Raw genomic sequence first — 288,358 nt, 5'->3', positions numbered from 1 at the left:
ATTTTATAAATCTGAGAGAATATGACTCTGAACTCTGATGTCCTTATTCACTCTTCACTTATCCACTCTAAAGTAATGAAGCCCAACGTGAAGTTCAGACTTAACAAAAAACAAGCTGCTACATGAAGTTTTGGGAAAAAAAACCCCCAAATTACGCTATTGTGGGTACTCAGCTCATGTAACTGAAGCTCTTAGTGGTAGTACTCTTCCTTTTTCATCATTAAAAGCTGGAGCATTTGATTAGAGAGTTTATAATTCGTATGCCTCTAATTGAACTCTTTTTACTGCAACCATTAAGAGTCATTGGGAGTTCTTGGGACCTTGCAAACCACATTCAATAACCACTCATTATACATGCAGCTGAAGTTTTTGTATGGTCTTGGGTGTAAGTTTGAGCAAGTCTCCTTTCTTCCTCTAGCCTGCTTTACTGCCAACCTCATAGATTCTCAGTTTAGTCTGTACGTGGCAGAAAATAGAATCAAGCATGCTGATTATTGAACAATCAATGACATTGCTAGTCAGCCACATCCTTTAACCAGGTCCCTGGTTGTTAAGAGATCTCAGCAAGGTGATCAGGGTCAAGCAGGACTCAAAAGAAGTGAATGAGGACAGCTGTGGTCAATGACTGTGGATGTTTAGAATAGAGTGGTCCAGGTAAGTAACCAGGACAAGGACTAGACAGAGTGGGAGTGTGGTCAGATAGATGTGGGTGGGGGATCAGGAGCATCTTCCAACAAAGCTGTAGAAAGCAAGTTTCTAAATAAAGTCTTACACTTTTAGGTGTGATCCAAAACCATCCTTCCATTGGTTTTTGGGTTAAGCCTCATATGCCAGTGCTCTCAAATGAAAAACAGTGAAGGATATGGAGTGCCAGAAGGTGTTAAGTGAAAGTTATTGGGTTTGGAGGTAACACTAAAACCCTAAGTGGAATGGATCCAGAAATTATGGCTCCTGAAGTGTGATTCCCCATCTGTACCAAACATCAAGGTAGCTCAAGTAAAGGTCAGGGACCCACATTGCCATTCTTTGTTCCACTGGTGGCTTATAAAATGATTTAGGATGCATTGAGTGGGCTGTATAGGAACAGACTGACTAGTTTAGCAGATGTCACCACTGGAAGAATATCTGCCATGATCTAGTGTCTTGTCCTTTAATAGCTGTTCAAAGAGCAGTCAGGAAATTGCACTGCTGAAAAATAAACTGGATATTAACACAACAGAAAGAGATTAAATTGTTTCTCTTTGTGATACTCAGCTGAGCTGATTGAAAAGCTAACCTTAGCCACTCTGAAACAGGAGCCTATTGAAATATGCAGGATTGACCTGAGTCCAGTTTTCATGTGGACATTTTTATTCTTGTGCTTCCCACCCACATTTTAGCAGAGCCAGACGTGGTGCACAGTCAAACAAGACATTGAAGCCCTTTAAATTTGACATTCACCCTAACTTGGAGCCATTTTCCTGCTACTGATTGACGTTCAGAGCCCCTGATAAATTCTTGAGAGACTCATTTGCTTTCAGATCTGCAGGTCTTTGATAACCATTAAACCCAGTCACATTCAAGGTGGAAATGGCATGAGAGAAAAGCCATAGAGTCATTACAAGGATCTATTGCTGAGATTACCTGTAAAGGAGGGTAAAAAAGGTTTCTCTTTTTAAAGGTCCAACGTGACAGTGTTCAAACTGATACTTAAAATGGTTTTAATGTGCTCTGAACTGAGCTAGACAAAAGAACTTTTCAGGTCTGTTTCAAAATGTTTCCCTCCCAAATGTGTTCTGACAGAAAATGCCATTATGGAGAAAGCAACTTTTTGTTTGAGAAGTGTCTGTTTTCAGTGTGAAATTTCAGATTTTTAGTGCAGTTTTTCATCTCTTTCTGTTCTTTCTTTTTAAGGAAAAGTTTTGGGTTATTTTTTTGTGAGAGAGGAAGAAATCTCCATTTTCCAACCAGCTGTGGTCCATTCAGAAGAGTCTGAATAATGTAATTTTGAAGTGTCAAGCTCTATGTGGACACTGGAAACACTGAGGGTCCTAATAGATAGGCTTGACCCATGTCTTTTGTATGGCTTCACTCCCTGCCATGGCAGAGACCAAAGAAAAATAGGACATGCTCGGAAATTCTATGGGACTGGAAAATCTTTCATACGAGGAAAGGCTGCGGGAACTGGGGCTGTTTAGTCTGGAGGAGAGGAGATTGAGGGGTGATCTTATTAACATTTACAAATATCTAAATGGTGGGTGTCAGGAGGTTGGGACATCCCTTTTTTCTATAGTGGCTAGCAACAGGACAAGGGGTGATGGGATGAAGCTGGAACACAAAAAGTTCCACTTAAATATAAGAAAAAACTATTTCACTGTTGAGGTGAGGGAGCCCTGGCACAGGCTGCCCAGAGGGGGTGTGGAGTCTCCTTCCTTGGAGGTCTTCAAGACCTGCCTGGACATGTTCCTATGTGACCTGATCTAGGTGACCCTGCTTCTGCAGGGGGGTTGGACTAGATGATCTTTAAAGGTCCCTTCCAATCCTACCATTCTACCATTCTAATATTCTATGAATAACAGTTTCTGACAAGGTCCTAAAACTTCTCAGAGTTGAAATTATGCATGTACATTAAATGTATGACTGCTTTTAGTACAAAATATTTACAATCATGAAGGCTCTTTGGGTGTTCCTCATCCTTAAAAAGTGGACTCCCTGTACTAGGTTACACAAATTGGAAAGGAATCTACCACGTTGCTTCAAGTGACAACCACAACCCGTTTTGCAACCAGCTGCTTTTGGAGCCTGGTGCTGGCAAGATAGCTCATTCCCACTGGAGTGTAGCATTTTGATGTCCTGCCCATCTCTGACCATGTTGAGATGGCCAGTGGACCACACATCAAGATGGCATGAGCAGGCAGGGCCCTAGGTTTATTTGTGTTATTTGGCAAATGGTTGAGATACACACTGAGCAGCAACAAGGCTAGTCCTGCACCTGGGGAGGAACAACCCCATGCACCAGTACACACTGGCGATGACCTTCTGCAAAGCAGCTCTGCACAGAGGGACCTGGGACCTCTGGTGGTCAGCAAACTAAACATGAGCCAGCAATGTGCCCTCATGGCCAAGAAGGCCAGTGGCATCCTGGGAGCACCTAGAAGAGTGTGGGCAGCAGGTGAAGGAAGGTTCTTCTCCCACTCTGCTCTGCCCTAGTGAAGCCTCATCTGGAGTCCTGTGTCCAGTTCTGGGCTCCTCAGCTCAAGAGGGACAGGGAACTTCTGGAGAGAGGCCAGCACAGGGCCACCAAGATGATCAGGGGACTGGAGCATCTTCCTTATGAGGAAAGGCTGTGAGACCTCGGGCTGTTTAGCCTGGAGAAGAGAAGGCTGGGAGGAGACTTTATGAATGCTTATAAATACCTACAGGGTGTGTGTTGAGAGGAGGGGGTCAGTCTTCTTTTGTGTAGTGCCCAGTGACAGGACAAGTGGTAATGAGCACAAGCTGGAACACAGGATTTTCCAGTAGAACATGAAGAAAAGCTTGTTTGGTGTTGAGGTGAGGGAGCCCTGGCACAGACTGCCCAGAGAATCTCCTCTGGAGGTTTACAAAACTGTCTGGAAATGTTCCTGTGCCCCCTGATCAACAGGAACCTGCTTTAGCAGGGAATTGGACTGGATAATCTCTAGAGGTCCCTTCCAACCCCCATCATTCTGTGATTCTGTGAGCAAATCCCATGCTTGATGGTGGAGATTTGAGGGTTTCCACAATTTGCCTTACTCTTCAGTCACAAACTGTAGGTGCCTTCTGGTGCTGATGCTTAGCCAATTCACCCTCTTCAATGCCAAATTCCATGACAGTTGGATGAATCAGAAAATTAGTTTGACAAGGTTGGTACTGAAGAGATTTGAGTGTATTTCCTCCTTGAAGAAAGGGATTTGTGCAAAGTACAAGGCCATGCAGTGTCTGTTGGGAGGGAGAAACCCAGCTCTGCAAAGAAGTGTTTTGCATGACATCATATGATGATGGGTATGGATGTGTAATTTGTGACTGCTCAGTAGAAGCAATGCTCAGCCTTCAGTCTTGAGGTTTACAGTTGAGAAGTACCTGAGGGAATGACTGCTCCTTTCCCCTTTCACCACTCCTACTCTCAAACACCTACCATCCCACAGAGCTGCAACTGAGTGTAGGACATGGGAAGCCAGCCATAGGATGATACCATGAGCCTGCTCATAACCTAACAGAGTTTGGGTACATGTCTCCCTGCATAGCCAACTTGCAGCACTCAGAGTCATTGTTTGATCATTTGATTCCACAAAAAAAGAGAAAATCTTGCTTCCTCCTCAGTAGGAATGATCCTTTTTTCCATCAGTTGATTTTGGATCTCCTCACTGTGAAGCCATCCAAGCAGTGAAGAGCCTGTTAATCCTGTTAGCGTGGAGTCACTCTGAATAAACTGACTCACAAGGTAGCGGCTGTCACTGCTGCTTCACACAAAAGGGAGATGTTTAATTTGTCCTCCTGGGGCTGATGCACAGCCTCTCTGTTTTGCTGCTAAATTCCCCTGTGTCATGGAGGGTTCCTCCTTCCTGCTCCTGTTCCAGAGGCTGAGAAGGCAACACTGCTTAGCTCTGTGGTGTGTTATCCTTTTGGCCACTGAGGTGTTGGCTCTCTTGGGGGAGCTGGTAGAAGTGATGTGGGAAGCTCAAACCTGAAGTCATCCTTCCCTGCTTGCCAGAATGAATCATTAAATCATCTGCTTTTATGGGCTGTGGCCAGCTATAAGCACCCGTGGAAAGGGAGAATTCACTCTCCTTTCACCTCCTCGCAGCTACATGGGGCTAAATCTGAGCCTGGTGCTGCTCTAGTGGTTTTACACCAAGGACATTAACTCTTCAAAAGTAAGCTAAAAGTACTGGGTTTTGGTTTGTGGGTTTTTTGGGTTGGTTTTTTGAGGTTTTTCCCCTCAAAGATGATGTCAATCAAAATTTATCAAAGGTATTTTTTATAAAGTACTTTTTGCAAGAGGTCAAGAACACCTCTTGCTGTATCTGGGCACCTTCCAACAGATTGCTCCCACTAACCCACCCTAGCCACATAGAGTGAGAAGGGCAGAAAGAACAAGGAGGTATCTGCATGCAATGGGAGCTCCTCCTTTAACATAGGGAGTCTTTACTCCATGGCACCTGATGGTCTGTCAGGAAATGTCCCATGTTCATTGAATATAATGTTGGGTTGCCACAGCTGGCTACGAGTGTAAACCAAAACTCTCAGGCCTGGTTTTGGTTTCATTTGGGTGATTCTCCTTGGTTAGGAAGGAGGAACTTGTGGAGAAGATTATTTTGTTTACACAACTTGCCCAAGTGCAGGTTCCTTCAGCAAAGTCAAAGACGGTGGCAAGTGATATCTGGCAGGCAGAACTTTGGTTGATTCTCTCACCTCATTTCCTCTTTGAGGTGGAAATAAAGTGATGTTTCTTTTTTTCTGTTTCTGAGACTCAAGACAACCTTCTTCAATGCCAGGCTGCAAAGGTGGAAAGACACAACAGCGACAAAACATACAAATACCCAGCAGGCTACGGATACTGAAATACAGAAAAGTGCCCTGAGATGTGGAATAACCACAATTGGCACATGACTTATTGATTACACCCGTCATATGATCAGCCCTTAGCTAGTTATAAATATTATATTAGAAGTATTAGTGGAACCAGATGGGCTGCAACCAGTCCAGAATGTGGTGAGCCTGCGGCCTGAAATGAAGAGGGAAGAAGCACAATGATTTGGCATTTAAAATCATCTTTGTGCTAGACCCGACAACTGATGAGGAAAAAGAGGAAAAGTCACAGAGCTGGCTGTGTTGGGCACATGATGCCTGGGAAATAACTTTTTCTGTGTCCCAAGGCACCAATATCTATTTCCCAAGTGTCTGCAGTCCATGTTGCACATTTCATCCTGATGATAACTAGCTCTGTTAGTCAGGTTTTAATAAGTCAATTAGTCAGATTGTGCTTATTATGGGTCAAAAGGGAGAGAAAATGGACAATGTGAAGGCCATCACCCATTGTGTATTTCTTGCAAAGGGGCTGAGCATGGCATGACTTTCCCTCTGGGTGTGCAAGTATTGTGCTTAGATTGATGCAGAGAGAGTGAGGAAAGAGGTAAATGCAGCTTTCTCCATCAGTGTCTCCTTCCCCAGACCCTTCAGATGCTATCCCCAATTTTGAGAAAGTTTTAATCCCCCAATACTCTGCTTCTGCTGCAACTCTTGCCACTGGGTGCTTTAGATGTCCTCAAACACACCTCAGTGTGTGCAAGTTTGTGTTAGTGCTCCCCATGTTAGATCCTCTCCCACAAATCTGTGCTAGACTCATCTCTGCTCAGAGGACCTCAGACATTCATTAACTGCATCAGGATCATAGAATCATTTTGGTTAGAAAAGACCTTTAAGATCATCAAGTCCAACCACTAAACTCACACTGCCAAACCCATCACTAAAACTTGTGTCTCAGCATCTCATCTATGTGTCTTTTAAATATCTCTAGGAATGGAGACTCCACCACCTCCCTGGGCAGCCTTTTCCAATGCTTAGTAACTGTCTCGGTGATCTTCCTAATGAACAATCTAAACCTCGCTTGATGCAACTTGAGGCCCTTTCTTCTTGTCCTATCATTCGTTACTGGAGAGAAAAGACTGATCCCCACCTCACTACAAGCCCCTTTCAGAGAGTTTTAGAGAGTGATGTCTCCCCTCAGACTCCTTATCATCAATTCAAGGGGCTGGTGCAGGAGCACCCAGAGCCCCAGGTATCCCTTGAGCAGTGAACTGGGGCAACAGGATGTGATGGAACCATGGCCTCACGCAGCCAAATCCTGCTGTGGAGCTACTCTTAGGTGCATTAGTATTTGCATCACTCCTGACTGCAGAAGAGCCCCAGGGCTGTCAGTGTGGAGGCTGATTTACGGCCTGGCCTGGGGACGGAGCGGTCAGCGATCCGGCATCAGAGCAGTGTCGCCGGCTGTTAATAGCCCAGTGGCCTGGGGTCGCGCAGGTGCACACCGAGCCCCGTGTGACAACCCGCAGCCTGCGCAGCTGAAAAAATATGCCTGGCATCTGGCACTGTCCTTGTGTCTGTGCCTCTGGGCTGGCACGCCAGGCCTGCACAGCCGGTGCCTCCTGGGGCGGCCGGAGCTGGATCCCTACATAAGCACATGGAGACGGCCGGAGCGGAGCTGTGCCAGGGACGGATTTGGCCCTGTCGTGCAAAGCAGCTCTGAGTCGTGCCTGCAGCCTTGTCTGTGAGGTCTTCACCAGCCTTCCGCCGCGCCTGTATCTCGCCTCCTTCCAGCTTCTTTCCTCCAGCCAAGCTGTACGTCACCGTCCTCTCCCACCTGGTCCTCTGGAGACACCGGTCTCTCCAGCTTTGGTCTTCGGGCAAGGTCCCTCTGCTCACTCTTGTCCCCCTCCAGTCCTACTGAAAAGCTCATGGCGATGCTGGGGCTTGCAGGCTTGTTGAGGGCTGGTTGCATCCATCCTGCTTGAGCTATTGTGGGGAAATTACCTGCCAACTTCTAATGAGCCCATGCTGTGAGGTTGGACTCTTGGGTTAGATGCCTTTAGCACTTGCCTTGGTTGGGATTCCGAGGGCTTTATACATTTGTGGCAATACATGGGTACGAATGACTAATAATAGGAAAGCATGTGCTGGGTCTGTGTCCACTCCTTTCTGTCCCAAAAAGGAGCGGGCTCTCTCCAAGAGCCCTAACCTTGTCTTGAAGGCCAGGACAACATGCTTTGCTGATGAGGTGGCCTGAATTTCATCACCCTCATATCACTTTTGATTCTTGGCAGACACAAGAGTCGGTTGCTTATAATACTACTTACCTCTTTAAAAGGACCGTTCATCTCAAAGAGCTTTAAGAAGAAGCCAAGATCATTATTTCCATTTTCCAGATGGGAAAACTGGGGTACAGGAAGCAAAGCCAACTTCCAAATCAGTGCTGAGGCAGAAGCAGAGAACAGCTCAGTCCTGCCCATCTCCATTGACCACCCTGCCTTGTGCTGCAGCCTTGAAGGACAGTTTTTGGTGGGACAGCTCACTGTGACATCTGTCCTACGGGATGATCAAGTGTGTTTCCACTTTCTTTCTTTGCTGCCCATCACTGAAGGTGTTCCTGGGAAGGAGTCACTCGTGGGCAGGCAATTAGGTGTCATGGTTAATGGACAACTACAGCATGTAGAATGGTTGTATGGGCTGGACGCTCTGATATGATTCTTTTTACAAGGATTAACCATCTAGAAAAGAAGTTAAGGAAATGTTTTACCCCAAGGCATTGTCAGGAACTTGGGTATTTTATTAAATAATGGTTAAAGATACTTTACAATAAAATAAAATAACTCTCTCTGTTTTGTCATGCATGTATTTTTTTGAGAGAGTCTCTTTCTGCCCTTAAGAGGACTAAAAAATGCACAGCAAGGAAAACAGAAGGTTACAATATCCACCTTACAGTAGAAGGATCTGGGGCAAGGGGATTCTTCTCAAGATCACACAAGAAACTTTCAACTGACTTGGGAACGCAATGCACTTTAACTAAAAGTCTCATCCAGTGGCTTAATGACAAGCTCTTGTTCCAAGTATGAATCTTTTAAGATTAAAAAGGATGCATAAAGGGACAAAGATGGAGAGCTGGAATGCTGAGTGCATTTTGATCTGTTCTCACTGATATAGATCCAGATCCAAAACTGTCAGAGAAACATAAAAAGAACAGAATTGATGGAGAGATGAGAGTGATGGAGCAAAAATCATTGCTGGAGCAATAGCTCTGAAAGGCAGCAGTAAGGAGTGAGTAAGTAAGCAGTGAGTCCTGAACTGAAACTACAGTTCAAAGCCTGATGGCACTATGACACAGCAGTGCAAGGGCAGCTGCCGAGTCTGGGGACAGCAGCAGAGCACAGGTACAGACCCCACTTTGGAGACCCTGCAGGGACCCCTACCTGCTGATCGTGGCTGGGATCTGCCTCCAGAGATCTCCAATTTCTCTTCAATTTCTCAATGCATTGGTCAGATTTGCCTGTGTGGAAGATGACCTCTCCTTCAGCAGTCTGCTTGAGTGGCTTTGTGCTTTTGAGTGGTGACATTGTAGTGTGAGATGGGTGGGTGCTGGTGATGAGTGTCATTATGCAGTATTTAACTGCAAAAATGCTTCTGAACTGTAATGAACCCCGTGGATTTGGAGTCACAGGTACAGCTTGGTCCCTGCATTTGGTTTCACAAGAGCTCCACTCCCTCTCACATATTGTGTTTTACTCATATGGATGGAGAAGGCAATTTTATTGCTCCTTTTTCACAGAATGGTAGGGGTTGGAAGGGACCTCTTGGGATCATCCAGTCCAGCTCCCTGCTAAAGCAGGATCAGGGGCCACAGGAACGTGTTCAGGCAGGTTTAGAAACCTCCCAAGGAGGAGACTCCACACCCTCCCTGGGCAACTTGTGCCAGGACTCCCTCACCCTCACAGCAAAGAAGTTTCTCCTCATGTTCCAGTGGAATTTTATGTGTTCCAGCTTGTGCCTGTTACCCCTTGTCCTGTCACTTGGCACTACAGAAAAAAGACTGGCCCCATCCTCTTGACATATACCCTTTAGGTATTTATAAGCATTGACAAGGTCCCCCCTCAGCCTTCTCTTCTCCAGGCTAAACAGACCCCAGTTCCCGCAGCCTTTCCTCATAAGGAAGATGCTCCAGTCCCCTGATCATCTTGGTGGCCCTGTGCTGGACTCTCTCCAGCAGTTCCCTGTCTCTCTTGAGCTTGGGAGCCCAGAACTGGACATAGTAAACTTTACCTCTTGAGAAATGCCGCAGTTGACATCAGCCCATCGTGTGCCGGTGACTGTGCTCCAGCTGCTGTCCAAACACCGATTTCCCTCCTTAGCAAAAAGAGCAAATCCCCCATGATGGTGGTTGCTGCTACTTGGGCCAGCAGCTTGCTCAAAGTCCTTCCTGCCTCTCTGGGGTATTTGGGCTCTGAGTGCATTGTGGCACTCTGCACAAACAATATAGCAATGAAAAAATATAGATGTGCAGACAAAAATGCCTGTTGGGTCTTTGCCTCCTCCCATGCTGAGGGAGTTAATGGACATTTGTCATTAGGGTAAAATTTTCTTTCTGTCTTTTACCTACTTACTCCACTCCTGTAATCAAATGAACCCTGAAAAAAATTCCTATTACCTCCCCAAAATAGAAACAAAAGTCTCTTCTCTAGTGTTTGGTGCTTGCTACTGTAGGAAAAAATACTCTGTTTTTCTGGAGAATGTTTTTGGAGACGTTGCCACTGCTGTCTGATCCCCTTGCCCTATCTCTTCCCTGGGGCTGCATCTTCTGCCTCGTGCATGGAGGCAGTACCAGGCAGGATTCAGCCTCCTCCATCCAAATGCAACTTCTTCTTGCCAGATGTCACAGCTGAGCAGACCACTGGGATATCCCTGCAGGAACATGCCTTTCAGAAATACCATTCTGCAGCTCCCCGGCCCCAAAACTACTGGGGCTGTGTTTGCCTGGGGAGAAAAAAAAAAAAAGGAAAAAAGAAAAAAAGAAAAGCAACATACACACACAAGAAAAAAAAAATCTGAAGGCATCCAGTTGCTCCTGGGCAATTTGCCAGTGATTGAGTGACCTGCTGCTTCCCCAATATTGCATTCCGCTGGCATGTCTCTAGCCCTGGCTGACGCCAGCCATCTAACTCACCCCCAAAGCAAACATTTCCAGTTGGCACTGCTGCCTTGTTTTTCTGAAGAACCGATTCATGCCTCCCTTAAAAAGTTTCACTATATCCCCCTCTCCTTTTTTTTTCCCCTCCTTTTTCCCCTCCTCTCCTTTTTTTTTCCCCCTGTCCTTTTTTGTTCCTCCTTCCCAGTGCTGTGGAGCTGCTGGGGATCCGCTGCTGCTTCGGGGATTTCTCCTTCAAATAAAAAGAGGAAAAAGAGAGGGAAGGGGGTATATTTTTTTTCCACCTCCCTTTTTAGCAAGCATGATAAATTCATTCAGAGCGCTCCTTGTGAGGAGTGTGGAAACCTTCTGCTAAAAGAGTTATTCTGTTCTCATTCACAGATAATTGCTCCCCGAGGGGCCGGGGAGAGAGCGAGGAGGAGAGACCGATAATCCGGGAGGACATGGATACAAATATCAGGCTGTGGCGCTGAGTGCCTGCTTAATTTATTGGGAATGAGCTGTTACTCAGCACTTTTCAGGATTAGACCCGCTGTAATTCTGTTATTTAAGGAGAGACTGAGTCGACCGACAACAACAACCCACCCGGGGCTGTTGCGGAGACGGGTGGTGGTGGAGAGGAGCACATGCTGGTTTATTTTGTACGCTATGGAAAGAATGAGCTTTTAGGACACAAAGTCCTCGAGGCCAGCGAGGGGGTGGCGGGAGGGGAGCGAGGGGACAGCCTGGCTCCACGCTGGCCGTCCTGACGTCCAGACCCAGGTTAGGGTTGCTGCTCGGCCAGCTGGGATGGTGTATAGCAGCAGGGAGGCTCTCTGGAAAAGGGCAATGCGTTTGCTGCCAGACAGGCAGGTAGATGGGTGAAAGCAACCAGCAGCACTCAGGTGGGTGATAGTCTGGATCACCACCAGTGCCCACCAGCTCCTACTCAGACCACGGGTTCTTTAATTGCTTGTATCTAACTGTGGAGTGCACCAGCAAACAGTGCAGTGCATCAGCCCACATTTAATGGGCTTTTCTTGATCAGGACTTAGAATCCCGGAATCCCAGAATGGTGGGGGTTGGAAGGGACCTCTAGAACTCATTCAGTCCAACCCCCTGCTAAAGCAGATTCGCCTGGATCTGGTTGCACAGAAACATCTCCAGGAGTGTTTGGAAACCTCCCGACAAGGAGAGTCCACAACTCCCCTGGGCAGCCCGTGCCAGGGCTCCCTCACCTCAACACCAAGCAAAATTTTCCTTACATTTAAGTGGAGCTTTCTGTGTTCCATCTTACGTCCATTATCCCTTGTCCTGTCACCGGACACTACAGAAAAAAAGTGTTGCCCTATTTTCCTTACATTCACTCTTTAGGTATTTATAAGTGTTGATGATGTCCCCTCTCAGTATTCTCTTCTCCAGGCTGAACAGCCCCAGGTCCCACAGCCTTTCCTCATCAGAGAGATGTTCCAGTTTCATGATCATCTTAATAGTCCTCTGCTGGACTCCCTCTAGAAGGTACCCTCCTCTCTTGAGCTGGGGAGGGCAGGCTTCATCCAAGAGTGACAACTCAGCTTCATTCCCTCTTCAAATTATCCTAACATTCATCCTGCATCCCAAACTGGGGGTAAAATACCCAGGAAGATGCAAGGAACCTTGAAGAGGGGGAAGTAAGGCATCTTCTTTTGTCTTGATGGACCACTTTTTACCCTGAAATCCCTGCAATACTTCACTCATTTGTCTGAATTTTCACTGTCCATTAGGTAAAAAAAAACCCAAACCCAATCTCTTGGAAGCCAAGAGCTTGTAAAGAAATGTTTAGACTTTTCTGGCTCAAGTGAAAGTTGCAGTGACATTAAAAAATAGTAGGCTTTTCTGCACAAGGTTTCTTTCTTTGTGGAAAATAAACACATTATCTGACTACATTAAAGCATCTATCACCTGAATAGAAAGAGCCTGGGCATTGCTTTCTGTTTCATGGGGTGGTTCAACGATGCCTCTCTCTGTAGGAATTGGGACTCCTCCCACATTCCTGGGTTTGTTTCTCACTTGACTTTCTCTCTACATTTGAATAGCTGTTCAGCTCATAGACAACACAGCTTCTTGGACAACATCTGCTGCTGCCGAACCAACAGCTACCACTGTGTCCATTTTACAGGTGGGGCAACAGAGGCAACATGAAGGAAATCATAGAATCATAAAATCATAGAATGGTAGGGGTTGGAAGGGATCTTTAGAGATAACTTGCCTAAGGAAAATGGTATGAGGTAAGGAAGTCGTAGAGCACTGTCAATCTGTGTTTAACATGGCTATTGCAATAAGAGAACCGAGAGCTGCTTTAGGGCTTCTCCATGTATCAAATTGTTTCAGGAGAGAACCTATATCTTTGCAGTGGGAGGATCTGAGAGCTTTGGTGATGCAGGAGTAAATGATCAGTTATAATTCTCTTGAATTCATTATTGGGTGGGGCTAATCGTGCTTTTTGATCTGATGATTACAACCTTCATGGGAAGTTCTCTCTTCAAAGATCAATAATTGCTCCCCTCCTTGTGGATTATTGAGTGATTTTTGGCCACAATGGCCCTGTGTTCATGTCATAGTAGCAGCTAGAAGAAAACCTGACAGCTATGAGGTAGCAAAGACAAATGGTAGAAGGGAGAGATTTAGGAAAGTGGGTTTCAGGCTGTGCTTCTGAGGAGTGATGACAGCAAGCCCGTTTCTCCAGCAGAATGAAACTTGGAGGGGAATACTTTCCTCTTTCAGACTGCTAATGTAAATAAAAGGCAGAAGAGGGATGCTGATGGGTTAATAATCAATTAAAAGCAAATTTCACACCCTGTGTGATGTTAGAAGGCTCAGTGTGATATGAAATGAGACAGGGATGAGGCACCCTGGCAAGTTTCTCAGGTAGTGCAAAGACTCTAAGTGTGTTACTTACCTGTGACAACGAGCATAGTGGTGAGGTTTCCCTTTTGGTTTGCAGTTTCCCCCTCTGTGAATAGTTCAGAGGTATATTTAAATTCATACAAACAATCAATTCGACTTCAGCTACAAGAAAAACAATGAGGATGTTTCCACTGCTCTTTTAAAAAGTCTTAAGGTACAGCCCAATGGGATCTGACTGTGCCCTGTCAATGTCTTAATGGTGCTAAAACCACAAAATGCAAATTCAGTTCCCTGGAAATGTCATTCCTTAGCAGTTATCTGATTGGTTGTTTTAAGTACTGTAATTCCATGATCTCATACCTGAATTCTTCAAACCATTTCCATCTGGTTTAAATGCCATCATCAACCCAGAGCAGAATGGGATTGTGCATCACCAGCAAAACTGAGGATAAACAAACCATGAGCAGCGATTGCTTTCAGTTCATGGTAACAGAGGCACTTAAGTGCAGGGCCCATCACATCTATCTGGATTTCCATCTTGTCCTAGCCATGGATTTTATCTACACTGCTTTTCCTTGATACTCTTAGTTGGATGAAGCAAGACATAGGCAATAGCTTTACCATGATGTTTGCATCCTTCCACACTGCTGGCTGTTGCATTAACACATGGTAGCTGTACCATGTCTGGGAAGAACCAGCTGTAGATGTGCCCATGGGCTTGGCCCCATCATGCCTGGTTCAACTTGCCTTTGTCAATGGGAGCTGGTGGGCTGAGCCAGCAGCCTGGTGGGTCTGGGGAGCTGCAGCTGGAGAGGGTTCCAGCCCACGCAGAGTGAGGCAGGATGAGGCCAAGCCCTTGTGGTGTCGGCACTCGGGGAAGCTGCTCTGATTGCAGCTGCTTCACAGGCAGGAGGAGGAGGGGTGCTGGCTGCCAACTGTGCCCCTAGAGCTTACCCCAAGGCTTGGCTGCTCCAGCTGTCAGGCAGCAGTTGCTGTCTGTGGCTCGGTGGCCACCTGTGTGCCGTGTCGGCCCCTGGCCAGGCACAGCTGGGCAGCATCTCCCACAGCACCAGTGCTGTCAAAATGTTGTGGATGTGGCACCTGTCTGCAAAATGTATATGGCCTCCCTATAAGTACCCTTTGGGTCCCTCACTACAAGGAAGATACTGAAGGGCTGGAGCGTGTCCAGAGATGGGCAATGAAGCTGGGGAAGGGTCTGCAACACAAATCTGATGAGGAGTGGCTGAGGGAACTGAGAGTGTTTAGTCTGCAGAAGAGGAGGCTGAGAGGAGACATCATCTGAAGCTCCCTGAAAGGACATTGTGGTGAGGTGGGGTTTGGTCTCTTCTCCCAAGTAATGAATGATAGAACAAGAGCAAATGGCCTCAGGTTTCACCAGAGAAGGCTTAGATTGGAGATGAGGAAGAACTTTTTCCCTGAGAGGGTTGTCAGACACTATCCCAGGCTGCCCAGGGAGGTGGGGGAGTCCCCAGCCCTGGAGGTACTTAAAAGACACATAGATGAGGTGCTGAGAGACATGGGTTAACAATGGGCTTGGCAATGTGAGATTAGTGGTTGGACTTGATGATCTTAAAGGCCTTTTCCAACCAAAATGATTCTATGATTCTAAGATTCTATACACAAGTCTCATACAGCCTCCAGCATGCAGCCTCACAGCTGAGCTATCAGGGAAGGAAAAATGCCCTTTATCACCTCTGTTATGCTCCTAGTATCTATGTGTCTTGATTCCTCGAGATACTCCATATCCTTGGGACATCTGTCACAAGAGGAAAGACCAACACTTGGGTTTCACTGCAAGAGCCTGTCCTCATGTGGCATGGCTGCAGGTGACAAAATGGCCCGTTGACATTGATGGCAGGGCCATATCTGAGGTGGAGAAGTGCAGCCTGCTACTACCTTGGTAAAGATTCTATACTATGACTTTCCATTTGCCTTCTGGACATCACAGAACACATACCTAGACTTACAATACTGGGATCAGCTAAAGATGTAGCCCTCTGCTCTCATGAGAAAATCTCTTGCTGGGTACAGGCTGCTTTGGTTCCCTCTAAATTCTCCTCTCCCAGCATGTGCTCCAGCCAAAAAGTTACTGTAGTTATTAAGAACTCAGACTGTACAACTCTCTGCAGCATTTCCTAATCGTTTTTTTCATCTGATGGTTTCCAAGGGTGGTTTCTTTACTTTGAATGGGTCAAAACCATAGTTCCAAACACTCCCAGGTCAGGTTAGAACCTTGCTGCTCAGATCCATGCCTGGCCCTGATTGTGCTTTCAGTGCCCTACCACACTCTCCTAGGGAGCTCATAAGTAGCATCACTACAGTCCTAAAGCTTAGGAACCAGAGTGAAAATGCAAAGTGAACTTAAAAAAATACATATATATATATCTTTATCCCCTGTTTTTGAAGGCAGTCTCATGATCTGGGGAGCCTGACTCATGGGTTTGACAGCTTGCTTCTGGCAATAACAAACAGCTTCTCATCACTCAACAACAAAGAGTGATGGGCAATGCCAGCAGCTCATCTGAGACACTGCTGAAAATATAGATGCTTGGTACAGATTATGCTGTTATATCCTGCAAATATAAATGATACATGGACAGAATTTATAGGGACACAGCCCTGGAGATGACTAACAGCATTCTCTAGCACCATCTAGTGCTCTGAAGGTCTATTTTCTTCAAAAATGCTGTGATGTAATCATCATATAGATCAATACCATAGGCAGTTTTGAGCACTGTGCTGCAGAATCATGCAGTGATGCATATCTGGGAATACATTAGATTAAAGGGGGAGCATTAAATGAAGTGCTGGCTGTGAACCTAGGTGATAAACTAAGGCTTTTATATTGCAGACAATGCAAATCTGTCATTTCAGCTAGATGGGCTTGGAAAGCAGGAATCCATCTTATTAAAATACACATTCAATAGTTTCAAAAAATCAGAATGGATTCATAAATTTAGATGTCAGAGGCTGAGCCTGAACATCCCTGAGGTGTCTGAAGTGTGCCCTTCCTTTCCCTAGCTCATTACTACTTCTTTCCTAAATATCTCTGTCCAACTCACATCATTCCTATTTTTTCAAGACTCCCTTCAAGGCTGATGAGATTCATCCCCAGAGGAGAATACATTGCTTGAAAGAAACAGAAGTAGTGATGAGCAACCATCAGATCCTCTAGCAGCTGAAAGGAGAGCTGCTCTGAATCTGGCTGTGAAACTGGGGGGAGTGGGGACAAATAACTGCACATTGATTGTTTAGTTAAAAGCCCAAGGCTCAAGCCAGGTTTGTCAGATACATCCTCAGCAGCCAGTAAAACCCATGGCAAATCTGGAACCAAGTTTTGAGTGTCAGGAAAGGAAAACAATGGTACTATGCTATTATTTAAGTATTGTATTTTCCTTATTTGTATGGAGCTGCTCTTGAGCTGTGAACCAAACTTGTAATGTTTCCTATTTGTTTTTATGCCTGAGTATCCATTGCATGACATACCTCAGCTCAGTGTTTTCAGGACTTGTCAGTATCAGATGTCAGGTTTTCTTCCCAGAGATTCTTTGCACTAATCAAAATTACCAATAGCCAATGCCAGGTTGATCTTGTCTATTAATTCCCTATGTTGAGCTGGCCTCTATTTCTTCTCCATCACCACAAGCCAAAGCAAGAGACTCAGAAAGTATCTACTTGACCCATTAGTCCATTACAGTCTTAATCAGTAAGTTGGTTCATCTCAGCTGCATTCCCTTCTCAGACTCTTGTTTATATAGTATTTTTTTTTCAGAGCCAACAGCAGTGAAGCTTTGGCTGGAAAGTTCTGAGGGGAAGTTATTAATGCCTCATGAAATTTCAACACAAAAGAAAACCAACCTGTGAGACAGACACAGCAGCCTGCTGCACAATTTGTTCCAGAGTCAGGGGTTGTGGGAGGACAAGGAGCCTGTATTCAAGACATAGCCCACACTTCTTGGCATGTGAGAGAGGATGAGACACTGTACTCCCATATGGCCTCTTCATCATCAGTGCTGCTGAAGGTTTCTAGTGAAGTAAAACCCTCCTGAGCCAAACTGACACAAGGAGAAAAAGGAGTAAAGAAGACAGTGAGAGATACATGACCATGCAAGATACTCTCTAATCCTCCCAACATGGGCTGGAAGCATTTTGTAAAAGACAGAAAAGGGTTCAAGTGTGTCTTCAAGAAAGACACATACATGTGATAATTAAGTAGCATATAAGGTGCCAAAATTATTTGCATAGACTCATACAGTCATGAAAAAGAAATGGTAGTAGACTCACTGCATGGTAACTTTTAATCTAAATGGGACAAAATGCATGGAAATGTACTGATGGGGAAGCAGTCAGAGACAAGCAGATCATAGCCAAATGGCATCCTATGTGGTACAGTAGGTCTGACTGTCTATACTAAGGACTTGGTGGAGTCACCATCCCTAGAGGTACTCAAAAGACTCACAGACAAAGTACTCAGGGATATGGTTTAATGATGGACTTGGCAGTCTTAGATTAGTGGTTGGACTCGATGATCTTAACGGACTTTTCCAACCATAATGATTCTGTGATTCTATGACTGGACATTGTACTCCAGGTTTAGCCTCTCCAGCTCTGAATAAAGGGGAAGGATCACCTCTCCTGATCTACTGGAAATACTTTGTCTAATGCTGCCCAGGATACCACTGGCCTCACATTGCTGGATCGTGTTCAACTTGTGCTCACTGGGATCCCCAAGTCCTTTTCTGCTAAACTGCTTTCCAGCTGGGTAGCTGCCAGCATATATTGGTGCATGGGGTTGTTCCTCCCCAAGTGCAGGATTTTACACTTCCCTTTGTTGAATTTCATGAGGTTCCTGTTGGCTGACTTCTCCAGCCCACGGTAGTCCCTCTGGATAGCAGCACATCCCTCCAGCCTACCAGCCACTCCTCCCAGTTTGATGTCACCTGCACACTTGGCAATGGTATCCTCTGTCCCATCATCCCAATAGTTAATGAAGGAGTTAAACAGGACTGGACTCAGTGTTGACCCTTGGGGTACAACCACTAGTTAATGGTCTACAACCAGACTTCATGGCATTAATCACCAACCTCTAGTCTTGGACTTTTGGTCATTTTCACCCCACATCACAGTCTTCATATCCAGCCTATACATCAACAGCTTGTCTAAGAGTCTTACAGGAGACAGTGTGAAAAGGCCTTACTGAAGTCCAGGTAGAGAGTATCCACTGCTAATCCAGGCAGACAATATTCACTGCTAATGCTCATGGAGTGAGGCTTACTTCTTTTAGGGGGATCTCACTGGAAAAGCCATTTGTTGTAACCAGTTCATTTCTGGCACCATTTTAGCAATATGTGTCACTTAAAGCTGTTTGAAAAACTTGACAGAAAATGAAAGTCAAATTACTTTAAAACCTTTTCACTGTTGTCTTGTTCAGCTCTAATTCAATGTCCTCTTTTGTTTGAAAACATTTTAAGACCTATATTCTTCTTACATTTAGAGGTGCAGGATAGAGTGGAGCAGGTTGAAAATGTTACAGCTACAGTCTACATCTTGGCAAAAAAACCACCCTGCCTGCCTGATTCTAAACAAGAATGTCCCCAAAGCTGTGGAGTTTGGGTTTTCTTGAAATAGCAGGTGGCTGTTCAGATAAGGAATGCTGGTTCTGCCCATTACACAGACAGGAACCAGGTGCGAGGTGCAGATCTGCACTGGAACTTCCTGAAAATCTGTGAGTCTGTAGCCAAAATGCTTCTTGGATCTGATCACTGCTACACACTTCCAATTATAATTATTGTGTTATGGTGTGTCAGATTGCCTGCAACTGAAAACACAGTCAGAACCCAGGCATTAATGTGTCAATGAGATCTATGCTAATGAGCTATAGGCTAATAGGCTAATGAGCAAATGCTGTATTTTGGATATTCTTGGCCTTTACAGAACATCAGTGCTGCTTTTGTGCCATGTGTTATGAGAGTTACAGAATGGTTGAAGTTGGAGGCAGCTCTTGAAAACTAGTTCAACCTTGAGATTTGGTCCAGCCCTGCTCAAGCAGGGTTATATAGGGAGGGTTGCTCAGCACCACATCCAGTCCGATTCTGAATGACCTTCACAACATCACTGGACAACCTGTTCCAGTGTTTGGCTGTCCTCACAGTAAACATTTTACCATGTGTTTTAATTTGTGCCTATTGCCTCTTGTCCTATCAGTGCACACCACTGAGAAGAATCTGACTCGCTCATCGGGATTATCTTCCACCAGGTGTTTATACACATGGCGAAGTTCCCCTTTGTACCTTCTCCTCTCAAGGCTGAACACTCCCAGATCTCTCAGCCTCTCCTGAAAGATGCTCCAATACCTTAAATATCTGTACTGGACTGGCTCCAGTAAGTCCTGCACTGGGGAGTCCAGATTTATTCATGGTGCTCCATGTGCGGCCTCACCAGTGCTGAAGAGAGAGGAAAGGTCACCTCCTTTGACCTACTCTAAAGGCTTTGCATGATGCAGCCCCAAATACTGTTGACCTTTTTTCCAGGGCACATTGCTGGCTCATAGGTAAATTGTTGGCCACCAGAACCTGCACGTCCTTCTCAGGAAAGCTGTTTTATAGCCAGTCATCCCTCAGTGTCTACTGGTGAATGAGATCACTCCTTCTTAGATCCAGGATGTGGCATTTCTCCTTGTTAAACTTCAAAAGATTCCTCACTGCCCAGTTCTCCAGCTTGCTGATTGCTGAAAAGGTTAGTTCTAATTAATGGCTGCCAAATAAGCAAAGTCAGGCTATGGACTCATGTGGATGTATTTATCCTAGCGCATTCCTTGCCATGGCAAGGGTTTCACATACTGGTGGGCTGCTGGATACTTCTGCTGTCAGATCCCAACTGGTCATGGTTTTGTGAGGAGCTGCTTTTGCTTGGTAACAGGAGGAGGGGGCTGCAGTGTAGGCCTGGTAGAGAGTTCCCTGACTTTCCCCTGGCTCTGAGGTTTGGATCCACCTCCAGCCTGGCTGGACCAATCTGGTGCCTCTGCCAGCACTATTTAAGGACTGGAATTTGAAGTGTGTGGAAGCAGATGGAAGGGAAGGGCGAGATAGAGGTGACCACACAGACTCTGCAGCCAGTAAAAGACAGAAGGAGCGATGCTGGACCAGAGACATCCTTGTAGCCCACAATAAGAAGCAGACACCCTGTGCCAGAGGGAGTGAGAGCTGGAGACTGAGTCTGGGAGAGCGAGCAGTTTAGAGTCCAACCTAGAGAAGATGAACATGGGGTTGGCCCATGGTGTGTGGGAGACCCTGAGCTGCAGCAAGGGCTGGCGAGGAGCACTTCTCCTCAGGAGTGCTGTAAGTGCCAAGAGACATGAGGAAAGGACTGACTGCAATCCCTCATTCCCTGCCCCCAGCACTGCTTATGGAGGAAGGAGGTAATGACACTGGGCTCAGGGCTCTGAAGCTGTGAAGAGAGAAGGGGTAGGGGAAAGGGGATCTTAAAGAGCTGGTTGCAGTTCCATCATTTGCCCTATTCTGTGTTATTTTTCCATTGGATATTCCTGTTTGTTATGTTTTAGTTTGAGGCAGATTAAGTTTTGTTTTCTTCCCCAAGCTGAGTAGCCTTGTCTGTTTATTCTGGGACCATAAGCAGCAATTAAGCCCTCCCTGTCCTTTGGGAGTCCCAAAGCCTGTGGTACTTAAGTCTAATTGTGGTCTTTTGTCCCTGGATGGGCCTAAACCACGACACCGATGTGGCTTAACACTCAGCCACTGCACTGGCAGCTCAGTCTTACAATGACCTTGAGTTATTTAGTGTTTGCTTCAACCTATTATCCCCAACTAAATGTCAATTTGCATGCAGGGAACATCTGAATTACCATTCTTCCAGGACTCATTCAACATATTTAATTAAGACAAATACTTAGAGATGTTATCTTGCTGGTATCCAGTGCCCCTTCTGTCTATGGGAACCTGTCAGTGAGAAGGAAGACATAAGGTCATGAGCAGCTGGAAAATGTACATGGGGAATTCTCAGCTGCTGTAAGTTTGGCTTTCTCCTGGATTTTTTGCAACTAATTTTTTAATAAATAATGTGATCACAGCTATGGTCCAATAAATATATCATCTGTTTTCCACTTTGAATACACACTAGAGAAATCAGATGGTGTCTGATTGAACTGGAACGTGCAATATTTCTTAGAGAAGACAAAACATTACAGTCTTAGTGGGACTGCAGATATTTGTGTTGTTGAAGATGTAGTTATTACCTGAGGTGATGCCTGACAAACACCTCATCTGTACTGGGAATTAGAATCACAGAATCATAGAAAGTAGGATTTGGAAGGGACCTTTAGAGATCATCTAGTCCAACTCCCTACTGAAGCAGATCCACCTAGGTCATGTCACATAGGAATGTGTCCAGGCAGGTTGTGAAAATCTCCAGAGCAGGAGCCTCCACTCCCTCTCTGGACATCCTGTGCAGTAAAGTAGTTTCTCCTTATGGTTAAGTGGAACTTTCTGTGTTTCAGCTTTTGTCCATTACCCTTTGTCCTATTACTGGACACTACAGAAAAAAGTGTTGCTCCATCCTCCTGGCATCCACCTTTTACATACTTGGATCCTCCAGGGTGAACAGCCCCAGTTCCCACAGCCTTTGCTCATAAGGAAGATGCTCCAGTCCCCTGATCATCTTGATGGCCCTGCACTGGCCTCTCTCCAGCAGTTTCCTGTCTTCCTTGAGCTGAGAAGCCCAGAACTGGACACAGGACTCCAGATGAGACCTCACCAGGGCAGAGGAGAGGGGGAGCAGAACCTCCCTTGACCTACTGGCCACACTCTTCTTGATGCATCCCAGGATGCCATTGACCTCCTTGGTCAATTAGATGGTGGTGTAACCTGAATAGCTTCTCAGAGCCTAACTGAAGCTTCCAAAAGGTCTGTATTTATAAAATATATGACATGAAAACATTGAAGATCAAATGTGAATAAATAGTGGATTAATTCTGACAAAAATCTTGCTGTAGCATTGGACAGTCCATTTATTATCCCATCTTCAGAGCTCTACATCACTTAATGAAACAGTCATAACCTATCCTTCAACTTCTGCCTCCAGATGGCTTTCCATTGCCTCAAGTGTATTTAAAGAGTTCTTCTGAGAAAATGGAAAAGTAGTACATGCCTGACTCATAGTAAGAGTTTTCCAGAAATGACCAACACCTCTGTTATGGAAAAATTCATATCCTCGGAGGAGAACATATAAAAACCTTCAAGAGGACTTTATCCAGCTGAGATAAGCTAACTTGGGCAACTGAGTGAAAGCACAACAGATTTATAACACTTGTTTAAAATGATTTTTTCTTTAGGTTGTTATATAAAACTTTGCCTTTCCTCCCACTTCTGTACATGCTGCCTTCAGAAAATGTCTCATATTTGTGGGTCTGATTTTACACTGGAAATCAGACATTTGAGTTTGCATCTAGACAACAGGAGCAGGGTTTCTTTGGGTTTCTAAAGCAAATATCTAGCTGCCTGATTTCAGGCAGCAGTTTGCATAAAGGTCTGACTCACCTTGAGATCCAGAGGAGTGAAGGAGTCATTCTTGTCTGGACACAACTTGGGCTCATTTACACTCAAATGCAGCAGAAACGTGCAAGTTATCCCAGAATGCCCTAATATGATTGTAATGTGCCCTGAGTGCATATTTGTTTTTAAGAAGATGGTTGTTCAGCATCAAGCTAGGGCTCAAATTTGAAGCTCTAACTTGCAAGGTACATCTGTTGTAGCATCTGAAGAGGTGAGGGATCCTGTGATGCAAGCTGGGCAGAGAGTTATTAACACCTGTGAAAGGCCACCCTCAAAAATCCAGTTAGTGACTGATAAGTTTCCTTTTCTGCTCCATTCTGTTGATGGCCACATCACCTTTATGGGGCTATGTTGGACACCTTAACCTCAAAAGCAGGGTCAAAGTCTGCTCAGCTCAGGAAGGGAAGATAGGAACCTTCCACAGGTTGCAAAACATGGTGAGAAACGAGGCATGAAGTGCAGGAAAATAACTTGTTTTCTCCAGTGTTTTTCCATGGTGAGCATCATAGATATTATCCTCTTCACTACTTGCTCTCCTACCTGATCTCCTGCCTGCTCTGCAGGGCAAGTCACTTTACCTTCTATTGGTTCACATGAAACTAATGAAATCACATAATATTTTCCATACCTCATATTGTGTCCTTGCTGCAGTGAGTTACATGTTGCTTGTAAAATATTTACCTCATCTATTTAAAGTGGAGGAGTGGAGGGGGTAGAGAGAGAGAGAGAGAGTCCCTTTCACTGCCTGATTTATATGTCAAATATAAACCTGAAATGAAACATGGGGCTGATTGCCTACAGAGTTTTATGTCAGGTGTAGAAGTCAGTGGCCCTGCTCATAAATAATGCTGCTGATTTGTAACTGTTGCAACATATTTATACAATTTATAGCTGGGTTATTGAGTTATGTCATCAGTGTAGGCATTTTCTTACTGCTAAAAGGACTGCTAAATTGAGAGATGGTTTGTAAAGCAATTGCCTATACTCTTTTTGAAGGCAGGAGGGAGACATCTTATTGTTTGTGATCTAGTAAAACAAAATGCTTATGAAAGTTCTGGGCCCCTCCCTGAGCTCTCACTGCTTTATTTCATCTCTAGGGTCCTGCAAAACAAGCTCCTTATTCATAAATGTGAGATGATGCTGTAAGGATGATGTTTCCGTCGGTGATTCATGTGATTTACTCAGTGTGTTGGATTCATCCGTGAAGAAAAACAACCTCTGGCTGAGGGACAGATGCTTGTGGGGATTTGATATTTGATTTTAGCTGGGTTATACAAGATTAGGAACAAGGAGATTTTTTTCTCTATGTAACAACTTCCTCTGGAGCAGGAAACCAAAGTAATGCCCTAAAATGTTGCCTTTGCAAAGGAAAGGAGGCATTTCTGTAAGGTTTCAGTTGGACTCTGTCTTGTGAAAGAGCATTATGTTAAAGGGTTTTAAATCTATGGCACCTTCCAAATGGGAAAGGATGGCATTGCAATGATGAGTGAATAGCCCCAGGAGCAGTTGTTTCAGGATGCCTTAGGGTGGAAGATACCATGTGAGTATGTCATGTTTGTAACAACTGGGAGATCCTCTAGCGAAAGGAAAGACCTTCACAGATGTTTGAGAAACAGAGTTAATTGATATTCCCAGGAGTGACTCCAAAGGGCATCCAGCAAGTCCTGTGACTCCAAGCTCTGAGTCTGCTAATTCTGTTTATAATTTGGAACTTTGGAGTTCATATTCGTAACAGGTAACTTCAAAGGGCCAGGTGTGAGCACACAGAGTTTTAACTGAGCTTTCACATTTATGCAGATTTTTTACAATCAATGGTCCCCTCTAATATCTTTTTCTTTATTAAAATTTACAAATATGTCTAATATCAAGACATCATTCAATTTTTTAACACAAAAGTGCCTTTTTTTTTCCCCCTAAATATCTGAGCCTTCTTATCATTAGAAATGACTACAAAGACCTGGATCTACAGTGACTTATAACCCCGTTTTATGGAAGCTTTTATGAAAATGTCCCCCAAAGACCATATTTGATTCTTATTTATTTATTTTTATTTGTAAGAAAGGAGAGAGGCCCTGCCCTACGGGCCTCTGCCAGGTCATTAAACCCCAAACCAGAGTCAGATTTCATTGTGGCAACAGCTAGAACTGTATAGCAAAGGAGGAGAAAACAAAAGTCCATTCTTTGTCGGAAGAGTTTCTGTGTGAAGGTTATTAAAAAGCTCAGAACATTTAGTAAAACCAGGCAAAAGAGGCCATAATTTAAAAATGGAATTATTTTAATAGCTTTTGATTTTTTTTTTGTTTCTTTGCAAGGGGATTTGTTTGCCTCTTTATTTAACTGGGAATATACACAGGGCTGTGGTGGTCTCTCTAGCTATATTGGTACTAGGAAATGAGATGTGCCTGGGGAACACTGAGGCCAACTGGTAGGTGATTGCCTTCAGCAAAGGTCTTCAGCACATAGCCAGGTTGATTGCATCAAAACAGCAACTAGGAACAGTTCCCAAACTCCTCCAACCTCACACCAAGCCTGGGAATGGGTTAAAGATGTTTCTAACTGGGTTAGGACAATTTCACATCAGAGGATGATCTAAGAATTTGCTTGGATGAGCAAATGCCTCCCATACATGGGAGTATTGGTGGTTGAACCTGAGTGGAGCAGGAGAGGCACAGCCTTCCAGTGTGATGCTCAAGAGGTGCCAGCAACGGGGGATAGCTCTTCTAGGGGTCTTTATTCATATTGTACATATCATTCCTGTTCCAATAGCATTCAAATATATCCTGATCTTTAATGAATCTGCCTTGATAGAAGTCCAGGGAAGTGAGGATATTCAGGTATTGGTGTTTCACAGGGGAAAAGCCAAGGTTTCCAAACTTGATGTGAGGTCTGTGGCTGTGCAATGATTTTTGTGGACAAATCACTTGTGTTTCTTCTTTGAAATACACACTCTTATGCTGACTTTACTGCTCCAGCTATCTTGATTGAAGCAAAAAAGGAATGCAAGCCAAAAAACTTCACAACTGAGTCAGGATGTGGATACTTGATGGCCTGAAAGCTCCTTGTTGCATCCCTCCCAGCAATGAACATGTGCTTGAATTCATCTAAAGCAAGTAGGATCAAAACACAGGGCTTAAAGTTAAGCAGGTACTTGGGTGATTTGTTGCATTGGAGTGGAGAGAGTTGAAGGAAAAGATGGTTGGGCAGGTACAGAGAGAAACACAATCGTAATGTTCCTGTTAGCTACATTTATTGAAATGAGCAAGGGCAGGAGAAAGTTTGGGCAGGTAAAGAGAAGGAGGACCCTGGTATCTGTGCTACTCTTGAGGTGGATTGGGCAAGATGTGACAGAAGCAAGAAGCTGAAGACAGTGTCCATCATTCATTAATTTCAGCTCCACTTGAACTGCAGCTGCCTTCCCCAGACATGTAATATTTTTAACAACACGTTCTACGTTTTCTTCTGTGTTTCATTGTTTGTAAGACATCCTGAGAAACATGATTTTTGATTTATAAAGAAAAGAAAAAGCATCCCTACCACATTTTCCCCGATCCATTTGGCAAACTTTGCTTTTCCGCCCCGCTGTTTCCTATGGGGCCTCAGCCAACGTGGCTTTCCAGCTTGTTGATTTCCTTGTGCCATAATTTTTAGCACTGTCTGTAAATATCAGCTCTGCTCTGGGGATTTGGGGCAATTCATCCTGCCCTCTCTGCTGGCTGCCTGTCCTGCTGCAAGAGCAGAGTGAAGTCATGGCCAGATGAGGATTCACATCCTGTGGTCAGTCTCTTTGCTTGTTATGGACAATGATGGTTTTAACAAAATGCTAGTCACTGCTCTGTTCCATTTTTACCATTTCTGAGTGTCTCTTGCTTGACAGTTCTTTGTTATCTTCTTGGAGGCTGGCAGAAATAACTTCTGCCCCAGGTTCAATACAAACTCACGTGAATTTGTGCTGATGAGAAGGTGCACAGGTGCCTACCAGGAGGCAAGAGGTCACAGAGTTCTCTGGCACAGAGTGTAATTACACATGAGAGATGGCAATGGAAGTCTTCTCTCATTTTACCACAGACTGTTAAGACCTTTGGCATTCATGAATAAGTGTCCATTTGTTCTGCTTGATGTTAGCAAACAGAGTCCCTAGGAGGAAGGGTTTGAGCTTTTTGGGATACATGTATTTCACCTTTCTGGTGGATCCAACTTTCAGCTGCTGATGTGATGTGTGAGTATCCTCATTTTAAATGATATTCCACACATAAAAGACTCAAGTGGTTTTGGTTTTTTAACTGATTTTTAGCTGATGAAGTTTATATTTCTGTAACTATCTGGGAAAAGGAACTATATTACATGCAAACACAGGTTGGGAAAGGAAAATATCAATCCAAAAGAGAAGTTAAATGTTTGCAGAGTCTTCAGGAGCATTGGTATGTGAAAATTCACTACAGAATGTCTTACCTGAAATCTCTATACAGGCTGATGGGTCTGTAGTTTGCAGACTACAGTGTTACCCAACTGTCCAAACAGAGGAATCATAAACACAGGCTCTCTTCTGTGCTCTTTGCCTCCAGTCTCTGCCTTCTGGCACATAGTCGTTTGTGATGACACAGCAAGACATTAAGTACCCAAATACTGTTAAACAAACTTCCCATTTCCTCTTTTCTAAAAGTGTTTATGCCAAAGAGTTCTAGAAAATTAGGCTCTATGACAATTATTTAGGAACCAGATTTGCCTTTCTTGTTCATTTTTCCTGCAGTGGAAGTAAAACACATAGAGTGGTGTTGCTCTGAGTCTGATGAGGGATTGTGTGGGGAAGAACCAAATTCCTGTCCCCATGACATCACAGAATCATAGAATGGTTGGGGTTGGAAGGGATCTTTAGAGATCATCTAGTCCAACCCCTCTGCAGAAGCAGGTTCACCTAGATCAAGTCACACAGGAGCATGTCCAGGTGGGTCTCCAAGGAAGGAGACTCCACAACCCTTCTGGGCAGCCTGTGCCAGGGCTCCCTCACCTCACAGTAAAATAGTGTTTTTCTTATGTTTAAGTGGAACTTTTTGTGTTCCAGATTCTCATCACCCCTTGTCCTGTTGCTAGCTACTATAGAAAAAAGGGATGTCCCAACCTCCTGACACCCACCCTTTAGATATTTGTAAATGTTAATAAGATCTCCCCTCATTTAACAACTCTTCACTTAAGTTTTAAATGGCCAAAGACCAGCTTTTATTTATCATTTCACACGGTCTCTCTGAACACCAATGCCATAACAGCTTACTCCAAAATGTTCCTCCAGTGGTCTCTGTACTGCTCCTGAATGTCTGTGCCTACTCTGCAGTGAAGGTCCACACTAAAGATACACCGAAGAGCCACAAAATCCTCACTTTATCTTGTTGCCATCCACAGGACATGTCTGGAAGGAGAAGAAGTGGAGACTCCATGGAGAAGACGATGAGTATCTCTCCATCAGGCAGGCTGGGGAGGACTGGAGGAAGGGAAAGATGCACTGGAAGTGGAAGACACCAAAATACATAATGGAAGGGTGGCAACCTCCATCCCTAAGGCTATTTAAATAGTAACATAATGAGGTGATAATTTATGGCCTAGTTCTCCTCAGTCTTGCACCTTGTGTGGTCGTCTGCTGCCAGACACTGTTGGACCAGAGTTCTCCACTCTCACTGTTAACAACTTCCCAGTGTGTGAGAACAAAGATTTACTGGGGGGGAAATTGCCTTTTAACAGACTACCTGGCATCCTCTCTAGGCCCTCCATAGTTTTGGAGCAGTGTTGTTCCAGAGAGATGGGTTCAGTATCAATTTCAGTTGAATATATTTTATTAGAGCTGTTAAATAAACTGCCCTAAACCCAAGAAAACATCACTGAAGCTCAGCTTTTTATTAATAAAATACTGAATTAACCCAACAATACAATATTTGAACCATGAATTGGACTGGCCAGGACAAGGCAGTTTCAGTGTTGGTCTGAAGCTGAATTATCAGCTGTACTAAAAATGTGGTCAGTTCTTTTGTAAATGTTAAGAGGAGTCTGAGAAGGCTAATTGTAAATTGTTAGTGGGGGATTTTACCACTGTCATTCAAATGCATTTTTAAAAGATCTGGTTAAGTAGTTCAAATATCCCTTGTCTGAACCACAACATAAGAACCATTTCCTTATATTTCAGTTCTTATGTTCAGTATCAACATCCTCTGCTCTCTCGCTCAGGGGAGATGTCATAATTTCACTTAAACATAAGGAAAAACTTGTTTGATGTTGAGGAGAGGGAGCCCTGGCCCAGGCTGCCCAGGGAGGGTGTGGAGTCTCCTTCTCTGGAGGTTTCCAAACCCACATGGAGACTTTTCTGTGCCCCCTGATTGAGGGCAACCTGCTTTAATGAGGATTGGGCTGGATGAACTCTAAAGGTCTCTTCCAACCCCCACCATTCTATGATTCTACAACAGATGAGTCAGAACTTTATATACTGGGATTTAAATGACAGGTCAAAATTTGGAGACTTCTAAACACAACACATATATCATTAAGTGCCTTTGCTGAATTTGTTTGGAGTTGTTGGACTTGGAGGACATTTCTGTCTGACCTTCTCTCACAGCAGTTTTATGAGTGCACCGATCCTCACAGCACACACTCACTTTCTGACATCCCACAGCTAAATGGGATCAGAGGACAATTTGGGCAGAAAAAGTAGAAACATGGAAAACAGGTTCTTGAAAATGCTGAAGCTTCAAAAACTTGTCCTCTGTTACTGCCTTCTCCTCTCCTCTTGATCTCTTGGTTTATCTGGAGCTGCTGATAAGAAGGTAATTGAGTATGGTGATGGCAATTCTTTGCTGGCCAAGAGCTCCTCACCATCACGCCATCTTCCCTCAAGACACCTTGGATCAAAGATAGGACTTCCTCTCCATGAGTGGGCTTCTTAAAATCCCTTATTTCTATTTTCTCTGCCATGCACCGTGTTGCTGAAGTTTTGCACCGTATGTAGTATGATAATAAGCTAAACATGAGCCAGCAATGTGCCCTTGTGGCCAAGGAGGCCAATGGCATCCTGGGATGTGTCAAGAAGAGTGTGGCCAGCAGGTCAAGGGAGGTTCTCCTGCTGCTCTCCTCTGCCCTGGTGAGGCCTCATCTGGAGTCCTGTGTCCAGTTCTGGGCTCCTCAGCTCAAGAGGGACAGGGAAGTGCTGGAGAGAGTCCAGCACAGGGCCACCAAGATGATCAGGGAACTGGAGCATCTTTCATACGAGGAAAGACTGTGGGAACTGGGGCTGTTTAGTCTGGAGGAGACTGAAGGGAGATCTTATTAACATTTACAAATATATAAATAATGGGTGTCAGGAGGCTGGGACATCCTTTTTTTCTATAGTAGATAGTATCTAGCAACAGGACAAGGGGTGATGGGATGAAGCTGGAACATAAAAAGTTCCACTTAAATATAAGAAAAAGCTATTTCACTGTGAGGTGAGGGAGCCCTGGCACAGGCTGCCCAGAGGGGTTGTGGAGTCTCCTTCCTTGGAGGTCTTCAAGACTGGCCTGGACATGTTCCTATGTGACCTGATCTAGGTGACCCTGCTTCTGCAGGAGGGTTGGACTAGATGATCTCTAAAGGTCCCTTCCAACCCCTACCATTCTATGATTCTCTGATTCTCTGATTCTCTGATTCTATGATTCTATGATGGAGTCCTACTGCTTAGTCCAGCCAAATCTGAATTAAGTCATTGTTGATCATTGCTAAGTAGGAAAAGTCCTGCACAAGGCAAGAATTTCAGAAACACTTAGCATTTTGCATAGCAGAAATTACTGCTAGGTTTTCCTCCTAGTAAATAAACAATGAAATGCAGTATCTTGGGACATTGGGTCACTCCAGAGTAACTTTCCATGGCCTTATTTGAATTACTAGTCCTGAGTTTTCTGAGAAGTTATTATAATCTTCCCCAAGCAAGATGAATAGGAAAATGTTAGCTCAGGTGAATCAGCTGTCCAAACAAACACCCATCCATCAGCAAAATCAATGTAAATTCACACTAACAGGAAAGCTCAGCATCATCCTCTGTCCCTGGCCTCTGAGAGCTGACACAAAGGCTGATTCTTCATGATGAGAGGGTGATTACAATAACCTCCCTGTTTCTGGTCAGGCGGCTCATCGTCAGTGATGTACATCTCAACGGTGAAATGCCACTAGAAGAACTATCAAGACTAAGCTTACTTGAAATATAACCTTTAAAATGATCAAGTAAAGGGAAAAATACATGCTGAAAGGAAATCAAAGTTCTAAAAGCAAGCACTCAGATCAGATGCCTAATCAGAAGCCATAATTAAGGCTCCCTGTGCAACTTGTATGCTTCTGTGTAGGCAGAGGCTTGCCAGGAGTGGGGAGAAGCTCAAAGGACTTAATGGCATGGTGTAATCTCTACTCAGATCACACAATGGCATTGCTTCTTTCCTTCCCAGTCCTTCCCATCTCTCCACTCCATCACCAATTGTGTCTAGATGTGTCCACCTTTCCTCAATACTCACAAATGATTTCTTCTTTTGTGAGCCAACCCTTATTTCATGCAACTCACTGTGTTGCTGTTCTGTATTTTCTTTTAGTTATTCTACAAAGTGTGATTATAGGATGGGCTCATGAGAGTAACAAAACCCAGGACATGAATGAAGAAACCCTCCTAACTGGTGAAGAAATTGCTGTGACACTAAGCACTCAGCTTGTATTCACAACCATTCGTCCCTTGGGCTTATTGCTTCACATCCCGTGTTCTAGGCTGTGCAATGGGGATCTGCCCCATTGCAAGTGTTGCATGAGCTGTGTGTGGTGGCAGCACTTGGGACCTATTGGCATATATATCTGGGTCAAAACTTTGCTGCACTATTTCTCTCTGTTTTTTTCCTCACCCAGACACTACGTGCAGAACCTGCAACAATCTGGACATCTGGAGTTGGCTGGACCTCCTGGAACTGGAAAGGTGATCTGAGTCCTGATCAAGCAAGGCTAGGACTAAGACTATGGAGAATCTGTTACATGAGATGGGACTGTAAATTTGGCTTGTTTAGTTTAACAAAACAAAAGCTCAAGGGAGGATGTGATGGCTGACTATAAATATGCTAGGGAGAGAAAAGTGTTATTTCAGCCTAAGGACAATGTTGGCACAAGAACAAATGGGCATGAAGGGGCTATGAATAAATCTAGGTTAGAAATCAGGGAAGGCTGTTAGCAGCTGGGATAATGAGCTCCCTGGTAAGCAAGAGGGAAGAAAACAGGTGTTAGCAGAAAATGAAGGGTGGTTGATTTGTAGAAGGATTTGTATGTTTTTACTTAGGATTAGGACATTTTGATGGGAGCTCCTCTCAGTCCTGTGTCATGCTGCTGCTTACTGGTTGGGATGCTGCTAGTAGTGTAGCAGATTGGCTGAAATGAAGTGCAGGTTTCCTGTACAGGTTTTCAAAGCCAAACCCAATCAATCGGAACTCTTCCCAGAACAAGTGATGTCGGTGCCAAACACAGTTTTTCTGTCATGATCATGTCCTTACTTCAGGCAAAGATTCAAAATGATGGAGAATTCACCTCCCTTTGGGAAACTGCTCATCAAGGTGCACACACTAACCAGGCTGCACACTAAGTCCCATCCTTCACCCTGTGCTCCAACAATGGTCTTTGTAACAGCTGCTGCAATGTGTCCTATAACTCTGTCCATAAGAGAGGATAAACAAGCACAGGCTGATATTTCCTCTTCTGGTGTTCATCAATTCAGATGGTGCTACCAAGAGTCTTGCTAAGCAGTGTGGTCAGAACAGCCAGTTGCAGGAACACAGTGATGCACACACAGCCTGCTGCACAGGTGTAGGGGTTAAGGTCTGGTATTTCCTACAGCTTATTCTGCAGTGGTTCTGCACAGTGGCTAAAGGAGGGGAAGGCTGAGAAGAAATAAATGAGGCAGCTGTCTCTTCTGGATGATTTATCAGGCACTGTTTTTTTGCAGCAGAGGGCTGTTTTTGGCTGCTCTGACCGTGACTCATGGGGGTGGGTTGCAATCAGCACAGTAATGGTTTTGTTGCTGTAAATGAGGAGGTCAGGAAACCACTCAGACTTTTTTTATTCTTCCAGCCCTGGAGATGAGGCCACATTGAAGCATGGGAGATGTAGTAGAGATTTAGGAAACCATGGAGGCATTTGCCAGACTTAAGCTCTGTGCTCTTCCAGGACAGGAGCATTCAAACTTGCTTGGCATCTCTTTGATGTTGGCTTTTGCCTCTCATCCCACACCAATGCAACTATCAGTCTGCAATCCCAATTGGTCCTGGAGGAAACAATGAGGAAATCTACAGGTGTGGGCTGTGGCTGTGCCAAGACCTTAAAGCACAAGAGAGTTGCTGGCAGCTTTCTCTCACCCAGATTTCTCATAGAAGCTAGAAGCAGCTATTGTGTAGCAGTGTCCCCCAGCCTGGGCAATAGCCTTTTCAGCAGAAACACTTATCTCTGTGATGCAAAGATGATCTGATATTGATGTGATAACAGTCTGAAAAGGGCCATGGTTGTAGATAATACACCCACTGGCCAAAACAAGCCAAGGAATGGCTGCTCTGAAATCACTGAAGAACTTACAGTTGTGATTTTAATAGGCATTTGGGAGGAGGATTAATTTTCATTGTTTTTTATGTATCCTTACACAGAAACTTCAGAGGAGGATTTCAGCTTCTGGAAGACTGAGAGATAAGAAGCAGTGTCTTGTGCTAATCATGACTGTTTCCCATCTGTTTCCTTTTGAGATAACAGCTTCATAGAGAAGGCTATGTAGTACCGAGGGAAATGCTGGAGTATGGTTTGGAGCAAATGTATTGTGGACAGGTGAAAGAATGCTCCAGACGATGACAGGAAGGTCAGGAGTGCATTGTGCCTTTGCTTTGAAATGTGCTGAAACAAAAAAAGGATGGATTTATGATCTACTAGAAGCAATACTCTGGGAGGATGCAAACTTTTAGAAGTGCTAGACAGCGTTTTGTTGAGTTTTTCCATATGTTGAAGAAAATTCATAGATTAGAGTTGATAACAAAGAGAGAAAATGCTCTGAATCTTACAAAAATATAAAATATAAATCAGGTTATTGTGGATCTCACCATGAAACATAGCTCTTGTAGGCACATGGTATAATCATATAATTGAAGCCATAAGCAGAATTGTTCTCCTTTTCCATTTCCACTGGAGGTGAGTATTGGGAAGATCCTCAATCTATTTTAACCAGAAAAGCTGGTTGTCAAAAAGTGTTCTCTGTATTTTCAAGGAGACTAGAACAGCAGCAAATAGTCTGTGTTAGCAGCAAGAGCTTCATATCTGCTTTCTGCCTCTGAGCTTTCTTAATTGTACATTTGCAAAATTACCTGCATTGTTTTGATTCCCTGAACATACTCCAGGAAATGCTGTCCTAAAGGCCATTTCTTAGAAGTGCTGTGGTTTTCCCATTCCCATCTCTTGTCCTCCCATTTTCACCTAGGTCACTCTCTTTGCAGGTGTTGACTCGCCTGTTTGTGTCAGCCAAAGTGTGGAAGGTGCTGAGGAGGGTCAGTGCACAACTACTTCTACTCCCAAATCTAAACTTAAAGCCAAGTATGATGGAAAGACTGTATTTCTTCAGCTTGTGAAGTCTGTTCCCATCTTTTCTTTGTGTTCTGAGGTTTCTCTAGAAATGTCAAGAAGTTTTCCAAGTCTTTCTACAAGTGCTCACCTCTATAGCAAAGCAGCAAGGCAAGTAAACACAGCACTGAGGAACTGCAGAGGAAGAGGGTGACTTTAAAGCTCACACAGCCTCATTGCTACTTGGTGAACTCAACATAGTGAAGTTCTCCTTGCCCACAAGAATTTAAATGAGGAGATCCTGCCACAATGATCTGGGGCAAAGATGAACACTCAAATGCAAAAGCCATTGTCAAACCAAGTTGTGAAAGATAGCAGTCAAGCACTTGTCAGCTGCAAGAGCAGTAGAAGCCCATCCACAGCAACCCAGCAAGAGCAAGTTCTCCACAAAGTAATGTGTGATCCAAGAAAGCTTAACTGCAGCCAGTTGAGTGAAAAGGAGTTTGTGTGCATAAGGCTCTTAACATAAACTAACTATGGCTGTTGTTGATCTTACTTCCTAGGATCCTTCACAATGAGGCTGGTAGTTGAATAAATCAGCAAAAAGCTCCAATGCTCCTTGCAAAACAGAAATCAACTGTCACTGGGTATTAATGGAGTGAGAAAAGTAATTAGGTTTAATTTCAAATGTCTCGGCCAATTAAATAGCAGAGTGAGAAAAGCTGTTTAATTCAGCTCCACTCATCAAACCCAAAATTGTTAAATTGTCCACATCTAGAAATCTCATGCTGAGCCCATGGAAGGCTTAGGCAGGCCTTATTTGGGAAAACACGCAAGCTGTGGACAAGTTGTCATGACCAAGTGTACCTTATGTTTTTCTGGTTCATAAAACTTGAGTCTTTTAGGTTTAAATGCTTCAAAGCTCACCTCTGCCCCCTGACATTCTCAAGGAACCAAGCTGAGCCTGGCCAAACCAAGAGCTGTCACCTGGTCCAGCCCTGCTGCAGTCTCAGACATCACGATGGCTGGCCAGACACCACTGCTTTCTTATGCTGTATCTGTGTGAAAACATCTTTGACAACTTGGAAGTAACTATTGTAAGAGACAAGGTCCAAAGTGCAAAGCTTGTGTTGAAAGCGTGGGAGCATGGGAGATGAACGTGAGAAAGATATATGATGTCTACAGCTTTCAGAGATATAGAGTCTATAGCCAGAAGCTCACGGGGTCTGTAGCTCTGAATGACTGACAGACTGATTGGCTGGGGCAGGGTTTAATACAAACCTGGACAAGGTTTCACATCCACACTCCTTGCCCTATCACAAGACCCATGCTCACTTGCAACTGGCAAAGCCAATGAAGATTTTCTGCTCAGTACTAGCATTTGTTTCCCTTTGGCTACAGCAGAAGTGCTCCTGTTGGGGGCTGACAGCTGATCAAGGGAAAATCTGCGTGGTAACATCAGAACACTGTTGAAAGCCAGAGGAGAAAAATGGGAGGAATGGGGTGCAGAGGGGAAGAGAAGTGGGGCTTGGATGTATTGCTACTCTGCTCTTGGCTTTAAGCTGCCTCTTCCAGCAGCTCGTGTGTACAGCTGATTTTATGAAAGCAGATAGTTTGCACAAGACCTCTCTTGCTAGCTTGTGCAGTGACTTGCCTTGCTGAAGTTGCTGATCTGCACACCCAGAGGCAGTGGATTTGGGAGCCTGGCATCTGCCTGACAGGCAATAAATGAAGGTCACCAAACTAATGTCATGTTTGCCTCTGAGAACTCATTGGATGAAGACAACTTATAGCCACTGTGAACCTTTGCTGGTTTTGAATCTGTGACCCAGAGATGAAAGGCCTTCTGTCCTAGTGCCAGTTCTTTGAGTGGCTCTGCTGTAACAATAAATATCCCCCAAATCTCTTGAAACTCACAGTGATTATAGCCTTAAAATAAACTTATAGCACAAGCTTGTGATTACTGAATGTTTCTTATTGTTTCCCCTCTGGGAGATGTGTATCCCTCAGGAAATGAGTTTCTAATTAGATATGAGAAGCAGGGCAGCAAGAGTAGTGTGGGAAAGCTGCATTAATGGAAGCTTCTAGGTCTGACCACCTTGTAGAGAGCTGACAAAAGATGAAATGTGACTGGGATAGGGGTTTTAGCTTTGTCTCTTCTTGAGAGATGCCTATGCCAGCTGTGGCAGAAGAGATATGAGTGGAGGAAGAGAGAATAGTAATAATGATGCTATTGGAGACCCCAGGAAAAAGCAGCACAGAGCAGCTCACAGGAACATCTTGGGCTGCAAATCCCAGATCATCTCATTTTACCGTCAACACCATGTGCAAGACTTCAGCTCATTATTCTTAGGGCAGTTTGATAAAATATGTGTGCATTCTCTTTCCCCTTGAGGAGCTAACCCAGCTCACTTCAGAGTCCAGTATTCCTTTTACATACACAATTTTAGGGAGTTTGGATCCAGTTCAAGCCAGTGCCCTACCCATTGATGGAAACATGGGGCTGAAACACTCTCTGTGCACTGTATGGCTCAAAGAGACCAAGATCAGTGAGGCTGGAAAGAACTTTTTGCTTGTGATGGTCCATTATGCCATTTGGAATCTCCATGCCTAGTTTTGCTTCTGAGACTGCAAGAGAAAGGCCTCTCCATCCTTGTATGTGCTTCATTTCTCATAGTGTATATAATTGACAGACATTGGGAATCCAAGTAACCCCTGGGAAAAGTTCTCAAATCTCATCCATTTAACAATGGTATCCAGAGAAGAAAAATTGGTACAAACATGCTCATTCCCTCTGGAATTGAATGTCAGGGTCTACACCCACACTCAGGTGCTGTTCTGCCATCTGTTGCTACTGAAGACCAAAATCTTCAAGCTGCATCTTTCTGGGAGAGGTGAAGGTCATCCTTTTTCAGAATCTGTCTTGGTTTGAACTGCTTTGCTGTGATGGAAGATGCATTAGTGTATGAAGGGATATGCCCTAAGGTGGGATACCACAACATACATATTACAGTCCTCAGTCATATCCCAGGATTTTCAGAGTGGATGTCTAATGTGAGATTGTTTATGGGGAACCCCTGTCAATTCTTGTGTAATTTACTCAACATTAAAGCATGAAGAAATCCCATTTGTGTGTGTAAATAGCTTGGAAGCAATGGAGAAGATAAGATTAATAACAACAGGTCAAAATAAATCCTAGAGGAAGGAATAGGATTTAATTTTAGGTGAGAACATTGTCTTTTTTTCTGGGCAGTTCTGAGCTTTATTTTATTTTGAGGTGGAAAACATACTAGTCCCTAGATGCCTGAGAATGTTTTTATCCTGAAGACAGACTATTTTTGCTGAATTTCAGCTTAGCCAGCAAATTGAAGCAAATTGCAGAGATGCCAAAACTCCTCATAGCAAAATCAAGGACAAGATTATCTTGGTTCTCTTGGACCAAAGCCACTGGATTTCAGCCTGTCAGAGCTGCTTTTAAGAAAATACCTTGTTCTTAGGATTCAACTTGCTGTTTTGATCACATCCACAGCTAAAACTAGTGGTTGTTAGGCTTTTAGTGAATCAATCCTCATCTTAAGCTCCCAATCTATACTTTTGGTTTACTCCTTTAACGTGCAACTTGCCAGATAGGTCTTTTATCTTTGATATAGAGAGAAGCATCCCTACCTCTCCTGATGATGCCAAACCACACTGCTTAGGGATTCCCCTGTGTGTATTAATTGAATTTGAAACGGTGCTGCCAGCAAAACGTGGTAATTTCAGCAACATATGTTGAAATGGCACCAGTATAGGCTGTGGATGTACAGATAATATGTTCTGCTCCTTGGGGAACCAGAGAGAATCCAAGCATCCACTGACACCTCCTATCCCTAGGATTAGGGTAGGATTAGAGATAAATGCATCAAGTTGGCACAAGGAAAAAATTTACCTTCCTGGAGCTGTAATTATCTTCACTTTGGCTGGTGAGAGTGTAAAATAAGACAGGACACGTTCATAATAGTTTAAGGTAGCCCATTTTGTTTTGTTGTGGCTGCACATGAGTAGTTTCCATCACTGGGCTTTTGGGAGAGAGAAGGTTACCTTTTCAGGTCACACAAACTCTATTGCTTATGATCTTTTGTAGATACTTCTAGATCATCCTGCCCCAAGGTGAGGCTTTTCTCCAGCATATGAACATAACAAGTGGTTTTGTCTACTGCAGTTGTAAATAGCTACCAGCAATAAACATCTGCAATGTCCCTTGAGTACTTATTTCACAGCCAGTCGTTGTTGGTATATTCTAGCATACAGACACTTCTTTTATTGTGAGTACAGAGACTACACAAGGTTGATTTTCAGGAAGGAGAAAATGTTAGAAACAAGATGAGATGTTAACTCTGGTAGAGCACAAATGGAAAAAGCACTGAAAAACAACACTGAAAAGTTGCCTTCTACATTGATTTGTTATTGTGTTCTCCCGACTTGTGTCATCAGCTTCATCTATTTAATGTGCACCAACAGCAACTCAAATTCAGCTGCAGTTGGATTTTCTCCCTCCATGTTTTCTGGTTATTGATTATAAACATGATGCACAGAGTACAAAGAGGACAAGATGTAACTGTAGAGAAAAGTGGTACCCCTCCATGTATCTCATCCTGTATGGTTATTTGTATAGATAAGAATGCCTTAAATGATAACACATGTCATGAGGATGCCTTAGATGATAACACATGCCATGAGGATGCCTTAAATGATAACATGTGCCATGAGGATGCTTTTGGGCATGTCCCTTTTCATTTCCATCTTGCAGTGTGAAGCATCTGCCATTCTTCAACTTGCTAATGCTGGAACTGCACCTGGTAGAGTTGGGTCCATCTTTCACAACCTGCCTCTGTAACACTGGCCTTTTAACTTTGTGACTGTTGTCTATGCAATGCCCCCTCTGACACAGGGCATATAACAAGGCTTTGTTTATTAAGAGGAGACAGTGACAAAACTTTCAAGAGATATTGGTAAGATCATTGTTTACATTGCTGGCCTCTATTACCTTCTTATTGTATTTCATATTGTGCTATGTACCCACCCACCCCAGTTCCCTCAGCTCCTCATCAGGCTTGTTCTCCAGACCCTTCACCAGCTTCATTGCCCTTCTCTGGACACACTCCAGCACCTCAATGTTTTTCTTATAGCAAGAGGATCAACAAATCAACAATTGTTTTGCATTTTTTTGTTAAATTAATTCTGGTTCAAGTGTCACATAACCTTATCCTGTAAAAGGTAGCAGTTCTTAGAAGGACCAACCTCCTTGAACTATTTTCCCCTCTTGTTAACAATTTCCATCTCATTTCCTATTTCCGGCTCTAACTCCTGCTGCTAATGCTCCTTGGCTAATAGTGAAGTCAAGAGGGAAAAATATATGAATAGTGGACATCCGATCCAAGCTTTGTGTGGAGAATTCAGGGATGGAATGTTCTTGAGAACAAGAGGGTTTTTAAATAGCAAAAGGTTGCTTGTTTAGGAAGAAAAATTGCACTGACACCTATCCTGGGTACTGGTGATGTTTGTTCCCACAGTGCTCTTAGGTCAGATGTAATCACCTTCTTGAGAATGCATTTTTTTCTCTATTTATTCCAGCAAGAGGTTCTCCATGCAGAGTGTGTGTGCATGGTAATTTGCTGCACAGCTGTAGCTCTATAGATATTGTCATGCTAGCTTAAACAAAGTGAACTTGCAAACACCATAGCAGTCCCTGACTGGAACAGTGGTTGCATGCAATGCTGCCAGTTGCTTAGCAATATTGGCTTGCTGTGCCCTTACCTCCTACCCTGGCTTCTCCATCTTCTGCTGTGCATCAGTCGTGTCAGCAGCAATCTCTGTGGTCACTCCCAGCCACATCCAGCCTCTTCACTTCCAGAAAAGGCCTTTTTCCAGCACACCTGACACAGTTCTTGGTGCACAGATGGTAGTGCAGATGTTCAGCTGCTGGTGGAAATGAGTAGCCAGGGTGTTATAAGTTCATGGAGCAGATCCATTGTATCCTGGTATTGCAACTAGATGTGATCCAAACCCAATCTGGCCATTTCTGGGTGAGTTGTCGTGTGCTCTTCTACAGAAGAGGTACAAGCAAATATTTTATTTACATAATGATGTATATTCATGCAAGAGGTGAGTATGGGAAGTCTTCCCTCAGCAGTAATCATATGAGGGTCTCTCTGTTGTAGCAGTTTTATAACCTAACCTAGGCTGGAAATACATCAAAGAAGCATTGGCTATGAAAGGCAGGAAGGGAGTGGTCCAAGGAACTGCAGCTACACCAGCTAATATAGCAGAGCCAAGGAATGTCCTCAGGCACCACAACTCAATTGTGCTGTTAAATCCTCAGTCCCTGGCCAACCAATACAGACAGCTTGGGACTTGGCGGGGCTCGGAGCTGAGCTCTGTGGCAGCTTGGCTGCAGCCACCCTGTTCTGGAGGGCAGTGGTATGAACCTGGGGGGTTGCATACCAGGGAGCCGTTCTGGGCATGAGTATCAGAGTAGACAATTGCTGGTAGGAAAGGAAAACTGCATTTGGAGGATTCAGTTTTTGGCATTAATGTTCACAGATTTCTCTGTAGGAAGGGAGAGGGTGTATGTGGCTCAGAGTCTTGTGTGGAATTTGGACTTTATGGAGTTGCCTAATCTCAAGTTATTGGAAGATCTGTCCCTCCTTTGTGTGCTAGCCAGTGCATGCTTAGGGCTCAGAGTTTCCTCCATTGGATATTCAGCTAATCCAGGACTGGACTGTGCAGGCAGAAGGGCAGTCCCAGCTCTCCTGGCATGCAACGCTCTAGCCAGATCTTCCTCTATTCTGGCTTGTGCCTCTGGCTGGCAAAAAACCAGATCCCCAGGATACATTATAGCTCCAAATCAGTTGTGCATCTTCCCCCTTCTGAGATATAACCCCATGCTCTCTGCTACTGGCTTCAAGACCCCTGCTTTGATTTTTGTACTGTATAAATTTGGATCTTTTGGGGCTATTTATGTCCCTCAGGATCTCTGCACATACCACACCTCAATGCAACAAGGGACCAATTTTTCCTTTTCACAAAGCCATCTGAGATCATCCCAAGGGCTGAGTGGAGCAGCAGACCTTTGGGTCATGTCCATGCTGGCAGTGTAACTTTCTCCTACATCTCTCACAGCTCAAGGCACCATTATCTCTCCCTCCACCTCCAGACTCTTCACACTCTACTCTTTCATTTCTCACTCCTCTTTCATTCCTTCCTTGGACCCTGCTCTGCCTATCTGGGCCCCACCACTGTCATCCTGCAGTAACTTCTCTGAGTCTGAGAGCCTCCAGTAATCATTTTGTGTCAACCAACAGGTCTTCTGCCTTCAAGAGTCTGTCTGCTACCAAGAAAATGATTCCCTTTGTCTCCAAGCAATAACGTTATAACGTTGAACTGGGAAGACATGTGCATTATCCATAGACACAGCCTACAAAGGGCTCTCATGGGGCCAGTGAGTTTCCTACTGCCTCTCATCCATAAGTTTTCCTTTACTTCAATCAAAAGTGGTTCATGCATTTTGTTACAGAAACTTAATTTTAGTCCTTAAGGTCTTTGGTACATATTGATGAAAAAGGGGCTTCAAGAACTACCATGACCTGAAAAAAAGATGTATTTCTGTTATCATCACTGCATTTTATTCCTGTTCACACTGTTTCAGCATTGAGGACACTGAGGCAAAACAGAGAGCATTTGTTGAGCAAACAAGCAAGGCTTCTTTAGGATGTTACTGTGAGGTAGTCCTCACAACCCTCTTAGAAGGTCTGAGTCATTTTCACTCAAGCCAGGTGTGGCTGGTTTGCCCAGGTGAAGGGAGGTTGGTCCAGAGACCACAGTGCTCAAACCAAGGCTATTTAGAGCCAAAGGAGGGGAGATGTGGTCTCTTACTTTGTGACCTGAAGGCCTGAGAAGTCTGATCTGTGGGAGGGGAAGCAGATAATGGTAAGCTTTGGAGCTGAGCTTTGCGTTATTGCTGTGAGCCAGTAAGGAAGTCTTAGGGTTGTCTACTGCTGTATAGTACTGATAGCTCAGGGTCTTAGAGAGAGAGAAGACACTGTTCATCTGCCTGGAGTGAAAAGGATGCTGTTGCTGGACACTAGTAAGTAGTGAGGTATCCAGCATAGGATAGGAATGAGCCTTCAGCAAAACTCAGTAGTAATTAAAATGTTCAGTAGCCTATGGTTGGGCTTTGCTAGCTGGGGAGAGCTTCTCTGAGGAGAGACCAGATAAGTACATTTATGGGATGTGGGAGGGAGGGAAAGGCCGTGGATGTGAACCAGAAATGTGAGCCCTAGATGCTGAGAGCAGGTTGTGTCACATCCACATGGAGTTTGCCCCTGGCACAGATCTATGGATCCTGTCTCAGCATGGTAGTTTGACCTTGGCTGGACACCAGGTACTTACCATGCCACTCTATCACTCCCTTCCTCTGCAGGACAGAGGAGGGAAAAATAAGATGAACAAAACCTGTGGGTCAAGATAAAGGTGGTTTGATAAAGCAAAAGCAAAGGTTCTGCAGGAGCAAGAGGGGAAAAAAAAGAGACTTATTCTCTACTTTTGATCAGCAGCTGATGTCCAGCTGCTTCCTGGGATAATTCAGTACATGGTGGTTGCTCTGGAAGACAATCATCATAACAATGAATGCCTCCTTCCCCTTCTTTTTCTTAGTGTTTATTGCTGAGCAGACATGAGGTATTGAATATTCCTTTGGTCAGCTGTACTGTCTGTGTTCCCATCCAAGTTCTTGCTCCCTCTTGGCTTACTGGTGAGAAGGGAATGTTGGAGAGAGTGTTGATGCTGTGTGAGCACTGCTCAGCAGTACCTAGAATGCTGGTGTGTTATGAACACCTTTCTAGCTACCAGTACAAAGCATGTTGCTATGAGGGCTACTATGGGAAAAAAATTATCTAGGCCAGCCCCAAAACACTGACTAACCATGCAAATGTCCTCTGTCCTTCTGAGCCCCTGACAGCAGAGCAAAGGATAGCAAACTCTTCCTTAGAGCCCATGGTGCATAAGGGAAAAGCTGGCTGAAGAGTGGGAGATGGAACTGAGAAGGCAGTGGAAGAAGTTAACAGATTTGCTTATGAGAAAGAGAAATCAATTGAAGCTCCCCTGCAGCTCTCAGAAAGGACATGGGTTGCTGCATCTGGAGACTGATTGTTTTCTTGACATCTTCTCCAGAAGACAAGCAGTTGGAGTGGCCTGTGAGCTTCTAGCTTGAACTGTAGGACTGGAGTCATGCAGCTTGCTGCTGGGTTTGGGGGAGCTTGAGGAGGTCTTTGGACAGGCCTGCACTTTCTCAAAGACTCACAGAGCTGGGTGGGAGAAGCACCAGGGAAGAGCTGCCAGCTGGAATGATGGCTCTGCTCATTGCCTGGCTCACGCTGAGCCCTGAACCCTGATAGCTTCCACCCTCCACAAAGGTTGTCCTCTAGGAGAGGGCATCACCAAGATGTTTTGCACCACTGAAAGTCCAGGAGCAATGCTATGCCAGGGCCAGATAACATTTTTTTATCACCTCTCCTTTTATGGGTAAGATTGGCCAGATTCCACCTTTCCAACATCCTTTAAGATGGTTCAGGCTGTGAATGTCTCTGTGAAGCAAGAGTGAGGATGAGAAATAAAACCACCTATTTTCCCAGGGCCTGAACAACAATATAAAAGACAAGCAAGTTAAAAGAGCTTCCTGGTGACAGGATCTCAAGGGGGAAGATCTCCAAGCCTTGCATCAACTCAAATCCAGGAAAGAAGCAGACTGAAAATACCTGATGTGGAACAACCCTGACTCAACAGATGGTGGCTTAGGGCTACAGGATTAGCTGCTGCTCATCTGATGGAAAGCTGAACAGCAGCCAAGGTGGGTGAGAAGGGAAGACCTGAGAGCCAAGCTCCAAAATTTAACTCTGGACACCTGAGAAAGTGAACAACTTTTTAGAGCCACCCTGACTGCAGTGGGTGCTGGCAGCAGCACTCCCTACAAAACTGCTTCTAAGCAGAGTGCTTTTATTTTCCCCATCAGAAAATGCCAGCTCATTACAATGGAAACACTCTGCAGGGCTGTATCGCCTCTGATGCTGTGAGAGAAGCCAGGCTGTTTTCTTACCCAACTCCTTGGCTCCTTGCAGCCTGTCCTGGCAGGATGCTGCAGAGCTGCTGTCCTCCATCCTCCAGCTTAACCCTCCAGTTTGTCCCAGTACCTTGATCCCCCCCTTGCTCCACAGCCACTGACTTGTGAAGGTGAAGGACAGGTATAGTTTTCTTCCCCTTGGTTTGATCCTTTTTTGGCCTCAGGTGTCAGAGTAGCTTTTCTGTCTAATTGTGCAACTGTTGGGAAGTCAACCAGGGATTAATTTAATTCCTGTCTTTGTGGGCTGGTTGGGGAGATTCTGGATCAGGATTGCCCAGTTTCCTACTGAAAGCTGGTCTGCTTCCAGACAAATGGTATGTAAATGGTGTCTGGAGGGTTATTATTGAAATAACTTAATCTAAGGAAATATTTTGTTGAAACTGGCTTTTGAAGGGAAGCTCCAAGCTTTTCTCTTGCAGCTTTCATGAAATACGTGGCTCTGTGCAAAGTTCTCTCTCATGGGACAGTGGTGGTGGGGAAACCAGAGTATTCGCACTTCAGCAAGACAGGACAGCAACAGCTTGAAGATCTAGTTTGGTTGCTTCATGACCTTTTTTTCCCCTCCCTGTAAAGGACAGGATCCCAGGGCTGGAGGCTCATACTCTGATTTGCCCTTTGCAAGGATGGAGAGCAGGTGACTCATTCCCAAAACTTGCCTCCCCACAGCATTTTGAAATGGAAGCAGTTTTCTGCTTAAATTGCCCCAACTTTGTTTTTCCTGCAAACCTGAACAGTCTGAGCAATTGAAAACCTATTTTGGCTGAAATTCAGAGCAGTCCTCTTCACAATTAATTCTCTTTAATAAATAAACATCATTAACATCTGCTGAGAGATCCCTGGGCTGAGCAGAATGTAGTTGCAGGGCCGTGCCCCAGCTGAGCTGAGCTGGATCCAAAGATGGAGCCAAAAGCAAAGGGGAAAGAAAATAGCAAATGGAAAAAATAATTACATGTTAAAAAGCCCCAACACTCCAGCTTCCATCATCTCAGGAGTTCACAACTGGCAGGGAGTCTTTAGGAAACTAATTAGTGGCCATGGCAAATTGTGAAGGAGTCTGTAATTTGTCAGAGTTGAGCAGAAATCATCAGTGTCTGGTCTCCAGTAGCCAAGACTCTTGCTCATAGTTTTTCCCTGCACAATTTTATAATAGTGGCAGTTATTTACCCTGTCTCTGTTAAGATACTGCTGGTTTTGAATAAGACTTTCCTTTAGAGCTTTAATTTTGACAACTTTTGGTTTCACACATATAAAAAATGAATTATGTTGATATGTTGTATAATGATATGTAGAAAAATAAGGTTACTCAGAGCCTTCAATTAGCTAGGAGAGTGTAAACACCTCCCATGATTTAGAGATTTAATTTGAAGCTTCTCAGAGGGGGGTAACAGGAGGTCAAGATCTCCAGGTTGCACAGCACAGCGATGCTCACAAGAGTAAATAGACTTTGCCTGGGTCTCCTTAAGCAGCATTTCACTCTGAATAATCCTGGTGATTTAGTTCTCACTAGAACATTAGTTTTAGTTCCACTTTGCTTTATTGCTGCCATGCTTAATTGATTCAACACCAGGATGGAACTGCATAATGAGACTGCTTAAGTGTAATGAAACCCTTACATTGTTAAAAATGAATGTTTTGTCTGCAGATTCTGGAAAGATTGCTAATTAAACACTTGAAAACTGTTAGCTACAGAGATATGTAAGATTTGGGCATTTAGGAAGCTATGGAACTGGAAGACTAAATATTTCTTTTCTCATCCAGGGTTCAAATAATTCCTTTGCTAAGACGAATTTCAGGGAGCTTGATTTTTGATTTGTTTTTAAAAAAATAGCACATAGCTATGAAATATCTTTAATTGGAGACAGTTATCTCCGAGAGACACTAGTTTATGCCATGTAGGTTGATGTTAGATGCCTCTTATAAGCTTTTACTGCCCCTTATTTTGGGAGCACAACTCAAGAGGACGTTGCTGGATGTCCCAAAGACCTCATTGCTGGTCACATCTCAGCCAAGCTGAAAACCAGACTGAGAATGAATGCCTAATGGGAAAGAAGGGGATGAAATTCAGTTTCTATGGAAAAAAAATAAGCCTGAATAGCCCTATTACATCGTTGGTTTTTCTTCCTTTTGTTGTATTGTTTTGCATCCCTCTGGAGCAGCCAGAGCAAACTTGCTTTTCTCCACCAGATGGTACTGTTAAGCTGCTGTTGGGGGAAAATTGTGCTCGCTCCATCCCAAACCCATCCAGTGATTCCCTTTGGCTGGGACTTTTGAAAGCATTCCACTCTTCGTGTACCCAAGTTAAGCTGGAGTCCTGTTAGCAGTAAGCTGAATGAGTGCATTCATGCTCTATTTCTCTTCCCACTGCAGATTAAATGTGAGCTTCCTTATCCTCAGCCCTAATGAAAGGAACAGGCTGTGATCCTCCAGTGAGACTGCACTCCTAGTGTGAATTTTGGATCACTGCTTTTATGAAGGTGTTTTCTGTAGAAGTAGTGTAACTCCCTGATAGCTGTGGAAAAGGTATTGGTTTTAATATGTCCAAGGACACAGCAAGGCCTTACTAAAAGTTTGTGTTTGAAATCTGATGAGCATCTTTCCCTGGGTGATGTGAGTAACCTATTTGAGCTCTGCCTGCAGACACAGGAGGGAACACTGAGGTCCTGTTAGAGCTCCTGGGGCTCTCCAATGGAGGATTGATATCTGCTCATGTATTCTCAGACAGCTTCATGTTATCCAGACAGGTGTTTTCTATGAATTTAGTCCCTCTGGTATCAGCCCACAGCCTGGCTGCTGTGTGTCCTGAGCTCCCAGGCACAGCCTCAGGGCACCTTCCAGACTTGCATGGCCCTATACAAAATAAAATGCCAGAGGCATTTGAGAAGCATCTTTCTTACATAGTAATTCTGTCAGGTTGCAGAGATGTCAGATTCATTGTGGGTATTGCTCATCAGGGAGGGAAGAGAACACGGGTTCTTGGAGATGCAGCTGCCTCACTGCTATGAGATATTAAAATGTCATAGAAGCAATGCAATCATTAGCATCCCTGGAGACTCTAATAACCCCTTAAAGTCTGTGGGCATTAGTATTGTCTGGTGGATACCACAGCTCTCCCTTCCATAAGGAAGTTGCCAGCAGTATATTCCATCCATTGGAATCATTTGTAGACTTGTCCATGTAAGCACAATTAGTACTTTTTCTTGTGCTTAGTTAACCATGAACTTCTGCATGTCTGAGCAAACACAGCCCTTATCTACCCCTGACTTTCCACACATGTTCTCCAAACACTTCATGGCTTTTCTGCTTAAGAAAAGCTATTTGCATGTGCTGTGACAGGCTGACTGGCAGGGTTTTGGCCTTGAGGCTGGTGCTGTTTATAGAGCTGAAGGTCATGGGCCACAGAGATGATGAAAAGATTATTAACTGGAAGATCAGGTGCTTTCCAGGACAAAAACTAGCTGCTTAGCAGAATTTGGACACTTGGAGTATCAGCAGCAGGTGCTTTTGAAGAGTAGCAACTCTGGGAAGACTTTTTTGAGCCAGCTGCTATCACACGATGTTTGTGCCACTGTCACAGACACAGAAACCCCTGCAGTTGGTGTAGTTGCATGGGCAACATGAGGGGCTTTGAACAGCAAGTCCTGCTGTAAAGCAGTTCTACTGAGCATGAAAAAACTCCTCCAAATTTGGCCAAGTGGTGGCATAATGTGCTAGGTTAGCCTAAGCATTCAGATACCATAACATAAATCTGTGTGATGAGGACTGAGAAGCTGAAGTGATGTTGGTGGGAGTTTTTCTCATATTATTAGCCAGGCAAATGAAAAAAAAATGCCTACAGAACAGAGCAGACCTTGTCTGTAAAGCATCAAGGATGATCTTGCATCCTTAAAATGATGGATGAGGTGAAGAAAGTCCATCTCCTTTGCACCACCTCCTTCCCTAAACAAGCACTGGAAGATTTAAGTTGGTGAATTAACAGTGAGGGGAATAAAGTCTCCTTTAATCTAATGAGAGTCTCCAAATTGGTAACTTTTCCTCCTATCTTGGGTAATGGTGCTTATTTACAAACAAGTTACCTATTGCTACTTGGATTTGAGCATGACATCTCTGCCATTGACACTCCCTCTCTGTGCCTGGGTGACGCTGTGTGATGATGTTGAGCTACAGAGGGAGGGGAGCAGGGGCTGCTGCATGGGGAGATGTGAAGGAAAAGGACCCATTGCTGAAGCCATTACTAGGAAAGCTTTTCCTCATGCCAATGCAGAGATGGAGAAAACTTCTCCTGCATCCCAAGTTAATTTGGTATTTTTTTAATGGAGCGTCATGCTGGACTCTGAGCCTCTTCTCTGCTTCTGCACAGGGCATCCCCTTTTGAAGCAGGGCAGAGATACCTGCAGAAAGGCAGTTGCTGAAGGCTTGCAGCAGGAGTCAGCCTGACATCATTTATAACTGCCCATACTTGCTTCATCTCAGTTTGAATTTCTTTCTGAGTGAATTTGCTCAGTTTTCCCTGGTGTTGTCTCTCAGTGCTCTGACTGCATCTCCTGGGCTGTTTGTGGAGTCGTGGAACAAGTTTCACAAGTTTCTGGCTGCGTCATGTTGATGTGCCAAAGGGGTTTGGTTCCCACATATTGATATTGGTGTTGCAAGTGATGGGGTCATGGGGTGCTTGTTTTTTTTCTTTGAGTCTCTTTTGTACTTGTCCTTTTGCTCTCCTCTTATTTCTGTGCATAGGGAATATTGTTTCAGTAATACCTACCTGCAGCACTGCTCATTGTAATGACATTCCTATGTCTTTGGTTAAATCATAGAATGGTCAGGGTTGGAAGGGACTTTTAGAGATCATCAGTCCAACCCTCTGCTAAAGCAGGTTTCTCTTGATCAGGTCACACAGGAACGTGTCCAGGTGGGTTTAAGAGCCTCCACACTCTCCCTGGGCAGCTTGTGCCAGGGCTAACTCACAGCAAAGAAGTTTATGTTTAAGTGGAACTTTTTGTGTTCCAGCTTATATGTCCATTATTATAGAATGGTAGGGGTTGGAAGGGACCTTTAGAGATCTAGTCCTTTAGGTTTAAAATAACAGCTGAAATATTCCTTTTTGAGCAAAGGGCTTATTATGCCTCCCTTTTATTGTCTGTTTTTCAGCAGATATGGTAGGTGATTTGTATCATCCCTTCTGACTTCTTAAAAACTTCTATTCTTCAGAATTGAAAAGAGAGACATCATTTCTTCAGTGCAATTGCACAACAGAGGCAGGTGTTACCAGCTTCTTATTTGGCTTTCAGTGCTCACAACATTGTGCAAAGTCCCGATGGACTCTGTGAGATGCACATCTTTGATTTAACATCTGATTACTGGGATTTGGTAACAAATGCACCCACGTATCCTTATTGAATAGTCTGTAAATAAGAGACACTGATGTTCTCTAAACAAATATTTTGTTAAAACTTTTTTTTCTGCTTGTTTATTCTGGGGCTAAACAAAGATACCCAGCAGTGGGAGAAATGGGGCTTGGTATTTCAGCCTGCTGCTCCAAAGAAACCAAGCTGTATGGGAATTAGGTTTGCCTTGAAAAACTTCTCTCTGCCTTTGTGAACCTTTCTCTGAGCTGCAGTGCCTGAGAAAACTGCACAAAACCAGCTTTCAGCTCTCAAATCTCTGCATTTCTATGGTGGAGATGCAGGATAAAGGATGCTAATGGTGACTGGGAGCATAAATCTGTTTCTCTGTTCATTCTGCCACTCAGCAGCAAATCAGAATCAAACCATTTTTACCTGGCCTGGCTGGGCAAATGCAGTGACTATTGAATCTTTGACAGTAGACTAAAATGAGGAGCCTGTCTGGGGCTATGTTTGCCTAGAGCTGGTGATATATGGAGAAAGTGAAGGGATAAAAGGAGCTTGGGTAGGAAAGTTTCCTAAAGCTCCCTAGTACTTGGCAGGCTCATAGGTGTGTTGGCCAGCACAGGGGTGGTTATTAACTGCACCGAATTAATGAGGTTACTTTGAAAGAAATAGCCTATAGCAAACATAGATACTTGAAGGAAGATTCTGCAAATTATCCTCATCTCTTTAATTCTTTATGATTTTTAGGAACCAGTTATCCTCTTCTAGCAAACAGCCTGCAGAATTGGCCACTGCCATCACTGGGAAAAAAAATATGTGTTTGCTGTAGTAATAAAAAACTTTAAATAGGAGAGAGGAGTCCACCACACTTCATTAGAAAGTGTGGCCAGATCCTGCTTTCAGAAACTGTTTGTTCATCCCTCAAAAATCATGAGCTTGATTTTTCTTCCCCCACCCCCCAAGTCTCATGTTGAAGCCAAATATGAAATAATATCAACATTTGAACTTTACAGATCATTTGCATCAGCCTATGTATGTCTATCAACATGAGAGCTATCAACCAACCAGCTCTATAATCTGTATATGCTATGCATCTGCACATAAAATCCATTAAGGCTATTTCCTTTAGCTGGATGCTTGAAAGCTTGCTTTATTTTATCAAGAAGTTTGTAATGAAGGCATCTGACTGCTGGAGCCTTCCTAGCAGCTACACAGTCCTCTCTCCTCTCTCCTCTCTCCTCTCTCCTCTCTCCTCTCTCCTCTCTCCTCTCTCCTCTCTCCTCTCTCCTCTCTCCTCTCTCCTCTCTCCTCTCTCCTCTCTCCTCTCTCCTCTCTCCTCTCTCCTCTCTCCTCTCTCCTCTCTCCTCTCTCCTCTCTCCTCTCTCCTCTCTCCTCTCTCCTCTCTCCTCTCTCCTCTCTCCTCTCTCCTCTCTCCTCTCTCCTCTCTCCTCTCTCCTCTCTCCTCTCTCCTCTCTCCTCTCTCCTCTCTCCTCTCCCTTCTTTCCCTGGGAAAATGCAACCTCTCTGCTGTGGAAGGTGTTAGAAGAAGTGGTCATTGAAGGGCTGTGAGCTAGAGGAGCATGTAACAGTTCCCAAGGTAGCAGAAGCTCTCCCTTGGTGCTACAAACTGTCTGCTCAGCTGCTTCACTTTTGAGAAATGCTTCAAGGTTTGCACAGTGTTCCTTGGAAGGTGGTTTAGAAAATCAGTTTTGCAGTTTGGAAAACTAAATGAGTGCTTCTGTGTGAAGCTTTCCATGCCTCATTTTGGGGATTGGTGTTTTGCTTGTGTCTAAGGAAAGCTACAGAAGAAATGTAACTTCAACCCAGATCAAGCTAAAACATCTTCTGCTTAATGGCCAAGCTGATGGATTAATTCTTCTCAGTCCTACTTGTGTACTTTTCCTTTGCAAAATAAGCCCTGCAAGTGAGACATATGTGTGTTTTCCAAGAGTCAAACTGACAGATCCCACGTATTCTATGTGTGAGCTGTGGTCAGCTGCCCGAGACTCATGGTCTCAGGCAGCTACTTGCATGTAGCAGTTTCCAAATGTGGTTCCTACAAAAGCTTGTACAACACTCTGTTCTTGGTACATGACACAGAGCCAGTTTGCAAGAATAATTAGAAAAATAAGCTAACTGGGGAATCAAGCATCATATGCTGATTGCTCACTGAGGGTGACTAACTGGCCTGATGATCCCTTTCCTTTGGGCCAGAGCCTCGTTTGCTTGAGCTGAGTCATTACAGAAGGTAGCAATATGGTAAGCAATAGCTGGAGAGGAGAGGGACACTGCTTGGGAAATGGAATTCAAGTTTTCAATATCTTCAAGGCAATGGATACTGTTTCTCACCCAGTCTCCTCATATCAAAACTAGAGGGCAGAACCAGTGGAAGACCAGTTTAAAGTAGGTATTAGAAAGAGCTTCTTTGGGCAGAGGCAGCTAATGGTGGGACCTACTGCCATGGGAAGTTGTGGAGGCTGTCAGCAGGTCCAAGGAGGAGCTGGTCGAAGTCACAGACAATAGAGGGATTCAGTCCTCACTGGTGTGCAAGGTGACAAGCACTGCCTGAAATGTGGGATATATTTCCTTTAGGTGTTTATACAGCTAAAGCTTGAATGTTTGTGGAGTAAGAATGTACCATGAAGGTGAGTTTGCCCGAGCTGAACTAATTTGCAGCCTCCAAGGGAAATGTGTATGGAAAACTTGTTGGAGCTGATCCACTGCTCAGCTGACACTCCTCAAATGGGATCTTCATCCTGCCTGTGGCCCCTCATATGCATGCTGTCCACTGGGACTTGGCTGCATCAGATGCAGCCTCTGAGCATCGTGGATGCTGGGATGTTGCCTGGACTCTCTGGTCCCTGCTAGGAGCAGAGCTTGCAGAGTTTGGTGTGGGGAAGGGGTATAATGTAACCAGCTGTTGCTAGGGGTTACTGTCTCTGCCCTTGCTAGTTTGTGCTCTAGGGTACAGGCATAGATCCTTCCCCTTGCCTGTCAAACTCCAACACCAGCACCATGGGGAAAAAACACCAAAGCCTATTTTTCATGGGGCTGGGGTTATTTTGGTACTGTGCAGTGCTCCATTGTGCTTCCCACAACACTGCCTAGGCATGTGCGAGTGAGCTATGGGGTGAAGCCCGGGTGAATAGACCTGGGTCTGTTCCTGAATAGCTACAGAAAATTCCTTTGGAGGTGTTATGTGTACACAGAGTCTATTGCAGGCTTCCTGAGGGCTGTTACACCTTCCCTCCTTGATGAATCCATCGGGTTTCGCACACTGGATTATTACAGGGTGCCCTTTTAGCCCCGTCTAACACGACACCATTTGCATTTGTTCTCCCTCTGGAAAACAGGCGGGAAAGAACAGTGAGATATTCAGGGAGTTAAAACCCCTGCACTTAACAAAAATGAAATGGGATCTCATGCCAACTGTGTGATTTGCACTCTCCTCGCTTTGTGAGCGACTTCGGGCCTCTCCCCCTGCTCTCTTTTAGGTGATTAATTCCACCTCCTGCTAAATGAATTTACAATTAAAATGGGCTTATTTGTAACAGCCACTGATTTTTTTCACTCTCCTTTTTTTGTTTTAGGAAAAAAAAATAATTGAAAACACACCCAAACTCAAGCTGCCTATAAGTATTAATTTTCATTTCCACAGAATGCTCTGTCTCCGGGGCAAGGAAGGAAATTCCAGAGAGTTAGTCAAGACAATCAGGGTTAATGTGCTCTTTGAAAAGTGTGGTGCAAGCAGGACCCTCACTTTCTCATCCAAAAGTCAGGCCTGCTGCTGGGACGGTGGTCTGGGTATGGGAGGGAGAGGACATGAGTCTGGCTGAGTTTTGCTCAGGGTGTAGTGGGGGAGTCCATAGTCCATGTACAGCAACCATGGGAATGGTGATGTGACTTTGCAAACTGGCTGTGGGTCACTCAGGGGAAACATGTGCTCCTTCACAGAGGAACAAAGGCTGTTTTCAACTGTGTGATGGATGCCTGACTACGTAGCATAAACCTTGTTGTACAATCACAAGTGTAGGCAGCACTCACGGGGCTGCTGCTTTTGGTTGTTGCTTCTTGGTATCCAAAAAGAGAAAGTGTAGACTGGGTGAAACTTCATTCAGCCCAGTTCAAACATCATCAGGAAGGGAAACTGAAATGAAGGTGGTGGTAAAAGAGACAACATGGCCTTTACTAGTCATAGAACCATAGAATTGTTTCAGTTTGAAAAGACCTTTAGACTTATCAAGCCAAACCATCAACCTCCCACTGCCAAGCCCATCACTAACCCATGTCCCTCAGCTACAAATGTTTCCAGGGATGGTGGCTCTACCACCTCCCTGGGCAGCCTGGAACAGGGGCTGACAACCCTCTCAGGGAAAAAGTTCTTCCTCATCTCCAACCTAAACCTCCTCTGGTGCACCTTGAGAGCATTTCCTGATAGTCTTATCACTTGTTGCTTGAGAGGAGAGACTGACCCCACCTACCTACAGCCTCCTTTCGGGTAGTCTAAGCAATGGTCTGGAACCCAGTGAACACTCATTTACCAGTGGCCAAGGGCATCTCAGCAGCCTGGGTACTGACAGGACTAACTTTATGGTGCTTCATTCCATGGTGCACATAAGTTCATCTTGCTTTGGTGCTAAGATTTCTAAAAAGCTCATCCAGGTACATTCAAGACCCTGCAAATCTACTCTCTCAGTGTCTATATAGTTTTAGTGCCTTCTCTCTCTCCTTCCATCATGCCAATAAACTGTGATTTCCTCCTCACCTAGAGACCACACTGTCAAAACTGTTTTGAAGAGCACTGGGGCTTCTTTAAGACATAATTTCAACAAACATTTTTCATTAAAAGATCTCCTTCTTCCTCCACACAACTACTTTAGGCTTGGAAGCCTAAACAGAGACGTGCATTGGTATAAAGCCCTCAAAGTAAGACTAACTTGCTGTTCTTCCACCTCTTCAGTTAATCAAATTTGGTTTGTGTGTTTTTCAGGTCTCACTCTGCTTCCTGGCCCCCCTCTCCCCTTTGGAAATGGGCAGGGACATCAAGTTCTGCTTGTGTGGTAAGCTTCATGGTCATTCACCTAAATTCCTCTCTTCCTCCCAGTCCCAATAGCTGACCTGCAGGGGAGTGCCAGGGCTTGTAAGAACATTTTCAGCTTCCCTGCAAGCATTCAAGCCAGCAGCACAAGGCCTGTGCTAGAACAACAAGGCTCATCTTTTCCTTCCCTGCTCTTTATCTCCTGTTAACAATGAGGATAAGAAGTGCTTTTGATCAGTTTACCAAATATTTTTCCCTGATGAAAAGGCTGCAATGGTATTTAGGCTGAGATTCAAACAAAAACTACACTTACCTCATGACCCTCTGTGGTATAAGGCAGCAGCACTTTGGAAAGCACACCCTGCATTGGCAACAACACATAAGACAGTTTGGGGAAGATGACCAGCACTACTAATGCCTACTTGTATGTCCTCTAGGCAAAGAGTGTCCTAAGGGAACACGGACTTTCTCAGAGACAAACTGCTAAAAGAACCTTCCAAAATAAGGTCATTTTTTTCCCTCATTTTCCTCATTTCAGTCTTGCTTTTGGAAAGGACTGTAGGCCAAGGAACATAATGCCCTAACAAAGCTGCTGTTCATGAGCACACCATTCTGTTGCTCCCTTGATCTTAGCTTCCAAATTCTGCACAAAGATTAAACCAGGCTTTTCAAGGTCAGACTGTGGCACTTCATCTAGCTGGGCAACATCTCCTTACATGTGAGATAAGGACAACAGGTACAAAGCTGATCAGAAATAAAAGGAACGTCATCAGGTGAGGCAGAGCAGTAGACTACTGCTGTTCATCAGGGTCATGTGCAAAATGTGTTTTCCTGTGCTCTTTCTGGAGGTGACATTGCCATCGATACAACTGGTAAAGCTGGTTTGATGCAGATGCTGTGATGCTGGTCTGGCAGCTTGATAACTAATAATCTAATTTAGAAACATTTCATACCACTTGGAGCATTGGGAAAGAACGGAGCAGTGTGGCAGTTTGGACATGTGTTTATTGCCATGATCTCCAAGAACAAGAAAATCCTAAGAGATCCAAACATTGCTCTCGACCCCAAATACTGTCTTATGCACCAAGATAAGACTCTGTTTCTACATGAAAACACAAATGGAAGCATCCATAGCACTAATCTCTTTGAAAAAAATTCAGTTCCTCCGTGCTTGCTTTTGCTGGCAATGCTCCAGGATGTTTGCTTTGGTAGGATACTGTTTGTGTGAGGATCTTAAGGATATGTACACCTTTGTCAAGATGTGTAAATTAAGAGCCTGTGCAATTATGACAATGAGCAGCCTCATTTTTTTTTTACTACTCCAAAACATATAAATATAATCATGAAAATGTGATATTTTCATCTCCAGTGATCCATTTGAGGTAGATTTTTTAAATTTACTTATGAAATGCTGAGGTGCTGTTGGTGGCAAAGAACAGACCTGCACACAGCTACTGAGAAACAGGAGCTGGGGGGATCTTTGGAGAACATCCAGTCCAACCCTCTGCCCAGAGCTCAAAGCATCAGCATCAAATTTGTCAGTGTAAAACTAACTGCATAACGAGTCTGTTACTGCCATGAAGTATGAGGTAGCTGAACAACCATGATACTGATTTTTTTCTCAAGTTCAGTTGTTAATTTGAGTTGGTTTAAATGTAATATGAGAACCACTGATGTGGACAAGTGCGGATATGATACGGCTGCAGTTTTGGGCAGTTTGTGGTTCTCTAATACTTCACTTTTGTACCTTTAGCCTGTGTATATTGAGATGATTGTGCTCTTGCTCTAACAACATTATCTAACCCTCTGTATCCTGTGCACCCTGTGATGGCCCTTGGGAGAAAATACTGTGCCATCGAGAAAATAGCTTTTTGACTTATGAAATAACGTCTTAGTCAAGTCCCTACACAGCACAGAAAAACTCAGTTCTGTGGCTTCAGCACAGTGGCTCCAGGCAAGTTAATTATAACAGGGTTATTATTTTTTCTACCTTTGCAGCAGCAGATTTGATTAGGAGTCTGGGGTATTGCTTTGACAATGGTGAATAGTAGAACGTTATTCCTTTTAGGTCTTTACACAGAGCCAATCAATCTAACAAAATGCATATTTATATAGCATGCCAAAAAGTGATTATGTCTAATACTGAACTTTTTGTGTCCAAAAAAACCCAGCAGGTTAGAAAAAGAGGAGTTCAACTTTACAAAGTTGTCATTTATAGAGAGCCAGGGCAGGAAACTGTGCTAACGGCTGGGGTCAGACTTAACAGGACAAAAAATATAAAGGCTAGTGCCCTTGTTCTGGCCCTTTGTACTGAGGAATCCAGCCCTGTTTGAGAATGTATCTTCTTTAAAACCCTTTGTCCTCATGACTGCAGCCACGTCTTTGTGGACCAGAGTTAACAAATCTGATGCAGACTTTTTAAAAGGCCCGTTTGTGTTTGGTCAGTCTGTAGGTTTATTCTGCTCAGATTCTGGCTGTGCAAACTTTGCCATGGAAAAAGGTCTCCTCATGAGAAGTGACACACACCACTGTGAGAGTGTCTCTGTTCAGAAATTCTTTTCAGCTGACTGGCAAAAAAAAAATGCCCCCTTTCCTCCAAAACACTGAAAATGGAAGCAGATAACCCAAACCCTTCACCTCAGGCAGGACTGAGAGAGGAGATTTAACAAACTGCTCTAAGAGCTTAACGACAGCTGAATTTTACAAATAGTATCACCCTGTTCACATGCTCAGGGTATAGGTCAGGAGCAACATGTGCTGGAGCCATCTCACAGACCTAATGTGCTGCTCAAGGAGAAACATATTTATGTGTAATTCTTCAAATACAACAAATACTTTGCAAATAATGTGTGTCACACTGTGGCTTTTCTAGCTGAAAGCTGTGAAGCAGGCACAGTTTGCAAGGAGCGGTTCTATCTTTTGTTCTCCAAACTGATATAGCTGAGGCAAGAAAAAAGGCAAATGTGCAAATTGTCCTGAGCATCTCACAAGGACTGGGGTTTGAGGAGAGGCAGGTCCTGAGGCTGGACTCACAAGCCTCTGCAGGGGTACGTGGTGAGGGACAGCTGTATGTCTCCACTCTCCCCTGTCCCCCACGGCTGCAGCTGTTGAAGGAGGAAATGATCTTGGGTCTGCTGAGGGGGCTGGGTAGATTAAATAAACCTCCTCTGCCCAGAACAGTGGCTGGAGGGGTTTCCCTCCTCCCCTTTGATTGCTCAGTAAGAAATATTTGTGGCCATTTGTTATCCCTGTGCTGCATGCTTGCTTGTTGGTTGTTATAACTGGGATTGTCTATGGTCCCAGCTCCCCTCATCGCTCAATTGCACGTGTGATGCAGTTGATGGTGACAGCACGGCCAGGATCTGCCCATCCATATGGGAACTGGGAAATTTGGGCTCTTTCACCTTTTTGCATCGCTGCATCTGGTTTTCTGGGCGATGCTGACATTTGGAGATTCAGCAACCTTTCAGTGCAGTATCAACAACCTCCTGTACTCAGGGGATATTGCTGGAGTAATCACTTGGCTTATGTTATTATTTTAAACTGGTGTGAATGAAGTGCCTGGGAAAGGTAAAAGACCACTCATTGGAAAAGGAAATAGCAGTAACATAGGAGGAAGGGAGACCCTTCACTATCAACTTTCCTAAACTGACCAAAGAAGAAATTGCAGAGATGTGAACTGGACTAAAATGAAACTACATATTGAAGTTCACTCCTTGGTCACAAGACTGATTCTAAGATTTAGCAAAAGTTTTTCAAACTACTTTTTTTTAACAAGGAGAAGATGAAGTCTTGACTAACTGAGCAATTTAAGACACTTAGTTCCATCTTTCCCAAACCCCAAATAGCTGAGAATTAACTATATGGACTTTGGGACTTGAGGAATTTATGGAACAAAGTGATTAGGAAAGACTCTATTTTTTTTTTCAGGTTGACACTATTGGTAACAGTAGTTTTCTTCTCAGCTTATGGTTTTGGTGATGAGTCTTCATTCTAGTTTTGGGTGGAATTCAGTTAATTTTCTTCCTAGTAGCTGGTATGGTGCTGTGTTTTGGATTCAGGATGAGAATAATGTTGATAACACACTGATGTTTTAGTTGTTGCTGAACAGTGCTTATGCTAAGTCAAAAACTTTTGATCTCCTTACTCTGCCCTGCCAGAGAGTGGGTGCACCAGACACTGGTAGGGGATGCAGCTGTAACAACTGACCCAAACTGGCCAAAAGGAATTCCCAGACCATAGCACATCATTCCCAGTATATAAACTGTGAGGAGCTGGCCAGGAGACATCATGGCCCAGGGACTGGCTGGGCATCGGTCAGTGAGTGGTGAGCAATTGTAGTGTGCATCACTTGTTTTGTCTGTTTTATCATTATTATTATTGCTATTTCCCCTTCCTTTTCTGTGATATTAAACTTTCTTTATCTCAGCCTATGAGTTTAACTTTTTCTTTTCCCGTTCACTCCCCCATCCCACTGTGGGCAGAAGCGAGTGTGTGGTGCTTGGTTGCTGGCTGGGGTTAAACCTCAGCATTCTTCCAAGCTGAAGCTGTTACATTGACCATCAAGCCATAGGTGAAACATCTAAATTGCTGTGGGTCCAGGCTCTCCCACAGTCTGAGTCAAAACAGTGGAAACCTCACCCTCCTTGGCCAATGTCTCCTTCATGAGACCTTTCTCAGGGAGGACTTCCCACAAGGCTTTTCATACTGGTGGATTTTTCTTTTCCCTGTCCAGTCTGCTGATTTTTGTCTCTATGTGGGAATGGTGCAGCCCATGGGCAACTGTGTCTTCTCTGCTCTTGTTCAAGGCCAATGGCATTCTGGCTTGTATCAGAAATAGTGACCAGCAGGACCAAGGCAGTGATTGTCCCCCTGTATTAGATGCTGATGAAGCTGCACCTCGGGTGTTGTGTTCAGTTCTGGGCCCCTCACTACAAGAGGGACATTGAGTTGATGGAGAGTGTCCAGAGATGGGCACCGGAGCTGGGGAAGGGTCTGGAGCACAAGTCTGATGAGCAACAGCTGAGAGAACTGGAGGTGTTTAGTCTGGAGAAGAGGAGGCTGAGGGGAGACATGATCACTCTCTAAAATTTGCTGACAAAAGGTTTTAGTAAGGTGGAGGTCAGTCTATTCTCCCAGGTAATGAGTGACAGGACAAGAGAAAATGGCCTCAAGTTGCTCCAGAGGAGGGATAGATTGGATGGTAGAGAAAACTTCTTCACCAAAAGGATTATTAGACACTGGCACAGGCTGTCCAGGGAAGTGATGGAGTCCCTTGTGGTCCAGCTTCCTGCTGCTTTGGATCCTTTTAGAGTGCAGATGAAAACCCACTTCTAGCTTTCTGAGTCTGAAGCCAGAGTAGCTCCAAGGAGCACAAAGTTCATCAGCTGGAAGATTTGGCCATGTGTCACTGATCATTGATTTGGCTTTGCTCACCTCTTGAACACTTTCTGAGCACATTTTCCCAGTGTACACTAGAAATAATTCCCTCAGTATCAGAAGTGTAGGACCCTGTAAAACTGATGTGATGATTACATTACCCTCCTATTTTTGATGCAGCTTTCAGTGTACCCTGGGTTCTTTTGCTGTTTTCCTCTGTGATGCCATACTTTGTATTTGGTCTCCCTTTGCTGCAGCATCTGACTAGCACATTTTCTGTGGGATCTAAAACTATATATAGTCTTCACTTTATTTTCTGTTGATAGCTCCTTTTGAGATTTAGGCAGCTCCTTTCAAGATTTGACCAGGTCCAAGCAGTTTGCTGATGGCTTTCTATATGAGCAGAATGTAAGTTTTCAGCAAATCAATTCCAAGGCTCACAAATCCATAGGAACCTGGAGTCAGATGCAGACTTTCTTTTAGACATCTGTAGAAAATAAAAATATCCTTTTCCAACCTCTTAGCATGCTTCTGGGTTCTCAAGGTATCAATGGGCCAGCATCATCCCAAGGAAAGGTGTTATTGTAGCAACTGATTACATTTTGAAGCTAATAGATATGCAGCCTTGAGAGGGAGATGAAATGCCAGACTAAGGCTTTATAGCTCTCAAAACCATCTAGGAATTCTCATGGCAATCATGCAGTTATAATCACATCAGCAGTTCTAACTGGAAGACACTTGATTTCCAGTTTGAGCTCAGTAGATAAACCTCTCCAGTGAAGCAAATCAAGAGGTCTGAGGAACCATGAGATTTCATCTGAACCAATAGGTGAAGTTTCTGATGGGCATGTTTCCTTTTCTTGATGTAATAAAGCTGTCATGGACTACAAAAGAGCACATTGAAATCTTCCTTCTCTCTAAAACAAAAATCAGACGATTGCACAGGCTGTATCAAATCTCCTCCTGGTCAACGACTCCTCAGCCCTTCAGCTGAGAAATGTGAGTGGATGGCTTCCAGGATGAAGGCTCCTCCAGGAGGGTTCTTTAGAGCCTTCTTGACTTCTTTTGGTTACAAAATGAGCACACTCAGGTCCCTGAGTACGCAGCCTTGTGTGCCTATGGTTTAGGTTTGGGTTGTTTTTTATTGAGCTCCTGGGTATATCTAAGTAAACAACTCAATGTTTGTCTGGGATTGACAAATAGATTACTGCATTGCTCTAATTAAGCTAATAAACTATATATGTTATTTGTGGGGAAACTTCCCAGGGAAATGTATTGATTTCCAAATGTTTGTGCCATGTTTTAAATGGATTCTCAGGGTAAACTTGAGCAGCAAGGGGGCATAAAATTAACAGCTGCAATGTATTTTCCTCTAAAGTGCAATACAAAATGCATGGAGGGCCCTTAGAGTGGAGCAAGCAAGAATGAGTTCTTCCTCCTCCTCTTCCTCCTGGCTGTAGCTGCTACATGCTTCATAGCTCTCCTCCCTTCTGTTTCTGTAGAAGTACAGTTTCAAGATGTGGAGGTGAAATGCAGCAGTAGTTGTATTGCTGCTCCTCACACTGGTGCAGGAGCTGAACCCAAGATCTAGGACCATACAAAAACATTGCTCAAGTGGTGGGTGCCTTCTCCAAACATGTGCTGGAAGGAGGCCTGAGACTCTCACCTTGGGATGAAATAGCTGCAGTGCTAATTTAGCACCTAAACTTGAGAATGGTCTGGGACTGCAGCCGTGTCCCTGGGCATCGTGTTACCTTGAGCTGAGAAACCAGCAGATTCCTACTAGCAGCAAATGGGCTGTTTCTATCCTCCAACTTCAGGCAGGACACCCCACTTAGAGACCCTGACTGGGCAGGTTGAGGCAAGTGCCTATGTTACAGCTGGAACATCTAATAGCAATGGTCTGAATTCAATTTGCTAAAGCAAAATGCCAATCACATAATTCTTCAGCTCACTGAAATAAAATCTCAAGAGGTCTCAATGCCCAGAAGTTGTTCTTCAGCCTGAAAATATCTTCACTGGGAAGGGCAGGAGGTGGGACTGGGTCTGTGCAAAGCTAAATACAGTGTGGTGAACTCTGGCTCATTTCATGGATTGGATCTTGTGCTTGGAGCTTAACAGGGGTTGTAACTCTAAAACGGCTGCTCCACGAGCTCAGTCTTTACCAGTCTGGGCTTGTGGCACAGCAATCAGTGACGTGATTCCTTTAGCAGGGGGCAGCAGGGGAAGAGCATGTAGGTACATGTATATGCACACATGCATTCATACTCGTGTTCTTTGCAACCAGAAAATGAATGAAACTCAAATGCCATCCTGTCTGAAGGGGCCGTGATCGGCACATGCTCTGTAAGTCTCACCGTAGCAATGTTAGTGCTTGCCAACAGGTTAAATCAAACAGTCCTCTCAAAACCTGATGTCCATTGCTTACAAGTCTGCTCACAATATTTGGGCTCTTCCCTTGGCTTGTTGCTCCATGCTCCGTGACACCCGGGGCTGGAGCGGTGTCAGGATTCACGCGGCTGCTGAAGGATGGCAACAGAGGTGAAGGTCAGCAGCCCTGAGGAGTAAAACAGGAGACTGAAGGGAAGGGGTGTAGGGGGGAAGTAAACTTCTAAATTAAGGGACATTTGGAAACAATTTCCTTAGCTCTTTGCTATGTGGCAGATGGAAGGGAATTCCCCGTCACTTTACGCTGCCCATCAAACACCTGCTGAGCTCTTCGGAGGTCCCGAGGAGTGGGACTGGCTCAAACACAAAGTCAAACTGAAGGAGCTGCTGGGCTTGGGGTGCTGACAATGAAGGTAGTGTCACTAACACCGGTAAACTTGCCAGATTCAGCAGAAAAGCCTATTGGAGCCTTATCTTAAACAAAGCTGCAGTTTAGTGATCTGAAATCATTAATCAGGCTGATTGCAGTTCACGTTTATTGGCCTGTAGCTGCTGTGTAGCCACCAACAGCTGAACACACTGAACTTATCAGTTGAGTAATTGTCTCTGATAAATGAATTGCCTTCAAAAGAAAACAAGTGATGCCAACAATCCATCATCCAAATGTCTGAGGGAAACCACTGGAAGTGTTTGGTTCTTTCAGGCACAATCCTACTTGGTGTTAAATAAAGAGCCAGGGCAAATTCCGACAAGGCCCTAAATCCTGTGCTTACATCCTGAGGTCATGCAGCTTTCGGTGCATGTGATGAATTCCTTGTCCAGAAAGAGCAAATGTATATATATGGCTCTGTCAGTCTCTCTGTCTATCTCTGACAGTGCTTTTCTCATCTGCTTTCATTTCTTCATGCCTTCCTCACCATATCTTCAAGCCCACAAAGTCAAGGGACTACAGTGCTTTGGCCATGGCAAACTCATAGGGTGAGAGGCCTGGAATTTGAGAGGTGGTGGCTGAGCTTCCCCATCTCTCTACCCTCTCTTTGCAGTGATTTCTCCTGGATGACTAATTTAGCCTCAGAAATACTGTAGAAAGCAATGGAATCTTTGCAACTGTAAATTCTGGCTGTCACAATGAGCTTAAGTAAAGTTCTTAAGTGATAAAACATGACACTGCAGGCAAATGTTAGGGAAAGATAGGAATAGGACTCAGAAGTATTGGAGGAAAAAAGTGATACCATTGCCTCCTAAAACAGGAGAATCCAAATCTAAGCAAACCTCCATCCCTGCCCCATAAATCTGCAACCTGCTCGTAGCAACACTGCCAGTGGGAAAGAACGAGAGGAGTGGGCATTTCTTCTTTGCAAAAGGCCACATGAACCATGTGTGTGAGAAAAGAAATAACTGGAAAAATAGAAGGCATACATACCTGCTTGCAAAGAAAAGCCTGTTTGTGCTGCTAGCACACTGGAGGAAATTGTTGAAGAACAGTTCATCCATGTAAAAATATGACCCGTGCGAGGCTGCCAAGGCTAGTTAGAGCTGAGTGGATTGGTCTTCTAAATGCAGGTCAGACAAATTATTGGTGCCTGGGGGCAGCTCTCAGTTACACACACCATTTTTTCCCCCATAATTTATAAAACTTATGGACAGCAGGATGCAGGCAAACAGCTCATTGGGGTCCCAGTTTCTCCTTCCTCTTTCGAATTCCTTGGGCTCCTTGTGGAAATGCCCTTGCTATCGCTGTGTTTATCTTTAGACTTGGAGCAGTTCCACTTGCAGATCCTGGGCTGGGCTGGGCTGCAGGAAGAGGAGTTGTTTTCTGCAAGAGAAATCACCTTTGTGGTGTCTTTTTTTGTGTGTCTTTGGCAGTAGAGAGAACAAATGGTAACTTGTTCTGGTGGTTTTGGTGCTTTGAGTTAGCAGGAAGATGTCATAGATTTGTCAGGTTGTTTTGAAGAGTTATTTCAATGATCTGATCTGACTTCCTAGCTAACACAGAGCTCATTTCTGCAGCAAGCCCCTAGCTATTGCTAGCACAATAGCTTCTTTAAATACAAGCATGATGTGAGAATTTCAAAGGTGGCAAGCCCCCCTGAACTTCCACACAGTCTGTTTCAAACTCATGTACCAAGTTCTAAGATTAAGAATCAATATTTTTCTTGCTGTCTTAATAATAAGGCAGACTGAGTGAAAGGAAAAGCTGTGCTGCCACCCTTCTACTAGCTTAATTTCTGTTTTATAGAGAAAAATGGTTTACAGCCATGGGTTAAGAGTCAGGACTCCTGGGTTCTTTTCCCAACTTAGCTACTGACTCGTATTACATTTGGCAAGTCATTTAACATCTTTGCTTGGCTTTCTCTTCCATAAGAGAGGTGTAATAATACTTCAGTGGCTTAATTAACTCAAAAAGTACTTTGAGATCTTTGGATGAAATTGTTCGAAATGCTATTAGAACAGCTTAATGGTGCAAAAAGTGTGATGGTGGAGCACAACATTTACCAGGTGCTATGGCAGGGAGAGTCCCCCATGCAGTGAAGTTATGGAGAATGCTTGGGAGGAAGGAAATGTCCACCTGTCTTGCCAGGGAGTTCTTGCCTTGATGGATGATGAATGTCACGTTCTAGAAGGTGGTGAGGGGAAGATACCTTTTGAATAGAAGGCAGCTTAGAAGCATAAGGCTGAGCTACAAGCCCTCCAACTCACTTTCAACAGCAAGAACAATTCATCCAGAAACACAAGAGTAGGGCAAATCTGTGTGCTTTGGCTACTCCTTTTGCAAGAAGTTTGTGGGATCACCTATTGTCCTTTTCCATTTTGCAGCTCTCCTGAAGCCAGTGGAGCAGCTTACCTGACAGCTTTTTGTTCCTGCAGAGTGCCCTGACAGCTTCAAGTCATCCTCCAAACAAAGGTGTGGGATGGAAACAAGGGTGCTGTGGCTCCTGTGTGATTCAGGGCTAGCCCATAAACCATCCCTGTCGTGTTTCATCAGTCAGCAGGACGGCGTGGGGAACAAATGGACTGTATCACCTTGTCTCTTGGACAGGTGTGTGGGTGATGGATTGCAGATGTAGGAGCTCCTCCCAAGACATGTGAAGCCTCACCCTGTGTGCAGCACGAGGTGCTCCAAAGTTAACATGATTTCAAGGGGGAGACTCATGCTGTGTTGCTTCCTCGTATCCATATTGCCTTGGATCTTAAAGTAAAAAAGAGGCCATAGGGTATTTCAGTGCTGATTATGTGCTTATGAGAGGTCACAGCATCCCCAGGCAGGATCAGGGGCCTACCAGATGGGCAGAAGGGAAAGCCAAGTGCGTGCCTCCTATGGCTTAATTTCTAATTTTGACAAGCGTTCTGGCTTGCAGCAAGGAGGGAGTGAAATAACCAGGAGGGAAGAGCGGGGAGAGGGTAGGAATTGTGAGGCATGTGGTTTCACAGGCTTGCTGGGTGCACAGCCACAGGGTGTTGAAATGTTTAAAGGGATTCAAGACAAATAAATCTCGCTCAGGCCCTGTCTCAGCAATGCTTGTTAGTGTAACTCAGTGTTGGAGCAGAAAGTAACTCGCCCTTTGTAAGGGAGAATGTGACTCGGAAAGGGTTAATCCATCACTCACTGCTCCCCCCTTGCCCTCGCCCTGCTCTGTCTGGAATCATTTCTAATCAGTGCCTGGTCCAGACATCGTCTCACCAGCTGGCCCTGATGCAATGGCACAGCAACCCCTCCACCCCCCACCAAATGCGAACTCCAGCCATGCTTTAGTTACGCCAGGAGCCAGTCCTGGTATCTGTGTATCAGTTCTGTGCCTGGATGGTGCTGCCCTGGGACAAATGCTGCCACCAGGGCCACTTGTCTCCAGGTCCTCTGGGTGACCTCTTGCTTTTCCTGATGCCTGGTGTAACTATTTTTCCTCCTCTGATAGAGGAATGGCCGTCTTGGCCTTTTTCTTGAATGTCCCCACTGACTCTTTCATGTGATTTAGGAATCACAGAATCACAGAATCTCGAGGGCTGGAAGGGTCCTCAAAAGATCATCCAGTGCAACCCCCTGCCAGAGCAGGACCACCTAGAGTAGGTCACACAGGAACTCATCCAGGTGGGTTTGAATGACTCCAGAGAAGGAGAATCCACAGCCCATCTGGGCAGCCCCTTCCAGTGCTCCCCCACCTCAACAGGGAAGTTTTTCCTTGTGTTTCTTTGGAACCTCTTTTGTTCCAGCTTGTACCCATTGCCCCTTGTCCTATCACTGGCCATCACTGAGAACAGCCTGGATTCATCCTCCTGACACACACCCTTTATGGATTTGTAAACATTAATGAAGTCACTCCTCAGTCTCCTCCAAGCTGCAGAGCCCCAGCTCCCTCAGCCTTTCATCATAAGGGAGATGCTCCACTCCATCATGTTTGTGGCCCTGCACTGAACTCTCTCCAGCAGCTCCCTGTTCCTCTTGAACCCTGAGGGATTCAGAACTACTGAGGCCTCCAAACCCAATTCCTAGTTCCCAGCAAACAGCTCTCACCTATTTTCCAATGATCTTCTTCAGCTTTGAACCATCCATATCCTCTGAGACTCTCAGTCTGTGGTGGATCAAGTGCAGATTACTTGCATGGCAATGCTGTCTCTGCCTTTGAACACAGATGTATTTCTCCACCATTCACATGCTCATTGCTCCATCATCTCGAGGTACTGTAAGACCCTTTTGCTGCATCGTGAATAGGACTGGCCCATCCTCCCTTGGAAGTAAACCTCTGTGCTTTTGAATCATTAGTCACCTCCCCATCCTGCCCTCCCCTCACTCTGAATGCCATGACATGAGTCATTTCTCAGTTTTCTTGGCAGACAGACCCCTGAGGAGCAACAATTCAGGCTGCATTACTGTTGAGTGTGTCATATGATTCAAACAGTGTTAAGAGACTCTCTGCAAGTCAGAAAAGGAGAAACTGCCTTTCCCAGTGGATGCTCTGCTTCATTAGTGCCCTCCCTTCATGGATGGTTTGGACTGGGGTTGGACTTCTTTCAGCACTCATGTCAGTTGGGCTTTAGAGGGTGTTAGATCCAGCTCCAGAAGGTGCTTGGGCAGGGTGGGCATGCCTGAAGTGTTCTTTCCCCTCTGCCTTCCTGGGAAACAATGTCCTGGGGGAAGAAGACCTTTTCTTTGCTTTGCAAAATACTTGGCAAAGTGACAGGCTTTGCTTGGTCTGAGCTCAGTGATGGACTTGGCTCCTGTGGGATCACATTGGACTATCAGCCCTTTGGTACATCTGTAGCCCTATGTTTACCATATGGAGGTGCCTGTTTGTCCACTGCCAGTGCCATGTGGACAATAAACTCTCTGAAATATTCCAATGGTTCTTTCAACTGTGTCATGGTGCCCCCCACAGCATCATTTAGTTGGAGTTAACACTGTTGTAAATCTGGAGTGGAAGACAGATAGTGGGGTCAAATCTGGCACAGCCTTCCCTCAAGGCTGTGTAATGAGGGCACCCTAAAATTCCTTCAGAGCCTGTGTGAACCAGGAGCTGGATGGTCCAGTTTGCAGGATATTTGTTAGGCTAACCTGAGGAACAGAAATCAGGCTGGATGAAGTGTGGTGGCAACTGGATGGCTTCTCACATGCAGAAGTCATAGAGGTCCTGGAGCTTTCATGATGTGACATCTCTTTCTTCCTTTTGTTCCTTATTGGTTATGTTAACTAAATGACAGAGATGGAGCCTGCACACAGAGACAGGTGTGTATGCACCTAAATATGTGTGTGCATTCTCCCATACATTTATTTTTTGTGCATAAATGAAAGTAAACTGCATGACAGGTAAAGAAAGCAAATCTTAAGTGACAATTCCCAGCAAGGCAGAAGGGAAGAGAGGATGCCCCAAACCAGGGCTGATCTGTGTGCTGTAGATGAGGAGAGGGGCTGGCACAGACAACAGCTGGAGGGGTTTGCATTGTGCTGGGAAGACACAGCTTGGTCCTCTGGTCAAGCTCTATTTGGTCAGATCAGAGGACTAAGGATGAATAAGCTCAAGGTATATCAGTCAGTGACCTTACTAATAACAGAATCACAGAATCTTAAAGGTTGGAAGAGGCCTTGAAAGCTCATCCAGTGCAATCCCCCTGCCAGAGCAGGACCACCTAGAGTAGGTCACACAGCAACTCATCCAGGTGGGTTTGAGTGTCTCCAGAGAAAGAGACTCCACAGCCCATCTGGGCAGCCCCTTCCAGTGCTCCCTCACCTCAACAGTGTTTTTCCTTATGTTTCTTTGGAACTTCTTATGTACCAACTTGTACCTGTTGCCCTTTGTCCTAAACTATTGTTTTCTCTGTTATATGTGTTTACAGCACCTAGGGGTTTGACTTGTTGTCCAAGAGGGATTTATATCTGTTCACAAAAAATATACTTAGAGTTTGTTTTGTTTATTTCAGTCCAACCTCGAGGAGTGAGATTAAAAAAGGAAGGTAAATGTCTTGAGGAAAGGTACCCAAGATGTTTCCCAAAGGGCTCTAAATGAAGCCTCTTACTTAGTGCTGTGCACTGGGAATCATCCCTCTTGCCCCAGTGGGATTGGTGAAACTGGCTCAATAGACAGTTTTTAACCAAAGGCCTCTAACCTTAAGTGCTGGGAGGAGTCCTGTTGCTTTTAAAGGGAAGTTCACAGACAATGAGAACCACTGGGTGTCTGATGTCTGGCCAAGGTATCTCCTAGCAGGATTGTTGCCTGTGTTTGTAAATTAAACCTGCAAGACATGGAAGGGTTAGTGCTCTGCTCTCTATCTGACCTCTCATGTACATGGTGTCAGGGCTAGTTGTAAATAACTTTTGTCCCATGAGCAGAGTTTACTTTTTGTTGGGTCCTACAGTAATATTATTTTAAGAAATATCTCATCCTTCTTGCTCTTTCTCTTGTTGTTCACACAGATCAGATCCAGGTTGGCTTTAGGAAGCTGATTTTTTTTTTAAGATAAGGGGGTTTATTTTGGCTTAATCTCTGTCCCCACTTATCACTTTGTTTGAGCACAGACTGTTGTTTCTGAAGTGAGAAACACATTTCAATAACGACATAACCATTGTGTCTTCTGTCGCCTTTTCTTTTTGCACTTGGGTGTTTTTGTTTCTCCACCAAGGCAAACTAACTATTTCTCACATAAATCAACGGATGAAATGCACCCAGGGGAAGTGAAAAAAGCCAAGGCTGTGTCCTCTAGCCCTTGATCAGGCCAAATTCTCTTTGCCATCAATGTAAATTGGACAATGTGAGAGAAGCAGGTATCTAGTGAGAAAAAAACCCCTATCAGTGAAAATTAAGTCAATAAATCTCCAGGCCAGGGGAATCTGAAGACTGGCAGCAAACAAATATGGTACCATGAAAGAAGACCATGAAATCAGATCTTGGTATCTCCTGTGTTATTAGCTTGTTATCTGTTTTGAGGAAGTGTCCAGACTTCACAGTGTGTTGAAGGTGTTTGTGTAGCAGCATATGACAGAAAAGCACCCAGTAGCCAGCAAATAACATGGGTGTATTAAGAACAGATCATGCCAAGCAAATGTATAATTGCCTTGCTGGTTTAGTAGACAGAGTGAATCTAGCACAGCCATAACATCTTTGGGATTCAGCAGGGTATTTGATATTGTGCTGTGCTAGAAACTGGATAAAAATACTAAGTGGTTAAAAATACACTTGCTCAGACTATATATTACCCAGGAGCAGGGAGCTGTTGCTATTGGTGAGCAACCCAGGGAGCAGCAGGGTGCCAAAGAGGTCAGTAGTGGAGGTGACTCTTATTTCATGCCTTCAAGACGAGGCCAGTTCCTGGTTATCTGGGGACTTGCACCTTCCCAGAAGGTATCAGGGAGATTCATGGACTGTGGGCACCATCTGTGATGCTTGCAGTGACAGCTGGGAGTGGTAAATGGGAGTCTGGTGGCAGGGACTTCCCTGCAGTGAACTGCTGGAGTATTGCAGGTGATGAGTAGCAAAAGGGCAAAGGGAGAGGCAGGACAAAAACTCCTTCTGCATCAGAGCAGGGAATAGAGATAAAGGATTGAGTGATGTTGTCCTCTAGGAAGGGGGAATGAGGCTGTGTGGTCCTGTAAAATACACTGAGGGCAGGTGCATTCATCAGCACTGATGACCTGGCAGAAAACCTGAATTTGACTGTCAGCTTGTGGTGCCAAAAGTGGTGAGGGACAGAGCCAAACTGGAGTGGAGAGGAGGAAAACTGTAGCAGCAATGAATGAATAGCAACCCTGAAGCAAACTGGGGGGGAAAATGAGTTCAAAGCACCTTTGAAATTTACAGTAAATAAATGAAACAAACACAAGTTCAGGTTGGTGCTCTTGGAAGCTCACAACCCCGGACTGAATGTTTGAATCAGTCTTGACTCGTATAATGTGTGAAATGTAGGCACAGGAATGATCAAATGTTTAAAAGCTAATATGTAAGCAGGACTGATATTTGGTATGCTTGCAGGCAAGACAAGCACTTCATGTTTTAACACTAATATGTTCAAGCAATGATACAAATGTAAGGAGGCAGTTACTCTTTCTCAGGAGATGACTGGATGACAGCAGCCGTCAGACACTAGCCAAGCTTATACCTTGCAATGAGATGGTTATATGTTTCAGTTCTTATTTCAACCCACTGAGCATCCAGCTTCAGGTCCAAAATCCTACTGGTAGTGTTGGTGATCCTGATGTTGGAATAAGCTTAGCCTCAGAAAGCATACTCCTGCTGTCCATGTAATGCACAGAGACATCACACACCACTGGACTGCAGCGTGGTGCAATCCAAGCTCATGTGCCAGATCATTGAGGGTACAGACCTGCCAAATGCAAAATCTGCACATGTTCCTGTATCTCCTCCTGATGACAGACTTGTGCAAGGAGATACCTGGCAGGTTAGGAAGTGTAGGCAGATTATAAGTGGGCAGAAGAGGCTGAAGTCATCCACGTCTTGTAATACTCTGTTCCTGCTTTCTACCGTACGAAATGACACCTCAGTGCTGGCTGATACCTGTGTGCAACATCAGTAGGCTGCTTTCATAATGATCCAGATTTGCCTGGAATTTCAGAGCAGTATGAAAAGACATTTTGAGACTGAACACGTTTACAGAGCTCATTACACTCAAATAATTATTACTAGGATGGCGAAAGCTTTCAGCCACCCATCTGTCAGGTCCCATACCTGTGGTGTTTGAAAGTCAGTGGCTATTTCCCCTTCTTGGAACAGATGATTTCATCCTTTCATACTGTTTCCTGTAGCAAAACCATTACATGCCAGCTTTTTGATGGGGACCACTGTGCACCTAAGTCATCCAGCTCACACTAGTGCTGCTGATGACAATCCCTAGCACAGATCTTCCCCGAAGCTGTGTTTGCTTAACCAATATTTAGTGAAGTCCTTGTTTCTAATTTGTCTGCCTAATCTGTGCCTAATTAGCTCCTTTTGAACTCATCATTCTGCACACCTACTTCTGTGAAATGATCCTGGTAGGTGGAGAAATGTTGCTGTTGAAATCGAGTGAGCTACGTTTGTGCAAGCGAGCTCAGAGCTGGGCGTGATGTGGCAGTGCTGGAAACTGCTCTGCTTTCAAGGGCCATGATTTAAAACTTGGACTATAAACTGTGCTGCTGAAAAACAAGAGGAGTTATCAGTTTTTTTTTTTTTTACATCAAGTCTAGGCTTGCACGTTCAGATCAGTAATTTCTCCACAAAGAGATCTTTCCAAGATCACATATCCCTTTGCAGTTGTGTATCTTCATTTTTCTGCAGCAAAGGGTGGGTTGGGAACATCTAGTTCCCCGTATTCATGATCCAGATGAGTAATTGGCAGCTGCTCTGAACACGTGTCCTCATGCACTTATGGATATTCATGATCTTCCTTAGCAGAGGGATGAACATGTTTTGTCTCTAAGGTCCCTGCTGAGCCTACTTTCCTTTTCACTTTCCCGTGGCTTTGCTCATCACCTACAAGTGGTTCACAGCTGCAAAGCTGGAGGTATCTCAATGTCATATTGAAGAGATGTGCTGAAGCACCATTTCTCCTGGAGGAAAGAACAGGAGCCTGGGCAGACCAGGGCTCTGTTTGGCAGCTCCTACATCCCTGTGATCATCACAAACTCTGCCTTTTGCTTGTGGCTGATTTCCACAGGTAATGCCATTGTACCATAACAGCCCAGACATCTCCAGATCTCATTTCTTGAACACATAAGAAAAAAAAGCTTTTCTTTTGTGATGGAGATTCCCAGGGTGGGAGTCCACAGCCTTTAACCAGAAGATGGCACAATGTAACCGCTGTATGAGTCTGGCTAGCCTGATGGTCCTTCAGAGCTCTCTCCTTAAATAAAAGAGCGAAGGGCTGTGGAGAGGAAAGCTGAACTGCCAGACGTTTTTCAAGGGGCGTATAGTGGTTCTCAGGTGATTGCTTCTGGCTTTCAGATCACTCACCTCTCTTTCCCTGGGGCCTTGTGCTTCTGCAAATGCATCCAAGTCAGTGCATGCACTCACCTCCTCTCTCTCCCTCACATGTTTGTGTGCAGGCATGGGTGAGGATATTGCATGTACATCCACAGGCCTGCACGATTTCCAGAGAGTTACACCCACTTCCAGCAGGCCTGAATTTGGCAGGCATGCTGGACGGCCAGCAGCCCACCTGCTTAATTATCCCCTCAGCTCACAGCAAGCCTCAAACCCTCCAACAGATGCACATGAGACCCCAAGAACTAATGTATGAGGGACCTTGAGCTGTCATCGCAGGGCCGTGGTCACAGTCCCCCCGTCAGTGTGGTGCACACCTGGGCTTGCTGGCAGTGCAGGGTCCCAGGTGCTCCTCGTGCTGCATTCCTCTGCTCTCCTTCCTCTGAGCTTTGGGGAATTTCTGCCCACATTTGCATGACTCCTGTGGATTCTCAGCCTAGCCGTAGCCTCTGCGTCTGGTAACAAAACTGCCTGTGTTGTGTTTGTACTGAAAGAGCTGGCAAGGAGCTCCAGGAGGTAGAGAATGGCTCAAGAAGGACAACCTCGTTGAAAGGTGGTGAAGGAGACTCAGGTATGTCCACCACTGTAGATAACTACTTTGATCTAGAGGAATCTTAATGCTGGTATCACCCTGCCCTTGGGCAGACGAAAGTCCAAAGCTCCTTTTACAAATGGGAAACTGAGGCTTATAACAAAATATGGGAGTTGATATACAGAAAAGATACAGCCAAGAGCTGGAGCCCTCCCTCTATTCCTCGAGTAACCTCGGCTATCTGTAGTGCAAGTTACTCGGCAAGTTGCTTAGGGTCAATCTCCCAAGCAACAAGTGATAGAACAAGAGGAAATAGCCTCAAGTCACACCAGAGGAGGTTTAGATTGGAGATTAAGAAAAAACTTCTCTGAAAGCATTGTTAAGCACTGTCCCAGGCTGCCCAGGGAGGTGGTTGAATCCCCATCCCTGGAGGTATTTAAAAGCCATGTAGCTGAGGTGCTGAGGGACACGGGTTAGTGATGGGCTTGGCAGTGTGAGCGATTTGACTTGATCTTAAAGGTCATTTCCAAATGAAAAGATTCTATGATTCTATGAAGTATGCAGCTTTCTTGTGGTAAGCACAGCTACCCCCATTGCACCTCTGACCAAATTCTTGGGCACATTGTGTTACTTAAGCAGTCAGGACATGTAAAGCCCTACGAGAGTCTTGTATGAACAGGCTCATAGGAGTGCTAAGTGTTATGGTGTTGAGGATGGATTATTTTAAAGGCAGGGCCCAGTTAATGTAGTTGATGATGACGATATGACAGGTAGTAGTTTAATAGCAGATTCTAGAGACATAGCTGCACTGAGGTGAATAAGCAAGCAAAGACCAAATACTTCTACAGCTTTCCTCATCTTTTAATTCAGTACTGACATCAAAGTTTCACCACTGGGAATCACCAGAGATGATTCCTAAAGGTTTTGTGTCTATCTTCATGGACTGAATTGATTCCTAAAGTTCCTTTGATTGCCATTGATATTCTCAATTCACTTTTTCACCCTACTCAAACAAAAGCTCTTTACCTGTCTAAGAAGATACAAATCCAACAAAACTGTGGTGGTAAAGAAAGCTTAAAAAAACTCCCCAAAATTGCTTGTGTTTTTTCTTGTCTCTCTGAAATTTACTCTTTGGTGTGCTCGGTAATATTTGCATTCAATTATCCTCCTCTGAACAGAAATTGTTGGGACTAATTTAGGTTTCAGGGCACAAATCCAAACTTAGAAGGCTATAATAACGTGGCAGCTCTTTGCCATGAATTACACGTTAAGTATCTTACAGTGGAACTGTAATTACATGCTCACTCCAAGCATTGACAAGTAAACAGGATTATAACAGTCTCTGGAATCAATGTTTGCATGAATTCTTCAAGAGAAAAGAGGACACATATGGGGTTTATTTTCTGGCTGAAAGCATATCTCTGTTATTTATTATTCACACACTACTGCTGTACATCGCGAAACGGAGGCTGGGCAGCACTTACCAACTAAGAGGGAGATACAGATAAGAAAAGAAGAAATGAAAGTAAATGTTGGCATTTTCATTGCTTCCTTTATCTATGAAGGGAAGGGGGAAATAATCAGATAGTGACAAAAACTGAAGTAGCTCTGAAATGCCTTAGGAGCACAGCAGAGATATACCAGCACAGAGTCCATGTGCACTGAACCATGTGGGCCCTTCCACCATCCATGTGGGATGATCAATTCCTGCCTTAGCAGATCTGGAAAACTCTATGCAGAGCTTCTTACCTGTTTTGGTTTTTTTTTTTTGCTTTTGTTCCCTAGCACTTCTGGGTCTCAGAGGACTTATCCACGTGTGGGATCTTGACAATGACTTTTGACCTGGTCCTGGAAATGACGTAGTTCAGTTGGATGGAGCTAAGTGGTAGGATGCTGCAACTGATGGAGCTCAGATGGATGTCTGCATCACCAGGAGTGTTTAACAGCAAGAGATAAACCACATATCTGTTACTCACCCATAACTTAGACTTTGTGGCACTTAAATCTCCTTTTCTCTTTTGTCTTAATGCTAGGGTGAGGAAGGGAGAGGATTGGCAAAGGGTAGTTTCTATAGACTAGACAAACATACAGCTTCTTAGGCTATCTGCAAGACAAACTGGGATGAGGAGATGAATTCCTGGCAAAGCTGTGAAGAAGTGTCTGCAAAGCTTCCCTAAACATGATACTAACTCAAGAGAGTTGGTGAGAACATGTCAGGACAACGGGAGGGGAAGAGGGAGATGTTTGAAGCATCACGTGCTCATGTAGGTATTTGGATCAGGCACTGGAAATCAAAGCAACACATGTCCCACAGCATCCTTGTGAGAACTTCTGTCTCCAATGGGCTGAACAACAGCTCCAAGTCCAAATGCTCGTGAGCTTTAGAGAAATTTGGACTGAGGATCTGGCTCATCTCTGACAAGTATTTGTCAACCTTGGCCTATGTGCTCATGTTCACTCTTTGTGCAAACTCCCCTTGTTAGGTGATGATGGTGTCAGCCACTTGCTCTACACCTACACCTCTTGCATCATGAAGAGACAGTTTCACAGCATGTGTCCTGCACTGTGTGGTGGCATCCGGGGCTTCACTCAGGCATTCTCACTTCCATAGCAGAAGGGTGGTGGTATGACTTGCTATAAATCAGAAGCCTGCATGCAATTGACATTTGAACAGGCAGCACAAGGAAAAGGACTGGCATCTGGCTTATGCATGCTCAGTGCTGAAGCTTCCTTGGGTATGTCCTTGATGGCTGGGACTCTGAGGTCTCTCCTGCAGTACATGTGTTGCAGGCAGACTTGTTCTCATGCCTTACATTGCTTTTTTTTTTTGAAATGGGAAATGTCCATAATGAAGCACTAAGGTTTATGAGGAAGGGCTGGAAGTCTGGGCTCCAGAGCTGCAGCTGACTGGGGGAACTCAGCCAAGAGACTGAACTTGCCAGTGTATCTCTTTTCTCCATCAAAAGGAGGTACTCACAGATCAGTGGAAAAGAAGGCTTCACTGAGATTTAATTTATGAATGCTAGTAAAGTGATTAGAGATGCATGAATGAACAGACTAGTGTCTGTATATAGCAACCAAACAGCTTCTTACACAAGCCTAGGAACTGATGGCCAGGGTATGGGCTATACTGGTGTCCTGATGCACCCAAAGATGCAGAAAACACACAAGTAAGGCTTGAGACATCACAACATTACACTTGTGGTACTTCAGCTTGCAGTTCCAAGCATCTGTATTTCCTCTTCTCTCTAGCAGTTTATAAGGAATAAGGAGTCCTTGATTCAGCTCCAGAACAAGGATTTGTTGATTCGGCTGCTTTTTGCACACCTGAAATTGTTTTGAGAGCAGTCTGATTGGGAAAGCAGATCTAAACTTGTGATGTATGTTTATTACTAGAAACATTTGAGCCATGTCTGCATTCAAGTTTGTGTTTAAAGCAATTTGGTGTCTAGTATTGTTAGGATCATTGTCCAACTTATCCGAGTACATGGCTGACTGGTCTGATTCATGGGACTCCAGTGACCCCAGTTAGAAAACCAGTCTGATACTCGACTGTGCCCTGGATGAATTCCTACAGAACTAGTTCTTTTCCAGAGCAGCTTCCATGTGCCTTCCTGTGTAGTGCAATGAGACCTTTGCTTCCAATTAAGTTCCCAGTATCACTGTGAAGAGTGATACTAAAGGGGCCTCAAAGTGATGGAAACAACACAGCATCTCCTTCAAGAACCTGCACTCTCTTGCAGGATTGTACCTGTGATTTACATTCTTATTCTGCTTCCTGAAGGAAACAAAGCCAGAAGAAGCAAACCAACCTGTCAAGAGTTGAATCTAGGAAGATATCAGTTTCTTTGGGTGCCAACATTAGATGGATTAAAAGAAGCAAGGTCAATTTGCACATTCTCATTCCCCAGGTGAGGAGGATCAAGAGAAAAGCTCAAAAGCCCTTAGTAGATGGCAAAAGTCTCAGCCTAAGAATGAAATATGCTTTTCCAGGACCACTCTCTTGGAGTTCGTTACCAGAATAAACTCCAACTCTGCTTGCAAAGGGACTTGCCAGAAATGGCACTGGGCTAACCTTCACTCCATTTTGAGCTTCATGTTACTTTTGAGTGATCCATGAAACTTTATTCAGATCCAATAAACATTTTTTTAACTATTTAGTCCCAGCACACCTCTGAAAGCTGTGCAAAAAGTAGCTACTAATAACTCAGATGTTCTGGCATATGCCATAGTAACCTTCCTGGGTCGTATCTTCAGAGCATGGACCTATGTTTAACAAAAGTAGGCACATAAGGACATAGATGCTAGCAATAATGTTTCTCTACTCAGAAAGAAGAGTCTTCTTAATTTTCTCTTACAGACATCAACTCAAATGCCCTACTGTTCCATATTCTCTTGACAATCCATTTTTAATGGCCAAAGCTTTGTGTTGAAGGGTGACTGCACGTTCCTGACCTCCTAGGTTTCAAACTGTCCAGTTTACTTCCTGCCCCTAAATTTCTACCAGCTCATCTTGAAGCACCTTCCAGAGGCCTTCTCATGAGGCATAGCTTGCTATGTCGCTTGGTAATGTCGACAGGAGTGTGCCTTGCAACTTTGTTGGGAAAACACACATTGGAAATAAATCTTGCCCAGATGTAAGCAAAGGTGACAAGAGGAAATGGGCTCAAGTTGCACCAGGGAAGGTTTAGATTTACAGAATCATAGAATGGTAAAGTTGGAAGGGACCTTTAGAGATCATCTAGTCCAACCCCTCTGCTCAAGCAGGTTGACCTAGATCAGGTCACACAGGAATGTGTTCAGGTGGGTCTTGAAGACCTCCAAGGAAGGAGCCTCCACACCCTCCCTGGGCAGCCTGTGCCAGGGCTCCCTCACCTCAACAGTGAAAGAGTTTTTTCTTATGTTTAAATGGAATTTTTTGTGTTCCATCTTCATCCCATTACCCCTTGTCCTATTGCTAGAACTTTTTCACTGAGAGGGTTGTTAAGCATTGGAATGAGCCACCCAGGGAGGTGGTGGAATCCCCATGCCTGGAGGCATTGAAAAGTGGTGTAGCTGAGGTGCTGAGGGCCATGGGTTAGTGATGGGCTGGGCAGTGTGAGGTTAGTGGTTGGACTCAATGATCTTAAAGGACTTTTGCAACCAAAATGATTCTATGATTCTATGGAAGAGTGACTTTAGGACTGCTTACCTCTGAGGGGGCTGTAAGGCTAGGCAGGAACCCTTAGCTGGTGAAAGCAGAATGCTCTGATGGACTCTTGCCATTCACTAACATCCATTTGCCAGGTGTACTGGGATTCACAGAGCTGCATGCCCCGGCAGAGCACACTAACCAATGTGGCACTCCCCACCTGGACTCACAGTCAGTGATTTGGAATAGCTGAGCTGCAGTTTTAATCCACTTCTTTTGCTTTCGAATCTTTTCTGAAATGGAGCCCTGGTGAAGCTTTCATGTGGATGACTCTGTAACCCAAATCCCTCACCTTGGGGCTGGATCACACGACAAATTCAGACTTACTCCTCTTTGTTTGAAAATATGGCTGAGTTTATGCACTTTGGATTATTGAGTTTGATCATCCTCATAATTCTGCCTGGCCTTGATGTGAATTAATATTTTTCCATAATGCCTGCCCTGGATTTCCTCATCTAAGGTTCGGGATGTGGCATTCCTTGAAGAATTCTTTTGCACCATGTAACTTTACAATATGTATAATTCCTTCTCTCCATTCGTTTACTTCAAGTGCTCTGGTCAGGTAGGGGTGCTTGTGTCTGTGATCTAAATATCTCAGTTAATGGTCACATAAGTACCCCAAAGTGTTCAAAATTTCTTAACCTTTTCATCTTAGCAGGTGCTTTCTGAAGAAGACATTTGGGGTCTGGTTAGAAAAATGACTGTATAAAATTGCATGTATTTCTATTTTTTTCTGCACTTGTATGTCTGTTTTCAACTGAAATGATGATCCCTATTCCCTTGTTAGCAGAGAAGAGGTAATACAGCCATAAAGCTGAGCCAACACATGACAATATGTTATGTGTTGTCAAAACTCTTCATTAAAGCTCTGACACTAGAGTCACTGTAGAAATGGGGAAGAGAACTTCACTTTTCTCTCCAAGATTCACTGTCCCATTTTCCCAGGGGAAGGACTCTCACACCTTGCAAGGGCAGAGAATTTCCTCTGCAGCTGATGGGAAACAAATGTCCCTGAGTTGTTCACAGTGGACTTTTTCTGATGCCACTGCACAAAAACGAGCATGTCAGCTCTGAAAAGTGGCTCCATATATGTTTTACTCCACTTGGAAATGTACTGCTCGTGTATTCAGGTGAGAAATGATGTTAAAGTCTTTTCCCCTACTCTCTGTAGACCAGCCCAGGGATAGAGGAATAGAGGTAGACCAGGATCCACTTTGGATTATACAACTGAAATCAGACCATGGCTTGTAAAAAACCCTTTCTTACTTGCTTAAGTCCCAGAGAGGTGAGTGCCCCATTTCTCTTGCAGGGCTCCTGAGGGGTGCAAAACACTGATTGAGAAGGGCAGGAATGCAGTAAGTTTTGTATCATCTGCTTCTCAAGTTCTTGCTGGGGATAGAACAGGCTGTGGAGCAAGATACATCAATAGACTTCAGTGCTGAGCTGATTTATACCATCAGACAACCATTCCCAGAGTGGGAATCTGTATGCTGAGGCTGCCAGGGAGCATCAAATCCTCCCAGCCCCCTCCTGCCCCAGGAAATGGTGCTACTGGCCTAATGGTGCTGCTGGCCTGGACAGGAGCTGCTGGTTACTCCTGTAGGATTCCCCGTGCTAGGAAAATCCCATTACTGCCTTCAAACATGCTCTTGACTTCACTGAAGCAGCATAAAAGGAAAAGGTGAGGTGAAGCTGAGGACTTGCCCCATCAGACCAGGTTGAACTGCAGGGCTGGCGGTGAGGAAAAAAAATAACATTTCTGCTGCAAAACAGATTTGGTCTGGAACCAGTGAGGAATTACCCAGAGCTAACCCTGCTTCCTCTACACTCCTCTTAGAAAACCTCTACAGATCATTCAGAAATTGAATTTCTTCCCCAGCACGAGCCTGGCTGTTACAGAGATCTTGCCTCATTTTTTCCCCCTCCTTTTCTTTTTTTCTGGTACTGTTTCTCGTGTGGATTTGAGGACACCCCCAGAGCACCCTCTGCTCCCCTTTGGATTTTGTTGCGTTCTCTTTCTTGCAGAAACAAAGATCTGTGTCAGGATTTTAGCAAGGGCAGTATTTTCTCTTTGACTTAGCACGGCCAGGAGTTATTCCATTATACCCAGACTTGTCTATTTACTCTTTAAAGCATGTTCCTTTTATTTACTCCTCTAGAGCTGCCTGATTAATCCAATCTGTTTTCCACTGAATTACACTAGCACAATAACACGGGCCAAACTGGTTCAGCATGGGTCATGGATAGCAGAGGAAGGGGCTATATTCTTGTCAGATAAGAACTCTAGTATTAAAATAAAGATAGTCTTTATGGGGACTGGTGAGATTTACAGCAAAAAAGGGGTTGCTATTCCTAGTCAGTGTTTGCAATGGTTTTACTGCATCTACCCTTGCAAAAACTAAGAAAATGACCTGAAAATGAAAGTGGGGTCCAGTTTGGTTTTGCAGGAAGCCAGAGGTTTGACAAAAACGTTGGTAGTGCTTGGTCAGCTGGACGTGAGACCTCTGAGAGACAGGAGGCAGGTCTTCAATTCACACTAAATCTCCACACCAAAACCTTGGGATAGCATTCATGTGTTTAACCTCACAGTCATGTATGACATAAATAAAAGCCCCTCAGTGAGCAGGGCCTGGGGCTCAGAGGCAGTGCTGTGGGGCGGGCTGCACCTTGAATCACCAGCATCTTTCTGCAATCTGGCCTTGGGTTAAAAAACCCTGTGACAGCTGAGGCCACCCTTTTATGTATTTATGGCCTTTTTTTTCTCTTTCACTGTTGCATTACATCTGCCTTGTGTTGCAATGTTTTTATGCTCTTAATTATTCTTTTTGAGTAGAAGATTTGTTTCTGTTCATTATTAACACTATATCTTAATTGCTCTCCTAAGTAAACAGACACCTGCACTTTACAGAAACATGGGAAGATAAGTTCTCTGGCCCATGGAGGTGACGTTTTTACTTATTTCTATGATGTATAACTGTCTCTCCAGCCATTTTTCTAACTAGATACATTGTCACCTTGTAACTCCCATGTATATACCTGCTGCTCACCAGGGCACCAGATAGCCCTACTCTGCTCCTGTCCTTTTGGAAACCTGGAGCTGTGAGTTTCATAAAGGCTAGGTTAAGTAAGCAACAGATTTATCTTTGTCTAAAGATAAAAGTGTTTGGCAGCAAATGCTGGCAGCTCCTTGCATATTTCCAGGGCTCCTTAGCCTGCGCTCTGCTCTTCCCTTGATGTGGGGATGGCTGTGGGGGTGGCTCCCCAACCAAAGGGGCTGTCTCCAAGCTCCCTAATCTGAGCAGACTCTGTGTGGTTAATACCTAACCCTGCCTGTGTCTGGGGAGGGTGGGATGGAGTATTTGGTGTGTCACATCCTGGTGGATTTTGCAGCTCTTTCCCCTGGGCTGTGGGCAAGTGGGCAGTGCTCCTCAGGTCAATCAAGATTTGTCCTTGTGGTGTGAATGTCCTTCACCCCTAACCTTGCCCTGTGCTCACAGCTGCCTTGCCAGTGCTGTAGGATGATGCCATGGGCATGGCACCAGGACAAGAAGGGTCTGGTGAATGTTTGAGCAGCTGAAGGTTCCAGAGGTCTCCCCTGAGCTCCCGAGAAGCCTCTCTGGAGATGCCTCACTTGTTGCAGCCCCCATGCCCTGTGCCCATGGGAACCTATCTCTGGAGACAGTCGGTTTCCTTGAGCAGCTCATCCCCTGGCATGAGTACTGCCAAGACTGAGCTATCAGGGTGTTGCAGTTGTATGGGCTGAGAGTCCTCCACAAGCCAGCACCCTTCCTGTGGCATTTGCTTCAAGAAAAACACAACTCCAAAAGGCACGTCCTAGAGGGAAAGCATTGAGGAGGTGGATATGGTTTCCCTGCAAACCCTATTGCTGTACTAGAGCAGCCTGACATGCTTGGATCTGCACTTGGGGGAATCAGGCAGAGCTTCCAGAAAATCCTGGGGAAAACAAAGCTTGTGCCAATCCAGGCAGGATGGAGCAAGAGGCTGCCCAACACTCAGCACTCCTCCACAAAGGCACAGCATGGTTCTGAGCTCCCTCTACCAGACTTAGGAGACATTCACTGATATCTGACCCCATCTGGCTGCTCGCTGGGGAGAGGGCAGCAAGTCTTCCCACCCCATCTCTCAGCAAACATCCCATTCCAGCCTCTCCTATTACTTGTATTTGCATACAGATAAAGACAAAGAAGAGAGATTTCCTACGAGGATTGTTTCCGTATGGTTTTATGCATGAGAGTAAACAAGGCATAGCTGTTGACTATAGAGTTAACATATTTTTGGTGGTGTTCCCATCCAGAAAATGCAGCTGCATTATATTCCTGATAAAGTGGAACTAATGTTCAGCTTCAGCAAGAATGTTAATAAATGAAAGACATTTCAAACAACACTGATTGAGGCAAAGTGTCATTCCCTCCCACCTCTCCCCAAAAGGCCTTTTTTTTTTCTTTGCAGAGCTGCAAAAAATCTAGGAATCAGGAATTTCTGCTCCTGGTTACATGTGTATGAATCTGAAAGGGCTTTATTGGTGTCAGTGGGTCTGTCTTGACCAGCACTTCAGTCCCTCAGAGCAGAGGCTGTGTTATTGCTTGCACCCTGTTTAATTCCAGGTTCTTCCTTCAGATACTTTGGTTTCTCTTCATTATGGAGACCCAGCCAGGAAGGCGGAGGTTGTGCTGCTACCACCTAAACTTAGCCAGTGCCCCTGACATGATGCATGTGGCTATTGCCTAATATCCTATTGCTGACAATTAAAACACAAACATACAGTCATATTTTTGGATGAAACTGTACAAACATTTCCAAACAGTTTATGCATGCAGATTTGTATGTTATCAGAGAGCACCACACATGCACATGGAATTTATGGAAAATGCTGAGAGATTTGAAAGGAAATAGTTTGGGAAGCTGTCTTATTTTTTTGAACATAAATCCCCAAACAGTTTCCCTTAACATTCCTCACATCTGTGCAGCAATTAGTATTTGACATTTCTGTTTTTCACTCTCTCTGCCGGTCTTGGGATATTTTTGTTTTGTTTTGTTTTGTTATTATTTTTCACATCTCTCCTTTCATGTTTGCTACATCTGTTTGCTAAACCCACCATCAATGTGTACAGACAAAATTCCTTACACGGGGTTATGATGTGAGGGAGCAATGAGAGGAGATTTAGGCCTTCAAAACTGTGGCCACCTCCCCAGATGAGGTATTTAAATTTGGGGATGGCAGATTCAGAGCTTTGAGCTCAGACTACCTGGACTAAAGAGTTGCTGCACAGATGAGTCTGTTGGCTTGACCAGGTTTTTTTTTCTCACTTACAACCATTGCAATGGCTCCAGTGGGATTATTCTTGCACTAGCCAGATGCAAAAGGAAAGCAAAATCAAATCCTTCATACATCAGTGTCAGACTGACTCCAAGAAACCAGTGGTGAGTGATATAAAGGATAAGGGGCCTGAGGAAGGATGTGTTTATGGAGAACATTTGGAAACTTTAACTACTTGTAGTTTGAGCAAATACCCACTAAAGGAACTGCCTGAAAACATTTAAGAATGGAAATAAAAGCACAGAACATAAGTAAACTGCTTGAGGTGATGTGAAGCGATGTGAGGAAGAAGAATGAGACACACCACCAAAAGCAGAAGCGTTTCTCTTTTAAACAAATGGCAACCTGGTCTGCCATAAGCTTTTTACAGCACATTCCTCTCCCAAATACCTGAGTACTTTCCAGCAGCTTGGAAGTGGTGTGCTGAGTGTCAAATGTGGTTTACTCCTGCTGTAGCAGTTGTGATAGTGTAGTTGTTGGGTTCAAGGGAAGCAAATTTTCTTGGGAGAGGTAATATCTTTTCCCTCTACTGAGAGAAATCAGACAAAAAGCAGATGAAGTCTGGAACTTTGTGTCCAAAACCTTCACTGTGTTCTTCCATCTGTATTGCTTGATCTAAAGCCCTTCCTTGTGCATACCTTTCCTGCAAGGAAGAAGAATTTTGTGTGTATTATAGGCTTTTATTGGACTAGGATCTTCTTAAACATGCTTTTGGACCAGGGAAGGCTGTTTGAAGCTGTCACCCAGGGAAAAATTTGTCTGCACTTCCCTGAGATGCTCTGGCTCTCCTGTCCAAGTGAGCTTTGCTTTTGAGAGGAGAGATCAACTTAGCCTAGAGAGAGAAGTTGCCCTCTGCTGTAATCCATCTTAGAGACCTGAACTAAGCTACTGAGGAGTGTGCTCTAGCCAGCAAGACCTTGAACTTCCTTTGGCAGCCCCTGGGAAGACAGTGTGGGGTACCTGTGCTACCGATGTGATGCATTCTGCCAGGCTGGGCTGGCCTGGCTGGTGTTCCCTTGAGTGCTGCCCATGTCCTGCTGTCATGTTTCCCTGGTGCCAGGGAGCAGTGACACGACATGCCTAACCTGGCCGAGAGAGATAGGGTCTCCCAGCCAAGCGGGAATGGTGGAAAGCATTTCCTGCAGATGCCGTCATGTGCAAATTTAGCAGCAATGAGAAATCCAAGCACATTCTCCAGGCACAGCAAGACTGGGCAGCATGTGTGACCAGTCCTCGGGGGAAAAGCTGGGAACCCTCTCCTGGTGGTACTTCAAACCAAGGCAGAGACCACAAGGTAGTGGGGCGATCATTTGTGCCTGCCAGAAGCCTCTACAGTCTGATGCAAGAGCCATGGGCAGTGGGACCTTCCAAGCATCCCACACAGAACCAAAATTGGAGTTAACAGGTCATTTACCTCCCATGTTAGCATTTTTTCTTCTCTGCCTGACAATGGTGTTCATACTTCATGTATAAAACTTGCCTTATGTGTATGATGGACCATTTGTTTCTTTGCAACACAGCTTAGAGCAAAGCATAGCCTCAGGGAATAAGTGTATACGAGGGGAGAAGAAATGCCACTTTTTAATTAAGGAAAAAAATACAGGTTTAAGGACCCTATCACCTCCAGGACCATATCCCCTTTCCATCTGCCTACACCCCCTCTGTGGATACTACCCAGGTTATAGCTAGGTTTCTGTTACCACAGGTAGGGAAAATGGTGATTCAGCTCTCATAAAAACATCATTTTCTGTGGAAAACACAGTTCAACCTGAACCATAGACCCAAACAGATCAGCACAGTGGCTTTGGTGGTGTGCAAATGGAAAGGTGAGTGGTGTGCTCCTTATCTATCTGGTGGTGTGACATTTTCTGTACTCTTTGTCACACACCAAGTGCTTTTATCAGAATGGATCCACCCAGGGAAACGTGCCCCATGAATCATGTAACTCACCTTTCCCTGTGTCCACAGGGATCCCCTGAGCCAGGCATCCCAGATGGATGCTCAGGCTGACCCCACGCGTCTGCTCCTCCCAGTAACCCGAGGAGGGCTGCACAAATGGGTGGAGGGAATGTGCCTAATCCTGGCCGTGCCCTTCCATCACCTTCACGTGCTCCGTCAGCTGTGCCCGGTCTCGCACACCCTCCGCCCCGGTGGCATGTCCCTGTGGACCCGTGCCATGGGGCCTCGTGTTCCTGCAAGGCACTGTTGCCAACCCAAGTGCTTAGATGGCCCCAGCCCCCCTCCCCTGGGTTGCTGGATGAGATGGGGAAAGTCAACTGTGTGGCTATTACCTGCACTCTGAAAAAAATCATTGAAGCAGGTTAGGAATTACAGCCTGGAGATGCTGTGTCTCCCACATTGTCTGTAGAGGAAAAGAAGAGGCAGAGCAATCAAGACAGAAGGGAGAAAATTGGGAAAACCAGAGTTCTGTGGTGATAAAGGTGAGTAGCTCCTAGGGGAAAAGAGGTAAGAAAGCTGGAAAATGTCCAAGCCGTGGTTTCAGAGACATGAGGAAAGTCATTCTGGGGATGGATGTTCACTAGACCATCACAGCTACACAAAATCTGAAAAGCCATAGTCTGGAAACAGGGCTTTGGGGACAAGTGGGATACAAATGGACTGTTAGGCTGCTTCTTGGGCCATGCAGAATCATGTTGCTTAGTATTCAGTTTTGTTTGTCAGCTCCAGAAAGCTGTTTTCCCACAGCCTTGTCTCAGGACTGTGAGGTGCACAAGCAAACTGGGGTTGTTGACTTTCAGACTACTCAATCATGCTGCAAATTACAGCCAGCCCAGAAAAAAGAACATAGCTCTGCATATTTCCTTATTTAGATAGAAGTGTTGGGAAAAGAGCATGAGATTTTGTTTCTGATAAACTAGGAGCCATTTCAGGAATATTAATTGCTTTTGCTGTATCAATGTTGTACATTTATTCCTCCACTGTGGTATTGGGAATGAGATGGATGAAGTTTACAGCATGTTTTCAGACTGTCTTTCCACCATTCCCAAGTTCATGTAAAAAAACACTAATAGTGCTGAGATTTTGGAGTCATTTTCTGGTTGTTTTAGCCTGGAGTATGGAAATTGTGGGCTCTGTTTCCAGCTCCATGTAATCCATTTACAATATCACTTGGAGTCAGACTCTTAAAAAGCTTCTTTACATCTAAAGACAGAGGCTTAAGGGGAGTCTGAAGGTGTTTAGGCACCTGAGTGCTTTTGAAAATCTTGTGCACCACCTCTGTAATTCTCCTTTTCCCAGAACTTCCCACTGGTGAAAGGCTGCAGGAGGGATTTTGCTCCTGTATAAGGGCATTGAGAGAAGAAATGGCCACAGTCTGGGAGATATTGGAGCCTACAAAGGCACATGTGGGAATTTTCAATTAGGAAGTGAGGAGGGAAGGAGTGAATCCATGAGAAGATTTTTATCTGCTACATCCAACCCTAGCTGGATGCTTGACACTGGTCTTGGGCACAGCCCGGGTTGGAAGAAGGTCTCTTCTTCCAGACCAGAACGGATTCAGGCTCAGAGTTCACTTGAGTATCTAGACATTCTATGATGAGATAGCCACAGTGTATTTAGGAATTAAATCTCAGTTCCAGTGCATGACCCCGAAAAAATGAGGTAATGAGTAGGAGCTCTTGGGTCAGGCCCTAATGTGGTGGGAAACACACTTGTGACAAGCTGGCATCCCACGTCTGGGCCAGAACTGAAGCTGCTTTGGAATTCAGTCTATGTGAGAACAGAAGGTCCTGTAAATAATTTTGGTGTTGGATCACCTGGATGGTGATGTCCCTGGGACAAAGACCTTGACCTCTTTGAGGTGAAATGTGTGGGAAACATTACAAAGAGGTGTTTTACACTTCCCTGAAGATGTAGCATGTGGTTGAGCTCTCATTCTGGTGACTTTATCAGAATCCATGGCATGAATATGACCATGTAGGTCAAGTCCTGAAGGTTTGCCTCAGTTAACACTGTCTTTGAAGTCCATGAGGCTGAAGTTATTGCCTGATGGAGGAGTAGTCCATCTGAGATGAATCTCATTCATCTCAGATGAATGAACTTTAATAACAAAAAAGATGATATAAATATGTAAAATATAAAAAGAGTATTGTCAGCCACTTTGTTTCTAGTTCAGGGGGTTTATATGTTTAGTCTTGAATGTTTTTAACAATGTTTTTATACATAAGGTTTCATGCTGCCAGGAACCACTGAGTAAAAATATTTAGTAGTAATAATAATAGAGTGTGTGATTTCCTAATCCTAACAAAACAGATAAGATGGATGTTCAAACTACTCCTTGGCTTGGGTTTAGGGGTTCTCTTGTGCTTATCCCATTGAATTAGTATTGAGACAGCTTCATTTTCAAGGAAGCCTTTGCGCTGGAGTGTATCAAATATGACATCTAATGAACAATAATATCAACAGGAACAATGTTTCTCTCAAGATATAAAAGTATAGATAGGGAGGCAGCTTTTCTTCTTGTCATTTGTTTAGTCTGTTTGGTGAATTCTGCCAGGTTTGGTTCTCATCCTGTGTGGCGAGTGATTTGCTGTAAGAGCAGATGCATCAGCTGGGTCCTGTTTGCAAGTAAATAATAAATAAATGTAACAGTTAATCTAAGGAACAGATATCTCCGTAGTTTATTTTCCTGACAGTTTAGTTTAGTTCAGTCCAATCTCTTTCTGGCATGGTTTGTATCCAAGCTGAGAGATCAAACCGGTGTACCCGAGCCCAGTTTCTCCTGTGCGGCATCCACGTTGGGTTTCCACAGACAGGACGCTCTCTTTGCTATGGGAAGAAAGGTGATTTGGTAGAGACGGCTTGTGGGAAGCACGGCGGGGAGGGGGCTGGAGACAGCCACGGCTTTCGGGGGCTACGTGGGCTCCAGAGATTGCGGGGAAGAGGATGAAACGGAGGGATGCTCTGGGGCACTGGGCCGGCACCGCTGCCCCGGAGGGATGTAAGGCACCGGAGGGGTGGAGAGGTGGATGCTCTGGGGCACAGCAGGGCATAGGGCTGTCTGGTATCGCTGCCCCGGAGGGCTGTAAGGCAGCAAAGCGGTGGCGGGGGTACTGCTCTGGGACAGAGAAAGGCACTGGGCTGGCACCGCTGCCTCCGGGAGGTTGGGCTGCAGGGCATCGGAGAAGTGGCGAGAGGGTGTGTATAGTGCTCCGGGCTACCCCGCCATGGGGAGCCAAGGTAGCAGAGGGGCCGCAGGGTGAGATCTACCGCGCCGAGGAGCAGCCGGAGCTCGGCGGGTCGGCGGCCGTGCCCTCCGCCGCTCCTGGAAAGGGTTAAGGGGAGCGGCGGCGCGGAGCGGGCCGGCGGGGAGGGCGGGAGCTCCCGGGGATTGGTGCGAAGTTTGGAGCGGGGCGGCACCGCACCGCCCTCCTCGGCGGCTCTGCCCCCACAGCCACAAAGCCCTGCAGGGAAAGTTGCTTTATCGCTCGTTTCTCTCGCCCCAGCTCTTCCCCCCCCCACCCCCCCCTCCCCTTCCCCAGCCCCTTTCCCCTCCTCCCCTCACTCCTTAAACGGGATTCCGGCTGGGCGAGCTGCGGGACGGCATCACCGGGCATCCCGCGGCTGCGGAGCCCCGGCTGGGTCTGTCAGGTCCCCGCTGTCCCTCCCCGCACACACACGCTCAGCCCGACCCGGAAAGCAGGAAAAAAATCATTTACAAGGTTTCCCCCCTTTTCCTTAGCTCCTTGCCCGTGGCTCCCGAGTGGAAAAAGTCGTCCCTGGAACGAATCGGGGGTGTGTGTGGGAGTTTGGTAAAAAGCCGGTGGCGGAGAGTCGCTCGGTGGGGAGAGCCCCTGAGGCAGCGCACAGCCCCCACCCGCCCCGGGGGGGGATGAGTTAGAGGCCGGCGGCGGAGCGCCCGGCCGGGCGCCGTGGCCGCGGAGGGCATGAGGCGGCGAGCGGCGGGGATGGGCGCCAGCGCACGGTGCTAGAGCCCCGGCGGCAGCCAAGGTAAGTCCCCTCCTCGTCCGTTCCTCCTCCCCCTCCCGCGCCACAACCCCCGGTCTGGGTCAGCGCTGGGTTGGGGAGACACTAACGCCCAGCTGGGAGCCGCCGGGATTGTCCCGAAACGGGGTGCAGCACCGTGGCATCGCGCCTGGTGTTCTCCCTTCCCTCTCTTCTTTCCCCTCACCCCCAGCCTTCTTTTCCCGACCCCAATTCCCGGCTGCGAATATCCCGTTACCGGCCGCCGCGGGGCTGAGCCGCGCTGAGCCCCGGGTCCTGCCCCGTGGGAGCCCCCGCCGCTGCCCGGCCCCGCCGGCCGCCCACCGCCCGCCCTCTCTCCCTCCCTCCCTCCCTCTCGCCTTACCAGCTCCCCGCTGCAAATTGTGAAACTAATGGCAAAGCGTCCGTATTTGCTTTGCTGGATGCTGTACACGGGTTGTTGTGTGTCCTGGGGGCACGGAGTGTTTAAACCGGGGAGTTTACAAGGGTGAGGAATTCAGACAGTGTTTGGAGAGTGAGAGTTTTAGGAGGAGAACAGGGTGTAATTAATGTAAACCTGATCTACCCCGGGTTTACGTATCACAGCGAAGGCACCTTCAAGAATCTGGCTAATTAAGTGCGGTTTTGCTTTGGGACGCACCTCTGGAGCGCAGGGAAACAAGTAGGGCTCGGGGGAAAGGAAAAAATCAGTGCTTTTCAGAGAAGCTGCGGAGCGGAGGAAGGTGCGTACCCAGAGCCTGTCTGAGGGGCACTGAAGCAGCAACACAAAGTTTTCTGGGCTGCTGATGAGAGAGGTAACATTCCTCCTCCTCCCCCTTCCCCAAGTTCCTCCACAAATTGTTAACCTGAAATCTTGTTTTATGGCCACTCGCTAGTGTTTTGTTTGCCTTCCAGACTGGTTTTGTACAAGATACCAAAGAATTACGCATTAACTGTAAACTTAGAGGAACTTACTGGCCTCAGTGGGTTCTTGATTTATATCAGGCTAAAAGCAGAGAGAAGGGCAAAGTTTTACTTGCTGAGCGCCAAGGAATGAATTACAAGTACGTTGCTCTTTCATGTGCTGTTTAAAGTCTTCACAAGAGGTTTTAAAACCCTGCAAAGTTGTGCTGTGTTTGGGATGGGTTTTTTTTCCCTCCCCCAGTAATGCTTTTGCTCTCCTTTTTCCTGCCACCAGGTCTGAGTGGACGATAGCCTATACGATACGGAGGGATCTAGTTTTCAAAATGGAATTGCAGCTCGCGCTCCTTTTGGCAGGGATAATCGCCTTTTCGGACTCGGCGAGAGGTAAGGGAGCCCGCGCCGTGACTCGCCCCCTTCGCGGAGCCGCAAACACCCGCGCTGCTCTCTCAGGGGATCCCTCATCCCCTGCACGGTGCTCATCTGCAGAGGGGCACAGGCTCGTCCCCACGTGTGCTGCCCGCTCACCTGAGTGTTTGGGGGTTATGGGTTGGGATGGAGCGTGACCGCTTTGCCTTTACCGAAGGCTCTTGGGTGCAGGTGAACTTCCAGGGGATTTGCTGGTGCATGTGTAAAAAAACCCCTCACACAGACAATTTTAAAGAAAAGCAACTGCATTCCTCTGTGGATCAGAAATGCCTCTCCCCTCCTGTAATCCCTCCAGCCTCTGCCCTGTATATTCCCACTAGCAAATTAAACAAACACATCCATTAACTTGCTCAGTGACAGACGAATGACAGTTCCCAACAGAGAGAGTGTATTTTAATGCTGGGGCTCCAGCAGTTGATCAGATTTCAATAAACAGGTTATCCTACCAGAGGCAAATTGAAATACGTTGACCTGGGAGCGATGAGGGGGTGGACAAAAAGAAGTTTCTTTATGGGAAGGTGCTTTAAGTAAAGCTCAGGGGTCAGAGTGGAAGGAGCAGTGGCTTTTCCTCCAGTCTCGCCTGTGTCATACCTTGGAGGGTGCTGTCCTTGGAAAGCCTGAATGAGAGACCATGCTTTCAGCTCCCCCCCGGCTCTGGTCACAAAGGAGGGGCTGCATTGTTCCAGGAGAATGGGTGTATGGCTTTAGGATGCAGATTGCTCCAGCTGCAATTCCCAACAGTATCAGAGTTGCATGAATTGTTGAAAGACCTTTAAATCACCCAGCAGCGCCGTGGAGCTGTGAATTAAAAGGTTTAAACTTGCCCATCTGCTTGGGCCATAACTTGCCAAAAATAAACCTTGGGGATGAGGGGTGGGAAAAGAGAGGAGGAGAGTTACTCTAAAAGCCCAAGGTTTGGTTAGTATATTGCTCCCCCCCACCCCACCCCGTTCTTGGCATTGGCTCCCATGCAAATATTTTATGGAGGCAAAAGTGCTATAAACTGATTCGGCTGGAAGGTGAATGAAAAGGAAAACAGTATATAGATTGTAAGTCCTGCAAGCCTGAATTCCAGGCAAAGTTTACAATGGAGACTCAGTCTAAGCTGTAGGCAATGGGCAGCAGTGTATGGATTCAGATGACCTCATGGATGTATATTATTGCAATGGACCTGAGGAGTTGGTGGAGTTCCGGAAAAGATCTGAAGTGGGCAGAAGAAGACAAAAAGATTTTTGTCTCTGTTGTGAGCTGAGCATTGGCTGCTTTACTGGCTGACCCTGCTTAAATTTGGTTTGCACTTGTCTTCCTTGGACTCTTTTATTGCCCCTTGAAAATGAAGTGCTGAGGGCTGTTGTTGTGTGAAGAAGTGACAGAAAATTAACAGCGGCAATTTCAGGACATCATCATTTTTCCTATGGAAAGGTTTTTTTTAAGTATAATGTTGATAGGATTGGATTGGTAATTAGGTAATTTGAACTCTTTTCAGAGCTGGAAAAATCCATTCTGCACGTGGCTGGAGAGATGGTCCTTGTTATTTAAAAAGAAGTAGAAACAGAGCTAGAGTTTAAATCCTTGGAGAAGGTCACAGAATCACAGAATCTTAAGGGCTGGAAGGGACTTTTGAAAGATCACCATTCATTCATGCACTGATATGAAGAGAGGGAAAATGAAGAATAAAAATGTGTCATTGCTATGCAAAACCCTAACATTTAAATCCTGCTTTGCATGTCTTGAGGCTGAGAGTATTCCTGATAGCGAAGGACATAGATGAAAGATCGAACTTGTAAGTGAGCAGAGGTGATACATGCTCCAGCACACTGCAACCTTTTTTTTTTTTAGTGCTGTTGAATATCCCCAATTATTAGATGTTTGCATTGGGATAACTTCAGATTCTTGGAAAAATATGCCTGGTTGTTAACGTGCCCACAGATATTTTCCTAATGTATCATACGGTGGGTTCAGCCGCTGCAGATGTATAAATGTTACCTGTTTCAGTCACTCGGGTTTTATAGACAGTCTGTTGGCCAAATCTCAGCCTGAGGTCGCCAGGCTTTACTCCAGAGGAAGAAGGGCTCTTTGTTTTGACCAAACACTATTTAATATCTGTATCCTGATTGCAAATTAGATGTGTGTGGCCCAAAAAGTGCCAATGTCTCCTAATATGAGGTGTCAGAAGTTAAATAGGTGCTCACTGGCTGGCAACCAAGTGAGGAAGGTGGCTGAGGAGGCTTTCCCTGAAAGTGCTGGTCCTCTTCTACTCGTATTAGGCAAAAGTAGCTTGTGCTGGAATAGGGATGCCAATTTGGAGTTGGCTGATTGCGTGCCAGTCTTCTGGGAAGGGCTGTGCTGTAGTGCATTTGCACAAGAGGGCAGAGTTAAGTTGCCCATGTGCTCCAGCTTTGATATTTCCTGACAGTTGAGTGCTCAGCTGCAATCTTGCCTTAAATGTTATGTTGTATTATTTTTACATCTTCATCTAAGTGATACCTTTTAAGGCCAAGTGCCCCACAGGGATGAGTGGCTGGGCTAATGTGGCAACTTTCCCCTGCCACACACCCAGCAAATGGGGATATTTTCCCATGGTCGGAACTGTGCCTACTGGCTCTATCCCTTCTGTGACCCAATGTTTCCCACTCTGATGTACTGCAAAAAAAGGTGACATCTTAGCCTACCAAGCCTCTTAAGAAAGAGGCAATACATTCAAAGTATCCATGCAAAGCAGAGAGCAGGTCTGATTTTAGAGGTCCAGGTGCAGAACTTTCTGTGTCTGGAGGGATGAAGGGTGAGGTAGCATTGACTAAGTTTGAACCAATATTTTCAGGGCTGAAGTTTAAAAACTTTGTCTGAGGACTTCTCTACACCTGCAAATTTTCTGGAATAACCTTTCCAGAAAACTTAATGGAATAATTCCCTCATCAACCAATCTTATTCCAGGGTAAGGATCTCCACGAAGGAGCCTGTACCAAAAAAGTCTTGCTTGGGAGCTATTTCAGTAAATAACCAAGCCCCTTCTTTTCCTTGTGGACGAAGACAAGAACTTCTGTGTGCATAAAATCCAGTCTTTGAGAACAAAACTCTCGTGCTGTGGTTTTCTAAGAGGGACTATGCCTTCCGGCTGACGGCCAAGGCACAGGGTGGCAGCTTGAGCCCTGTTGCCAGCTGCACCGGAGAGCGGCAGTCCTGAACCTGGGATAACAGTGCAGGTCCAGTGGCTCATCCCTCGTGTCATTCCATTCCTCTTCTCTCCAAGCAAGCCCTATACTGGACATAAAAGTCCTCAGTGTCCTGTTCTGGCCCTCCTCCTCTGGGGAGATGAATGCCATCTTGGGTCACTAACCTTTAGTGACTATGTCCTGCAGCAATGTAGCTCCTACCACTCCACACCTCCGGTCGGATACAGGTAATACAATCTGATATTTTCCTGCCTATGTTATCTCAGTGACACACAACGCAATATTTGTTCCAGATCTGTCAAGTTGCCATCGTATTCGCCTTGGTGACCGTATATGGTAACATCGGGATGTGCTCGGCTTGGTCCCGTGGCTTAGACAAGATTTTGTATGGCATGTTTAGAAAGTTTTTGGTAAGAGCAGGAGCAACCTTCCTGTTCGTGGGTAGACTGATATTCCGTTGGAAACTAACTAGTTTGGATGTTGATTTCATTTTTGGTGTGTAAGGAGGGGAAAAAAGGGACCTTAATTGCTTTCTGCTCCGGCACTTCTCAGCGTGACACAGCTTACAAACATGGTGGATGCCTGCTTCACCAGGAATTTGCTGAAGGGGGCACCTCAAAATTCAACAGTTTCAGGCACAAATGATGTTAGGTGCCTTTTTTGTTTCTCTGAATATTGGAGAAAAAGGAATAGGGAGCTGGAAGGGTTTTTGATGAAGTTTCTTGAGAGATCTTTGTTCTGCTCAACATATTTACCATTCTGTAACTCTGGGATTCGTGAGAGTGAACGGGAGTGAATGGGGAAGAGATAAATAATGATAGTATTTGAGAAATAGTTGTTGGCTTCTGTCTTACTCGTTAATTGTTGTTGAATGGTTGTTAACAGATATAACGATTAGGTAATTTCTCACTTGTGAAAGAGAAGCGTGTTGAGATCTAGCAGCCTGATTCAGACTTTATGTAAGTCACTGCACATCTTCTGCTTAAGTTTTGGAGCATTTTTTTTGGATGGTGCTCTTGGGGAACTTGCTCATGAATAATCTGTCAGCATGACTTGTACCTAGAGTCAACACGACGATCTAAGAAAACCCTGGTTATGTTCTTTAAACCCTGGTTCCTCCCTCCTTCTGAGGCTGTCGGCCGCTTTAAATTGTGGCTGGGTTTAAACATAAAACACAGTGTGCGTCATACTGGAAAATTAGGGTTGATTTGATTTGATTTTTATTAGGAATATGAAAAAACTCAGCAAATTGCTCAAATACATTTAGATTCTCCTTAAACTTTTTATGACTTTGTTTTCCAAGCCCATATGTTTCTTTGACCTTCGTTAAAAGACGCAAGCAGCACATTAAAACACATCCCTTCTGTGATGAACTTTTACACAGCAAAGGCCAGACTCCAAAGTTTGACTCTAAACCACAGAAGAAACTTTCATGTAGCATGAAATAGCGCTTGAGAAATTACAGGAAAATGGGTTTTTTTCCAGAAAAAAATGTCATTCAAAACAAAAAAAAAAGCAGAAGTGACACTTGCTAGCAAGTAGGAACCCACTTTTCAAGGTTTGAGACCTTTGGTAATAACTTAATAACTGAAGATGAAGTTTGTCATCTGATGTGAATTAGTTGATAGAGCTGATCTTCTCCAATGACTCCTCTGATAATTCCTTTTTGAGTGTCTGTCTCACCATGAGTGACACTGGTATATGTGGGTGCAGAATATTTGTTATGGAATGGTGTGAATACAGTAGAGGTGGCCACCATCTGGCTGTGCATTTTTTTGGTTAAATATTAGAAGGTATTGAAATTTCCACTGGAAGGGGAAAATAATAATGCAGAGGTCCTCTTGTGACTAGTTTGAATAATAAAGAAAAAAGCTGACAAAACCCAACAGCCTTTGTCATGGTTTTATTTATTCAGTGGGAGGAGAACCAGCGCAGCTTTCTGATTTTTCTGAAATGTGAAGCTCCTGCTTGTGTTTTCAGTGACTTGTAAAATCATGCTGCTCAAAGGGTCCATGCAAATATATCCCAGCATGACAGGACTTGGTGCAAATGCTCCTTTCTCCCCCTTCCTTCATGAACCTACTGACTTTTCCCTTGTTTCAAGGAGTTTGTCTTTCATCTGACCTCTTCCTGTGTTTTCTGGTGGGCTGCTCAAGCTGAAATGCATTTAGTATTGTTTTGAATATTTAATTTAGATTTCTATTCCTTTTCTTGTTCTCTGGAAGCAGCCTTGAATTGGTTGGAACTTTAATAATAATGCCTCCATATATATTTAGCTGTGTTGGCTTATCCTAACCTTTTGCACCACAATGGAACATTTTTGGTCATCTATGAGACTTTTTAAAGAGTAAAGCCAATGTGAATGTAGAAGTTGCAAAGAGCTGGTTGATAATGGAAGCTTATTGAGCCTGGTGCTCATTTGTAGCAGCCATGGTACTAAGCTAAAAGAAAAATATTTCCAAAAGTGAACTTCAATCATCTGATCGTGCTACTCTTGTCTTGTGAGATAGGCAGATGCAGACCATGCCAGTTTTAACAAGTTAGGACTTGATTCAGAGCCTGTGAGTGTTGGTACTCTGACTCCTACTCGCTCCCATGTGCTTTGGATCCATCCCTGAAGGATGATTTACGCAGACTATCTGTGAAATCGACCTCTGTACGAATCCTTTGCGTGTGAGAGTGGGACAGATGCGGTCTCAGCATGGTGCTTTGGATCCTGCCATTTGCTCCCTCGCCCATGTAGGTCAGGCTCTATTCTTTTTAATTCTAGATACTCATTGCTTCTGCCTACTGTGAAATCTGTCTGATGGCTGGAGCACGTGCAGTTGGGGCTGAAAGCAACTTAGAGATTCATTGCTTTGATTTTGGGTCCCGGCACAGGGGTTTATCCCCAAAGAAAGGATCTATTCTGCGGGTGGTGTTGCTAGGTGTGGAGGGGCTGAAGACGAGCCTGAGTGTTATTTAGCACGTTAATATATGCCATTTGCTGCTGAATCCATTCACATCTCTGATTTTATTTTTTTTTCCCCCTTCTGAGCCAAATAAACATGGGCTGCATGGAGGTTGGTTGGTTGCCCTGATTACACAGTCTCCCCATTGTATCGCGGTAGAAACACGGTATCCAGCAGTGCTGCGAATAACCCACACTTTTCATTTCATCCCAACCACTCCAATTTTCAAGAAGAAATTCAGCCAATAACTCCAGGCTACTTCTTCCATTAAGTGTTCAAACTTAATTTCAAACTTCACTAAAGGAAGGAAAATGTAAATTGGGAACAGAGGCTTCTCAGAGCAGGTTAATGTTTCTCAGGACTGCTGCACCTCCATTCTCAGCCTCTGTGTGAGTGGCTTCTGGCTTGATGGAACCTAAAAACACTTCTCCTTACATCTGGTGAATTTATTTCATAAAAGACTTACACATTCTTGGGTGTCTTGTCAAGCGCCTGAGAAGTAATGCAGGAGGTGTCATACCCTAGATGCCACTCGGGTACTGATTTTGGTGGGTATTTAAGGAGCTGTCAGTGTTGGTGCATCTTAGATAAAAACACAGGAACAGCAGTCAAATGCAGAAATGCAGACTTAATCTGTGCTCATATGTGCCCAGGGAACTGGTGACTATAAGAGTTTAGTACTGGCATTGTGCAGACTCTTCATGGCAGTTGTGGGCTTTATAGTTCTGCTCAGAACAAGATATTTGGGGGGAAAAAACTGGAGGAGGATGTGGAGGGAAATGTATGTACTAGCTAGCATCCAAAAGAAAGTTTAGGCTGGATTAGTGTGCTGCTGCTGTTGGAGCCTGGTGCAGCCAAGCCTTGGGGAGACTATTGAACAGGCAGTATCTGTACTCTGAAGAGGCTGTTGGGATGCAGCTTATCCAAATCTGTGCAGTTTTTCTCTTTTCACCGTTTCCTCCCAGATGCTCTCACCTGTAGGTGTGATGCTTAACTGGCTTTTGACCAATGTGTGACTCTGAGTAAAAGCATTCTATTGTAAAAGCTAGTATTTTACTATTGCCTTGTGTGGACTAAAATCTTCCTTTTTCTAAACAGAAGTGGATGGGGTGAGGCCAAATCAACCCCAAAAGAGGGAGAAAGGACAATTACTCAGCCTCACCAGCCTCCCAAAGCTGAACAAGCCAAACTACTGGAGTTTGCTGCAGACACTAGAACACTGTGAAGTCCTTTCTTTTCCTCCTTTTTCTTCTCAAAGAATAGATTTGTGTGAGTTGGAGTAATTGAGGAAGCTACTTTTGTCAGTGGTTGTTCCTACCTAAACAGAGCTGTTAACACTGGTTAAGCAATGACAAGTGTCAGACAGGTTACAGGTGTATGAACTGCATGTCAAGGATGGAAGAGTTAATGAATAACAGAGTAAATCTCAGGACATTGTGGCATATCTCTCCAGGAATACTGCAGGCTCTCTGTGGAAGGAAGAATGGTTGTTTGGCATCGACCTGTGGATGTAAAACTGGTGGCTAAAACTCCTTTAGAGTGTGGATACCCTTTTGAGAGAGGATGCCATGAGCCATCTTGCTTGCCTTTTAGGTGGATCAAAGTCTTTCATGTTCTTCTGCAGATTAATGCAACATTTTGGCGGCAATCTGCAGATTAACAAAACGTTTGGGTGGCAATTACTTGTCTTTTTAGCCAGACAAGAAATATTAAGAAGCGTTTAATGTACTTTTGGGTAGTTTAAAGTAGGAAACTGGAGAAGAGTTGCCAGCTCCACAAGTGTATGGAGATCAGGCTCTGTACTCTGATAAGTCATTTCATAACTTTATATTGAAGATCAGATATAGCTCTCCATTACAAAGGTTATAGTCCCTTTGGATTCAGTGAGTTGTGTCTGAGTAGCTGTGAGTGGGTTTTAAACTTCTAATCCTACCAGAGAGCAGAAATTGGGGCTTTGTAAGACCAGGTTGTGTTTCAGTTCTGTACAGGGTGGCACTAAGCCATGGGAGGGTTCATCGTGATCTGCAATAGTTAATATAAAACTAGATTAACAGATGAGAGCTGATGAGTATCTTTCCTCCTCCTGGTATTCACAACCAATCAGAAATGCCGTGTTGCCAGGGTTAATTTTGTTCAGGGCTGCTAAGAGTGGAGCTTTCAACTTAATCATAGCAGGACAGATGTTTGCTCTTCCTTGACAGGCTTGATTGACAAGAATCGTAAACCTATTAGGGAGATATTTGCATATGCAGGGGAACAGGCTTTGTACAGTTGATTTCTAATTGCTGGATCTGTTATCTGAAAATGTTTGCCACTGCTCTCAGCACACATCCATTGTTTCTGGGATAAAAAGAGACACAAAGAAGTGGTAGAGGCTGGTCAGAGTATTTTACTCAGGGGCTGGAGAAACCCTAAGGTAGGGCTAGGTCAATGTGTTATCTAGAGCAGAGCAAGGCTCTGCCTGTATCACTAAGGCAGAATGCTTTTCCTGATTCCTTGCTTGGCCAAACTGGGGTAGGCCAGAGGATGTAAAGGATTTCAAGCAGTATTTCATGACAGTGCTATATACAGGATTAACCCTGGCTTTGGAAGTTTATTGGAAGCACCACAGTAGTCCTTTGCAACTGGTAAAGTAGCCTCAGGACATTTAATTTGAAGTTCAATTCAGCGCTCTTCTCCACGTGAGTATTCCTGTTAGGAGGAGGATTGCAGAGTCACAGGGATGGGAATCTGTCTCTTTATGCCATGTTTTACTGCTGATCTCGAGGAAGAAAACAGCAAGGTGCTACTTAAAAGTAGTCACAGCAATAGATAGACCTGCATGTTTATAATAATCAGTAATATTTCTTGAGAGTTTTCAGTGAGGAAAAATAAATTATCAAAAAGGGACCTAAAAAGTGCTGCTGAGGATAAGCAGCATTCCTCTTCTAGATACTGTCAGGAGAAGCTTGTCTTTCTGAAGGCCACAGACTAGCTCAGTGGAGTTTGAGGCTTATTTTCCTTTTATCCTAGAAAATCCAATAAATCCAGTAAATTCTTTCAGTGTGGTCTTCCAAGAGTTTTTCAGCTTCGTCTGACTCGCAGATTATTTGAGTGCTGTTATAGACTAGGGGTCAAGCAAGTTAATTCCCAGAACAGTATGCTGCCCTGTTTTCAAACTGTGCTAATCAGGGTTTTGAGTCAAAGCATAGTAGTTTGCTTAGTGAAATTATTTTCCTGTTAGAAAATTACAAATAGGATCTGACTATTCGTATTGGCTTCAGTCACCCGAGCGCTCACATCACATGCAGAGCAAAGTCCCTGGGGATCTACTCACCGTGAATCAGGGCATTGGTGGGGGCTCCTTTCCCAGCTCTCAAGATTAAACTCCTGAAAACAGGCTTATTAAGAAAAAAGAGGGGGAGAAGAAGTTGTTATGGTCATGTTTACACATCCAGAGAGACGGAGGGAGGGCTGCGTGGAGTCCATCTGAGTTGTAACATCAACATCCTTACCCAAAGGAGATGTTTGATGGAGTCATTCGGTTACCTCTCCCCCTCACCTTTTTGTAATTGACTCTTGTTTACTTTTTCCCCCTCCTTTCCCATAGTTTATTACCACTGTTTAGGCAGAGGAAATGAATTAACATAATTTACTGTTTTTTAGAGCAAGACACATTCCTTGCGTGTACATACACACGCGCTTGCAGTCGCCCTCCCTTGCTGTGCAGAGGAGTGTGTTTACAGAGCCTGGGTCCATTTAGGGAGAACAATACCCTGATTATGGAGGGCAGCCTTTTATTCCCAGAAACCAGAAGGAACCATTCGCTCCGAGCAGCCACTGCCCCTTGAAGGTACAGGCGAGCTGCTGGAAGAGGGGAATAAATCTGTTGTGGACACAAACCAGCAGCATTGTTCTCTGTGGAAGTTGATTTAGGGGTGGGGGTGAGAAATGGTCTCGGGACAAGCCGAGAGCCAAGTTTAAGATCTGCCAGAGTTGTGACTTCCACTTTTAATTTCCAATTAGTAGCTATGAGATTTTGGGGGGAATTATTTAGTGCTTCCTGAGCTATCAGGGTGCTGGGGAGGCTGGGTGGGAAGAAGATAGTAACTGAGCCTCCAAGTGTTTTTTGATGGGTTGAGTTGGGTTGAAAGGTGCTATTATGTGTAAAATGCTGTCATTTCTAATTGCAGTCATGCACCTGTGCGTGGTAGATAATGCTGGAGCCATGTCAGATTGAGCATTCGCTTCACGTGATGTTGGGAAAGGTCAAGCAGATGATTTCTGTCCTGCTAAGTTGGGTCATTAGCAGCACAAATAAGACCCCTCCTTCCTCTGTCACTTGGATCCTGTCAGTAAATGTTTCTCAAGTGTGATCTCATGGCAATTGAAGATGACTGAAGTTGACCGCACCACTATCCTGTCCTTGTCCTGCTCTGCTCCCAGCCTCGTGACTCCCTTGTCTGAGCATGAGAGCCCTTCTGACCTTGCAGTTGGGTGTTTTGGGGAAGGAACCTGGGCATGAAGCCAACCTGGAAAAAAACAAAGTGGTGGGCTAAATTGTTAGAGGAATATGGCCTGAGCTTGCAGGGTATTGCAGCGTGACCACAGGCAGCAAGTCCTTTTCATCCCTACTTATGTCAGGAAAGCTCAGTACCTCAGAGGACTCGGTATTTATGTGAACATTTAAAAAAATGACCCTTTAGGAATGTAAAATGCAGCAGGTTCCATGCTGCAAAATGCAGCATTTCCCAAGGCCAGTGAATGTGAAGACTGGAAAAATCAGATTTGGATACTGGGTCCTCCCTTGGTGGATCCAAAAGCGTATGTTATGCTGGTAGAATCTTCTCATCCAGAAGTAGTTTGGGCCATACTGAACAGACAGTAATTACTTCTTGTTGTCTTTTGTCCTTGGTTCTGCTCAGTGAGGTGGTAGCACATCTCTGACCCTTTTGCATTGGAAAATTCCAGCTTTCACTCTCTATATCACTATTTTATGCTTGTCTTGGTGTTCCCTTGAAACTTGGAGTATTTTGTTGGGAAATGGAAATCATCCTCTGTCCTCTGCTTTTGCTTCTGAACTTTAGGGAGCTGGGGAATGGCAAGTTAATGCTGCCAGCATTACCTGCTGCAAGGAAGGAGCTGGCAACACAAATGAACTGCAACCAGCACTGGTGACCAAGGGCCCTCTGGTCCAGGCACAGTGTGACTTGACCCTAGTATCAGGGTTGTGTGTCACTCAGGCCTGAGAGGAAGCCAGGGTCATCCCCCAGCCTTGGTTTTGTCTCTGTGTGGACTTCTGACTACAGACACTGCTTCAGGGGGCTGCACAAATAAGGCAGAGAAAACAACTCCTACACTTCCTGCAGGTGAAAAGATTTTTCCAAGGGAAGAGAGCCAGGAGGCTAAACAAGTAAAGCTGCAGGGCTGCATTTACAGCACTTTTAGGGGTGTTCTGGAGGAGAGTGTGTTTACGTTGGCCTATGAGACCTGTGGTGGGTGAATTCTGTCCAGGGATGATTGACACATGTCAAACGTGATAAACCATTCCCCTGCACTCTGGAGAAACTGTGGCTCTTTCTTGCCTATTGACCTAGTGTTTTTGGAGAGAAGATCCTGGTGCATATCCCAGTACCCATGTGAAGGCTCCTGTGGTTACTCTGCATTGGAAGACAAAAGTCATTCAGGAAAATCAGAACTTGTACTAAATAATTGCAACTATCCCAAGGCAACAGGGATGTGTTTGAGGTGTTCCTTTGTGGTTTTTTTTTCTTTGTGTCTTTTCTTTTTTTAAATATCCTTTAAAATCTACCAAATCTTCTCAAGCCTGGATGATACGAGAGGGGCAAGCTCAGATTCCCTTGCTGGCTCATGACTGCAGTAAGGGCAAAAAGAACAAGGCAATAGAAACCACTGCAGACACATCTCTGTGTCTGTGTGACTTTCTGCTGAGAGTGTGAGGGTGTGTGGTGGTCTATGGAAAAATGTGAATCTTGGCAGCAGTCCCTGATTCAAAATATCTGGGAAATACTGAGCTGGGGGGTTGAAAATACATCTTTAGAGTTTCTCTCTCCAGACAGTGTTGAACTTCCACTGAGACAAGTGTTTGAAAGAAAAAACGTATGATGTAGAATTAAAAGGGAACAGCTTAGTTATCAGACACTAATTGAAACAACAGCAAAGAGGAATAAGCCTGGATAAATTGTAATAGCCTCTTGGTTTGGGTCTTCGTGTACTTACAGACACTTTCCCTTTTACCTTTGAAAGAGTAATGCAGGTATTATACTAAATGCAAAAAAGAAAGAAGCCCCAACCAGCAATCTGAGTAACTTATCTGAAGGAGATTAAAAGTGTACCAAAGTAAGTGAGTGAGCTTTCTACTGCAAGTGTCCCAGCCTTAGAACTGGAGTGAGGCCTCCACTCTGGGGCATGTGTTGGAGGGTATTTTGCTACAAGATAGATGTTAGGGCTGGTCTCAAGGAGGATGACAACGTCTGAAATACTAAATATTGCTTTTGCAGAGCAGGTGACTAAATGAGCAAGGGTTTTGGTTGATATAATGAGCATAGCATAAGGCAAAGTTGTTTTTATAGCTGGTGTGTGTTTTAGTATTGGGGTTAGTGCCTGTAAGTCCTTAATTTTACCAAAGCACTGTTGTTGTGTTAAGGGCTGTCAGACATGGAATGAACAACAGACAGATACAGTCTTAAATGCAAGTTACTAACAGCTCTTTGTATAGAGACTTTGCTTTACTCTGACAAAGGCTCCCTCCAAAATCCAGACCCTTCGGTCATCTGAGTTTTATTTTATCCGTGTAAATCTGAGAAAGGTGAGATCCCATATTTGTCTAGAGTGCCCTGTGCAAAGCAAACATTGCCCTGGTAGGGATTTCTCCCTGGTGCTACAATACAGACCCACACAATTGATAATCTAATGCCCAAGCTCTTATGCAAGTGCCCAAGGTGAAACAGGTCCAAAGGTATTGTTCACGCATAGGCCGAAGGCCTTGAGCTGCACGCCCAACATGGCTCGTATGGGTGAATCACAGGCCCAGCCATTCTGTCTCTGCTGGGTTCAAACTTCATCGTTGACCTTACATTACACCATGCCTATTTGTATGGAAACAACCATCAAAAGTTAAAAAAAAAATAAATGGCAGGGATTATTTGAGCATTATTATTAGCAGCAAGGTGTTTTTGTTTGTGCTAACAAGGGCTGCCTTCTCCCAAGCTTTGCACCACATCCTGCTGCAGCCCACCGTGGCTTTCAGTTACCTCCTGGAAAAGTGCAAGGAAAAATCAACTTAAAGTCTGGGAGAGGGGAAGAGAGTTGAGAGAAGCAACTTTTCACACAGGCACAGAAAAAGAGGTTCTTCCAAAGGATTTCGTTTTGCTTGGAAAGGATTGTGGTAGTTGTTGAAAGGGCATTTCAATGGAAAAGGGCCAAGCAGCCCTAGGCAGAGCCAACACCCTCAATTGAGAAAGATTTTTGGTTTGTGTTGGTGTTTTTTTCAAACAGCAGTACTGTTAAGAAGTAATTAAAGTCAAATAAAACAAGGAAAATAGTGTATGACACATCTATTTGAATTCATCTCGGTTTGAATCCACTGAAACCTGTGTAGCACAACACTGGGGACATACAAGGGAAAGAATAAAACTAAGTGTTTCGATGAACTTTTGCAACCACAGAAGTTTCTGATCTCAGGTACCACTCTTACCAAGTGTTTAAGTACATTTAAGCACCTGAGGATTGCTTGTTTTTAAGGAAACACTTGCTGAGGACGTGTTACAGAGTGTGTTATGCTTGTTTGAAATACAGATGAATTAAGCATAGGCTGAAGCAGTAGCAATTATTTCACAAGGATTCTGACACTGGATTTTTTTTTCCCCCTTAAAATTATTTTTCTGGGCTCAGGGAAATGGGGAAAAAAGTCAGCATTCAGTTGAAGAAAAGAGAAACTAACCCATGAGATTTCAGCCTTGATGATTTTGAACGATAGAAAATATGAGTTGTATACATCAACCTTGTTGGTTGGCTTAGACACTAGAAGAGAAATAATGAAAGAACTGAAGCAGGTTTTGCATGACTGCTTTAATCTAGTTCTAGTATTTTGAAGTTTGCTTTATGAGTTTTGTGTGCTGGGGGGATACAATGACCCTAAGAGTACAGCTGTGTGAGGGCCTGAGCCTGGTCATGTGGACACTCCCCAGATTTGCAATTCCTTTTCCTTCTTCCCCCTGCCTCCCCTGCAGTGTTATCTTGGGTAAAATTTGGAAATTAAAAAAAAAGTGAAGAAAGGACATTGTGGTCCTGCTTTAGCAGAGAAGGTTGGACTAGATGATCTCTAAAGGTCCCTTCCAACCTCCACCATTCTGTGATTCTAGGATTTTTGGGGCCCAGCTGTGTCACTTCAATTTTTGGTAGCTGTTGAGGAAGACTTGTGAGAACTTTTTGATGGAAAAAAGAGTCATGTCAGAGGTAGAAAGCTGCTCATTCTCTACCAGAGGTGTTTATAATACCGGGGCAGCTCAGTGGAGAGCTTCTGTCTGTCTGTCCTTCTCTCTGGAGCTGACAAGAGGCAGACAGCCTTACCTCAGTTGTTCCCTCTGTCACATTACAAATGAGATACTGAAAAGCAGCCCTTGGCCTGGAGACAGCTCTTTGTTTTCTCTAGCTTGTTCTACCCATCAATTAATGTCAGGCAAAGGTGTTTTATAACTATTTTATAACTTTTTCAAGAGCTGTACCCTTGCAGCCTTTCAAAGGGAGAATCCAGCTCCTTGCAAGGTGGCTGACAAAATCCACCTGTGGCAAGTTATTGCAAGAGCAAAGAGGACTTTTGCTATTGATGAAAAAAATGTCCCTTAATATTCAAATTCTTCCATGGAGAGTTTATCCAAAAAGAGCATCATTGTTATAAGTGAGAGTGGGGAAATGCCCCCATCTTTATCCCTCCCCATTAGGGCACTGGTACTTGATACCAGTGTTAAACACAATCTTCCGTCTTCTTGAATTTCTGGTTAGATCACAATCTTATGTCTTCCATTTCTGATGTGCTTTGAAACCTAGTACCAAGAACTGGTGACTTTGTCTCGACTCCATCAGAACCTAATGAGAGCAAGTGGCATTTTGAGTAGTTGTTTACCCTTGTATCTCTTGGCCTGTGCAATGGCTGTGGAGTGTGAGGAATGAATTGTGAAAAAATAGTTAAAGATCCTATGTGACAGTGAGATGATGGTGGAGGCTTTCAGGTTGTCTCTTACCCACTCACCCTTTCCCATGGTATCAACTTCCAGCAGTTTGGCTGTGTGGTTTCCTAGGAACCAGCTTCCAGTGAAAGGCTACTGAATTTTTCTTAGATGCCTGTTTCTGTCAGAGCTGATAAGGCAGCCTGTGAAGATAACACAAGCTATCAAAGCTTCTTGAGTTTGACTTTATTTGGATTTTTTAGCAAGTATTTGACCACACTGAGAGTGGTCTGGAGACTTTGGGTTTAGTGGGTGTGGCCTTTCCCCTCTGTTTGTCTTTGGTTCCAAAATGCTTTTAGGATCATTTGAGAGTGGAAAAAAGGAATGCTAATGGAGCTGGTGAATTAGCAGTGTTTACTGAAGGGAGTGAGGAAGGTGGGCAGCTGGGTCTGGGTGCTGAGGGTGGCTCTGGGCCCTGCCCATTTGATGGCTCCAGTTGGAAAGTATTCCCCCCAACCGGGATTTAAAGTGGATGAGGAGAAATGCAGTCATCTTAAATGCTTGATTGCCAGCAAAAATGTGTGACAATGTAGGAAAGCTTCTGATTAACTGTCTTTTCAACTCCTCCCCTGACTCTGGCTCCCCTTTTTTTGAAGCGTTATCCCTATTTGAGCTGCTGGCTTTTGTTAATATGTGAAGGAGTGTTTACATTTGCCTTATGTTAACCAGAAAGAGAACTTTTTCCAGCCAAAAATCAATTTACCTGCTGATGACTTTGTTATAGGGAGCCCTGTGAGCAAGGCAGATGTGGATAGAAAACATGGCCTGTGCCCTTCCACAAAGATGTTGTCTTTTGCCCTTGGAGTGCGAGTGTAGTATCTGTTTTCAGCCGAGCAAACCCTTAGTGATGTAAGACAGAAAGATCATGGCATTGCCCTATACCACAGGATTTTATGTCCCTGACTGTTGATCATGGCACCCCTCAGGTGGTTTGTACAAAGCCTGCTGTCATTCACTGATATTTAATATTAATAGTTTTCTCAGTGGCGTTTCACTATGGCTGCAATTACAACGCCAAACACCGAGTCCCATTTTGAAGTTTCAATGCAATTTGTGGGCACATTTTAATGAAGCTTCACAGCACTGCTTGGAGGAACATATTTTATGCCTACAGAATCGTGCAGGCAACCTCACACAGGGAGTCAGAAGCAATATGGGAACACAGTGTTATTGTTAACGCGCTTCTGCCCAGCAAATCTTTCTCGCTCTTTAATGTAACCTGTTGCATATGAAATTGATTTCCAACATGCATTTGCTCACAAAGTAGTGTTCTTCATACCAGAAATCCCTCACAGAAGGAACCATCGCCAGATGTCTATATTTATAGAAAACTGGCATGTTCTATCTGGCGATGACAGAATATTTCAGTGTATTTATGAAATGCTCATGTTTTCAGAAATAGAGAGATCCAGTCAATAGCACTAGAGCTATTCATCAGACATCTTGCTTTTTTAGAAAAAATAATTTAACCAGCAGAATATGTTCCTTTAGTTAATGGAGTACTGAAAAAAAAAGTCTTTCCCTATCTCTCTGTCCTCACTATTTTTTTTTCTCAACTTCCCAAACCTCTTCACTTTAGAGAGGCATCTCTGGCTTTAAACCAAACCTTTCTAGAATCTCATGCAACTTTACTATGTATTTCTACATCAAGCATTTTTACTTCATAGAATCATAGAATGGTAGGGTTGGAAGGGACCTCTAGAGATCACCTAGTCCAACTCCCCTGCAGAAGCAGGTTCACCTAGATCAGGTCACACAGGAACGTGTCTTGAAGACCTCCAAAGAAGGAGCCTCCACACCCTCCCTGGGCAGCCTGTGCCAGGGCTCCCTCACTCTCACAGTGAAAGAGTTTTTTCTTATGTTTAAGTGGAACTTTTTGTGTTCCAGCTTCATCCCATTACCCCTTGTCCTGTTGCTAGCTACTATAGAAAAAAGGGATGCCCCAACCTCATAGAGCTGAAAACATAATTTCCATTCTAGGAGTTGATTATGCAACAGTTTTCAGAGTAAGTGTAGTGTTGCTTTTTTTTTTTGGTTGTTGTTGTTGCTTAGATGCCTCTTGTTTGGGTTGGTATAATGCAAAGGGTTTCACATTTGGATCTAATTGCACTGAAAGTTAAATTAAGATCAAGCCAGAGGTGTTGGAGGGTGTAGGAGCCCTGGTATGGCTGGTGGCTGAAGTGTGCAGCCCATCAGAAACTGTATCCTAAAGACAGATCATTTCTGCCCCAAACTTTCTGTGTTAACAGCTAAATCGAGCCACTCGATGCCTCAGCGTCAAGATTTTTGCTTCTATACGTGATACAGACATTGGGGAGTTTTCAGAAGTTAAATTTGCAGATCTTTCCACAGTTCTTGGTCAGAAGGTGCTGTTGGAAGCCAGGGATGCAGACCTGGCAGCATGGAAAGTGAAGGGATTTAGATTGGTGCCCTTACACATTGTGGTAACAAATGAGGAGCTGGGCAGAAACATGAGAGAGAGGCTCCTTGTGGGATTTACTGTTGGAACACAATTGCTAATCTGTGAAATCTACAAATCAAGTTAATTGGGTTTGCTCAGGCTGTGCTCACACGATTGCTAGGCACAGTAGCTTGAAGGCAGTGGGGGTTTGGCCTCCCAATCTTTGCTGCATATTTGGGGTTTTTTTCTACTGAAAATGCCTTTGATAAATGTAAGTTATATTTCCGTGCATTACAAATGATAGATTCCTCCCCTATATCCTGTGACAGCCTTCCCTGGAGACAGACAGTCTGTGTTGTTTTAAGTGAGATGAAGAAAGATTAACGGGAAAGGTTTTGCTAGTGTTTGCAAAGACTTCCAGCAAAAGGCAACGGTTTGGATTGAGGATTTAGTGAGAATGAAAAAGCATTTCTGAAAACTGCTGCCTGTGCACAGTACTCCCCTCACTGTCTCTCCTCTCAAGTGGGCAGCAGCCTGTAAGGAACACCAGGATAGCCATGATGCATGCTGAGTGTGCAGGTTTGACATGCACCTAGAATCATAGAATGGTCTGGGTTGAAAGAGACCTTAAAAGTCAGCTTGTTCCAACACCTCTACCATGGGTAGGGATACCTTTCAATAGATCAGGTTGCTGCAAGCCCCATCTAAACTGCCCTTGAACATTTCCAGGGATGGGACATCCACAGCTTCTCTGGGTAACCTGTTTCAGTGCCCCACCAACCTCACAGGGTGAATCTAAATTTACACCTAAATGTACCTGTATCAGTTTAAAGCCAAGATCTGGAGCATCTTCCTTATGAGGAAAGGCTGCAGAAACTGGGGCTGTTTAGCCTAGAGAAGGAGAGACCGAGGGGAGAATCTCATTAATATTTATAAGTGTCTAAAGGGTGGGTGTCAGGAGGTTGGGACATCCCTTTTTTTTCTGTGGTATCTAGCAACAGGACAAGGGGTAATGGGATGAAGCTGGAACACAAAAGTTTCCATTTATTTCACTGTTCAGATGAGGGAGCCCTTGCACAGGCTGCCCAGAGGGGTTGTGGAATCTCCTTCCTTGTAGGTCTTCAAGACCCACCTGGACACATTCCTGTGTGACCTGATCTAGGTGACCCTGCTTCTGCAGGGGAGTTGGACTAGATGATCTCTAAAGGTCCCTTCCAACACTTACTATTCTGTGATTCTATGCCCTTGTAAAAAGTTGCTCTCTGGCTTTCGTTTTGGCCCCTTTAGGTAGTGGAAGGCTGCTATAAAGTCTCTACTCAGCCTTTTCCAGGCTGAACAACTCCAACTCTGTCAGCTTGTCTCCACAAGAGAGGGTGATTTCCTCTGTGTGCTCCTGCTCAGGTAGAACTGATCCTCCTGCATCTGCAGGTCTGCAAATTATTTTCAGTTTGCTAGTGTGTTGACCTCTGAGTGGGCAAAGACCCTTCTACGGCACTGAGGAGTGTGAAAAGGTGGATACACGTGGGGAAGGTGATCCAAGGGACCATTCAGTCCCCTCCATGGGGCTCAGCATAGGAATGCTGTCCTGTGGCATCAAGCTGAGACACCCTGAGATGGGTTCAGCTCATAGATTAAATCATCTATATGTCAGTGTCTGAGTTGCTCTCTGAGTTGATGGAAATGTTAGCAAGTGGGGCACTGAGCTAGGATTGGCCACTGAGCTAGGATTGGCCAGCTCTTGCAGACTGTAATGGAAGTTAGACACTTAAATTTAGGTGGATCTAAGAGCTGAGTTCTGGACATATTTAAGTTCTTGAGACAGTTAATGGTGATGTCATATATGGTTACTGCTCACCTGTGTGCAGTGCAGTAATTAAAACCTCTGGGTAAATCACAGGTAGGTCCCCACTGAGGTTTTTTTCCTTGAGTTTCAACCTGTACAGTCTCTAGCTCCCTCCTTAACTACCTAATATCCTCAGGCAAGGTTAGGCCACCCTTATCCAGAGTCCTCAACTCCTCACTGTCAGTATGGCATCACACTTCAAGCTGGACAGACATCCGAGGGAGGACAATCCCATGGTATGTTATGGCCACTATCAGCAAAGTAGTTGTGTCTGGGTGCTTCACACACAGGCTAATTGCTCCCAAGAGTGTAACATGATATGAATTTGAAGGAAGGGCTACTTTTCCTTTTTCCTGGTGATTAATTTATACCCCAAAGTGAGAAGGATTAAAAGCCCTTGAGGCTTTCTCATCACCATTCAGGCAATCAGCATCCCAAGCAGGAGGGGCTTAAAGCTCTGACCTGCAACCTTGAGTAGTGTTTTCTTTGTCATGTATGTATGGGATGTACAGCAAACCAGGTTCAGGCAGTTTTGTTGGTGAAAAAAAACATCATTTCACAGTGACCCTGAAAACTTTTTTTAAGAGTCCTGGCAGAGGAATTGTAGCTGGTTCCAGGAGGAGGAGTTGTGGGTGGCTGATCAGAGGCTGGAAGCAAAGCTTTCCTCTTTCAGTTAGTACTGCAAATCCTGTCCTTGCTAACAAGGCTGGTGACGCAAGCAGATGACTCAGTGGCCTTCACCACAGCGTGTTATAGGGTTGATACAGCAGATTCTGCTTTGTGTGAACCAGAAAAGGTGGACATGACAGCCCAGAACTCCACTGTCATGAAAGTGAGCATCAAATCATGGTAGCAGTTGGAAAAAGCCACCACCTAAAAGTGCTGTGTGCAGAGCTCTGATGGCTTCGACGATGTGAATGAGAGAAGTTCCTCTGGCCCCTGCTATGCTGCAGAGAAGGATGTCTTTGGCCCAAGCTATTTACCTGCATGAGAGTGAGATGCCTCACAGAATTCCCTGAAAGCATCTTTTCCTCCTGTACAGGGAAGTGAGGAACCTCTCGTATGCCTACATGTGTGTCTGAAGTTAGGGGTGAAGGAGACCTGATGGGGTCTGGTTTTGAGCATGTCCTGGTGTAAGTCAGAAGTGGCTCCTTTGAAGTGGAAAAGGAAAGGCTAATTTAAAGCCAACAAAGGTGAATTCACTCTCAGGCTTCAGTGAGTGTTAGAAGGATTAATATGTGAGCCAGCCCATTTCCTTACACAGGCAAAACCTTGCCTTGTGGCATGAAATTCAGCTCTTTGAAGAAGGCTCAGGTACCACCAAGCCCCTTTCTTAAGGGCCTACATGGGAGGCCAAAGGTCTACAGACATTATGCTGCCTGTCTGTCTGCACACGGAGAAGTGTCATTGTAAATGAATCCATTACCCAGGATTGTTGATTTAACACCTTTCTTCTACCTCTGGAAGAAGCTTCCTTCCAGGTCTTAAATCTGTGTTATCTTCAGCTCCCTGGGTGTAATTGGAGATATGGGGATTAGAGTATGGGAGGCAGCATCACTGCTGCTTTTCTGCCTTTTTGGAATGTGAGGGAAGAGGCTGGGAGTGGAAGAGTTCTATGTGCAGTTTATTGGTGTGTCTTTGGTAGAGTTTTATTGCTTTGTTAAAGATGTTTTGAGCTGTATGATTTATTAGCACTGCCACAGAGACGGTATTAATGATTATTTCACATTCCATGAGATCTTAGTGGGTCCAGCCCATAGTAAAGGTCAAAACAAAGGGGCATTTGACATAGTACTGCCTTGCTTACAGTAACAACTGATAATGAGCCTAGAAAATAAGTAAGTCTCTTTGACTGCAGGGTGCATTATCTTGCAGCAGATATCAACACAGCCTTCCAGAGAGAACTGTTGACCCTTTGCTACGTCTTGTCAGATCTCTAAGAAGTGCCATGGCAAATCTGCATGCATGCACGCACTTGAAAGTGCTTTTACATGCTTAGGAGCAGCCGTCCTAACGTTAGCAATTATTCCTGGCAAATGCAGAGCCATCCACTAGCCATGTGGGATCATGGGGTTGGATTGGGAATGACCAAGCCCAGTTGGCATGAAAAAGAGCTTGTAAATATTTGCTTTTCTTTTTCAGGGTTATCCTCGAATAAAAAGTCAACAGGGCCCACTTGGTGCCTTTGGGAGCAATTGGTCAAGTCCCCAGGCTGGGGCTGGTTAGTCTCAAAGTCATACCTGAAGTGGTTTGTGGTTCTTTGACTATTTCTGCTGCACATTCAGAGTTCTCTCAAAAAAAAAAGTGGGTCCTTTTTGATTGCAACTTTCTTGTTGCTGAAGCTTTAAGAAAATCAGTGATGATTCTAACCCTGTTAATAATAAAAGCATCTGTTGGACAGAGAACTCCATGTTGGGTGATGATGCTCCATCCAGCATGGTAGGCCAGTTCCCTAGGTCTGTGTTTGACCTTGTGGATTTGGTTAGACTTGCTTGGAGCAACAGGCAGTCTGTGGGTCAGCCTTGCCCTCAAAACATCTGTACTGGTGGAGATAAGACAGCAATCTCATCCTCTGCTAGCTCTGTCTTGCTTCCAAAGCGGATTTTACAAGGTTTTGTTAATTCTTCACAGACTGTTACTGGCCAAGAGGAGACATTCCTTGTCTATTATTCACAAGGAGAAATGCTTGATTAGGGCTCATCTTCCTGGAAACACCAGTGAAGCTGATGCCCTGGATCCTCTTCTGCAGATAAGATTAAGAGCATTGAAATTGGCACGCTTCTGGCAGTGGTTTGGCCTGGCTTAGGGGGGTAATTGCAGACAGGCCCTTTTCAAGCATGATGAGATATTTTTCAGAAGTTTTCCTGTATAATTTGTCCAGCACTATTTGCTGGTGGGTGCTGAGGGCTGAGGATTCGCCTAATTGAGATGGATTTCTTTTTTTCCCTCCCATTGTTTCTTTCACTGGCAGTGGCTGTGAGGGTTGCTGCTGTGAAGGGAATGAGTCACTCATTTGTTTGAAACAGTAAGAAAGGTTCTGCATGTTCCAGTTGATATTAAACACCAAGCTGTGATGTTGGTGGTTTCCTTTTCTCTCACTTTCTCTCACTGTATTTGGTTTTCATATCAGAGAGGTCAGAAATTCATGTTTGCTTCCTTGGAGGGAGAGGGATTGTGTAGTCTTTAGCTCTCTTTGGCTGCCCATCCCAAACTGTTGTCATCAAAGCACTGTAGAACCTATTAGGGATGTTTTCTGTTGCCATTTTCATGGGCAACCTACCTGACCTTTCAGCTTTGTGGATCTATTTTACTTCACTTATTTTTATTAACTGGAAGGCAACTGAGCCTTGTTTCATGGCATTACAGCTTGAAGAATGCAGACCATTAGAGTGGCTGGTCTATCCTGCCTGGTACAGAGCTGGGAGCTTCATCTACTTGGTCTCTTATGGAGGCACAAACCTGTGTTTGATTAAACCCATTTTAGCATCTCTCTATATGATGATTTCTCTGCAGACAGTACTGGAAAAAGGTGAATCTCTGATATCCTCTAGTCTCCCTTCAGATATCAGGAAAGCTAATTTCCTATTCATTTCTTAACAAATCCCGCTCAGTTTACCACAGTGAGCTTTGTCTCTTCAGGGTTTCTTCCGTAGCAAAATGCGGGTGATTCCCCAGGTGTAGGATTGGTCCATGAGAATGTTGCTTTTCCTGTCCTCTCAGTGTTGCGACAGACTCTATCTTCCTCTATTTCACTTCACACAGGTAAATTTTCTGCAGACAAAGCAGTCACTTGGGGACATATGTGTGCATATTTAAGATATAAACCTCAGTAAGTGCTTCTGTTTCCTTCTGGTCCTGCTAAAAGCTGGAATGGCAGATTTCTCTGTCTGTAAAGCCTGACCCCCAAAGGGCACGTCTCCACCTGACATCAGCAGCACCTCATCATTTTTACTTTTGTTGGATCTGTAATTAAAGAAGAAAAGCCATCTCATCCTCACCCCCATTGAGACCAGATGTGAAACTGAGTCCCCATAGTTGATGCAAACCCAGCTTTTTAAAGCAGAAAATGTGTCTGAAAATAGATTGATGTAAAAGCCACACTCTGCAAAGCAAAAGCACCAACCCATTTTGCCTTCATGGTTCTGGACAGGGACTTTATCTTGTGCAAAATGTGTTTCCCCCTCAGCTCCCTCCCCTCACCCAGAGCTGTAAGTCTGCTTTTGTTAGGCTGGTGTCGTGGAGCTAAATCCTGGAAACCTAATTTATTCAAAGTGTTCTGCACACATGTAAATGGGCAAAACTTATTGACAGCTGAGTTAAAGTATCTCTTTCTTCTGCGTAACAAGGCACTTGTGCTGAATCTTTCAACCACTGGCTTTGTTCGTCAGATGGCTGAAAAGAGCTTATGGGGGAGAAACAGGCAGGCAGGGAAAATGCCTCTGGTGTGTGTTGTGTGCCTGCACAGTGGCAAATTTGCACATGTACAGTGTGTCAGCACCTCTCTCCACACTTACATCCCTGTCGTGTCGGGAGATGTACACATGGCACATGAACCTGGGCATGGGCTTGATACAAGCTGAGGTGCTGTGGTTGTGTGTGTGGGCACGCTGTCTCTGTACGTGGTCCTTTGAAAAGCTTCCACTGGCCCTATGTCTACCTTTAACTGTGTGCAATAACAAACCCTGAAAGGATCTTGGTATTTGTGTATTAAATTCCAAGCACACAGCAAATTTAGCTGAACTTTCTGCTGCTTAAGCACTACTCTTTCCTCCTCCATACAAGACCTTGAATTAGCTAATTAAAATCGAGGGGAGAGAGGGAACAGGCTGCAATGTAGTGAACTCACCAGATTTCTGAGGTTGTTGCTGGTACAGAGTTCCCTCACTCTGTCCCATGAAAAGATTTTTAAGTATTCATTGGAAATCTCCCATGGATTTAACTTCTTCCTTTGTTTGGCTTTGCAGTAAAAGGTTGATTGAAAGTGGCTGTGGCAGCAGTAATGCCTGGCTGAGTTTGGAGAAAACAAGCTCTAGACCCATTTAGACATTTCATTTGAAAGCAGTTTCCATTATCTCCTATTAGGGTCTGTGGTTAGTAAGTAGCAGGGTGAATGCATGTGTGTGTTCATCCATTATGACTTCTTTATCAATTTTATTTTTTTGATCATGAGTTTTTAGGAAGAGGTGGGATTATTTTTTTAATGTTAGTGGTTAATGTCTGATAAACCTGAACCCCTTTTTTTCAGGGATAAACTTTAATGGAAGACCCTAGCAGTATTAAGCCAGTTCATTCCAGAGTTAAAATACAATTTAGCCTACTCTATCCATCCATCTTTATGAAAGAAAACTGAAGAAAAAATGGGATTTTACTCCCCTTACATTTGAGAGGAGAGACAATTTTTTAAAAACTGGAATTACACACTGGAATTTAAAGGGCAGAAGCCAGGCTCTTCTCAGTGAAGTCCAATGACAGGAAAAGAGGCAATGGGTATAAGCTCGAACATAAGAGGTTCCAATGAAATATAAGGAAGAATTTCTTCATTGTGAGGGTAAGAGAGCACTGGAACAGGCTGCCCAGATGGGTTGTGGAGTCTCCTTCTCTGGAGACATTCCCAACCCGCCTGGATGAGTTCCTGTGTGACCTACTTTAGGTGATCCTGCTCTGGCAGGGGGGTTGGACTGGATGATCATTCGAGGTCTCTTCCAGCCATTGAGATTCTGTGATTCTGTATCAGTTAGTGTAACCTGATCAAAGCTACCTCCTGTTTTATTTAAGGTCTCGTTTTCTGAGCCTCAGTTAACACAGGTGATGCTTTGAGAAGGGAATCGGTTGTGCTGGGGCCCAGGCAGCACAGCCCCACTGACTTCAGTGGTACCTGATGAAGATTTTGAGATTGGCTCAGTAGAGGTGGTGTAGATTAATACATCAAATGGAGTACTTGTTTATTTAAGGACATGGTTAGAAATGTTTTATCTTAACCCCAGAGCAGGTAGGACATACATAGGCAGTACTAGTGTCTGCAGCATATCTTGAACAGGGAATTGCATGAAAGAAATTCTGCTTTAGCAGCTCTTGCCTGAAGCATGCTCTCTGCATTGGGACAAAGAACTATTTGTCAGCAGAGGCTGTTTCATATAAAAATCATATTTTCGAGTGAGTCTCATTCTGGAGGCCCTTCTCTCCCCACATCCTTTCCTGCTGCTGGCTGCCTTCACCCTTCTCATGCTTCTCTGTCTGCATTGAGCCAATCAGACTCATAACGTGACTGAAAGCTAATGCAATGAAACATTTTCTGCTGGATAAATGTCCTCAGTTTTTCTTCTTACCACATCAGTGCCAAAGGAGTGACCACACTCTGAGGAGAGGAAAGAGCTGGTCTTTGTTTCAGTGTTGCTTTGAACTTAGATCTTTCCAAGTTCATAGCTGAATCCAAAACTCTTCCTGGTCGTGGTGCTGATGGGGGTTGTTTGGTTTCATCTTTGCAATTTGAACCTTAGTTTGGAAGAGTTCAGGTTTAGGTCTTTGAGGTCTTCATGAAAGTGAGAGGTCTGATTATGTGCTGTCTTGTGAATTCTATTTTTGTTGGGCTAATGATAGGAAAAAGCCACTTGCTCTTCATATTGATAAGAGGAAATAATTTTTGTGATGGTTTTCCCTGGCGGATGGAGAAATATTGGGAAGGCTCCGTGTTAGGACAAGAGCTATACTAGAAGCAAACCAAAGTAATGGGGAAAATGCAATCAATCTGCACTCCAGTTCTAGAGTCTGTTTGAGGAGATGGGAAGGAGTAAAATGAATCCTATGAATTCTAGAGCAATTTCAGTCCACTTTTCTCCTGAAGGGTCATCCTTGCTTCAAGGAAAGAAGGTGGAGTCGGGACCATGTTAGGCCTCATCAAGCACTCACACAAAGTTTCCTCAAGTTGGAAGCTACCTTTGAACTGGGTATTTTAGTGTACTGCATGCAACAGAGAGCATCTGAGATCTCTGAACTCTCTGGGATGTATATTAGTCCTATCCCATGATGGGCAAGCAGATGGCTGACTTTTGTCCTATGAGTCTGTCTTTTGGACTTTTTCAAGAGTGAGACTCCTGGGCTGACCAAGCAACATGCTACGAGGATTAGTTTTAAAGTAGCCAACACCAAATCACATAGTGAAGCCTCATTCTCGGGGGGCTGTTGGTTCTGTCAGGCTTGGACAGGGCTTCGCTGTGACTGCACTGACTTCATCAGCTTTATGAGTGCAGACATAAAATTAACCATTTAATCATGTAGTGACTTTTATTTAATCTTCTAAACCCACTATTTATGCAAAAGCATGAGAGGTTCTGGGGTTTCTAATGCAGCATTTCTTTGTCTCCTTTCCTGCCCAGTTGTTGTCCCTTCGAGCTCTCTGTCCCTGGCTGGGTGGCAATAGGGCCTTACAGCTATGGGGAGGTCACATCTTCAGTTCTGCGATGGCCACCTTGTATTGTTCTGCTCCTTAGGGAGCCAGGGCCAACCGTAGCCAGTGACCATTCAGCTTCTGGCATGCTTCAGTTGTCAAACCCAGCATTGGCCCAGCTGCTCTCGCAGCCATCAGGAGCTTTATCGCTGGCCCTGGTGTCTGATGAGGCCGTCATGGGGCAGGAGCACTTACTGGAAAATTATTTGTACTAATTAGGAGGCTTGAAGGTGTCTTGTGGAACAGTAGGAGGGAAGACATAGAGGTCAGTTGTCTTTATTCTCCAAAAAGCCATCATCACCTGATAAAGATTCAACTGCCTTAAGATTTGAAGAGGATGTTTCATGCTGCTTCAGCCAAAGCCGGGAGTGAAGACTTCAATCTGGTGACCTTTGTTCTCTAAAGAGCGTGTCAAGTTTTGGCTGTGCTACTGGCCTTGACTTTTAATTGTTGAAGAGGATGTGAGATCAGCCTCAAACCTTTGTGCTGCAGCTTGCCGGGTGAGAGAGGGGAAGTGCTGTGCTTCTCTGCACGCTGCTGCCATAATTTGATGTGAAAAAAACATAACCAGCCCCCCCCAAATACTGAACTGCCTCTTAGCAGAAAATAATTAAAGTAAAATAAAAACCAAAGACTGTTAAGGATGGGAAACCTGTGTTTTCATGCAGATTGTTACATCATGATGCAATAGGGGTCTGCCCTTAATTTATATAAATTTATAATCCCACAGCATGTCATGGGACCAGTTCTCACTCTGTTATGATCCAGCTGAAGCATCAAGTGCTGCAGAGGACACAGCAGGGGCCAGGATTTGGGGAAAAGGATCTTGTTCTGTAGGTAGATCAATACTAAACTCTGAGAGGTATTTCTCCACCTTGCCACCTGCCATAGAAAGAGACTCGTGGTGGTTTGCAATCTCCTTTAGAAACATTGCTGTAAATGAGGTGCCCTGTGGACCACATAAGGCTATCAGCCATTGCTCTTCTTGAGTGTGCCATCCTCTAGTTACCTGGTATCCTCCTCTTGCCCCTTGTGCTGATGTTTCCAAGATAACTATCCACATTTCATCGTGTTCTAGACAGCACAAATGATTTATGACCCTTTTGTGCCTCTTTGACCCTTTTACTTGGCATAAAAGTACTAGAGAGTGACTCAAAATTTCTGTACCTCTCTGCTGAAAAGATCCAAGGCCCAGGAGGTGCTTTCTCTTTTTTCTCCTGGCATGGCAGCCCTCTCACTTTTAGTGGTGGGCAGTCATTTTTTTTTGGCTGACCTCACCAAGGATAGTCCCTGAAGTGTTGACTAGTTACTATCTTGGTTTCAGGGTTGCTGAGATATATCCTGTGGGGAATGGCGTGCAAGAACTATCTTTTTTCATGACAAACGTCTCCTTACAACCTTGCTGCTCACGTGGGTTATGTGATTTCCAACCTGGCCTGGAGCCTAGAAGTGAACTCATAGACCTCAAGGAGCAATAAGTGCTGCAGTGTTTTAACCACCCCAGCCAAACCCTACGTGTGTGTGTGTGTGTGTGTGTGTGAAAGCACTTTGCAGTAGACTGGCTATCGGGAACGATAACCCACCTGGCCTAGTTCCAGTCAATACTGATATCAACTGTAGTTCTCTGGTCCCATCAAAAAAACAAAGCCAAACAAAGATAGTTCCTCCTGAAAATAGCTGGATTTAAACTGCATAAATGTGACCTGTAGGTATATGTGAGTAGAACAAGCTTCTCTCAAACTTAGCTTTGTGGAAGAAGCAAAAGAACTGCTGGGAAAGCTGAGATTTGAGCTGGTCCCTTTGAAACAGTGAGGTGTGTCCCAAGTAATCAATCTGCTCTCAAATCAACTCCCCTCGTTCCTCTTCCAGATGCTATCATCTTTGCAAAGGTTATGGCAAGGTGATTTGAAAGCAGTGAATATGCTTGTGATGGATCTGGAGGTTCTCTAAGCAAAGCTGCCAATCTGTGGGCTAGAAACAGTCTGTTCTTTTTATACTTGCATTGTGCTCTCCTATAATTGGCCCTGGAGATGCTGGGCAGGCTCCTCTGAGAAACCAAGGAACTTGTAAAGGTGTTGAATGATTCTATTATGAGCTGAAAGGAGCTGTAAGTACTTCACCATCCCATTAAGAGTGAAAAGCCTGTCTTATGGTACCAAAGCAGTTCTGTATCTGGCTAGAGCCCAAGAAGAGGCATGAGAGCAAGGCAAGTTTATGCATTTGTGTTTTCCAAAGGTCACTTAGAGATTTAGATCATAGGACTGAAGAAGGCTTTGATTTGGGGCCATCCTTATTTATGGTGTCTGTACTCATTGCTCTACTAGTGTCTGAAGAGCCTGTCAGATGGAGCCTGCGGAGAGTGTGGCCTAGGAGACCTGCTGTGGGAATCATCTGACCCATTTTAAGTGCCTGCACTATCATGAGATGAACAGAGTTTCTCTGTACTCTTGGTCCAGGGAACTGAAGGGAATTATCTTGAACACAGACAGCCGCACTGTGAAAATTTAGACTATTACTTGGTTTCCCAAACACAGATAACTGGTACATGGGGTCTCTTACCCAAGGCTTTGTTACCCTGAGAGAATACAGACATCTCATAGGTTCAGTGTCCTATCTGCCAGCTCCATATGGATGAGCTGGGGCATCTTGTGCTGCCCTATTTGGATCCTGTGTTCGGAGTGACTCAAAGCCCTAAAGCCAGGAAAGCTGTTTGCTATCCCTGTGTCTGCCCATAGCTCTGCTACTGATTTATCCTGGTATGGTGGCAATTCCCTTCATAATTATTGTGGGCCTTACAATATTTCCTTCTTTTATGACCATTTGGAAAAACAAGGAAATGAGGTTAGATGAACCCCCCTGATTTCATATGTTGAAGTATAGTTTTAACCTAGTGCAAGATGTTTCTCCGGAAAAGCTTTGTAAGCTTGCTAGATGACATTCAATAACACCAAAGGCTGGCAGACAAGAAGGCAGTACTGGGGAAAAAAAAAGTCAAAAAAAAAAGTGTTTGAAACCGATTCAAGTGAGTTTTGGACTGAGGCAAAATAGCAGCACTCTGCTGTGGCTTCAGTGCCCTGCATCCGTGACCATGATCCTGATTTTTGTGGGTGTGCATTGTGTTAGGGCAGGCACCATCTGATCCTGGGAGTCACTTGCAGAGATGCTCTCAGAAGCAGAAGCCACTTCTGAAAACCTTTGAGCACAACCTCTCCAAGCCTCCAATTTCTACCCACCTCCTCAATACAATACAATTAAAAAATAGAGTGAAAAGGTTGGAAAACACTGGTGTTAAATAGACCTCCAGAATTTGCCATTTGCCAGACTGCCCTGACAAGTCCTTGATCTGTCGTAACTTTTCTCTCCCAGCTTCCTGACAGAAGGTGCACACCATTTCCCAAAGAGACTTCTGCCAGTGCCAGAAAAGGAGACAGTATTGCTTTGCTCAGAGTTGTCCTTGTGCTTTTCCCTCCCTCTTGTTACTGAGATAAGGAGTCCGTGAAAGACTGTGCAAAGCACCATGTCGGTTTAATCAGCATACGAGGGAGAAACTAGATATGCCCTGTTAGTGCATTCACAGACCAAGCATGAAATTAAGTGGAGGTGGGGGTGGATGCAATAGAGAGAAATGCTGTCCATCTCTGGTGTGTAGCTGAGAGTCCACAGAAAGGAGGAACTGAGTGAGTGACCTTGCAGAAAGCCTCTTGGAGTCCAGTAGACCAGGGCTGCTGTGTCTTGCAATTATTGCACAAAATAAGCCAAAGCGGGACACAGCAGTTTTGTGTGATGATATTAAACAGCACTTTGGGAGACGGTGTGTGCCGATTACAGCTGGTGAGGAATGCCATCACTTTAAGAGGGGTGAAAAAGAAGAAGTGAGAATGAAAAGATTTTCTTTGTGCCTTGAGGGATATGAGGATATTGTTTTCCCTGTCGCCCCAGAGATCAGTGAAGAGTTACAGTCACTCAATCCAAACATCAGAGCTGGAGGCTACATGTTGACATGGGATTTAATGCAACCTGTCTGCATAAATACTTTTTGAAGGCATGGGGCTGTGTGGTGGTGAGTGCTTCCTAGCCTGGAATACAGTGAAGGAGTGCTATGTGTTGCCAAATTGTTCTGTCCATCAGCCCAAAGCTGGCAGTGTGATTGTGTGCCTCATACTGGTACTTTCAGCTTTCACAAGATGGTACTGTTGCTGAGAGAAGTGGTCCTACCTATCTCCTACCCCTGACCACTTACCAGTCCTGCTGTACCCCTCCCTAGTGCTGTGCCTGACTTATAACCAGCCACAACAGTGCTTTAGGCTGATGTAAGTTGTGCAAACACATCTCTCCTTTCCTCTCATGGTTTTCTCACGTGGATGTGGATTGAGACTGGATGAGTTAAATTGCTCTGGGAGCTCAGCTCTTTCCTACCGATACACTACTGCATCCCTCTTTGCCTGGTTTGGGGGAGTTCACCAAGAAGTTGATGCAGGTGAAGGTTTTACTGCCTGTCCTACAGAGTTTTCCAGGGAAGTGGCTAGAAGCTTACACACAAGATAACTCCAAGCTCCTACTGTGGTCATCCTCCCTTGGTGCTGTGATGCACATGAACTATAGGATTTTCTGTTGGTATTATCTGTTAGAATGATTTGTCTTTTTGACTGTTGGAGTAAAAGAAAAAATTACTTGGAGGAGAAAGTGATTTAGGACTTTCCTCACAACTGGAGAAGCCTCTCTTGAGACAGTAGTTTTGCCATCACGTCTGATGACTTCTGTTTTCTGCAGTGATTTTATTGTGCTCTTTAAACTTGAAAATGTTGTAAATGTAATTGGTCCTGACAATACTCAATTTAGGCTAGATGTTACTGATATGACAACTGTTTCTGATATAACAATTACTGGGAACCCCCAAAACAAGACTGTTGCAATGACATTGCCATGCTGCCCCAGTCTCTGCTGTTTAATTATCCTTCCTGTGTTTGCATACTGAAGAAAACATTTTCTATCTCTTTCTGAATGAACAAATTAAGCAGGATGCTTTTATTTTCATCTCCTTTTTTGTCTCAAAAGATTATTTTAGTAACCTCAGCCTACAATCTGAGCTCTCAGTGTACTATCTTATTCCAGCAATGGACCTAGTGAAATTCATGGGTATTGTCCTTTGTAGTGGATAGGTTATAAAATGCTTTATAGAGGCAGTTGTTAACCTTGTCCATGGTTTACCAGTCTAAGATGCAGGGAAGAGCTTTCACTAATCCAAGCAGATAGGAAAAAAGAATACAACCCACCTCATAGTCAGTGGCAGTGCTGTAGGTTGATATTAGGTCACTCCAGCCCAAACTAGCGCTGTTTACTCTCCCTCCCATGGCTCTTTGCTCAGGAATGGAGCCAGCAGCCAGGCAATGGGTCAGTCCCTAGCATGGAGGCATCACCCTTGAGCAGTTGCAAGGGGGATCAGCTGAGTTGCTTTGCTCCAAAGCAACTTGCAGATCCTTGCCATTCATCTAGACTCATGATCTCTGCTGTTCTCCAGCCTGGCTTCCCAAATTCCTCACCACTTCCCCTGCCCCAAGCCCTTTGCATGCAATGCGGTGGTGAGTTCCAGGCCCCGCAGAGCGGTCTCCCAGCCAGCCACGGGCATCCTGCCAGCTGCCCTGCTCCCTGGGGCTGACAAAGGCTGGTGCTGCTGCCGGAGGAAGCGTGTGCAGCTCCCAAGGGGAAAAGGAGAGCGAGCACTTTGTATCACTTGACAGGAAGGCCTCTGCTTGACAAAAGAGTGCTGCTGACAAGCTCCAAAAAGCAGCCTGGGGCTTCTATTTCCTGAGCCAGCAAGACATTATGAGCCTTAGTGCAGAGGGGTTAAATAGATGGGAGCAATAGCAGGATCCTCTGGTGTTTGCAGACCTTGACAGGTGGGTTACTGACCTGTGAGTTTTCCACCCATCCCTTCCAGCCTATGGTTTCTGTGCAGCAGCTGGAGCAATGAGGATATTGGCAGCTGGGGAAGCACTCGCCAGATTTTTTGCTTCCCCCCTCTGCTCCCCCTCCCCGAGGCTTACACAGCAGTGAAGTAATCTGTGACATTCAGACAGCGGGAAGGGGAAGCTGCTGCAAAATAAAATAACAGCATCAGGAAGCAGCACTGTGCTCCTTCCCGCTCCCAGCTGGGAAGTGACAACACTTCATTCAGCGGCTCAGAGCCTGTCCCTGGTTCAGCCCTTGCTGAGTGGGGCTGGCTGATAATTTCCCTGGCTGCTGCTGCTCAGTGCTGCTTGCCCAGTGGGCTCAGGGGCACTGGGAAGATGAGGCAGGCGAGGTGCCAGCAAAGCTTTGCTTTAACAGCAGGAGCAGCACTGTAACACCTGGGAAAACAGTTGTGGGGGTTTAAGGCTTCTGTGAAGACCCTGGAGGGTGTTTCTTTTATGTTTTAATTCCTGCTAGTTACATTTTTCAGGAAACCCAGAGCCCCCACCTTTCTTTTATGGTGGCTGTTACTTTTACAGATGTGTTGCAACCACATCTTTCACAGCCCAAATCCAGTGTCTAATGTATCAAAGTGAAATGGACAGAAGCACACTGACCTCTTGGACAGGTGCTGTGTATGTTCAGAGAGAGGTTTTTCTCTCGTCCTGCACTTCTCACTGCAAATTAACCCCTAGGTGCAAGGCACTGCTTCTCTAGACAGGTGCAGGAAGCTGCTCCTGTATTTCAACCTGTGGTTTATCCTTAATATGCATGAAAGTGCAAAGTTATAGAATCACAGAATGTTGGGAGTTGGAAGGGACCTCTAGAGATCATCCAGTCCAACCCCCTGTTAAAGCAGGTTCCCCTCAATCGGGGGGCACAAGAATGTGTCCAGGCGGGTTTGGAAACCTCCCGAGAAGGAGCCTCCACACCCTCCCTGGGCAGCCTGGGCCAGTCTTCTGTCACCCTCACAGTAAAGAAGTTTCTCCTCATGTTCCAATGAAACTTCCTGTGTTCCAGCTTGTGCCTCTTACCCCTTGTCCCGTGACTGGCCACCACAGAAAAAACACTGGCCCCATCCTCTCAACATCTACCCTTTGGGTATTTATAAGCATTCATGAGATCTTCCCCAGGCTAAACAGTTGCAGGTCCTGCAGCCTTTCCTCATCAGAGAGATGCTCTAGCCCCCTGATCATCTTGGTGGCCCTGTGCTGGACTCTCTCCAGCAGTTCCCTGTCTCTCTTGAGCTGAGGAGCCCAGAACTAGACATAGGATTCCAGATGAGGCCTCACCAGGGCAGAGCAGAGAGGGAGGAGAACCTCCCTTGACCTGCTGGCCACACTCTTCTTGATGCATCCCAGGATGCCATTGGCCTTCTTGCCCATGAGGGCACATTGCCGCTCATGTTTAGTTTATTATCAACCAGCACTCCCAGGTCTCTCTCTGCAGAGCTGCTCTCTAGCAGGTCAATCCCCAGCGTGTCCTGGTACATAGGGTTGTTTCTTTCCAGGTGCAGGACTCTGCGCTTGGCCTTGAAGAGGCAAGTCAATGAACATTCTTTTCTAACTTTCCCAGAGTGACAGCCAACAACCCATTTGAAGCATAACTCCCAGGCAAAGGATGCAGTTTGTTCCTGAGGTAATATAATCCTAAAAGGAGAGGCTCTCAGTTTTGTGGATGCTCAGGTCTGTTAGCACCAATCTGACAGTGTGAGAGGGGTGTGAAAGGAACTGTGTGAGAAAGTGGAGGTATCATCTAACTGTAGGCATCTAATTTAGGTATCTAAATGGGGAGTGGTGTCTACTCTGTCTATTAGCTACCCAGGAGGGTAAAGATAGGCAGTGTAAATAGCTCCAGACATTTGAGCTTACGGGACAGCCTCTGGAGGGAAACAGTGCTGGAAATGCCATTGCTTTAGGGGTCAAAACTGGGCTTGACAATGCACCAGCAAATAGCTCATGTGCTGATGAAACACCAGGGATGTAGTGAGAAGTCTTCTGTCATTCCCCAATCTCACTAATCTAAACCAGAAACTTTTCCTGCCTTCAAAAAGCAACAATTCTTCAAAAACCTCAGTTTTCCCTTCTCTACTGTTCTATCCCTTTCTAAAACATTGGAGGTGGTAAAGAATCAACTTGGCATATCAGACCAAATGAACAGACACTGATGGTACTGGGCAAGCACTTTAACATTGACAGCATGATCCACAGACTTCAAATCTCCAAAAGCAATGGTATTCTTTGTTTATGTACAACTGGAAGATAAAAATAAGCAACACAAAGCCTCCCTTGTTAACTGGAGTCCTAAACCATGGATCTGCTGTGCATTTGATGCCTGTTCTGCTCATCTCAATCTGAAGAGACACAGAAGAGTCAGCACCTGATGATGGACTTGAGGCTCCTGGAGAATTTCTGTCTATTCTGGGGCACTGATGGTTTCAGCTCTGGTGGGACTGATTCTGGCCATCTATAAGGCCTTTCTAATTTTGTGGTTTCGTTTTAATGTCAACCCCTAAAAAGTTCTTTGAGAAACCAGCTGCCTTCAAACCCTGTGACAACTTTGTTTGAAGCTGGTAGGACTTGCTTATGGTCTTTGAGCTGCTGGGTGAGCACTGGTGGGAGATGGAGGATACAATGTGAGCAGCTGTTCAAATGACTGCTATTGAAGGATGATCTGAGTGAGGTTGCTGTTTGACAGAGGTATTTAAAAAGGGTGAGTACTTGATTGGAAATAAAATATTGTCCATCAAGGACTCGCCAAGATGGATTTTTAGCTTAGAATGCAGAATCCCAGAATGATGGCGGTTGGAAGGAAACTCTAGAGATCATCTAGTCCAACTCCTTGTAGGTTCTCCCAGATCAGGGGTCACAGGGATGCATACAAGTGGATTTGGAAACCTCCAGAGGAGACTCCACACCCTCCCTGGGCAGCCTATGCCAGTGTTCCATCACCCTCATAGTAAAGAATTTTCTCCTTGTGCTCCAGTGGAACTTCCCATGTTGCAGCTTGTGCCCGTTACTCCTTGTCCTGTCAGTGGGCACTGCAGAAAAAGGATCTTACACCAGATTTTCCATGGACTTCAACCACAGAAGTCTCAGGATTAGAATATAATTCCTGTTATTTTTTAATCAGAACCCACTCTGTTTTTAGCATGCACCAATGACTTGAGGGAGTAATAAAGCTGGTGGAGCCCCACAAGTTTCCAATCCAGCTTCCAGTATCTGTCTTTGCATGCTGTGACTTGATGACATTACCTGAGAGATGATGATGTATCATTGCTGCCGTTGTTGAACACATGGATAGGAGCATATACTCCATGGTGTGTAGGGTACAGCACAGCTGTGTAAAATACCAAGTGGGTCTTACAAATTGCTGAGAGGTTGTGCCCACTGTAACTGTGGCTGTTCACATCCAGTGGCTTTGGGGATCATCACTTCAGCCCTTCAGTGGTTACAGCCTGAGCAGTTACCCCATCTGCATGGAGCTGCCTTGTGCTCACACAAGGATGACAGAAAGGCCCATCTGTGTTCCTGTGGGGTTTTTTGAATTCCTTCTGAATGTTAAAGTCAGTTTGTATTTTGTGCCTGGTTTTTATCACCCAGGCTCCACCACTGTCAATCCTCTCACTATTGCTTATGTTAATCCTCTTGCTGGCTGTTTCTTTTCCTCTACTCAGCATCGGCCTCCTCAGGCTTCTCATTCTGCAGTACAGCTAAATGCTGAGAGCACTGGAGTCTTCATCTGCATCCCAAATCAACACAAAATGCCTGCAGGTTTTCCTGGCCAGGTTCACTAAGCAAGCTAAGGTGTTAAATGATGTCACCATCTACTGATTGTGCTGTTTTGGTGCTGGTTTGTCACAGAAAGTGAGAGTGCAGCTGTGAGCTGTGAAGAGGAGGACCCCAATACACACATCTTTGGTGTCCCAAAGCCACATTTCCCTATAGAATGAGTCTGATTTTCAAGTATTTGCTCACTTATGGTTGTGCAAACCTGTGTGAAGGGTGGTTTGATCTGCCTTTGGGATCTGCCTTTGCCTTTCCTGCCCCTGTAATCAACCTGCTGTGAGACCTTGGGCAATTCATTTCATCTCTGTTCATCCTTCTGCTTTCTGTCCAGTTATTGTATTTGGACGTGCACTCTCATCATGTGTGTGCACTGTACTTTGTTCAATCAGGGCTCAGATCCTGACTGGGACTTTGGGGGAACTGCCAGAATAATCATGATGGAAAACCCTAAACCAGTTTTGCACAACTGTGAATGACTGCCCTGGGTGTAGCAGAATGCGAAGGCACACTTTCTCTTTTCAGTGTATGTAATTAGATTAGCTCTGATGTGGAGAGGTAAAAGATCAGGGAAAAGAGCTATTTTCCATCAGAAATTACAGTCCCATCCCTTTCAAACGAAAGCATCTCACACAGTTGTGTGGCCTTTACTGAACTTCAGACCTAAACAGTCCTCTGGAAAATTAGGCTTTCTTATGAAGATAATTTTCACACTTCAGGTGTTGCTGCTGCTCCACATCAATCCAGATTTCACAATCTCTTAAAGTGTACGTGAAACAAAATACTCACCTTCTACCTGCCTCTGGATGGTAGGAGGCTTTTGATACCCTGTCCTGTGGGCTGGGCCAGATGTGGGCTTCCAAGGGAGCAGCCTGGATGGAGACACACACTTCAGGGAGCCAAATAATCTCAGTTGTGTTGTCCAACTCGGTACAGGCTCCACGTTCAGCCCAGGTCAACGAGCCACGTCTGGAGATAAAGAGCTATTCTGGTGAAGTGTGCTGAGAGGGGACGTGTAAATGCAATAAAACCTTACATTCATGCTATATATACCCAAGACTGAGCCTCCCCTCCCTGGGAACTGGAGGGAGCTTCTAATCTGTTGTAGGAAATGGTCCTCCTTAAATCAAAAACTAAGGCAAAGTTGTCAGTGAATAAATGGACCCGTCTGACATGGAGGCGGCAGCAGCTCTGCTGGAGGGGGCAACACCGCCCACTCACTAATGGCTGTGGCTCATTAACCTGAAACCCCTAAATGCTGCTCTGGGGATGGGTTTTAAATAGCAAGTCAAGAGGGAAGCCACGTTTGTCTAGGGGCTGAGGAGGGAGCCAAGGCTGAGATAGCGCTGCTTGTCAGAGTGTCTGGACAGCATGGATGGAAAGGCCTCTCCCCTGCCCCTCGCCCCATCATCCAGCCTCTGCGTGGGTTTTGGCTTCAAAGGTGACCCTTTTTTTCAGATAAGTGCTTACTGGTGTGAATGAAGGTTAGGGGAAGAAAATTTGGCCGCTGTGGCAGAGAAGGGACTGTGTTTCATTCTCTCTGCTGAGGTAGTGCTCTGGACCGGCTACTGTGGCTGCCATGAGGAGCTGGGCTGGGCAGCGTGGTGGGTAGGGTTGATGTGTTGGGTAGTGATGAATGGGGCCATCTCCAGGTCTGTGAGCAACAAGGTTTTCAGGGGAAAAGGAATGAAAGTGTGGTCAAACAGAAACAAGATTTCTGAAATACAGCAGTTAGAGCCTTGTTTTCTGGTGTCTGTGATCCTGTCAACTGGCTAGGGACAGCTCTTGGCCCATCTTACACTTTTAAAGGCTGTTTATGAGATTTGCGCCATTTCTTCAGCAGAAATTACACTAATGAATGAGGCCTCTGAGCCAAAGCAGTTCCCCTGGGGCCAAGGGAGGTGGATCAGTCTTTGCTCCTGAAAAAAAGGTGGAAGGACCCTCTTGAGATGGCCTCTTTCTGAGGTGAGAGGAGACCATGAGTAACCCTGCATCTCAGAATCTTGCAGCCCTTGAAGTTGGTTTTACTCAACCTGCTCAGTGGCCGTTTTCACTCTTTGGAGGTTCCCTCCATTGTCCTGGGGATTAACTGGGACTTACAAGGAAGGCTAGGGTAGGTGCTAGGGCCTGATATCTATCTCAATATAAAGAGTGTCTTCTGTATGGGTGGAGTGCCTGCACGCCTCGCTGCTGGCTTTAGTCTCACTTGTGTCTTCCAAGACACGAGCTGTATCATTTGAAGTGTATATCCACTTCCGTGTACCTATTTGGGCCAAGTAGATCAGAGGAAAGCTTTTGGCCAAGAGTGCTCTCCTCATTTATTAGAGCCTTGACAAGTTAAATAGAGTTAGAGATTAAATATGAATGGGACTTATGTTGGAAAGATCAAGCTTAGAGACATTAAAGAAAAGGGACTTAAGTCAACACGAAAGTTGCCTGACTAATGAGAGGAAAATCTAAGTGTGTGTGTGGGGTTCTGTTGGTGTCCTGGTTCCCTTACAGAGCAGAGGAGCTGGGGTTGGGACACCTGAAAGGTACCTGGTAGATATGGCATTGTCCTGCTCAGGGGGGAGCTGCAGCCCCGGATATGCACTGTCAGTTTAAACTTTCTTGTAAGTTTGCCTTTCTGAAAAATAAACCAATAAAATCTGTCCACTTCTGCCACTTACACACAATGCAATTAGTGGATCCTTTCCATGTGCTGACAGATTTCATCTGTCTGTCTTTTTGGTATTAATTACTTGGGTTGCTAAGCACAAGTTTCTCATTCATTATCTTTATTTCTCATCAATACTTGTCTGATGGTATCTATAGCTGTCACATTGAGCTCAGTATTAGCAATTCCTGGCAGATATGTGTATTATTTGCATGAGAAGAGCTTTTTACTGCCTGTTTAAATTACAGTAAGTGTTAATAACAAAATCAGGATGACTTCAGCCTTGTGTCAGTGTTACAGCAAAACTTGGACTACAAGCTATTTTTTTTTGCCATTGCATAGGAAGATTTGGGTTTCTTCTTCATAATTGATGGTGTTTTTGGTTTCTTTTTCTACAGCATTTACTGAAAAAGTGAATGCCATTTTAAAGCTCTTTTTTTTTTTTTTTTTTTAATCTAAGAAGCATGTTATAAATAGAAGGCAAAGTTCTTCATTCCAAGAAAGCACTGCAAATGTGGGCCACATCTGCTGACTTCAGCAGTGTCATACCAGATTTACACAACACACACATTGCAGCTGGATTAGTGTTGTGTATACTTAAAATTAAGTCATCACTGGAGATGATGGGAAAATTTTTGTGAAATTAAGCTTTCCTGAATTTGTTTTTGTACTTTTGTGGAGACCAACATACTTGTGAAAAGGTAGAGGTTCTCAAGAAGATGTAAGGACTGTCCCCAATGAGAGCCCAAGACAGAGGAAGCTTAAAACTGTGATGCTCTTCATCTTGAGTTCAGGTTACTGGCTCAGGATATGGAGCTCCAGATTCAAACTTCTGATCTGGAATGAGATGTATTTTTGAAAGAGAGTGAGAGATACTTGACTGTGCACCCCTGACATTTAGTGTCAAAACTGTAACCTTGTACCTGAATAAGAGCTGAAATAAGAGTAAAATGGAGAGAATAAAAGGATTTCATATTTGGCACTAGCTGGTGCACTGTGCATCTGTGCATTGTTTGCTGTGTTTGTGGAGGTATACTGTCTTGCCTCTGGTGTCCCTTGTGTCAGCCTTCATAATTCTGACAGCTTTCATGGTCACTTTTACCTAAAGGTAGAATAGCTATTAGGCAGTCTTGGTATCTGAGAAGTTTACTCATGTCTTATAAAGCCAGAGTGTTTGCATGCTCTCCATACACCCCATGAGAACTTAAACAGAATGGCCGAATAGCTGAGGCGGGAAGGGATCTCTGTAGACTAGCTAGTACTGTGTAAAACAGGGGCAGCTGGAGCAGGTTGCTCACAGCCATGGCCAGTCTGGTTTTATATCTCCAAGATGGATATATCTGCAGCCTGTCCTGCTGCATGATTCCTTCCTCAGCTGTAGTACTTCACATATTCCCTTGTTGAACTTTATGAGAGAGAACTTTATGTTATGGGAGATAACATGAAGTCTTGCTGAAGCTGAGATAAAAAACATCTACTGATCTTCCCATCTCCATTGTGATATGCTAGATAGAGTGCTACTCAGTTGGTCTGGCATGATTTCTCCTTTGTAAATCCATGCTGACTACTACCAGTCACATTCTTGTCTGTAACATATTTGGCTTTCAAGTTTATTTACTGTATCACTTTCCCAAGGATCAAAATAAAGCTGATTGGCTTCCACATCCTTCTATTTTATGACTGAATTTAGTCAGGAGCCACTTGTTCATCCATGCAAGCCTCCCTGTTACCTTTACTTTCTGCTCATGGGGATTAGTTTATTCTTGAACTTTGCAAATCATGAGAATCAGCTGGCTTTGCTAGACCCACTTTCTCTCCAGGACCCTCCTCTCATGGGACTCTTCCAAGCAGGTTGCTGATAGGGCCTATATTTGGTCTCCTCAGTCCAAGGTTGCGATCTTGCTTTATGCCTTGCTCCTCCCTCTCAGGATCCTGAACTCCACCACTGATAGTCAGTCAGCCAAGACTGTCTCTAACCTCCACATCTCTGAGAAGTTCTCTCTTGCTCATACGTATCAGGCTTAGCAGGTTGTTTGCTCTTGTCATTTACTCAATCACATGTGCCAGGAAGTTATCACCGATGTACTCCAGAAACCTTCTGGACTGCCTGTGCCCTGCTGCCCTTCCAGCAGATATCGGGACAGTCCCCCATGAGGACCAGGTCCTGTGAATGTGAGGCTTCTTCTAAAGATTGGCTTGAGAGTTGGGCAGAGAGGAACCTCATGAGGTACAACAAGGACAAGTGCAGAGTCCTGCACCTCGGGAGGAACAACCCCATGCACCAGGACAGGCTGGGGGTAACCTGCTGGTGGTCAGCAATCTAAACATAAGCCAATAATATGCCCTCATGGCCAAGAAGGCCAATGGCATCCTGGGATGCATCAAGAAGAGTGTGGGCTGCAGGTCAAGGGAGGTTCTGCTCCCCCTCTACTCTGCTCTGGTGAGGCCTCATCTGGAGTCCTGTGTCCAGTTCTGGGCTCCTCAGCTCAAGAGTGACAGAGAGTCCAGCAAAGGGCCATTAAGATGATCAGGGAACTGGAGCATCTTCCTTATGAGGAAAGACTGTGGGATCTGGAACTGCTCAGCCTGCAGGAGACAGAGACGTCGTTAATATTTAAAAGTGTATGTCAAGGGAATGGGGCAACATTTTTTTCTGCAGTGTCCAGTGATGGGACAAGGGGTAATGGAAAGAAGCTAGAACACATTGAAACATAAGGAAAAACTATTTCACTGTTGAGGTGAGGCCCAGCCTGCCCAGGAAGCGCGTGGAGGCTCCTTCTTTGGAGGTTTCCAAAACCCACCTGGATGTGTTCCTGAGTGACTTGATCTAGGTGGACCTGCTTCTGCAGGGGGGTTGGACTAGATAATCTTTAGAGATCCCTTCCAACTCCTATCATTGTATAATTCTGTAATTGTCTGAAGGCTTCAACTTTTTCCTGAGCAGATGATCTGTTAAGAACACCCACCACAACACTGACCACAGAGATCTGCTCTCTAATCCTGACCCACAAACTCTCATCCATCCCTGGCAGAGTTGCACGCATTCCTTTTGCTTTTTCACATATAGAGAAAATAGTTGCACTTGTCTTGCAATCCAATGGCCTGTATGAAAAATATACCCCCAAAAGTACATATAGTAAGTCTTCTGTTTATAGCATATTTTTCACAAGGAATGGGCATCATTTGAAGGCTTTATCTGTTATAACTACGTGCTAAGTTTTATGTGGAGGAAATGCTTTTGTTAAATCCAAATCCAAGCTTAATGGCTTTTGATTTTGGATTTGGATTGCATGAGAGAGGTTTGTTTTTGGAATATGGTCCCATCTAGCATGAAGATCAGGAAGACAGGAATTACAGCAGTGTGAGGTGGGATTTGGGAGCCTTTTTATGCTTCTCTGGGTGGTATGAATCTGGAGCTGACCAGATGATTCCAGCATCATGGAAATGAGTTCAGCTTAATTATGATTAGATCTCATATATTAAAACCTGAGCAAACTGAGTCTGGTTCAAGACTCAAGCACTACTGCTTCTGCTTAGATTAGAGGGCTCAGAGTAGTTTTAGGGCAGTAAGATGCCTGCACAAAGCTTTGGCGGAATAGCAGTCTGATGCATCATGACCATATCCAACATTGGATAACTGAGATGCTTCTAGACTGATTTCAAAGCCAAGGAAAGCAACGTCCCTGAGTGCTGTTGAGTTACACTTTGAGCTGGGTAACACAGTATTCAGAGGCATGTGGCAAGACTGTGTAATTGACAATAAGCACTTAAACAATTTAATGTTTATGGTAGACTCAGTCCTGCATTCAGGGACAGGATGACTTGTGTCAGTCCTAGAGCTCACAGAGCTTGATATGTAGCTCTTCCATCACTACAACTGGCTCCCTGATAGAAAGGCAAGAACATCTTATCCTTTTAGGTTGAAACATGGGGGAGCTGGGCTTTGCCACAGGTCCCTTGTGTTGCTTTGGGAGATACCAGCATACTTCAGGCTAGGTTTTTCATTCAGGGTCCATCCTCCTACTTGCTCTTCCCTGGTCTCATCTGTTCCCGTGCCACGCTGTGCTGCTCTGCCTGCTGTGCTGATCACATTGTTTGTGTGCTTGGCAAACAGGATCAGTGAAATGAACCATCAAAAAAAAAAGTCAAATGCAAAAAAAGAAGATGGCAACAAAAAAACCTCTTGAGAGCTGCTAATGCTTCCTCTCCCCTAGTGCTTCTTCTGTGCAGATTTTAAGCATAGCGAGGCAGGGGCTGTCTCTGGAGCAGAGAGAGCCTCTGATCTTGCTGCTGTCCTTGAAGCAATGTGTTATAAACAGGAAGGAAAGAAGGAGGAGCCCAGGTTTAGTTGACAGAGGGCAGAAAACCCTACCAGACCCGGTAGTTTGGAATGTGGATGTGCTTATGAGAGGTATCCAACCTTTCCTAGAAGTAACCTTTTGCACCTTTTCTGTTGAAATCCCCAAGCTGATATCCTAAGCCTGCTGCAGTGCAGCCTTCTCCTTTCTTGGATGTGTCAGCAAGCTTTCTCATTTTTTTTCTTCTTTTTTTTCCTCCCCCAACAGTCAGTCTATTCAGTCTCTTATAGAACAATCTGTCCTGCTGGGACATTTCAGTGCAATTAGATATTAGGTGTCAGGAGCAGATAATGGGCAAACACGTATCAGGGGAGATGGCACTTAGCTAATCACTGGCTGTTTTTATCTTACAGGCTATTTTAGGGAAAAACAACAAGAATGGAAGAAAGCTCCCAGTGTAGCTGAGATTAGCTGCTATTACATTGGGGTTCTGTTGGTGTTTCCATTTTGACTTCAGGTAGTGCTTTCCCAGTGGCCTTGTTTTCACAGCTGCCCCATGACCGGGAAGGAGCTGAGTGCCAAATGAATGTTGCCTCACCTCTTGCAAGGCCTCGTTGTCAGCACATCTGTCTTCTGCTTGTGTTGTCTTGGTTGCTTCCCCTGGCAAACCAAGAAGCCATATGTGGGGGTGTATGGGAAAAGGAGATGAGCTATTTAGGATAATCAGAATTGTCTATGAAACTTCCACTTTTTATACCTGTTACATCAGAAGCATTTAGGACCAAAGCTGCATCTTTAAGCATTTTAGAACATTCAAACTCTTGATTCTTTGAATCTGCAGCATTTGCCTAGTTTAGGCATCTTACATCATCTTTCTGGGATCTGTTTCAGCAGCAGAGGGAAAAAAAAGTGTATTGAACAAAACCTAGGATGACCTTACCTACACAGATTATTTTTCTAACGTTCTTTGCCTGAAACTAATTACCTCATACTAATTAGCCCTTTCTAAGTGGTGAATTGTTGGGGAAGCAGCTGTGGGTGTTGTCAGTCAGGCTCAAAAGTCTAGCTCCTGGTGAAATGAGAGCCCAGTTGAGCCTCTTCAGTTTACATGAAAGTTGTTACCCCAAGGCCTTGCCCTGGATACCCCAGCTGGTTCAAACGGGAGAAAAAACAAGGGAGGCTGTATATGTGGGACAGCTTTGGGAAAATAACTTGAAAGAGAAATGGAAACTCTGTCTTCCTGCTTGCTGCTGTCCCATGCAAAAAAGAAATCTTGCCATGTAACTCCTGAATTGCAGGAATTCCTGGAGTCCCAGCAAACCCTGTCTAATCTCTCCCAGTCCCTCACATATCGCCTCTGACTGTTTTCAGTGAGTTCCCAGACCTCGTGCTTTCTTGCTCCTGATAACTAACCATTGCTGGGATGCCAGAACCACTGCATTGCATAGTTCAGTTATCAACAAAAATATAGTGAGATAAAGGGGATGGTTAATACCAGAGTGTCTGTGGTAATGCAGATGTCAGAGATACTCAACTGGCTTTCCCGGAGAAGTTCTTTAAATGAGTCAAGCTACTTTGGGAAAATAGCATTTAGCCCTTTTGACAGTGTGAACACCCATAAGAACTTCATGCAAACATTTCCTCCTGCTGAAGGGCAGCCATCAAACAGAGTCTTGGCAGAGTCATGCCATCTCCTCTGTGACTTTCTGAAGATAGCCTCTTGGGTGCTGAGCATGTTTGGAAAACTGAGAGTTGCAATTGAAAATGAAAAGCTGGCCTGAATGATGGGCAGTGGGTTCTTTTGAGAATTAAGCCCATTAAAAAAATGAAATCTGATAAAGGAGCTGAAGGATTTATTGAAATGACTGAGCAATTGTAAGATCTCAGATGCCAAAGAGGAAGAAGAGGTTATTGGGTCATCCTGTCAGGTCAGGACTGTTCCCTGTGGTGTCCAATCTAACAACCTGTTCAGTTGTTTCAAGTGATAGTTTCCATTGCTTCCCTTCTGAGACCATTTTATTTCCTGATAGGAAAACTTAGTAACAATGGGACCTAGCTGCCAGGCTAAATTTTTCTTCCAACTAATTGCTGGCTAATAATAATTTTAATGGGAAGGGATAGGATCCCATGGGGTCCCTTAGATGATGTGCCATTGTCCATGGTATTTTCGCCAGTGAGTACAGAGAGTACATTTCAGCATTTATGTGTTCATGTCTTTCCATATCCAGTGGGTGTGATGATTTAGTAGCTGAGACAGTTCAAATGGCTTGTTGTGAAGAATGTTACCAAGCATGTTTCATGTTGAGATCAGTGTCCTGGGAGACTGAATATCACAGGAGTCTTGATGTTGAAACTGGTTTCTGGGAATCAGAATGGAGACAGTCTCTTCTTGACTTTGTTACCAGCTTGGGAAAACATCTTTAAACTATGGTGAACTCATGAGTGAAATAAGGGTTTATCCTTCCTGATCCCCATCAGAGGGATGCTGTCTGTTTGCAGCCAAAAGAACAATATATAAGGCACTGCTGCATGTCAGAGCAAGTGTACTCTGCTATGTGGAAAGTGTGAGGCAGAGTGTATTCACTTAGTTTATAATGAAAGACAGTTAAGACATTTGCATTTAAGATGTATGCAGAGCACTGTTGCCTGCTACATAACAGTGGCTCGATCATATTTGGAAGCTTATAGCTGATATGGGAAAGGTCCAGATAATGATTGGAGCTCCTTGTGCTGAAGAAGCTCTGGAGAAGTGCAAAAGACAATGATTACACTAGTCCAGGATTTTATTCTGGCTCAGTGTGGGTCTTATATGCCTTTGTGTTGAGTAGTAGAGGGAGAAGCAAGAAAGAAGAAACTGCAGTCATCTCCTCCACTTGTGGGGATGCTATGCTGTGCCATTTATGGAGGGGGATTGGCTTCAGCTGTGAAGGCAGCTGCCAGTCTGCTCCTCCTGACCGTTATTTAATGCTTGTTAAATGAACACAACCTTTAGTTTAGGTTCAGCATTTCACTTGATAGCTCTCTGTGCAGCCACTGGGGCTGGGAAAAGTGAGAGGAGAAGAATCCCAAGAGCAGAAGTAAGACAGAGGAGAATAGTAAGGGAAGGAAAAAAGTATAAGGACATTGTTTCTAACAGCACTTAGTGGCCTAGATTTTCCTTTCACAGCTATTTCAAAAGTCTGCTTTATTGTAGATCCATTCAGCTTTTATTGGTATATAGTACACTGTGTAGTAGCAGCCACTGTTGTCTGCTCAGCTCTTAACATGATACTCTGCCAGATGGCAAGAATATAAACCTGCATTTGTACTCTGGGATTGATCAAAGTTTTTTTGCTGTTGTCACCCCTGTAACATTGTCACAGATGTAAGGCTACTACACCCTGGCTCTCATCCCTGCAACCTTCCCGTGTATAAATTCGATACAGTGCCTCTTTTCATAGCAATGTAATGCTCACATTCCTTAAATCCCAAGAATAGCCTTGTGCAGGGGAGGATGCACTGCAAGGTTTCTCCAGGAGGTTTTTAGACAAGGCTTGTGCACAGGGGAGTGTAGGGGGTAAGGTTGGCTGGGAGAGTAGGTCTCTAGGAGATGTAAGTCAGCAGCCCAGGTAGTGTAGCTAAGCTGATTTACTCCAGTGGAGAACCCAGCTTGGGATCTCAGCAGGAAGCCCCAAAGGAAAGACATTTGGAGTGAATAAAAAGGGTACTCAAAGCAATGATTTTTCAGTAGTTTTGGATGAACAAAACCTTGTAGATGAGAGAAACTGTTTCGGTGTGAGACTGTGCATCTATATGGAGTAAAGAGAAATTCCACCCTATGCGGGAAAGAGATGCAGGGAGATGGCACAGAGGTCCTACTTTCTGCAGAAAGTTTACTCAGGACAATTTAATTAATCTTTAATTCATCTTTACTTTCCTATCTGCTTCTTGGAATCCTTCCATGGCTTTCACTCCCTGTCCTGATATCTTTATTTCTTGTTGGGGGCTCATGTGTGTCAATATGCTTCTGCAAAGAGCTCTAGTAGTCTTGGATGGCTGCACCATGGGCTGGACTCAGCTCCTTTCCCTGTGGTAGGAGAGCTACAGTGTCATGATCAGCCTCACTGGTTGCTATGAGGAGATCACTAATGTTACAGCATAAATATCCTGAGATATGGTCTTTGCTCAAAGGGAAGATGGTCTTTGCACCAAGAGAAGGAGAGTATCCCGTGGCCAAAGAGCTTGCATGCCCACACCAAACAGAAGGAAGCAGATGAAGAGAGACATCATCAGGAGCAATTTTCTTCCCCCTTGCCCACTAGGGAAATGGCTTGTAATTGTGGGGAGAGAGGAGATGGAAAATGATGTCCAGAGGTCTGTAGGGCTGTGGAGAGAGCAGCGAGATGCTCTCTATGAATGAGATCTGGAGAATTGAATCATATATCAGTATGCAGATTGTGGTGGTAGTTCTGGGAATGCTGCTCTAGCCTGTTACTTTAGAGGGTTTTTACAAGACTGTGCCATTGTAATCCCACCTTGTGCTGCTGAGCTAGGGCCTTGTTGTGTGGCAAGGGGAGATGATCCCCTTCAACGTGCCGCTGTGTATGAATCACCTCTGGGAAACTGATGCTGATGCATGTTGTAGAAAAGACAAAAGCTGCCAGTTTTGTCCTCCTGACATTTCCCAAAACTGGCAACTTTCCCTCTTTTTCTTTTTTCTTTTTCTTTTTTTTTTAAACAGTTGAGGTTTTTCTCACATTGATGGGGTGGAGGGGAGAAGAATCCTGGTTTGGGATGATTTATGGCTGCAGGGGTGGCTAACTTTCTGGCAAAGCTCGCAGGAAGAGCTCCTGGAGCATGCCAGCTGTAATCAGCCCAGCTTTTGAGAGATACACTGAGAGAGATAATGTTTTCTTTATCTTTGCACAAGCAGGCTGATGGAATATGTGCATGTCCCAGACAAGGGAATTCTCTCTCCTCCCTCTGCCCCCTCATCCCAGTTCAGGCTCCCTGAGAGCAGCTGGGCTCTCTTACTTTTGCAGTCCCCAACAGCTTCAAATTCACTTCCCTCAGCGCCTTCAAAGGAGATTTTGATAAATGCATTACACTTTACAGCCAGCCAGGGCTCTAATTACCAGGAGGATTACGATAAGCTTTTTTCTTGTTGTTTCAAAACAATCTGGAGGACAGCATGCCCTCCCAGTGCAGAGCCCCCCCCCCACCACCCCCAAGCCCAACTACAGCCAGGCAGAGAGGAGGCAACAAGGTGCTGTATTCACCCTGATTACTGTATGAAGCTGGGGGTTATTTGGCAAGAATCCAAGTGAAGCTGTGGACTGACGCTCGCTGCAGAGCTGTTGGTGACCTGTGCTCAACGTGAGGCTTGTGCCAAGGCAGCTTCTTCGTCAGCTGCCAAGCACCCTGGCACCTTTGGGGGCTCGGGAGTCCCAGCACCAGCCGTACCTCGTGGGCCAGCAAAGTAGAAACTCAAGAGGTCTGTCAGCCCCTGGGAGTGATTTCCTTTCTCCAGCTGTGTAGTTATTCCACATGTATGGTGGTTTGTTGGTTTTTTTTTATTTAAAGGACATTCTTGCTCCTCTGCTGCTGAGTTTAATGACTGTGGTCTGGTTAAAAGATAATGCAGGGAAAAAAACAGAGCTGCCTTAAGTTGTGATCTAAAAATAGGGAAACCTACAACATTAAATTGAGAGGATTTAGAAGCATAGCCATAAAGCCAAGAAGAGTTTGCCAGGAGCTATCAAGTGACACAGATTTCAACTCCCTGCTTCTTCTAGTTTTCTTCTTTTAAAGGTGAACTATACAATGTTAGGTTACTATTTTGCTGCTTTTGACTGCTCAGGGAGTTCTCACTGTGACAGTTGTCAGTAGAGTTTCCTCTCCAATTTTTGATGATGTTTTTGTAGTATATTTGGAACTCTTTACCTTCAGCAGAGAAAGTGCTTTGCAGGCCCTGTTTAACCCTTAAGCATCCCAATGTGGGACTAATATGCCTAAGATTTGTTTCAGGAGAGGAATTGAAAGACTTGTAACCTAGAGGAGAGAAAGACTGGTTTAGTGGTTACTGTACTCATCTGGCATTTAACAAACTATAGTTTAAATCTTTATAAATCAGCAGTCTTCCTGAGTGACTTGAGGAGAAATCCCTTTGGCTTTGCCATCTCTGGCGCAGAGTCATAGAGACATTGAATATTTTGGGTTGGAAGAGACCTTAAACATCATCTTGTTCCAACATCTCTGCCATGGGCGGGGACATCTTCCAGTACACCAGGTTGCTCCAAGCCCCATCCAACCTGCACTTGAACACTTTGAAGATGAGACATCTTCAACCTTTCTGTGCAGCCTGTGTCAGTACCTCACCACTCTCACAGTGAAAAGTTTCTTCCTAATATCTAATTTAAATGTACCCTCTTTCATTTTGAAGCCATGACCCCTTACCGTATCACTACATACCCTTGTTAAAAGTCCCTCTCCAGCTTTCTTTTAGGCCCTTTTAGGGAGGGTACTAGAAGGTCTCCCTGGAGCCTTCTCCAGGCTGAACAGCCCCAACTTTTCAGTCTGTCTCCATAGCAGAGGTGCTCCAGCCCTCTCATCATTACTGTGGCCTCCTCTAGACTCACTGCAACAGCTCCATGTCTATCTTATGTTGGTGCCTCAGATCTGGATGCAGCACTGCAAGTGAGGTCTCACCAGACCAGAGCATAGGAGGAGAATCCCCTTCCTTGACCTACAGCCTGGGATACAGTTGGCTGTCTGGGCTGCAAGTGCATGTTGCTGGATCATGTTGAGCTTCTTGTCAGCCAAGTGACATCCTTTAGTAAGATTTACCCTGTGGACCCTTTTGGAAGAACTCCACAAGAAAATATTCTTATAGGTTGATCTTTTTAGCATAATGCCAGGGGGTTCTCTGGTCAGTGACTGACCAGCTCACCTTACTGGTCCCCATCTCCTCATGCTCACTGAAAAGTTCTGGTGTGGCTCAACCAGGTGCTTTCAGACGAGTTCCACTTTATGGCATAAACCAATGAAGCTTTGTTCAAACACAGCACCGCCTTTTCATGTCTGGATAATCAGTTTTCATCTCAAAAGCAGACTCCTACTTAGTTGGCACCTTTCATTAGATATGTTGCTTTTTACACAATTTGCTTGGCTATGTATCTACTTTTAATTGCTTGAGGCTTCAAGATTCTCTGTAAAGCACTGTATAGTGCTAAGACTGTGTTCTTGGCCTCGTACTCACCTCAGATGACACTGTGCTGGCCTCACTATTGCTGGATATGAAAAAGTATCAGAGAGCTTGCTGTCAAGGAGGGCCTCATTTGCCCTTTATTCTAGACAGTATCTTTGAGTGAGCTGGGATCTGTTTCTTTCTTGGGTGTCTTGAGCGTGAACAGAGCTGTCCAGTAAGCCAAAGGTAGCATGAAAGGAAACAAGGAAACATTCAGGGAACTTTGAAAGTGATGAAAAGTAAAGTTATTGTAGATAAGCTCTGGAACACACTGCCATGAGATAATACCAGAGCCACGTGCTGGTTGGGATTAAAAAATATGTAGATATGTTGATAATGGGAATATCTGCTCTCATGTTACCCAGTTTTTGTTTTATAAGGGATGTTAATCCTGATGCTTTAAAGGCATATGCTAAATATTGAGGATACAGTTATTTAAGGAGTACTTTACTGGTATATAATGGTATGCTATGCAGTCAATTCCTTCCTAGCTGCTACAGCAAAGCTGTACTTTGGCCCACATAGATAAAACATGCTCTGAAAATTTAAGCAGCTGCAGGTTTTCACATAAATGTTGTCTACACTGGAGCCTCCTCAGTGAGTCTGGGATCACTCTTACACAGCCTTATCATTACAGTGATAACACCCTTCAGGATGACCCTCTTCCCCTCCTCTCTGGCCCTGTCAAAGATTTACTGTTTACTCCTGGCTTTCTGGAGAAAGAAGTGTATGGAATCATAGAATCATTTCAGTTGGAAAAGACCTTTAAGCTCATTGAGTCCAACCATTAACCTCACACTGCCAAACCATATCCCTCAGCTCCTCAGCTACACAGCTTTGAAATATCTCCAGGGATGGGCACTCCCCCGTCTCCCTGGGCAGCCTGGGGCAGTGTCTGACAATCATCTCAGGGAAAAAGTTCTTTCTAATAAATATTGTCTCATCCAGTGTTACTGACTTTCAGAATTAGTGCCTAGCTGGCAAGATGCTTAAATAAGAAAGGCTGTAAGTACAAGGCAATACCTACGTGTCTGTTCCATCAAGGTGCTGAGCTTCTTCAGCAAAGCACTGAGTGTCCTTGTGTCTGTTTATATTTACTAAAAGCAAGTGAGCTTTGTCTATCATGCCCCTGGCAAACACCTGGAAGTATGCATGGGTGAAACATTAATTCTGTACAGGGTACTGGTCTAGGGACCGACTCTAAAGCCTAAAGTGTGATATAGGTGCTTCTCCAATCAGAGAGGAGCTGTGATGGCTTTTGAAATGCTGTGGTTGCTGATGGTGATGGGCTAAACCATGATGGGTTGGAATGATTACACCATTGGCTTTGAAAAGACCTTTCTAGCTCACATGTTTGCAGCTGGCTGCTGTTGGTTTGATTGACTTTGGTTTAGCTAACAGGGGAAACAGATTCTGCTGTTTTAACTATAAACACATCTTAACACACTGTATTTATGAAGCCAGAACTGCATGCATGTGTTGCCTGAAATATATGGGTATTTTCAATGTGCTGCAAATGAAGAGGAAACAGAAGAAACAGCAATGTGGCTTGGTTGGTTGTTTTGAAGAGCACTTCAGCCTCAACTGGAAGCACTACCTTTGGACTGAAATGTTCTGCATGCTTCAAAACTGGATCAGAGATGTCAGAAGAAGGCTTTCCATTCATTCAAAGGTAGTTGCATCTATATTCTGACCCACTACAATCTCCCTAGAGCTCCTCTAGCTACTCTCATTTCAGAGTAATCCCATTTGTTTTTAACTCCCCCTCCCTGTCCACATCGTACTCCAGTTTATTTAGCAGATGTTGGCCTCAGCTTTCGAAGCAAGGGTAAACAGAACTAAGGTCAATCTGAGAAACACAGCACCCCAGGAGAGCTGCTGTTTTTCAGTGCTGCTGACAAGTCTATATTGAACTGGCGTTGGAGTGAATCTGAAAAGAAATGGATAGGAATAGTCCCTGCAAGGATAGCAGGGTTTATATACTTAAAAAAAGAGATCACACAGAACAAAAGTGTGCAGCCTTAACATGAACTGGGAAAAGCTATACCCTTCTCACATTTTCTCCCTTTGAAGACCTTGCATTTAGTATTCACAGACATTACCATGTGAATCAACGATTAAAAAAACCCCCAAACCCAACATCTTGATAAGAATCCAACTACACTTTACCAGTCCATCCTATAAGGTAACCAGAGAGAGTTCCTTTCACTCTAGCCATTGTTGGCAACACAGATTATGTTCTTCAAAGACTGTCTGTCTCATTCAAACACAAGGTCCATATCTTGGCTGAACATTAACGTTACCTGATAGGCCCTATGTCCAGCTCCACCTTGCCCTTCTCAACGGGTTAGGCTTTATAGCAGAATCATAACATGAGTAGAGGTAATAAAGAGCCTTTGTGCTCCTGCTGGGTCCATCTCCTGAAGCTGATCAGGCACCAGGATTGATTACCAGGCAGGTAAAGACCTGATAACCTACTGACTCTGTATGAGGACCCCTTTCTCACAACTTCTTCCTCCGATTTGCATTTCAGGCCCTGTCTCATTTTAGAAATGATTTTATCTGTCTTTCAGTACAGTGAAACCTGGAGGAAGTTCATGTGAGAAGAGGCAGCAGGGAGAGCCTAAGCTTGAAGGCCACTATCCTAATACCATACAAATAGAAATTAAGGCCATAATTAGTTATTTATTGTGCAGCAATGACCAACTCCTCTGCTTCACAAGTACTAGGAATTAGCATTTACTTACTGTCCATTAACTATATTTACCAATACATAAAATTACATCAAACAAGTAATTAAAGCTGCAAAACAAAGAAATGAAGAATGTGTCCTCTTCTCCTTAATTTGCCTCAGGTAGGCATATGCCAAATCATAGAATTTATAACGAGATGTTCTGCTGCTATTTTTCTCTCATAAGAATGTAGTTCCATGTCCTAAGCAGGGGAAAATCTTAGCCTAAACAATTTCTGTTTGGCAAAATGATGAGCAATTAAACTTTTCTCTTCATCACTTTTAACAACTTGTTGATTCTCACCATCAACACAGAGACTCGTGGTAGCTATTATGTGTGGAAATCCTATATGTAACTCCTCAAGTTGTTTTGTTTGGGATAGCAATAGCCCTGGCAGAAATTTTGAATAGAACATTTAGGGTTTCTTAAAAAAATGCTGTTTCTTTTTAAAAATGCTGCTTCCTTTTAAAAATGCTGTTCCTTTCTTTCAAGTCCTGGGGCAAATAGTGATGAAGTTTGTTCAGGGCCTCTTCTCTCTTTGCTCTGCTGGTGCATGGAGCCTGCTAGAAACAAGTATGGTTTGTGCAAAAGGCTGTGAATGTGGGACTGTCCTCCATGCTATGTGTGTCCCTATCTACTGGAAGACACTTGCCAAAATACATGAAATGCCTTAAGAAATTTTCTCCTCTCCTCTTTATGTGGTAAGTTACCCAACAGGCCTCAGAGTATTTTTTGCTGCATTACAGGAACTGTGAGGAGAGGTGAGGCCTCTCTCGATTAAATCCAACAATTATAAACAAGCCACTTAGCCAAAACATAAAAGATGGTATAAATGGAAGCATGCCTTCCCTTAGGGCTTTCCATCAGATGGTCTGTTTCCCTGACATCCAGCCCTGGGGAGCAGCCTGCTCTTTTGTGAGCGATTCCTACGGGAGGTCTGAGGAATTCTGAAGCTGTCAGGCTGTAATACCCTGGTTTTAGCTTTTTTGAGAAAGCACACTATTTTTCCAGTGAGTGAGGCCAGATTGCTGGTTTAAAGCTGCTACATTTCACCAAAAGAATGCTGATTATTTCACAGTCATGCAAGCGCCTGACCAGTAAAACGTGTGGGCAGTCTGTCGACCTCTTTTATTTTTTTTCCCCTTTCCCTGTTTTTTTACTGATTTGGCTTCTTAATACAACGCCTGAAGATCTTTTGAAAGGGCCAGAGAAATCTGCTGACGGCTCACGCAGCTGATTTGACCCAGAGCGCCTGCTTGGCTGAGCAGAAAGATGACACTGCAGCAAAAATGTTACTTTAGGGGAAAAGAAAACACGCACAATGCTCCTGCCATTGTTCACAGCCTGTGTTCTGGTGCCAAGCTCTGCACTTAGGAAAACACAGAGGTACCAGGTTTTAACCTTTTGCTTGCTTCCCGCAGGTGTTATCTTTTGCTCTGAATAGGCACGATGAGGTCCACAAGCCTCATTCAAGCCTCTAGCAGCCCCACTAGCTACAAAAAGGCAACTTCTAGTGGTTTTTCTAAGGAGGAGATTAACAAGATTTTCAGCAAAAAAGAGTTATTTGTTCAATTTTATTCTTTCTACTGTTGCAGTGTAATATTGGGTGAAGCTACTGGTATCACTGAAATATAATGGAAGTGGTTCAGAGTTAAGATACCCATCCCATGCTGAATAGGTACTGTTCTTTCTGTTTTTGCCATTTAACTATGTTTTAACAATGACAGAGGAGTTAAAAAAAATAAATCTGAAATGGCTTTGGTGAGGCTCCCATTTAAATAGTTATTGTTTTGAGTGAAAATGGTTTGTGAAAGGAGAGCAAAGCACTCTGACTTCAAAGCTTGTCATTGTAAAGAAGTCTGAGAGTGAGTGGTCACGCATACCTGAACGTCACTCCTACTGCAGCAAAGCCAGTAGTGCTGGCAAGCAGCCTGGGCATATTCCCATTAAAGTCAGGGTGAGAGATCCTCAGCTGATGTAAGTTGTGATAGCTGTGTTTTAAGTTGGACATTATGTTTTATTATTTTTTTTAAGCTTATTGACATTAAACTGAAAGACACTGAGGAGCTGGAGCATGTCCAGAGATGGCCAACGGAGCTGGGGCAGGGTCTGGAGCACATCTGATGAGGAGTGGCTAAGGGAACTGGGAGTGTTCAGCCTGGAGAAAAGGAGGCTAAGGCGAGACCTTATTGCTCCCTACAACTACCTGATGGGAGGTTGTGGTCAGGTGAGACTCAGTCTCTTCTTCCAAGTTACAAGTGACAGGTCAAGAGGAAATGGCCTCAGGTTGCACCAGGGGAAGTTTAGGTTGGAGATTACAAAAAGCTTTTTCCCTGAAAGAGTTGTCAAGCATTGGAATAGGCTGCTCAGGAAGGTAGTGGAGTCTCCAACCCTGAAGGGTTTCAAAAGCCATTTAGATGTACTGAGGAACATAGTTTAATGGTGGCTGTGGCAGTCCTGGACAGTTACACTCAATGATCTTAAAGCGCTTTTTCAACCTCAATGATTCTATGATTCTCCTGATTGTACTAGGGCCTGGATTAAACTCCTTACAAACTCATGGGAGGTTTATAGAACCATCTGATCTTGTTATTTGTTTGAATCTTAGAGAAATCCTTTGAGGCCAAGAAAAGATTATACAAGTACAAACAAGACTTGTTGTATTTTTCCAGTTTTCCACACTGTCTTACCATCCTGTTACACTAATACAGCCAGTATTGATAACTGCCCAGGTGGTCTGTGCCCTGAGAAATTGAAACTGCTCATTTAGCCCTGCTGAATGATCATTTTTTTGAAGACCTGCCATGCCATGTACCTGTAGGTCAGCTTGAACAGGGTGGTCAGAATTCAACAATGTGTGTTCCTGTGATAATCTGAGCAGTCTTGGTTTTCATCTTGAAGTAAGCAGGCCACAAACTATTTTTCTCCTCAGTAGATACACATGCAAAGTAACAAGCATACACGCTTCCACCCTGCAGATCAGGTAGCTACCTCATACAAGGATGATGCATCTTGCAAGGATAGTGCAGCAGTGATGACAAATGGGTGCCTCTAAATATTTAGAAGATGCCTGGAAGGCAGACGAATTATCTCAGAAGCACCTCAAGCTAATCTTGCTGAGGAAAACCAGTTTTACTTAGCTTCTAATCTACCTGCTGAAACTAGGGTGGATTTGGTGTGCCTTGTTTTGGAAGAAGTGGGAAGCGAGATGACACGCAAACCGGCGGTTCAAGTCTGGAGATTGTTTGTTTGTCTTTGGGTGTGGAAAAATTGGAAGATAATAAATATTCATTGAACGTCAGTAATTTTTAGTGAGTTCGTGAATGTTTTCCTGTGCATTTGGAAGTGATAGGTGTTGATGAAAATCCTCTGCCACAAGCAGTGTTTGGTGATTTTGTCAGTGAGGTAACTGTGCTATTCTACACTTATGCTTTATGAGCAGTTTGAAACGATTCAGACTTTTCTTCTTGGTCTCTGTTTTGTGCACAGTGTTACTAAAAGTGTTAGATGTGATGTGCACACAACTGGGCAGATGTTACAGGAAGAGGTTGTGATTACAGCTGTCCAAAGGATGGAAGATCTGTCTTTCATTGGTTTTCTGAGATGAAAAAGCCTACTGTTCTTCACTGTGACAAACCCAGAATGTTTCACTTTCCCCCAAAAATGGAATGTCAACAAAAAGTCTCTTTTGACCTGAAAATCTCGATGTTTTCCTGGCCACTCTGAGTTTACTGAAACATGCAGTAATTTATCCCTGCCTTTTCAGGAATAACTACATGTGGCTTCCTGAGTAAAGCTGTAGCCCAGATTTTACCAGGATTCTCCTTGTTTGTGGATGAAACCATTAACACTCAACCCTCCAATCTGCAAATCATACTTTCAGTAAACATAAAGCTATTTCCCCCTCATGAAAATAAATCTTCTAGGCATATTAGCTGGTTCATTCAGGGGGAGTTATTTTTGTCATTGCTGGGTTTTGTTGTCTTGTCCTGCAAGCCTTAGCATAAATGTAGATTTTAGTTGAAGGAAACATGAGGCTGATTAGCCTAGAGAGGACTAAGGAGGGATCTCGTTAGTACTTCTAAGTATTTAACAAGGGGATGTCAAGAGGATTGGGTGGTACTTTTTTCTGTTGCCAGTCAGAGGACATGGGGTAATGGACAAAAGCTGGAACACAAGAAGTTCCACTTAAGCATATGGAAAAACTACTTTACTGTAAGTATGAGGAAGCCCTGGCAAAGGCTGCCCAGAGAGAGTTGGAGTTTCCTTGTCTGGAGGTTTCAAACCCACCTGGATGCGTTCCTGTGTCCCCTTATTGAGGGGAACCTGCTTTAGCAAGGAGTTGGACTCTAAAGGTCCATTCCAATGCCCACCAATCTCTGATTCTATGATTCTTCAGCTAAGGTTCCTGGGTGAGTTACAATTGCTTAGCTCTATCAATTTACCTTAAACAAGTATCTGTGACTTTTTAAAGTAATCCAATGCCTAAGGAAATAGTTTCACGAAACACAGGCTCTCATACAAGTTTGGATCAGGCTGTTGGGGAGGGGGGGGATGCAAAAGAAGGGAGAAGAGAGAAAAAAGCCATAACCTGCTCTATCATGGCAGGTAATGATGTTACTCAAGACTGTTCCAATGCTTTCCTTGAAAAAAAGGAAAATGTATATACCACCATCTGCATTATACAAATGGGGAAATGAGGCAGAGAAAGATGAAAGGACTTTGTCCTATTCATCCCACCAGGAAAACAACAACATCCAGGTCAGCCAAGTCCCAGTCTTTATGTGCTGGTCCTTAGGCCTTGGCTTTCTACCTGCTTTGCACCTGTGTAAACAGGGAGGCAGGTGCAGGCCCCGGTGTGCTGAGCCGCAGCCGGGAAGGCAGCTACGCTGAGAGATGTCATCAGAAGGTACTGGAGCAATGTCGGTGTATCCTGCCTCAACTCAGACACCGTGTCCTCCCAGAGGAGAAGGCACTGCTCTTGCAGGGTGAAAGCATGCAGTCAGCATGACAGATTTCATGCCTTGTCTCTTGAAATCCAATATGAAGCAGTTGCCTTCTCTACATCCCACTGGCTCATTACACAGCTCCGTGTGTGGCCTCTCCCCATAATTAACCTGAGGGGGTTACTTTCCTTTTCTAATTTGTAGGAAGTGGCTCATGACATCTGTTGCAGCCCGGAGGCTCCTTCCTGCAAACCTTTAGCTGGTTTTCACTGAAAGAAAAGGCAACACAAAGAGGTGTAACCGTTAACTGAGGAGTTCTGCCTTTGAAAACAGCATCTTCCAATTGCTCAATAAAAACTTACTGAGAGCAGAGGAGGGTGAATATACCTTTTCAAAGGGAGCTATGGACTTAAAACTTGTGACTAAACATCTTCATTTCTCTTCTTGTTAACACTTCAGGGAAAAACAACCAATGTAGGGAGAGTTTAAATGTGTTTTGCTTTATTTATTCTGTTTCTTTCATTGTGCAAAGTTACAGCAGCCCTGTTTCTGTCTCACTCTTTCTCCTTTGCAGATTTGTATGTAAGTTGTTGTATCTCGAGACTTGTCACTGCAGGGATCTCTCCACTAGAAAGTTTGATCCTAACACTTCAGGTCTTGGAAGCAAGGAACATTTTTTTCCTAGATGTAAAAGGCAAAAGGGATCATTTGGATTCTCTTATAAGAAATAGGCTTTTTGGGTTTTTTTTCTGTTGTATTTTGCAGTTACATGGTGTTTTGGGAAGAAGAAAAGCTCAAGTGTTACAGGAAGATGTGCCAGCCTGATCTATGGCAAGGAAATTGCTGGCACAGGTGGGAAGATAGTTCTAAACAGAATAGCTAGTTTATGGTGGTTCTCTCCCAGTCATACTTTTTGTAGGTCTTTGTTAATATGAAGCCAGTATTCCTCAAGCCAGAAAGAGAGGAAATCTGTAGAGTCGCATCTCTGTGTGCACTAGAGGTGTGAGAAAGTCTTGTTCTCACTGATTTACTATAGGACTTGAACTGAGATTTTTGTGATCTAGGCTGTGTCTGTTCTGGGAAACATAAATTTGCATCTTAAAAACTACAGTATATCAATTTTTATATACTTTCATCCCAAATTTTCACTTTTCGTCAGATTGGCACCATCTGACTGAAATGTAGGCAGATAGAAAATGATTGGGCTGTAATCTCGTCTGACTTCTTGCATAACTCTCTTCACAAAACCTCACGTGGCAATTTCTGCACCATTTCTCTTGGGCACAGAACATAGGTTGTACATAGATTAAAAAAAACCCTTTTAGAAAGATGTCTGTGTTTGCAGCAGCAGTTGTAGCATGAGTCGGGCAGCTCTGACCTCCGCCAAGGCTTGTGATACCTTAACAGCAGTTGTGTATGTGTGTACTGAATGAAAAAGTCTTTGAAGTTCCTGGCTGGCTGAGGAGCACAAGTCCCTTCGTCTTTCAGCACTAGTCATGCTTGCCAGGCTATCCGGCGCTAACAAAAATCCCCCTCCCTGTTCCTGATTGTGAATGTAATGAAGATGACTGATAATCAAAGTGCCGTTTGCCTCCTGCTCCACGCAAACACCGAAAGCCGCCTGGTTGGTCCCGTGGAGGTTTGTACCCGTGTAAGAGCTTTTTGGGTTTGTGATTATTACTGGGGCCTTTTATGGGAAAGGAATCCCTTCCTTCATGAACTGCTGTCGTGTGAGGGCTTGCAGATGACTAATGCCTGAAACTGAGTTTTGTGGAGTGCTGCATGCGAGCTTGGTCAAGAGAGGTTTCACAGCCAAGAACAGGGACTCTGCAGAGCAGAGCGCAGAATCTTCTGCAGAATCTAAAGATGGGGCTTTTTAAAGCCCAGGCTTTAAAAACTCTATTGTCTCATGACTGTTGACTGAATGGGGTGAACTGTGTCCTGCCACATCCAGGCCATTGGGTTGTCCTCTCAGGAATGGAGCTGTACTCTCGCTTGCTCCTTGTGCTTTGGGGTAACAGCAGCAATGTCAGTGCGTGGACCTCAGCTCCCTGTGAGTAAGGACTGTTGCTGTACCTAGGGAACGATATATAGCAGGGAAAAAACATTTCTCTGCACAACACTGCACAATTACAAGGGCCCTTTTAGTTTTAATACTGCATATTTGAGAGGTCTGCTTGGCAAAGAGCTGAATGGCCCCATGATCTGTGTGAAGGAGAAGCATATTTGGCAGAAAATATATGGCTCTGTTAATAAATAACACGGTATATGTGAATACTGTATAAAGGGCTGTGTGGCTGCAGAGTTGAGAGCTCTGTTTGAGGAGAAAGAGGCCTTTTATTCTGCCTTGATGATACAGGGATGTAACAAAATGTGTAAGGTCCTGGTTAAAACTTACAGGCGTGGGGGTTGCTGAGCTGGCTCTTCTGGAGAGTGATGGTAATGCACACATCACTTGGAGCCATAGGAGCATGGGCTCTGCATGTGTGTGTGTGGAAAGACTCAGAGAGGAAAGTGAATCCCTGTCATGTTCCTCAGCACAACATACTTTGCTTTGTAAAGATCAGAAAATTGTTTTACAAATTCCTCCAGAAGTGCCACTTGCTTATGTTTTGAGAGGAGAAGGTAGGGATGGTAGGATCAGGAGACAGTAAAAAGTACAGTTGACATACTATCTGCAAGTGTCCTGTGACAGCTTTAGCCATTGAAGTCTTGGACTGCCCAAGTACCCATTTGTTGATCTCAAATTTGCATTTCAGTGGTTGTGTCAGTATAGTTGGCCTCTTGCTAGAGGAGCTGTACTTGAGGGCCTCCCCAGGAATTGCTGAGAAACATTGCTCAAACCTCCTCTGCTCTTTTTACATCAGCTTGGTGTGTCCCTACTACACAATGCTCCCTTACAAAGTGTTGGTTATCACAGTGACATTGCTCATCTCATTCAATCTCAGGTTACTCTTCAGGCACTAGAATAACCTCATGATGCTGTCGTGAGACAGAGATTTTGATTTAGACCTTCTTCATAGGGAAGAAATAACACTAAGAAGTTAGGGCCCAAGCCTTCAAACCCACATGCTTTAGGATAGGTGCTTAAATCCACTTAGACAACTAAACATGTTGCCTTGATCCATGAAGTCTGTTAAGCACTTGTAATTCTATTAATCTCATGTCAGTTAAACAGACAGACATCCCCTGCTACTTGCTGACGACCATCCACAGGAGAGACAGAGTTCAAAATTCTTGCAAACAACTTCTGACTTTGACCTGGTCAAGTCCTGTGGCAGATGATAAAGATGTAATATTGCCCTTCCCAGACTGATGACTCCAATAGTCAAGAGGATAAGGTATTTTAAAATTCCCATTGGACACTTGTTACCTTATTTTTTTCTGGCTCAGAGTTCTAATTCTCAAGCTTTCCACAAGCTTGTCCCCACAACAGCTAAAAAATTTCACAAGGTTTATCCTTTTCTGTTATCCCATGACTCCAGAAGCCAAGATTTCATGAAAACTAAGTGCAATTCACGCAGAACAAAAGAGCATGGTTGGCATCTTGGAGAGTTTTACATAAATCCTAATGTTTACAAGCCTGGCTCTGCTCTGAGAAATGATGGGCTGCAAGTGGTACCTTCTTGTTCAGTCGACTTTTGTTAGGAATTCTGTAAAGTCAGCACAGCTGAGGGAGGATGAGGTCACTCCTCACCCGCCTTGTGCCTTGTCAACAATAAAAGCATGTAAGCATTGACTGCAGATTTTTCTTTAATTGAGTGAGATGGTTTGGAAAGAACCAGCTGTTATTCTTCTCTGCAGAAAAGCTGTTGGGCTGACATAACCTGGCAGCAGGAAAATGGGGTAGACATGAGAGAGAGGTGGTAAGAGAGAGCAGGCATCTGGTCTCATGTCTTCCCAAGACAAATTAGATGTCTGTCACTGTCAGATCTTGGAGTGGACGGCTCAGAAGGCAGTTGACATAGGTTAAGCCCTCCAAGAGGAGCAGAAGTACTTGGGCAGTGCACGTCTCAGTGGGATGCTGTGACAGCCAACCCATTTGTGTGAGTTCAGTCTGGTGTCACGATGGGGCTGTTTTCTTGCTCCTCGTTGCAACCATATCATGCCCTCCAAGGCTTGCCAGTGGTAGTGAATGGACCTTTATCATCCTGAAACAAGAGGATGTTGGTAATGAAATTCAGGGAATTCCAGACACAAGTGCTTCTTCATTTCCATCTGCTTTTATCTGAATGAACAAAGTAATTAGTGCAGAGGAATGGAAGATCTTGTAGGCCATGCCAGATAGCTCACTGTGCAGGGCAGCCTCCCAGATGCTTCCAGAGAGTAGGTCAGTTTGCACGTGTTTCACTTCTCCTGGCAGGGAATTGAGAGATAGGGGCATACCAGAGGGAAGGAGTGCCATTACCCATGTATTCATCAGTCACTGCATGCGAGTGAAATGATAAGGTGCATCTGGCATGAGGTCTTGGTGTTTTTCTTGGTGCTGACATGGTGAGCCAGTGTGCTGCCCTGCGTTACGCCTCATCGGCTCTGTACGTGAAAGAATTCAATTCATTTCATCTTTCATTGACATTGCCATGTAGGGGAAGGGGTTACTTTTGCTTTTTAAAGTCCAATGTGCATGAAATCTTATGTATTCTGTGCTTAAGAGGAGTTGCTAGTGGCTATGTCAATGCACAGCTGCAGAAGCACCATGGAATAACATAACACCCATGAACTGCTGCGAGACATGGAAGTTTAGGATGGTCCTATATCACTAGCTGAGAAATTTCAGAGGTAATATTTTTTTTTAGTTACAAGATTCCAGCTCACCATAACTGAAACTTTGAGGAAAGGATTGATTTTGGTCATTCATCAGATTCGTTTAAAAAAACCCAGCTTACTGCTGTTATCATCTGTTTCACAACTGTGCCTGGGGGACTTTATCTTGGATCAGCACAGCCTAATTGTTTTACAAATAAAGAATGGTAGGAATAAAATTGTCTCTCACCAAGGGAGGTTGTGATTGCAGTTTACTTTCTTCAAATGAAAAGCAACATTTTCTGATTTGCAATAGTTTGGGTTTGAGCTGCAATTTAGATTACTTTTTAATAGAAAGCTTGAAAAGGTTAAAAATGAGTAGTAATTGCCAGGATTGAAACCAAACACTCCCAAACTGCTGATCTAACATTTGACCAGACAGGAAAGTGGTTTTAGATTAACATTTTGAGAAAACACTAAAGTTCTTAATTTTCATTATTGTTTGTTACTCCTCTTTGGAAGAGAACTTTCTTTTTGAAATTTCAGAACAATCTCTAGGGACTGGGAAACGATTTCCCCCTCTTTCCTTATGGCTGCTGCAATTAGACTATTGTAAAGAGAGGGATGTCAGGGTGTGGGAGTTTTTCCCAGTATTTTTTCTAACCCCACTCTAAGCAGAATTAGGTGATCCAATACTAAAAAACAGCTGAGTCCAGCCTTGCATTACAGCACTGCTGCTGCTGCTACTGGCTGAACAGCACTTTTCTTTTTTTTTCTTTGAATTATGGGGCCAGTTTTTGCAGTGCAGACAAGGCTGTAATTATTCTCCAAGTGCAGGGTGGGTGATGTCATGCTGTTGCAGAAAGTAGGCTCTGCATGTGGTAAAACAGACGTGTATTTCAGGGTATGGAGAGCAAGCCCTCATGACTGTGGGATAGCATCATATGTTTCATTAACACAATGCTATCCCAATTCTACTTTTATAAAATAGGTGGCAATACACATATGTGTGTATTTTGAATGTGGAGTGGTGTCCTGCCCCGATCTGCAGAACCCTGTGGTAAAATGCATGTGTTTTCACAGGTAGGCTGTGTGTGTAAATAATATGTGTTCTTCCTTGTGCTGTCCATGTGTGTACATATGCAGAGGAACCAATTATAAGTCTGGGCTCCTCAGCTGAAGCGGGACAGAGAGCTTCTGGAGAGAGTCCAGCACAGGGCCACCAAGATGATCAGGGGACTGAAACATTTTCCTTATGAGGAAAGGCTGTGGGAACTGGAGCTGTTTAGTTTGGGGGAGACTGAGGGGGAATCTTATTAATATTTACAAATATCTAAAGGGTGGGTGTCAGGAGGTTGGGATATCCCTTTTTTCTATAGTAGCTAGCAACAGGACAAGGGGTAATGGGATGAAGCTGGAGCACAAAAAGTTCCATTTAAATATAAGAAAAAACCTATTTTGCTGTTGAGTTGAGTGAGCCCTGGCACAGGCTGCCCAGAGGGGTTGTGGAGGCTCCTTCCTTGGAGGTCTTCAAGACTCACCTGGGCACGTTGCTGTGTGACCTGATCTAAATGGACCTGCTTCTGCAGGAGAGTTGGACTAGATGATCTCTAAAGGTCCCTTCCAACCCCTACCATTCTGTGATTCTATGATAAGCTGCTCAGTTTTACAAAAATCTTTCTTTTTGATTTCGAAAAGAAGGTTTTAAATAATTTTTTAATATCTTCACTCATTTGCTGAATTATTTAAACATCCACTTTTCACCTTGCCTGCATTCCCAGCCACTGTCACCCTTTTTTTTCATAGCAGGAGTAGCTTGTTGAGCATTTCCAGTGTTAGAGGCATTTGACAGGGGGATTGACAGGAGCTCTCAGGCTGTGCAGGCAGCAGCTGTTGCTGCATGGGTGTACCAGCAAATTGGTATTAGCACCAGCAACAGCCAGAACACGGTGGACCATCCTAAAGATACTGGGAGGGTGAGAGAGAATCACAGAATCACAAAATGGTGGGAGTTGGAAGAGACCTCCAGAGATCATCCAGTCCAATCTCCTGCTAAAAGCAGGTTCCCCTTGATCAGGGGGCACAGGAACATGTCAAGGTGGGTTTGGAAACCTCCAGAGAAGACTCCACAGCCTCCCTAGGCAACCTGTGCCAGTCTTCTGGCACCCTCACAGTAAAGAAGTTTCTCCTCATGTGTCAGTAGAACTTTCTATTTTGCAGCTTGTGCCTGTTCCTCCTTGTCCTGTGACTAGGCCCTACAGAAAATAGCCTGGCCTCGCCCTCTTGACACCTACCTTTGTGTATTTATCAGCATTGATGAGGTTCCCCCTCAGTCTTCTCTGGGCTAAACAGTCCCAGGTATCACAGACTTTCTTCATTAGAGAGATGTTCCAGTCCCCTCATCATCTTTGTAGCCTTTCACTGGACTCTCTCCAGCACTTCCCTGTCCCTCTTGAGCTGGGGAGCCCAGAACTGGACACGGGACTCCAGATGAGGCCTCACCAGGGCAGAGTAGAGAGGGAGAAGAACCTCCCTTGACCTGCTGGCCACACTCTTCCTGATACATCCCAGGCTGCCATTGGCCTTCTTGGCCACGAGGGCACATTGCTGGCTCATGTTCAGTATATTATCAACCAGCACTCCCAGGTCTCTCTCTGCAGAGCTGCTCTTCAGCAGGTCAGTCCCCAGCCTGTACTGGTGCATGGGGTTGTTCCCCTCCAGGTATAGGACTCTGCACTTGTCCTTGTTAAACCCCATGAGGTTCCTCTCTGCCAGTTGAGATCTTGCTGAATGGCAGCACAGCCTTCTGGTGAATCATCCAGTCTTCCCAGTTTGGTGTCATCAGCAAACTCACTGAGTACACTCTGTCCCCTCATCCAGGTGATTGAGTAAGACTGGCTCCAGAACTGACCCCTGTGGAACCCCATTAGCCTCAGAGAAGGTATGCTTTTTGCCAGGTTTAATTTTCAACCTTGGTCACCAGCCAGAGGTCCTCCAAGGCACACATTTTGATTGCTGACTTGTGCAGAAGCCCTTACCACCGCACCGTTGTGGGCGTCTGTCTTGCTGCCAAGTTTAAAGCTTGCAGATGCAGGGTTTTCTGGGCTGTAGTGTAGTCTGAGGACAGGCATTGCAAATGTTCACCATCCACAAGGTTTTGGGGCTGGGTGTGTTCCTAACATCCCAGGCTTGTAGGATGACACAGGCTTTACTCACTGTGAATAGCGTGTTCACACAGGAACAGAGGAACGAAGTCACTTCCGTGTGAAATGCTGAATCCCGTGGCCTCTGTGGGCTGCTTCACCTTAAGGTTGTTGCACAGAGTTTCTTCCAGCTCAGCCTGCTGCCCATTAGTCCAATGTGGCTCTTGCTCAGGAGAAGTAACTATAGGGTGTTTTGTGCTCCAAAACAGCAGATGAGCTGGTGGCCTCAGTGCACCTCCCAACAGAACTGGCACAACAGGTACCCACTTTCCTTCCCTAGACATGATACGTCCTGCAGCTTTCCTCTGCACTGCCACGTGGATCAGGAGTTCTCCTGTCCCGCATGTTGCATGCCTCTGAGACAGACAGGACTGACCTCTCAATGTTCTCCTCTTCTATCATATCTGAGGACAGTTTCCCCATCATTATTCAACAAGATATTGATTGGCTTGAGAATTGGGCACAGATGAATTTTATGAGGTTCAATAAGGGCAAGTGCAGAGTCCTGCACCTAGAGTGGAACAACCCCATGCACCAGTACAGGGATTGACCTGCTGGAGAACAGCACCAGGAGAGATACCTGGGAGTGCTGGTTGATAATAAACTGAACATGAGCCAGCAATGTGCCCTCGTGGCCAGGAAGGTCAATGGCATCCTGGGATGCATCAAGAAGAGTGTGGCCAGCAGGTCAAGGGAGGTTCTTCTCCCTCTCTCCTCTGCCCTGATGAGGCCTCATCTGGAGTCCTGTGTCCAGTTCTGGGCTCCCCAGCTCAAAAGAGACAGGGAAGTGCTGGAGAGAGTCCAGCACAGGGCCATCACAATGATGAGGGGACTGGAACATCTCTCTGATGAAGAAAGTCTGTGATACCTGGGACTGTTTAGCCTGGAGAAGAGAAGACTGAGGGTGGGCCTTATCAGTGCTTATAAATACCTGAAAGGTGGGTGTTGAGAGGATGAGGCCAGTGGTTTTTCTGTAGTGGCCAGTGACAGGACAAGGGGTAATGGGCACAAGCTGCAACACAGAATGTTCCACTGGACTATGAAGAGAAAGTTGTTTGGTGTTCAGGTGAGAGAGCCCTGGCCCAGGCTGCCCAGTAAGGGTGTGGAGGCTCCTTCTCTGAACAAGCCTGGATGCATTCCTGTGCCCTTTGATTGAGAGGAACCTGCTTTTAGCAGGAGATTGGACTGGATGATCTCTGGAGGTCCCTTCCAACCCCCATCACTCTATGATTCTATGTGATCATGATAGGGAAATACCATATCTCTATACAGATGTGTCTGCTATCCTGCTAAGAGCAATGTGAGTTCTCTGAGTGCTAAAACCTCCCTAAAATTTGTATAAATAAGAGAATAGGCTTAACTCTTAGTTTCTAGAGCCACTGGAAGTTTTATCCTTTACACAGCATGCAACATCTTCCTTCCTCTTTGCACATCTCTTAAAATTGAGTACTTTCCTGCTGCTCTTTTCCATTCCCTTCCCCTTTAGGACAAAAATAATGCTGTACCCCAAGGCTGTAGGGTCACAGTCAGCCCCTTCCTCCTGCTGGTACATGATTATCTGCCTGAGGGGTTTCATTTAAATCACAGAGGATTAGGTGTGTGAACAACTGCACGCTGGTGAAAGAAATGTTCATAGTCCAGTCCTGGAAGGGGGGGGAACAAAAATCAACAGGCAGCTTCATATGATTTTAAAGTCACTCCAAAGAAATCCCTTTCACTTGTATAATTATTTCTTCTCCTGGGACATCTCTCTGCCATAGCTGTCCTTTTCCTTTAAGTGGTTACATACTGAGTGTGTGATATCCTGCCAGACAAGCCTTGATTACTCTACTTCAGGCTAAATTAACTGAAAAAAAAGGAAGAAGCTTTATAAGATTGGTGCTTTCTGGTATTTTTTTCTGCAGAGTGTCTTTTGCTAGCTCTAGTCTCTGTGCCAGGTAAAAACCTCTTGCTGGATGGTTATATTTCTTTCACACTTCTGTACTGGGTAATTGCAGTAATAATGTCAGGACTGATTCTCTTCACCATTCCTAGAGGTGTTTAAGAGATGTGTAGGCTTTGAGGGTCTCGGTTTGGTGGAAGACAAGGCAGTGTTGGGTTAATGGTTGGACTTCGTGATCTAAAAGGTGATTCTTCTTAGGTATGCCTTTGTGAATCAGGACTGCTGATATTTTTAGATCAGAGCAGATGTAAAGCCTACAAGAGGAAAAAGAAAAGAATTCCATGTAGCATTTTGCATCGATCAGTCCCACAGACATGGCCACATAAGCATGTCCACAGGCTGAACTCTCCATGCCGAGGTAGTCCCAGTCCTTTCTGTAGTTGCTAGAGTTGCAGCTGACATTTGGTGACTTCATGTCATGTCACTATCCCTAGCTTCTTAAAATGATGGGTTTGCAGTGTTTCACCATGATCTGCTGTGCTGCTGCTCCAAAACCCATCAATTTCCTTTTCATTCTTCCAAAAAGCTTCTCAGTGGAGATTCTGTGGGCACCTATTAACATTTGGAAACCCAAGGACTGCTGAGCTCCTTGTGGGTGAGGAAGGTTTCACAGGAGAGTGTGGGCTGGTAAGGGGAAGCATCACCTGGTTGTCACGGTAGAGCACTGCAAGGGTCACAGAGTTGCAGAACCATTGTGGTTGGAAAAGACCTTTAAGATCATCAAGTCCAACCACTCACCTCATACTGCCAGGCCCATCACTAAACTAAACCATATTCCTCAGCACCTCCTCTATGCATCTTTTGAATATCTCCAGGGATGATGACTCCACTACTTCCCTGGGCAGCCTGTTCCAATGCTTCATAACCCTCTCGGTGAAAAACCTCTTGGGTCAAACCTGGATTCCTGATGCTCCCATCACAGACTCACAGGGCAGTCTTGGACAAGTCTCTCCCTCTCTATACTGGGCTATATTACATTTACAATGGAGGTGATGTGACATGAGGCAGAGGTGCCCACAGGGATCCTGGCAGCAGTCGATATGATCCTTGTGTGATGTAGGTAGACCCAATATTTTCTTCTGCATGAAGTATGTGAGACTACCAGTCAAAGCTTTTTGAAACCTTTAATTTGTAAGGTGTCCTGTGTCATCTTTACATTAACAGGCCCCTGTGCAAAGTGTTATTAGTCTTGATTCTTGTATTAGTGAAGGGAATAGTGAACAAGAACATCTAGAGAATTTCCCTTGGAGGGGGGACATGAAAATTTCCCATGAAGTTGTCAAGATGAAACTGTTCACCTTCAAGATAGCATGTCACTTTCTGCCCTAAATTCTGATTTTTTTTTGGTAGTTTTAACTTTTTTATTGTTTTGCCTTTGCTTTTAAACACCAGAGGTCTATACCTCCTCTGTGCTGGATGTGCTCCAGACTAAACAATCTCCATTCTGCTTGCCTAAATTCCCTTCTATAGTTTCAGCTGAATGTGAAATTCTTTTCTGCTCTTCTGTCTAAGTTGCCATGTGCTGTTCCTCGGGGCTGCAGGACAGCTCTTGTGTTCCTCCCTGGACGTGGCAGCATCTCAGTAGTGTGTGAAGCAGGGTCTGCGTAATCCTTCGGGATCTTTCAGGATAAAAAGCTACTCTATAAATACTGTATCATTTTCATTGTCAGTCTGGATTCAGGAGTGAAATGATCCCACTTAGTTCAAGCAGGATGAAGTGTCTATTTTCATATTTGTTTAATTGAACCACTCACCGTGTCTGGTAGTAATGGCTTTATTTGAAGCATGTGGTTCTTATGAGCTGTTAAGATACCAATAGCATTTGGATTAGTCTTTCTGCCAAGAAAGCCAGGTCAATTCTTCAGGAAAGTAAAAAAAAAAAAACCTAAGGCAAACTTTATTTTAACAGTGTCTTGAGTTTCACTTTAGGTTCCATAAATATTTGTCAGGGTTCCTTTTGTAAGACCCATGTGAGCCCTTGGCAAGACATGAGGTCTATCTCCAGAACACAGAATATAAATAAATTCCCCAAACTGTGCTGAAGAACTAGGAGTAACTTTAGCCCATGCAAGAGACCTGAAGCCAAGCAAAGGGTTGATCATGGTTCTTGAATTACTATCTGCCTAGAGGAGAGGGAATGGGGGGGAAAAAGGAAAAACACAGAGGGAGGAAAATCTAAACATTAGTAGAGGGTATGTGGGAGCCCACACCATCCTGTGCAGAAAAGTGGAGGTCATTTACTGAGGCAATGACAGAAATGAGACTTCTGCTTGGATTGCAGTTGTTGGCTACTCCTAATGCTTCCAGAAAAGCTAATGGTATTCGTCTTAGAGAATACGAGAGGAAATTTCACATTCTCGATGAGGACTGGTAATGCCATCTGCTTGAGAGGATCAGGACAAAAAAAGCACTGTGGAGCTACCCTATGTGCCCCTTTCTCCCAATTTCCTCTGACTACGTTTGATATTATTCAGAACTTGGTTTACTTCTGTAGTTTTCAGAGCTGTACCTAGGAAGCCCACCCTTTCCCCCATGATGATTTCAAAGACTTGCCTATAGTTAAGTACTTAACCAGAAGTTTAGGGTGCAGGACTTTTGATTTAAGAGTGTGCCCTGTGCTGTGCAGTTGAGGGGGGAAATAGCTGAAATTTTATCCTATCCCTGACCACAGATTGAGATTACCAAAGCAGTACAAAAGCAGGGAGTTAGAATGAAGGAGGTGTATTGAAGGAAGCAGGACCTTGGCTTCTAGCAGCATGCTCTGGCTGCTGGATCAACTCCAATAAAAATTCAAATTCAGACTAGCTGAATGCCTCATTTGTCTGGTTAAGGAGGAGGAAGGTGGGGATCAGTGAAGTTTTTTCTCTACCTCTGAATGTTAAAATAATGGTAGTGAGATGTGAAAAGTACACATTCCTGAAGAACAAACTATTGTAATGGCTAGTTAGCCATTGGGGTTTTTTTCTTCTTTATGTGCATAAGCTGAAAAATTTCCAAGTACAGATAAATAGAGACATGAGAGAACCCTTTTAATAATGAGATGAGAGCCTACCTGTCCATAGATTTAGAATTTCCTACAAGATGTTGGACAATTTTACTCTCCTTTAAAATAAATGGGAATCAAGTGTTGCTCCCACTTTACAAGATCAGACTGTCTCTTTGCATGCAGAATTTCCAGCAGTGATCAATGATCTCCATGTCAGCCCTCAGTTGTCTGCAAGTACTAAAAGAAAAAATGTAAAAAGAACCATTAACCCCATGTTTTCTGCTTTCACAGACAGCTGTCTGGGGCCCTGTGATGGTTGATACTCTATAGCTTTCTATTCCTGCCACACTGTTTCTGGGAATGGTTTTGGAAACAGTGCCTGAGGTTTGCTAGCTGTTCCTTAATCTGGCTACTATGGATGGTAAAAAGAGAAAAAAATCAGGTAACAACCTCCATCTGCTAAACTACTTCTGGTTTTGTGACTGGGCTTAATTCACAGTGAGCATAGTCAGACCATTTTTTATTTAAAAGTACCCTCTCTCCCTCACCAACACAGGAAGCATCTTTCCAGGAATGCTTGAGAAAGTGTTTGACTTTCATGTCACTGAGATAACTGGAAAAAGTATTAAGCAACTTTAAAGCTAGCAGAGATTTGTCCAGACAGAAATACTCGTCGAACTCTAGTGACAAAAGAGCTGCCTCCTTCTTCTTTCTAATGTGAGACTGTTTTCTTCTCAATGCATGAGAATCTCCCCATGGCTGTATAAACAATTGCTGGACCATAGACATTGGTTGAAATGTGGAGTGTGTCTCTGCTTGAGACCATCTAGAAAGCTGTAAACCCATCACCTACATTTCCGTATTCTTATTCTTAACATACTAAGTTTTTTCTTTCCAGGGGTTTCAATTAACCTTTGGAGTTTCATAAAACTCCCTAAGAAAACCCAACTTTGCATCCTGTTTCTTAATTCTGTTCCATGCTATAGCTCATGCCAATGGTATGGTTTGGCAACTGGCCATTTACCTCTCCTCATAATGTCCAAAAAAGAGGGGCAGAGCCACAGTTAGTGTATGCTGGCAGGGTGTACACAGGCATCTCTCTGCCTGCAGGCCAAAGGGTTGTATTGCTAAGGAGACTGTACAGCATTTACAGGAGCTGCTGCTGAGCACAGGCTCCTTGCTAATGGAGGAGGAGGGGAGGGATGCTTGCGTTGTTCCTGCACCGAGTGTCATGGTTTACACAGCTTCATTGTATTGCACAGGGCTTTCCTGCCCTGCAGCTTCACTTGCTCCGTTACAAATTATTCCTTAATTGCTGGATGGCAGAAGAAAAGCTTTACAGCCCTGAGGTTATTCCTAACAAATCAGGTTACAGAAGCCTTGAAAATTATATTGAGCAGAAAAGAGGCACCGTGAGGTTTCCTTGGGTGCTTGGGATGTGTTCAGCTTCACTCAGGCAATGTGCTAATGGAGCTTGTTAAAATGCAATTATACTTCAATGCTGTGGATGCAGAAATGAGGATAATCAGCAGAAAGGTGCTAGTGAAGCTGTTGTGATTAGAGAGATTTGTGTGTGTCACTGCTGTGCTCAGGGGCTTCACCTCGCTGTGCAAGATGTTGTCTGAGCACAAGCAAGCTGTGGCCAAAGAGATGCCTGGAGGTATGAGATGAAGGATGATGTCAGGAAGAGGGAGAGGTGGGTGGAGTAATGCAGCAGTGAGGTGGTGTTGACTGTAAGGATGAGCAGAGGTGTCAGGCTTAGATGCTGGCCAGTGATGGTGGGTGTCTGGTGCAGAAAAGCTTTAAAGCAGCATATGTGGAGAGAGATCTGAGTGCTTCAGACAATGCCAATCCCACACCAGCAGGCAGCTTGGCAGAAAACACCTATAATTTCTTTGAAAAATGTAAAATCAGAGCAGAGAGCCTGGACTTCTGGGCCAGTCTGTAGAGAGTGGGCCTCTGGTAGGGAAGAGGCGCTAGGAACAGCGGGGAGAGATCAGGAAGAGCCTTGACAAGTGAAGAAAACTAGTAGCTTTTTGATGTGGCAGGGAAAGGGAGAGCTGGATGCGAAGAGAAGCAGATGTGGCCAGAGCAGTGACTAGAAAAAATTGAATATGAATGAGGCAAGAATGTGTTTCATCAAGGCTGGAGCAGAAAAGTCACGATGAAATATGATGGAAGCTTGGATGCAAGCTGCAAGTGAGTGGATGGACAGCCAAAGCTGGGGCTTATCAACGAGCTGCAAAAGACCACGGCTCATGGTCTGAGCTGGGATGTGGAGAGATAGAGGGGGAGGAGAGTGAAAATGTGCTCAGGCTGTGGGCCTGAGAGACAGGCAGGATAGTAATGGTGTCTGCAACAATTAAGGAAGGAGGTGGGGAGGGGAAGGAAGATTAAGAGCTCTGAGCTTGAGCTGACAGTTTGACATCTGTGAGATGTCAGGGAGACAGGCAAGGTTTTTGTCTGGACAGAGAGAGACAGGCCCAGATGATCAGATCAGGCAACTGCAGGGACTGATTTATGTGAGAAGATTAAAAAAGCTGCTTGTAAATATATGTATACTTGGCTAAGTGACACCTGAGGGGACAATAACTGTCTACAAGCGTATGAAGGGATTGTATACTAGAGCCAGGAGGAGGTGGAGGGAAGAGTTCAGGAGTGTAGATAAGGATTCTGAGTAGAGGTAGTGGAATAAGGTGGAGCAAAGCAGGCTACATTTCCCAGTTAGGGAAAACATCTTCCCTGCAAAATTGGGAAGACTCTTTACTGAGTCTTGAAACCTGTGTATCCATCTAGATACCCATTTGCGACCTGATCTAGGTGAACCTGCTTCTGCAAGGGGGTTGGACTAGATGACCTTTAAAGGTCCTTTCCAACCCCTACCATTCTAGGATTCTATGATCTACACCCCTGTCATCACAGGGTGCCTGGCAAGCTACTCTTTGTCCTCCCAGCACCCCATGAGAAGGAGATGTCCCCATGTGCAGTTGGGGTAGTTTGGTACCCTGTGTCACCCCTGCTATCTGACTTGAATCAAGGACCAAAGACACTCTCATAACCATTATGCTCTCTTTCCTTTCACTTATCTCTGCTTGTAAAGGTCAGTCCTGTTGACAGTATTGTGAGATGGATGGGAAGGAGATCTAGTGGGACTTCTCTAGCTGACAGCTTGTGTAGTCTTCTCCCTATGTTGCTTACTTTTTCCTCTTTATAAAGTTTTACTCCTCTGTGAAACCAATGGAAGAAGCAGCAGGTTACTACTTCGTTGCTTATTCCTACATAAGCTTCTCCTATCAGTGCAAGAGAGTAAGTTTGGGAGGGAACCACTGGAAGTGGCATGTTCAGATGGAGAGTTAAGATTGATGAACCAATTTTTCCCTAAATATGCCCAGAATTGATCAACACAATGGGAATAAGGTACATGTACAGCTGAACTGCACTGCTGGTTCCTGTGTGGTCACAGCTATACTAACTGTTGGTTTGGTTGTCAGATGTGTGGTTTATTTTCCTAAGGCAAATGGCAGATTGGTGTAATTCAGATCAAATAGCTCAATTTCTGCTCCAGGAGTGTCACTCCGGGATCCATCAGCTGAGGATCTCAAAGCACATATGCAACACTTTGTAAAAAATGACTCACTTTCCCATCTGGTGAAGTAGAGGCAATCTGAGGTCAGAAAGCAAGCAGCTGGGAGATGAAGGAATAGTATATATCCTGCATTCTGAAATCCCAGCCCTGTGTTGAGCTCCTCTGTGAGTGTCCAGGGCCTTGTCTCTGCCCATGGCCTTTTCAGGAATTTCAGAAGGAGATGCAGAGTGTTTTGTCCAGAACAAGCTGTCTGAACATGAGACAATTTTTCTCCTTGGAAACTTTAACAAAGCACCAAGAAAAAGAAAAGAAATCAGAAAAAAAGAGGAACTGCCCCAACATTTGTGATCTTGATTTTCTGGTGGAGGTTCTGCTGTGATACCACATGAGGTTATATCTTTAGAGAAAACTCCTGAAGCTAAATAAGTAGCCAAGTATGTCCTCCTATCTCCCTGTGCCCTTCCTGGACCTATCCATGTCTGTCTGGTCTTGAGATTGGTGTCTTAAGGAGATGAGATCTATGTGGCAATGTTTTTTGAGGGTTGTTCCATCTTCATTCCTTCCAATAGCTTTCGAGCCTATTAGCCAATTTCAGACATACCTTGTGCAAGGAGTGGTGTAGCAGATAAGTTCTTTACAAACATTGTAAAAATGGGAAGCCACATAGCCAGGGGTGATTGTAATAATGCTGCATTCTCTACCACCGTGCTTGAGGAAAACACCTTTTCTAAATATTAAAGGGATGAATAACAGCAACAAACAAACAAATAAATGGAAATGTCAGCAGGTTCTTGCTCCTTAATAGGCACTGGGAAATCCAGACACAAAATCCAACCATGCCATTGGAAACTAAAGATTGTTAATCCTACTGTATTTTTGGTAACTGCAAAACCATCTCCAGCTGAGAGTCCCCAGCAGTGGATGTGAGAGGTACACTACATGTAGTAAATAAATGTCCTGCCCTTGCAAACTGCTACATCCCCCGAGTGAGGTTGTATGGGTATCAATGGCAGACTGTGGGGAGATGTGAATTGCTGATGACTATTGCACCTCTTTCCGTGCATGGGGTGCACAGGGGGCATGCCAAACAAGTGGTACAAATAATACAGAACCAAAGTTGTGTTTTCCAGCTCTTCATGCAGACTTCAACTGGATTTTAATGGTGTTGCTCGTCAGCTGAGACCACAGATCTATTTCTTTTTCTCCTGCAAGGGGTTCATATTTGACCTCAGTAGTCACACTTAAAAGCAGAGCTTGCTGCTCTGACTTTCACTTCTGTTTCAGCAGGACCAAAATCTGTGGGGCCTTTCTGAATATTTCCCTCCTCACCCAAAATTGCTGAAAATGAGCCTGAAGTGTTGACAGACAGCAGCACACTTGGTGTGTAGAAATCCAACATAAACAGACTTGCTGGTTGTGAACTTGGACATGTTAAACTAGGTCTCTGCTTTGATCTTCTCTGCACTATCCTAAAGCCCAGCAAGCAAAGGCCAAGTAAACAGACCTTTGATTTCAGGGCTGTTTGGAGCAGAGGTCTTGTAAAACTTTTATCAATGGCAGAGCTGAGCTACTGAAGTCCCTCTTGGACTGCAGGTGCTGCAAGAGTAGCAGCACGGTTTTATTGACCTTAACGTCCTTCTTTTCCCTCTGCCTTCCCATAATGACAAACATCTGGGAATATGAGCCAGCTTCCTGTTGATTGTAGCATACCAGTTTCTGTAGGAGAGACACCTGCTTACAATCTCCTCTATGGTGAATGGAGCATAAGCTGCATTAGATCCCACAGCCAGTGTAGCTCTTTGTTAATGTATGTCATAAAGATGCTTAAATAAATCACGTGGGCCACATCCGTGGGAAACACTCACGTTACTAATCCTGCGTGTTCAATACTCCTGGTCAAACCCCAGAAAACCAGTCCTTTGGCTTAAATAGCACAAGTGTTGCAACAAATTGAATTTTATTCATTTGCTTCCTGTCTTTAGAGCATTTAGTGGTTAAAATAAACTGGACATCTTCCTTCGGGATTATGCCCTCAGGAAAGAGACATTATGAAACAACCATCTAATATCACAAGATTTAAAAAAATAAAACTGTCAGTGCTGGCAAATTCACCCCAATGGATGAAACTCAGGAGTTAGATTGGCCTCTGCTTTCTTTTAATTTAATGTTTTTCTCCATCTTTTGGTGGGTTTGGACTAGATGATCTTAGGCTTTGGTTTCCCTTCTACCCATGGTAGAACAGTGATGTGAGAGTGAGAGCCTGCCAAAATATGATATAGGCTTTTTAAGGTGTTCTTAGTTTCCCATTGTTTTCAAAACTAGGAATTGCTGTGCTTAGCAATGATGGAGCCCAGTCTGTTCCTGCTGGGCCAGAGCTGTGGTCCCTACTGCTCGGACCATTTCACCCTAAGCTTGATCGAGCTCAGGATCAAAAGTCGGAGCACTCTGCTCAGCCCTACCAACGATTATTGCTTTTTATCAAGGTAAAGACCAAATGACAAATTCCTTGGCCAACTGCTCCGTGCAAACACTCTGCCTGCTGTACCTTCTGGAAGTAGAGCTGATCATTAAATGGTGAGCCTACGTTCATCTAGTCTCTCCTGTCTTTTCCCTTCACACTTTTATGGCATAGACTTAAATGCCAACCATCCTTATGCTGCTTTTTCTGCCTTAGTCACCCACTCGTCCTTTACTGTATGTAAAACCAGTGCCCTTGTTCTCTGTTCAGAGGTGAATTTTGTCTTTTTTTCAAATAGTCAAATCAATTATTAGATTAAAAAAAAGCATTTTTAAAAGACCTTTATTTGTTGGTATTTGATGACAGCTCTCTGATCCCTGAAGGGATGTGCAGTGCTGCTTGTGATACACAGCAAATTGATTTTACACATTTCCATCTTTGATCAATGAGTCTTCCAATGGGGCTTTGCTGTAATCAGATTGGAGATTGCTGTGGCACAGCCCTTGGGAAGAGATTGGAATTTACGTGCAATAAAGATTAAGGGATTAGCAACTGATTAGGAAAGTGCTGATTTATCCAGCCACAGGTAGAGCAAAGGGGCTTGAGTGCCTACTTTTCTCTGACCTTGGGTTTTGGCCTCTTGACTCCTCACTTAGAAGTGCCAGTGTGCAGCGCAGAGTGATTTCTGACGTGGCTTCTCTCAACGAACAAGTTCAAGTTGTTGCAAGAGCAAAAACTCCCTCCTATTTCTGTGAATGGAGGGGCTCAGAAATCTTTATGTGAGCAGATGCTTTCCTCTGATGTGCATCTACCAGGAACAGGCTGAACAGCCAGACTGTGGCAAGGCTTTAATGTGCAGCGGGGAATTCCTGCTGACAGCTGATGCGGTGTGCGTGTGGTGGTACACGCAGGCGCGCCGTGGGGGATGAAGCAGCTATGTGGTCACGCGCACAGACAATATTTCTCCTTGCACAGCTTTTCCTAGATAGCTGTTACGCTCTCCAGGTTTCCCCTCCCCTGCACAAGCATGCAGGAGGGTAGCTGGGTCTGTACATTACCAGACTGTGAGGTAATAGGAGTGCACATTAATGGATATTCCAGTGTAGCTCTATCTACCTGATGGATATGATGTTACATACCAGTGCTCAGCCCGGCAGTGGAAAGACGTCATCTGAAATTGCAGAGCAATCGATGTCATCACAGCTCCCATACAGTCTGGTGAAGTTTGGGCAGCACAAATAAAGCAACTTCACTGACAGTCACAGTCTGTGCTAATAACAGAGGGCTGGTAGTTTGCCTGTGTATCAGATAACAATTAGCACCATCTTTCTACTTACGTAGATTTATAGAGATAAAAGGCAGGCAAATATGGGATCTTCAGCAAAGGAGAAGTTTTCGGGATTTAGATCTATATTTTAAATATTTACTTTTAGTGTTTTGATTTAGGCCTAATATACTCACTGTTAGGTGGTGTTTTGGTTATGCCATTCATACTGAGACATGCCACAATGGTGTGCGGTATAGGAAAAATACATTCCTCCAGATGAAGTGAAGCAGCTTTTGAGCAGCAAAAGATACAATAGACCTTCAGATGTATGAGGTGAGGTGCACTGATTTTATCTGATCTTAGAAGCTGAATAGTCTCAAGACTGTCCAGAAAGCCACCTGGCAATCCTAGGAACAAACCATGGTGGTGCAGTTGAATGTAGTAAGCCTAACAGAACAACAAGGCTTCACTATCTCCTACTAGAAAAACTAATAAAAGCCACTTAAGAGTTCACTAACCCTGTTGTTGTGAGCAAGCCAGCATGTAGAAAAGGAGGAGCAGAGGAAATGGATCTGTTTGAAGCTATCCCAGTTGCAGGCAGGCTGCAGAAATCTGGACGAGCCTCTGTCCAAGGCACCAGCTGAGCCCTCAGACTGTGCCAATGATAACTTGAGTTTTCACAGCCAGAAGGTCGCTTGCACGGGCATCAGCGTAGGTTTTAACACAGTACTGTGGCACCAGACCAGGCTTGATTCATTTGAAGAAAATATTACTGCATACCTTGGGGTATGGCCTGAAGCTGAGGCTGTTTCCTAAATGAAATCTGACAATATAATATTCTGCAGGTATGAAGGCTTCATGTGTTAAGAAGTCCTGACTCCTGCCAATACTGTGAGGTGTCATGTGCTTTTACATCAGGTAGCGTGTGCTACAGTGCCTGGGGAGCTGGAACCAGATGTGAATGCTGTAAGAATTCATTGATGGCTTCCCTGTTTTCGTTTGCAGGAGACTTGGCATTTGTCATGGTTTAACACCAGCCAGCAACTAAGCACCACACAGCTGCTTGCTCCTGCCCTGCTCCTGCCACAGTGGGATTGGGGAGAGAAAGTAAAAACTCCTGGGTTGAGATAAAGACAGTTTAATAGGACAGAAAAGGAAGAAAAAAAGCACATTAGAAATAATAGTATACAAAACAAGTGATGCACAATACAGTTACTCACCATTCACTGACTGATGCCCAGCCAATCTCTGAGCCATGGTATCCCCTGGCCAACTCTCCTCAGTTTATATACCAGGCATGAGTTCTATGGTCTGGGACATCCCTTTGGCAAGTTCAAGTCAGTTCTCCCAGCTGTGTCCCTTCCAAATTCTTGTGCACCCACAGCCTCCTCTGGCAGGGCAGGGTGAGAAGCTGAAAAGCTCTTGACTTAGTATAAACACTACTTAGCAACAACTAAGTGTGTTGCAAACATTATTTTCCTCCTGTTCCCCAAACACAGCACTACACTAGCTACTAGGAAGAAAATGAACTACATTCCAGCCACCACCAGGACAGTGAATCTTGAGTTTTAATACAAGTTTTCACTGAATCAACCTTGTGAACACTTTCTTTTAAAGTGTGTTTTACCCTTCTGGAAGAAGTTTACAGATGTGCCTAAGCTTGTAGAACAGCACAAGAGGAACAAATCTTTAAAGTGGAATATTTGGTGCTGAGGAGGTGATGTTCACATTATTGGCATTTTGGGGGTTTACTCTGGATTAGCTCCAGTGTGATTGTTTAAATTGAGCACTCGGTGAAAATCCAAGAGCACAGTTTCTGCTTTTGTTTTACCAGGGACCCAGCTAGCAATTGCTATCTGTGTCTGCATTACCTGGTGGGGATTGGTAAGATTGGATCTGTAAAGCAAAGCTTTTGGTTCTGAGGACCTGAAAACCCAATTTAGTGAGTGCTCCACTTTTGAATAGCCCTGTGAACTAAATGCCCATCTGAACTGGAGTGCCTCTTGAAGCTTAATGTCACATAAAAGCAACCCAGTTCACATGCACCAAAACTGTTTCATGATGTGATGTGACCCAAAGTATAACTGGTGGGGATGATAAAAAACCTTCACTTTAAAGCACACTCCTGGTCCAGATTAAAACACTGATGTAGGCAGGTGTAAAGAAGACCCCTACGATGACTGTTTAACTTGGAGAGAGAGGGACAGAGCACTTCTATCACACCTTGCCATGAACTGGAGGTTTTGGTAGGTCAATGGTGAATGGTTTCAGACAAAATTTCTAAATGCTGCTGTCTTAAAAGATGGAAAATTAGCTCTGCCTTGCATTTTTCTTTTGGAGCAAGAAGATGATTTGGGTTTTTTTACATATATGTGAGATTCTTTTTTGCCCTTGTGTTTTTTTAAATGTGTTTTAATTTATTAATGTCCCAAATCAAAATTGTTTTCGTATTTTAGAGGTAGAGCAACTCTTTAAAAAAGCAACAAACAACATTGCTTAATCAATATACTTTTAAAATTCCAAGTTCTGTTTGTGTTTCAGTTTAATATGTCAAAATTAAGATGAGAAAGATTTCTCAAACTGAAAAAGGGAACACTGAAAGACAAAACTGGCCAAAAGCTTGGTTCTTGACAAAGATGTCATTTTCTAATAGCAAAATATTTCTGCAAAACGTTCCATATCAAGGCTGCTCTGCAGCCATTCAGCTAGAAGTGCTCTCTGTTCTAGAGAAGCCTCCAAAAATATCTTCATTTCTTAAATACCTCGGTGTTTATCTTTGTGGTCACCAACAAACAGTTGTTACAACATTTTTGTGGTGACCAAACTTAGAAGCCCCCAGTGACGAAGGCAGAGCAAGGAGAAGGCTGAGAGCAGATACAAAGGAAAAAGGCTCCCGTGTCAGTGTATGGGTGAAGACTTGTTGCTGTGGACTAGCAGGAAGGCAAACCAGCTATTTAAAGATCCCCATTCACATTATTCTGGAGTATGGCATGAAGTCAACTGTCGTGGTTTCTGTTTCCCTATAGACATAAACAATGACACTTACAATTTCCTGCTTCCACAGCTCTTACACAAACATTTGTCTATAAGGGAAAGGGCTAATTACTTATTAAACCGTGTACTGTGCTTAGACTGGGTTAAATATTGACTACCAAAGTTCAAGGGCAATCTCTGTCACCAAACATGAACTTGGGAATCCTATTTTCTGGGAAGTGTTAAAATAAAATGATTGAGTCACAGAATACCCTCACGGCCAAGAAAGCCAATGGCATCCTGGAGTGTATTAGAAGGGCTGTGGGCAGTACATTGAGAGAGGTTCTTCTCCCCCTCTACTCTGCCCTCCTGAGACCACATCTGGAATATTGTGTCCAGTCCTGGGCCCCTCAGTTCTAGAATGACAGGGAGCTGCTGGAGAGAGTTCAGTGCAGGGCCACAAAGATGATGGAGTGGAGCATCTCCCTTATGATGAAAGGCTGAGGGAGCTGGGACTCTTGAGCTTGGAGGAGACTGAGGGGTGATCTCGTTAATGTTTACAAATATGTGAAGGATGGGTGTCAGGAGGATGGAGCCAGGTTCTCAGTGATGTCCAATGATAGAAAAAGAAGCAACAGGTACAAGCTGGAATATAAGAGGTTCCAAAGAAACACAAGGAAAAACTTCCCTGTTTCTTCAATGTTCAAGTGAGGGAGCACTGGAAGGGGCTGCCCAGATGGGTTGTTCTCTGGAGACATTCCAAACCCACCTGGATGAGTTCCTGTGTGACCTACTCTAGGTGGTCCTGCTCTGACAGAGGGGTTGGACTAGATGATCTTTCAAGGTCCCTTCCAACCCTTAAGATTTTGTGATACTGCACATAGGCAGGAGGTACAAAGAAGGGGACAAAAAATGGAGCAAACAGGCTCAGAAGTAAATGCCTATCTTTGAAGCCTTGGATTTTGGCACATGGTTGCAAATGGTGGCTCAAAGGGGAGATTTGTTACAGAATCGGAGTATTAAACTGAGATTTGCAGAGTGTCTGGTTTGTTTTGCTGAAAGTCTTGAAGGTGGTGGGCAATTTGGCTCGAAAATCCACTGGGCTCTCGAAGCAGGATTTGCATGGTTGGGAAGCAGTTGGAAGGGCAGAGTGCAATAGCATTTATGTTAAAATTGGGGTAGATTAACCCCAGAAGCTATTTCAGGGCAGCCTGACTGGATTGTTTCCCAGAGATTATGGGAAGCAAACAAATGCCTTATGTTGGCAGGAATGATCCCTGTGCGATTTTGTAGGGGAGATGCTTGGGGTTTGGATTAGGTTTGGTGAGATCAGGTTAGGTCTATAGTTGCATATAGTTGCTTCAGTTGCATTCTGGATCCTCCTGCCTCTCTCAAGCCAGAGGATTTCTAGCTTTCTTCCAGAATTAGGCAGTTTGTCCTTCCTGGAAGTAGGAGGCTAAAAAAAGAAGCCTTTTAACTCCAGAACCTTGAAAGCATGTTTTAATGCCATTTCTTTTAAAAAAGCAAATTAGGAATGCCATTACTCAGGTGGGCTTGCTTTCTTAAATGGGAATGAAAAAGAGTAGACTGTGTGACCCACACCTTTGTTGCTCTTTTCTCAAAAGAAGTTTTTTTGGTTATCCATTGAACTGCATACCTGAACTGTGCTGTCAGTATAATTTTAGCCTTAGGAGTAGAAATATTAGTCCTCTTCTTTTGTCCTGAGCTAAACCCACTGGCAGCATTTAAGGAACAATAAATAATATCTTTTCTTCCATACTAGAAGAGAAACCTTCTAGCATATGAAGTTTGTTTCTCCAAAAGTAATTTGAAGTAATCCTAACTCTCCTCTGCACTTGCTACCTCAAAATCTAAGGGATAAAGTTACCGGTTTTTGCTGCTGAAAATGTTCACCAACACTTGAAATTGAATGTCACCCATGCACGTTTAATTTAATAAGATGGTAATTTCATGTTAAATAAATACCAACTGGATATTGAAAACATATGCTCAAAAGATTTAAAAACCATGTAAGAGATACGTATCTCATCTACTGTTGTTGGACTGCAATAAATCTATGCAATAATCAAGTGCCAATTGTTTAACATACAATAACTATTTTATTAAATCTCAGTGAAATATGCATGCAGGGCACTGAATTAAATGGAACATGTTCCCAAATATTTGATTTTTCTTATTTTTGGAACATCTAGTATAGAAAATTTACTGGCAGCCTTCACCCAAGGGACTAGTTACTACTCATGTAAAAATAGGGCAAGCCCTTCTTTTGCTATCAATAAATATCCATTTCTTCAGAAAAGCAGCTCCTACCACAGAGGTAGGGAAGAAAGAGAAAATATGTCACTTTCCTTGCTGTAAAATGAATCCACAAAGCTATTTTCTCCGTCAGATTGTTGGGCTCAGCTGTGCAGCCCAAGCCCAGACCTAGCTCCTGCTATTCAGAAAGCTAAGCCTGACCAGTCAGGGGCTGGGCAGCAAATACTTGTGGTGTTTTGTGTTCTTCTCCAAGAGTCTTTGTTCTACAGAGATGCTGTTGCTTTTTTCTCTAATCTTCTGATTCTTTTTGATAAGCATTGTTTTTGTCTGTGGATGCCTATGTTTTCTAGCCAAGAAGGATCCTTTAGCTCATCTAATCTGATCTCCTCACATACCAAAGCATTTGGTCCAGTTACCCCTATGGTGACCCTACTTTATTTGGCTAATGCATACCTTTAGGAAATGAAAACTGTTTTCTTTTGAAAATATGAAAAGATGTTGGATTCACCAGTCCTTTGAACTGCTTATTCCAATAGTTAATGGTATATGTGGGCAAAGAATGCATCCTTTTATCTCTCTCAAAAAGCATTTTTATCCGTTCTGCTCTCCATGTAATGGTGTGCAGAGAGCCAAGAGTTCTTCTCTTTCAAGAGCACCTTCTTATGTTAACTGAAACTCTTGCCATCTTTGCTGTGTGAGCCTTTCTCTGTGGGAAGGGCTACTCCTTGGTAGGTGTTTTCCCAGCCTCTAGCATAGGGGAGTCTCTATCCATTGACCCATCATTACAGCTTGAATAATGGTAGTGATGATAAGCAGAGTGTAAGTCTACCATCCTCATGTTGGTCTTACTGAGAGGGTTAAACTATTGTGCAAAGGGTTAAACTCCTACTGTAAGTCGGAGTGGTCCAACCCGGCTTTCTCTCAATAGATACCTGAAGTTAGCCACCTCTGGATGCAAGTTTAAAATGTGTCTATCCCTTTTCATTCTAAAGCAATCAGTGAAAGGAATTGACCTCAGTGTGAATACCCTTGCACTAACAACTTGGGAGGATCAGGTTTTACAGTGATGAGCATGGTGAAGGCCAAATGTTGCCTCAGGCATCGGTGTAAGACAGAGAGTTCACACCAAAGGAGTGATTTGGTTAGCAACCCTTGTCCAAGTCCTTTATCTCACTGCCCTAGTGAAAGATTTCTGTGCTTGGCTGTGATCTCCTCCTAGGCCACACGTGTCTGTGATATCCAAGTCCCTGATGTTAATTCCTTACATGCATTGATGGGTTGTTTGGGTGCTTCATGGCAAATGACTTTGCTAATTTGCTAACACAGCACTTCAAAAGAAATCTTATCTTCATGGAAAGTGAATGTGTTTGGTATTAAATAATAAAATATACATAACCCATGGGGCTCTTAAAACTTATTTAACTTCTTTATAAACTTTAAAATACAGTATGTGGATATTATAAATTACTTTCCATTCCAAGAAACTGTCTGGGCTGGTTGACCTTCCTTGGAATTTCCTCTTTGTAATTATGTTTAATGTGTTAATAAAGTTCACTTTGAACTCTATCATGGCAAATGGTCTCATAGGACATGGGTCAGTGCTGGTGTGTTCACCATATGTGAAGCTTGACGTTAGCGTGCAGTTTAGTTGAAGGAATAACATGGTTAAGTCCAAACAATTGCAGAAGCAGTGTCTCCTCCCCAGGTTAGCAGTAAAAAGGGGTTCATGGAAAGTTAGGAATGTGAAGTGGGAAATCATTTCGCTTTCACTGCTAGGTGTTACTAAATTATAGCGCTAGGTTCGAGTCACTATCAAAACACCATATATCTAGAGGGTTTTCACACAGAGCTATAAATCATCTTTACTACATGTATGAGTGGAACGAGTGCATGAACTTTACAAAGCAGTCCAGGAAAACATAATTACATGTGTGTGTGTTTTTGACTGTGAGAAATATAGACAGGAAGTTCCAGGCTGTTCCACTGTTGTGCCTTAAATACGCTTCTAGAAATTGTTTCTGCTTCTTCCTGGAAATAACTATTTGCTAAAGCAAAGAGACTTTCTTGGCTTTTACATAACTCCTTTTGCCAAGAAGTGGCATCCATCAGCCCTTCCAAGGCACTGGAGGGGAGAGCAGGAATGTTTGTAAAGCAGTGTCAGCAGCAGAGCAGCAAGTGGGGCTTTTCTGTGGTATAGGATAGTGGATATAAATTGAAAATTGCCCAGCTGTTCAGTAAGACAGGTGTAGGATCTGTCTTTTATATAATGGAACAGAATGGAGATTCCAGTTGCTTGTATTTGTAAATGAAGCAAGTAAATCTGCACACTTGTCTGCATGTATATGAGCAGAAATATTTAAAACAAATGAGGTGATCATGGCGTTTCCTTGTTAATGTTTGACCAGACTTATGTGATCTTAAACAGAAAACTTGGCATCTGGCTGAGATTGTTGATTTCTTTCTGAGCCTACTTATATGTATTTGCAGATGAGGAAACTACAAGCAAGAAAATAACTTGGTGGAAAATCTTGGGTCTGGATTGTTTGAATTATATTTTAAGCCTGATTGCATCCTGGCCCTTGGAACTCCAGGCATGATCCCTTCTAGCAACTAAAATGATTTGAATGTTATGGGGCAAAGTTATATTTAGTTTGTATTTGGAGAAAGAACAACAACCAGGCGCGGGGGGAGGCAGCTGCATTCTCATCACTTCTACCCAAGTCACATCCACGGATGTCAAACCCCACCCTTCCCCCTCAGCCGAAATATTAAGAAATTATTTTCTTAGACTATTGGGTTGAGGACAAGGAGGACTGAAGAAAACCTGCCCCTGCTGGGTTTGTGTTGAGGTAGGGCTGATTTTATTGTGCTAACTCTTTCTGTTCGCACAGCTTGTGAAGTCATCTGCACCCTCTGCAGCGTGGTGTGACTTAAAAGTGTTTCTCAGCAGTACCCTGTGGCTTTAGAGAGCTGCCTTTGCCTAACAGAAAATTGCAAGAGTGGAAGCAAGAAATGGTGGTTGTTTTCCCCCTCTTTTCCTGACTATAACAATGTGTGCCAGCGATTTTCTGGGGCCTCATTTTCAGTCCCTTCTTCTATATCCCATGGCAAAATGCTGCAGAAAGTAGTCTCTGTCTCCAGGAGCATCAAAATTTGCAGATTCTTTGCAGACTTACAAAGTCTGATTTTTTTCAAGTGTCACTGCCTAATGGCTAGGAAATCAAGGAAAGTGTGATGTAGAGACAATTCCCTCAGGATTTACACCCCAGACCAGGGAGCACTGCTCTTTCCTGCTCTGTCTTGAAAGGATCCAGTGTGGATCTTTGCCCAGTGGTGCAAGTACATGGCACTTTGTGAGATCCACCTCTCTACCATAGCCAGAAAGATGCTATATATTGGCATTAAAAAATTGTGGTGGTAGATAGATGAATTGACAGTTTTAACAATCTGGTTTAACAAAATTATTTCAGGTTGCAAAACAATCCCTTATGATGTTACTCTCCAGCTCTTCTGGTGTTACCCTAAAACATAACTCACAAACAAAGCCAGAGCAACACTACAGCAAGCAGCCATAAGGTTTTGCTCTCCAAATACATTACATCATTTCTACTCACATACAACACAAAGCTAGAGTCTGGCATGGGCTGAGATCGTGACACTGGCTGCTTGAGGCGTAGTTGCATCTGCATTTTGATGCTGCATTAGATCTCAGGACAGCAGTTGGCAATGGCAAGGGATGGGAAGTCGACAGCAAGAAGAGTTCAGCCTGGTTTTACCTCACTGGCAGCTGTAGGTGAAGCAGCCAGTGCTTTCCTGGGATTTTGCCTCTCTAAGCAGCTGTATCCATTCTGCAGGGCTGTGGGCTGTGCCTCAGGCTCTGCCCCTGTGCTGTCCCACTCAGCTGTCAGTGCACACTGACAAATGCCACAAGGGAGCGAAGCATCTCCCTTATGATGAAAGGCTGAGGGAGCTGGGGCTTTTTAGCTTGGAGGAGACTGAGGGGTGATCTCATTAATGTTTACAAATATGTGAAGAGTGGGTGTCAGGAGGATGGAGCCAGGCTGTTCTCAGTGATGGCCAATGATAGAACAGGGGATGATGAAACACAAGGAAAAACTTCTTCACTGTTCAGGTGAGGGAGCATTGGAACTGGCTGCCCAGATGGGTTATTGAGTCTCCTTCTCTGGGGACATTCCAAGCCCACCTGGATGTGTGTGTCCTACTCTAGGCGGTCCTGCAGGGGGGTTAGATTAGGTGACCTCTCAAGGTCCCTTCTGAATCTTAAGATTCTGTAGAATCTGTGACACTCCAAATCAACATGTTGGGAGAGCTGGCAGCTATTGGGTACTTGACTGACCCCTGGCATATCCTAGGCCTGTTCTGCAAGGTGGGTAGCTTCCTCTAGTGCCAGTGGTGCACGTGAGAAATTGGGGTGCTCAGCATCTTTTTGCTACATCTTTCTGCTCTGTTCATATAGAAGAAGATGGAACTGCTATAGAGAAGCTCTGGAAATTAAACTCCAGTGGAATCCAAGTGGTTCTGGGCAGCTTAATGTAGGCATTCAGGGAGGGAGTAAGTTTTTTATCCGGATAGTACGGCATTCCTGTTGTACGTCATGGGAAGCAGCTCTGTGTCAGCAGCACCTGCTTCCCAGGGGATGTTGGAGAAGGGCCTTTTTTCAAAACAGGCTTCCCCTCTATCATCTCTCCTCCAGATACTGACAGCACAGAGTGCCAAAGTGTATCTTGACTTGAGCAGCATTCGTCTGTCACTATTGCAGTCCCAAGGCAGACAGATACATAGCGAAATAAGACCCAGTGGATGCCTGTACACTAGAAAGAGAGACTGAAATCTGTGATGTTATCAACGTTTTCTTCTTGCTGTAGCCATCTATAGGAGGTTCAGCTATCGTTGGCTTTCCAGGGCCTTTGAAGTCTCTGGCATATGCAGAGGCACTGATTCCAGAGAGTACTGCTTGTGCAGAAGGTTGTTAACACAGAGAAGATAGGTAATAAAACAGGAATATTTACAGTGCCAAATGAACAGAAGCAAGGTTTTAGCATGTTTGGCCTGGGGCTGTACCTTATTGGGAAGTGTGTGCAGCTGTACTGGGGGGAAATTTTTATTCTTCATCCAGAGAAATTCTCTGGAGGGCTGCAGAGGACCATGCTAGTGCTTTTCAGGCGGAAAGGCTCTCAGAAATCCACCCTTTTCTAAATGTCATAAAGGTCTGTGAATAGATCCTGTGACAGAGAGTGATCCAACAATTCCTCAGAACGAAAGGTCAATCAAAGGAAAATGCTATTTAGAAGGACCAAGCTTACCACTGACCCAACCATGTGACAGATCCAGAGGCAACTCTGGTGCCACCAGAAAAGCCGCTTGTGCCACTTGCCCCAGTGAGGCACATGACATGATGGGGAAACTATCTAATTCCTCCAGGTCTCAAAATTCATCAGGAGTCAACCTCAATGTCAGAAGGAAAGGGATTTTGAAGGAGATATAGCAGGTTTCCAAGTTGGAAGGACGATGCTCTTTCTCTCTACTGTCCCTGCTTGCCCTGCCTTAAACATTTTTCCCCTGCACTAATTATAGCTCTGCTTTTGCCATTTGAATATGCATGGACTAGTATCCTGGCTCACTAAGAAATTAAAATAAAGCTCCTCTTAAAGTTTGGCTTGATTTCATAGGGCTCTAGGTCAAAAAGGACCTGTCCAAGGGACAGCCCAGAATTTCAACAAGGCTGTAGATTGGTCTGAACATTTCTGCTCCTTTACACCGAGTGAGATGCTGCACCATGTAGGGAAACGTAGCAGAAATGGGGTCTGGATCCTCACCTGGTGTTGATAAATTCTGCTTGATCAAACCCAACATACACAGCCCCTCCTAATGGGTGAATTTCCTCTTTAAAAGATTCGGCAGCACAACTCGTGTCAGATCAGCATTCAAAGGATCTTGGGATTATTTCTCCATCTACAGAGCTGGTTGGAGGTCTCCCAAGATGAAGAGCATTAGCAGCGTGGTTTGCAGTGCTTAGAAAGGTCTAGACGGGGAGGATTTCTCATGACATTTTCCCAGCTCCCTTGGAAGGGTACATTCACCTCCGAGATGCTATCCCACAGGTGTCTGCAGAAGGTGTTCAGGGATAGATGTTGTCTCTGCCAGGGACTGGCTTTTTCAGAATAAGTGCTTTCAAGATCCCCACTTTGGGCTTTCGGCTGTTGATCAGAATCTGAATGTGTCTAAGACGCATTGGTTTATCCACACTCTTAGTTAAACTAATTAATGAGTTTCAAGCTGGTTCATGACTCTTTTCTCAGCTTGAGCAGCACTTCACCAGCAAGGCTACAAAATTCAGGGGTGCAATTCAACGTGAGTAATTGTGACAGCAGCCTTGTGCTCATTCATGAGCTGGACTGTATGTACTCCTTAGTCACACCAGGGAAAATTCAGGCAGACATTGGAATAATAGGAATTAGTCATAAGGAAGTGCAAATATGAGCTCTGTAGCTGTCGATCCAAACCTCCAAAACACTACGAATAGGAACAAAATATAAGGGAACAGTTCCAAATCCCACAGACATCTTGTGGGTTTTGGGTGCAACTCAGCATCAGCAATCCTTAGCAAAACATTTTGTCCTTATGCAAGAGCGAGGCACTTATTATCACACCCAGTAATAGATTGTTCTGGGAAAAGCATTGCTATTGCAGTTTGTGTGGGGAACTTGTGCAATTAATGAAAAGGCAGAAAAGTCAGATGCAGGAAAAAGAGTTTCTGCTTCAACTTTTCAGAGGCTTGGTTAAAAATTAGGGTTTGAATTCAACTATGGGACCATTCCCACTGTTGGATTCTTTATTACTTTTTTTTTCCCTGAGTGTTAGCCTGTCCAAGTGCATCCTGTTATCCGATGGCAAACAGCGTGTTCACTCTGTGACATTCCAGGGATACTCTGTTTTGCATGAAATTACCACTTTTTACGAAGCAAAAATATTTGTCAGTTGGGTCAAACCAGCAGGGTCGCTAAGGCAATTTATAAAAATATCCTCTTTTGGACTATAAGCAATGTTAATATGCCAGGCTATGCTGTTCCTTTTGGTGAAGAACTACCCAATGAATGCTTTATGCCCAACAACTGCAACCTTATGTGTCTCAGATGAAGCCCATCTGGTAACTATTAAAGGGAATTACTGTACATACAACATGAAAGGATTATAATATTGGGGGGGGGGGAGCAGTGTTTTGTTTTATGTACCAGTGCTGTTACTAATTTTACCTTCAGGATAGGTGTTAAGTTTAAAACAACTGCAGTTGCTTTACCAGATACAGCTGAACAGTTTGTGTATTGGACTCCTTCTTAGCATATAGGAAAACGGGGGTGTTTTGGAAAAGCAAAAGAGACTCAGAACCGGGGTTCCCTGCTGGTTAGTGTGAGTAGACAATGGTGGTACAGAGATACCTTCAGGTCTTGCACAAACCAGCATCTCTGTTGTATCCCTCCGTAATTGCCTGCATTTTTAACTTTGATTATAAGTGATTTTTTGTAAGCACCTTTCATGACATCTCCACATAGCAGTCAGTCATAAAATCATAGAATTGCTTTGTCTGGGTAAAACCTTTAAGATCATTGGGTCCAACCACTCCCCTCACACTGCCAAGCCCAACACTAACCCACATCCCTCAGCACCTCAGCTACATGGCTTTGCAATATCACCAGGGATGGGGGCTCCATCAACTCCCTGAGCAACTTGGAACAGTATGTGACAACCCTCTCAGCGAAAAAATTCTTCCTAACCTCCAATCTACATCCAAATGCAGGATTTGGCACTTGCTGTTGTTGAACCTCATAAAATTATCCTCGGCCCATTGCTCCAACCTGTCCACATTCCTCTGAAGAGCCTTTCTCTTTCCAAGTAGATCTATCTGCAAACTTACTAAAGATGTGTTTGATACCCTCATCGTACTAAAGATGTTAATGTAGCAGCCTGATAGATGACTCGTGTTTAAATCAGTGCTATGTCACTGGCAAAAGTAACAGCTCTTCCTTTCTCTGCTCTCTTTTAGGGCCCCCAAGGATTGCTGATAAAGTGATTCACCGCCAGTCCGTGCGCCTTGGCAGGACCATCAAGCTCCTATGCCCAGTGGAGGGTGACCCCCCACCTCTCACCATGTGGATGAAGGACGGACGGACCATCCACAGCGGCTGGACGAGGTTCCGGATCCTTCAACAAGGGTTGAAAATCAAGGAGGTGGAAAGCGAAGATGCGGGAACCTACATTTGCAAAGCCACCAATGGCTTTGGGAGCACCAATGTGAACTACACCCTCATCGTGATTGGTGAGTAAAGCTGGAGAAAAGCCAGGCCACACCTGCTCTGGGGGGAGAGAGCGAGACGATTTCTGTGTGCTGTCAGTGATCACAGGTTTTGCTTTGCTAATCATTTACTGACCTCCACTCTTAACTGGCCCTCTCCAGTGTTTGAGGATTGCCAGAGCTGGCGGTGTTGCTGCACATCTTCTGCTGCAGCCGACTGCAAGCAGATAAGATTACGTGGTGCCAAAGGTTACAAATCAACAGAAATGATGCAATAGTCACTAGGGTCCAGATCACAATGAATTCCACACAGGAAGGGCTGTGTGATAAGGAGAGGTCACACCGATCTTTATGTTTGCTGTTGGAACGGGATCGTTCTCAAAACAAATGTTAAGGCACCCATATGAAAACACACAGCTGGGAGGTCCATGTACTGAGCTTTTGCAAAGCATGGTGTCTTCAGGAATAATAATATTTAGGTTAAAACAAACAGAGCTGGCATATGACCCAGGGATGCTCAGATCCTGAGAAATCCCCTTGGTGCAGGCAGGATTAGAAAAGCTTGAGATGCTGCCTCGGTGATGATGGCTGTGCTTTTGACCAGCTTCAAAGGGCTTACTTGGCCTGGCAATGGGATTTTGGGGTCACCTGCTATGCTGATCATTCCTGAAGGCCCCAAAGACACTTCTCTGGATAATCAGATTCCTCTGCTGTGGCTGCCACAGGAATATGCTAATTGATCCTTTTCTGTAAGGAAGGGAAGAACTGGATGAAAATTGGCATGCTGGAGGATGCTGAGGGAGTAAAGGGGAGGGTTACAAAGCAGAGGATGAGGTCAGGTATCTTTCTCACCCTGTTACCTGATCAGCACCTCCGATATCTGATCTGCAAAGTTCTACTTCTCTCAAAAAGTGGAAGAAAGGACAGAGTTTATGGCAACTTCCAGTTGTCCACTGGATGTCATTTGGCCTGTTTTTGTTGCATTTCTTCTTCATAGTAGGACGAGTGCTGTCGACTCAGAGCATGTAGCAAACACTTGGTGCTGCTTGATGGAGGATTATCACCCAATAACAGGGTGATTCTTGGAGAACACGCTTTGCTACAGAGCCAGTATGGGATAGAGACCAAATGTAAATGTCTTATGAGGAAAGAGATGCTTAGGTGAAGGAAACCCTCTTGTGATATGACTCCTATAGCATCAGTGAGATAAAGCTGCAAAAGCCACTTCACAATTTCCATAGTTTTCAGATTTGGTTTTCCTCATTCCCCTCTTTCCTGTCCACATTCATCCATCTTTATTTGCTACGCTGTGCAAAAGAGGTAAAGTGGAAATAGTATATAAAGAGCCATGTCTATATAGACTCCATTTGGACATGTTTTCTAGATTGTTCAGTGTGGAGGAAGGAAAGCCATAGGAGGCTGTTTCAGTCCTGCTTGTGCTTTTACAGTATGTGAAGGTTGCCAAAGTCTTTGATCTTCTGTGTCATCCAGTATCTTTTATAAAGCTCAGGGCTAAATCCAGCTTCCATTATTCCAAGGCAGAGAGACATTGAGGCATCTAAAATTCAAAGAAGACTGACTATTCTTGGTGTTCCTGCAGAAACAAATGGAAAGGAAAAGCCAGGAGCCATAGGCTAAAAGTTGGACTAGAATTCAGGAAAGATTGAGGCAAAAACTCCAATTCAGTTGCTCATGGAAATTGGATTATCAAATTTAATTGTGTTAAGAACAATAGTGTTCATTATATTTGGCACTGAAAAGCCCTGGGCACAAACGCTAGTTATTTAGAACCTCATCAGGCAACTGTGGAAGGAAATTGCAAGCTCCCACTGGCCTCCGCGGGTGTGAGGTTGAGTCCTGTGCAAATAAATATTGATCACCAAGCACCAAGAAAAGGGTAACTTCAAACTAAATGTGTGGAAGACATGTGGGCTGAGTTATCATTCATCTCCATGCATCCTTGTTATAATGCTGGCTAAATCCTGTACTCAGACTTTACACCTTCCTTCCTTGTCTCACAGTGTACCATTGTGCTTTGTTGGTGCTCAGACCATTTTTGATGGATTACTGATGTCTTTTGTCTCCAGTGTTACAGATGTGTTCTTGTAATGTTTCAAACCAATTGCTTTTCACTAGACCAATTTCCCCTGAAAACAAATGTTCCCCTAGTGTCTTTCTTGCTAAAGTCTGCAAGTAAACACAAGGTATTACAGACTTTCCTTCAAAGGACCCAAACATTTAATGCATTGGCCAGATGCTCGTGTTTGTCTTGGTGAAAATGCTTTTGGTTGAGAGAAAATCAATCCTTTGTTGATTTTTGAGAAGGAGGCAGTGTTTTAAAACCAACTGCATGTCCGTTTTGAGGATGAAGATCAAATTGATGGAGCTGTTTTGTTTGTGCTCCAGTAAGCACAAACTTCATTAGGCGGAGTGGCTTTTTGAACCATATGGCCTCTGTATTCTCCCACTCCTTCAAAGGAGGAAAACCCCTCTTATTCCAGCTTTACTGCTGACACCAAGCATGTAAAACCACACAGGTGTCAGACATGGGCAAGGTGGTTAAGATACTAAATCTAGAATAGCATTAAATGATTCATTAAATGTTGGGACTTGAAAAAATAAACTTCATTTGGACATGAAAGCATTCTGGGAATTTAAGCAGTAATGTCTGGAATCGCTACAGTAGCCAATTGAAAGGTTTTGGAGTTATGCTGTATGCATTTAACTGAGGTCTGCTACATCACTTGCAAGTGAGAAACTGTCACCCCTGTGTCATATATGTGTGCACAGCCTCGGGATAAGGTGAAAGTTTACCCAAGATCCTACAGAGAGCTGAAACTAAAACTCAGCATCTTTGAAGCTCTCTTCTTGCTTTCAGTGTTATATAACTCATTAATCTTAATGCTTATTAGTCTCTGTATTCCATTGTAACATAGACAACCAACTAAAATCTGTGACATTATACAAATGAATTAAAAGGGCAGTGGGTCCACCAACATCAGTGGTGGACATGGCAGAGGTGAGCTCCCTTGTCTACATTGCACATTGGTCTCTGTGAGATGTAATAATTTTGGTAGAAGCCTTTTCGAATGTGGCTTTGTGGCTTTCATGACAGATCTTGCTTTCAACCAGCCATCTCAGTGCACAAGCCAAGAAAACAGGTCTGACTCTACACATTTGGTAGACATAAGTACATGTTGCCTGGCTGGAGATCTTCTTAGTCTGCAAGTGTGGATGAGATGGATTATTGTGATTTTACAGATGGTAACTAGGGGAAAGAGAGACCATCTGATTCGTCCAAGACCACATAAAATAGAAGTTATAGCTCAGAGTTCAGTCTAAACCACTTAAATCTCATCCTAAAAGACTATTCCTCCTCTGTAACACTTGCTAAAGTATTTTCTTTCTAATTTAGCATCTTCCTGCTTCTGTGTTGGAAAGGAATCTTCTCTTGTTTTAGGTTTTTGATCTTCCTTCTCAGACAAAGATCTTGCCAACCCAGATGGTAGCAATTGGTTTCTGACCTACTTACTTCTCCATCTTCTCATACTGCAGGGCCTGGATCACAGAGATCCAAGGAACCTTGCTCTTATACACCCCTTTTTGAAATGTAAGCCAGTAGACGCAGATAACCAATGTAAGTCAAAACTGCAATTTCCTCTCCTAGCCAGACTTAATAGTTTTTGTGGCTTACCGCAAGACTTGGATGCCAATTACACTGCAGACAGATTTACAAACGCTGGAAGACAGATTCTCTTTAATCAGTATTAAATCAGCGTTGCAGTTATTAAGCCTGATGGATCCTTATTGTAGAGAGTTGTCTTTAGAATCACAGAATCATAGAATGGTAGGGTTGGAAGGGACCTTTAGAGATCATCTAGTCCAACCCCCCTGCAGAAGCAGGGTCACCTAGATCAGGTCTTATAGGAACATGTCCAGGTGGGTCTTGAAGACCTCCAAGAAAAGAGACTCCACAACCCCTCTGGGCAGCCTGTGCCAGGACTCTGTCACCCTCACAGTCAAATAGTTTTTCTTATATTTAAGTGGAACTTTTTATGTTCCAGCTTCATCCCATTCCCCCTTGTCCTGTTGCTAGCTACTATAGCTCATCAATAAAAAAGTGCTGTATCTTCCTCAAAAGTTACTTGTACAACGATACCCATGAAAATCTTATCTTTGCCTTTTTTCTCAGTGGAACCAATTCAGAAGAGCTGATTTATAATCTACAGTTGTGAAAAGTGATTTTATTTTGGTTTTAGATGCTTCTTTACTTCAGAATAAAACTTCCTTGCCAGTGTGCTCTAAAATAAAGCCTAAGGCCAAAGACGAACAAATAACATGTTGAATAGCTGCTCATTATTTGAAAATTCTTCACCTTGGATATGTTCTGCACAAAAACAAAACCCAACCCAGATATGTGTTGGTGTAACTTAAGCTTGTATCAAGCTGTGGCCAGCTTCGAGAAACCAAGAGGTTGCATATAGGGAACCACTGCACTCTCCAGCCATCAGGGACTCCATGTGAAGTCTTAGCCCGAATGAGTGGGCTTTGCCTGACATAAATAACCAAAACCAAAGTCTTCTAACAAGGAAGTGCTGGACAACCTCCATTACCATCTCTTTCTGCAGTAATATAAACAGTGTCACCTGTTCCAGAAGTCTGGTCATTCTCTGAAGGGAAAATTGTTGATGAACAGCTGTAGGAAGGACTATTAGTAAATATTTATGCTGTAGCATAATGACCTCTTTCACTAATGCACAACACAGAGGACTTTTCACTTGCAAAAGTGTTATGGGCCAAGGTGTGCCAGCATTGCAACACGTGGGGTTATTGCTACAGGTGCTTCCAGTAAATACTTCATCTTGCATCAGTTGCTCAACTAAGTGATGAAAGATCAGACTGTCTCTATTTTTGCATCTGCACACATGTTTCTCATTACCTTCTGTAGTAAAGAAAAAGGAAGCAGCAACATGAGTAGGTTTTGAGATTGTCTCTGTGATGAAGACTTCTTGCTTCACTTGGAGACTGTAAACTTTCAAAGATACATCTTGCTTGGGTGTATCTTGGCAAAAAAATGATCAACATTTAAGTCCAAGGAACAGTTTCTCCAGTCTTTCTCTTTCTCATCTTGTGTCTCTGACAGCTAATATTGTTTTTTTCTCTTTTTTGGATGAGGATTTTGGTGAAAAATCCATTACCCATTCAGTTCATCCCCTCCTCTGATGCCTGGCTCTCTGAGTGACCATGTCACTTTGGCCCCATTTGGACTGTAGAGGCAGAGAGCAGGAGGAAGAATGCAGCACATGTCTGATGGGCTGTTCAGAAAATAAGTTATATCTCATTTTCAAACAAATCAAATTTACTATTAAATGTCTGCTCTCTGTCTGCTGCAATTGATTGCTTTGAGGATCTTCCCTGACATCAGATGATTTATCTTTAGTGTAGCTTTTTCCTGCTGAGCCAGCTGCTATTTAGTGCTTTCTTACAGCTTGTCCAAAGGCAGCTCTCTTTGATAACAGGCATGTGTGAAAAATTTGCATTAAAATAAGCTTCTTTTTTTTTTTAACAGTCAATGTAAAAAAAAATCATGGCAATGTCTGAATGGATATTTATTCTAATATGCTTTTTTTCTGCTCATAGTAGTAGGAAATACTGTGTGAAAAAAGAGTCAAGTACAGTAAAATATGGTTTGCATTACAGTTTTCCAATGAAGTCATCAATCTGTGTCTCAGAACTCGTTTATAGTGCAAAAGCTGAGAAAACATTTTTGCCTAGAGTCAGGTGCCACCAGCCATCTTGGAAAAGCATGACAAATTCATTTATGTTTGGGTTTTGGTCTCTTAATAAACTCTGGGGACCAGAGAGAGATGTGCTCTGCAAGAAGATGTGAATCAACATCAAGTCAGCAATGTGTGCACCAAGGGACTGCTAATGCTAAGCAAAAAACTGAAATGAGTCAACACTCTAAAAAGAAAAAGGAAGAAAGGTGCAGTATTTGCATTTGAGAACAGAATGGTGTAGCTTGTGCTGGTCATAGTGTGGAGGTAGCAATGCAACTGCTGTGCATTTACTTTCAGGTGAAATGTGAAAGGCAGCCCATCCAGCATAGGACCGTTAACACAATCACAGGGCATATAATCATGACTAATGATGATTAGTCAGTTGTGATATGGAAATGAAGAATTCTTTGTGACAATAAACAGTAACAAAGTTCTCATGTTTAATTTGTTAAGGCCCCAGTTCGGCAGCTGGATCTACGTTGGTGGCCTCCTGTGCATACTCAGTGTGATTAACACCAGATGAGAATCTGGCCATAGTCACTGATGCTTGGTAATGGTTATGTTGCTAATTAAAGCTCTGATTGGTTTTGGCCTTTGGGAGCTGAGCAGAAAAGGGGAGCCTTCTTTTACTACTCAAGGCCTAGTAATTACAATCATTACACAAGGACTTCTTGTCAGCCTGTGGTGCAGTGTCACCAGGTCACACCAGCCTCTCTGTGGAGATGCAGGTAGAACTCTGGTTCATAATAAGACATCTCTCTCAGTGGTGTTGCCAGGTGAGGGAGTCCTGCTTGTGGGAAGAGACTGTCAATCTGCATGAACTGATCCCATTGACTAGAGGAGTCAATGAAATGTAAGTATTTTCATGTTGTAGTGCAAACTCATAGCTAGAAACTGTTCACTTGCAAATGAAGCTCCTTTTCCACTGGAAGTGACTCATCATTGACTAATGATGTCCTCACCCAAGCAAAGGCTCTTCCCTCTGAGTGTTTATTAGCTAGGCATAAAGACACACACCCTGACCAAGCTTGGTGTTACTCAGGGACAGCATAAGTGTGTTAAAAGAAATCTAAAAGACATCAGGTATTCCTGTCCCCTGAATTTCGGTAGTGCTTTGTTTCTTCCTCTTTTGGGGAATGCCCCTCAAAGTCAAATAAACTCCCTGTCCACGTATGCAGCATGTTGAGTCCCAGAAAATGTCCATTGATCTAGGAGAGGAGAGGAGGAGAGGGAAATAGTCCAAAATGAGAAGGTAACTAATCCTGGTTGGCTGCAGAAAAACAATTTCACTAGTTTTAGTCATTTTGATGAGTGCTGCACTAGATTGATGTCACAGCAGTCAATAGCAATTTGTTCTTGAAAAGCTGTTTCTCCATAAAGATGTGGTGATGTGAGTGCCAATATTAGCTGTAACTATCCTAAAAATGACTGATCAAAAATATAGCACCAAGTGATATGACTGATGTCTCTCAGTGAATGGGTGTAAAAGGCTGGAACATATCACAACTGGGCAACAGTCTTGTTTCTTCCAAGTCCAGATCTATAATGTAACTCAGTGCTAATGCTGTATAATGTCCACAGTTTTTACAAGATCTTTGTTAGGTTTTATTAGTTTCATTTGATTTTATAACAAACTTTATAGTATGCTTATCAATACATCATGTTCTGGATAACAAAAGCCTCACTGTTTCGGGTAAATTTCTTTCTCTCCCTTTCGTGAAACTGTAACATAGAAGCCAAGTTAAGAAGGTGACAACACCTGTTCACAATTTAAAGGAAATGAAAAGATTTTTTTCCATGAATGTAAGCATGAAATTCATACATATATGTATGGATATATAATTTCCCCCCATACTCCATCCTGTGGTAGACTGTGGCGAACCAGAGCTGCAGCCAGTGTAAATTGGAGGCATGCAGGACATATGGATGCATTTAGCCCACAATCCTTTGCAGATGCTTCAGAGTGTGTAGCTGCTGCTACACTCATGCAAATAGCAAACTGCAGCTCTGTTTGCTGCACGAGTATTGTTTGGGAATGAAAGCAAATACACAATGCCAAGCAGGCTGACGTTAAGAGTGTGTTTGATCTGAGCAATTTATGGCTTCCTTCTGTTAAAAGATATTAATAGAATTAGCCTCTGATCCCAATGAGTTTGTGGTGTACATGTTGTATTCTTCTCGTCAGTATGTCTGAGGCTAAAAACATCATTTCCTTCTGACTTTCTGAATCTTTTATCTTTGTTACAAGCCTACAATGGGCACAATTTCAGCCTGTGTTGACCGAGCAAAGCTGGTGTGCACAGCCACTGGTTTATCCACTTTTATGGATCTATAATGCTTAGAAATAGCCACATTGGTGAGTAGAGCCAAGGCAGTCTCTGGTCCAAACAGGTGATGTGTGTGTGTTGTGGAAAGCAGGCATGCAGAAGGTGGTCTAGATTACCAGCCAAGATCTGATGTGACTGCAGAATAGTAGTTAAGAGTCTTTTAATTAATAACACCTCAAGCAATGAGAAGCCATGATGCTAATTGCAGAACTGATCATCAGTATTTTTGAGATATCTATCATCTTGCCAACCATCCAACTGACCATCTCCCCTAAGCATCAGGATGTTTCTGTTAACTTTCCTTAAACTACTGCTGTCATCCCTTTTTGCTGACAGTGTTTCTTTATCACCTCTGCTCCATTTCTCTTTTTTCTTGCCAAAGGCTGGGGGTGAAGGACTTAACAATGGCCTTACTGGACTCAGAGGACCACTGTAGCTGAGCTGAGCTTCATGGGCACAGTGTCTTCAGCAGATCTCTGCGAGAGAGCATGGTGCCCCTAACCCTAGTGCCATACATCTAGTGTCTGGTAAATACCACAGTGGCTTATTTTAGACAAATGTTGGTCTTTTTGATACCAGTTAACTCAGAAATACACAAAAGGCAGAGTTGTAAATTAAAGGCACATTGTATAATATTTATTATAGAGAACAATGTGCCCTTGTGGCCAATGGTATCCCAGGGTGCATTGAGGAGAGTGTGGCCAGCAGGTTGAGGAAGCTTGTCCTTTCTGCCCCACTGCAGGAGGTTACTACTGTGCTCTGTTGAGGCCACACCTGGAGTACTGTGTCCAGTTCTGGGCTCCTTAGTTCAAGAGTGATAGAGAACAGAGTCCAGTGGAGGGCTACAAAAATGATGAGGGGACTGGAGCATCTTTCTTATGAGGAAGGGCCGAGAAATGTGGGGGTGTTTGGCTTGGAGAAGAGGTGGCTGAGGTGGGGACCTTATCAACACTTATACATACCTAAAGTGTGAGTATTGAGAGGATGGGGCCAGTCTATTTTCTGTAGTTCCTAGTTACAGGACAAGAGGTAACAGGCACAAGCTGGAACTCAGGAAATTCTACTGGCACATGAGGAGAAACTTCTTTCCTCTTCAGGTGAGGGAGCCCTGGCCCAGGCTACCCAAGGAGGATGTGGAGGCTCCTTCTCTGGAGATTTCCAAACCCACCTGGACACGTTCCTGTGTGCCCTGATTGAGTGGAACCTGCTTTAGCAGAAAGTTGGACTGGATGATCTCTAGAGATCCCTTCCAACCCCTACCATTCTGGGATTCTGTGTTTAACAGCATCACATTGGGCTAGTTTATAAGATGTATCTTGGATGTTGATTTTGGAGACCCCTTTTTATGTGTAAATGCACATACACACCATCAGTTGCTCACATGCTGCTTCTTGATCTATACGTGTAGCTAAGCTGCCTGTTGAAATGTCTTGAGTATTTTTACATTCCTGTAGGGTCTGGTTCTCTACCTTTCCCGTGCTGTCTTTGGCATCCACATTAAGAAAAAGATGGAAAAAAAAAGGAAAAGAAACCCCCAAATAACTGTTGGCAATTAGTGTATAAACCTATTTTGAAGTCCAATTTATTTTTGTTTGATGAGTGAAAGAACATATTCTGCGTTGTGCTTGATGAATAATATCATTGTGCTAGAACACTTTGATTCTTCTTACTCTATAATAACGCGGGTTTCAGAGTCAGAAGACCTGAGTATTTACATTATACACTTTTGGCAATAAATTTGGAAAAGAAGGAAAAAAAAAAGCCCTAATCCCAGGAGTTCTGAAACCTACACTCCTTCTTAAATGTACCCTGTTAAAGACATTAAGTCCCTTGCAAACATCCATCTATCAGCAGTTGAGAGTTTGTAAAAGGCGTACTTTGTTCTGAACTCCCTGCCCTACTGATTATGCACAGTTCTTTTATTTTGTGAATAGGATGATGACCCCTTAGCCTGGTAATGATGACAGATTTATGTATTTTAACACCCAGACGCTGCTGTATTTGTTAAGGGCTGCCAGACTCCAGCAGTGCTGCAACTGTAGTTTATTTTCATTGTCAGTTTGTGCTGCTTTTTAAGGTGTTCTGCAACCACTGGAAGCAGTGCTGCTGCTGCTCTCAGAGGTTGAGATGTCAGGATGTTAAAAGCATAAACCACCATCCTTGGTCTGTTTCCACTCATAAAATGTCAGTTTTACTCTGGTCATGCTGACGGGGTAGAACCTGCTCCTCGCACTGAAGCCAAGGAAAAGAGGGGAGAAATAAAACCCCTCAGCAGTAAGAGGAATCAGATAACACAGAATTTATCCCTTTACTCTCCGCTCCCATGATATATTTTGCAGCTCTCAATGTTTTAAAGAGAACCTTCATCTAATGTGCAGTAAAAGAGGAGAACATAAACATACCTTGCAAGCTTAGCTGTTGAAGCACTGTATGGGTCAACACATCTGTCCTCTACCCAGTGCATCTGTCTGCGATTTCTTTGGGGTTGCTTCAGATTACTGTAAGTGGCAGAACAATAGGGAGACAAACAGTAAGAACAATGCTGTTGGTTAATAACAAGCTAAATTATTAACAGGCCTGGATAGAAGATATTGCACACAAACTAAAGGGAAGCAAATTATTTTATTTTCCATTGCAATGATCCAGTGCAACAAAGGCAGTTGGTGTCTTTTTTCTGTTCTTCTTTTCTTTCATCTTGCTCTGTGTGTACATAGTTATCTTACAGACACACTACAAAGATTATAGGGAAAAAATGCAGAGTATGGATCTTTTTCTGGGCAAAAAATGCAGAATATGGATGGTTTTCTGATTTCTTCATGCCAACCAAGCCACTGATTCTGAGTTTCTCACACTATTCAAATAATGCATAGGACTTCTATTACCATTTTTTTTTAAACTTCCCATTCATTGTTTTACTCAAGAATAATATCAAGTCAATTGAACTATGGAGTTGAGTCTGTTTTCTACTTGATTGTCAATGAAAGCCTTTTAAGTATTTAAGACTGAATCCTCTGTTGCAAAGCTATTTTGATTTGGGAAAAAGCATCACCACAAAATTCTCTGATGATTTTTCTTTGGTTCAACATTCAATGTTATCTCTTCTTAAAGTGAAACCATGTGAGTTGGCATGTTGTTTTGTTGGGTTTTTTTTTCAAGCTAGACCAAATTAAGATGACCTTTCTGCTGAAGTAAACAAGGATCTTCTTCTCACCTTTGTTGAATGTGCAGCCAGCAAGAGAGAGGAGAGCTGGTGACAGTCCTCCTTGTTCACTGGTAGGGAATTTGGGAAGGGATTTGGATCCACTTCAGATACAGGCTGGGATTCCAAAACCTACTTGCTGCTCTCTCCAGAGCAATCCCAGGAATCTCATGGAGGAGAGGGATGGCACCTTCCCAATCCCCAGCACAGCCCAGCGTTTGTGCTCTGTTTGCAGGCGTCTCCTGACAACTGCAAGCCCACTGCAACTTCTCCTCATAGCCCTTGTGTCTGCTTTGGCAGGAGAAACTGTAATCCAGGAGAAAGCTGTGGGAACTCGACATCAAGAAGGTCGGTTCAGCCAAGGTCTCTTGTGAGCTTCTTTGGTTTGAGTGTGGTTTTGTTAATCCCTTTCCTTCAAGGAGGCTCAGAAGATGCAGCAGCCTTCGCTTGTGGGAGGTGAATCATATTGAGAGAGAATTTTGAGAAGCTGGTCTGGACCTTTGGCTTGAAATGCAAGCAAGGTTCTAGCCATGCTCCTCCTGTCCTATCAAGCATGCCTCTGAGATGTGAATGGTCTCCTGCTCACATTGGCAGTTTGGTTGGCCTTGTGTGTGGAGGCTTCATTATCCCCTTTCCTCTGGGATGGTTTTAGAGGCTCTGGGGAGGTGTCTGAGGAAGTGTAATCACAGTCACTGTAAAAACATGCCTATGTGACCTTATATATAAAAAAGAGATTGTTCTCTGGGTGCTTCATCCTTGGGTAATTATGGAGAGTTTGCAGTGGTCCCTTGAAACCTTGCCATGACAGACAAAAGGGCAATAGCTTTCAGGGGTAGATGGGTGGGATTGCATCAGAAAGGAACTTGGCCACCCGACATCCTTGGTACTGTCAGCGCTTCTATGTATCTCTGAGCCCTTTGCCAGGAATGGTTTGGATATATTTTAGCCTTGTTCTAGGCAAAATCTCAGTCATAGACATACTCAACTATAAATTAATCTGCAAAACTGTAAATACTGGAGTTACACCCTACAGGTGGTTATTGCTATTTGTTTGTTTGACCTACGTTAGCTCTTCTCAGCAATTCTTGGCCCTTTTTGTGTTGTAAGCACCACGCTTAACGGCAGAATGGGTTGCACACTGGACTGCTCAAAAGAGACATTTTTTGCCACCTTCCAGCATGTACAGCAAGGGAAGAAATGTTGCAGATCCTCTGACAGCATCCATGTTTCTCTGAGGTCACATTGGCACATGCTGAAGGACAAACTAAAAGATACACTAGATTCTTCACACCTGGTGTTTGGAGAAAACACTCTTTCATGTTTGGGGCCAAATCTATTAATCTTTCTTCCTATGCTATGGACTGCAGAAATAGTTTCAGGCATAGGGAGTAAAAACCAACAAGTTGCCTTCACATCTTTCCTGTTATTTCTGCTACAACCTGTTTTTCCAATATTTTATTGCTCTTCCTCCTTGGACAGTTACCTCCCTGAAGTCCCAGACCAGCTTTTTTGACACTTAGCATGAGGAATCTGTATGCTGTGGGAGAACGACCAGTGTGCTAAACCCTTACAGAGTTCTGAGCTGCCTCCTTGTCTTTCAGATGTGGCAAGATAGCTAGTACCACCCCGACTCTGTAGAATGCAGAGTAATAGTGATTTAACTTATTGGGAGTGACATTGCTTTTGTGGCTTGATTAGCTGTGATTCCATGGACTTGGAAGGTATATTCAAGCCTGTTTACTTCATCCTGATGATTTTGGGGCATTTAATATTGTAGTGCAATGGCATTTCTTCCCCTTCCTCAAATGCTAAACCATTGCTAAGCTCAGATGATACAGACAGGTCCTTGCTGATACTTTGGTCTCTGCTCAGAGTATAAAGTAATGAGTGGATTTTTAGCCACTGCTTTTCTCAAACCTCGCTTCAGATATGGCATGACTCTGGCCATGAGTAAAATGCTTTTCATGTTCTCGGGGAGGGAAGAAGTGAACTCCACTTAGAGGTCTGTAATTTTAAAGCAGCATGGTCAGCTGAACTTAGAGCGCTTTATCCCTGAGGCAGTCAAAGGTGGAAGATAAAGGGGAGTTTTTCAAAAGCTCTCAGCTGAGGCTGAGTCAATCCCTTTTGAAGAATTCCCATGAATTTCCATGGGATGAGTATTGCCAATGCTGAAAGCTTTTGAAACCCTACCTACCATCCAGTGACACCTTTTGAAAAATGTGTGTACTAAGCACACATTCCTGGGAAAATGTAAGTAGGGTTCACATATGTTGAATGCCGAGGTGCTTTCTCAGAAGCAGGTGTTTTGAAAGGAAATTGAAAAGACAGGTTTCTAAAGCAGTTTTAATGAGCTATAGTGTCTGCTCTAGTCACTAGGGAGGTAGAACTTAAGCTGAAGCTATTTTTTAACACAGTTTTGTCTTCTATAAGCAATGTCTGAACAATAAGTTGGCTGTTGCATTAAGCAATCTCTCTAACACCAATCCAACACATTCAGCTGTTGTGTGAAGTCACAAAAGAATTGCAAGGTTTGCTATTATCTAGCTTGGAGCTTGTACAACGCTTTGGGAGTCTGAATACGAGCGACATTTCTGTACTATCTCTGGATATGAGCTCTAACTGCTGTAATATTTAAATACAAATTAATAAGAGCATGGAAGCTAGACCCTAAGACAGTCCCAAGGTTGCAGTAATCAATTTTTCTTTCTTTTTTTTCCCCACTTTGAGAAATCTCCAGGCTCAAATATCAGGAACGCTGTTGTTGGATATAGTCCATGCATGCAGTTGCCTTTGGCTGTGGTGGGAAATCAATGGAGTTACTAAGAAAGAATGTATGTGAATGATGAGCAGGGTGCTCTGCCCATGTTGGAGTGCAGCATCCTCGTATCTGCCCTCGTTAGCTTTGGGACTGCTAAAATTCCTTGGCCTCATCTGAAAGGAATGGCTTGTCTTGCAGTTCTACAGGGAAGAAATGAAGAAGGAGCAAAAGGAGAAAAACATTGAGGGAGAGATTTTTAACAAACCTCTTTCCTTCCTTTTGAATTGCAGACACATTAAGTATTTAATATTTTAAGAGCATCTTCTTACTTAGAAAAGCTGGCAAAAAGATGGGATTCAGTATGAGTCTGCCAGATTGATTTACAAATCGGCCTTACGAGCTCCTGCTGCTTAAACATACCAGAATGCGACAATTAAAGCCAACATCTGGAATTCATTGGTGGAGCTGATCCTAGATAAACATTAAATGAATGTCCATTTCCTTAGCATTGGATTTCCTCTGGCTACCACAGCTTAAGTAGTGTGTCATCCTATCAGATAGAGCTGATGATGATAGCAGAGCAAATGTCAATGCCATAAGTCAGATATATTTGTTCCATCTTTTAGCACTAGGACTAGAGCTGGGCTGAAGAGACAGCACTGTTTTTTTTCCACTGGATTGAGGGGATGGGTTCCTCATGGCTTTCATTTGTGCTTGTATTACCCTATAGTCTCTGACCCCCTTGGTCATTGGAGGAGAAAAAATATAATGGTTCTTGGGTGGTTTTATTTGCACAACCATTTTCTCCTTCCTCTGAAGCCTCTAAATCCTGGGTTGATGAAATGAAGATGAGGAGAGGTGTTTCTACATGGGCAGGCACTCAGGATGCAAACAAGCTGAGGGGAAAACCACGACTGCTTTTAGAAGGGGAGCCCTTCCATTAAGAGACATGAAAACACATTTTCTCAGGTCTTCACTTAGGACATCATTCTTCCCTCTGATCTCAAAGAAAATGGATGAGATTTGAGGTCTTTAGGAAGTTTCTGAGATTCAAGGACTTACACTGAAAGGTCTGATATGACCTTTCTGAGGCATGAAAGTTTGCCTACTAGCAAACAGACGTGGGTTTTGCAGAAAGATCTTTGAAACAGACACTTTCTACTCTGTAAAATGCAGGAGCTATACTGAAAAAAACTAAACATTGCTGGCTCAAAGGTCTTCCTTCCAACCTTGATATGATCTCCAAAATCTCTATTAGTGCCTCTCTGGGTCTCCAGATTGCCTCTGCTGGGTTCCCCTTCTGCAGCTCCTGGCTTCATCTTAAAGCATAGTCTCTGTCTCCCTTGGGACTCCAGCATTCAGCTTCCTCCCACTTTCACCAGTGTGACAGTCAAGAAGTCATCCTTCCCTTCTCTTGCCTAGTTGTTCAGCTTTATAAAAGCATAGCTCAGTACCTTGGTTTCTTTGGTGAAAATTTCATGACTTTTCCTTTCCTTCTCTCCCTTCTTTCACACCCTGCCTCCCCTGACTTTGTAGAGATACTGAATACATATGGATCTTCTCAGCCCAGGATGTAGGCTCCAGGAGGCAACCAGATGGCTTTTGGGAGGCATTTCAGTTTTCAATCTTCCATCCTCAGTTCTGCAGCAGCAATACAGCCATGATCATAAAATCACAGAATGATGGCTATGCTTGACATACTTCAGAGTGCTCAGTGGCACAGTAATATTTCAAGGACCAGTACTTTTCAGAAAGGGAGCACAGATGGGTTCCCCTTATCATCCCAGCACAGAGCAGATGCCTTCTGTCATAGAATCACAGAATCTTAAGGGTTTGAAGGGACCTCGAAGGATCATCCAGTCCAACCTCCCTGCCAGAGCAGGACCACCTAGAGTAAGGCACACAGCAACTCGTCCAGGTGAGTTTGAATATCTACAGAGAAGGAGACTCCACAACTCAGCTGGACTGTCTGTTCCAGTGCTACATCACCTGAACAGAGAAGAAGCTTCTCCTTGTATTTTGTTGGAACTTCTCATGTTCTAGCTTGTACTCGCTGTCCCTTGTCCTATCATTGGACATAATTGAGAACAGCCTGACTCCATCCTCCTGACACCCCTCTGAAGGCCCCCAGCCTGGCTCAGCCGGGAGCCAGTGGCCCCACGCACAGAGCTGAGCGGATTCAGCACAGCGATGCAGAGGAGCATGGCCCTTGCACTTTGCATTCTGATAGTATAGAGTTGCCTGCTCTGGGTGAGCTAGAAGAGATAGAAGTATTTTTTCTTGCTGGTTGGCCCTTTTTCCCTTGTGACTCTATAATCTGCAAGTTGAAATCATAGCATGAAAGAGCTCCACAAAGAGGAAAGGTTCAGGTAAGTTTGTGGTTATGTTCTTTGCTTTGCTGGTGACTTCTATCTGGTGGGTTTTCCAAAGCTGCTGATAAAGATTTTTCTATCTATTACGGTGCCAACAGTAGCCTGAAGTCCCAGTTTCCTCCTACGGAAGACAGATCTTAGAGGTCTATAAAATTTATACAGTATACTTTCTGATTTTTATTAGCCTAGTGAAAGAGATCATATTTTGTGTGCTTCTGTATCTCTGGAAGTTATGACCGGGGAATTATTCTGCAGGGCAACAAGCTGAATGCTGTGGTTGAAAATACTGATTTATCTGAGCCGTGAAAGGGGTAGACCAAGCAGATAATGAAAGTCCTTGAAATGCTTCAGACATGCACAGCCATTTTAGAATATCCCACAAGGGGGCTATGGGTTACATTGTGATTTAGCTCTTAGTCATTGCTAATTAGTTCCACCTAAATACTGATTTCCCCAGCCCATTCTTCATCTCTCAGTTGTAACACCCCAAAGAGTGAATTTTCTTTCCTCTCCAAGTGTTTGAAAACTGTTTTGTGGCATCTTGTCTGTTTGTGGATGTGCAGTGAATCTCATTGAATACTGGGGTAAATACTTCTAAAAATAAGATAGTCTTTAATAAACATGCTCTTCCAGGCCCAAGTATGAACAGGAAGAGTAGGGCACAGCAGAAAGCAAAACACAGACTTTATAGTCTAAACAGATGAAATTGGTCAAGGGGTGGTGGAATTACAGAAGTACAAAAAGGTAAAGGGAGTTTCTAAACTTTGTGCAGAACATCAGTGGCATAAGTGTACTCTTTATGCCCCCTGTTAGTTTCTTCTCTGCATTGTTTTTCTTATCTGGGCAGCTAAAAAAAGAAACGAAGCATTGGCCTGTAAAGCATGTGTTGTTTAATAGCCTCTGTTTCAATTCAAATAGAAATTTGTACTAAGACTGGGTAATTAGTTCTACTTGGGACAGAGCAGAGTTGGAACAGAACTACCGTTTAGGGATGTGTAACTTCTCCCTGCGAGATCAGCCGTGACTTTTACTTCGATAATAAGGAAAATGGCTTTCTTCCAATGAAGGAGAAAAAACCCCACAACAGTAGAAATGCATAGTGAAGAAAGAATAAGAGGTTTTTTTCTATTGCTTGGCTTAAACTGGTGGTTTTTTTTACATATATATGTTCTGCCAAAATCATTTGTTTGCTAGTAAGAAAGCCTCCAGAATGACCTTATGTCAGAACACTGACAGACATGGATGGGAGTGGAAGGGATCGGTACAGTGTCACTTGGGTGGGATGTCAGGAGAGTCAATCCCCTCTGGAGATTCCTTTCCTCCATGAAAGTGATGGCTGCTGCACAGCTTAGACACAACCTGGAATTTACCTCTGTTGTTTTGTGCCCTTTGCAGCTGAAGGGCAGCTCAGCATAGGCAGCTGAGGAGGCTTTTGGGCTATGTTACCACTCCACAGACCTGGAGGTCACAGGGAGATGCCACATCCTCCTGGCCTCCTTCTTTCATGCAAAAAACAACTAAATAGCTGGGTCTTTGCCACAAGCATAGGTGAGTCCCTTTTACCAGCACATGGAAGAACTGACCAAGCTCTTTGGCTTTTTGTTCAGTAAAGAGCAGTGGAAGGTAAATCTGAGGTGACTCTGTTGCCTTCTGCATCATTTTTCTGACTTAAAAATAACACTGTGGCTGCTGTGGTTGCCATTAGGGTTATTTAATGCTTCAGCTTTTTGGTTTTTTCCCTTTTTCCAGAACACTAGGCTCTGCAGAGCAGAAGAACTGCCCCATTGTGCGAGCCCAAAGGAAACACTGCATAGAAAATGTGAGGAATTTTTAGGCCATGATATGTTTGGACTAGGAAGCAGGGGACTCGGAGGAATGCAGAGTACGGTTCCAAAAATATTCCTTGCACTCGAGCTCTTGGTCAGTAACAGTTATTTTTGTTGGCCCGCCAGCCCCCTCGAGCAGAAGTGATGTCATTCCCCGGCATAGTGGAGGTGAAAGCACAGAGAGTGCCCTGTGGTTTTGAAGGGCTGAGAGTGGACAGCTGAATCAAATGCCTTCTGCTGTCTCAAATGCTCCTTCTGTTGTAAAAAATACATATATATATATATATATTTTAAAAAATAATGTGTTGTGGGGAATGGTGAGGATGGCTTAAAAATCATTAACAGCACGGTAGGAACATTTCCTGTAGTTACAGTCTCTTCATCCTGAGTGAGCTCCCTTCCTGATAGCTCTTCTGTTTTTCTCCTTATAGTGATGTGCATTCTTGGCAGGGGGAGGTACCTTTTGAGTTGTGTTTATAATGTAATAGTTCTTCAGTTATTAAAACTGATCAAATCATAACACAACTACTCTTGGTGTCCGGAGCACCTCTGGCTGAGACACGGGCCTGTGGATGATCTTCACAGTGATTAAGATAGAATCATAGAATCACAGAATGGTAGGGGTTGGAAGGGACCTTTAGAGATCATCTAGTCCAATCCCCCTTCAGAAGCAGGGTCACCTAGATCAGGTCACATAGGAACATGTCCAGGTGGGTCTTGAAGACCTCCAAGGAAGGAGCCTCCACAACCCCTCTGGGCAGCCTGTGCCAGGGCTCCCTCACCTCACAGTGAAATAGTTTTTTCTTATATTTAAATGGAACTTTTTGTGTTCCAGCTTCATCCCATTACCCCTTGTCCTGTTGCTAGATGTAATAGAAAAAAGGGACGCCCCAACCTTCTGAAGATGAGCTGGTAAATTCTAGAACATCTATGAAGAAGAAAGCCAGCACTATTTCTGTAATAAACAGGGTGGAGCATTAAACTACTGAGATCTTTTTGCATACTGGTGACTCTTAATGTTCATTGTGATCTTGATGATGCTGGTTCAACTTTTAAGCCCATGTGAGAGAGAGTAAGAGAGAAGGTATGCTTTTAAAACAAAGTTTGTCTAGGCTGAAAAGATTGTGAAAGCTGTGTGCATCCATGTATGGTATGGATGCCAGGCTGTTCTCAGTGATGTCCAATGACAGGACAAAGGGCAACAGGTACAAGCTGGAACATAAGAGTTTCCAAAGAAACAAGGAAAAAGTTCTTCACCATAAGGATGATGGAGCACTGGAATGGGCTGTCCAGATAGACTGTGGAGCCTCCTTCTCTGGAGACATTCCAAACCCACCTGGGTGAGTTCCTGTGTGCCCTATTCTAGGTGGTCCTGCTCTGGCAGGGGAATTGGACTGGATGATCTTTTGAGGTCCTTTCAAACCCTTAAGATTCTATGATATGAACCCAGCAAGACTGTAACTTCACCTTGATCCTCCCTACTCTGCACTCTAGCACAGGTAGCTAAGCCAAATGTCCACCTTCCCAAAGCATATTTGACACATGACAAGGAGTTAAGAGACCTGAATTTTAGTCCTAATTCTGGCGTTCAGGTACTGGGTGCCACTGAGTTTTGCTTTCCTGCCTGGGTCTTACACATGCCCCTGCTGTACTCCCTGTGGGACAGTGTTCATTCTTGTGGGGCTCCAATTTTTGTTGTGGCATCTGGATTTAATTACATGGCAAGTAGTAGCCACACCAGTCTTTGCTCCTTCAATAGCACTTGTGAAAGCTGTGTCTTGTGATGTGACATGAAGTGCAACAGATTTGAGCTAGTTTGGATCATGGGACTGGTCCAAACTCTCCTGTTTGGATCTTTATTGCATGGTGTTTCATGGGGAAAGCAAGAACCTCTAAAAAACCTCGACGCTGCCTTTCCAGGGTTCTTCAGCTGGTTATCTTGGGGCTAAAGAGGAAACAAAACTGTATAAAAACAACCCAAAAGTATATGAATGAGAAGGTTTCCTAACCTTGAAACTTAACTTTTGAGTTGATAAAATCCATGCAAATGCTGACAGTTATACAGTGGCAGGAAATTGTTTAAGGTGTCAGGTTTTCCATTTTAATTCTGGGAACACTGGCAGTAGATTTCCTTGAAAATGCTGTTGAAAAGGGCCCACTTTCTAAATTGGAAAGATTTACAATTTACCTTTTCTATTAACCTCTTGTTCCTCAAAAGGTTAAGTAAGGGAAATTCCTCTTTTTAACACTGGTAAGCTGTTTGACAAGGTTTCGTTAGCACTGGGTAACATTGGATTTCTCAGCAAATCAGCCAAGGTAATGGTGGAAGAAACATTTACTTGCAAGTTCTCTACAGAAGTCTGAGAAAACTGCTTTGGTCATATAATACATATATCCTGTTTAACTTTCACTATCACCCTACTATCTACTCCACTAGAATAGAATAGAATAGAATAGAATAGAATAGAATAGAATAGAATAGAATAGAATAGAATAGAATAGAATAGAAAGAATATTTCAGTTGGAGGGCATCTCCAATGATCATTTAGTCCAACTGCCTGATCTCCTCAGGGCTGACCAAGCTAAAACATATTATTAAGGGCATTATCCAAATACCTCTTAGACACTGACAGGCTTGAGGCATTGACCACCTCTCTGGGAAGCCTGTCCCAGTGCTTGCCCACCCTCTCAGTAAAGAAATACTTCCTGATGTCCAGTCTTAAGCTCCCCTGTCACAGATTTGAACCATTCCCATGAGTCCTACCACTGGATATCAGAGAGAAGAGCTCAACACTACCCTCTTGGCTTCACCTCTTTAGGAAGCTGCAGACAGCAATAAAGTCACCCCTCACCCCTCTTTTCTCCAAAGCAGACAAGCCCAAAGTTCTTAGTCACTCATCATAGGGCATTCCTTCCAGCTCTTTCAGCAGTGTTGTTGTCCTCCTCTGGATGCATTCAAGGACTTTAACATCTCTCTTAAATTGTGGGGCCCAGAACTGCACAAGGTACTCAAGATGAGGCCAAAATGATGCTAAATACAGGAGGATGATCGCCTCTTTTGACTGTCTGGTTGTACTGTGTTTTGCAACTTAACATTTACACAACTGTCTTACTTCTTCAAGGTGTTGTCCATTTTTGAGTGAGTCAATCCTCAAATAACCTGGGAGGAGATCAAGTAAGCATATTTTTTTATGGCAAGATGGAGCTTGGGATATCAGCACAGACAGTTTATGTAGGATAAATCTACTTCACCTGAGGACAGGAAGGTACATTTGGAATTGTTGTTGAAATCTGAATTCCTTTAGGTTAATCATAAAGCAGGCTGGAGCCTGGTGGATTTGGCATTGGAATGTAGGCATCAGGCTCACCTGTGTTAGGTACATCTTTCCTCAAGCTTTGCTACAGAAAAGAGTTTTGCTAAAGTGTGGTAGAGACAATAGAGGCTGCTACTTCTGGTGCAGAATGGTTGCTGAGTGGAAAGGGTGGAAAGGAAAGGATGGAAAGGATGTTCCAATGTTCTTTAGTCTTATCCAAGGCGGTTGAGGGATGAGGGTTGGGATAGTGTTGGGATACATAAGAGCATTGGGACAAGGAGATGGGGAGGTAATTGAGATTAAAACTAGAGTCCTAGTAAGGACTGCAAAGGTGATGTCTGTCTGGAAAGAAGAAGCCTGTGTAGCTGTTGAAGGGTATGAAAAGGGATCAGGTGATCTCAAGTGACAGTTCTCCTTGAGCTAAGCCACATCTCCTCCATCTGCTTCTTCCCTACTCTGATCTTAATATGGTTGGAGTAGGTTAAAAAAGTTATTTGCATCTGGGGTTTCAGCAGAACTTCTTGATGTAATGGATTATTTGTTGATGGTGATGTAGGCATGGAAGGCTATGGGCAGACTATGGGCTGGGGAGTATGTCAGGATTAATAGGCCAGCCAGTCTCTTGATTAGCTCTGCCCTGGCAGCTGCCTAGCAGCCAGCTTCCAGTATAAATAATCTTATAATTCTGGGGCTAATATTTCCAAAGCTTAAAATATGAAGGCCATACTGTGCTCTTTCTCAATATCTTGACCTTAATAGGTTTCCAGTAAGAGCTGTAAAAATAGTCCCTGCACTCACTCTGCTTTGTGACTTGAAAACATATGTGCAACAGTGCATGGCTTACTGTCCTGGGCAGGACTGAATGAAGCCTGTTGCCTAATTGAAGAAGAAAGGTCTTTGATGTACTCCAGAACAAAAACATCAAATGGTCTCTCTAATTAGTCACTGAAGTAGGTTTTTAGTTCTGAAGCAAATTGTACAAGAAACAGTAATGGTCATGGCTAATTGTTTTTTAGAGTGAATAGAATAGAATAGAATAGAATAGAATAGAATAGAATAGAATAGAATAGAATAGGCTATGTCAGTTGGAAAGGTCCTACTGTGATCATCTAATCCAACTAGCTGACCACTTCAGAGCCTACCAAAAGTCAAAGTGTATTGTTAAGGGTATTGTCCAGATACCTCTTAAACATTGACAGGTTTGGGGCATTGACCACCTCTCTAGGAAGCCTGTTCCACATTTGACCACCCTTTCAGTAAATAAATGCTTCTTAAACTACAGTCTTAACCTGTCTTGGCACAGATTTGAAGCATTTTGTTTCTATTCTTCAGACAGTTGGATAAACTGCAATTAGGTGACTGGGTGCATTGGCCTGTTGGGACAGATACTGACAGAAACAAACATGGCAAAGGAAGCATCAGCGCTTTGTTCTGCACTGGGAAAAGCAGATAGAGAGGAGAATTTGTAGAGGGTCAAATTGTCTCAAGTGCTTTGTTTTAAAGAACTCAGTGTGGCACATTATGGATACCTTATGCTGAAACCTACAGCATCAGGTTCTTATTGAAACATACTTCTGTGGTACCCACAGGTTAGTTCCCAAATGCCATGGAATTTGAAACAAGGTTGTACAGAGGCAGTTTTATACAGCTGGCTGGACCATCAAGGGAACAAAAGTGACCTTTGGACTTAAAGGATCCTGGCCTTAGTGATGAAGAAGATGAAATGGGGAATGGAGACTGCCAACAATTTCCTGGAGGGGGAAGTCCCACTTGATTCCCAGAGCCTTGCTATGCTATTGATACAGGTTATTGAAACAGGGTGTTCCCATAGTCACTTCCTCACATTGGCATTGCAACACCCTCCCCCAGTGAAATTCCTGCCTTAACTTCAGACATTGGCAGAGCCCCAGTTTTCAGCCAGCTGTTTCCCCATGGGTTGGCCTGCAGGGCAGATCATTTGCTGCCAGGATCCTCTGAAGAAGATTTCTCTGTCTGGATTGTACTGTGTGGCAGAGCCAGCAGTGAACACTGGATTCATTTTCTGTGTTATTCTTAGAGTGAGCTCTTTATAACCATTCAATTTTCTTTTAAACAAATCCCATTTGGAAAAACAAATCCTGCCCATAAAAGCAGCTTTCTGTGCTGGGTTAATTTTCAGCATACCGTACACAGCTGTATATTTGGATTTATGTCTCCAGGCTAAAGTCTCATTCTTGTGTGTAACCAGTGTATTCATGCCAGAGCTATGGCAAAGCTCTTTCTTGAGACTCTTGGGGTTTCATTGGGTCTAATAACATTAGGGGAGATGAAAGAGAATAAGATGAGAAGGTGTAGGAAGCCAGACAGTTTGGCCCAAGTACTCTTGTGTGAAAGATAAAGTTGAAGGTGGCAGAGATCCCTGTGTCAGCTTTTCCCCATACTCCTGGTCATTGCATGTGTCCTGCTCCTAGGTTTAAGTTTATTTGTCCTTACACTGTTTTCTTCCTCCATGCTATCCCAAGTCCCTTGTGCAGCGTGGAGGTAAAGCATCACTCCCGGCTGCATGCAGAGATAGGATGGACATTGAACCCAGGGGCCTCCATCCACAGCAGCGGTGGGACTTTTCTGTGCCCATGACTGTTCTGTGCCACAAGTGACCCTGAGAGGCTGAGCCTGATTATATATGCAGTCTTGTGGTACCCAGGACTGCATTAGAAACTTCCTAAGAGCATCATCTATGTTTTTGATCCCAAATAAAATTGTGTGATGTATTTGTTTCCTACAACATGGCAATAGACATCTCAGATCCCTTACCTTGGGGACCTTAGCTGTGTTCAGCAAGTTGCAGATGGTATGGTAGGAAACATAAGAGGACTATAATTTCTGCCAAATTAAGAAAAATTTTCTACCATTTGAGCTCACTTGTAGCAAAACCTCCATTCCTGGAAGTTCCCAAAGGGTCAGAACCAGGTAAAGGGCATAGACCACCTGTGTTCATTAAAAATAATTTACCTGTACTTCACTGGATATAAGAAATAGCTCAGGCCTATGGAGAAAGGCAGTGGAAAGGTAGGGGGTTGTTCCTCCCCTTACATAGCATGTCACAAGGCAAATAGAACTCCCTGTCCAACTCAACTCGGGACTTCACAATCTCTTCTTCATGTTTAATAGTTTGATGTCAAGGCTGCTCTCACCAGGCTCTGGGTTCTAGTCGGGGTGGCAGCAGTGCAACCCCACTCAGGATACCGTGTGGGTCTCCTAATTAGAAACATAGAATCATAGAATCGTTTCAACTGGAAAAGACCTTTAAGATCCTCGAGTCCAGTCTTTGTTCCAGCTCTATCAACCATTAGACTATTTCCCTCAGTGCAACATCCACCCATCTCTGAAACCCCTCCAGGGACGGTGACTCCAGCACCTCCCTGGGCAGCCCCTTCCAATGCCTGACAACTCTTTCAGTCAAGAAATTGCCAAGTCAGTGCTCTTCCAACTTGACCACTTCAGTCCATCAGCCCTTCTTGCACATAGCAATGGGCTACGGAGGACCAAGTTCTATGTGGTCTGACTGTGCAGTCACTAAGAGCTCTGTGATACAGGTCCATTACCCTTATAGTCCACTTCATGTGGCACGGTAAAGAACCTAGATAGTGAAGTATGCTGCATCTCTCCAGTTCCCCAAGCCTTCCATTTCACACCTTCATGCTTTCTGCAAGTGTGCAGCTTACAGTTTAAGCTTCACTACTTCACGTAGGCTGCCTCTTTAAATTCCTTTTTTCTTTTCCATTTTTTTTCCCTCCTGTAAGAGGCAGATGAGAAGAACCAATTGTCCCACAATTGTTGCCAATTCTTTGCTGGCTGACACTTAAATATAAGAAAAAGTCAGCAAAATATAGGATCTGTGAAGGAGGGGGAGAAGAAACCATGGGAATTGGAGCTTGTTTGAAACAAAAGCACTATTATTTGTTGCAGGCTTCATTTTAGCAATTCCACTGTGTAAGGCACTGTGGGCTTCTACTGTTGGGACATGGAATGGGAAATTTCAGCTAGACTGAAGGAATCATCTGAAGATATAATTCTGAAGGAGCCTGAGACACCCTTTTCCATCCTCATTACATCTGGAATTATTTCACTGTTGTTTAATAATGCTATAACAATAATACTTGGCAGTTCTTTAACAAGGTTTCAAAGAGGGTCATTAGTGGAGAGTCACAATTAAATTACATAAGACTATTTTAAAGCATTTTGGTTTTAATTTCTGGATGTAATCCTTGAGACAGTAGTTTGTTTCTCCTTCTGCTGGATGTGAAAGAATTCAAAGACCTATTCTGAATATTGTCTTTGCAGAGAGCTTAAGGCTTTTTTGTTTTTCAGTGAGCACTGAGTGGTGGAAGGAAGTCTGATTTAACATTTTAGCCAGAGCACAGGATGAAATGTTTCCAAGCAGTTTTTGTGTGCTGTAGGGCCTGTGTGTCACTGTTGAGGAGGTGGGGTAGGATTTTTAGACACTGCAAAGAAATCCTGTTGTTTTACATAATGCAGAGCACATTCCTAGTGTGGCTTCTCAGTCCTCAGCATACAAATTTGGCCAAAGGCTCCTGTTCTTGCTTTGCTTTTGAGCTAGTGTTTGACTCCTTCCTAGAGTAAAACAATGCAACAGTCACAGGAGAAATGTTCTTCAGTTCCTGTGGATCTTCACAGATTGTGAAAGCTCCTGCTAAAACCATTTCCTTACAAAAATAATTTAATAGAAATTGAAAAAGCAGTTCTTTAACTTCAAGTGGCAGATCTCAGGCTCAGACAAAAGCAACTGAGTTCAGGTTTTCGTTATGATTCTCCTGTCTTAGGAATTAAGTGAAATGTGGGTTTTGGTAATGCGAAAGGTTACCGTGGAGTGGCTGCATCAGAAGATGCAAAGAGGGAGAGAAAGAAGTGATTTTCAGACTCATGTCTTTAGTATTGCTGGAAGCTCAAGCTTTCATTCAGGTCAGACCCTCGGCAGCATTTCTTCAGCAATTCATGTCACACCAGCAACACTTTGCCTTTCCTCCAGTCGATATTTTACTATTTGTGTTCGTGTCCTTGGGGAAAAATTACAAGTGTGCCTGATTGTGGAGGTGATTTGATTGGACTGAAAAGGAAAATCACGCAAGTTTTTAAACTGAGGTAAATATTTATTGCTTATGTCAGTTGTGCATACAGGAATTGATTTCCTTAGTGAATTAATTCTCCTCCCTCCCTCTCCACTTACCTCTTACTGTCACTTACATTTTTATATGACATGCAAATACCTGATAGAGGTTTATGAAGTAGAGGCTTTTGCAGACCTTTAATTTGAAGTGTGCTGGTGCAAGGGCCAGAAGCTCATTGCTAAAAAGCAGGATGCTGCCTTGTGTAGTCCCTCTGGCTTCAGTGTAGCCTGAGTTGTCCATTTGCTTGAGAATATGCCAAGGCTCAATTTGATTCTCCAGTTTTGAAATCTGCGTTCTGTCAGAGCAAAAATATTACATGTATTTTCCAGGAGTCAAGATTTACACCATGGGAGAACAGGGCTTATGGCATTGTCTTTCTCTATGGTTGCTAACAGCAGACTAAACACCAGCACATAAATGCATCCATTGGATGAAGGTGCAGGTGATATGACAGACCCTTGGTGAGAGATTGAGGAAAGAGCCTTGGTGGTGCATCAAAGTCCCCTGAGGTACCATGTTCTGCAGAGCAGAGCAAGAGCTGCTGATGGTGCTGCCAGCAGCATTCTGTCTTAAGTCAACCTAAGAGATGTGCAGCCCACCAGGAACCTAGAGTTGGTGCTGTCTCCAGTCCTGCTGTCCTGGATATTGAGGCAGCAACATCCATCAGATCTAGGGGTCTACTGCCCATTCCCAGCTAAGAGCACAGCTTCTCCCACTCCCCAGAACTGGTCTTTTCTCTGGACAGCATAATTTGCCTTCCTTTATTTCCAGAAACATGTTTTTATTGTTATTATTGCTATTGATCTGTCCACCTCAGCTTTTTTTTTTGTTGTTGTTGTTAATGTTGTCTCAAACAGTTTTAAATATATTGAGGTAATTTATTGTTTACATGATACTGCTCAGAAGTGCAATTGGAAAGCAAAGCTATGTTGTGCTGGTCATTTTTCTAACACAGAGTAAGAAATAGACTATGAGCTTATGATATTAAGATCATATGGTCTTACAGGCTAAGTCAACTGCTGAGACAAATGATGAGTGACAGCCCTTGTCCCACTTTGCTGAGGGAGAGAACTTGCCTGAAGTCCCAAAGGAAGTTGATACAGGAACTGGAAACTGAGCCCCTGTGTTACAAGTTGCATTGACACAATCAAAGGTCTGTCCTTCTTTTCCAAAACTTATTAATAGATATTATTTCTCTGCCAGAGAGGAGATGGGTTCTTTTCTGGTTTCCTGATATAGAATGTTAATATTTTCTTTTTTAATTTCATTCTGCTAGTTTGAGGTAGACACATTATATAGAATTCAATATCCCCTTTCTATTTGGCTTTGACTTTCTACCATTGACAATGCATGTACATAATAGAGAACCGTGACTGACTGGTTTGGTCCTGTGCACAGACATAAGATTTGTTGGTGCATTAGGAAACTTCTCTAACATATGTGGCAAGTATTGTGTGTTAAAATTTGCCATCCAGGCAGACTAATAAAACATGTTAAAGCAAGCTATAATGTGAAGAGGAGAACATGGGCTGCAGCTTACTAATCCTTTCTGTAACTGCAAGGAGCAATAGGGCTGCTGTGGAACAGAGGCAACAGAGGAAGAGTGGCTGGAGAGCTATCTGGTGGAAAAGGACCTGGGGATGTTAGTCAACAGTGTGCCCAGGTGGCCAAGAAGACCAATGTTATCCTGGCTTGTATCAGAAATAGTGTGACCAGCAGGACCAGGGCAGCGATTGGCACTGGTGTGGCTGCACCTCGAGTGCTGTGTTCAGTTTTGAGCCTCTCACTACAAGAGGGACATTGAGGTGCTGGAGCGTGTCCAGAGATGGGCACTGGAGCTGGGGAAGGGTCTGGAGCACAAGTCTGATGGGGAGCAACTGAGAGAACTGGGGGTGTTTAGTCAGGAGAAGAGCAGGCTAAGGGGAGACATGATCATTGCTCCCTGAAAGAAGGTGATATTGAGGTGGGAGTTGGTCCCTTCTCCCAAGTTACAAGCAATAGAACAAGAGAAATTAACTTCAAATTGCACCAAGGGAGGTTTAGATTGGAGACTAGGAAGAACTTTTTCCCTGAGAGGCTTGTTAGACACTGTCCCAGGCTGCCCAGGGAGGTGGGGGAGTCCCCATCCCTGGAGGTATTACAAAGCTGTGTAGATGAGGTGCTGAGGGACATGGGTTAGTGGTGGGTTTTGCACTGTGAGGGGAGGAATTGGTGATCTTAAAGGTCTTTTTCAAACAGAATGATTGTATGATTTTATGAAAAGTACCTCCTCCACCTTCCAAGGACAAGAAGTCCTTGAAGGATTCATCCCAACAAAATTGGTGGGTTTTTTTGTGCCGAGAGCTCCCTGAGCCTAACCCTTCCTGCTGGCAACAGCCAAATTAAATGGATTCCTGGAAAGTTATTCCTTGGCTCTACTTTAGCCACAGGTTGGCATCCACTACTTGAAAGATCCACAAAGTCATCTTTCTCTTTTCCTTCACAGTTGTCCAAAACTCCTTCCAGATTTGCCTTGATCATGATATCCATGGGCTTATGATGGTAGGGAGGAGTGGACTGTGTGTGGAATACTGGAAACAGCACTAAAAATGACAGTGAGAGTGCTATACCATCATCTTTCCTTCACTTTTGTTCCTTTCCATGTAACAGGCAATCCTTTGTTCAGATTTGCTACAGTTTTTGGTTGCCTAGAACAATGGTCATTCTGATGGCAGGCCTCAAACATTCTTTCTGAAAATGTTCTGGAGTTTGGTAGGATCAGAGTTTTCTCTGACAAGATGGTTTCTGTGATGAAAAACATTCATGTTTCCGTAAGAAAAACGGTAAGGGAAATACCTCAGTGGAAAATGTCACCTTGAAGAGTGTAATATGGCTGTAAAGCCTTTCTGACCAAACTCAACTCAAAGCAGGGGCAGGAAAGATCCATGATGTCCAGCCTAGGGAGATATCCCATGGGAGAGCTGTGCCCTGTGCCCGTCATGAAGGCTTTTAGCTTTACAGCAAGAAGGAAGTCATGTTTTGATTCTATGATTCTATGTCTTGAAAGCATACAAAATCTTTTTCTGTCCTTGCTGCAACACTCCCATGGCTTGCTCCACATACAGTTCTCTCCCCTACACAATATCTTGTGTGATGCTTTATGCAGTAGGACTCAAACACAATGTGTGTAAAATTGTCTTTTTGTATCCACTTTGGGTAAATGATTGCACAATTTTCAGGAAAGTAAAGAATGGAGGTTGTTTTCTCTGATTTGAACATATTCTAGAGTAGTGCCTCGGTTCTTCAAACTGAAGGGGAGTTTTTTAGGTAAGCAGAATGCAGTAATTACACAAATTGAAACTTTGGCTAGAACAAACATCTTTGCTTTTGCGGAAAATGCAATGAGATTTTTAATGATGATGAATGAGCAGTGCACTGGTTTTATGTTTTGCCCCAAAGAGAGATGAATCATAGATGTAAGAGCTGGAAAAGACTTACAAAAAGAGAACATTTAATCATCCCTAAGGTGACAGGATCACATTAATGTCTGATGGCTAAAAATGCTTGGAAAGCCCTTCAGCAGTAGTAACTTATTTGTTCTGTTCTCATGCTTTTTTCCTCATGCTTTCAGGTTTTCCTTCAGTTTCATTGCATTCCTGTGAAAGAGGAAATCTCATCCTAAGCGTTTCTAATGACAGATGCTAAGCAGTGCTCAAATCACATAAACCAGATTCTGCCCAAAAGTTTTTGGTAGCTGCCAACCAACAAATAATTTTGTAGTCTGAGCCTTTTTGCAAAGATAACAACCACTGGATCAGTCGTTTGCACAGTGCCAGGAAAATACTATGTTGGTTTTTACTAGGCACAAAGCTGTCATTTTCTCTGCAAGCGTTTTTATGATGGTTTAAGTTTAGGAGGTAGCCCAGTCGTCTCTCTCCTTTAAAGAAAAATGTGTGTGTACAGAAATAGCCAAAAGTTAAGCAAATGAGTATAAAATGACCTCCATTTCTAGGTAGGACTAAGCAGCCTGATTTAAAGGAAAAATTTCTTGGCAAGATATTCTAAATATAGCCTTTAAGTTAGCTGCTCTGGAAAGTGATGGCAGCTCAAGCTTTTAAAGTGTTGCCTGAAAGTAGATGTCTACAGAGGGCACTCCCAGGATTTCAAGAAATGTTTAGAAAGCCATCAAACTAACATCACCTTTTATTTTCAGAATTTCTGTAACTGTTTCCTTTTATACCATTTGGATTAAGGACACTTAAATTGCACCAGACTAGGGGCTGTGTTGACAATCTGCCAGGCTTTCGAGAGCCACATGTAATTTTGAAAATATGGAGAGAATTGCAGCTGGTGCTCATTTGGAACATGGCAGGTTGCTTCACTGAACCATGCAAGAAGGTTGCTATGCCCACAGAGGGACAGATATTTTGACAGAGCTGTGGTTATGCCAGCCTGTCCTGGGTGTCCTAAAAACCCTTTTCCTGTGTCCTGTTTGTGTAAGTGGGGATTTCTGAGTAATTTCTGAGCAGGAGACGTTGCATCATGGGATGGTGTTAGGAAAGTTGTCTGAACAGCTGCAGCTGGTGGACTTCATCCCTGGTGGAGTGGAGAGAACTGTATGTTGGATGCTCATCCAGATCTGTGCAGGATTGCCTCTCATTGAGGGTTGTCAAAAATACCTGCTTCAGGTCAGTGCCTTGGAATACACAGAAAGAAATGCAGCAGAGAGTTTGGCAACCAAATGTTACAACCAACTCTTAAAAAAACCCAAAAGTAAAGATAGTTAAGTCATTTGCAAGTAGAGAGATAAGCTTGTCCTTGACTTTCCAGAGGACCTGAGCCAAGCCACAGTGAAACCTATTAACAAGTCACTAACTTGGGTTTCTGTTAAATATCTGAGATCACTTAATGTGTTTTTAAAAGCGATAATCTTGTTCAGAAGGACAAATTATGTTGAATGTTGTGCTAACAAGTATGTTTGCTAACACAATGCTTTTACTCCTGTGCAGATAAGACTGAAGTGTATTATTCAAGGTAGTCAAAGGAGGGAATTGGGCATATTGCTTAATAAAAGCAATACCATGGGCTGTGTTGCTTATCTCTGCTATGGCTAGGCAAGTGCCAGGAAGGATGGCTGATACCTTTGCATCTCAACGTTTAGTTATGTAACAAGAAAATAACAATAACGACTCAAAACCTACAAATCAGACATAAGACTTGTTTGCCTATCCATGTCACCTTGTGCTTTGTGCTCCTGGTCTGTGTGTCTCATGGCCTGAATGGAGGCCCTGAGCAAAAGCTACAGAACAAACAATAAATAACAAAATCATCAGTCATTGCAATGACTGTGATCCCACGTTGTTAAAATTGACAGATGACCCAAAAGAAACTCAGGAAGGAATAAGGAAAATAGTTACTGCCATGGGATAACTCATCCTGTTTTCTAGCCCAATCCAGTGGAACATATGAACAAAATGGAGGCCTTGTATCTCCTTTCTGCGACAGCATAGTGGTTTCAATGTCTTGTCTTCTGTGTCTTTCTCACGTGGCAAGGATCTTTCATTGACAGAATAGGAGCCAAAAATGTTTTCTTTACGACTTTTGTCAGGGATCTATCAAGATATTTGTGTATATATTTGCAGCCAAGGATACTGCCAGTACTGAGGCTTACTTCAAGCAATTAATCCTCTTCTTCATCGAGGTCTGGAACATGAGTCAATGATTGGGCCTTCACTGTTGTGCTCAATGTAGTTGCTTAAAAGTTGGAAGCTGTGTTAACTAAAGACTTACAATAAAGAGTGTAGGCAATATGTCATGTTCTGGTAGGTATGCAGATAGTATAGATGTTTCTGTGATCTCTTTTGACCTTCAGAGGCAACATTTAAAAGTACAAATTATAAGGCCAATCTCATCCCATAGGCTTTTCTGTGGTTGTCTCAAGAGAGGAGCCATTTGCCTTGTGTGGGCGAGGATTTGTGTGGTTGTAGAACAGCAAAGTTAGGCCACTACTGTCTGCTGCAAAATGTAGAAGCTGCCTTCACGATTGGAAAAGAAACTTGATCAGGAGCAGTATCTGTGGCCTAAAAGGGCTGAAGACAAGTTGGAAATTTCACTGAAAGCTACAGAAGTGGGAGGCTGACTGCCCATGTGGTTTCTTTGCTGAAACAGCCATCTAATGAAATGAATCCTAAGACCAGCTACATAGTGAAGTAAGTTGATTTCACTAGCAATAGTGGGATTTTATTCATGTGATTATTTTTTTGTGTCTGTTTGAGCAAAGAAATGTCTGGCAATAAAGCTGCACAAGTATAATGTTTCTAGTGTAGATGAGGAATCAGAAAAGAGGCTGTGCTGAAGACAGACTGGATTATTTTTGCTAAGCGATTGGAGCCTAACAGGCAGATCATACTTCCCTTTAGAAGGCTACCCATATGTATAGAACTGTCCTGTCCTGCAAATGCTTTTCAGATGCCTTTCAAAGATGGACTGTTTTTCAAAGGAAGAAAGGTCAGGCACTTCTAATGCTATGTCCATGCTTGCTATGTGGATGTCAGTGTGAAATTCGATATTGCTGAGTCAATGTCCCACACCTGGATGCTGACTCTCCCTTCTTATTGTTCCTCTGCTTGTTTTGTCCTGGGTTTTCCCCTTCAATCCCTTGAGCTGATCATTTACTGATCAGAAGAAACAGAGGAACAAAAGCATCATGAAGCCTTATTATCAGTTTGCACTCACTTTTAATTAAATGCCCTCATCAGACACTCCTGGAGTCTTAATGAGGCAGAAAAAATCAGTGAGAGAGTGAAGTGCTAACGCATTTTGCTGTAATTACAGGCAATGGGAACATGTTTGAGATCCTCTGAACTGCACAGAAAATTCAGAATTGTATGAAGGAGCTGGATAATATATCTTCTGGGGAAGAAGTTGCCTTCAAATTAGTGATAAATGAAGAAGATTTATGAAAGGTTGTCAAACTATGTGTTGTTGTTTAGCTTAGAAACATGTCCTGTCTTGTTTGCTAACCAAGTTTTTGGTGGTTTGGGTTGTTTTGTGGGTTTTTTGTTTTGCTTTCTGCCTTTTGAGAAGAATCCCACTGCATGCCAGGACTAAGTTTGATTTCACCAACCTTTTGGGAATACGCAATGCATAGTTCATCCTCTTTGGTACAGCACGTATGAAAATACAGGACTAATGCACTGGCTCCCTTCCATGCCACTTGGATTTTTGCAGAGTAAACTGAAGTATAGGCTAAGATCTTGTTAATGGCATGTATAGGGCTCCTTGCCATCCAGCACAACTTCTTAGAAGGCAGATTAGCCAACCAGCATCTGAACATGTTTTCAGCAGAGGGAGAATGCACCAAGGGGACTGTAAACATGCACATTTGTTCCTCTTCAAAGAGATGGTTCTTCTCTCATTACTTCACTTCTCTCCTCTGCCTGGCTTCAGTCCTACCCTATTTAGACTCATGATTTACTGGGCTTCCTTGAACTCTGACCTGTGTCAATAGGATCATGATGTAAACATCTTCCTGTGTCTACAAAGCCATGACCTGGAGAAGCAGGTGGGGGATGAGAATGGGGCTGGGGTGAGAGTCGTGTCATGTATGCAACTCTATTTTTACCTAAGGACCTTGTTATGAAGACTACAGTTTCTTGCTTTCCAGAACAAGAGCCAAAGCCTAAAGAAGTCAAGAGGAGCCTTTCTGTTGACTTGAATGATCTTTGGATCAGGCTGTGTGTTTGCTGTGCAAACTGGAAGATAGGCCTCATAAAACCCATCGAGTGAAAGAGAAAGATTTTCCTCCAGCCTCATGGAGGTCCAGCTCTGTGGGTGATCTTTCTTTGTTGAATGAAAGCAGATACGTTTTTCCTTGTGTAAGACTTGCTGCACAACAAAAGAGATGCTGGCATTGTGAAAGCAAGGCAGGAAAGTATCTGGCTCTAGACACGTAGGCATAGCTCAGTGCCTAACCCAGGAGAGCAAGAATGTTTGTGTTTTGCTGTTCTCATCGATGTGGCTGCCAGTGTCAAACTTCAGGCCATCTGGGAGGATGCAGTGCACTTCTTTTGAGAGTGGAAAGCAAGTGAGTGCAGAGAGATGGTGTTTTTGTGTGACTCCTGGAGGTTGTTTGGAAGGAATCAAGTATCAATCAGTGGTTACAGTGTTCCTTCCAACCTGCATTGTGGAAATGCCAGCAATGCTGCTCTCTTTTCCACAGTAGTTTGAAATCAAGTTTCAGCCTGACTGCAGGACCACTGTGACCATAGCTGACCATTTCCTGTAATTCATTTACAAGGATGAATATTAAAATTATTTTGGGTGCTTACTCCAGGTGTTTACTCTTCCTCTGAGTACAGTTATTTTTCTGCAGAGCTGCATCTGTTCCCAATACATTTGTATTTGTAACATGATTTTCTCTAAGAGCCATTTATGGAGCCGGTGTTACATACAGAAAAGAGATCTCTAAAACTTGGATAGTGTGGTTGCTGTGAGAAGCTCACACACTGTGTTATTTTTCCAAAAGGAATCCTCTCTCTGGTGAAAGCAAGACAGGAGATAAACCAAATTTGGTTCTTTCTACTGACCTGGACTTTTGCTGAGCTCTTCTACAGAAAAAAATCAGCTCCAAACTGCATGTAGCTGTGCTTGGATTTCACTGGAATTCTAAATAATTGACCTTAATTTCATGTCCTCCACAACTTCAGCCAGGTAAAATGTGTTTCAGTACACTCAATGCTTTTGCAGTGAGTGCTACAGACAGCGGGGATCTGACAGAGGTTTTCTTGAGACACTATCACAACATAAATGTTATTCAACATTTCATTCTACAACCTCAATCATGGAGCTGTGACATCAGCTTTCTTGGAAAGTACCAAAATAACTCAAGACAATTATTAGAGTAAAGCAAGGACTTCCTACCCCTTTGAGTACAATTTTAGTTTGCCTCAGATGGTGGGTGAAGGTTTAGGTCAGCACTTGTGTTTTGTGTTTGGAGACAGCTGACGGTATTTGCTATCCTACCCAGAAGAAGGCTGAGGCAGAGGGCTGGGTCTGAATGTGCTTGTATTTTCATGCCAGTTAGGTGTTAGTGAATTTACAGCTAAATTCAAGCAATCTAAAATTCCAGACTTTTGCTAAACAGTGTTCTGAGCTACCCCTTTAATTAGCTGCCCCTCCTCAGCTCACCTGTGGTAGCCAAATCTGCATTCTTACACCATCACATTTGCAGCACTACAAATTTCCATGTTTAATTTGATGCTGGTGCAAACTGAGTGATTATTTAGTGTGACAAAGAGCTGGCTGGGATAGACCCAGCAGCTCCACTGTCTTTTGTTGTGAGGCACTGTTGTCCTCTTGGAGCTTCCAATATCCTAAGCCATAAGTGAGATGCCATGTCTTGAAGGTGAAAAGCAAGTAGGAGTGTCACTGGCTGTGAGTGTTGAGATTACGAGTCTCTGTGGACTCTAAGATCAGTAAAACCTCCCAGCAGAAGCGTGTGGAGGGCATTAGAGGACTGGGACTGGGAAGGGATTACAAACACAGCGGTCACATGGAAGGCAACAGAAAAGAAGCGTGGAAGAAGGATACAAAGAAAGAGGGTAGACAGGCATGTGGTAATTTGGTGTGAAGAGCAGAGGCATTTCAGCTAGGTGCCTAAGAAGGACTTGTTCACCCTTCTTTGGTTAAAACCTCTGTTGGGGGTTGGCAGAAAGACGAAGGCTTGCACAGGCTCCTGGGGAAGAACAACTGTTTTGGACAAAGGACACTGGAATCTCTAGTGACCTAGAGAGGAGACTGTGAATAGAATTATATTGGCATGCTCAGCATGTAATAACAATTCCTCAGAGTCCTACATCTTATTTATTGGGTGGGGTTTTTTTTCCTCTTTCTGCCTATCTCTACAGTGTACATGAACCACAGCTGTTGACAAGGAAAATATGCAGTTGCTCTGCAGTGTCGAGAAGGAAAAATAAATCATCCTCCCCCCTACTCCTTCTGTTACCATTGACTTACCAGTGACTATGCTAAGGTTAAAACCACACAGAGCTGCATGCATAAATGACAAGGAATTTGCTCTGAACTGGAGCACACTGCTTTTCATGACAGATAAATTCTCTCTTATTTCTAACTGCGTTCCCCTCGCAAGCAGATTGGCTGCATGGTAGAATGGCTGTTGCAGCAAAATTGCTCCTATTTTGTGCCAACACAAAGTTGGGAGAGAAAAACTCTCACAGGAGTTTTGCTACAAGAATGGTAAGAACTGGGCATTGGATTGATTGGGGGTTAATTGACTTCTGGGCAACTGAGGGTGGAATTTTCTCAAGATATTTAATGATATAGTGCTTGTTATGCCAGAGCACTCCCTCTGCCCCTTCCGATGCTTCCAGCATACATAGCTGCACATACTCCCCAAACAGACTTGAACAGATAGTATAATTTGCCCCAGAAGTCATGCATATTTTTGTGAATAGATCAGATGTGACCAAGGGCATGATTTCAGCTTATCATGGACCGATCTTCCTCTAGTTTACCCTATAGATACTCCTTCTCATTACTAGTGTCATTTACACTAGCTGACAGTGTAGCCCCATATTTTAGATTACTTTTGGGATATATATTTTTTCTTTTTTGAAGCCTTCTGCCCTCCAGCTCCCATTCTGCCTGGCAAATGAATGATACAAAAAGGCATCCAAACCCAATCACTGTGTCCTGCAGTGAAAACAAGACTGACTGTATTCATTCTTACTTGTCACTCTCTAAAATATGTCTTCCTGATTAAGTTAGTGGACAAGAGCTGGTCACACACTACAATACAAAAGAAAGAATATAAAGATGCATACTCTGCTCCCTATGACCTTTCCTCCTTCATGATCAAATTTTTTAGGGTTTTTTCTTTGGTTACTGTTAAATACCTTCTGTCTTGAGAACTTCTCTTCCTTTGGCTGATCATGCTGACTTCTGTGTGAAAAGATCAGGCATGAGCAAGGACAGAATTCCAGTCCATCTTGCACAGACAGCACATATTTCTGGTTTTCTGTAACTGTTTATATCAGTCGAAGCACACAGAGGACAAGTACAAAATCTGTATCCAGCGTAGTACACGTACAGCAAATTTGGTGTCATTGGCTTGCACATTGCCTTTTACTTGCCTGTTAAGCCTTTAAAAGCAAACAGCTTCACAGATTTCCATCCATCTAGTCTCCACTCTCCATCTGGAAGATTGAAACTGAATTATAGGATAATCCCAAATGTTATCACAGTTGCTACCTACACTACATAGGTTCCTTTTGTTTGGAAAAATGGTAAAATATTTAGGTTTGATTATTGGGTTTTCGTTTTTTGTCATTGTTGCTGTTTTATAAGAAAGTCTGGTTGAACATTGCTACCTGCCATGATTGAAAATAAAGAAAAATAAAAGGTTTAGGAATCTGTGAAAGATTTGCTGTGGAAAACAGTTGACTTCTTCAGCCCCATATCACAGCTCTATGTCTATGTATATGACCTGGAAATGGTTAGAAAATTGTTTACTCAAGGGCTTGAAGATGCTGCTGAATGAAAAGTAAAAAATTGTGCTGTTGCAGTTTCTCCTTTGCCGTTTGCTGACCTTCATCATCAGACACTGGCTTATATTCTGCCTCATTCACCAGGACTGCAGAAGCCCCAGTTTTATGTGTTAGTGATGTAGTAACATCTTTTAGGGGGACTTAACTCGTTTCTCAACCTTCTTTCCTTTAAAATGTGTTGACTACTGTCACGTTTACAAGTGTTTTCTCCTGCTCTCTTAATTGCTCTAGACTCACTTTTATCCTTTTTTTTTCCCATTCTTCTTGTTTAATTTTTGACCCATGACAGAGTCTGGACCCAGAATAGTATCTCAAATGCTATTGTTTATTCAGTCAAATCACCTATCTACTTCTATGTAATATTCTTTTATGCAAATAACACATTAGGAGTGGATTTTTTTTTGCTGCAGATTTTGCCTGAGAGTTTAAGTCTCTACTTCTGAAGACTGAGTCTTACAACCTGAAGGTCTGCCTTAAATGTCTACACACTGCATCAACCTGCTGAATGGTTACCTATTCAGTGGATGATGCAGTTTATGCTCAAAGAATCGTCTCCCTTCTCAGGATGTACAGTCTCCACAGTTTGCTTTTGCTTCTGTCCTTTCTGTGCTGCTACTGATGGATTTTCCTCTCTCTTACAGCAACAGGCTGATCTGGAAATGGATTTTTAAATGCTACTTTATTGGTTTTGGCTTGATGAGTCCCTAATGTTTCTCTCCTTTCACTTGATTTTTTTGCAGACTGTTTTTTAAAGACTAATGACATTCTTCATCATCAATCTTCTCCCTGTTTTTCAGAGAAGCTGTATATATATGTGTGCATGTGTGTGTGTGTGTATACACAAATGCTTTTTCTAAATATTGTAGTATTACTTTCACACATCATTTTAGGAAAGACAGGATTGGGGTTTTTTTTGCCACTGGGAAGTTCAGCCTGCATGGGGTACCCAGGTAAATACTCCAAGGAATCCCTTGAAAGCCTTTTTTTTTTAGAAAAAAAAAAAACACCATCAGAACAGAACAAAACTTACATGTGTTATAAGTAGTGGCTTAAGGAGCAGTCATTGCTTTTCTAATGGATGGTCAGCTAATGAAAGCAGATGCTCTGTGAAAAATCCTCATGGTCATCCCATCCTTAGCTCATTGAACTGAGTTTGCTTTGAGTAAAGGTTATAAATCTTTCTTCGTCCTACACATGGTCTCTAAATGTTTAGCTTTTCCTGCATTATCCAGTGCAATACGGCATAGCTGTTATAATCCCTTATATTCCTGACACAGCTTTCTCTTTGGAGGATAAAGGATGTTTAATTCAGCAAATCCTATGAGGAGGGTGACTGCTGACATCTTCTTGATCACCCACAAGTTACCCAACATGCACCTTCTTATGCATCTTTCAGTTTTTGTTGACTCATCAAACACAGAAACTGAAGCTAAATGTGAAAGCTACTTTAAGTTCTTCATTTGCAAAGAGTTTGCCTATCTTTCACCAGAAACTAGGATCTCATAGGCAAGACGAGTCAAGCTGACAAGGTGCATTTGTTTTGTTTTCTGCAAGAATACAAATGTCAATGTTAATTCACCTCCTTAAGCTTGTAAAGGAATTCACTAGTAGGCCTTCTCCTTTTCTTCCCTAGTCATGTTGTGGTGGTGAGTGAGTAGTTACACAGGATAAGGGAACACTAACAAGCCTCAACACCATTACTGTGCACACTCTGTTTTCTACTTTCTCTGAAGCTACATTTCAGGGAAGATGTGCATAAAAAATTCAGGCTTTTTACACATTGCAGAGACTTGGAATTGCAGTTAACTTCCCCTGAAATTTATTTACTAATCCAAAGCAAAACATTCATATGCTTTTAGCTTGGCTGCACTTGTGGATGGCATCCCTGATATTAATGTATTGAAGAAAAATAGGTGCCTAATCTTCCCTAATGAGGAAACTGAGCAAGGTGTGCCTGTGGTTTTATTAAATGTGCTGTGCAGAAAGGATAAAAGGGACCGTGGAGGAGGAGAGTTTTGCTGGAATCATGGTCCAGTTGTTAGACCAGTGGGGCATGCTACATTTTCCATTTCTCATATTGCCAGTAGGCACATGAGTAATCGTGTGGTAAGGGAAGGAAAGAAAGGAAGGTACTGAAAAGAGTGCAGAGGGTGAATGTGTCGGGGTTTAATGAATGCCGTGCTCTAGCCCAGGTGCTTGTTCCCAGCAAAGTATCTGTGTGCACTTATTATTTAGAGTCACTAACACTTGTTCAAGGTGCCAGAAAATAAAAACAGACGCTGACACGTAGCGGGCACAAACTGAGATTGCAGCAGCGCAGATGGGAGGTTGGATTTCACGCTCCGGCGTTCGTTAACATGGCGCGAGGGGGATCGGTTTCAGAGAGGCCGACCGGGCCGCTCTCCAAATGAGGCGTTCCACATGATTTCACATCAAACAATCACTGGAGTGACACGTTTGTTGTTTCCACTCATGTGATAACGTTGCAGTGTGCTGGTGCATTCACTGAGGATTTATTGATCATTTTCCTAATGTGTTTTAAGCTGCCATAGTACAAACTCTGGATGGCGCGTTACCACATTTCAGTGACTTGAAGAGACACACAGCAGCCATTCGTCCTGATCAGTTACTGTCAAATACTTTCCCTCAGGCCCAGAAAATAACTTCTCTTGCCTGGAGGAGCAGGGGTATGCCATGAGCATAAAGCCCAGCATGAAACGTATCACTTCTTCGCCTGCCTGGAAATTGCTAGCCAGAGGAGAAGACCTATATGGTGGTGAAGTGCAAGAAACCAATGTGGGGCTTCTCTTCTCAGTGTTTTCATAGTAAATTTAGCATTTGAGCCATGGTCAGTAAAGTTTTATCAGTGGTAGGATGCCTTGCCAGCTTCTTTTGTGCTTCAAGGACAAAGCTTTTGTATGGCGATGCAAGAAACTTCATGAATGTAAAAATGACTTGTGGCTTGGATGTGGAAGAAGTATACCACAAGAAACCAAACTGTTAGAAAACAAGAAAATAGGAGTGTATTTCTTCTAGTATTTAATACCATTGGTAACAAGGTAACACCTAAGAGCTCCAACACAAACTGAGGCCCTATTTCACTAGCCAGTGCACAGTGTACAGAAAGGTGGTTGCTGCCTCAACCATCAAGTTTTATGAAAGCTATTTGGAAACTTTCCTGGAGAGGTTTTCTAATGGAAAATTAAATTTCCATAAAATTATAAATCCATTAATTCAGAAGACTTTTCATTATGCCAAAAACATCAGTTCTTCTGTTGGGAAAACCCCAAAGAAGTTTTATTTGAGTAAGCATGATTCAAATTAAATTATTTTGGTTTATTGAATCTGACTCAACTTACTTTGTTTTGAGTTGGTTCACTAAGATATTATTGTTGCTTCTATTAATGCGGCAAGCACCTTCCAGCAGTTATACTTCAGTCTTACTTTCTTCCCCATGGGCTATTTTTGAAATACAATACCTGTACAGTTCCTGTCCATGCTTGTTTGATTCACTGCAAGAAGCAATCATTCTGCATACCTATTAGAAGATGAAGCATGGCCAGGAACTACAGCTCCCATAAGGCAATGTGCAACAGGAGGAGAAGGCATCCTAATGTCAGCAAAGTGAGAAATTAGGCATTTTGACAACATGTAAACAAAACAGTTTCATGGTTTGGTCCATTAGACAAAGAATAAAAGGTGTCAACATTTTAGACTCAGAATATAAAGCAAGAATGGAAATGTCAGTGTTTTCCTCAGAGCAGAAATTCTGTATTTTTGTGTGTTTTTCAGTTTATTCCATTCTGAAAATTTTCTCAAGAGCTCTGTGTTGGCTGCTTTTGCTGACTTTTAACATACAGCTTTGCAAGGTCACTGAGATATAGCCATGCAGTTATTTATTTCAAGATATGTTGTATATTTTGTCCTAAATTTTTCCATCTTCCTTTCGTGGTTCAGTGAACATACAGGTTTGATTAGTGCTCTCATCAGAAATAACTCACAACCAATAGTGTTATTCTAGAAAGCCATTCAACTTGAAGGAAAGACTGGGCTGGAATTTATGTCTGGTTCAGATAGGGAAGGGGGTCTCTAATTTCATTGCTGCTCTTGATACATTACTGTAAATTGGCCTTAATTCCTTGACTGCACATGTTTTCTCAACCTAATGTTTAGAACCTGGCTTTTGGCTTGGGCTAATCTTTGATTTCTAATGCATAGGAAGAAGAGTATGATTTATTTATGTGTTATATATATAAATGCCATTCTCATTTTCCTTGTTTAAGTAAGTCAGCTGTCTTTGGTGAAGAGAGAATAACATGCCTTTAAGACGTGGAACAGAGATTAACTATTTCTTGTACAAATACCAGAAGATTTGAAAGATGCTGCAGTATTTATACGTGATAACACTGCTGTGATCAAACAGTTGTGGTTTTGTGTTCAAACAATCCCCTTTCTTTGTGATCTTGTGCAGTGGGTGTGGCATTGAAAAGAGGGATTTGATGGTAAAATCCATCTCTGAAGGGAGACTTGTCTTCTAAGGCAAGGCTTGTAAGCAGAGCAAGTAGGGGCAGTGATTAAACTCTACCCACACTGCTTTGATGGTGGAGAGGGATAGTGTTACAGGAGGGGAGCACACAGGAATTGCTAGTGCTGCAGATGAGAGAAACTTTACCCTTTCTTTTAGCAGAGAAAACAAATATTTAATTTGTGTCTCCTAAGATGTGATTCTTTTTATTACTATTATGGTGGCAGCAACAAAGCTACTAACTTCTCTTTTGATGTAAAAGGACCATTGTAATTGAGGTTTTAATTTAACAGGTTTCTTTTGCCTTCATTACAAAGAGTACTATCTTTAAAAGAAACTTTGCCAGCTCTGCTATTTTATAGACTTAAATTCTCTGCGGCAGATGGAGTGACCACGTTTTTTGCCTTCATCTGTTGAACAATGAGGGGTAGATCCAGCACCCTTGTGCACCATGAGCTTGTCTCTTTTCTGCCTCTGGGGCTGGAGCATGGACTTGGAGGCGATAGCAAAGCCCTTGGTCATCACTGAGAGGTCACATCCTGCCTGCAGGGCAGCCCTCTTCAGGCGTCAGCCTGTCTGCCGCTAAAGATGACTCCCATCCAAATGGGAGAAGCCAAGCCAAGGTGAAAGTCCTGGCATCACCAATAAAGAGCATCTGCCAGGCCTGGCTGTTGCTGTGTATTGGAAAAGCAGAGCCTCGTCTGCGTGGGGAATGGCAGGGGTTCAGCAGATGACAGCCAACACTTGGCTTGGCCCAACCTGCCCTGACCTTTGTGGCAGGCGGGAGGGCAGGCCAGCATTTGCCTTGGCCAATCTAATCAATGTTTATTCCTCATGAATATGGCAATAAACTCCAACTGCTCCCTTCCCACAGCTCCCTGTGTGCACTGGTTAGTACACTGCCTGTGACGTTAGGCAGGATCTGACTCACTAACTGTCCCCCATGGCAGCAAGTAGTGACATGTCTTGTCACTCATGTCACCAGTCATCTTGGAAAAAGCCATAGCAGGACAGCCTCTTGCCTCAGGCTGGAGGGATGGGCTGAGGCCATTTCCTTGAGGTTTAACAAGGATAAGTGCCGGATTCTGCACTTTGGCCACAACAATCCCATGCAGTGCTACAGGTTTGGGGATGTGTCACTGGAAAACTATTGGGCAGAAAACGACACGGGAGTGTTGATTGGCTGCCAATTGAGTATGAGCCAGCAGTGTGTCCAGGTGGCCAAGAAGGCCAATGGCATCCTGGCTTGTATCAGAACTAATGTGACCAGCAGGACCAGGGAAGTCCGTGATTATGTCCCAATACTCAGCAGTGGTGAGGGTGCACCTTGAATACTGTGTTCAGTTCTTGGCCTCTCACTACAAGAAGGACATTTTGGTGCTGGAGAGTATCCAGAGACAGGCAACAAAGCTGGTGAAGGATCTGGAGCACAAGTCTGAGGGGTAGTGACTTAGAGAACTGGGGGTTGTTTCATCTGGAGTAAAGGCTGAGGGAAGAAATGCTCATTCTCAGTTGGTCTCTTCTCCCAAGTAATGAACGATAGGACAAGAGGAAAAAGGCTTGTTGCATCAGGGGAGGTTTAGATTGGAGATTAGGGAGAACTTTTTCCCTGAGAGGGTTGTCAGACACTGTCCCAGGCTGCCCAGGGAGCTGGTGGAGTCTCCATCGCTGAAAATATCAAAAAAACACATAGATGAGGTTCCGAGAGACGTGGATTGGTGGTGGCTTGGCAGTTTGAGGTGGGTGGTTGAACTTGATAATATGAAAGGTTTTTTCCAACCAAAACAATTCTATGATTCTACGATTCATTTATTTCCCAGCAAAGTCTTAGTTGGTTGACAAATTCAATGTGAAGATAACACCTTTCTTAGCACCTTTACTAGGGTAAAATGAGTTTTCTTGTGTCAAACAAAGCTACTATATATATATATATATATGTCTGTGTGTATATATATATCTACACACACACACACACATTGTGTATATAATTTTTCCATATATATTTTTTTTATATACATATATCTCATTAAAGTGCTAGTGCTGAAGGAGACATGTATTTCTCTTCCTTGTATTTGCCCTCAACTACCTCACCAGGGACTGGGCTTCCTTCATGAGTGTAGGGCATCACACACAGTGAGAAATTCCCTTTCTCACTCTTTTGTCAAAAAGAATTTTCTGAAGATACTTCTTCATAAGCTACATGAGGTCATGCTGAGGTAAAGGTGTAGTTTTAAAGTATCTATGTATAGGTATTATATATTAAAACTTCAAGACTCCTGAAGCTTTAAATTCTCAAGAGAGATTGGGAATCCTTTTTTATGTTGGTTGGAAGATAGAGATCATTTGGTTGTACTCACAACTGGAATCCCAAATTTAAACTGCTGTAAAGAACTAACTTACTTGGATTTAGCATTTGGCCCACTCATTAAGTCCTTATTTTCCACTTCTAAGGTTGAAATCTATAACAGTAAACCTTATGTATGTTCAAGTGACGCTTTTTTCCCCTCACTCTTGAAAGACAAAGGTCACAAGGGACAATTTTCTTGTGATCGTAAGCCAGATCCTGATCTTGTTTCCACAACTAAATACCTGGAATAACATAATGTGTTTAATAGATGTGCTTCAGATCTTTGGCCATGTGAATGATACCGTGAAGGACTCTCCCATCCCATTTAGTGTGCATTGCACTGGCCCACTGAGTCGAGTTACATGCTCATAAGGAAAACCATCTTTCCAAACATATGTGCAGGCACATGTTGGTTCAGCACGATGGATGTGGCATGAGGCTTGCTGCAGTTTGTTGTCAGGGTGTTTCATTAGTTAAAGCCAACAACAGAAGTTGATGCTTAGACATCACCCAGTAAAGAAACTGTATCCCTCTGCAGAAGGCACTTGGAGTCCTTGGGAGGACTGTGGTGATAAATATATGCAAACATGCACATTTGCCCATCCTAACAGAGTAGATCTCTTCCCAAGCTTTCATGTAACTTTTGCTCTGGGAAATACCTCTGGTCATACAAGGGAGAGATTATAGCCAGTAAAGCTTGAACTCAGTTCCTTTTTTCTCTTTAGTTCGTGCTTGGGTTGTTTGTCACATTGTAGTTAGAGATACACTGATAAACTAGTAGCTGCTGGCAGTTAGTTAACAGGAATTTAACTGAGAACAATTTAACTTGAGCGTGTGAGTGAAATTCTGAATTGAATAGCTTGTTAGATGCTTATTGCAGGCTAAGGAGTGCTGCAGTGCTTTCTGTTCTCAATAGCTGTGCTACAGTTGCTATTCCAAGCAGCCAGCAGTAAAGACAATCATCCAGAATGTTGTACATCACTTTTTATCAGCACTTCAGGAGAAAAGTGTTGCTCTGTAATGACACTTTAATGGGAAAACACTAATGTATCACTCTAAAATTACACCTGGAAGACAACAAGGATAGAAGGATGAAGAGTATTAATCATTGATTTTTCACAGAAAGAAGCACTGTATAGGCACTTTGGCATGCTTGAAACTGTCCCACCACAGGTGCTTTTGTGTACCAGAAGTCTTAGCACACTGAATCCTTGTGGCCAGAAACTGGAGAGACATGGAGTGTTCAGTCCACTGCACACCAGACTCTGCAAAAGGATAGACTACAGGGTCTGTCAGAGCTGCTCCAGTCCTACCTGGTCAGAGTATGGAAGTGGTCTTTAAAATAAAACCACAAGCAAGTAATTGAATTTTAATGTTTCCTTCTAGGACATATATAGACCATGGGTTTTTATCATTCCTGGTTCTTTGTAAGCCCATCACAAGACAATTGCCTGTATCAGCTTTTGCTTGGTCTCTGAAGCCCAAATGCAGATAGTACGTTTTGACTTAGATCTGCTGCACTGATCCACAACAGTAACATGATCTAGTTTCTTTTTCTAGTAACACATTCACAAAACTTTTCTGTCTGCTTTCTCCAACACTGTAGAGAGTCCACACAGGCAGATTAAATCTCCATGAAGCCTGACCCTTTCCTGTTTCAAGGATGCCTACATTTTGTTGTCTCTTGCCCCTTTTTTTTTTGCTATACTCTCAAGTCCCTAATCCCAAACAAAGCTCTCCAGACAGGCAGTTGGTAGCAATTTCTAATCTGCTGCAGAGCCATCTGCTACTTTGCTTCTAGTTCATTGCTGCATGAGTCTCAGGGCCCAGCTATAACGTACCTTTGCTTGTATTTAACATTTATTCAGAGGAATAGTTTACTGTTTTCCATTTTCCTCTGTTTCTTCCTCTTCTTGGCTCCCTTCTTTTGTCTTGTTTTCACATTATTGGGCATGGTGTCTGGTTTCTAGCAGTGTATTAGTAATGTAGGAAAAATGAGCATAATTGCAAAAATACCACACAAAGGACTCGTATGTCGCTTTCATTGCTTAATCCGCTCGCTGGGAATAATTGAACGAGATTCCCTTTGTTTTGTAGCTGCTTGATTTGCTGGGTAGAAGTCCCCTCCTCCTGTGCCTGACCCTGCAACTTCTGATGGACAGACAAGCTTGAGAGAAATAAGAAGCAAATCCAGCCCTTGGAAAATGAGCCTGCTCCAGAGAGTCAGAAATGAATGGCTGAAAGTATAATACTTGTCACTTCTCACGTCCTAGGTGCTTTGCAGACATTGGCAAAGATTCACCTAGGCTGTGGTGTGAACTCTGCTGCAAGTCAGTGATGATAAGTTCTGTGCTACTTTTGAAAAGCCTGGTTTAACCCAGGTATCAGGGTGGTCTGCCACTTCAGTGGGGAGAGACTCTCCTAAGAGAGCCATAATTCAGTGGTGTAGTAGTGGGAAATGGCCTTAGAAGAGACCTCTTCTGTCAAAAAATGCATTTTCCTGATTCTGTGTAGCTGTTACTAGGTCTGTTTAAAGCCTCATTGGTCCAAAAGCGTGTCATCACCCTTCTTTTAGATAAATGTGGTGGTTCAAGGTGGGCTGAAAGCCACAGAGCTCCTGCTCACACCAATGGGTTTCAGCTTCTGAAACCCTCTGCAGTATGTGGCAATGCGAGATTGCTTCGAACAGCTCTGATTGTGGAAGTGTTCCCACTTATAATTTCCTTAATTGCATCTGCTTTTGGATCTATCCAGAGCACAGGCAGAAATATAGTGGTAGGAGAGCAGAGCAGGAGCAAGAGCTGCTGAAAATCCCACAGGGAAGAATGTGTCTGTGAGTTCCCAGACAGACTCTGTGGGCTGCTGGTGACATACCTAAAACTCTGGGTAGCTACACAGAGGCTTGTTAGGAAGCTGCAGTCACTATTGCTGTGATGCCCCAGAGACATGCTTTGGGTCTTATTTGACCTGCTTATTGATGTAAACTTGTCCATTATGACTTATGGTCTTAATTGATTAGGAGCTGCTCATTTAATCCACATGCAGATTGTCTTTCCTTTTTAAAATATAAGATTACTTACATGTATAAGTTTTATATATATATTTGTGTAAGATAACTTAGTGGCAGCACGACAGAAGCTTGTGTCTCAAGGCTCTGTGCTGGGATAGGTTTGGGAGTTTTAACTTCTTCCTTCCCTTCTAGTTAAATCCAGCAACTTGCAAACACATTGTAGTCTGCCTTTTCCCTTAGTCCAGGTGCAGAAAATAAGCAATATACATTCCCCACAGAAAGTCCAGAAAAACCGTTACATGTTAAATACCTCTCTCTGTTTAAGATGTATGTCAATGCAAATGATGCTATTGCAAAAGGGCTAGTGGGGTCTTATTTGTTGGGAGCAGGAGGTTGAACACTGCTGGCAAGAGAGAGGTCCCATGCTTTAAAAAACACACTGACATATCAGGGGAGTTATATAAAAAGCAACAGAAATTTTGACAGGATGAAGACAGAGCCTTAAGGAGAGAGAGTTTAAGAACTCCAGCCATAAACCTTATCAACAGAAAGACTGAGAGATGACTTAATTGCAGTGTGCAAGTACTTCATGGGCAGAAGATACAAGATATTAAACATCTCTTCAATTTAGCAAAAGAAAGGCATGAGCTGATATGAGTGCTATCAGGTGAGTGGAGACAAAAGCAAAGTAGAAACTAGCCAGGCAGTGGAGATGAAAACACCCTGAGACAAACTGCTGAGAGAAAGGATGGATTTTCCATCTTTTGATGTCTTCAGCTTATTTCTGGAAGATTTCCTGGAAAACGTTTCTGCCAAATACAGCAGCACTGACTAGATGGGAGTTCAGATTATATATCCAAATGGTCCCTGCTTGCTTTAAAGTCTATACATCTTCTTGTCACACAGAAGTGTGAAACAGAGGACATAGCTCTGGAGGGAGGCTTGTCAGACCTGGCACATGCCTAGCTCTGGTACTGGTTCATTTTATAAACTTGGGGAAATCAACTTTGACTGGTCAACTAAAATTCATTCAAGATGAAGTATTCAAACTGTATTTAGAAGGTTAAAGACTAAAATAAATGGCCTCATTTCATTGTTGCTTAGCAGAAGTGAGAGCTGCAAACGCCTTGCTTCACTGTTTCCCAGAAATAAGTGTAATTATTTATGTACCAAAATAAAATGGGATGCTCACCTATTTTACACTCAATTAGATAGCATATCTTCCTTTTTCCTGTATGGGACTGACAATATTTGAGCTCATCCCACTCATTATGAAGTAATAAATTGTGAAAAGTCATGCCTACTATTTCATTTTGGAAGCAAACCAGTAACTGTTACTTGCAGAAGTTGTTTGTACAAAACTCGGCACAGGCTGTGGGAGCTTTATTGTGCAGCCACGCAACATTCCTACCAGTAATATATGTGTGTGTAGAGAGAGGGCGGGCGGGAGGTAATTGTTTCACTGACAGAAAAGATATAGACAGATGCACAGAAGCATTCTGGAACAAAAATGGGGCTGCATCCACTGAAACAACAGATGCTGCCTTGTGAAAATATTTTTTCCATTATAGCTCCAATGTCATCTCCCACTTATCTCTCAGAAGTCCAGAAGGAGCTCATTTCAAGGGTACCTATTCTTGCCAGCGGCATTCCTCCTGCCTCAAAGCCTCAAAAAAAGGGAATGGGTTTTTAACAGGCATCATGGTGGGGGGACCATTTGTCTGCGATTAGGCCCGAGAAAGGAAAGAAACTTTTGTCCAAGTGAAAGGGAAGCTTGTAGTTCATTAAGCAGTGGAGGGATTAGCCATGTCGAGAGCTCTGTTCTGAAAAAGTGCCGGAGAGGGCCTGGGGAGGCGAGGTCTCTCTATAAGAACTTTCTTCCTTTTCTCTTCTATTCTGCTGGTCTTTAATGGCTTCCCTGCGGTGGGGCACGGTGTAAGTAGGGGATTCTGGTCTTATTAGCAGGCCTTCAGTCCCCCACCTCCTTCCAGCCCAGCATCCCTTTATCATTCTGCCAGTTCATTACGGGCCCCGGCCAAGACTTCTACGGCTTGGGACTAAGCTAAAGATAGAAAAGAAAAGAGGGTGGGGGGAGGGAAGAGGATGCAAAGCAATTAATTTGGGAGCATTCAGGCCTGAGAATGTAGGCCACTCCAGAAGAAACAGTTCCCCAAAAGAAAAGAGAAAATGCAAACCTTTAACAATGTTTTCTTTCAAGGTTTTTGGCTACTGTTGCGTAAAACCCTCTAGAGCTTTGATTTTTTTCCAGTTCTAATTTGCCCACACCAAGGAGTTTCTCCATAGAAATATTTTCCTTCATTAGGAGCTTTCAGACTTCCCTTTGATACCCAAATGCTCTTGCTTTGGAGGCAGAGAGGCTTTTTTTTTTGTTGTTGCTTCTTTTTTTTTAATTCTTTCAGGTATCAATAGTCCCTTGGGGCCAAAATGTGAAGTTTGTGCGCAGGTAAATTCCCTCTCTCCTTGCTGGGCATTCTTGGTTATCAGCCACTATAACAGTCAAGTCAAGGCTCCAGGATTTACCTCCTGTGGTTCCTATGGAACATTCATTTACAACAAAAATAGTTCATGTTCTTTCAGGGGAGTATTATCAAATGCAGAATTACTGCAGGTTTAGCTGGCACAGAGAGCTGTCTGAGGATCCCACTTCACTTCCCTCACACTAATGCTTGGAAACTGTGGAAAGGGTGTTGTGGCACAAATTCGTTGTTAGATATTGATTCTGGAGTGCAAACCCAGGAGTCTGAGCTCAACACTCATTCCTCATCTGGACTAAGAGCTTGGGAATTAGGGTATCACCATAGGGCTGACAGCAAAATAATTATTCCGGAACCGACTCCAAGCACAGATGCTCTGAGAGTTATTTCCTCTGGAGCAGTGGGAGTTTTGGTGGGCCTGGAGGTCCGGTCTTGCTGCCTCACCATGCCAGCCTCTATACATAAAGGCATTCAAATCATTTAGCTTAAAGAAGGAGCCACAAATGAGTAATACAAAAAATAACCTCAATCCTAGTTGGAGCAAACAAAAGAAGTTGCAAGTTCCAGTTATTTATTTATACCTGTGTGTACCCTCTTGTGATTTCTTGGCCAGTAAAGGAATGCTAGTGTGCACACCTCAATGGATAAAGGAATATACAGCTGACCATTAGGCAGTTTAGATGTTTTTCTAAACTATTTAGATAGGTGGAGGGGGGTTGAAGATGAGGGAATCTGCCTGAGATGAGATCATGTTGCATCTCCTGTAAAACCAGCCATTTGTTTCTCTGGGCTTGCATTTCTGTGCTAACTGCATTCACCACATCATTGAAATACTCAGCATATGCTACATTTCCACAAGAGATGAGCCACAGCTGAACAACTTGCATATCAGTTTGACTAAAGAAATCTGGCCTAATTTCTTGCTGTATTGTCTCCTAGTTTTGGGTGCCAATGTGTTTACTGTAGTTTTTTTGACTCCTTCAAAAACACATCTGCCCATTTGCTCATAATCTTACATGGTATAGAAGAACAGTGTTCACAGATCAGTGCAGGAGCTCTCTGTTACTAGGAGAAATCACAGTTCAAATATTTGTTTTACAAAAGTCCCACGGTAACACACTGACATTTCATTGTAGACACATGTAAAGGTGTGTGTAACCCAGGAGAGATGCAAACACAGGGAGGGAAAGGGCATCCACACTGTGTTGCTGTAGCTTAAAGCTATGGAATGAGATGAATCTGGGATGGCTAAGAGATCATGAAACCCCTAATGAGAGAGAAGACAGAAACCATGGAGAGGCTGGGAAATTGGGCATACCACTGGTATCTCATTCCATCAAACACGAACAGCTTTTGGTCATACCTGAGAGGCTGCAGAAGGAGTCAGTTGCCTTAAGAAGAGATGGAGATGAACTGATTTCTCTGCCTGATGTTGGCTTTTGGTTTCTGCCACAGTGCTTCTGGGATCTCATGGCCCACTTGGAGCACCTCTGAGGCCTTGAGTCTTTGGGAAATGACCTTTTCCAACACTGTGAAGGGCAGCAACAATGATTTGCTTTACAATGACCTGTGGTCAGGAACATGGGTGCCAAATTCTTTACTCAAGCATTTGTTCAGCAGCTGAGTCGCCCATTTCTATCTGAGGGCAGGATTTAGGCAGGTAAATTGAGTGCATTATCAGGAATGCTATCTTCACTCCTTTTATTTCCCTTTTCACTTCCTTTTTGGCCAGGGTTAATACAGAACTGTCATGAGTTCCCACTGGAATGACTGGGGAACGTTTCTTGGTATTTTCCAAACTGTTTTCCAGCAAAGGCACTGTAAACACCAGCATGAGGTTCATACTGGCAATCAGCAGCTCTGACTTCCAGTATCTTACCACAGGGTGAGCCATAAAACACGGGATGGCAGGCAAATTGAGAATAAAATTGTGGTGAGGCAATATCTACCTTTCCCATTAGCACAAAGGCAGAGTACTTACCTCTTTTATTTTTTAGCAACTTTGTTTGCAAACATGTGATAGTCCACTGAAGAAGTGGTGGTTAGTAAAATGGTGGGTTTAGCAAGTTATTTTCCTCCTGGAGTCTAATCTCCTTGGAGCTGAGGCTGCCTTGAACCTAAGTCCACATCCCATCCTGGACTGTTGCTCCTGCACAGTTCTCAGACACATTTTGATTCTTAGAATGCAGGGAGAAAAGTTGGGTTTTAATTATTGATGGAGATAAGCAGTTAGAAAAAAATGACAACCCACTCAGTTTGCATTTTTGCAACCCACATACTGCATTGTTTCAGTGACAGCAAACCCCAAATCCTACCATTTCTCTCCTCTCCATATGAGTATTGGATATTGATTTGCATTTCTGGGTTTTGGTCTGGTCCAAAAATGGTAATAAAAATCAAGTTTAATCTACCATAATATTGAGTCCAGTGACTTGTAAAAATTCTTGCTTTAATTTCCTTTAGTTCATACACATAAGATACAGAACATTTTTCAGCAAGTTATGCTATTGCAACATACTCATGATAGCTAGCTTTTAATTTCAGAAATATTGAGAACCATTCTAGAAACTATTTTTAGGTTGTCTGCTAAAGTATGCTAGAGCTTTGTATCTTTCTTTAATTATTCCACACACAGTTTTGCTTGAATGTTGGGTTTATTTCATGACATGGAATTATGATTTCTTTTTTCTTGAGTGGAACCCAAACATAGAAACTGTTTGTTTGCTGATGTATATGTTGAAAAAGTTTGGAAACGGGGATCTTGAGGCCAGAACTGAGTGCTTCTCAAGTGAATATAGATTGTGCTAAGGCATGATTTAGCTGTGGTAGTTGAGACAAATTCACATGGGTAGACCCCCAGATTAATTTATCAGATGACCTGAGTGAATGCTTATTTTGTCAGGGTTTTATGCAAATGATAAAGAAGCAGTTGAAGCTGACTCCCTGTAGAGGACGATGCTTTGCTCCATCCTTTTTCTGATCCTCTGTCCACGTCTGTTGTTTTGGATAAATCTCAGTGCATCCCAGTTGCTGAATGGCAAATCAGTGCAAATCATCTTGCCTGATTTTGATCGCTTATTACGTCAAAAGTGGCTTTAACAGAGGGCTCAGACTAGGTGATCTCTAAAGGTCCCTTCCAGCTTCTACCATTCTGTGATTATTTCAAAGTATTCAGTTCATCTGTTTCTGTGTTTCCTCCACTAAAATTTTGACGTTCTTGCATCTCATTGGCAAGTTTTAGAGGCCAGTTTAGGAAAATATCAGCATGTCTGTGATTTTATGAGGACTCCACAGTGGAGAAATTGGATATATTTGTGTCCAAGTCAGAATGACAAGGGCTGAAATGCATGGAAACATTTTAATCTACTATGTTAATGGTTCTTTTCCTGTCTTGGAAATGTCCATTCTCTACTCAAGCAAAAGAAATAGAACACACACACACAAAAAGCTATGAATAACATCTAATTGAGAAGCCATCCCTGGTTTTAGACTTTAGAGCAGCAATTAACCATGACAGCTGCTCCTGGAAGGTATTTGTCAATGTTATTATTCAGAATTCTGAAAAAAAAAGTCATATTTTCCTGGTAGACTGTTATCAGGAACAGTTAGGTGTTTTGCCTAAAGACTATTACTTCCATTGTTTTTGAACTTTACACCAGACATACTCTATCACAGAAATAATCACTAGTCTCGCGACAAAATAAACCGTTCCGTTTCTTTCTTTTTTTTCAAGGCACCTCATTATCAACTTTGGAAGGAAGTTGAATTTATAAAAAGATAAGTCATGTAAATAAGCTGGAAGAAATCTAATGAAAGTCCTTTGTCTTCTTTGGCAAGCACGGCTCCATTAAACCATGATTCTCCTTTGAAGCTTCAATTACCTGACTTACCAGAGCCGAAGCAGGAGAGAAATGGATGATATTTCTGAACAGTGTGCATATGTGTACGTAAGGGGAAGTTATTACCCTTTGGAGGAAAAAAAAAGAAGTCTGAGCATATTTACAGATTGCAGTTTTATTGTTTTGCCCAGCTGCTTAGAATCACAGGATGAAATTTATCCCTGCTGTGTCTCCACTGTAAGCAAGTGGGGAGCAGGGACGTAAACACTGTCTCTTGAATAACTGCAGTGTGAGGGTGGATGCAAGTGACCCATTCCCTTTCTCACATGCATCTGGGTGCAACTCACACTTGCATCCACTCGTGTTCACATGGATTTGGGAGTCCAAATGCTACTTTTATTATGTACTTGTCAAAAATGCCTTGCACTGCTCCTTCACTAATGCTCCTCCTTAGACTGTATTGCACAGTGTCCTTTTGGTACCATTCTTTGCCATCGTGGCAGTTCTTCTCATTTAAAGGTAAATGTCAAGTTCCCCTTGCTGTGTTTTTTGAGTATGCTTCCACAACTGTCTTCAGTATAATGGAGTGATGACAGATGGAATTAGACTAGATATCATGGGGAGCAGCATCCATCTAACCATGGTGGCATGAAAATCTGTGTTTTACCATGCTGTTAGGCAAAGTAAATGAGAATAACTGAAGAATCCCAAGTATTTGAGTAAAATTTTCCCTGCTGAGCTCTCTGCTGCTGCAACTAAATTTCTGCTGCCTGGAGAGCTTCCCCTAAACTCAACCGGACTCCAGGAATTGCCACAGAGAGGCATAAGACTTGCAGGGCAGTAAGATCTGTTTGCCTTCCCCCAAATGACATAGGGCTACACTTTTGTTCTGTAGTCAAACATTCAGCTGATGCACCAGCAAGCTATATACATGCAGCTTGCCACAGATTTCTCACAAATTATTTTAATCCTTCTAAAAGCCCTCCATCATTCTAGGTTGTATAAATAACCTAAAAAGTGAGGGCTAAAAACATGGATTTTCTGTTCTTTGTTGGAATGCTACTCTGGTGTAACTGAGAGGAGAATTTGACCTGCTGTATCCGTTTTTGCAGAGTTCAAACTGTAATTCCAGGCCAGATTCTAATCTGTGCTTCTTGCTCATATTTCACTGAAGCTCTCAAAAAATACACACGCTGTGGACTGAAGTGCAGCGTTGCAGGCAGTGAGTGACTATTATCTGGCCTGAAGGGTCTTCTGGAAATAAATAATTAAAAAAAAAGATAGTGATCAGGTTGCTAAAGTGAGCAACTGATGGATGTTTTAAGTCCTTAACTTGTTTTCCTTTGCTTGGAAAAGCAGGGCACGATTGTCTTTAGAGCAAAAGGCAGTTATTGATAGCTCTACTTAAGTAAGCAAAATAAAATGCGTGCAATGACAGTTATCAAAGGTTAGGTCCCTGGAGATAAAAAGCTTTTGTGTGCATGTGTACTCCAAACCCAATCTTTCTGTGGGCCTGCGTGAAGTATACAACAATGTGCTTCCCTTCTGAACTTTTTTGGGACATGGTATGGAAAGACTGTAACAGTCTTCATGAAGTCAAATCCCAGATGGGTATTGGTTTCAAAGGGAACGATGACTAGCCAGTATGTTAAATATTTTAATTCAGTAAAGCCTTCTGTTCTCCTTGATGTTTGCTAAAGTTACGTTCAGCAGCTGTAGAGGAGATTGTGCACAAGAAACCGAAGGAGAATCCTGTGTCCTCTCCTCCTGCCTAACCAATAAATTTTAGCACTGAGTAGGCAGGCACAAGCCCTCCTCACCTTGGCCCGTGGGGTTGGGAGATCAGCAGAGAGGGGTTTAGATGGAAGCGGAGCTACGAGCAGCTGGACCAGGTGTCACCGGTCCTCTGAAATGTCACTTTAAAGGCTATTAACATAGTGAAGGCTTTTGAAGACTACTGAACTGTTTGTAGCATAATCCTTCTGCTTTTCTCCTGGAGCACTCTGCCTGTTGTGCTAATAGACACTTGTGCGGATGAAGCCCACCATGCCCAGAGAGAAAAATTGTGATAGATGCCTTAACAGCAGACAATTGCAGATAATTGATGTTTGTACTGTAAGTCAGATACAGGCAGGCAGGCAGGTTGAATTTTCTCAGCCTCCAGGGTTGTCTGGATGTGGGCAGAACTTCTTGGAAGAGAAGAAGTTATTAATTGTAGAGGCAAGGAGTTTTTTTTTGGGAAGACTTGTCTTGAACTTCCTCTCTGCAATATGAGAAAGGTGTTTGCAAGCAATTTTTGGAGAAAGGGACTGCTTTTGCAGTCAGCCAGTGCAACAACCTTTCTTCCAGACGAGCTACACTGGCTTTTGTGTTCTTTTGCTTTCTTCTGCTATTTTTTGGCTTCAGTAGAATTTGTCTAATCTTACCTTGCTTGAACTGTGAATCAGAGCCTTTAGACCTGATAGATTATCTCAGCAGATTTAAGGCAAGTCTTGATACTTTAACACTGATGTCCCGCTTTCCTCTGAGCACTCACGTGGCTCTGGGCTGTCCTGTTTGGCTAGACTGGAGCGAAGGAGTCAGGTAGCTGCCTCTGATGTTGAGCATGAAACAGCTGAGACATAAGAAAAGGAAATATCTTTTCTGTCCTATTATTTTTGAGCCTGGTTTTGCTACTGAAAATGTTCTTAGCTGTGGCTTTGCACTACAGGTGTCACTGCTTTTATGCTCTCTAAGTTATGATGCATTTAGCTCATCTTTCAAGAGCATCTCCTTTGCTTTTCACAGGGTGAAGCTCAAAGGTGTCATTACACACGATACTCTGGCTGATTAAATCAGTTTCGTCTTAACAATTTTTTCAGTGCCGAGTATTTGATCAACTTGTTTCTTTTCATTGTAATTTATTGCCGGTTATGTTTTCCTTGTTCAGGAGTAGTAATGTATGACATAAAAGCCAGCCCTCCCTCCCTCCCGGGCTATACTTGTCAACTGTGTTCACTCATAACTGCTGCTATTTTAATAACCAGTTCCTGCTCTTAGATCTTGAGGATGTATGATTAAAAATTACAACAGCTGGGACCCGCAGTGAAATGCAGTGATTTTGCTGGAAAAGACTTGTCTTCACTTAGGGACATGAAAAATGTGGGAGGTATTACACTAGTTGTCCAGCCTCCCTCTTTGCATAGAGTAAGGCTGTCTAGAGAATAAAAATCTCACCTTTCTAAGACTAGTTGATGCCTGCTCTGTTCCAACAAAACAACATTTCATCTATTCCCAATGGAACCTTGCCTCCTGTCTCTGTTGCGGGCTTGTCACCCTTTTATCAGGTGAATTGCCCATGCTGGAGTGGCTTCACATTGTCCAGCATTCCCACAGGGGATATTTGTTGCTGAAGGCAAAGAACATGTTGTTTTCTCAGCTCTGGGCAGGCAGAAAGACTGCATGGATTCCTGAGAAATATGCTTTGTGTCCATGACAAAAATGAGTGCCTTGTTAAGAAATCACAAAAACAGAGACACTTAGGTCCAGATGGCATTCGTCTTACATGGCTTAGCCCCTTTCCCAGAAGCACATGGGAACATGCTTGTGTACTGTCTGATTTGGTGGATGATCATAGAATCACAGAATCATTATCGTTGGAAAAGACCTTTAAGATCATCAAGTCCAAACACTCACCTCACACTTCCAGGCCCATCTCTAAACTAAACTAGATCTTTCAGCACCTCATCTATGCATCTTTTGAATATGTCCAGGGATGGGGACTCCACCACCTCCCTGGACAGCCTGTTCCAATGCTTCATAACCTTCTTGGTGAAAAAGTTGTTCTTATTCTCTAATCTAAACCTCCCCTGGTGCAACTTGAGTCCATTTCCTCTTGTTCTATCATTCATTACTGGAGAGATCGATCCCCACTTCACTCCAATCTCTTTTCAGGTAGTTGTAGAGAGTGGTCATGTCTCCCCTCAGCCTCCTCTTCTCTGGGCTAAACATCCTCAGCTCTCTCAGCCATTCCTCATCAGACTTGTGCTCCAGACCTTTCACCAGCTCTATTGTCCATGTCTGGACATGCTTCAGCACCTCAGTGTCCTTCTTGTAGTGGGAGGCCCAGAACTGAACACAGTATTTGAGATGCACCCTCACCAGTGCTGAGTACAGAGGAGCAATCACTTCCTTGGCCCTGCTGGTCATACTATTTCTAATATAAGCCAGGATGCCATTGGCCTTCTTGGCTACCTGGACACCCTGCTGGCTCATGTTCAGTTGCTGTTGATTAACAATCCCAGATCCTATTCTACTGGACAGCTTTCCAGCCCTTCTGCCCCAAGCCTGTAGCATTTTCTGGGGTTGTTGTGACCCAAGTGCAGGACCCAGCACTTGACCTTGTTGAACCTCACAGAATTGGCCTTGGCCCATTTCTGCAGCCTGTCCAGGTCCCTCTGAAGAGCCTTCCTGCCCTCAAGCACGTCCACACTCCTGGCCAGATTGGTGCCATCAGCACATTTACTGAGGGTGCACTCAATCCACTTATCCAGATCATTGGTAAAGATGTTAAACAGAACAGGCCTCAGCACTGAGCCCTGGGGAACACCACAGGTAACTGGCAAACAACTGGATTTAACTCCATTCCCCACCACTCTCTGGGCCTGGATATCCTGACAATTTTCCACCCATCGCAGAGTAGGTCCATCCAAGCCATGGGCAGCCAATTTCTCCAGGAGAATGCTGTGGGAGATGATGAAGGCATTACTAAAGTCCAGACAGACCACATCCACAGCCTTTTCCTCATCTACTAAGTGGGTCATCTTGTCATAGAAGGAAAACATGATATTGGAAGATTGTCCTTTGGTTAGATGACAGAAGCACCAGCCAGTATCTACTTATCTACTGTCTGCAGACAAGGAATAGGATGTTTTGAAGAAAAGTTTCCTTTTAAAGCAATAGTTGTAATAACCACATTCCCTAAGAATAATATCTTTCTGACACAAATTGCCAGTGGGCTGTTGACTGTGTATACAGATCAGGATTCATCATAAGATCTACTATTCTTTGAGCTCAAAAACCCCTAAGGTATAGATCAAATCAGGTATCAAAGAACTCACACAAATAAACTACATAACATATGTTGTCCTAAGGCAACAGGTTACTAAACAGATGGGTTTGCATCCTTCACTGCCACTCTTTAGATTGCTGCCACTAACCAGGTATTTTACCCACACACTAATATCCCTGTGGAACAAAGGTGTGATTTAGAGTTGATTTCAGGTAGAAACATTGAAGGGTGAAGGTGGTAATTCTATCCAGGCTTTCTTCCCTCAGTGATTTGTGTTGTTCCTTTTATTGGGATCTTCTGCAGCTTGTACTTTCCATTACCCTTCCCCCCCTCCCCTTTTTTTTTGCTTTTTCTGTGGTATTGCTGTAGTCTTATTGATGTAATCCCTTAATATATGACAGAAAACACTTCAGCCTTTCAAGGAGATGCCACTGGAGAATAGTTTCAGGTTGTTGAGTCTTTCAGTGTTGTTCACATCCATCTTTAAACATTAGTGTCCCTCATCCATTCTACTTTGCAGCCAATGAGACATATTAATTAGCTTTAGTGTGCTTTGATCAGGCATGTGCTAATTGTATAATGTTGCTGTCATGCTGAGCAGGTTGTTAAAAGGAGATTGTATTTAGCTTTTCCTCCAAAGGAATAACAATGTTGCTCTCAGTTATTTGTAACTTCTTACAGTAGGATCCTGTTGCACAAGTGATTGTGGATAGTTGAGCAACCTTTGCCCAAAGAATATGTAATCTTAGTAAAAGCAGAAAAACAGAATGAATATTAATGTGGGTGAAAAATTAAGGCAACAAGACAACTTGCTCATATTTACTGAGAAGCACCAGGCAGAGCTGAGATGCCATCAACTCCTCTGTGCCTTATACCTACACCCTATCCTTCCTCCAGTTGTTGAACACACCAGCTACTCCCATTTCAGACCAGTGGGAACAGTGTATGTATCTGAAAGCACAGTCTGACCTTTCATACAGGAATCAATTTGCCCATCACTATGGAGCAACCACAGAGAAACTGTTTATAACAGTACAAAACCCACATTGTGTATGAGATTAGGACAGGAAATATGGGATTGCAAGTTGAAACTGCGTGGTAAATTGAAGTGAGTTATACACACTGACTAAAACAACATGCCCGTCTCTCTGTGTCTCTGCTTGTACCAGAGAGGATCACAATTTGGCTGTTTTTATCCTCATATTACTCCCAGTTGGTGGGAACCTATTGCTCCTGGTTTCACAGATGAGGTCCTTGGCTGTCAGCAAAGGTCCCTTCCCCCGTGGTAGAGGAGGGCTCAGAGCCTGACTACTCCCCTTTGAAGGTGAGGAAGGAGAATGGGCTTCCAGAGCTTTGAGACAACAGCTCCCTGAAAATCTCTTCTGAGAGGTGTTTCCTGCACAATGGTCACACAGTGCATTTACCTGTGAAGGTGGGTTCCCCAGCTTTACTATCTCCAAGGTAGCTTTCCAACATTGTTATTTTTTTTTAAATCAGTAGCTAAAAATGCTTTTTCAAATGTTTTATGCTTTTCCTTTTTAAGGAAGCATTAAAAAAAGGCCTTTTTTCAGGGGTACTTCTTTTTTCTTTTGATAAGATTAACTCATTGTTTATAAAGCAGAAAACAATGGATTTTTTTCCATTGAGCAAGCAAACCCACTGTTACTGTTATGAATAAGGGGTAACTAACCCTTCTTGTCTGGAGGAGATAACATATAAGACCCACTGCACTACCTTCCTTGTGGAATAAAGTAGCAGTGGTATTAATCTAAGCCAAATGTTGAAGTTTTACAATCAGTTGTATTATTATTGCAGTTGTAGAGCTTTTATAACCAGAGCAGAAAGCTTCTGAAACTGAGGTGATATTTAACCTTCTTAAGACTGCTGGGCACCAAATAACCACTCATACTGTAGAAAGAAGACAGCTGCCTTATGCTCTGTTTTGTACAGAATTAATGCCACACCTCGGGTTCTGGGAAGATTCCAATGCAGTTTTCTTTTGGAGTGTCTGGTCACTTGAGTAACATGTAGCTTAGAAATAAAATAGAAGTAATTTTCTGCTTCATTTAAAACATAATCCTAAATTCTACCAACTTCAGCCTAGCTATTCAATGGAAAGGCTTCAAAAAGGAGCTTGGTGATTGAATGTTCTGCATCTCTGGTATACTGACAGTGTGGCTACATTAGCTCTTACTTGTGAGGGGACAACCTGATGCTTCAGCTGCTAGATAGCCTCTCTGGAGAGCGATCCAAGCTGCAGGTCAGGCAGTTGACCTTGGCCAGGCTATCCTTAGGGATTGATGTGCTTTATGTAGACTGGGCCAGAACAATGTGAGCAAGTTTGAGTGGGGGCAATGGAAATCAGCACGCTGAGCTAAACAAACTGAGTTGTGCAGGAATGGCAGCTCTCTCTGTTGTGAGAAGTCTTGTGGAAGAGACTTCTTGCAGCTTGACATCCTGACAACTTATGGTTACAGAATCACAAAATCACAATTGCACCAGTGAGAAGTTGAATTAAGGAAGATTCATGTGGAGGTTGATATAGCTTTCCAACAGCATAATTTTTGAGTGCTGAAATAGCAAAGCCACCACAGTTAAACTCTATGTTCCTGCTGTGTTACCTCAGAGGGGACTTGCCAAATCGCCCTGGCTTGTCTCTCCATTCATGGGACTCCAAGGGAGCATGTGAGAGTCAGCTGGAGCTGCAGCTAATACAGGTTTCAGGGTATATAGGTAGTGTGGTCTCTAACCCTCAGAAGTGCATTAGACAGCAGATCTTAGTCCAAGAGTTTACTGTGAAAACAGTGAATAATCTCTACCCAGATATGGCTGCTTTGGAAGTGCACAGGGATATGTAATCAGACTTCCTTGCAACATGCTGGTCACCATTGAGTGAGATGTTGAGCCAGTTCATTGCTTGATGTGCTGATATGGGAAAGTCCCGATTGCCTTGAGCACTGAGAGATCCAGTGACTGCAGCAGGGACATGTAGTATCTCAAGCCTATTTTTCCTTATGGTGACACCAACCACAGATAAAGCCCTGTGTTCTTGCTAGGTTCTGAGGAGTTTATCTTTGTTTTTCTGAACAGGAGTGGATCTACTGATTTGTCTTTTTCAGAGTTGCATATTTACAAGACCTCACACATCGTATGATTGAGCACAAGGATTGTTTTTTGTCAGCTTATGGCTCCCCAGCATTTCTATCAGAAATACAAACCAAACTGTATGAAATCATTGCAGAAGAATGGCTGCTGCTGTTTGTTTTGTCCTCGTGAGTTATCTTCCCTGAGCCTTCTGAAGCAGTCATAGATGTGCAAACTACAGGCTGAAAACCTTCACCATGTTGCACAGTTAATCACAGCGGCTTGCTGCTTCTCTTGGAAATTCCAGTTTTATTCAAAGCATTCACCTCCTTGGTTGCTTCTTCCTCCTTTCAGTGAGTCTTCTTTGGTGCAACTGCTCTCCAGTGTTCCCACTGCCATGGTTCTGCCTTCATTCCTGGTCAAATTACTGACATCTTTCCTCCTCCTTGCAGCATTCATATGTCCCAGCTCAGGGTTTACCCCAGGCTTCCCATTGCGTAGGCCTCTGTACTGCTGCCAGATGATACTTGCAGTATATGCTGCAAGTGATTCTCTCAGCCTCTGGAATGAATTATTTTATTGCTGCCAGCTTGTCAGAGAAATCAACTTGAAAGCTGAGCCAGAGAGCAGTCCTGGGAGCGACCAATTCAAAGTGGAAGTAAGTCACCATCAAGCAAAATAAATAGGGGAGTGCATCAGCTGCATAATATGAGCACTGTTTTATAAGGGAATTTCAAAAGGACCAATTAGCTTTCAAGAGGGAACCGGGTCTTATATTTAAAGCTCATAAATATACAAATCATGTTAAACGTTGTTTCCCAGGTTTTGTTGTTTAAGGGTATAGTTTTCTGTCTAACTGCTGTTCTTGTAAAGATTTGGCATGGCCTGGAACATTTTTCTCTTCTTGGTTACCTCGTAAGGAATTTGCATTCCCACTCTGTGCCTGCACTTTGGTGTGCGTGCTGCCACTGAAAAGGCTGGGAGGCATGAAGAAAAGAACAATATGACCACAAGCACCCCCTGTAGAGGAGAAAGAAAGACATGACTAAAAAAAATATGCCAGGGAAAATCATAGACCAGATAATTTATCCACTCCTAATTATTCCTGGGCCAGAATGAGGTGTTTCAAATAGTAAGAAAGAAACTCATTTGATTTTTTTTTTTCCTAGTGATTTCAAACCTCTGGCTTATTACAGCTTGATTCAGTTTTGGTTGACTGGCTGCTAAGAAAGAAAAATCACCAAAGTTCACTTACTAGCACTGCAGAATCAATTGCATGTACATGTCTGAAGCAGAGAGACTACTATTTTATACATTTTTGACACTTTCAGCCGTTCAGACTCCTACATTTTGAAAGAAAACACATCTCAGGTGTCACATTAATCTAGCTGGTATGAGATTATGTCTTGCAAATTGCTAGTTTTGGATATGGATGCCTGGTCCATTTAAGCAATTTCAGCATAAATAGTAATAATGGACTACAGTGGCACAGTCCAGAAGAAAACAAGAGAAAAAGCTGTGTTTATTAAAAGAAAAAGATACCCCAGAAGCAGGAAATTTAATATTATTAATGAAAACAAAATGAATTGTTAGGAATGTTTTCACACGATAGAGTTCCTTGTTGAGGATGTATTACTGTAGGGACTTTAGCTCTTGCTGAATCTTTTTGCCTGAACACATCTGCAGCACTGTGAAAATTCCTCCACTATAACCTATGATGTATTTGTAACATTTGCATGTAATCTGTCAGGCAGGGCCTCTGATATAGAGCGTGGGAGTTTTGGGCCTGTGGGATTTGTGAGGCTGCAGATGCAGAAGTTGAAGTCAGTCAGAATTGTGGCATGGAGAGGGGTTTCCCCGGTGTTAGAAGAAGTGAAGAATAAGCCCTGAGCACACTGCAGTCTGACTATGCACAGGCAATTCTCACAAGGTTTCTGTTTTCAAGGTTTGGATGCTTTTTGGCATTGGAGTTGTCCTTTTAAGCTGATCCTCCCCAATTTTTTCAGGTTCACCCACAAGTCATAATTACCTCAGAGGAGAACAGCACATGGATGCAATGAAATGCGTTCATAAAAGTGCTTGTTTTTGCATTGATGGGGCTCTGACTGCTTGTTATCTCTGAGCATGATTTAGAGGGACATAAATGTAACATCTCAGCCTTACACATTCATAACTCCTTCCATGAAAAAGTCTCAAAGCATTTTACACACAGATGTAACCGGATAATATGTCCTGTTGTCTGTGTGGCATCCCCAACATCGGTTATCACAATTCTAAACCATATGCCAGGGTCTAGAGTATTCCCTGAAGTATTTTATATGGGAGGAATACATGTCAATAGAATATCTGGCAATCTATGAATGGCTCACAGGATTTTAATCAACTGCACAGTTTTAAAATTGGCATTTAAACCCCTCTCACATCTGTTGTTTAAAATAGCCAACAGCGTGTGGGACACATTCAGTGTGCAGTATTCGTATGAGTGTGTTAATAATAGTATACATTATCATAGTAAAAAAAGAGGTAACTGCAGTGCTTGTTAGAATAAAGATTTAGAAGTTTTGGAGTAAGCACTGTTTAATTAAAAAACATCTATATATTCCCCCCACAGATAATGCTGAGATAGTTTCTCTGTGATTTAAATAAAGGACTCAAATGTTCCCATTTGCATCCTTATTGCTGTGGCTTCCAGTACTCTCTCGATGGAGAGCAGTCCTTATGGGGCAGCTCACATAGAAAGCTAGTAAACTGCACCTGCTTTAGCTTCTAATTATCAAAGAAGTTGAAATGCTTCTTAGAAGAAGTTGGTTACGGATTGTCTAAGCGAGGTCATGGGTAACAGCTAAGTGGTTAGGTGTTGGCTTGCTCTGGATCAACAAGCACTGAATTCAAATTGCAGCCCATTACACTGTTATAGTCTTCATGCCTTTGTTCCTCATCTGCAAAATGGTATTACTCATGTAGATTCCCTGCTTCTCTTTCTTCATCTCAGCTGAGCCTTTAAAAGTGGTTCAAGGTATGAATTGCACTAACATGGGGTATGTTGCCTCTTGCACTGTAGAAAGTTCAGAGTGTTGGTGAGAGCTATACCTTCACTCTTTGAGAAAAGCAGAAATTCTGTGACTAAGCACCTAGAAGCTGTTGCATTCTACCTAAAGTAATCGCACATTTTCTTAGGTAGCTTCTGTCTCTGATCTTTTCTAGCCCTGCTGGTTTTACTCTTACACTGCTGGTCACGTGTTACAACAGGCATTTTTTAAAAAAACAAAAACCCAACAATGCAGAAACCACACAGGAATTTAATTCCACCCCACAGGAATGACTGTACCGTGCTACTCATTGTTTTGAAGTATGTTTTAGAAATTTGTAATGACAGCGTTGGGATTATATAGTTAATTGTGGAGCAACCATTTTTACAATTTGTGTTCTACCCCACATGGAAAGCTATAATTTACTCCAAGTAATTAGGTTAGGTTTAATTTTGGCGAGACACAGGCCCATATTATCCCGTGTAATATCCTGTAATCCTCACGTTAGGTAGGATGCCAAGTATTCCGTTTGTTTTGGGAGCCAACAAAATTGCCACTTGTCCGGAGTTGTTCTTGGACAGAATTGTGAAAATAGTAACATATTGCTACTTAAACCAGTTTATTATTAGTCTGACAATGACCCAGAGATATATGTGTCATTACATGAACAATATGTAGAAGACATATAAATACAATTATGTATTTAACAGCATATGTGGGCAATGTTGAAAGGCTTGACATCATCACGCGCTGAGGCCACTTTGTGTCTTTCCTGATTAGACCCTAAAATCTCAATTTCTTTAGCTTCTTGCCATTCTATGAATTACAGTGGTCAGAGAGATTGCACCACTGCCATATTGCTATCACACTACTGCACATCAGTTTGTTAATTAAAGATAAATTTGAATTTAAGCAAAATAAAAGTAAGCTAAAATTATTTTTTCCCTCTTTGCTTCTTCAAATGCCTTTTCTGTACATTCTTAGTGGTTTATTTGTTCTTTAGAAAGTCTCTTCACCACTAGATATTTGGTTATATAGTAATAAGCTGGTAGCTGTTGAGGAGCTGACAGCTGAAAATGTCATGGTTTTCTAAACCTGTATTTGTTACATGTATGGACTGTTTTCTGAAGCAGTTCACTTTACTTCTGAAGTCTGACAAGAAGGATTCCCTAAAACATTTTGTGCCTTACTGAGTAAAAGTAACATCTGAGACACTGAGATTTTTATTTACTCTGCAATGTTGAATTATAAACTGTCACCCTCCATTGATTTCTTAAAACTTTTCCTACTCATAAGTGCTGTTATTTTTTGAACTCAAAGTTAAAACATAATAGCTTAATGATGAATCTCAATGCAGTGTGATTTCTTTGGCTCAAGCAAACACACACAGGGCTCACTTTTCCCATTAAAGATGTTAAGCAGCAGTCCTGTCCAGCTTGCTTCATTTGGTGATTGTCATACTACATAGGATGTTTTGTCTTCTTCCATAGGAGATATTTTCACTTTTCTAACAGAAACTATGAAATATGTAAGCCTATAAAGAATGTTTCAATGATCTTCATACTGGTGTTGAAGAAACAGCTGGATCTACATTCCTGTCTTTAAAGTCCACTATTGCAACTCCCAGTTCATCATGATGGATTGTGGGTGAATTCCACACTAAGGATTTAAGTCAGTGTTTGGAAGAGACAGTATTGTTCAATGGATTATATTTTGCTTAATGATAAATACTATCAAAACCAATTCCTGTACTCAGTCACTGGCATGTATGACCTCTCTTTCCTTCCAGCTTCTCTGAAAATTTCCTTTTGCTGGATATTTTGACCCTGTGAATATTCAAGGAGATAAAACCTGAATCAATGATGTTCTTACACATCATGGTGGAACAATAAACATTGATCAGTGCTACTAGGAAGGGGAGTGAGAGGTATAATTTTGTGGGGAACAGCAGCTGTGTAGTGGTTAAAATAGAAGACTGAGAGTCAGGTCTTATCAGTTTATCCTCAGCTCTGCTGTAATCTTCTTCTTATCATTAACCTTGTGGTAGTCCTTTCAGTGGCATACTTCCCTCCCCCAACCCTAGGCAATTTAGGATTGTTGGAGATGGAATTTTAGTCTGTCTTCTTGGGTGGAGTGTTCATAGGACTTCATTTTGGCACCCGCTGTATGTGGCTGAGACCTCCTCCATCATCTTTTTTCCAGTCAGGGAAGAGAAGTAGATGTCAACCTGACCTTCTTTTTGTTCTCACTCCCAACTCAGGCACTAGAGTTAGGTTTCTTAAGTAAGGACTATTATTTTTCAGATAACAATTAAAATTACATAATTCTTCTCAGGATTTATGAACTCACTGTAAGCAACTAATTATTTATTATTACAGACTCACAGAATCTCAAGGGTTGGAAGGGACCTTGAAAGCTCATCCAGTGCAACCCCTCTGCCAGAGCAGGACCACCTAGAGTAGGTCACACAGGAACTTGTCCCCAGGTGGGTTTGGAATGTCCCCAGACAAGGAGACTCAACAACCCATCTGGGCTGTTAGAAGTTTGTTAAAAGTAATTTATTGGTTGTGTTTATTAGAATTAATAAACACAATAACAATGTTATAAATTCAGATAGGCTGATTAGTGTTATAAATGAAGCTTTGCTTCTCAACTCTATAAAAGTATAACACTCCCATCATTCCCCCCCAGGTCAAAACTGGGTGAATGATGAAAAATATGTATCTTGAGGAAGCTTAATCTATGACATCCACTCCATGCCTGCACTGCCCTGGCAGTAAGCTCTTTAAACAGAGTCTATCTTTTGTGCGATGTGCAAACAATGTCTGATATACTGGGAATCTGTCTCAAAGAAAACCTTGATACTATCATGGTGCAAGTAGCAGTTGAAGAATACTAGGAAATACAAATTTATTCAAGGTCCAAAACAGCTGACTGGTAATTGCTGTCTTTTTAATGCTCTTATTTCATGCTCCGAAAGTGCTGGTGACAAGGCAGAAGTCTAACCACTCATCTTGTTCTCTGATTTCTTCTCCCTTTCATCTTCTCCAGTAGTAGAACAAGAATGCAACTGCAAACTGGTGCCTGTGGTGTAGAGCTCTTGGGACTGTTGTCTGTGTGTGCTGGAGCATGCTGATAAAAAAAGTAACCTCAACAACAAAGAAGGAAGAATTGTTTTCTTGGAGACCTGAAAGCAGGCGGGAGGTCCTGGTGTCTGGAGGATTGTGATTGCCTTTGTAATGTAATTATTATAATGGTAGGACAGGGAATTGCAGTGATGGAGTGAAAAGCTCCATCCCTTTCTCCTTGTGGTTCATTGTGTGCTTATAGCAGGAGTTGGAGCATCCCTATGTGCCCATGTGCCATGACTGAGAATGTGTCTCAGATGACTTGGTGAGCTATGTGGGTAGCGACAGACCACAACAAGCAAGGGAAGAACTAAACTTTCAGGAAGGTGTCTCCCTCCAAGGCTTTATGGAAAGTGGTTGGGGAAGGAGGAGGGGAAAGAGCTGTAAAGTAGGTGCAGATCTGAACCAGATACTGGACTTGGTAGTGCTAGGTTTACTATTGGACTCAGTGATCTTAAAGGTGTTTTCCAACCTAAATGATTCTAGGATTCTATGAAATAGAACTTTCTCTTCTTCTGCATGACTTTGTGGCACAAGGCCACTGAGATGATGGAGTGAAGCATCTCCCTTATGATGAAAGGCTGAGGGAACTTGGAGGAGACTGAGGGGTGACCTCATTAATGTTTACAAATATGTAAAAGGCAGGTGTCAGGAGGATGGAGCCAGGCTGTTCTCAGTGATGGCCAATGATAGGACGGGGGGCAACAGGCGCAAGCTGGAATAGAAGAGGTTACAAAGAAACATAAGGAAAAACTTCTTCCCCGTTCAGGTGAGGGAGCACTGGAAGGGGCTGCCCAGATGGGTTGTGGAGTCTCCTTCTCTGGAGACATTCTAACCCCCCCTGGATGAGTTCCTGTGTGATCTACTCTAGGTGGCTTTTCTCTGGCAGGGGGGTTGGACTGGCTGATCTTCTGAGGTCCTTTCCAACTCTTAAGATTCTGTGATTCTGTAGTCTAGCAGATGTCCCTCTTGGAAAGCTTTCACATAGGGTCAATTTAAATATTGTCGTTTTGATCTAATTATTTGTGTATTAATCCATTTATACTACCAAAATACCTCACTTTTCTGAAGTTCCATTATATGCCTTACACATTCATGTCTCTAAGGAAATATGTGATCCCTTTACATAGCAAAGTTTTTTAGTCAAGCCCAAACAATAAACCACAACACTCTTTCACAGTGTGCAAGAATCTAGAGCAGTGATATGTTGATGTTGGAATCCTAGAAAAGATTGCAGAATTAATAAGGAATTGGTGATAAAAGAGGTGGTAGAAGGTTCTACATAACAGTACTAAATTCCTTGTGGGCTGCTAAAACTCTTCAGAGAAGTAGAATTGGTTTGCCTGTTCTGATGTAGCTAGATTGGTACCAGGCCATAAAATAAAGTGGCTCTGATATGTGTACACTACTCTGATCCCTCCTTCTTTCAGTCTGTGAAGGAGGTTAAGTCTTTAGTCTTAAAGCAGTCACTTCTGATGTATATTTATATGTGTTGAAATCTGGGATGCTGAAGTAACCACCAATTAAGAGTTTTGTCACCTACATGTGATAGGATGGTCCTGTACATCATCATAACTTCAAAATAACTTTAAAATATGAGTTACTGATCTATCTAGGGACAGAAATCTTGTTTCTTTACTCCCCAGCCAGCATGTTGGTCTGTAGACTGTAGAGCCTCTTCAGTGTTTCAGAAGGCAGATGGGCTGCAAATATTTCTCTTACAAAGCATCCTGCTTACAGAGAGCTTCCCAATGCTTGGGCTGAAGTGAAAGCCATGAAAGTTTTTGCATGGAAATTCTCATGAAAATGACCAGAGCTGAAAATACCAAAAGAGCCACTAATGCAAACATTTTTTTAATTTTTATTTTCAGGAAATTCCAGTATCAATACCTTGGGTTATTTTTGGCCCAACTGGAGTCAAAGGCAGTAGGCAGTAAAGCCTCCAGTGCCTGTTACAGAGAGGCAAATTATCTGCCAGTAACCTTTTAGTTTGTGTTGGTTTTGTTGCAGGGTTTTTTTTTTCTTCTTGAGAAAAAGAGAGTGTTCTTTGGCTATATACTCCTCTGAGTGGGTTTCTTCTTTTTCATCTTGAAGGATTTTGTTTGGCTGGACCCAAAGAGAGGGATTTCCTCCATAAGGTTTTTTTTCCCCCTCTAAATATAATCCCTTTGCTTTCACTGTGCCCTTCCAAATAAATTCTAAACACATTTCCTGTCTTTTCATAGCATCAGCACTGTTAATACAGTAGGTAACACTTAATATAGTAGGCAGGAATGGTGAGCATGAGATGACAGGTTGATGGAGGAACTATGAAGAACCTTCTAAAATAGTATCTAAGTTTTACATGAGCTTTGTGTTAGTCATATGAGTTCATTGGAGTTTTGTTCTGCCTGTCTCTATCAGAAAGGAGGTTTCAGAGAGTAAACACTGCAAAGCTGGCGTGAGGAAATTCAGAGTTAGAGAAGATGAGGACTTTGCATCTTAATCTTTTTCACGATTTCAAGTCAGCCCTGGGATTCATGTGTGGATCACCAGTCCCAAGGATTCTGAAGCTATAATTCAGACCTCACAAAACCACAAAACAAGCTGAAAAAAATCACAAGATATCAAAAGTGAGTGCCTTGTTTCTTTTCCTCTAGGCTTTTAGGGTATATTTATGTAGAGTTCTTTACAGACACAGATGTTACGATTCAATAAAAACAACAGCCACCAAAAGATTTTCAAGTAGTTGTTTGCCAGGATCAAGGTCCTCCAGAAACACCCCAAATATCACAGGACAAGTAATGAAATCCTGGTCGCTGGCAGTCGTGGCTTTCAGATGGAAATCATGTGCTAGCCAGTAGGTTAGGATGTATTTCCCATTGGGGGTTAATACCAGATGAAATTCTTGTGAAACTTGGGAGTGTTAATCCACATTAAGGATATCTGGGGAAAGCAAGTGCTGTAATCCCCACAAAACTAGTGATAAAGTTGTTACTGCTTGCCTACATATATACTTCATGGACCATTCATCTTGGCATTCGATGAACCAGCTAGAATAGCATAAAACTCCCTAAAACAAAGTACAGAATGATCTTTTCCTTGTGTTTCCCCTTATTACAGGAAATCCTGACTTTATCTGAGATAACCTGCAGAGACTGCTTTTTCAGGTTGTACTTACTTTCACGTGTGTTTGTCTTCTATCCACTGCTCCATCAGGACTACTGAAAAATAAGTCCTGTCAATTCCTGATCTAAGTTTATGGTGTGTTCCCACTCCTCAGTTTTACTGGCTAGGCTCAACAGAATAAGTTCTGATTTAACTCCTAGGAAGGCACAAGACACACCTCCCACAAGCAACTTGTGTTTTGTCACTCACTGGACATCTACGACTGTGAAGGATGTTGGGGAGCAAATATGCTGCATCTGGGTAAACGCCAGAGTCAGATCTTAAAGCCAGAGTTCAGGGAGATCTCTTTCATTCATCCATGGGAGAAGGCCTCATTATAATTGTTCAAGCCTGACTGGATTACATCACTTTCCCCATCATTTCACTCCTTCCCCACTCGCCTCCCTCCTTTTATTTGCACCCCTTGTTCGGTGGCAGTGTTGAGCAGGGGCTGCCTTAATGATGCATGCTGATCGCTTCATTCCCCCTTGCCTTCCCATCGCCTCCCCCAGTGCTTTGAAGTGTGCTCAGGTCTCAGGCTCCAGTTCAGAGGTCACTTTGTTTATTTATGCAAAGCTGGCTCATCTGTGAAATGGGGCTTTCAAGGCCTCTGACATCAAAGACTCGAAAGCTGGTCCCATCAAGTCAGAGCAGGGACGGGCCTTGCATTATAACAAATTAAAGTAACTTTATCAATCATAGAGAAACATCATGGCTAGATTTTTGCTTCAGAAACCAGGCTGTTGTTTTGGCTCATGGCTGGATACTCAACACGTAGTATTGGCCTGAAAAGCAGTCATACCTGTTTGGCTAAAACATGAGGAGAGTCTGTGGGTAAATAAGATTTGATCCTGGCTCAGCAACAGTCTGTGACTATTTCCCATCAGTTTCCCTCTGGGCTGGACTGTTCTGCAGAATTTTCCACCTTTTTTTTAAGTTTTAAGAGGAAGTGGAACAATTCTGCTATGGTAATAAGCAGTGACTATACATGGCATTCTGTCCTATAGGATCTACAAAATGCCCTGTCAGTTGATGGAGTTTCTGCAGAAATCCAGCCTACTCTGGGACAGGGGTCATATGAAAAAGACACATGGCAGGCAGTATGCATAGAGTATTGTGCTTTCTGGGGTGAGAAAGGCCAATTTGGACCATGATGTCAGCATTGATAATTAGAGTCTCAACTCTCATGCAAAACTAGTCCCATGACTGACCCTTTCAGCCCCACCACACACTTTCCCCACACAGCATCAGCATCTCAGTCCTGTGGGATCTCAGACCTAGAAGCCAGCTTGGAAAAAGATCTTGAAGAAGAGGGAGGCAATGGATGGAGAGCAGCTGGGGATCCCACCACTGGGATAACATTCCTGGGCAACAGGCTGGTGCCTCTGGATCCATTTTGGCCCTGTCTTGTATGACCAGGTGCAATATTTGGAGGGAAAGGAGGCCACATGAGTTTGTCTCATGTCTCCAAGTTTATCACCTGATGTGATATTAGAACCTTCCACTTCAGGTTTCTCAGCTAGTCAGTATGCATTGTAACACCATGAAACTAAACTGTACAATGAGGACACCTAAGTCATGTACATGTTTTCTTAGCATCAGATACTCGTGACATAAAATTAGTCAGTGATTATTTTTCAAGGCAAGTTTTCCACTTCATCTTCCAACTGGCTGCTCTCCTAAGCCTGTGATACTGTTCAAGAAGTCCAGTACAGGATGACCTTCCAATATAGGTCACAGAAAAGGGAGCTTGTAGGAAACTTCAGCAGCTCATCCTTCTTAGCATTGCCTCTTGCGGTAATCTGCTGGCAGCAAAGCTGGTGATGCTGCATAGCTGATCTCTGCTGCCCTTTGGCTGCAGGCTGATTTTTTCATATGTACTTATCACCCTGACCTGCCTGCCTCTGTGACAAGAGCACGAGTAAGCAATCAGCTTATTAGGTCATTTTTGCATATAGCTAAGTCTCATGTGATTTCTGCCACAAGCACATCATTTTCTGTGCCGGTCATACATAACTGAATGTGGCTTGTTTTTGCAGGCCCATTCTCTGTCTAATAAGAATCTTGCCAGGCCAGTTGCATTTGTAAATCTTGGGGTGAAATGCAAACAGCAAGTCCTCACTACAAACCAGGCTTCAAACTGCAGATTTGGGCTGAATCAGATGTGTCTGAACTTCCAGAAAATTTGACTTTGCTTTCAGTGTCCTAGATCCTTCCCTAGGAGTGAGCAGTTTGACCAAGATGTGTTTGTGATAAAGAAAGATATCCATCCTTACTAACACAGGGACTAGAACAACAGCAAAAGTGTTTTCTTACCCTAGGAAACAACTTGAGATTACAATTAAAGACAAATAAGGAAGTTCTTCAAAACAGGAAGACAGAGATCATTTGAATGCAGCCTTAATACAAACTTTGGATGAGGCAGGAGGAAGATGAACATGGTGATATCTCAATGAGACAAGGGTCTTCCATCCTAAGGGTGTTCCTGAGAGATCTATCTCCTGCAGTGCTGTTCCACTTTATGTAATAAAAAGCTCTTTTCCAGCTCTCTGAAGCCACAGTTCAACACTTAAGAGACTCATCCAAGGTGCAAGAAGGGAGGTTCAAATTCCTCTCTGAATGCAGCAGAAGAGGGACTTGACCCTGGGTCACTCACATCCCAGGTTTATTGTTATATCACTGCCTCATTGTTGAGTTTAACAGAAGGCTCCTGGGCTTCAGATGAATCTTGCCAAAATGAATTGTAACCAATTTCAGCTTTTTTCCTCAAGCATGAGTTTGTTTAGATAGTCAAGCTGAAAGTAGGAGCCCAGTCGCCCGCGTTTTGCAGCTGGAAGACTACTGTAACACCCCTCATCCAGTGTGCAGCTCTGGGCATGGCAAGTGGTTTTGCTCTACCAGAGTTTCCATGTTTGTGACATTTCTGCTCTCTCAAGACTTCTGCTATGTGTTACTGTCAACATTACCACATTCCTAACAAATGTGAACTGAGTTCCAATGGACCTAAACCAGCATGCCTAAATGCATGCAGTTGTTTATTTTAATCTTCCTCCCCCATCAAGTTGTATATTTCATAGGATCAGCACATTATTTATCCTGGCCTCTTCCCCCTAAAATGATTTTTCCTGGGTTTGGTAGGTTACTCTACAGGTTTGCTATTTGGCAGGATAACAACTGAAGAAGCATCTTCCAAGGATCAAACAGATTCACAGCGATTTCACTTACATCAAAAGCTTAGCAGCATGTCAAGAGGTGTTGAGAACACCAGTCACTCCTTGTGTGTAGGCAGGAGGAGCACACATGGGCTGACATACCGTAGTATGAGGCAGGAAGCATGGGAGGATATACTGCTCTTTGTTCATCAGGCTGAGTAGAATTGAGATGTTATTGACAGAACATCTCCACATAAACGTCTTAACCACTTTTAAGATATTCGGCAGTTAACAATGGGCAGGAATCTTACATCTCTGACCACAGACTTTTCCTTTCTTCTCCACTACCCAGTACATTTTTCTAATTGTGCTATGGGATTTACTAAGCTCTCTGTCAGAAAAAGTCCAAGATTCCTTTTGTAGCACTACTGATGTTTATATGAAAAAATGTCCAAGTGCCAGAAGGGAACTGATTCTGTGTTTTGACTGAAAGGAGACAAACAGACCTGTCGATCTCTTCTCTCTAGTAATGAATTATAGGACATGAGGAAATAACCTCAAGGTGCACCAGGGGAGGTTTAGATTAGACATTAGGCAGAATTTTTTTCTCCAAGAGAATTGTTAAGCATTGGAACAGGCTGCCCAGAGAGGTGGTGGAGTCCCCATCCCCAGACATATTCAAAAGATGCATAGATGAGGTGCTGAGGGATACAGTTTAGTTTAGTGATGGGCCTGGCAGTGTGAGGTGTGTGGTTGGACCTGATGGTCTTAGAGGTTTTTTCCACCCATAATGATTCTGTGATCCTGTGTGTGATTCTATGCAAGCCGTCACATATAATGGATGTATTTGTATTCCCTGCACTCAGTTTGCCAAATATTGCCATATTTGCAGATGGCAGCATGTGGGTTGCTCTCCTCCTCCATACCACAGGCTGTGGGCTGGCCTCAGTGGAGCCTGGGTTGGGTAGTGTGTTTGCAGCCACATCACTACATGAGAATTGAGGTTTCCTAAGTTTGATGGTGCTTCATTGTGGCTGGGGGCTGGCAGGGGCACCCAGGAAAGCCTCTGGATTTCCAGCAATGGACAGAGGGAGAGAGGGAGGTGGGAAGGGGCAGTCAGCTGGAGTGAGCTGCTGAAGTAAGAGCACGTCCTGCTGCTGCCCTGAAAGTTTTCTTTTCCCCTCGAAGTGACAGCTGTACATACCTCATGGGGAAACTGTGCTGAAGTAACCACAAGGAGAAGAGAAAAATCTGTCAGGGGTGAGGGGGGACAAACCCATATGGCATTGCATTAAGGGACACTGATAAGGGACAGCAGCAAACGAGAGCGGAACATGTGTTGGCATGAAATGCCCCACGCTGAAGAGATGGGATGATTTTCCAAAATAGCTGAAACTGGGGTGAGGATGAGGTTAAACACACATTCTTCTCACACAAAGAACCCTCTCAACCTTATGCCCTTAACACTGTTTAAGCACAACCCAACATCTAAAACAACTGTAAAGAGCAATTCTACTATTTGTACATTTTGGGGAGTATGTGCTCATGTATAAGCTGAGATTAATTTTTTCTCTCTGTTGCAGAGATTACAGAAAGAAATTTCTTCTCTTTTACTTGTAAAACTCCTTGTTTTGTATGGGTTTCAGGAGTTGGGCATTTAGAGGGATTCATTCCTTAGGTCAGATATTTTCACTTCAGTTGATTTCCTTATTTTCTTTACATCATTATCAGGAGCATTTCCTGATTGAGGTGATCTTTCTCCCAGCCTTCACCTGACTTATCTCTGAAAATCAAACTTCACACACTTCAGTCCACATTAGTTAGGAGCTGAGCAGCTCTTGACCAAGATCTTCATCTCAATTCCAACTGTATGGGGCTATGCCACCCATAGAGCACAAATGTAGCTTTTGCTACACCATACATACATACATACTTTGCTGCACCATCACCTATAGTTGCCCAAAGTCCCTCAGAGGAACCTCCCTCCTGGTGTGATGCATTGCTATAGAAAGATGCTCTGAGCCGAGTGCTTCTGCAGTACAAGTTGGGCTGTTACTGGAAGAGGAAAAAGCTTCTGCAGAGGTGTGAGGCCACCAGCATCACCTGGGTTGCAGGAGGCAGCTCAGGATACTCTCCTTCTCCCTCAGCCCTTGTGGAGACCTTGTAAGTGGCCATATCATAGCAGCAATTTGAGATGGGGGCTGCTGGGATGTGGGGGGTTCACCTTGTACTGGTTTCTGTTTCTTCCGGCAGTACAAGGCACAGAGCTGAGACCTTGGTGTTGCTCTGTGGTAGCAATATAGACAACTAGAGTAATCAGGGACAAAGTGGTGTGTTGTCCATACAGGTGGCTTTGATTTTAGAAAAAAAAAGCAGCCACAACAGCTTTTCAGTTCAATATTGCTTTTTCCAGCTGTAGCTTTGCATTCAGCATCCCTTGAGGGCTCGTTTGACCCCAGACCTGTTTACTTTCCTGATTTTGTGTGGAAGATGGAAGGCAAATTAGTGGCTGTAATCCCACTGCTTGTGCTCAGTGTGATGGATCACACAAGTCTCCCCCCACCTCCTGGGTTTAATTCTCTGTAATTTTTATTTATACCATTATTTGCATAGAAAGTAGAAAGGATCAGCTCCTCCTAGGGAACAGCAACCTGTAAACATAAACAAAGAAGCTTTTGTCAGCTATTAATGGAAACATTGATTAAACTCCCATTGCTTTGGTAGCCTGCCGAAAAACTCATAAAGCAACAAACTAAATTGTTCATTAAACTGGCCAGGCTGCAAGTGCCAGGGGGTGGACGCCAAATGTATGCTGAGTGTGTTTCAGCTATGTGGTGCCTCCAGGAGGAAATGCAAACTCTTGTTACTGTACTGCTGGGCTGCAGGAGACCTTCTTAATGCCTTCCCTTTCTTTCCCTTTGCAGATGATGCCAGCTCAGGAAAGGATAGCCAGGTGCCTGAAGGCTCCAATGGAGAATATGAAGATCATTCTGGGAAGCAATGGGGTAAGGAGCAGCCTGTGTTTGTCAGTTTTCCTTGGTTCTTGATTCAGTGCTGTTCACACGACACCTCTCTCAGCTGCTGAGGGAAAGGGGAACCAGAACGACGAGTGAGTTCTCCCTACAGATGGTCAAATAATAAACAGAGCATCGGCTGAACACGTCGGTGTGAATGGATACCATCCAAGGGTCCTTCTGCAAACTGCAGCCCGTGGCTTGCTCTAGGGCCCTCTGCCATGTACCCCAGCATGGTTCTCCCTTGCATTTGTTTTTCTAGGCAGTGATTGTCTTTTGCATGTGCAGCTATTATAGCTTTCATAGACCCTCTATAAAAGGAATATTGACTTTTACAGCAGTATTTCCAAAAGCCCTCGGTGCCAACATAGCACTGCTCCTACTCAGGGCAAAGGGGAGGTCTGACTTCACTTCAGGAGAATTAATATTAGGTCAAAGTTGAGTATTTCTTAAAATTACCTTCTCTTTTAGAAACCTGCATGAACTTCTCTAAGCCCTGACCTGTTCAAGCATAGGATATTTATGCTGTTGTGGAGCTTTGGGGAACTGCTAAAATCTCACTTGGAACAGGTTCTGAATCACTGCAAGACTTGCAGATCCAAAGTTTGGTCCAAGCACTCCACGATGAACAATAAGTTGTTCCATTTAATTTTCATTAGCTTGAATAAATCTTCATGGTAAACAGCATTTCAGCAAGGAACTCATACACAACACTGTGTCTTTGTCCTCATCCACTTGTGTTTTCCCTTTCTCTTGTGTGTAGCATAATTTATACTGTACAAATGTGCCGTTCGTGTTTATGAAGCAAATGCCAAGTGATGTGGAGGAGAACAAGCATAAAGTATAAATAACACAGAGGCACTTTGTAATAGCTTTCACTGGCACTCCAACAAGCAAAACTTCTGTAAATGGTACAGATTTGAGGACAGACATTTACTAGCATCAGCTCAAAAGAGACTTTTTCTGCCTCTCTCACACTGCTGCGTCTCCCTCTTTTTTTCTTTGTGCTTGCTGGCTCTCTTTTTCTCTCTTGTACGTCTCTCTCTCTCTCTTTCTCCTTTTCTTTTCTAAACTAGTCCAATTCAGTCTTTTGTCAAGGAGACATTCAGGACTGCATAAATGGGATCTGGTTTCAGCATGTTGCACACAGCCTGGAGTAGCTTTGAGACTGCATAATCATTTAACCTTCTTTAAATAGAAGAAGAAAGACAGAAAGAGATAAAAAAGTTTAGCTTTACCTGTAGTTTGTTATGAATCTGGGCAACAATGTGCAATGAGTAGATATGAAAATCCAGACAGATTCTTGGAAATCTCAGTGGAAGGAAAACCAGAAATGTTCTAGGCCTGCTTTTTGTGGGAGGAAAGAGAGTTTCTCCCCCTTACTGAGGAGGGACACTACCAAGTCCTTCTGAACTACTGCTGTGGAAGCAGGCAATAGGTGAGGGAAGGTGACTCTTCACTCAGCATGGGCAGATCGTCTTGTCTCCAACCTGCTCTTTGATATGTTAGTTACGGCTTGGGAATCCCATCTGGTTGAGGATCTACCCCTTCCTGGATCTGCAGGTCTTGATCTCAGAGTAAATTGCTGACATATTAGAGGATAGTTGTTTGGATCCATTTCATGGCTGGTTCTTAACCTCTCCGTGCACCTCGCAGACATTTACTCACAATTTCCACAATGACAGCCCTTATCAGCATGTCTCCCTTGGCTCAGACTTAAACTTCAGCATGTCATTGCTCCCAATGTGCAGCTCTGACAGGGTTAATTGTCTCTCTGATTGTTTTTGCTGGGAAGGGGCCTTCTCTTGCAGCAGACCCTGAAGGAAATACCCAGTAACTTACACACCACGACCTGTGGAGTGGGTTAGTATGTCACACTTGCTGCTCAGCTGTCATGGCAAGGACTTTCAGTGCTGGAGTTGCTCTGGTTCATTAGATTACACATGAAAGCCTCTGTATGGAGAGTAAAGCATTTCTGAGCAAGAGTTTGAAATAACACCAAATGGCTGAGACCCAAAATGACAGCCAAGGGGTGAAAGGGAAGACTGCAGAGGCAGATGGTTTACCCTACAGAAAAGGACTCTGAAGAGAGGGTTATGCCAAACAGTGTCTCCTTCTGAGAGGGAGGGATGTTGGGCAAGGCTGCAGAGGAGAGAGGACTAAGGGATATACTCACAGAACTCAAAGGGCAAAGGCTGCCCTTCCCAAGGGCTTGGAGAGAGAAAGCTGCAGACTGGTCTTCTCCACTCAGCAAAGCTGTGCTTCAGTGAATATCCCAGAACTTCTGGCCCTCTGGCGTTGATAGCAGGGCTGGATTTCTAATAAAGTCTCACTCTGCCATGCTTTAACTATCTTCCCCGATAGCTGAAGCACAACATTCTCACCTTGTTTTAGCGTGTATATGCACCCGAGGTTGTGGCTTTCCAGTGAGCACTGATGAAGGCCAGTGGCTGATGGCAATAATTCAACACAGTGTGCCACAAAGCAGGACACTTATTACCTATTTCTCTTATTTCCTCCAAAAAAGGATAAGAGGGGATATCACAGAATCTTAAGGGTTGGAAGGGGCCTTGAAAGATCATCCAGCCCAACTCCTCTGCCAGAGCAGGACCACCTAGAGTAGGTCACACAGGAACTCACTCAGGTGGGTTTTTAATGTCCCCAGAGAAGGAGACTCCACAACCCATCTGGGCAGCCCCTGCCAGTGCTCCCTCACCTGAACAGGGAAAAAATTCTTCCTTGTGTTTCTTTGGAACCTCTTATGTTCCAGCTTGTACCCATTGCCCCTTGTCCTATCATTGGCCATCGCTGAGAACAGCCTGGCTGCATCCTCCTGACATCCACCCTTTAAGTATTTGTAAACATGAACAAGGTCACCCCTCAGTCTCCTCTTCTCCAAGCTCAAGAGCCCCAGCTCCCTCAGCCTTTCATCATAAGGGGAATTGCTCCACTCCCTTCATCATCTTTGTGGTCCTTCATTGAACTCTCTAGCAGCTCCCTGTCCCTCTTGAACTGAGGGGCCCAGAACTGGACACAATATTCCAGATGTGGTCTCACAAGGGCAGGTTAGAGGGGAGGAGAATCTCTCTCAACCTACTGCCCACAGCCCCTCTAATCCACCTCAGGATGCCATCGGCCTTCTTGGCCATGAAGGCACATTGCTGGCTCATGCTCATCCTGCTGCCCAATATGAACCCCCAGATATACAAGGGTAGTACAAAAATGCAGGATGACTGCCGTTTGGGGCTGAAGAGTAAGATCATAGTACACAAGAAATAGGATTCAAAAGCAGGAGGAGAAACTTGTGGAAATGCTGAACGGACTTGAAGGAGAAACCAGTTTTGCCAAAATAATGAAGGAAGACAGTGAATTTGACAGAAGTATTTTGGAAGCAGGGAGAGAGTGAGAAGCAGGAGCCAGAATTGGTGTTAATCTCAGGAGACTACAGTTAGAAGTCCCCTGGACTGGCATTATGTCATTAAAGGAACTGTAAGAAATTTGTAATTTCTTTTGAATTCATCATCACAGGATAATATTAGACAAGCTGTTGCCTTGCAACAGTTTGTTTTCTATCATTTCAGCTGTCTGAAAAGTTTTTGGGAAGATCTTTTTCCTTCTATTGATTAGTTAGACCAACTCATGACTTTACAGGAAAGCTCACTGCAATGATGTCAATAAAGCTACTGGGGTGTGAAGGTGCCACCTCTTCCTTTCCCTCTGGGATTTTGACATAATGAATCAGTTTGTTGCAGCTGAGGGTATAAATTCCAGATTTTGACAGGTGAAGACCTTACATTTTTCTAGTGTTCTTGAAATATTGTCGATTTCCTTGCTAAGACAAAGTGACTATCTTAATCCAATTTTCTGTCCAGCAGCAGCTGTTGCTTCAGCTTCTCCATTTTTGGGATGAACTGGCACAAAGTATCTTCTAATAACAAACTCAGGGGGGTTTTATTGTGTCTTTCCGTTTGTTTCTTTGCTTTTTTTGGCCTTTCAATGTGAATGCTTCATAAATTAACATTGAATGAATTTCATATGTTTAAGTTCAGATCAATGTGCAGATTGTAAGACTTTGCTACATATTGAAAAGATGTTGACTCTTCTTAAGTCCCATTAAAGCCAGTGAGAACTAAGGGGCAAAACACCATTAGAAAATGAAGCTTAAAGTGACCAGCAAAAGATTGAGACAATGGTTAGCCTGGCAGGAATCTGAGGTTTTTCATTTGGTTTTGGCTAAGGGCTTGCATTTGTGACATGGAATATGGTAACAATTAAAATGTGATTATGGGACCACATTTTGCTTTAGCTCCAATAGCATGATTTTGGTATTATTTTGTGAGATGATCTGATGCAGTTGCCTTAGGGACACTGAGAAATTCTAGGTTTGTGCTGTGCAGAGGGGTAATGGCTGTTGCATGCCCTTTAGTCACCAACTGTTCATGGCTTTTGCAGCCCGGCCCAGGTTCACGCAGCCTGCCAAGATGAGACGGAGAGTGATCGCCCGTCCTGTCGGCAGCTCCATCCGCCTGAAGTGCGTGGCCAGTGGGAACCCACGGCCTGACATCACGTGGCTGAAGGACAACAAGCCCCTCACACCCCAAGAGATTGGGGAGAACAAGAAGAAGAAGTGGACATTGAACTTGAAGAACCTGAAGCCAGAGGACAGTGGGAAATACACCTGCCGAGTGTTTAACAAAGTTGGAGAAATCAATGCCACATACAAAGTTGAAGTAATCCGTAAGTGCAGCTTCTGGGATGGAAAGGCAGGGAGGGAGCTTTGGGCAAGGGGCTGGCTGAGTAAAGAAAGCATGATGGCAAGTGTGCAGTGCCAATAGCTGGACACAGAAATCACAGAATCCCAGAACGGTGGGATTTGGAAGGGACCCCTAGAGCTCATCCAGCCCAATGCCCTGCTAAAGCATGTTCCCCTCGATCAGGGGGCACAAGAACATGCTCAGGTGGGTTTGGAAATGTCCAACAGATATTCCATACCCTCCCTGGGCAGTTTGTGCCAAGATTCCCTCACTCTCACAGCAAAGAAGTTTTTTGCTTGTCCAGCTTCTGTCCATTACCCCTTGTCCTGTCACTGGGCACCACAGAAAAAAATGTCGCCCCATCCTCTTGTCAACCACCCTTTAGGTACTTCTAAGTGATCATGTGGTCCCCTCTCAGTCTTCTTTTCTTCAGGCTAAACAGATCCAAGTTCTACAGCCTCTCCTCATAAGAAAGATGTTTCAGTCCCTTGATCATCTTTGTAGCCCCGCGCTGGACTCTTGCCAGAAGTGCCTTGTCATGAAATGTTTAAAATATCAGCAGAGATAGGGAAAACATTACTGAAACTCTAGAATAAACCTAACATCTGGGCACGACTGAGTGTTAACAATAGAGTCTGGCAGCTGAAATAAGGACAGATACTTGGGAAACAGTCATTTCTAAGGGCACCTGCTTAGTAAAGATTCACCGTTGCCCACTTCAGTCTTACACTAGCAACAGACTAAATTCAAGAGCAGACTGAGAACTAAGAAAGCCCTTTCATGTACCATAGAGGAGGGGTGGAAATATTTAGGATGGCGCAGATTATCATCAGAGCAGTAACAGAGTGAAACCAATCAGTTTAGTCCAGATAGCTGTAATAGGAAACCTACTTCATTAGAGGTCTCCCAAGGAAATTAGCAGAACTCTTATGACTAGAGGAATTAGCCAGTCAAGGCTTTAGGGCCAGGTTTTAAAAGATGTTTGGCCGTCTGAAGGTTCAGGTGAGTAAAAATGAGGTTTAAAAAAAACAGAAAATGAAACCAGGATCCTGTCTATGTCTTTAGATGCCTACAGAGCTTTAAAGATTCAGCCCTTAGGAGATGAGCTGTGGGGGATTACCCTGCATTGTGATGGGGTAGTGTAAATTGCTTTTCTTACTATCTAGCTATTCTGATTCTTGGTCCCTAATCTCCTCTTTCCCCTATTATTACTGAAGATAATTGTACTCAAATCCTACCTAAGTCTTCCAGAGAAGAGCTCTTGTTCTTAAATCATTGTGCTTTCCCTATGACATCACCAGAAGTTGTCATGGAAATGATTACAGAGCAGCTAACTCGAGAAGGTGGAAAAGATGAGCTGAGTGAAAATTGAATAGCCTTCATTAGTGAGGAGAGGGGGCACAGAGAGCTATTTCCAGCCACATGGAAAGCACGTTGTTGCATGCATTTTAGCATGAGAAACTTTATTGCAGCTTGAAAGATTGTTCTTAAAGGTAAAGATCTGTTCTCTGATAAGTCCTTTCTCTAGAATCACAGGAATTAAAAGCACATGTGGGTAGCTCTGTTGGGTTCCAAAGGCACAAACCTGCTGGACATCTGGGATTGATAAAGATGCAGCTGTGTGGAGACAGTAAAAACATGTGTTTACACTAAAACCAGGAGCAGAGACAGGGAAATGAATCAAGCCCCATCCTAATGGCAGCTGTGGCATTTTCACTTCATCAAAACCAGACAGCACCAGGAACAAACCCCTTTCTGTGTCCCTGTTTATCTTGGTTTTTATCAACTTAAAGATGTATGTAACCTTTGTTTTCATTAGCTTTTGCTGGCTAGGAGTGAAAACAGTAACCAAAGCTGGAACCAGAGTCGAGGAGATAAGGGCATTAAGCAGTTTTCAGACATCTTTCTATTTTTAACATCATTCTGTGGAGCATTACAGGTTTTATTCAATTTCCTCCTTTCTTCTCCCCTGAGCTTCCACTCCTAAGTCCTGCTTATCTGAGTCTCAGTCTCCCCAGCTGTGATTCCTGCTTGTAGTCCCAAGGCAAAGCCTATGGAGACCTCTGTGGTATTTTTGTTTCCCAAGCACATCTTTAGAGCCCTCATTATTGAAAGTATCCTGAGTTTTTGAAAAAGGGTCCATTGTTCCTTCCTCTCACCCCAAAGCCAGTGCTGGTGGGAGCTGTTTTGTTACATGCTCAATCCAACAGTGTTTGCTGTCAAAAGCAGCTGATGATTGCCAGCAGTTACCACCCACTGTGCTACCATAATTTCTCTCTGTGCCTAGGATAGAGGCTTGCAGGACCTTCTTGTCTGGAAACTGTGACTGATTTCTCTGATGCTAGCATTAAAAAAACCTCCAAACATTCCTTAGAATGAGAGATATATTTTTCCTTTGACTTTATGGGGTGTTGACAAAACCTAAGGCTTACAATCATGCTGGAAAGGGTGGTTTGTGAACCTCTTGTGTTTGATTTCTTTTCCTACCATCTTGTTTCCTTCATCAGCTGAAATTTGGGGCAAACATTTGTGAGAAAGGAAAGATTTTGTTATTGTCTGGGAAAAATTCTTATGAGCTCTTCCTCCACAAAATTTGCTCCATAATGAGAGTGGGGACAATAGTCAGAGGGAAGAAATAATAGAAACAAGGACATGAGAGTGAAGTGAAGATTTTCCTCATCGGTAGTGCCTGTGGTCTCAGCAACCCCAGCAGTGGATGACATGGCATGGGGTGGCTTCCAGTAGAGTTTGGTCCCCATGGACAGCAACAGAGATGACAGATATCTCCTGGGCCCAGACAAAAGATGAGAAAATCTCCACAGTCTGCTATTAGTCTGTGAAACAAGGGGCCTTTTCTCATCCAATTTTGTCTGTCCTTAGGGAACTTTTGGGAAGACCAAAAGGAGAATAAACATGGCTTACCCTGTCCCTAAATTGGGTTAGCCACAGTGATTCTGGTGTGGACTCTCAATTAATACGTTCTTGTAAATAATCAGGTGAAAGAAATGAGATTGTGTCTGAGAATACAGAGGGTTCTGTCATATTCACATGTAAATTACAGCCTTCCAGACCTGCTGGTAAGAGACATAGAATCACAGAATGGCTGAAATTGGAAGGGACCTCTGGAGGTCATCTGCTCCAAGCCCTTCTGCTCAAGCAGATCCTATCCACCTAGATCTGGTTGCCCATGACCATGTCCAGATGGCTTTCGAATATCACCAAGGATGGGGATGCCACAGTCTCTCTGGGCAACCTGTGGCAGTGCTCAGTCATCCGCACAGTTAAAAACATTTGCTCCTCCTGTGTTTCAGTTTGTGCTCATTGCCTCTGCTTCTGTCATTGGCCATCACTGAAAAAAGCCAGGCTTCATCTTCTCTACATCCTCCCTTCAAGTATTTGTTTACATTGATTTGACATCATCAGAGCCAATAAATATCAAGTGAACATTTACATTGAAACAATCCACTTCATTCGTGTTCAGATGAATTTGTTGTCCTGATTAAATCCTGAAATGGGTTTTGTCCTTTTTAGCTAATATTAGACTATTTATCTTCCTCTGCTCAAGGCTCTAGAAAGATCACAGCAGCCTCTGACCCTGTACATTAAGGTATATCATTAAGATCCCATTATTCTGGGATGTAGTCCCTGAAACGTATGTGTGAACGTGAGTGTAAGGAAGGATAGCCCCTTCTGTCATCTCATAGCTGCAGTGTACAGCAAGGGAATGGGAAAATTCAGTAGTCCAGACTGGACTTACAACACTTGCCAAGGAGCAGAAAAGCCAGGTCTGACTTGTGTGGTGTCAGGTAATACCACCACAGGCTGGGTACCCAAGTACAAATGCTTTGTGAGGGGCTTGAGAGAGCAGAAACACAGCAAAGACAGAAAAACCTTCTACAAGAAATTCTTAGAACCCTACTTGTTTAGCAGTTAGGAGGATTATTCAGTGTATAGAAGAGAGGGCTGAAGAAAATCCTCCAAAATATAAAAGCTAAGAGGGAGAGCAAACTTTTCTCCAGGTCTGATGCAGATAGAGTAAGTAACTTCCTTGTGAGAAACAGGAAGAGTTGGGTTGAGCATGAGAAAAGACTTGCTAAGCTTCAGATGATGGAGGAGTTGTCTGGAAAGCATCTACCATTAGAAGCTTTATCAGAGGCTGGTCAAATTTATATCAGGAGAGATTTGCAGAGACCTCAGCCTGCCTTGGGGCAGAGAGTTGGACCATGCAATTATTTTGCATCACTCCTACACCTTTTTCCTATGTGTCTGCAATCACAAGGTAATGAAATTGGCAAACACCTTTTTTTCCATGAAGCTCCCTGTGTTTTTGTGCAGAGAGGACGAGGTCCAAGCCCATCCTGACAGGGACTCACCCCGTCAACACGACGGTGGACTATGGTGGGACCACTTCCTTCCAGTGCAAAGTCCGCAGCGATGTCAAACCTGTCATCCAGTGGCTGAAGAGGGTGGAGTATGGCACAGAGAGCAAGTACAACTCAACCATCGACGTGGGGGGACAGAAGTTTGTTGTGCTGCCCACAGGGGAGGTCTGGTCCCGCCCTGATGGTTCCTACCTGAACAAACTGATGATTACCCGAGCCAAGGAAGAGGATGCAGGGATGTACATTTGCCTGGGGGCAAACACCATGGGCTACAGCTTCCGCAGCGCTTTTCTCACAGTCCTGCCAGGTGAGTTATGCCATTTCCCCTCCCATCTGAAACAAGAGTCTGCATCATGGTATTTATTAATATACCTGCTGATACTCAGTGGGCTCTGTGCCTCTCTCTGATGTGCTGATTTAGGCTAGCCCAGTTCTGATAAGAATGAATGAGAAGCTAAATCAACCATGATTTAAATCAGCCCATGCTGAAATCCTCTTGATGATGTTTCTTTTTCTCCCTTCATGGGAAATAATGATTCCAGAAAGGCAAAATAAAATGAATGATCTGCTCCTGTATGGAAGAGAAGCTGTGGAAGGAAACTGCAGTTGCATGCACTGAGTCACTTCAGTGGTAGGGTGCAGGATGTGAGAAGGAAAATGAATAGCAGCACAGTTTGCAACCCCATTCCCTTACATTTCTCCTTTCTCTTGCCTTTATTTATATTGCTTTTATTGGTAAGAGGAAACAATGATACAAGCCCATAAAATGAGAGAAGAATAAAAACAGTCTCAGTCATAAGGAAAGGAAAAGAATGAGTGTGAAAGAGAATGATTGACTAGTTAAATTCTTACCCAATGATCCCCTGGGGACTCTTGTACCAAACGCTCAGCTTCTTCCTTCTCTCCCCATGCCTCAGAGCTGGTGGCCACATCCAACTGAAGCTGCATTGAATGTGTTTGAGACACACCATCCTGGCTTTGTCATTTACTCCTTTGCCTCCTGACTGTGCAGTTCAGTCCTCATAAATACTTTTTTATTGAAAAGGGCATTTTATTCTGCTTCATCTTGGCATGAGAATCTAGCTTCAGATCCACCAGTTTTATGACAAGAATCAGTCTTACTGCTTTTTCTCCCCTTCATCATCACAAGGCCAACACAGCAAAGAGAGTGCAGGAGCTGGAGCCAGTATCAGAACGTTTTAGCTCTTGGGTCTAATGAGATGTCTCCACTGAAGACATCAGTGAGAAACAGAGATCATTAACTCTCTCAGACTGTTAGGATTGGTTTTCTCTGTAGGTAGTGGGGAAGATACTCATGACTCCTGTAACTAAGGCAGCATGGCTTCTTCTGCTCACTGACTGCCAAAGCTCTGCATCTCAGCAGCTATTGAGAATCACTGGCTTAGATTTAGATACTGACAGTGGGTTGCCAAGTAAGAGAATGCTCTTGGCATCTTCTTCTGCCTCACTTAGATTTAGGACTGAACTCCCAACTAAAAAGCCTGTCAGTCTCAAGGAAAAGGCTGCGTGGGTGGGATAGAACTCCTCAAAGCCTCTGGGAGTTTCTAAACTATGAAAGTCTGATCCAGCTCCCACTAAAATCAGTGGGAGACTTTCCATTGATTTAAATAGGACTATAATGAGGCCTCATGCCCAAACCAAAGCCTGCAGGCCTGTTGTTATTGGCAATGCTGGAGAAGGAGAACCCAGTTTGCCCTCAGAAGCAAAGACGTGGTTGTAAGGCCATGAGTTAGAAAAACATGATTTTGCTTGTAAATCTACCAGCTTTGACATTAGACAGCTCCAAAGAACAGCATGGATGAATATCAAAACACTTTTGTTTCAGCACAGCAGAGGATTTCTGCCAACCAACATGAAAACTGTTGTTTTTGTGGTCAGCTGATGGGACAGTTCTCTGATCCTGTCTTGCTTTGAGCAGGAAGCTGGACGAGATAACCTCCAGGCTCCCCTTCCAGCCTAAATTATTTCCAACATTGGTGAATCAAAGTTTTGTCTATTGAGGTCAACAGTATAGGTCCCTCTGACTTCAAAGAGACCACATGGTATATATTTAATATTTCAAACTAGCCATAGATTTATTTGTCAAGGAGAGAAAAAGACATTAGTGTCTTAAGGCCATTTGGATAGCCTGTGGTTTTCAGAGTTAATCTTGAGTATCTCCCTGAAGGCTGAATTCTGTGCCTAGGTATTTTTGCCTAGCTTTGGAAATTCCAGATGGTAGCTATCTAGATGGGGATTTTGATAGCTAGGATCTTACCCTGGGACTCCTTTTAGATCTATAAATCAACAGATCAGGCTGAGAAACCCAAGTGGCTATGAAGGGATGTACAGACTGCCAACAGCAGAGAGGGCAAGGGGGAAGTAGATGTGAAAGATGCTGTCTGAAGCATCTTACCTCCTCTAGTATCTGAATTTTCAGCCCTTGAAAAGCCAATGGCAACTCCAAAGATACTGGTGGGAGTAGATCCCATTTGGCATAGAGTGTTGGACACACTCTTTAATGCTGTGTGAACTTTCAGATCTCCATGGCTTGAGCATCAAGGAGGGGACACTAGCACACCTACATTTTCCCCATCCTTCAGTCTTGCTCCCAGCCATGCAAGGAACTCAAAACAACACCTCCAAAGCACCAAGTTCACGCTGCCTGCCACGGCAGAGCATTGTGGGGTAGCTCCAGTATCGGTGGACAGGGATATTAAAGAGTGTCTAAAGCCCACACGGACACAGCTAAACTTGGCAGAGGCGAGTAGGCAACGTGCCATGTCTCTACACAACCCCATTGTGCCTCCTGCCTGGGCTGCTGACATGGAGGTATCACTGACACATCCCGTATTGTGTCTTCCAATCTGGGCAGCAAAGTCCACTCCATCACAGAGTGAGGGTGTTAGGAAACACTCTCAGGCTGGCTCTAGCATGTCCATTAAAGCTTGGATAAGAAAGCTAAAATATCCCACAAGGACTCCCCTTCCTGACCCCTAAACCAGAGAAAATGAGTCGCTCGTCCTTCCAGGAGCACTGAAAAGCAAAGCAGTTACCAAACATCATGCGCTGACTTGATTCCTCCCTTGTTGCTGGGTCTGGCAGGGTTGCCAGACAGCCTGTACAAAAGCCAGTGCAAGTATGACATCTGTTTTGAATCCTCTTTGCCTGCATTTAATTAACTCTTTCTGTCTCTCTCCTGCCATAATGTCCAGATCCCAAACCTCCGAGTGCACCTGTGCCCCCTTCCTCGGCCAGCAGCCTGCCCTGGCCCGTGATCATCGGCATCCCTGCCGGAGCTGTCTTCATCTTTGGGACAATACTACTGTGGCTTTGCCAGACCAAGAAGAAGCCCTGCTCCCCTCCAGCTGCTCCCCCTGTGCACCGGCCGCAGCCCCGGGACAGGATCTGCGTCTCCCAGGTCCCCGACAAAGACTGCATCTCCTCCATAAACTATGAGGAATATGTCGCCCAACAGCAGCATTTACTGTCCCAAGGGCCTGCACTCGCCCCAGCCATGGCATCCAAAATGTACCCAAAGATTTACACGGACATCCACACCCACACCCACTCGCACGTGGAAGGCAAAGTCCATCAGCACCAGCACATTCAGTACCAGTGCTAAGCGGACGGCCGTGTACAGTAGCTCATTTGGGCTTTTCCCCGTGGTACCTCAGAAGAGACTGCTCCAAGTCAGCTCACACTGCCAGCAACAGGCAAAGCAGACAGAAAATATTATATATATATAATTTTAAATATATATATATACATATATATAGAATTGTATATGCGTGTGTATGTGTGTATATATATATGTGTATATATCTATATCGATCTATATAAATATATATATAATAGAGAAAGACAGAGAGAGAAAACAGATTTTTGTTTTAATTATTGCAATGAGGATGTAGCCAAGGAATAATGAAGGAACTCCAAATCTCAGCAGAGAGGCAGCCATCTCCAACAGAGAAGCCTTCCCAGATTCTTTAATGGAGGTGAGACAGGACACAGGGATGTGAACCACAGCCTCCTTCCTTGTGTTGCTAAACAGAGCAAGAGGTGAGCATGGTCCTTTTCTGGGTGAGCACTGCTGTTCCTGTGCTTGCTGCACATCACTTGTTTTGATGAGAAGCCCCCTGACCTGTCCTGCTCTGAGTAACTCGAGCTCTAAAGTACCTGAAGTTTAGTGCCACGGCACTAGGAGACATAACCAATCCACCTCTTCCAGGGGAAAAATACATCACAAAAGGGGCTGGGAAAACTAATTTCCATTCACAACGTGAAGTGCTGAATGCTTCTCAGTCACGATCATTTGATCTGAAGCATTGACTAAGCTGGTTGGTTTGATTTCTGCAAGTTGAAGGCATCACGTTTCCCAGGGGGTCTTCTGCAGATCCAACTGCAAGTGCTCCGCTCCCCCTGTCCAAGGACTCAGTGACACTGCCAGGAAAAAAGGAAAGAAGGAAAGAGGAACATTGTACAGAACACCTTTATATTTATATTTAAGAAATAATAATAATTAATAATAATAATAATTGAACTGCTGATGGTGAAGAAAGCAAAGCACGCTGCCCTTCTCTGATGGCTCACAGTGACAAGCTACTGGATTTTCTACATCAATGCAAAACACACGAAAACATTAGAAAGGAAAGAGTAAGAAATGAAGTGAATGAAATAATAATCTTGTAGGAAAAAAAGCATTTGAGAAATGTTCACCTAAGTTGTGTGTGATTGCCCCCTCCCCTCAGATAACGTTTTGGAAGTGATACAGTTTCCTTGCAGTTCAAACAACAGTGAAAACACAAAGAAGAGAAAATAAGTAAGGACCATGTTATATACCTATATGGACTGGAAATGAATCCAATTGCAAATATAAAAACCTTTGTAATTCTATATAGAGTTTAAACAGAAGTCATGTATATTTAATTTATTTTGTTAAACAAGAAAAAAGTGTATGATATTTTCCTCGAAACAGGCGTTTCTATACGTATTTTTGATCAAAGAAAATAAAGATTTCTTTTTTTTTCAGGTTCTGTAGCTCCATGCTCAGCATATGCTCAAATGTAGCATTTGACCAACTGTACCTCTCCTAACCTCGAGGTATCTTTCTCTATGCCTTTTTATACTCACCACATGTAATCTCCTAACATCATCTCAGGTCCTGCTGGTGCCATCCTTTCCATCAGAAGCTGACCTTTCCCACTGCTTATATTCTGGCTGTGAGGGTCTGAAGTGCCCAGATCCCTTCTCTTGCTCCCCTTCTTACCTTGAGCAGCAAAGTTCTCTACTCACAGGGAAATCTATTTCACTATGCATTTTTGGTGGGTGGAGAGAATGAGATTACAGATGATTTTTAAGCACAAAACTGCAGTGGGTTTTCTTTTTAAAAGAAAACTTTGTAAATCAAATCACAATAATTTGTGAGCCTCAGCATGCTGGGGAGGGCAAAATATGAAATGTAGGTGTATATGTAATTTGTAAATACAGCTTCTGAGGGAGACAGTGGATGGTGAGTTGGGTGCAGCAAGGAGAACACATGGGGCTCACACCTTCATTTGACTGCGTGCTACAGAGGGACACCCAACCCTTCAGTGGCCAAAATGTTCATTAGAGGAGGCAGGGTCAACAATGCTGCAACTGTTTGCTGTTCACTTGAGTTTCACTGAAAAGTTTGCTGGCAAAAAAATCCTGAAAATTTGAAACATGCCAATAAGTTGGAAGTTCCTTCTCAAGTCCATTCTGCAAAAGAGGTCTTCAACAAACCAGCTGCTCCATTTAAAAGTGAAACACTTGATTTAACCTGAAACAAAACAGTGCTTTAGGCTTTGCTTTTCTCTGAATGCTTCTGAAGTTATTTGCTCTGAGTTGACCTGCAGTGGGTTTTTCTGCTGGCTTGTTTGAATCACCAGCAAATCAAACAATTCCCTGTTTACTCAGCCATAGCGCTGTGAGATGGGGCCCCAAGTCATTGAAGTACATCGGCTCCTGCTTTCCCTTACCCATGTAAGCTGCTGCAAGGAGCCCCTTTTTTGCCTTAGCCACCTGAATCAGTGACTCAGTTCCTGCCTCCTGTGCTGATGCTGCCATCCAGCAGCTCTGAGGACTGTGAGGGTGAGGGAGCAGTTGCACAGGCTGCCCAGGAAGGGTGTGGAGTCTCCTTCCTTGGAGGTCTTCAAGACCCACCTGGACACATTCCTATGTGACCTGATCTAGGTTGACCTGCTTCTGCAGGGGGGTCAGACTAGATGATCTCTAAAGGTCCCTTCCAACCCTACCATTCTATGATTCTATGAAGAGGAGGAGGAGGAGAAAGTAGAAGAGGGTCCCTTCCTACTCACATGGAGTTTACCACCTGGCACTGTTGCAATACAGCACTGCAAAGCATGCTCTGATGCTTTCCTGTATGCTGTAACAGGAAATCCATGTTATCACCACATAAAGACCATCCCCTCACGATGGTGTTTCTATAGAGATTATATAAAGCAACCCATTGCTAATGATTACTTTTTTTTTTCAGCAGAGGGGTTGTGTTACACTTTGTTAAGACAAATTTAAGTCCATAAAAGTCCATAAAAGCTAAATTCAGGAGGTGTCTGTTTAGATATAAGGCATGATTTAAGCTGGAATTCTTAATGGTTGTTGTTTACTGAGTCATTTCATTAGAAAAAATCCCCAGCCAACTAAAAAGCCTTTATACATTAAATGCACCACTTTTATTTTAAGAAGGCATTAGGTGGATGTTTCTATGAGGGATACTAAGGGCTATGTCTCATCTCACACCTATGGGAAGCTCCTTACTGTGCCATGGTACGTCCTGAGCTACCACAGGTTTCAGCAGCACTTGGGGCATGGCAGAGGGCAGGACTCACCTGTAAGCCCATGGCCCTTCTCTGCCCTCTGCAGAGTGCTGAAGCAAGGGGACACTTCAACGTATGCTGTGTGAGCAATACTGATACTAGCTTCAAAGGTGGATGGTTCAACTTTAAACAAACTCAGAGAGACCTCTCTTAACAGCACTTTTTTTTGACTGGCAGCTACATCACCAACCCTCAGTGTGTTAGTGGATTAAAAGAAGCAATCACGCTTTTCCCGTGCAGCACCATCTTCCAAGTTGAGCCTAACACTCTCCCCATGTGCCTTCTACCCTTTACAATCCAGCTCCAAAGTGCTGCATGATGCAGCCAAAAACTTCACATATTGCTAGATGGCTCAGGAGGAACTAGTGGCTTCTTCCTGCCCTTTAAAGCTCCTGCCTTTAGAGACAAACCTCTAGTGATGCTGATAGATCTCCAAAGGCCGCATGCAGCTGGAGCCCTCAGCCACGGTACTGAGACAACAGCTCTGGTTTTGGACGTGCCATTTGGGATGCTATAAAGGTCGTGACTTCCAGAGCACATCAGGTTTTCATTGTGCCTTGGGTATCAGCTCCCTTTTCATAATCTTCCAACTTGGTGCGAAATTTCCCCCTGGGAAATACCATGGTATGCCCTGTTAAAGAGAGACTGTGTATATTGTCTGGGCTTGAGTGGGTTTTGCATTTTTGAGGAATGATTTTGCCTCCACAGAGTACCTGTAAATGCTCTTAAGAGTCACTCTGTCCCATGCCCTACTGCATGCCATTTATTTTTAGGGCTTGATTGTGCCTTGCATGTGTTGCAAAGTCTTCCTTAGTCTAAATAAATTCAGCAAGGCCCTTCTTATGCTTGAATTTGTTTTTCTTCAAAGGCAAGTTTTGGACTCACTTTTTCTCATGAATAGAGGATATTTAAAGAAAGCTATAATCATGCCATTAGCTATGGACCCTATTTTGACTACAAAAGTGTTTTATTTTATATATATGTCTCCATATACATATAAGCATGTAGATGTACATGCTAAGCTGTGATACAGAGGGCAGTTGTACTTTTAAAGCCACGAGGCTTCAAAGATCAGAGGAATTGGAGGCTTAAAATTCACCATCTTTGTTTATTTGCATTACAGATCAAACACAGCCTTACATGCCAATTTGTGTGTGGCACTTTTAAACTTTGTATGGACAACCTTTGTGTCGTCAGCCCCTTTCATACTGAAAACTTCTATCAGACATTGGAAGTAAAAACTGTGATGTGATTTTTAAACGGTGGGAAATATGGAAACCGAACACATCAAAATGAGACAGGATGGCAGAGCATGGCTGTGGCTGTGTAATAGAAGTGAAAGAAGAAAAGGAATAAAAGCCTGGAATGTTCTTAATGGACATTGGGGTGCTGTAAAGTTACAACATTTTGAATGCTTTGGAAAAAGTTTCTGGTTTTTTAGTGGAAAAGGGACTATTTTTGATCTCTTCACCTCTAGAGCCAGACGCTGTAGTTGCACCAGGAGCCAAACTGCAATTAGCAAGATGAAATTTTGGGGTCCCTGGAGCTTATGGCTAAACTCCAGTCCCTGAAATGAAGCAGGGATTTCAAGGTCAAGCCCAGTACCCCCACCCCTTTGAGGCAAACATGTGAGTGCCTCACTCCTCACTCCAGAGGCAGCAAACATCCAAGTTGTGGCAGTTCAGGAAAGCTGGCCCTCACCCAAAATTCATCTTGACCTGACCTGGACCTCAGACCCAAAGAGCTTTATGCAAAAATTGTACACTTGGGGTGGGAAAGAGGAAATATTTCTCTGACAGCTCCATTTCTGTGGCTGTCTGAAACTCTTCTGAGGTTTGAAATACTGAATTAAAGCCCCAGGGAGATGTAGAAGTGAGCAAAAACTGGGAGGCGGTCAAAGGTTAATGGGGAATTTATCATGGCTTTCCTATCTGGGCATCACCTCTGTCTACAGGGGGTATGTTGAGTGTGCCCAGGACTCCAAATTACCTAAGCTGATGATTATTTCACATACAGAGCCCGTTCCAGCTCCTGCCGATACCAGTGGGAAAAAAATCCCTGCAATGTCCATTGGGAAATCAATCGGCTGCATGGAGTCATTGCACAGTTTGTACATTTTTGCTCTGTCTGGCCCATTGGCAGAGAAAGATGTGATGGGAGTTAATGGCCAGAGAAAGAAGCCAGACCCATTTCAATGAGAAATGCAAACATTTTGGAAGCAGCTATCCAAGGAAGGCACAGACACTGCCTCTCTCAAAATCATCAAAACAAGGCTGAGCACTTTGTGGACTGGGTGTTTTTGTTGGATGCAAGATTTCGTGAATATTGGGACAAAGGGATCCATCTAGTCCAGATGAAGTCATCTAGTAGTCCCTTCTGGCCCTAAAGAAATATAGTTGAACTGCTGAGAAAAGGAGATGCAAAGGCAGGTCTCCTGCTCCCTGCCATAGCTGCACATGTGCACCACAGACCTTACAGCAACATTTGGCACATGGCAGCCTGGCTCAGGCTGCACACCCAGCTCTGCTTTCCTCCAGAGTGTAAGTATGTGATATCAGCACTTTCCAGCTTGTTACTACAGTAATGACATTATTTATATAAACTGGGGCTGTGCATTGACATTTACTGTGTCTGCAAGAAAGCCCTTGTGTCAACAGCAGTGCAGCCCTGAGTGTGCATACTCACCTCCTCTCCACCATCAGCTGTTTAGAAAATCTTACTGGACTCACTGCATTGAGTGTCATGGACCAACCATCTACGTGTGAATTTGCATGTAAACACATGTGGTTGATGGCCTGTTCACTTGGATAAGCTCCTTACTGGTGTAAGACACTGTCCCAGGCTGCTGAGGAGGGTGGTGGAGACCCCAGGCCTGGAGATATTGCAAAGCCGTGTAGCTGAGGTGCTGAGGGACATGGGTTAGTGGTGGGTTTGGCAGTGTGAGGGTTATCATTGGACTCAATGACCTTAAGGGTCTTTTTCAACCACAACAATTCTACAAGTCTCTTCAATTCCCTCTTTTGCCATATATGGGAGGCAGCCAGGACCCTGCCCTGCCCTCGCCCTGGGGTGGACACAGCTCCCCATGGCACACTCATTCAACATGAGGGGTTATGTCTTGGGTTGTACAGTTTAGCCAAAGTGAGCCTGCTGGTATGGGATTCCAAGGAGTGTTAGACCCACAGAGAGACCACTCGTGCCTTTGTGGATTGATGGATGGTAGTTATAGTGAGTAGCACGGTCACAAAAACTTTGTGAGACGGTTTTCACCTATAGATTCCATCAACAATTTCATAGAGGAGGAAGTGAAGCTTAAAAGTGCTGGCAAGGGTTAGAGTGTGTCATCCAATGTGCTGGGATTGCTCTCAAGCCACCTGCCAGGTCAGTTCTGCATTCTGGATCAGTCAGAAAATGCCAATAATTAGGAAGCAGTAGGTATTTCAGACTTTCTCATGAACTTATCTTACCACCAAAGCATTTCTTGGGCCAAGATTCTCGGCTTTGAAAAGTTTACTACAAAAGTTAAAAAATACACCCACCAAAAATGTGAATCACTGTAGTTGAAAGCAGGATGTAATGGCTGAGACAACCATATAAGTGCTGGTATTGCATTGACTCTGAAGTGACACGTACTTACTGTCTATGGAGTCTGGAGGAAAGAGGACCCACTGTATGTTTTCTGTTTAGCCAAGTCATCTTAGTGTGTGTTGACTGGTTTCAGGTCTCTGAGAGCAATGGAGCAATGGATACATGGAGCTATGACCTTTGTTCATCCTTATTGTGGCTTGCCTTCCTTCCTTCCTTCCTTCCTTCCTTCCTTCCTTCCTTCCTTCCTCTTTTCCCTTTAGCCAATCTATTGTAATTAGGATTTAACATACCCCCAATATATGTGGAAATCAGCAAAGCAATGAATATTGTTTTTTCCCCCCCATTTTCGCTCACCAAATCCAGTCCAAAGTGCTATTTCTATCCCAGCTGATCTATGCTTTAGTGAGAGCAGTAATAAATTATGCTTTACACCAGCCTTCAAAATGCCTTTTTCCCTTTGATCTGAGTAATTAAAGTCAAGCTGCTGTTCCTGAGTGTTTTCTGATGGAATTACACGAGTTACACAGCTCTTCATTTGTATGTTATTAAGCACCATGTTTTATTGCTGCTGTTCAAACAATTAGTACCTAAATATGCCCCATATTCTCATAAAGAGGCAGTAGCAGTGTTAATGTTAATGCCCTCCTTAACAGTTTGTTTCCATCCAGAGTCCACCGTCGCGCTCGAATGCCATTTAATATCAATCAGATCCTTACCAATGCCCTTCTGAAGCTGTTCTGCAATCGTTTCACCACGCAGCGAAGTGAGGACAAGTCAAACAATAAAGTTAAGCAAAAATGTCATTTCTCTTAACACAGGAATATTTTTTTGTTAAGTTCATTGCAAGTTTTGGTTATAAAAAGGCCAGTGCTTCACGGTGATCGCTCATTTTGACGTTTTTATGGTGTTTTTATTACCCCTGGCTCATTTCCATCCTAAAGAGAACATTTGTAACAATACTTGCTCTCTCTGTTATGATTAGGATTGTGCTTTTGCCGCGCTTTGTTCGGCTGTTGCTGCACTCAGTAATGCTCTTGGCACACGTCCTCCAAGACCCTGCGGTGTGTTTATTCAGAAGGAAGGAAAAAGAAGTGTCTACTAAAACAATAAACTACTACTTCTTGCGTTAACATGGCCATAACTTCCTTGTTCTGCAGACAATCAGTTAGCAAAGCTGTTAGGTAAACTTGCTCCTTCACTGTTGAAAAAATAAATATTCATGAAGCTTACAGCTGCTTTTTCCTATGCTTTATTATCAGGTTGAAAATGGTCAAGGATTTTAAGGGTAATGATTTAATTGGAGAGATAAGGATGGAGGTCCAGGCCCTTAAACCAGTGAGAGCTGGGATCTGAAATATTGCTGAGGACCTGGGGAAGGTCCTCAGTTAACAATTAATTCAATATTCGTTGAATTAAAACTGAAAATTACTGATATTTTCACTAATGCTGTCTAAGGTGGTGAATGTGAAAAGGGGAACTGTGAATAGTAAGGAGCAGCAATTAAAGATTATGCCCCTGTACTCAGTGCTGGCGAGGCTGCACCTTGACTAATGTGTTCACTTTTGGGACCCTCATTACATGAGGTGAGACATTTTGGTGCTGGACTGTGTCCAGAGATGGGCTGGGGAAGGGTCTGGAGAACAAACCTCATGAAGAGTGACTGAGAGAGCTAGGGGTGTTTAGTTTGTAGAGAAGAGGAGGCTGAGGGGGGACATAATCCCTCTACAACTATCTGACAGGAGGATGTAGTGAGATGAGGATCGGTCTTTTCACCCAAGTAACGAGTGATAGGACAAGAGCAAACAGCCTCAAGTTGTGTCAGAGGAAGTTTAGATTAGAGCTGAGGAGGAACTTTTTCCCTGAGAGGGTTGTTAGACACTGTCTCAGGCTGCCCAGGGAGGTGGTGGAATCCCTGTGATTGGAGATATTTCAAAGCTGTGTATCTGAGGTGCTGAGGGCCATGTGGTGGGCTTGGTAGTGTGAGGGGATGGGTTGGACTCCATCATCTTAAAGGTCTTTTCCAACCAATATTATTCTATATTTCTATGAAAAAGAGGGGGAGAGGTGATGTTTCACAGGAGGTTTCTAGGGTAAAGTCAAGTTGCTGCTTTGACCAATCCCCATGTTTTGGAGCCCCTTCAGCTCAGGGGCTGCTGAAGGGTGTTCCCTGCAGACCAAGGACAAACCAGCACACTCTATTACCATTATAACAGGCAATTTCTCTTAGGCATATAGCTACATCTTTCAAAGTATGTTCTTGCCTTGCCTGGATTTCAAAGAGAAATATTGTTTTAAGGCCTGGATTCAGCCTCCTTAAGTGAGGTAAAAAAGTTAGTGACAGAGTAAACATGAACTTCCTAAATAAGGAAAAGAAACTGTCACTTTCTGAAGGTGATTTGGTTTCTGGATGGAGAGAAAGATGCCCAATGGTGTTTACCGTTCCACTGAAGCCAACTAGATAAGCTAAATGGTCATCAAGGTACCATAAGACAAAAAAAAAAGAACCTGACTTTGGCACTGAAATACAGTGTTGGAAAATTGTATTATGGAAATATGCAGCAAATGGATAAAGTGTCCATCTACATTCAATTCACCCAAACCTGGTAGAAATCTCTGCAAATAATTGTGGTTTCCTTACGCAGCTGTGTCCTGCAGCATCCCACTGCAGCCTGGGAAGCTGGTAGTCTCCTGAACTCTCCCTTCTCATAGGAACAGGAAAGGAAATGAATGAATCCAAAGGGAGAGGCATGCAGGGTGGGATTACCTGCTGGTACAAGCCCCAGCTTTCATCGCAGGGCTCCAGCCACTGTTTGCCGGCTGCAGCCCTGCACTGCCAGGGGAACATAAGCTGCCCTCTGTCATGGTTCGGTAAGAGCAAAGAGATCTCCTGCTTGACATTAGAAGACATGTATTTTGATGTTTATCTAAAACTCTCTTCCAAATGTGTGTGCACAATAGAGGCTGCATGTAAAGACAAGCTCAATCTGATATCACAGAGAAGTGATAAAACACTTGTCTCTCATTTCTATGTCTTAAGGCCTAATACTCCCATATGCCAGAAAAGATTTGTAAAGGGCCATAAAGTCTGCACAACTCTGTTTCCATTTGCTTTTTAGTTCCTTGGCAGTTCTGCTGGGGCCTCTGTGCAAACACAACTCTGCAATCAACATTTAAAGTGCAAGTCACTGGAGTATTTAACCTGATTTGCCATCTTTGTTGCAACTGGCACCTACAAACCAAAGGGCAGAAAATTGCATGGGCAAAACAAAGTCTAAATGGCATTTAAAAATAACTAGTTAAAAATAAGGACTAAATGGCATTTAAAAATAACTACTTGCTAAATAATTTTAGGACACAGGATGATATATATCATGTAGGTAAATGACCGAGCACTTATCTCCATTTCCAGAGTGTCTGTACTCCAGATACCTTCACCGCTTATTCTCATTACATGTCTATGGATTATAGCAATAACCACTCTCACTGTATAAAAGAGACATTGAAAGAAAGAGAAATTGAAAGCTATTTTTAAAGAAAAAAAACCAGTAAAAGCTAGATTTGGACTTAGATCAAGTCACTAAATATCTGTCCAAAGCCATTACCTTCCCCATTATGTCAATATATATTATATATATGTTATATACATATAGCGCTTCTTTGATACGGGGAAATCACAGGACATCTGCTGTCCTTCAGAGCCTCAGGAATAGCAAACCAAGATCAGCTCTTTCTCAAGCCTGAGCTGTTAATAAGAGTGAAGGTATTGGAGGCTATGTCCCAGTGCTGAGCTCAGTTTCTCACTCAAAGGAAGGTTCAGATTGTTATAGCAAACCAAGATCAGTTATTTCTCCAGCCTGAGCTGTTAATATGAGTGAAGGCATTAGAGGCTATGTCCCAGTGCTGAGCTCAGTTTCTCACTCAAAGGAAGGTTCAGGTTGTTATTCTCTCTAGAGTCTTGACTTAACCTTGTTTCTCCCATAATGTGGTCTAATAAAAGGTGGAGTTCTTTCCCCGGATTTTGGGTGAGGCTGTCGGAGTGGTTTGGGTTGAACTTGAGATCATGGAAGTCACTGGGAGTCTTACGCTGGAATTGTTGGGAGAGTATCTCATTTATCCTGAGAAGCTGGCAGTTTTCTGACTAGTGCTGTCATCAGCACTGAGCAATACCTCTTTTTCACATTTTTTTTCTGGATAAGTATGCACAAGGGGAAACTTTGCTTTGAAACATCCTGGAGGACCTGTGCAAGATGTGTCAGCATAGGACCTTTGTCCTAGAGCTACTAAAGAAAGTTAATTGTTTGAGGTTCCAGCTTGTGCATGTCCAGCATTCAAAGAGTCAGAAAGCTGGGGGGAAGAAAACTGTGATAAATAATCCACGTTTCAACCAACATTAAATGGAAATTTTACTGAGGAGATTTGAATTATTTAACACTGATAAGTCCCTCCAGGAGTATCAAGGAACAAATGATAGACAATATTTTGGCAGTGAAGTGGCTGCTTCCAACAATTGTGGATAACCAGAGTGTCTAGGAGAGATGTTTAGATTGTTCATCTTGATAGTTTTTCATTGTTGAGATTGTAGCTGGAGGCATGGGGAAAACGATATCAGATGTGGATTTTTTGTAACCATGTGGTGTTAAATTTTGGATGGCAGGTTATTAATAATTTAAAAAAAGGTTCATAGAAATGTCAAAATCTCCAAAACTTTTAATATTTGTATAATTTAATAAAAATCACAAATATTCTTGTTGGGTTTTGATTTCCTAGAAACCAATGAAAAGACTTTACAGGGACAAAACACGTGATTGCTGCTTTCAGTTGTCAAGTTACAGTAATCACTTTATGACGGTGGCTTTAATATGTGTCACCACTATTGAGTGATAGACCAAGCCATTGAAAGACTGTTGAGTATTTCCATGGTTATGTTTCTAATACTGTAAGTTGATTCCACAGTATTTGAAGCTCAGAAGCTAGATCTTCTTAAAATGTAGTGGATTAGTCGTTGAACATTTGAAGACATGTTTTGATCTTTGCCTCTGACAATGCCTGTGCAGTGAGCAAACAGGACCAGGTCAACACTTTCCTTTTTTCCAAGGGGAACTATTGAACACTGGAAGCACCTGGAGTCCATCAATCTGCATGGGACCCATAGCCTAGAGTGCTCTTCTGTACAACCCTTCTCCTAAAATCTAAGCACTGTTTCCTTTTAAAATACACCCAGAGGATCTGCCACCGTTCAGTGTGATACTGATGGTTGTAACATACCCTCAAGGTATGGCAGAAGGGCTCTGTATGCTCCAGTGCTTGAAAATTTTTCCTTGTAAATTGCCCCAGATCTTGACTAGCTGAGTACTTTTGTTCAGGATGCTTGCAAGAGATGCTTGTTCTCGCATAGGGATGAAAACCAAAGTTGTAGACCAGGGAACAAAATCAGGTAGGTGACTTTCAAAGTGCAGGGTGACATTACACAAGAGCAGTTCAGATGACAGATCAAGCTTCTTGCAGCCACCTTGACCTCCCCTGGACCCTCAGCAGATGTGTGCAGGACAGCTTTGGAGATGTGAGAGCCACTCTTACCCAAGGGCAGGCTATCACATCTCTCAATCACGGGTCTTGGAACAGGAATGATGACTGTGCTGAAAGACTAGAAGAGATGGGCTGAAAATGGCTTCATCTAACATATCTAACATAGGCAAGCTAGGGAGAGAGCAAGTTGCCAGGACCCATATTTGGAAATCTTTTGTAGCCATCATGTCAAGCCAAGAATCATAAGCATTATAACAAGGAGATATACTTGAACACAGAGGATTACAGTTTTCTCTAGGATTGTTGTCATAAACCCCACAGTGGGTAGAGCTTAACATAGTTTATGATAATAACTGAGTATCACATTGCCCGTAACATCAAAAAATGACAGCAAAATTCAGAAGCAGGTGGGAGCTTTAATTATACAGGCTCCAAAGAGAATAAACACTGGGATGGTTTTACTGTCTGTCTGGTATGAGTCAGTCCACAATGACCTTACTGGTGTGATTTGGTGAGAATAAAGCATCTAGCATGTATTTAACCATGCAGAGTATCTCCTTTTCTTTTTTTCCCCTTTTGTTCCTCTCTGCCTGTGAGAACAGAGGGAGCAGGATTTGTAGGAGGAACTGGGGGACATATTACTGTCAGTGATTTGCACATATCAGGGCTGAAACATCAGACAGAGGAAGTACCCGAACAGCTGGGACTGCAACAGATGTTCTCCAGACAGCTCTGCCTCATGAAGATGTAGTATAGGAATAGGTCATGTTACAGAAACAGAAAATTAAAAAGAGTGATTTTACATGCATGAGCACTGGCTCCTCGGGCCCGGTGGTATGAGTGACACTGAACAGGCAAAGACAGCTGGGACCCTTCTGAAGAGATCATTGTGTCCCTTGCCACCAGAACCTGGTTTTCTAACATATAGA

At 43.6% G+C, this 288,358-nt stretch overlaps 1 protein-coding gene and 1 long non-coding RNA gene across 6 annotated transcripts; both read left to right on the top strand.

Moving 5' to 3' along the window:
- The first annotated feature begins 12,749 nt into the window (after positions 1-12,749).
- On the top strand, positions 12,750-36,665 carry LOC133625136 (uncharacterized). Of its 2 annotated transcripts, XR_009818451.1 has the most exons (4): positions 12,772-12,833; positions 28,543-28,724; positions 32,044-32,110; positions 34,650-36,665. It is a non-coding gene; the product is annotated as an uncharacterized LOC133625136 (long non-coding RNA). The 2 variants fall into 2 exon arrangements; XR_009818452.1 differs by lacking the exon at positions 28,543-28,724 and having other exon boundaries at positions 12,750-12,833.
- Positions 36,666-90,059: 53,394 nt separating this feature from the next.
- FGFRL1 (fibroblast growth factor receptor like 1) lies at positions 90,060-283,203 on the top strand. Of its 4 annotated transcripts, none has more exons than XM_061993094.1 (7): positions 90,060-90,510; positions 91,682-91,791; positions 183,961-184,233; positions 262,230-262,310; positions 266,772-267,056; positions 271,409-271,762; positions 274,671-283,203. In XM_061993094.1, exons 2-7 carry the CDS (start codon positions 91,731-91,733, stop codon positions 275,078-275,080), a joined length of 1,464 nt encoding a protein of 487 aa, XP_061849078.1. In that variant the 5' UTR covers positions 90,060-90,510; positions 91,682-91,730; the 3' UTR covers positions 275,081-283,203. The 4 variants fall into 4 exon arrangements, with proteins under 4 accessions (XP_061849078.1, XP_061849077.1, XP_061849079.1 ...); XM_061993093.1 differs by lacking the exon at positions 90,060-90,510 and adding an exon at positions 90,927-90,991; XM_061993095.1 differs by lacking the exon at positions 90,060-90,510 and adding an exon at positions 91,016-91,226.
- Positions 283,204-288,358: the final 5,155 nt, after the last annotated feature.

Source organism: Colius striatus, chromosome 3 (assembly GCF_028858725.1).
Source record: "Colius striatus isolate bColStr4 chromosome 3, bColStr4.1.hap1, whole genome shotgun sequence".
Classification (NCBI taxonomy): Eukaryota; Metazoa; Chordata; class Aves; order Coliiformes; family Coliidae; genus Colius; species Colius striatus.
This window is presented reverse-complemented; position numbering and strand designations above follow the sequence as displayed.

Coding starts and splice junctions, on each gene's coding strand:
- FGFRL1 (XM_061993093.1), top strand. CDS start 90,927: ATGCTGTACACGGGTTGTTGTGTGTCCTGGGGGCACGGAGTGTTTAAA. Junction 184,234..262,229: donor CTACACCCTCATCGTGATTG/GTGAGTAAAGCT, acceptor TTCCCTTTGCAG/ATGATGCCAGCTCAGGAAAG. Junction 267,057..271,408: donor ATACAAAGTTGAAGTAATCC/GTAAGTGCAGCT, acceptor GTTTTTGTGCAG/AGAGGACGAGGTCCAAGCCC.